Source organism: Sander vitreus, chromosome 20 (assembly GCF_031162955.1).
Source record: "Sander vitreus isolate 19-12246 chromosome 20, sanVit1, whole genome shotgun sequence".
NCBI classification, from domain to species: Eukaryota; Metazoa; Chordata; class Actinopteri; order Perciformes; family Percidae; genus Sander; species Sander vitreus.
The window spans coordinates 17,812,173-18,051,763 of NC_135874.1; the positions used below are offsets into that span (position 1 = coordinate 17,812,173).

General features: G+C 41.3%; 14 protein-coding genes and 1 pseudogene across 29 annotated transcripts; 11 read left to right on the forward strand and 4 right to left on the reverse strand.

Annotated features, from left to right (window-relative positions):
- Positions 1–5,104: 5,104 nt before the first annotated feature.
- Positions 5,105–7,580, forward strand: cyp1c1 (cytochrome P450, family 1, subfamily C, polypeptide 1). The gene has a single exon (XM_078277854.1). The coding sequence runs from the start codon at positions 5,373–5,375 to the stop codon at positions 6,948–6,950; it is 1,578 nt and encodes a 525-aa protein (XP_078133980.1). The 5' UTR covers positions 5,105–5,372; the 3' UTR covers positions 6,951–7,580.
- Positions 7,581–9,126: 1,546 nt separating this feature from the next.
- LOC144535118 (cytochrome P450 1B1 pseudogene) lies at positions 9,127–11,026 on the forward strand (annotated as a pseudogene).
- Positions 11,027–35,345: 24,319 nt separating this feature from the next.
- Positions 35,346–37,592, forward strand: gchfr (GTP cyclohydrolase I feedback regulator). Its single transcript, XM_078277389.1, is given in 3 exon segments — positions 35,346–35,543; positions 36,063–36,157; positions 36,891–37,592. Coding segments are annotated over 3 exon segments (423 nt in total). The 3' UTR covers positions 37,021–37,592.
- A 4,585-nt stretch (positions 37,593–42,177) lies between these two features.
- On the reverse strand, positions 42,178–76,571 carry dnajc17 (DnaJ (Hsp40) homolog, subfamily C, member 17). 2 transcript variants are annotated; one of them, XM_078278158.1, is made up of 11 exons: positions 76,364–76,571; positions 70,967–71,036; positions 69,038–69,096; positions 68,859–68,946; positions 68,507–68,583; positions 67,716–67,827; positions 66,801–66,850; positions 64,051–64,128; positions 62,079–62,159; positions 61,287–61,406; positions 42,178–42,465 (listed from the first exon to the last, which is right to left on the reverse strand). In XM_078278158.1, the coding sequence occupies exons 1-11, from the start codon at positions 76,442–76,444 to the stop codon at positions 42,340–42,342; spliced, it is 942 nt and encodes a 313-aa protein (XP_078134284.1). In that variant the 5' UTR covers positions 76,445–76,571; the 3' UTR covers positions 42,178–42,339. The 2 variants fall into 2 exon arrangements, with proteins under 2 accessions (XP_078134284.1, XP_078134285.1); XM_078278159.1 differs by lacking the exon at positions 42,178–42,465 and adding an exon at positions 54,348–54,435.
- On the forward strand, positions 54,867–57,195 carry LOC144535623 (cdc42 effector protein 3). The gene has a single exon (XM_078278160.1). The coding sequence runs from the start codon at positions 54,956–54,958 to the stop codon at positions 55,565–55,567; it is 612 nt and encodes a 203-aa protein (XP_078134286.1). The 5' UTR covers positions 54,867–54,955; the 3' UTR covers positions 55,568–57,195.
- Positions 76,572–81,285: 4,714 nt separating the features above from the next.
- LOC144535272 (inverted formin-2-like) lies at positions 81,286–93,874 on the forward strand. Of its 5 annotated transcripts, XM_078277650.1 has the most exons (23): positions 81,286–81,491; positions 84,450–84,851; positions 85,487–85,602; positions 85,839–85,998; positions 86,793–86,826; positions 87,076–87,217; positions 87,369–87,501; positions 87,725–88,261; positions 88,715–88,860; positions 88,969–89,030; positions 89,117–89,219; positions 89,338–89,423; positions 89,510–89,610; positions 89,715–89,785; positions 89,873–89,980; positions 90,071–90,141; positions 90,250–90,370; positions 90,475–90,639; positions 90,757–90,859; positions 90,977–91,129; positions 91,456–92,241; positions 92,515–92,568; positions 93,327–93,874. In XM_078277650.1, exons 2-22 carry the CDS (start codon positions 84,455–84,457, stop codon positions 92,565–92,567), a joined length of 3,648 nt encoding a protein of 1,215 aa, XP_078133776.1. In that variant the 5' UTR covers positions 81,286–81,491; positions 84,450–84,454; the 3' UTR covers position 92,568; positions 93,327–93,874. The 5 variants fall into 5 exon arrangements, with proteins under 5 accessions (XP_078133776.1, XP_078133777.1, XP_078133779.1 ...); XM_078277651.1 differs by lacking the exon at positions 92,515–92,568; XM_078277652.1 differs by lacking the exons at positions 81,286–81,491; positions 84,450–84,851; positions 85,487–85,602; ... (1 more) ...; positions 86,793–86,826; positions 87,076–87,217 and having other exon boundaries at positions 87,436–87,501; positions 87,730–88,261.
- Positions 93,875–94,130: 256 nt separating this feature from the next.
- On the forward strand, positions 94,131–98,460 carry adss1 (adenylosuccinate synthase 1). The gene is made up of 13 exons (XM_078277410.1): positions 94,131–94,403; positions 95,446–95,548; positions 95,641–95,703; positions 95,800–95,850; positions 95,941–96,007; positions 96,155–96,262; positions 96,344–96,425; positions 96,508–96,634; positions 96,753–96,907; positions 97,496–97,620; positions 97,804–97,901; positions 98,010–98,159; positions 98,308–98,460. Exons 1-13 carry the CDS (start codon positions 94,215–94,217, stop codon positions 98,358–98,360), a joined length of 1,371 nt encoding a protein of 456 aa, XP_078133536.1. The 5' UTR covers positions 94,131–94,214; the 3' UTR covers positions 98,361–98,460.
- Positions 98,461–98,822: 362 nt separating this feature from the next.
- siva1 (SIVA1, apoptosis-inducing factor) lies at positions 98,823–104,188 on the forward strand. Its single transcript, XM_078278073.1, has 4 exons — positions 98,823–99,027; positions 99,406–99,594; positions 101,785–101,938; positions 103,960–104,188. The coding sequence occupies exons 1-4, from the start codon at positions 98,907–98,909 to the stop codon at positions 104,006–104,008; spliced, it is 513 nt and encodes a 170-aa protein (XP_078134199.1). The 5' UTR covers positions 98,823–98,906; the 3' UTR covers positions 104,009–104,188.
- Positions 104,189–111,395: 7,207 nt separating this feature from the next.
- zbtb42 (zinc finger and BTB domain containing 42) lies at positions 111,396–115,405 on the reverse strand. Of its 2 annotated transcripts, none has more exons than XM_078277264.1 (2): positions 115,248–115,405; positions 111,396–114,007 (listed from the first exon to the last, which is right to left on the reverse strand). In XM_078277264.1, the coding sequence occupies exon 2, from the start codon at positions 113,991–113,993 to the stop codon at positions 112,407–112,409; it is 1,587 nt and encodes a 528-aa protein (XP_078133390.1). In that variant the 5' UTR covers positions 113,994–114,007; positions 115,248–115,405; the 3' UTR covers positions 111,396–112,406. The 2 variants fall into 2 exon arrangements, with proteins under 2 accessions (XP_078133390.1, XP_078133389.1); XM_078277263.1 differs by lacking the exon at positions 115,248–115,405 and adding an exon at positions 114,366–114,601.
- An 8,011-nt stretch (positions 115,406–123,416) lies between these two features.
- On the forward strand, positions 123,417–157,927 carry akt1 (v-akt murine thymoma viral oncogene homolog 1). 3 transcript variants are annotated; one of them, XM_078277135.1, is made up of 14 exons: positions 123,417–123,645; positions 128,716–128,901; positions 145,371–145,499; positions 147,469–147,580; positions 147,891–148,017; positions 148,580–148,711; positions 148,840–148,905; positions 149,437–149,505; positions 149,653–149,778; positions 151,698–151,826; positions 154,856–155,070; positions 155,274–155,361; positions 155,539–155,641; positions 157,063–157,927. In XM_078277135.1, exons 2-14 carry the CDS (start codon positions 128,856–128,858, stop codon positions 157,140–157,142), a joined length of 1,422 nt encoding a protein of 473 aa, XP_078133261.1. In that variant the 5' UTR covers positions 123,417–123,645; positions 128,716–128,855; the 3' UTR covers positions 157,143–157,927. The 3 variants fall into 3 exon arrangements, with proteins under 3 accessions (XP_078133261.1, XP_078133260.1, XP_078133262.1); XM_078277134.1 differs by having other exon boundaries at positions 123,417–123,588; XM_078277136.1 differs by lacking the exon at positions 123,417–123,645 and adding an exon at positions 125,539–125,559.
- Positions 157,928–163,691: 5,764 nt separating this feature from the next.
- Positions 163,692–182,596, forward strand: cep170ba (centrosomal protein 170Ba). 5 transcript variants are annotated; one of them, XM_078277157.1, is made up of 19 exons: positions 163,695–163,900; positions 164,616–164,753; positions 166,711–166,800; positions 167,699–167,777; positions 168,570–168,628; positions 169,732–169,882; positions 172,501–172,629; positions 173,608–174,096; positions 174,183–175,111; positions 175,309–175,467; positions 175,894–176,032; positions 176,152–177,753; positions 178,660–178,906; positions 179,160–179,292; positions 179,850–179,984; positions 180,079–180,170; positions 180,637–180,730; positions 180,834–180,885; positions 181,022–182,596. In XM_078277157.1, exons 2-19 carry the CDS (start codon positions 164,649–164,651, stop codon positions 181,234–181,236), a joined length of 4,899 nt encoding a protein of 1,632 aa, XP_078133283.1. In that variant the 5' UTR covers positions 163,695–163,900; positions 164,616–164,648; the 3' UTR covers positions 181,237–182,596. The 5 variants fall into 5 exon arrangements, with proteins under 5 accessions (XP_078133288.1, XP_078133283.1, XP_078133286.1 ...); XM_078277160.1 differs by having other exon boundaries at positions 178,765–178,906; XM_078277159.1 differs by having other exon boundaries at positions 175,309–175,428.
- Positions 182,597–183,300: 704 nt separating this feature from the next.
- Positions 183,301–187,894, forward strand: pld4 (phospholipase D family member 4). 2 transcript variants are annotated; one of them, XM_078277163.1, is made up of 11 exons: positions 183,301–183,410; positions 183,552–183,626; positions 183,729–183,889; positions 185,210–185,393; positions 185,505–185,625; positions 185,975–186,102; positions 186,185–186,385; positions 186,593–186,732; positions 186,819–186,984; positions 187,078–187,174; positions 187,317–187,894. In XM_078277163.1, exons 2-11 carry the CDS (start codon positions 183,576–183,578, stop codon positions 187,517–187,519), a joined length of 1,452 nt encoding a protein of 483 aa, XP_078133289.1. In that variant the 5' UTR covers positions 183,301–183,410; positions 183,552–183,575; the 3' UTR covers positions 187,520–187,894. The 2 variants fall into 2 exon arrangements, with proteins under 2 accessions (XP_078133289.1, XP_078133290.1); XM_078277164.1 differs by lacking the exon at positions 183,552–183,626 and having other exon boundaries at positions 183,305–183,410.
- Positions 187,895–188,094: 200 nt separating this feature from the next.
- Positions 188,095–191,399, forward strand: srp14 (signal recognition particle 14). Its single transcript, XM_078277166.1, has 5 exons — positions 188,095–188,207; positions 189,537–189,609; positions 189,720–189,832; positions 189,946–189,978; positions 190,397–191,399. The coding sequence occupies exons 1-5, from the start codon at positions 188,184–188,186 to the stop codon at positions 190,484–190,486; spliced, it is 333 nt and encodes a 110-aa protein (XP_078133292.1). The 5' UTR covers positions 188,095–188,183; the 3' UTR covers positions 190,487–191,399.
- Positions 191,219–205,376, reverse strand: xgb (x globin). The gene is made up of 5 exons (XM_078277165.1): positions 203,562–205,376; positions 201,354–201,461; positions 199,056–199,176; positions 198,745–198,825; positions 191,219–191,668 (listed from the first exon to the last, which is right to left on the reverse strand). Exons 1-5 carry the CDS (start codon positions 203,729–203,731, stop codon positions 191,549–191,551), a joined length of 600 nt encoding a protein of 199 aa, XP_078133291.1. The 5' UTR covers positions 203,732–205,376; the 3' UTR covers positions 191,219–191,548.
- A 15-nt stretch (positions 205,377–205,391) lies between these two features.
- On the reverse strand, positions 205,392–236,938 carry LOC144534979 (pleckstrin homology domain-containing family G member 3-like). 3 transcript variants are annotated; one of them, XM_078277167.1, is made up of 19 exons: positions 236,737–236,938; positions 230,280–230,347; positions 218,820–219,358; positions 215,885–215,985; positions 214,025–214,094; positions 213,879–213,925; positions 213,639–213,789; positions 213,259–213,390; positions 212,411–212,593; positions 212,109–212,201; positions 211,713–211,799; positions 211,589–211,619; positions 211,257–211,358; positions 211,087–211,119; positions 210,272–210,282; positions 209,572–209,928; positions 208,693–208,803; positions 206,250–207,693; positions 205,392–206,139 (listed from the first exon to the last, which is right to left on the reverse strand). In XM_078277167.1, the coding sequence occupies exons 2-19, from the start codon at positions 230,326–230,328 to the stop codon at positions 205,454–205,456; spliced, it is 4,227 nt and encodes a 1,408-aa protein (XP_078133293.1). In that variant the 5' UTR covers positions 230,329–230,347; positions 236,737–236,938; the 3' UTR covers positions 205,392–205,453. The 3 variants fall into 3 exon arrangements, with proteins under 3 accessions (XP_078133293.1, XP_078133294.1, XP_078133295.1); XM_078277168.1 differs by lacking the exon at positions 230,280–230,347 and having other exon boundaries at positions 236,737–236,835; XM_078277169.1 differs by lacking the exons at positions 230,280–230,347; positions 236,737–236,938 and adding an exon at positions 224,418–224,469.
- Between the last annotated feature and the right edge of the window lie 2,653 nt (positions 236,939–239,591).

The following is a 239,591-nucleotide window of genomic DNA, read 5'->3' on the forward strand; positions in this document are numbered from 1 at the left end:
ATAGAAGTGTGGAAAATGTGTAGTGTGGGTGGTCACTGGATTGAATCAAACCCCTAACCTTGAATGTGTCATTGCTTTATTCAACTACAACACCACATTAAAGTGCAGTATGTGTAAGAAAATAATGTACTAAGGTTAAAACCCATACTTTTGGGAAGGGTCTAAATGCATGTCTTCATGGTTTAACCAAAGACCTTAAATCATTCCAGGAAAACATTTTCCAAAAGTAGTGCTCTCCTCTTTTATGTGGGCTGTTTGATATCGCCTACAGCAACACATCTTTGGGCACAGCAGGTCTAACACAACGGAGCTATCAGAGATAACTAGATTGCTTGGGATGGTATTTTCTTTCTTTTACCCCAAATCTAAATCAGCTAAGGACATTGGACCTGCTGTGATACTGTAATTCTCCCCATCTGACATCAGGTTGTCTGGGCCGTTGTGAAACAGCCTGTCAGACGAGTGAAGACATGGAGGTTTTGACAAGTTCACAAACAAGGAATGGAATTCTCAATTACTCAATTGTGTTTTGTGTGCCTGGGGTTCATTGTGCTGTGTGTGGTGAAATGTATATGTAATGCAATACATGCAGAGTGGTCACAGGGTGGTCACAGTGTACAAATACTTTGTCATTTTTTACAATAAAAAAACACAGATTTGGCCAACAAATCAGTCTGAGCATGGATTTAGACAAAAAAGGAAGATTTTTAACCTAAGTGCAATATTTTCACTTCACCAACATTTTGTTGGTGGATGAAATCATCAGTGTTGTACTTTTGGATTATCGTTAAAACATTTGTAAAACAGGCACATTCCACTAGTCTGGCTTTCACCAGACCAAGCTCAATCTTTTAAGATTGAACATGAGTCTGGGGAGTCTGCTCTGTATTTTCTACTGCACAAGAGGCGTGATCAACGGACATAGTTCAAATGACTCTGTATGCAATTGGATAATCCTTCAACCAATCAGATCAACGATCCAGGTGACGTAGCAGCGGCATCAACGGGTTGCTGCGCTTCGGTGGCCGAATGTAAACAAGAAGCTGCTTGGTTGCTTCTCTATCGTCATCGTGTTAAACCTGCCAATAGCGCGCCAGGTGGATAAGCCAGTTTGTGATTGGTCCCCACAAAATTGTAACGGAAGCAGGATAGATAAACGTACAGGTTTCCAGCCTGAGCTGCAGGGCGAAATCAAATCACCGGCAGATTGGGCTGGGTTTACCCAGTCTAACATTCCACAGCAGTGCTTTGAATAAAAAATATCAGTAGAAAACCTGCATTAATAGACAATTTTGACAAGTAGTGCAACAAGTTGTAAAGACAACATTGCCATATTATCACGTTATAGAGTTGCTATGGTGAACGTGTTAGCAAACACTTGCCTATTCGCACACCCAGAAGATACGGAACAACATTAACATTCAGAGCTATGTTTGTGGTAAACTAATTTGTCTCCTTTTCACTTTTTAACATGATAACACCATGTGAAACAATGACCTCTAAGAGCTGAACTCAACAAGACACAGGGTTGAAATTGATCTCTTTTTTTTTTTATATATATATATGTGAAAAAATACTTATAGCACTTTAACCACCAGTCCGTTTGGTATCACCCCACTGAAGTGAATTTTGCCTTTGCATGTCTTTTCTCAGGCTTGCTACAAACAAACAACAGACAATCATGTCAGACAGTAACCATTTTTCCAAGTATCTCTCTTTCCTCATATTGTGGTCTGGCAAGCGAAAATGTTCTCATTTCAAACATCACCATCCCTAACTAGCAATGTCCGGTGGTTACGTCCTGGCTGCCTGAGGTGGCTTTGGCCCAGAGGATGTTTTTGTTGGTCTGTTTACTGGTTTGTCAGGTTGTTTTTGGCTGCAGCTTTTTCAGTCTTGGCTCACCTTTGCTCACTCAAGAAAAAAATAAATCTTCACTTTAATTACTGCATTCTCTCTACTCTTCCCTTTCCCAAGTCCCACCAGCTCCCCAACTGCCTGTTGGACCCCTGGCTTTCCTCTCCTTGCTCCCCCTCACACCCCAAACCCCTACCCCCCCTCCCTTCTTCCTTCCTCTCTGTTGGTGCTGTGCGTGACAGTAGCTCACTGAGAAGTGGAAATGAGACTAGTAAACAATGATTAGCTCCAGAGCCGGGACAGCCTGGTCTGCTATTGGCCCCATCTCCACACAGCGAGTGCCCACCCGCCAGCACATGACTTGCAGCGGCCTATAGACTTTCCCCGCCTCCCCCCCCCAGCCCCAAACCCCCTCCGACTACTCCCCCTCTCAGCCAGAGTCAACACAGGGTCAGGGCCAACCTTTCACAGCCAGGTTACAAGGGGTAATCACGGGCAAACACAGCAGCCACACGCAAAATGCACACACGACACACCCCCACCCCCCACCCCTCCCACCCACACACACACACATACACACACACAACCCGAGCCTCCACCCCTCGCACGCACATACACACAAACTACTCCCTCCCACCCTCCCGCCAACCAACCACCCCTTCCTTAGCCACAAACCTGGCTCTAATTAGCGTGATGGGGATGCAAGTGGCCACATGTGTATGAGGAGCAGATTCAGACGAGGAGGAGGAGGAGGAGGAGGTAGTGGTGGTGGTGGTGGGGGGGGGGATTCCCCCTATAGGAATAGAAGAGAGAAGAAACAGTCGTCCCCAGTGCAGGCAGTGTATTCGAAGACATTGCTATGTCTCTGGTTAACCGAGGAATCATTCTGGAGGCTTTGGTGCTGAGCCACACCACATTTCTCAAGACAAACAGCTCTCAGGCAGAGCTCTGAACCAGCAAAATTCTCGACATCTGTAAAAGACTGTTTAAGGACCATTATTGTGAAAGAATGACACATAACACATAATGTAGATACACTTAAGTTACTTTTATTGTTTATCTGTTTGTTTTGACAATTTGAGCATGCTGTGCCTTTAAGATCTGTTATTTATCAGTTTATAAAATCAGACATAACAGTTCGGGAGTGTATCTGGTCGGATTGTGAAATTGTAACTTGCAGAAGTTTTCTGTTATATCTAGTGAAGCAGTGAAATGTTGAGGGTTGTAAAACATCCGATGTTACAGAAGCAGTTCAACTTTATGGTGAATTATGGTTAATGTTCTATTTGACTAATGCTGCATATATACTAATACGTTCTCCTGCATCCTTGTCTTTATCATTTGTTTTAACAATGGGTCAATAAATTGGACCCATAACTCGGTATCAATAATTGTTGTAAAACACATTTTTGAAAATTTAATTAGATATCATTTTCCGCCCCCATTCCTCACCCATCGTCCCCCTTTCCTGCTGATATTGACTGACTGTGCTTGTGTGGTAGTGAAGTCTCTGTCCCTCTGACTTAGTGCCTTGCTTCGGAAATGTTTTAGTACCTTCAATTAAGGTCATTACCTCCCTGCAAAAATAAACTTCACAGTTGGTAGGAAAACAAGAAACAAATTTTGTCTTCTGCAAAGAGAGAGGACATTTTTTGCCATAGGAATTCACATCACTTTGAACTGTAAGTTTAACAGAATCAACAGAACAAAGATTTCCATAAGTCTTATTTACATATAATGAATGCCAGATTTGCTTCTATCTATCTATTTATCTATCTATCTATCTATCTGACAGAACATTTAAGGAAAAAACTATTTACTTAATGTGATTGTGCAACTACAACAACACAGAGCTTGTGATTTATTACCTGAGGCAAAGAAATTAAATATGACCAAGATTTGGCCTCAGATTTACCTTTTTTGTCCTCAGTTTAATGTGATTTCCCCATATTTTGGGGACTGTAGCTTCAAAGGAGAATAACTGTTGAGGGGGGGGGGGGGGCACCTGAAGTTTGTTGTGGTATGATGTAACCTAGCGTGTAATACAAAACTGAAGTTCATGTGTTTGGAAAAAAACAAGACATTGAAGAAAATTCAAGTATCAATATTTCATGGGTTGGCCACACTGCGTTATTGTGCTAGTTTGTGATGTGATTTTAGTGAAATTATTCTGCCACTGTCAGATGCCTTTACTGTAATGTGGAAAATCTGTTTAATTAAAATAAAGAAAAATCCAATATATGACATATTTCAATAGGGATCATTGAGCTCATATTGATCTTGATATATATGTAGCCTATGTGATATTTTGGAATTTGCTATTATATCTGAGGTGTGGTTTTTATTTTTTAATGTACAAACTGCAAGTGTGACATTTCATAGTGGTCATACTGTTTATTGTCTTTTCTGTTAATTCTAAAAACTAAAATGTTGCGATAAAGCTATAGAAATCAAGTAAATCAAGAAATTATATTAAAATCCAATATAAATGCGGTCGGCTGAGACTCTTTGGAGTCGGGCTGTGGTGCGCAACCTTCTCTCAACTTTTTCTTTTGGAATGACATTTTATGATAAACTAACACAGAATCTGCGGACAAAAACAACAATAAAATGACAACATACACTTTTGAAATCACTGAATTAATCACTATGGACTAAACATATATTTAAGCGTGTCATTAAAGACACGTTATGCTGCATATAGATTCCATCTGGTTAAATTCAAAGAGGATGCTTAAGCATGCAAACTAAGTTTTTAAGCAGACCAAAAGTCAGTCTAAAAGGAAAGGAAAAGTCACGTAACTGAAAATATAATTACGCTTAAACAGATTTTGTAGAAATGTAATTACTATCAACTCACTCAAGAGTTAGACAACCCGTATGCAAACAGTTGTTTGCGCCCGGTGAGTGCTGTGCAGCCAGAAAATAAATCATGTTAGAAAGATACACTTTGGAACGTGCAAACTATGCCAGTCCTCCAATTAGTAAAACAAATTGTCTCGACACGTTTCCTATTGAATCGGTCACTAGTTGCTGACTCTTTTTTCTCTGCAGTGGACGGCGGTCGTTCACGCTGCACGCTCACGGTGTCCCTCGACGCTCACAAAGCGCGCGCATCCGACAGCGAGCGACAACAGAGAGATGATACAGCGGGGTCTGCATGACTACCACAATGGGAGGAGTATAAAAGTTACCCTGAGCCCTGCCCACCAACTGCAAAACATATAAGACGCTGGAGTGGAGCATAAAGCAGGCACTAAAGCTTTAAATCTTGATGAAAAGACTGACTAAAGACAACAAAAAAAAAAAATCACCTTAACTCACTTCTTTTTATCAGTTATTTTTAGTTTCTTATCACTATGACCTATTATAAAGTATTTGATTGACATTGATACCTTAAATATTTTTTCTCATCTGATATGGATATATTGATTTGTTTCTTCCAAACATACAACTGAACAGACTTTGGTGAAAAGATAATTTTTTTTGAGGAACACGTGTGCAGAAAATTTGTCACAATGGCACTGGACACAGAGTTTGGTGTGAAGGGCAGCAGCATCATCAGGGAATGGAGTGGACAGGTCCAGCCTGCTCTGGTCGCCTCCTTTGTTTTCCTTTTCTGCCTGGAAGCCTGTCTGTGGGTCAGGAACCTCAGGCTCAAGAGAAGACTGCCGGGACCCTTCGCCTGGCCAGTGGTCGGCAACGCCATGCAGCTGGGCCAGATGCCTCACATCACCTTTGCCAAGCTAGCCAAAAAATACGGCAATGTGTACCAGATAAGGCTGGGCTGCAGCGACATTGTGGTTCTGAATGGAGACAGGACGATACGTGAGGCTCTCATACAGCACAGCACAGAGTTTGCTGGCAGACCAAACTTTGCCTCTTTTCAGATGATCTCTGGAGGCAGAAGTGTGACATTTACTAATTATGGCAAACAGTGGAAAGCGCACAGGAAAATAGCCCAGTCCAGCCTCAGAGCCTTTTCCTCTGCAAACTGTCAGACCAAAAAAGCCTTTGAGCAACATGTTACAGCCGAGGCCATGGACTTGGTGCAGGCATTTTTGTGCCACAGCACTGATGGACGGTATGTTGACCCTGCTCATGAATTTACAGTAGCTGCTGCTAATACCATGTGCGCTCTCTGCTTTGGGAGGCGATATGGACATGACGACCTGGAGTTCAGGACCTTATTAAAAAGGTTGGACAAGTTTGGGGAGACCGTGGGGGCGGGTAGCTTGGTAGATGTCATGCCCTGGCTTCAGTCCTTCCCTAACCCAGTCCGCAGTGTCTATGAAAACTTTAAAAACCTCAACGAGGAGTTTTTCGCCTTCGTGAAAGACAAAGTGACGCAGCACAGAGAGTCCTTCAACCCAAATGTGACCCGAGACATGAGTGACGCCATCATCAATGTGATCGAGCACAGACAGGACAGCGGACTGACCAAAGAGTTTGTTGAAGCAACAGTCACAGATCTGATTGGAGCAGGTCAAGACACTGTGTCAACTACCATGCAGTGGATCCTCCTGCTCCTGGTCAAATACCCAGAAATACAAGCCAAACTGCAGGAGCTCATAGACAAAGTAGTAGGCCCGGACAGACTGCCATCAATTGAGGACAGAAACAGCCTGGCCTACCTGGACGCCTTCATCTACGAGACCATGCGCTTCACCAGCTTCGTCCCCCTCACCATCCCACACTCCACAACCTCAGACGTCACTATCGAGGGTTTCCACATCCCCAAAGACACGGTTGTCTTTATCAATCAGTGGTCCGTCAACCATGACCCCCTGAAGTGGAAGGACCCTCACATTTTTGACCCTGCACGCTTCCTTGATGAAAACGGGGCCCTCGTTAAGGACATAACCAACGGCGTGATGATTTTTTCCACGGGTAAAAGACGCTGCATCGGCGAACAGATCGCCAAGGTGGAAGTGTTTTTATTCATAGCTGTCCTGCTGCACCAGTGCAGCTTTGAAAGTAACCCATCTGTGCCTCTCACTCTTGACTGCTCGTACGGGCTCACGCTGAAGCCCCTCCAATTCTGTGTCAGCGCCAAGCTCAGGGGAAAGCTGCTGGGCTTAGTTTCCCCAGCATGAACAGCATGTCCCAATACTGTGACTCAAGGCCAGCAAACACTTTTCCACCAATGGCATTTAACAGTGAGTATCAACATGCCTGCACTAAATCCTACTGTTGTATGATTTTCATATTTAATAATAATATTTAATGGGTATCTTATTTGAATTATTGTTGGCGCAGGGCTGTGAATATGATGTCAAAGATGCAATACTAGCTACAGGTAGAACTCAAGGCTGTGGACTGTTGAAATCAATGCAAATGTATTACATTTCTGCTTTACAAAATACTCTATACTTGATCAGATTTTGTAAATAATTCTGAGTCGTGAGCTTGTTTTACATCCACTATTGCGCATGTACATGTATAGTGTGTATGCAAGACATAGCTACATCCCTTAAATGTCAATTTAAACTAATATAATTGTATTCAAAATGCTTGTGAATGTTATAAAGTCACTTGATGACTTCTTGTTCTCATTTGTAATATGTAAGATTATATTTAACCTTTGCCACGTAAAGCAGTTACAATTTGTTTGTTTTATAATTTCATATTTCAGGTATGACAATAAATGTAATGATGTTTAATGTATTTCACTATCTACTGTACTCAAAGCATATGAACACATTAAACAAAGAATGCTGATCAAAGTGGAGGAAAAAGGCTGGCATGTTTGTGAAGGAGGAAGTCTTCAGGACGAAGAAGAGACATTGCCATGAACCATGAACCCTTCACAAACGTTATGCAACTAGGGTTCAGTTTTACTGTACAAGCACTGCACAAGCCGTGCCAAACACACAAGTCTCACCAGTACAAAAAAATGTGCAGCAAATGTCTTTCACTCCTGGGGCATTCTCAAAAACATGTTTGTTTACAAAGTCACTTTTTCAAAGCTACATGGATCACATGGTCACTGCACTCTCTTTAAGCCTCTGCATTCAGGAATTGATATTACAATGCCCAAGGGATGTGTTTCTCTGCCTTGAATGTTTAAGCATATCCATAAGATATTTTGTTATCAATGTGTTGGCTCTATATGATGGAACAATAAGCTATATCTGAAATTAATAAAGTGAATTGTTAATGCTCAATGTGTCCTGTTTAATTGTCACTTAGCTTTTAGAGTAAGGCTAAACAGGCAAAATCTCACAATACTCCTTTAAACCTGCTGAGCAAGGTGTGACTATGAACTACTTTCTCAGTCTCAAAGCGTTTCTTAGCTAGTGTTGGCGCTGGCAGATATGTGCCAACAATGTGATATTAGGCGCCACCACTGTTTAGATGTCTTTCATTACTCATTGTTACAAAAACAGAAACCTCTGAAATACTTGACTTGTGGCTGAACATTACTAAAACCAAACCTTTTGTTGCCCAAGCACCCACATAAGCAGATTTATAGCTACACTGATTTCTCTATAAAAGTATTTTGATGCAGCCACACAATGTAACAGCTACATTATCTCAGTGACCTTTGTTTAAAGGGCTATTACTGCATGCCAACAATAACTTGTATGTATGTTTTATGGAGCATAATTAATTGTGCTGTTTGTATCTGTTCAGTGTTTGGATCTGAAGATCTCAGCTTTCATGATGATACCCCAGAGCCTTTTTCCCTGTATGGTTATAATTAACAGCTTGGCTGTAAATAACAGAAACCAAATCATGTTTAAAAATGGCCACGGAAAGTCCAAAGGAAACTCCACTGGAAAAAACAATCAAATCCAGCTTATTGTCATTTACTTACACTATATGCTACCACTTCCATCCATTCCATCACATTACTAAAGTGCTTCATTTTCAAACATTAACAACTTTATATAAGCTATTTTATGAAAAATACATCTCAGGGCACACATGGTGTGTAGAGTTGATTATCTTTTAAAAGTGTCATAGTAATCTCTGTTATATCCTTGGGCAATAAAACTTTAAATCTGTAGGTTTGGCAACAGGGCCTATTACAGTGAGTAGGTGCTCTCCTTTTCTGTCATCCTACAAGGGTAGGAAGGAGGCCTGACTGGGAGAAGTAAGGTCTGCAGGCTGTGGTCAAAATGGGAGGGGAAAGATAATAAAAAACCTGAGTCGCTGACCCCTCCCACAATAGAGATACATATAAGTGAAGTGTTAAGGCTTGAACCTGATCTAGTCCTTCTCACTAGCTTCTGTGGTGGAGTGGTGAAACAAAATGTGAGTGCTGCTTAGAGTTCTTTTATTTTGGCTTTTATGTCAGTCTGATTATGATATAGGTTGAGAAATCAAAAAATAATTAGTATTTTAATGTATGTAAGACTGCACAAAGAAAGAGCACTTGAAACGGTCTCCCGTTTTTAGTGAAAATTTTCTTTTTTATCGGACGCAGTGGTAGATAGACAAACTACAGGATAACAAAATGGCTCAAATGGACGCAGAGTTTGGTGTGAAGGGCAGCAGCTTCATCAGGGAATGGAGTGGACAGGTCCAGCCTGCTCTGGTCGTTTCCTTTGTTTTCCTTTTCTGCCTGGAAGCCTGTCTGTGGGTCAGGAACCTCAGGCTCAAGAGAAGACTGCCGGGACCCTTCGCCTGGCCCGTGGTCGGCAACGCCATGCAGCTGGGCCAGATGCCTCACATCACCTTTGCCAAGCTAGCCAAAAAATATGGCAATGTGTACCAGATACGGCTGGGCTGCAGCGACATTGTGGTTCTGAATGGAGACAGGGCGATACGTGAGGCTCTCATACAGCACAGCACAGAGTTTGCTGGCAGACCAAACTTTGTCTCTTTTCAGGCTGTCTCAGGGGGGAAAAGTATGACTTTCACTAATTACAGCAAACAGTGGAAGATGCACAGGAAAATTGCTCAATCAACGATCAGAGCATTCTCATCTGCCAACAGCCAGACCAAAAAAGCCTTTGAGCAGCAAATTGTGGCTGAAGCCACAGAGCTAGTTGAGATTTTCCTCAAACTCAGTGCTCAGGGCCAGTATTTCAACCCTGCTCATGAGCTGACAGTAGCTGCAGCGAATGTGATCTGTGCCTTGTGCTTTGGAAAACGTTATGGACATGATGATGTTGAGTTTAGAGCCTTGTTACAGAAGTTAGATAAGTTTGGAGAGACAATAGGGGCTGGCAGCTTGGTGGATGTAATGCCATGGCTTCAGTCTTTCCCTAATCCAGTCCGCAGCATGTTCAAGAACTTCAAAGACCTGAATCAAGAGTTCTTTGGGTTTGTCCATAACAAGGTGGAAGAGCACAGAGAGACATTTGATCCAGAGGTAACCAGGGATATGAGTGATGCCATTATTGGCGTGATTGACAAGGCTGACAGTGACAACGGCCTCACCAAAGGCCACACAGAGGGTACGGTGTCAGATCTGATTGGGGCAGGTCTGGATACCGTCTCCACCGCTATTCACTGGATTCTCCTTCTGCTGGCTAAACACCCTGAGATACAAACCAAACTCCATGAGCTCCTTGATAAAGTGGTGGGGAGAAACAGGCTGCCATCTGTTGACGACAGAAGCAGCCTGGCTTACCTGGATGCATTCATCTACGAAACCATGCGCTTCACTAGCTTTGTCCCCATCACCATCCCCCACTCCACAACCTCAGACGTCACCATCGAAGGTCTCCACATCCCCAAAGACACGGTGGTCTTCATCAATCAGTGGTCCGTCAATCACGATCCCCTGAAGTGGAAGGATCCACATATCTTTGACCCCTTGCGCTTCCTGGATGAAAAGGGCTCTCTAGACAAGGATCTCACAAACAACGTTATGATCTTTTCTGCAGGGAAGAGAAGATGTATTGGGAACCAGATTGCCAAAGTCGAAATATTTTTGTTCTTTGCAATTCTACTCCATCAATGTAGCTTTGAGAAAAGTGCTCACGAGGACCTGTCTTTAAACTGCTCCTATGGTTTAACACTAAAGCCTTTAAATTACAAGATTACTGCCACACTCAGGGGAGAATTACTTAAAAGCTAATAAAAGTGTTGTAAAACTGGTTATCCAATAAAGAACAGCAATGCAATACAAAGTATGTGTTCTAAAATAAATATATATGCCTTGTATCACAGATGAATTGTCTGTAATAAGCTTTAACTAACCCAAAGTATGCAAATGATAAGCTTCCTTACTTCTACTGACATTTAAAATTGTGACTGACAAGCAATATAATTATTCACTTTGTTACAAGTTGCCAGTTAATGTACTAAAAGTAAAACTTTGAAAAACTGTGACTGACTGACAATCTAAATATATCTGGCTCTGTCACAGAAGAAAATGTAATGAAAGCTTTTGATTTGTTTGCCCAAAACCACAATTCATAATAAACCTTAAGTATGTATTGTTATTTATATGAGGGTAATCAGCAGAATCACCCTAAATAGCAATATAAACCGGTGGTGATGACTGATTTTCACTTTAAGCATTTTGTGTTTCTCGCTGATGGGGAGAAATCACATGCCAGTGTGTGGTCTCAACAGAGCAGTAATTTACCCAGACTCATTTATCTTCCCATGTGTTGACCTTTTTAATGTTTGAGCTTAATACAAATACAGTGTACAAGTCATTTACAGTCACATGCTCTTAAATCATGCATAATACTGTTGTATTCTGATAATAACTCACATGTATTATATGTTGAAAGCCTTATAAAACATGCTATAGGCTATTATGGCAAACTGCATTCTCTCTGAATAACAAGCTGTGTAGAATATCTAAATAATGTTTTGCATAATGAACATGACCCAGTGTGATACACTCTGTACTCTACAATGTACAATAAACAATTTGTATGGATTTCTAACTGAACCTGTGGGGTGTATCAGTCAGAGCAGCCAAAGTGTTGAGAACCGCAGAGGCCAGAGAGGCCAAAGAAGTAATAATAGATCATGATGTCTTAGTGTTGTTGTGAAAGATTAATATGGGTTACAGTCAGGCCCTGCATGCTCTTGTTCTCCACTCCTTACAAGCAGGCTGCGACTCAGTACATCAGTACAGGCAACAGTAGGCAGCCACAAGGTTCACTCGTCAATATTTTACACAGAGCGCGGTGTACTTTTGAATGCTGTGTCTTTTTTCTTCTTCTGAACAAGCACATTCAGTTTCAGCCAAGTTAGTGTTATCTTCCATTTATCAATACACAGAGCAGTTCTTCTTTTAACATCATGTTAAATAAAACGTGTGAAATAGTAAAGACTAGAGTTATAAAAAAATATATAAATTATATAAATGTTGGCATTAGGGAACAGGAAACACATTGAGTTCACAAAATCACCTTGACAAACACTGTTACAGAGGGGGGGGTCACATTAGTTTGTATGCCAGTAAGCAATATTTGTCAGCCGTGTCTGCAGAAGAGTACTTTTACTTTTGTTACATTATGTGCATTTTGCTAATGATACTTCTGTACTTAGGGGATATTTTGAATGAGAAGTTTTTACTCTTTTCTTTTTACATTGTTGTATTGTTACTTTTACTTATACGATCTGAGTACTTTTTCCACACAAACTCATATACCAAAGCAATGATTACCAGACATTTTTCATGGCCGTCAAATGCTGCTTACTGGCCCATAGAAAATGCCTTTCTACAGGGCCCAGAATTTTGTGCTACGCCCCTGCTAGAGTCTGCCATAGTGATTAAGGTTGCCATTATCACCTTCAGTATCATAGGATTTACATTGGCAATCATATGAGATCTACTCCAACAAATGCAGTCAACAACCTCCCGAAAAGTCTTCCTCCTGACTTTCCTTATTTTGGGAAAACCAAAACAGCCCAATGCATATATGCTAACATATATCCTTGCTGTAAGTACAGTACATAAATATTAGTTTAAGTGTGGGTTAGGAGTTTATCATTTCCATACCCCCTCTTCCTTTTATCTCCCCGTCCTTGCCACATTGGAACATTTCCTCAGTAAGTGGTCCTATGCTCTGGAGTCTACCTGTGTACTTGCAGGAGCAGCATCGTGGCTGAATTAAGACGGAGGCTTGTTTTCACTGAGGTTCATACAGAGCAGGCTGGAGACATTCTGTACAGCAACAGGCTCTCTATCCCTCTCTCTTTGCTCTGACACCCCAAGGACCCTGGAGGGAGGAATGGGCCGCCTAACCTCCCCCGTTTCCATCACTGCCTCCCAAAACATCCTTAAAATGTGTCCAGCTGAAAGACTCCCTTTCACCCCGAGTCATCCTCTCCCAGCTCCACATACCCCGCAGCCCTCGACCTGCGGAGTTTCACTCCTTAAAGGAAAACAGGAAAGTGTACAAGCTGAGGTTATTCACATTCTGCACGTACACAGAGCCACAGAGTGACCTCCCACAAGGTTCTCTCCGCTACCACAAGACACAGCTCAGCACTCTATCCAAAACCCCCTCTCCTCTGCTAAAGGTTTGACATGCAAATTGCAGTCACTGCTTGGTAGATGACACACAGTGAGGTAGAATTACTTGAAAGCAGACAAATGTAATTCTCCAGAAAATCTCTTTCTCTGTCCCCTTCCATCATCTGCTGCAACAAAGCGGAACATTGTGTCTGAGCTGGAAACGGCCCCATGCTCGTATTCAGTCAGTCTTTCCTATAACGCCGCCCTCAGCACCAACACACTGACCACAGCTTGATTCAAAATTCAAAAAGTTGCAGTTGCAGTCTTCGTTCTGACCCAAAGCATCAAACATCAAAGCAGATCATTAATCATTCAGTTGGGGGAAAAAAATTGAAGTAAGTATCCCAGTAAACATGTTTCTTTGAATAACAAGAACCAACAGCCTGTGTGGGAAAAAAGAAGATCATGCTAACTATGAATCGACTTTTTCCCAAAGAGCACACTGGGAAGGCATAGGTGAAATTTCCAACAAGTCAAATAACCGTCATTGCCCAAAGGTCAACATACACTCAGTCTCTCCACTGTCTATTTACAGTAGCATATAATCCCAAACCCTCCCTAAACTGAGGGTCCATGTTTTAAAAGACTGTCATCCTGTCCTCAGAGCATGTTGCAATATACAAAGAACTCAATTTTGTCCAAAACAAAATGAAAATAGCTGTAATTTGCATTCAGATTCAGTGTAATATATTCCAGCGTGTGATGTTCCATTTGTTAACTCAAAAAAATGTTTCCCCTCTTTTGAAACCCCCTGTGGAATTATGTCATAGACATAAACACTAAGCAGGAGTTATAATAATGTTCCAGTTGACATTATAATCAAGTCGTGCCACCTTTAAGTTCGATATCCTGCTATAGACTGTGTGTTTTTAACACATCACTGACATGGAGTCCAAAAAGTGACAATTCACTTCATGGTTTTGGAATACAACCTCACGCAACCATCATGAAGACATGTGAAGTGACCCTTTTCAATAAACAATGACCCAACTCATTATTATAGGGCGGGATGGTTAGTGCTTGTTGTTTTGTCCGTGCCGGGGATTGTTTTGGAGTGGAGGCAAGGAAAGGAGCTTTGATATAAATTAACACAATGTGCAGTTCCCATTTGCCACATTTCTTTCCATATAACAAACAATTATTTTTCAGGAAGTGCAGGAGGAAGTCATCCGTGATGGTCAGAATGAGAACACGACAAGCATGTGGTTTTTGTTCATGGATGGGAGTTGACATCATGGTCTGACACAGTCACTCATATTAAGTGGTCATTTTTGGTTAGTATGGAAACGCAGCAACCCTGTCTCCTATGATTTATGTTAAATGGCTAATAAGCACTAATGTTCACAGAGTGGAGTGAGATGAGAAGGGCGTGGAGGCTATGGCGGTGGAGAAGTTTGCGCGTCTTCTCTAGTCTGCCGTCCATCCCTAAAACATGCTGATATGAAGTCTGAGGTTGTGGCTATCAACCCGCAGTAGCACCATTCACATTCTTCGGTGTCTAAACAGCTGTACTTTCCATCAAGAACAGGACTTTGCAAGTTTTAACGCAAACACAAAAACTCCCTTTTTACCTGTCAAAACCTAGAAAGCAATTGAGAGGCGAAGTCCCTCCCCTTCCGGTGGACCACCATGGGACCAGACTGATCTCATGAAGTGGCGTATCTATGACACGCCAATTCGTATGCCATTATTGGCGTGTTATCAAGACGCATACTCGCTTTTTAGCACGTTTATCAACGCTGTTTGGCCTCCATTGACTAACATCACCTTACGATTGCGTGTGAATTGACGCCGTAGCGAGTATTATGAAATGACAAAAATCCGCAGAGGGAGGTTGGTTGGGGTGGAGGATGGGTAAAACACAGGACTTTCACCCAGGAGAGCAGGGATTGTGTCCCGCGTGTGATGTTTCCTTTCCACATTTGTTCTTTTCCTAAACCCAACAAGTTCTGGCGTGTGACGTTTCCTTTCCACGTTTTTTCTTTTCCTAAACCCAACCGGCGTGTGATGTTTCCTAAACCCAACCGTAGCCTCGCGATAACACGTAGCCTCGCGATGTGGCGTGTATGTTTATTCTGTGACGTTGCAGACTGACGTCCGCTGTATACAGCGTAGACATACACGCCGATAGCTCAAAATGGGTACAGATAACACCCCACTTGGCTTTAGGAAAGTGGCGTGTATGTTTACGTGAAGTCAGGATATCATGTTGTAATTTAAGAAAAAATATGTAGTGAATGAGGAGAGACTAAATATTTTTTGATCCCGTTTGAGTTGAGCCATGGATTACACATATCAGTTAAAAAGATAATTCTTCAAGTCAAGAAAGTCTCAGTTTGTCGTAAAACTGTTAAAGTATAAGAAAACACGTAATTAGAAAGACTACACACTTCAAAGTCGTATGGGTTACGTCTCGCTGAACAGCCTGGTCTCACAGAATTCCATGAAATTATCACAAACTGTAAACAGCACATTACGTAGCCACCACGGAAAACAATGCCAAAGTAAAGTCAATGAGAAGCTGACGCAGCATTAAGAGCGACAACGCTAGCGAGTAGTGAAATGAATGAATTAAAGCCCGAAAATCCGCATAGGGAGGTCAGTTGGGGTGGTGGATGGGTCAAACAACAAGACTTTCACCCAGGAGACCAGGGGTCGTGTCCCGCAGTACACAGCTGTCCCGTCCCGTTCTTTTCCTAAACGCAACCTGTTGTTGTCCCACCCACCCATGACCTTTTCTTTAACTTAAGGGGCCGTGTTCATTTCATGGAATTATTCCGTGTGCCCATCACAGACTTTTAAGGGGCCGTGTTAATTTCACAGAATTCTTCCGTGGGCCCATCACGGAATTTTCAGCGATTCCATGAAACTGCCACAGATTTTGAGTTAAGGGGCCGTGTTCATTTCACGGAATTCTGTGAGATCAGGTTGCACTGAAGCTACGGAGTTTGTTTGTTTCATACCGGGATGTAACGTTTCTCACAACGGATCTTGCTTGTTCTTTTGCTTCTCGGCTGATAAAAAGACACTGGATAAAACACATCAGGTAAGATAACGTTACATGTGTTGTGGAAAATAGCTAAGCTAGCTAGTTAGCAACCAAGCCGAGAATCAAGCAAGGTGATGTATTTTGTGTGAGACGAGATATGTAATTCACTGAGCAGTTTCACACAAAACTAAGTGGTACTATGACAAATCTACAACAGACTTTCCTCTATTGCAAATTATCTTTTAAATTGACGAACACCATATGTGTAATTCATGGCTCAATTCAAACGGGATCAAAAAAATAATTAGTCTCTCCCCATTTACTACCATTCATATTTTTTTTCGTCTGAAATAAGGTCCCACGAGGTCCACCGGAAGCGGAGGGACTTCGCCTATCTATCTAAGACTACTATAGAATGTCTCCTACAAACAGCTTGTGATCTCATCTATCTCATAAATCAGTTCTGGTGGAGCTTCAGAGTGAGTATCTGGTACTTCCCTGTAGGTCCGGGAAGCACCTTCAAGAGCCCATCAATCCTGTGCATTGTCAGAGATAGTGGTGTCTGCTCAGACAATAATGAATTACTGGCACCAGTCTTGTGTAACCCAGACTGGAACCTCTGTGAGAAGTAGACATATCTGATTTTGTTTTGAAAAGAGAGAAATAAATCAGATTATTGCTTTGTGTATTTTTTTTCAAGTAACATGAGAACGTTGGAAATGATCAACAGAGTGATATTCCATACATGAGTGGGAGAGAGAATTGAAGATGAACTAGAAGTCATGCAAATAAATGTGACTTTTGACTATTTTTCAAAAGTCATGATTTGGATGAATTGAAGTTTTTGTACAGAACTCTTCCACACCAAACTTACTTGGTGCATGGAGGTATTGTCGTATTGAAATAGAATGGCCTTCACCAACAAAGTTGAAAGCCACAAGTGTAAAATACAGTCTGCTGTAGCATTAAGTTTTCTATTCGTTTGAACAAAGGGACAATGCCCAAACCATGAAAAACAGCCCAAATGCAAAAGTTCACAAGAGGAAGTAGAAAAGGGTGTCTGTATACTTTTGGCCACATAGTCTATATACCAGACAATAAATGGTTCTTAATCTGAACATTGATGTCTGAGTCAATGGCAGTCCAAGAGTGTGTGTCTGTGGGTTGAAACATTGGCCTTGGCACAGTGCAGAGGGTAATCATCTGAATCCACAATGAATATGTAATGTTTTATAATCACTGGTAAGAATAAGAGAGCAACATATTACCATCATGGCATCTAGGCTAATCAAGATGCGGTCTGTCATATCCACTGTTTTGAAGAAATGACAGAAGAGACAGGCAGAACTGTCTTTGTGTAATCGTCATTATTTCATTGTTGATAATTGTGATGATGAACAATGCTGAATGAAGAAATAAGTAATGACACTGCATCTGCCATAACCTGCCTCTGTTTTGTAGTGTATATGAAATTCTAGCTGATGTATTGGTATATGAAATATTTTGTAACAATCTCCCTGACAAAAAATAAAGACACATGCGCCAATATCAAACAAGCTACCCATAATTCAGCTCTCCGCTGCAGCAAAACCCCTCTCCTTACATCCTTCACTTTCACGCCATCCCACTTCAAGCTCTTTTCTTGGCAATGCTTTACGCCAGACCAAAATAATTTAGCAATAAGCTATTTGCGTTCGTAGGGATTCATTTTCAGTTGTTTTTACATTCTCCTTTTGTAGTGGGCTCTGATTGCCTGTCAGATTTTCCCCACTCACATAAAGAAGAATGGTTTGCTGGAGCTGACCACTCTGCTGAAAATACTTTACTCTGTTCAGACTTGGAACAGTCTACGTATGGAATATGTTGGCATGTTGACAGTCTGAGTTGTTATATTTCAGTTGCTGTTATCCTAAACGACAATTTCATCGTCTAAGTGTTGTACCTATTTTGAGGGGGTTCACTTTCACTGAAAAAAATGAAAATGTGGACTGCAAATTTTGGCCTTTTTTGTTAATTCTTACAATAAATATTAGGTAAAGATGCTTAAATATATGGTAGTTTTTGGTAGGATTCTTTTATAAAGATCTGATAAGAAATTCAGCAACGACACTTTGATGATGAAGCTACTTTAGGAGTCAGTACCTGGAGTTCAATTCTGTTCATGTGGACACACATACAGACAGACAGGCTAAGACACTGTGTACTCTATGCTTTATTTAGCACTTGTTAGCTTCATGACAGCACACAGGGTACATAAGCAGTCCACATGCACCAGGAGAGCTTCAACATCCCACAGACAGTTTGTCTCTTTCTGCCTATCTGTGTTTCTTACCTAGCTCAGTGCTCTCTGAATCTGTTGATCATGTGAGTGTTGAGGAGCCAGATATTACAAAATCCATTTGTTACCCATAACTGAAACTGCAAATTAAACATAACAGACCAAACTGAATTCAATAATTTAATCAATCATCTACAGCCTGTTTCTTTGGGACACACAACGCCACATATATTCAATTAGACAAGCATCCAACAATTCCTGGAGAATAGCTGTTGACAGGATGTCAAATGTGCGGGTGTGGGTGACTCTGCAAGTTTCATCACACTGGCTATCAGTTAGTTTGCAGGACAACACATCCGGTGGACCCTAGTGTGGGACTCTACGCTGTAAACAGGCATCTGAGTGTGTCAGGGGGGGCACTCAGGACAGAGCGAGAGGTCCTGGAAGACGGCTTGAGCTGGAGCGGAGGTGCAGATCATAAAGAATAACAAAACGGGGATGAAGGGTGCTTATCGAAATGCTGGGGCTAACACAAGGTTCTGGAGACACCGTTTACTCAGCCTGCCAGCATTAGAGGACTTGGCCCGGCTGTTCCTCTCCTCCTCCAGCGCAAGGAGACCAGCTCCATCCCACGGAGGGAAAAACTGAGACGACACAGAAGCCGATCATGTTCAGAGTGTTTGTGCAGTGGCATCGTATCCACTCAGTATTCCAGAGAGAAATTAGATGTCAAAGTCATGGCAATATTTTCGATTTGCAAAAAACTGGGGGATTTTCTGCATACAGGTACGTCATCTCCAGCTCCCACTTGGATGGATACTAAGTTTACTGGAGTGTAAAGCCATGCAATGCGACTGATGACAACAAATACATATTACAGCATTAAATCTTTGGTGGGTGATCTCATAGCATTATGTAAGACAGCAATGACTGTGCCAGACCCTCAGACAGTGTGCAGGGGAGACATTCAGGTGCATGCCGCTGAGCACGCAGCTCTCTTCTTTGCCTGCCATACTTGGAAATAGTTTTTTGAGCTCGCTCAACTTGATTACCTCAGTAACAATCCCAAGCCAAGCTTTTAAAAGAGGTGGGGTAGTATAATGTTTTTGAAATAATAATAGCTTTCATGTTTACAGTAAAACAAAACCATAAACTTAAGCTGTTTAAATCACTAAACTGGTGATTACATAATTCAGTTTAGGCAGAGAAGGAGTTAACACATCTGCAGTGAGCTACCTCTGTCTGAACCATAGTGGCTGTGGGACCTCTCACAAGAAGCTGCAGCTCAGCTTTCAAATACAATTACATGTTTGTGCAAATTGTACCCACTTGCCCAAACTCTTACCCAGTAAAATGACTTAAAAAATATTTGATTCTGATTTCCTTAGAGGAGGTAAACGACTTCATGACGGAATCATAACAATGATTAATTATGATTTTCCTCTCGGGGCGGCCTCTAGCTCTCACCCAGTAAGAGCGTTCGCCCCATGTTTGTCATACCCCATCTCTCTCCCCCTTTCATATCTATCCACTTTCTAATAAAGGGAAAAGCCCCAAAAAAATTATCTTAAAAAAATTATGATTTTTCTCTCATTACTGTGGTGGTCGCAGAGTGTCGACTAGAACACGGAAAATTACTAGTTTATAAAAATAAAGAAAAGCATCTGGTGACCTTACACACAATAACATTCAGACAGGAGCCCAAGAAGCTGCTTGACCATAAGTGGAAACAATCAACAGGAAATATTTGATCAAACTGCTGTTTGCTACTTTGTGTAGCTTGGAATCCCAGATACAGCACCTGACAAGATGTGGAGACAGCAGGGGTGGGGGGAAAAAAAAAAATAAAATCGTATGAATCGTGATTTCTTTTGGTGACGATTTTTAAAATCGATTCTTTTCTCTAGAATCAATATTTATTTTTGTATTTATTTTTTACCAATGATTCACCTAAATATTAAATAAATATTATACGGTACTGCTGACTACATCATATCCGTTTCCAGCAAAACAGTGAAAGCAGAAAATGCAGAAAATACATGTTATGTACTTCTTTACAAATGAAATAAATGTCAGATTGACTGTCATGTGATGTGCATTCTTCTTAGAAAACATTTACTTTTTAGAAATATCTCATGATATATTGTCTTCAGAAGTGTATTATTCAACTTTTGTTTTTGTTAAAGAAGGAAAAGAAAATCGCAATACTACATACTATTGAACCACAATTACTTATCGAATCGGCACCTATGTTTCGTGAAAGAATCAAATTGGGACAAAAGCATATCGTCCCAGCCCTAGGAGACAGTGTTTAGGCTCTGTGTATCTACAGAATAAGTGTGCAAGAGCAGTTTCAACCAAAAAGTGTATAGCTTAAATCAGTATGTAAACGCCATTTGATGACTCAGAGAAAGAGGGAGCCCTGGTATGGACAGCCAATGACTCAGATTGCTGCACATGCACACAGGTGGCTTTGGTTTTGTCCACCAGTGCCTTTCCTGTGACTATAGGAGACACCAGAAAAGAAAGAAGCATCCACAACCCCTCATCTCACCCACCCAACACCATCCACATGCTAAGCCCTGTCACAGTAGGCAGAGCTGGGGAGACAGGAGTCGGGGTGTCTGCTCCAATTCTACAAACTGGGATCACAGAGCAGGGGAGAACCCATTAAGCGAATCCTGGACTTTGGCTGACTCCCCCTCAACCAAACTAAAATGTATGGGCCTCTGCAGAGAACCGCCTCCAAGGTAGCACTTCTCTCCTCTGCCAGCAAAAATAAGACATTGTGCTCTCTCTCTCTCGCCGTCTCAGCAACACAAGTCCCTCGGCATCACAGCGGTCAAAGAGCTGCCAGAAACTGCAGCCAACAGCTACACTTTGCTATGCCCGGCTTTTCCCCCCCTCTGTTTGTGAGAGAAATTTACTTTACTTACCAAGAACATTTATTTAGGGGCCAGCCAGTTTGAGAGGCAGTGTGTGTTCCCTGAGATAGCTTACTATGTACACAGGAGCAGACCACTTGTTGCATTTATTGTTGTTAGGTTGGAAATTACATGGGCTGTAGAGTATCTGGACTTCTGGCCATGTTTACCAGATAAGAACCAGTCCAAGGTTGCACTTTTATAAAGGAACCAGCCAAAATCATTAGCACAGTTGTGAGTAAAACAAATATAAATATTGGCATGCAGATACCGTTTGAGATGGACTTGCACATACAAACTCAGTTGTGGGGACATGTAATTGAGTCATGCTCATGCTGTAACCTCAGGCACTAATCATAACAATAACAATGAAATAGTCGACAGTAATCCTTATCCTAACTTTAACCGAGTCTAATTATAACTCTGTTCCAAACCCCTAATCCCTGAGCAGTTTAGATATTAGTTATATTCTTTTTTTGGAATGTGATCACTGCACAGTGGAAAAAAAGAAAAACAACACATAAATGTCATTATGGTCTCAAGCATTTGTTGTAAGGAGAAATCCGGACGTCCTACAAGCCCAACTGTACATCGCTTTTGCCTTTAAATGACCTTAATAACCAGCTCTAGCCTATAATTAGCTCAGCATCATGTCTTTTTATGTCTGCAAATGTTATAGACTTTTACATCCAGTGAGTACGTTCCTAATAAAAGATCTAAAAGCGCTCACGTATCAAATCGGTACCAGCTAACGGACATACATTCATATTTGACATCTGTCTTTGTGCTTGTGGTAGGTCACCAATATTGGGGCAGACCAACTTGAATGGATTGAAGCGTAAATGTTCACTGACGTAATGGACACATCTGTATTTTGGGTCCAGTGCGAACATGTGGACATTTGAGTGCAAAGGGACGGCTGCCTGCGTCCTCCTGAGTGGAGCAGCTGAGAAAACACTCCTCGCTACACACTGCGCAACATAAAAACTTTAAATTCCATCTGTCACATCCCATGGCACCTATTTGGTTTGGCCCGCAGCTGACATCACACCTACTCCTCATTTCATAACATACTGCTAGTGAAGATTTTAACATGCAGTACATCATGGGCTGATTTATGACCAGTCATAAAAGCTAGTACGGATTCTGGCGCTGAGCTTTTGAGTGAGATAAGAAAGGACGTCAGGTGATTTTGCAGGAAAAAGTATACTTACTGTAACACTGCAGTTCAGTCATATCCGATTCCATCATGTAAAGTGGATGACATGGGAAAATGCTCTGTGGTGCACTACTGTTTTTGAACAAACTCAGCAACTCAGAAATTCAGGGATCTGGGAATAATCTATTCTTTTCCAACCTTCGGAACTACAGCACCCCACCTGAAATACTTCAGATTTTCTAATACGGAAATATTAAAGCTGCACTTCTCAATATCTTTATACTAACAATAGATCAAATGGCTATGCCTAATGTGGAAGGGGTTGCTCACAGTGATTACACTTTTGGAGAATTATGTTGGTTTGCAATGTTTAAAAAAAGAATGTTTAAATTAAGTTGCATGACCACTGAACTTCATGAACGATGATGCGACCTTGGCAGTCAGCACAGTTGGACATGGAAGCCAGTCTTCCTATGAAGCATAGTAAGCTAGCAAAACGTTTGAGTGGGTGATTGACCAATTCAACTGTGAAGCTATCAGTGAGGATCTGTCTGCCAGCACCATCAAATAACGGATCGAGCTGTTGTGTGATCGAACCCTACAAGGACTGCATAAGCCAGTGTCAGTGGAGGAGTGTTGGTGTGGAGCAGGAGGAGATTACCCCCAGGTGTGTAGGTTATTATTCATTTATTTAGTAACTAAATGTAAATAGAATATCGGCAAAACCTTTATTAACAGGATTTATATTCTGTTTCTCACACAGCTGAGGACAAAATACTGAGATGTTAAAAGTGGACAGAATTATCACAAATAAATTATGTTCCCACTCCTTCAGTCCAGGAAGGTTAAATGTCAGGGCGAGCTGAAGAACCCCCCTGGAGGTGATAAGGAGAGCAGGGTGGATATTTGCTAATATGAGCTTAAATGAGCCCTGATGAAATATGCTGCGGTTCCAGCATTTTTTTTTTATTTTAGTTTGTATATCCTAATGCACAGCGACTACATTAAGTACAACTACATACATATTGCAATCATCCCTAAGAGAGCTGCATATGTAAATCACTACTAACAATCGTCCCTAGCTTTCATCCCACAATGCATCTGTTTTCCTAATGTCTGTGGTGACTTGTGTGACCATGTCTTTATTCATAAAGCTTGCGTGGTCCCACAGTGGTTAAAATAGCATGACAGTGATGTTAACCATTATCCTGTGGCCGGGCATGATTGGATGATTTTTTTTTTTAGCTTTTATGAAACACTTAATACTGTTACAGTCTAACCATCTAACACACACGCATCAAGTTCAACTTTAAGATCTCTCCAGACATTGTAGATACAATGAACAAAAGAATTAAACAATACTACAAACAATGTAGACATTATAGCAACAACAAATATTTTAGACTCAACAGCTAATTTAAATAATTTAAATATAATAGGGCTTCAATTGCCTAGGGGAGTATTTTCTGACAGTCCAATATTTAGACTTGTCAATTTAGCCAATTAGAAAAGATTAGTGGCTAAATGGGAGGGATATAGAAGAGAAGAGGTGGAGCGAGAGTAAAAGCATCTCTGTGCCTCACCCTTGTTACCTCCTGACCTTACACAGACTGTGATCAGGGCATTAAGAGGCCACCGCTCAATAAAACAAGTGTAACAGATTGATTTTTGGATAATATCCATGCCACTTCCACAAGGTTACAAAGTATTGAGGTACAATGAGCAAACCAGCCTTCTCGCATTGGGAATCTTTTTGACATCTACCACAGCTTGATCAGTCGGATAACGATAATGCAGTGATTTGCGATGTTTTGTTTCTTCAGAATGCACTAGAAATGGAGGATTTAACGAAGAGCAGGCGGAAAAGATAAGAATAAAAAATAACAGACAACAAAGTCAGGAAACGAGTGCAGTATAAGGAGAGTCAGCACCATCCATATTTCTGGGAATTGTGCTCATTCATGCTGTGATTGGTAATAAGGAAGACATTTGTTTAGCACGAGGAGTGTTAATTTGTCAGAGTGCTAATTAGATGTAAGCAGACCTTGTTGCTCAGCATGCCAACTATAACACACATGTGAAACGGTGCACTCGCACCGAGGAAATGACTGAGCTGGATTGATGGAATTCCATAAAGGCCAAGGACATTTATCACTGGATGTAGTTAAACAGTTAAACACAAGTGCAGCTTGATGCCAGCACAAGAATCTGTGCAGCCAAAACAGTTGATTGACTAGGCAGGGGTTTGTGGAACAGGACAGGGAAGTAACTCACTTGAAAGGGTAAAGGAAAGAAAAAAGCTTGAGGCATGTTCCATTTTGGCAGGTCCTCACCTTGGAAATATAAGAATGGTGAACCAGCAGAAGAAATATGTATGGTTTTCAAGAATCTGGCAACAAGTCCAACAAGGCTTTTGCTGGCATTTTCTTAGCATGTGGACTGAAATTCAAAATCCCTTGGATACCGTTTGTAGCCGCTACATGCCATCTGATGTGGTCAAATAGTTTGCGATGAACACTGTGTGTTATTATCTGACATTTATAGGGTATTTTGAGGCATAATAAAACAGACCCATATCTTTAGAAAATTGCTTTATCTGAGCCTTGCTGATGTGGGAAGGGGAACAGCAAATCTTACCCAATTCTCTAGATAAGCTTATGACATCTCTTTCAGATGAGTGTTGAGAGGAAACGGATAAAGATTTCCATGTGGCATGCTCTTTTTCTGGCTCATTCCTTTGCCCGGGTGCCAGAGAATGGAGTTAAATGGAGTGATACAAGGAGGATGAGGGGGAGTAAATGGAGGAACTTCAGGGGGAACACTGAACATGCATGAAGGAAAATAGTCCTCCCAAATGACCGTGATGACTGCGGGACAGAATGTGTACTAATGCAGGCAAGCTGCCAAGCCATATAGCCCGAGGGGGCAAAGAGGAAGCCATAGCCAGGAGAGGAGGAGTTCAAATAAAGTATATGGAGGGTTGACGGGACAAGGCGAGACAAATGCTATTACAGTGCAGAAATGAAAAAAGCCAGGAGGAAACCTGGGAGTTGTAGGAGTGTTTCCTCTGAGGAGGGGATCAGGGTCTGGTCGCACAGTGATACGGAGCCACCTGTTTAATGGTGCTTTACATGCACAAACACAAACATGCTGCACACACGAATGCACTCACCCTCATGTGAAAACATACTGTGTACTGCACAGAGCATGCAGTATCTCTACCGCTGCCTTTTCCCCTCATTCTCAAACACACACACACACACACACACACACACACACACACACACACACACACACACACACACACACACACACACACACACACACACACACACACACACCCCCGATGACCTCCTGGGTGCTGTGTTTTCTGCGCCACGGTATGTACAGCCAAGTCACACAGCTTTAGCTGCAGGGAGGTCCAGAAACCCAGAGGGAGATGGTACGTGACAGAGAGCAGGCTGTGTGTGAATGTGTGTGCTTCAAGTCACATAAAGTCTGTGCACTCTTGCATGAATGTATACATATGATGAGTGGCAGTGTGTTTTGTCAATTATGTATGTGCCCAAATTTGTTTTCTTGTAGGGGAAAGGATAGAAAAGACACTACAATAAGACAAAGGGCCAAACATTTGGATAAAAACATTTTAACCAAGTTCGTGGCTTCGTGGATCCTAAGTAGCTGCCTGTGAAATAAAGAATACAACAAGAGGCACACAACATCAGCCCTCTCTGTGTTGGTTTGTGTGCGTGTGTGACCGGTTGTATGCACATGTGTATACAAACTGTGCCTGGCTCCACCACAGACAGGAGAGGGCATATGAGCTTCACGCTGCATCGATTGCTTGCTCTAAACTCTGAAAGTGATTTTCTCACCGTATCTTGGAGGAAATGATTTGTTAGGCAGTGAACCAGTTGGGATGGCTTTGACATGGAATAAGAAGCAGACACTCATCCCAGGCTGGCTGTGTGCACAGAGACGAAAGAGAAGATGGGAAGCAGCCCGTGAAGGCCGTGACGGGGGGGGAGTAAAATGGCAGGGATGGAGTGGAAAGGCAGAGCTGGAGGAGACAAGGGTTGGAATGAAGTAGATAGGGGAGGAGATGGAGGGACGGAGAGGAGGAAAGGGGATCTCTGTGGCTTTGAGTCAACAGTACCACAGCTCCTAGACAAGCTCTTCTTTCCTGGAACACTCGGCACAAAAGTGAATAATGCCTTGTATTAATCTTTCAGAGGTCATCTTGCACACATCTTTGTCAATTGTTTTCGTAGCCTGTCTCAGCACTGCAGCACTTGGGGAACTCATGCCAACAGTATACAGTCACAGTATACTTTTAGAGTATTTATTGACAAATACTAAATAGAAATACAGCCACTGACTGCAATAATATGGCAATACATGTATACTTTGCATTAAAGCTGTTTTTCAGTAATCTTCTTTTGTTTTATTGTGTCAATCAGATATCAGCTGAGTTTACTTTAAACTGTGTATGACATACATTTTTGTTGCATTCCACATACAAAGAATCACATAATCAAACTTAGTAAAACTCCATAGCATGGCTATCGTGATCAACTTTGTATTGATATGAAAAATACAACATAGACAGCTGGGCCCCATTTCAGGAAGGAGGTTTAACAAACTCTGAGTCTAACCCTGATCTCTGAGTTGATTTACCCTGAGATGGGAAACTCTGAGTTTTCGGTTCCAGAACAGCTGATTTGAGTTGGTTCAATCAACTCAGAGGAGGTTCACGCGCGTGCACCACCACAATAAAAAGGCAGCATGAATGGAGCCATGATACTACGATTCACCATGGTAACAACCACAAACAAACGGGTCGACGGAAATACTCATGCGCACATACAGCGAGTTAAAAAAACAACACAGCGGCTGCTGCAAAAGAGAGAGAATTTGCATGGGAGAAAAGTGCTGCTAGAGTAAATGCGTATATTCCAATATAGTGTATATCATATTTAATCAAAAGTATAGCCTAATATTAATGGTGAAAGGATATTGAACCTATAATCTATTTCATTTAGGTACAATACTGCGGGCGAAAAAGTACTACACCTACTAATCCCACTCAGCAGCACCATCATTAACAGAATTATAATTCATAATCTTTTATTTCAAAGGGTTTACCTCATTCACCTGCAATCATGTGGAACATATTTGTAATGGCTCTTACTGGTTTGTGTCCAGGGAACACTACAAAAACATTTAAAACACGTTTCTGAGCGAGTCACACTCTTCTGACGGCGCTTTGCTATATAGTGGCTTTACTAAAATGCTCCGCATCACCAATGTTGTAAAGAAAACTGCTGTTTTCAAAAAAAAACGGATAAGGTTATGCAGACTGGGGAGAAAAACGATACCGCTCAAATAGGAAGTTATCTGAAACATCATCTCCCGACATATAACACCCTGCGAAGTAAGGCAGAAGTAAAGCAGCTTCTTCATCAACGGGATCGTCGACAAAAGGAAATGCCATGTTTTAAGATAAAAAAAAACGTCTGCCTAACATGGTTAATAAACCAACAGTTTTTTTTATTCATGCCGATAACAAACTTCGATAAAATGCGCCTGATACAGACTGAATGAATGAATGAGGAAATGAAAGAGCGCTGTGTCAGAGGGAGGAGACTTGAGGTTTCTTGAAGAAAACCTGCTCCCGACCAGGTTAGGTTCACAGGCTCAGTAACCATAGTAACTGACTCTGAGGTTAAGTTACCTCTCTTTCTGAAACAGAAAACCCAGTTTCCCTCATCTCAGGGTTAACAAACTCAGAGTTTTCACTAAACCTGCTTTCTGAAATGGGGCCCTGGAACGCAGAGAAAACCTTCCAACAACAATATGTCAACACATATGAGGAAAAACCTATATATATATATATATATATATATATATATATATATATATATATATATATATATATAGTTACAATGGGATAAGCTTACCTGGGCTCGTATACCAAAGACACACAGCTACTAAAGGCTGACTCAGCTCGCAACATTAATCCCCCTGCCTTGTTTTCCCTACATGTTGCAATCAACGTAAGGATGAGCCTAAACTTGCCTGGATGATTGCATGTCTTTCCTACCTCTAGAGGGGTTTGTGCTGTGTTAAACTGACTCACCCATACACTGCATGCTTTTGCGTTTGAAGATGGCTTCTTGCTTCGGTGACTTCGCCGGGCCGGCCCCGCTCTTCCATGTTGTTGTAGTTCTCCTCAATCAATCCCATCCCACATAGCTGCAATATATAAATAGAGGAGGCGTGTTGGTTGATCTGATTTAACGTATAGCATAATTATTGTTAACAATACAATAATGCCCTCTTAATTGTGAAGCTAATTCTAAATGGGGTTAGTTAATATTCGCAAAATTATGGATAAAACGTATCAACTAAAATTACGATGTATGTGCTTGCGGAGGATTAAAAAAATTTGTTTTCCCCAAAACTCATGTATAAAAGTAAAACATACTTAATCATCTCTTTTGGAAAGTAACATTTTTATTCCAGCAATGGAACTCTCTAAACTCTCTATCTCCATGTCTCTTCAATGTTAGTCAACAGCCCATGGTGGTGGTTTTTGATGCGACACAGAATGCTGTTTCAGCTCACTTTTCTTAGCAGGGAGATAACATTCCAAGTTGCCTGGAACACAGGGTCATTTTACAGCTCAGGAAAGCCAAATCGATTAAAGTACTATCGCTCAAGATGTTCCAACAGTCAACTAATTTACTGCTCTTGAAAGCAAAATTAACATCCTAGAGCTGCAAAAGCTCCAAGCTCGTAATTCCAAACTCCCATCTACATCCCAAGTGTAGATGAGTTCATGAGCAACACAGCAGACTGCAAAGCTCCATCTGGGACATACCAACATCCTAAAGTGATCCACCAACATCAGTGCTAATAGAAGATAAAGAGGATCAGACTTGGATGCAATTGGAATGCAATTTGGTTTAAGCTGGAAAGAGGAGTGTCGAAGATAACTCAGATTTTTCCTAGAAGCAGTTAGACGTAGGAGGACGGGGTGAGAGTGAAAACGAAGAAGAGAACAAGCAAAGATAAAAAAGGGAGGTCTTTGTTAAGCCTCATTACTCAACCTCCCACTCAGTTTAATACAGTGAGAGATAGAGACAGGCTGAGAAATTGGAGTGAAAATGAAAACTGAAATAGCACATAACATGTAATTGTGTGTGCTTGTGTGTAGCAGTGTGGGTGTCCGTGTCTCCCCTGTGACCCCGTGCCTCAGTTGAAGCTTATAATAAAGTAGCAAATTATGAATTAGAGAAGTGTCAGTGAGCTATTGGTCTGGGAACACAGTAACCATCCCAACCACACTACATTTAAGAATGTGACTTTTTGCCCTCAACTCCATCTATCATCTTGTAAAACCATAACATTTCCACTGAGTTACTCACGATAGTCGGGCCAGTCTTAGCTTTCCTCAAAACCCCAAAATCGTGTTAAACGGTCAGATTCCGGATGCATTCCCTTTTTGGATTCAGACCAGAAGGGGGTAATTTACTTGTTATCTGTCACAACAAGACTATAAAATCACACTGCCAGATGGTAATTTATCGTCGTTCTGCGTTGAAGTGGTGTTTTGCATGATTGCGGCGACAGATCGTTTCTAATATAACTTCTTTTTACCGATATGTTTGGGGTTTGCAACATTGTTTGTACGTGATTTGTATGCGTCACATGTACTTCCAATCACTCTCAGTCTGACCAACCAGTTTGTGATGTGAAGGATGCAGGTGACGAAGCAAGCAAGGGAACCTCATAAGACATATGGTCTTGATCAGAGCCAGTACTACCATGACATCATTGTCACATACTTGACTCTCATCGCTCGTCACTCTCTTCCCTCCTTTGTTGTCAGGGCAAGTGAGGGCAGCAGCTATTGAAGTTTTCCTCTTTCACGTGATTATAATGTTAACTGTGGGCTGCAATATTAAAGACCAGTATGCATCTGGATAGTCTGTTCATACAGCAGTTCTTTCCCCGACCGGATACTTAGCAGACAGTCTGGCTCTTCATTTCGACGATCTCCTGATTTATTAATGGAAAATCATGTTAGGGCTTTGAATTGGACAATGTAATGTCTGCTTCTGTAGCTGACGCACGCTCGTTAAGGTTTTACAGTCCTAATAAATCACAAACACTTCAGCCCTCACATTAGGTCAAGTTAAGCATTATATAGCAAAGTAACCACGGCAACAAGTGATCACCAGAAGTCATTAACAGGAAGTGGGTGACGAAAAAGACCTGATGCCATGTATATATAAAGTATATAAATAGAAATAAGTGTAATACATAAGTGTAAACCAACTTGTCAGAGCTCCCTGTATGATATAGGGAAACTGCCAGGCCAGCTATTGTGCAGTCTTGCTGTTGTTGTTACGTGTAAAACAAAGTCAAACTGCCCCTTCGTTCCTGCCAAGCTCATTGTCATAGTTGTTCTTCTAGAAGCAGCCATTCCTCGTGTAGTGAAGCTGCAGTTATACACTGAGCAGATTACCTCTGCCGGACTTGTTCATAAACAACAACCACATGCTGCAACATATAATAGAAAACATGATAGTAACCACAGGCCTGATGGGAATCATGATGTGACTCAGTCCTAGCGGTATGCATCCATGTTGTCATTCCTCTCTCTGTACAATGATCCACCTCCTTCAGACTTTTCATCCTCGCTGTTCTACCAGACTACTTCACAGAGATACTAACATGCTGTGATGGATAATAAATTGACTGAGGAGCATTACTGTATATATAAAAAGTAATTCTTCAGAAATATGTGTATTTAACCACAGTAAAATGTTCTAAATTTTAAGCCATAATTTGAGGTAATACATTTTTACCAGTATCATCATCGTTCACCTAGTTCTCTCTTCATTTTGATGTAATTTCAAGATATTCAAACAAATGTTTGACTTTAGGGGGGTAAATGGCAATAAACACTTTCATGATCTGATAATGAGAGGAAATAAAAGTGAATAAATGAGCTGAAAAGTGGTGGTCAGGCTGGGGTCTTTAAAAAGGGATAGTTCCGATTTTTTAGAAAGCCTACAACAGCAGAGTGTCCTTTCAGTCCATCGAAAAAACTTTCCACCAGAGGTTTGATATTTAAATCACAGGTTAGGCTGAATACCTAATAAATAATAAATAAACAGAAATGTTCACATTATTATTTAATTAATCATGTCAATGTCAGTCATATGTTTTATAGCCACTGATTTGCTAATAATCCCAAATGATTTCTATCTTGAACAGCTGTTTCTGGAGCTTTCTGGAAGACCTGAAATGACTCATACAGTATGTCTAGATGATTCACATTTAACAAAGAATATAGATAATTGTTCTGTCTATTTTTTTCTGTCGAACTAAAAAAATCCAGTCAGTTTTGCCTCAGTAGTAACAATTAGTCTTACTAAATGCACATTACCGTGGTCAAACTCACTGGGATGCAACACAGATGAGGAATGCTGAGCGACAAACTTGGCTATATGGTGGATACATTCAAGGCGTCTTAAATCTCTCCTCTGTTCCTCTGTGTTTATTACGCATCATGTTGTTTCCTGTTACTAATAGTCCAATCAGCCCCAGTTGTGGATGTCAATAGGGAAATGCTCCTAGCACAAAATCAAGCTCTGAATCGAGGTGATGAGAGAAAAGACACAGAGTGTAAGAACATGTTGTTCCAAACTCCTAATGACATTATTCTTAATCACTGAGAAAAAGTCTCCCTAAACAAACCCTTCCAGTATGCATAACCACTGAAACCGCATCCTGGTGTTTCTCAACAAAATGTTAACCTGGTGACAGCGCTTGAAATGCTTCACAGCGATGTACGTACAGCTATGCTGTGTTGTAATTGTAATTCCTAAAGCCAGCGGTATCAGCTATCAGTTAGCGCAGCATGACAAAGTAGGAAGAGAGGTGAGGCGAAGTAAAAAGAAGAGACAAAGAGAGGAGGAAAGGAGAATTTAACCTTGCTGCTGGAAAATATCTCTGCAGCTTGGAGACACATTATGTAAACTGCTGGGTGTAATCTGGAAAGGAGGTCAATGATGTATCTCTTCGCAGAGGAGGGACTGTGAAGCTCCTCAGAGGGGAACTGCACCGCACAGACAGATGCAGACACACAAGTAAAAATGCAAAAGTCTCACGAAGAAATACACGGCTCAACAATACAGCGATTCATCACAATTAAGCAGATGTAAACCTATACAGAGTGTAACCCTAACACCCAATCTATCAGAGAGCTGCTTGTTGTCTCTGCTCTCCCAGAGTTTTAAATCTATCTGCTGGATAATGGAATATTACTCCAACATACACCTACAGTAAATCATCATCATCATACACATACTGCCTGCTGTATAATTCATTTCCATTCAGTCCCAACTCAGTGATTTAAAGCAATTGCTTTAGCAGCGCAGCTATCCAGTGCAGGTCTTCACCCACACACATTCACAGCAAGTAAATCCGTCAGACACATTTATTATAGAAAGCTTGATGTTGTGTGTGGCATGTCTGAGGTATTGCGCATTTGACATTACCAGGCATACAGTTTATTTATTGTGTTGAATTGAGAATAATTTGTCTTTCTAATTTGAACACCAAATGTTAAATACAGGTTGTCCTCTCTGGAATACAGTCAAATAACGTTTCGTAGTGGGATTTTTTTTTTTCTTCAATTACAACTTGCATTATAGTATATAAAGAATTATATTTTATTCACTCCTGAAGCTGTTGCAGGAAAAGCTTGAGTTTGTGCTTTCATTTCAATAATTATATCATAATATATGAAGAATTCTGCAGTATTTTCAGTGGATATTGCTTTTTATTTGTCCATTTTTTGAGGGCTCTACACATTAGAGCCAGATTTTCATTGTTATTAAATAAAAGACATGTACTGTACATGTTGAACTCTGTAAGGTTTTATTTCTTTAGTTGCACAAGTTTCTTTATATGACACTAGTGGCTCATTTGACGGAAGCGTTCCGGCAACAGGCCATCACACTTTAGCCGAGAAGGTGAAGGCAAAGGCCTCGTCAAAAGATCAAACTGCTTCCTGTGGGCCCACCAGGGATGTGCTCTCCACTGTCACCACAGGTCACAGAAGAGGTGACCTTGCACTCCAATAACCAGCAGCAGATGAGCCAGTGCTGGAAGACACCGCGGGAGTCCAGGAAGTGGCTCGGGTAGGAACATGTTTGGACAGAGTGTTCTTTTGGCAAGAGGGGGGGTCTCTAGTTTATTTTGGGGGCCTTGGTGACAACCCTGCTGCTTTCCTGTTTTCTTTCCTGAAGAAGGTCTCAGGTTAGCGGGGAAAAATAAAACGAGAGGAAAAAGACACATTCCAGAGGAGCACCCCTTTCTTTTTTTCACACCATGAAGGATTCGAATGAAAACTCAATCATTACTTAGACTACTGAAAACCAAAACAATCATTTGTGAATCAACAATGTTTTTTTTATTTTTATTTAACCTTTATTTATCCAGGTAAGTCGACTGAGAACAAATTCTCATTTGCAACGACGACCTGTCACATTCACACAGTTCCACATTCATACCTGGAAGCTGCCCGGTACAACCCCAGTCTGATCTGCTGGCCACTGAGCAGCTCCACTGGAGCGGTTGGAGTTAAGGGCCTTGCTCAGTGGTGGTGATGATGATGGAGGGACAAGTGCTGCTCTTTCACTTTCCCCACCCAGATTTTATCCTATCGTGTCTGTTTTCCAAAGAAAGCAGTATGAACATCAGTATGAATTAATGTTCAGTATGTGAATATTTTTGATCAATGTGAAAGATGTGGTGGAAAATCAAAGAGACAAGCAACACAGACCGGATGGCATTGATTTTGGAAGCCAGTAGGTGGCAATCTTCTCAGCAATCCTCACCAAACACCTGTGTCCCTCTGAATGAAGGGGCTACAGATTACAGCCTCTAGATCATTTCAGGAGGCGGTAATGACACTGTGATGGCAGACACTCGACAGTAAACAAACATCATCTATGCAGAGCTGTGTCAGCAACAATGACATGCAAAGCTTGAGAATGTCTCTCGGGCTCCTGTGGCATCAGTGGGACATTACATTCATATTGCTGATTTTATCAAAGTCCTCACCATTGCTGTTTGCCTTGGGTCTATGTCTTTCATTTCCCGCCTCAGTCACAAGACTTATCCAAAATTATTATTGTTGCGCTAAGGAGGAAATTAATAAATCTCTGAGGAGGAAATTAGAGTTCCAGACAGTGTGGGTTTAGTGTAATACATGCACACAAATATCATTTTTTTAAGCAAATGTATTGCCTATCCTTGTGAACTTATAGGCAGAGTAATGCATAAAAAATGTGTATTTCTTTGCAAAAAGCAAGAAAATGTGGCCTAGAATAAAAGCAAAACGCTTCATGCATCTGGCTATAGTTGTACTGCCATTTTGCAAATTTAAGTCTAACAAAGAAGCCTACTCAACATCAATGCAGGTGAAAACAAAAGATCTACACGTTCCTTTCTTCAGTCACAGAATGATGATATTTTACAGGGGACTTGTACTGTGAACTCCGCATAAAACGCTTTACCTGTGGTACATGCACATTAGCCAACATTTCTCATGTCAACAAACAACTGGTCACATCGTTTGAGCAAGACTTTATGCATTGAGCGAGCAACGCTGTTGACAGATGCTGAGAGAAGAGCTGTGATTGGTCCGTCGCGGTGGGCGTTTTCGCATTCTGCAAAGAGCTGTCGGCAGAAGCTCGAGTTGGAGAGGGGACCGTCGCGTCTGTGAAGGAGCCTCCTCAGTCATTCCCAGAGGAATAGCGGTCCACCGCCAGGAAGCAGGGATGCCCTACATGTTCATCAGTACGCAGATCCGATTGGTGTGTATCTCGCATCTGTAAATGACTCGTGTCGTATATTTAGAAGAGACGCGCTCGAGTTGGAGATTCAGGGATTTGGCAGAGCAACATAGCTAATCAATCAGTGTCGCCACTTGCAGATTATAGTTATACAGTGGCCTGTAATAGTATGCATGCTGGAAACAACAAACAGTCAAGGCTACAAGCGGAGCAAGCAACGTGCGTGTGGTTGTGGTTTTTGTTGTTGTTGCCATGGTGCTAAATGAATAACACGTTGCCCAGTTGTCGGCCTGCATGTTCATTTTGTTGTCTGCACGACTAGAGCAACCTAATTCTATAGCCTCTGAGTATCTGATTATCTATTTTTAGTCTGTTATTAGAGATTATGATCCGCACCTGCCAGAGGGCTGCAGGTGTAGCCAGTTATATGCAACCATAGCAGCAATAGCAGATATTGTTTTAGCAAAAAATAACTATTTCTCAATTAATCCAGAGCAAACTATCAGCTGTATAGTTAATGCACTTTATTACTTCTTACAGGAGAATGGTCCAACAAATGTGGGAGATGAATATTCTGATGCAACTGTGATGAATTACCTGGGAGCAAGGAAAACAACCATGCTGGGAAACAATTTGTGAGTATTGGGGTATATGACGAGTATAGGGATGGTCAAAGAGTGGACATGAAGTAAATGTGGCACATAACTAGTCAAATTAGGGCAATGTCTGAAGATAGAAAGTAACCCGAGAGATTTGCAGGCATAGTTCAATTCAGGGCATCATCCACAAAAGCACCTATACTTCCATGTCACAGGATGATCTATCCGGACATTTACGGTACACCTGGGAGCCGATTCTGCATGTGTGTGCAGAGCTCTGCATCGGAGCGGTGCCATTACAGTTTACTATTCCCTGTTTGTGAGATGGTGGTGGAGATGGTTTCATAAACCATCTCCATACACAGAGTGCACATCTGCACACACATGCAGAATCGGCTCCCAGGTGTACCGTAAATGTGCTCACACCGGGCAATATTTCCATATTTAGGCACTTAACACTGGTGTTTCTTTCATTTTGGCAGTTATCGTGTACATATTGACGACAGAGCTGAGATTAGGTCACATGGAGGAAGGCTGCTGCTTTGCAGATTTAGAATAAACCATTCAAGCTGATGGAATACAGATCAGGGAAGTGTTGTCATTGGCAATCTGATTCAAATGCTGCTGGGAAATGAACCAAGGTGTGGAAGGAAGTGAACAAGCACCAGAACAATTAACAGCATTCTACTTTCCAAGCAAAGTTCACTAAAAGACCCAGAAATCCCACATCTGTGGAAAGTAGAATGACTTTGTGTTTATGCTCATTTAGTTCCGAGTACCATGTGGACGACCCACCTCGCCTGGTGTTGGACAAGCTGGAGCAGATTGGCTTCCGCGTGCTGACAATGACGGGGGTGGGACAGACGCTGGTGTGGTGCCTCCACAAGGAGACAGAGTGATGGGTCATGGAGCGAGTGTTGACTGTATCAAAATGCCTCTAGAAGCCGTTAAAAGGATGACTGAATCATGCTTTTTTTTTTTTTTTTTTTTTTACTTTAAAGTTCTACATTCGACACATTGACAGCTACAAAATCAGCCCTTTGTCAAGTGAAAATAGTCCTAACGTTGAGATTATCCCAGATGTAAGGTTTCAGATTACATAAAATAAGTGACAGGTCACCAATTTCAAGGGCATACTGAACTACATTCCAGATATTTTAGAAGATCCTTTGCTCATATTGTTTGCTATTTACTACAGGTGACCAAGTGGGAATGTAGGGAGTGAGGGCCAGTCTAACTGTTAATATATAATTTGGTAATACAACTTAATTAAAGACATGTCATCGTGTGCAAAAGACCTCACCCAGTTGTCCCTCTTTTCTGTCCAATAAATAAAACACAATGCTAGATAGATAGTTTTGTACTTACAGCAGCGTGTAACGATGTTTTTGTAAGTGTATCATATGCTTATGATTAAATGGTGTAATGATGTGTATTTGTGTACTTAAGAATAAAAGAAAACTATTTGCAATCCCGCTGCAAATGATATATTCTTCTGACAATCCATTAAACACATACAGTTGTGTTCAGAATAATAGTGTGTTTAAAAAAAGTGAATAATGCTCAAAATCCTTAGAATAGCTTTTAATTCTATAATATCAATGCATTGGGAACACCGCACATTCAATTCCAAATCAAAACATGACCAAAATGTATCAAGTTTGTGTTATACCTTTACAGAAAGTGAAGAAAAAGGAATATTAGGCTTAATATTTTGTTGCATAACCATTATTTCTGAGAACTGCTTCACATCTGTGTTGCATGAAGTCGACCAACTTCTGGCACCTGTGAACAGGTATTCCAGCCCAGGACGACTGAACTACATTCCACAATTCCTCTTTATTATTACTGGGTTTTGCCTTGATGTCACCACCAAGTTTTCTATGGGATTGAGGTCTGGGGATTGGGCTGGCCACTCCATAACATCTATCTTGTTCATCTGGAGCCAAGACTTTGCCAGACAGACCTTACTGGTGTGTTTTGGGTCATTGTCTTGTTGAAAGACCCAGTTCAAAGGCATTTCCTCTTCAGCATAAGGCAACATGACCTCTTCATGTATTTTGATGTATTGAAACTGATCCATGATCCCTGGTATGCGATAAATAGGCCCAACACCACAGTATGAGAAACATCCTCATAACATGATTTTTGCACTACCATGCTTTACTGTCTTCACAGTGTACTGTGGCTTGAATTTAGTGCATGGGGGTCGTCAGACAAACTGTCTGCGGCCCCTAAACCTCTGCGGCCCCTAAACCCAAAAAGAACAATTTTGCTCTCATCAGTCCACAAAATGTTGCGCCATTTCTCCTTTGGCCAGTCAACGTGTCCTTTGGCAAATTTCAACCTATTCAGTACATGTCTTTTTTTCAGCAATGGGACTTTGCGGGGGCTTCTAGCTGATAGCTTTGCTTCACATAGCCTTCTTCTGATCGTAACAGTACTCACAGGTAACTTTAAGTCTTCTTTGATTTTCCTGGAGCTGATCATTGGTTGAGCCTTTGCCATTTTGGCTATTCTTTGATCCATTCGAATGGTAGTTAACTGTTTTTTCCCACGTCGTTCAGGCTTTGGATGCCATTCCAAGGCATTTGAAAGGATTTTGGCTGAGCAGCCTATAATTTTCTGCACTTCTTTATATGTTTTCCCCTCTCCAATCAACTTTTTTATCAAAGTCCGCTGTTCCTCAGAGCAATGTCTGGAACGACCCATTTTGCTGAGTATTTCAGTGTGAAATGCACTATAACCAGCATGCACAACATTTGCTTCCTTCCTTCTTTAAATATGGGCCATAATTGACAGCTGTTTCTTCACAGAGTCAATCACCTCACTAATTGAACACAACACTGCTATTATTTTGAACATGCCCCTTTCAATTACAGATTCAATTACACAGAATGAGCAGCATGCATGTCATGACTGTTGGGTCTGTTGGTTTTCTATGACTCTACAACACTTATTAGTAAATTATTTGCTTGTAGAACTTGTAGAAATATCACTTCTACCAAAACATTTGATTTATGAGGTTAGTGATGTTGGACTGCTATTATTTTTAACACAACTGTAAACATCATACAGTCTATGAAAAATCTTATCTTAAAACCAGCTCTGTGGCACCTTACAGGGATGCTGCATGCAGGGATGAGGCACTAGCACTGCAGGCACACAGATTGCAGCAGTCAGCCTGTGAGAGCCAAAACACTGGGTGGTTTCAGTACAGCCCCAGGTCTGCCAGCACATGTCTGGGGCCAGCCCGGATCACTAACCCACAAACCACAAACTTTGCCAACCAGCTCACAGCCAAACTCTTACCAGTCCTGCTGCCTCACACATGACTTCGCTTCTACCTCCACACTAAAGATCAAAAGGTGCTGGTGCTTCCCAGTTCTGTGACCACGGAGATTCCAGAAGCCGTTTGCATGCACCGACGTGACATGTTGGACTTGGGAAAAATAAGAAAAATAGGGCGGAGGAAGATACTACGAAGATTCCAAGGCTGTGCTGTAATTGTTGATAAGACAGAGCATACAGCAGGCTCATCCTCCCATCCTGGTTTGCATGCAGCACAAGCCACTGCAGGCTCATGGCAGGGTTGGTGGTGAATGTGTTTCCTGTAATTGTATTTCCTCTGTTGTCATTTGGACAGAGTTTGTGTGTTTCTGGGCTTTTTTTCACATTGCCAGGATATGAAAAAGGCTACGCATAAACAAAACCATGTGATGAGGGGATTTTGCAGGAGGAGAGGAGCAGATGTCTCCCACCACACCACTCTGCTCCACAGCTGGACATTGTGTAACAGAGCCATGGCGAGGCAGCGCAGGAGTGGTAAGAGAGATGGATGACTGGGTTGGATGGTGCAAAGCTGCCATGTGGCTCCTAAATAACAAAAAGACAGGAGAAAGCGTCGCCACACAGGCCCACAAACACAGAATTACGCCATAGTCCCCCGAGGGACAGGAAAATAAGACTATTTGGATGGAAAGATGTTCCACAGGCAGAGGACCTTGTTACAAAACGCAGGGCGGCCGCAACTGTTTGGCACTATAATGTCTGACTTAATGTGGGTCACAGAGCGGTAGCGTGTCACTTAAGGGGCATAAATAAGCAATACAGAGTACCTTCTAGGTATACATTACATAAGCCGTGTGAAACAGCTTAGAACAATAATATCTTAAGTTTGTTGTGGTCAGTATTATGGGAAAGAATATATACAGTTTTTGAAGCTAGAGGAATTTTTAAATTTAAGCTGGTCCATGGCCTGTGACATGATCCATCAGGACCAAAGGTGGACTGAAGTGAATGAAAAGGAAACACTGAAGTGGGTAGGTTGCCCCCAAAACAAACACACCTTTAACAGCCATTTTTCCTTCACTCATGACATTGCAGATCATGAGTGAAGGAAGAATGGCTGTCTATGCACTGTTCATGCTTAGTGTAGCAGTTATCACATGGTAGAAGTTGTTCAGAAATAATTTAATTGAAAGTCTTTCAGCTGGTGATTAAAGCAGTAGTTTTTTGCTGAGAGTTAGATGAGAAGATCGAGGCTACTCTCATGTCTGTCCTTTTAATTTTAAGCCGGAGCCAGATGTGGTTGTATTGGGGGGGGGGGTTACGTGCCAGACAATTTCTTGGCTGGCAGCAGCAATTCCTGGAGTCTACATTAGTTGCCTGACAACAAGACTCCAGAAAGTCACCCCTCTGTGCCAAGAAATAGTTTGGTACCTCACCCGGTCAAACCACAAAGTGTCTTATTTTGTTTTTGAACAGATTAAAAAAACTAGACAAAACATATTAGTGAGCTTTAAAGGTGCTGGTACTGTAGCTGGATTTGTATTTTTTTTAAACCAAGCTTGCCGTTTTCCTGGGTTTCCAGTCTTTAAGCTAAGCTAAACCAAACGTTTCCTGGCTCCAACTTCCTGTTGTATTATGAAATAAATGGTTTGCATTTAGATTGCATATCTACCTCAGAACAAAAACCTAAAACTGAATAAATGGCAATGTGCAGCTTTGAAAGTGTGTAGTCCACAAGGTCTATTCAGTCTGGAGTAGAGCATTAGACATAGTGTATACACAGCCCAGGGAACAATCATCTTAACCACCAGATCTATCATGGAGGGCCTTCAGAGTATGTTCACTTTTCATCACGTGAGGCCACAAGAATTCCCACAAAAGCCGACCTACTGTTCCTATCTCAGCATGATTACTGGTTTTAACATCCACGTAGTCACATCGCACGGTCTGCGGTTTGGATTACTGCAACTCTCAACTCATTTGACAGAGTTACTGAACATGTACTGCAGTCTGCAGACAACAGAAAAGAAAGATTGTCCCATTGCACTCATGGCTACAATAATGAGGTAATAATAATAATAATAATAATAATAATAATGAGTTGTCACATCTAACCAGACAAATGCAAATTACATTATTCCATTTTGATTACGTGTGGTGTTGCATGGCCAATCTAACTCTGGCTCCATTACAACCATAGACTGTATATTAATATTAACAGTCTATGCTTACAACCTACAGTCACTGGTTACAACACGATGAATAAAGACTAAATACTCACTGGGAGCCTCAAATCTCGAATAATTAATCAACTAATTTATTAGTGCTGGTGTATTGATTAGATGTTAAACTCTTCAGATGCACCACAGTACAATATTATAATGATGCATCATCTAAGGCACAATATGTTTGAGATTCCTAAGGATTTGTGATTGTGTTAGAGAGTATTGTGTTAAGATATATTGCAATTTATTCCTTTCATGACTGCAAATTATATCGCCAAAATTATCAGAAAACTAATAACACCATGTGGAAATGTAATTGAATAAATATCAAAATATCATTGGCATCCACGCATTAGGATACAATATAACACCAGATAGTGTGCAGTACTGAGTCATCCCTGTAGCCTGAGTATTAGGACTCCTACCTCTGGGTCCGCACTGCAGGAGCCCTCACTTCTTCTCTACTCTGTATCTCCCTCAGTCATCCTTTGTTCTTCATGAAGGAAAAGACATGACACCCTGATTAAAACCACAGATTTGAAAAAAAAAGTTTCTTTTTAATTACTAAAACAACTTATTTTGCCACACAAGGTATTGCATACAACATTTTAACAAACCACATATGAGGCTTTATGAAACTAAAGCCTGAAACAGGTATTCATTTAATAGTTGCAGGATGGTACCGAGCTGGGTCCTGCTGTGCTATGACCCTGCATCATCCTCGTCATCTTCTCTCTGTAGTTGTTCTATGAGCTTCTGCCGCTCAGCAGCCTGCCTCATCCTCATCATCACCACGCTCTCATAGTCGCGCTCATTTGACAGGGCGCCCTGTAGGAGAGACAGACAGACATGGAGAGAGGTTATAATAACATGGAAAATGATACAAAGACTGTATATAATCTGAAAGCACATATTGTAATCTATGTAATTTCTGTCTGTTAATACAGAAAAAATGTAAACAGTAATGTATTTGAGCCCAAGATTTCATAGATTTTTAGAGAAGATTAATAAATGATTATTTGATTAATAGATACGTTAACATTTTCTACTACTTGGATAGGCGAGCAAAAATATGTTTTGGATTGTTGGTCAAACAAAACAACCAATTGAAGACATCAGCTTGGGTTTATAGGTTGTTTTTTTTCAATATGATCTGACTTTTATGGAACACACAATCAATTAATTGAGAAAAATATTCAACAGATTAATAATCGATAATAAAAATAATTGTTATTTGCAGGTCTACTTTTATCTTTCATTGCATTAGTCTTGGTACTCCAGCAATTTAGCACTACGATTCCATAACGTTGGGTGACTCACAAGTTAGATTAAAAATGTAATGATCAAAATCTAAGCAGCAGAGGCATAGATATCCAGACTTTTAGTCAAGCTCCAAACCCCCTGGATCCTACATTCCCCATAATGTAATATCGCTTGCCAGACCTATCTCCACAGAACTGTGGAACTGCAACCACTAACACCTTTTCATTAGTTACTCTATATCTGGTAAAAGCCTTAAAACTGCAGTTTGTTGCATCAGTATACATGTGTAGTCTCTGAGCCCAAGCCGAGATAACCCTGATGACATCACATTTACAGTGTTCACAGGATGTGTAATACTCCCCACGAGTAAACTGATCTAGATGTATAAATTCAGTGGAGTGGCCTTTCAATATTTAAGGAAAATTTCTAGTGAGCCATTACACTGGAAGGGAATCATAGCAAAGTCAAACATGCCTGTATTTTATATCATGACAACATTGACTCAGGGCAGCACACGGAGCGAATGACACCACTGTCACCGTCCACAGTATGTTTGCTTTCACGACAGGGCCTGTGGGTGCACAGCGGAGAAGAGGCGGGCTCGTACAGATGCTCTCATCTCAGTTACCATCAGCATGACGGCAGGGTGAACATGCATGAGGCAGCAGCCGCAGAGCAACTGTGACAGGGTAATTCCGCTGCCTTAGGTCATTAAACCCCAAAATGAGGCCTGGGATTAAGCCTGGCAGTCGCCCGGCCTCTGTGTGTGTGTGATTTCCTTGAAGGGCTTGGACGACGATGGCGAGAGATTCACTTACTGTGGGGGGGATCAGAGAGAGCAGCCACTGGCTAATGGCTAATCAAGCAGGGTGGAACATGGGCCAGACGTCTCTCTCACACACACACAAACAAAGGCAAATAACACACACATGCACTCACAGAGACCGTCATAACACTTTGAAGCGGAGGGAGGCCATGTGTCCACGGAGTGAGCCATTGTTTTCTAGGATTATATCCAGGAAGTCTGCGGGGCCAAAGAAGTGTCTCTTTAACAAGACAGTGAGCTGCAGAAGAGATTGAGTAAGTGTGTCCATGAAGGACTGGGCGAGTGAGAGCGATTTCAGGAGGAGAGGTAGGTTTTTGTCAATGCGCTCGCTGAGCATCTGGAAAACATTACAGGGACTCCAGCATCCATGTGCTGAGAGAAATAGGGGAAGTATGGAGGAAGAAGAGAGGAGAGGGTTGGTAAGGGGATGTTACCCTGGCCGTCCGCCCCCCCCCCCCCTTCCACCCCTGGATTGAGGAAAGCTGCTATTATCATTCCAGTAATGTGAGCTCAAGCTCTTGTCTGACACGTAACTCTGAAATATCACGCAAACGCCATTAGGTAAATAAACAACTCTTACATCTTCAAATTAAACAAAACACAAGCAAGTATACAAGCAAGCTGGTGAGAAAGGTCCGTCTTCTTCAGCAAATATATCTCCACTTTGCCCTGCCCTCTACTGGCCACTAAACTGAAGTGCAGCAAGACATTTCAAGTCAGAATTGGTCTTGTCCTATTCTCCACCTGGTGTGGTCAAGGGCGGACTGTACCAGGCTAATGATGTAGGGGAACTCTGAGCATTAGCAGGTGCTTTATGGGCAGGGTGACGCATTTCTTCTCAGGATGAGGGATGTTTCCTTGCCTGGGGGTGTTAACTTAAAACGTACATGTTTAGCCAGTGCATCACTCTGTAACCAACACTTGGTTGTGTATGTATGCGTGCGTGTGTGTGTGTGTTGCAGTAACACTGGGGCCCAGGGTGAGTAGGAAACCACAGAACACAAACAATGGGCCCCCGTACTAAGCCAAGAGAGAAGGGCACAGAGCCACCGCAGAGGTAGGATGGTAGTAACACACACACACACACACGGCCTCCAACCAGCACACCCCAGCCTGACCCCGGGCCAGTAATGACATCATGAATACCACCAGTGCTGTGAGTCAGGCACTGTAACGCACACTCTCACACTCCTTCCCACACACAGCAGGAGGCATCTCAAAGCGCAGGTGGCCACTGTGTTCCCCCAGCACAAGTTGTCAGATCAGCTGCACATTACACCATGCCTATTTCTACGTGTGTTTGTGTGAGACGTGTGTGTAAGTATGTGAGCAGGAGTGAATGAGTGAGGAAACAAGTATATGTGTGTGTGTGTGTGTGTGTGTGTGTGTGTGTGTGTGTGTGTAATAGAAAAGGAAAAGTGTGAACTGGTGCAGCTATGTCACTAGGCTCGTTCGAGATGAAAGGTGCCTCGCCTGTAAAGTGGACGAGAGCAGGCGGCAGCAGCCGGGGGCGGTGACAAAAATAGCCAACCGTTTCCAGCAGCCTTCAGGCTGAACAGGAAGTCATAGAAACACTGTGGTCCAATTCTGATTTAATAAAATGTTATCAGACCCATATATTGGCTCCTACACAGTCTCCAGTTGTTTTAATTATGACAGAGTAGCTGTCAAAATGCTCTACATGCGATCTGTTGCTGATTTTAATTAACAACACACTGTAGATGGTCTGTAATCTGAACAGATTTAGTCTCTCTGACTTCTAGAGTAACTATCAGCCACACAGCATGTGTTCTGTACAGAATAAGCCTTTAAATCAGACAAATAGCAGTTAAAATCCCTCCAAATCAAAATCAATAAAAAGTTTATATAAAACGTCATCATGTTGAGTCGATTCTGAACCAATCAGCTGTAAGATCAGCTGAGAGGCCGGCGTTACCCAGCATGCCCTGGGGTCTTGCAGACAGTGGAGAGCAACTGCGGCCGCCTTGATCTTGTGAGGTTATCGTTGCCCACGTGTGCATGACGTCAGAGCAAGTCGGGATCAAGTCGGACACAAATCTAATAGTAGGCTCATCTCGAACGAGCCTACTATCTCTACAAAATGGAAAAAAAAGAAAAGCATTTTGGACACAAACACAAATGCAGACAAATGTCATAAATTGTCTTAGTAAGGTGTTGGTCTGCCTGGCGCCTCCAGGATAGCTTCAGTATTTCCTGGCATAGATTCAACAAGTCTCTGGAACTCTACTGGAGGGAAGAACACAATATTCCCATATTTTGTTTTGATGATGGTGGTGGAGACGTGTCAAACACGTCAGGTCAAAATCTCCAAAAAATGTTTTAACTGGGTTAGGAACAACAAGAACATTCAGTGACCCCTCGTGCCCTACTCCCTCATGTTTCTCCACGCATTTATTTAAAAGGTTTCTATTTAATTTGTTGCATACACATAAAGATCAGTACAGCTGACGTCCCCGTCCTCTGTAAATCAGAGATCTTCAACAGGGGGTCCTGGACCCTTAAGGGGTCCTCAAAGTTACAGCAGGGGGGCCACCATATTATAAAGTCTTTTTTTTTTTTTTTTCAATTTACCATGAATCCAACATATTATTGGCAAATATATATCAGCCTCTGCGGAAAAAAAACACATTGATGATAGGCTTACTGGCCTATAGGTAAGGTAGTCACCAAGGTAGCCATCCACAGACAGTTAATCCTGAGGATTTACTGTGCTTTTAATTCAATGTTTAACATGAAAACATGATTTATAAAATCATGCCAACAATAATTATTTTAATAGCTTAGTATTCTATGCACTTAAAAAGGTATGTGTAAAGGCTTTAGGCAGGCCATGCGTTATTGTAGGCCCAGTTTGATATGCAACTTCATTTTATACAATATATGTAGTAGGGGGTCCCTGATCCGTCTCTCTCAGTTAAGGGGTCCTTGGCTTAAAAACCGTTGAAGACACCTGCTGTAGATCCATTTATGCGCCATAAAAGGAAGCCACACAACTTTGTTACGCGTTGTCAGTCAATGCTGTTGACGTTGTCCCTTAACATTTAAGTGTTACTTTGTCTAAGTTTGGCCAGGACCATCAGCTCTATGCCTAAAATGTGAAGGTGAATGAACACAATGGGGGGACCTTTGCAGTAACCGGATAAACAAGGAAGCCATCAAAGTATTTAACTGGACATTAAAAGCCTGAAGTTAACCCCACTCCGAGAACATTTGGTTTAACAAGGCCTCTTGGCTGATTCTATTACTCGAGAAACTTATACTACACTGTAGTGACTTTTCAAAAATATGTTAAGTTGATACTCACCACTCCATACCATTTCATGCGTATTGTCTCTTAACCTTGCAGTCTGGAAGTTACTAATTTGATAACTGGATTACTCCTTGATAACACTATCAGATATCTCTAACTAGATGGCCACTGAGCCAAGAAGAGACTGACCAAGGGAAGAAATGGCTTCTTCTTAACAAGCCTGCTCTGTGGTCCAGACTAACATTTCTGCCCCTAATGCACTCTGGTGAAGTTAATCAAGGAACTATTTATCTGAAGCGTGTGTGTGTGTGTGTGTGTGTGTGTGTTGGGCTCTCCTGCTAACTCAAACAAACAGGCGGTGGGCAGACGTACTGCACATGCAACACTGGAGCCAAGGTGAAATTCCTCTGTAGACAAAACTCAAACTTTGTGAATGGTGGAGGATTAATCATCATTCATTATAAGACTCAGCAGACATACAACCCCAAAGGTCTGGTCTATTATACTGTTTTTGTTAGTGAAGGACAAACACTACATAGAGAATAAGGCCCAAATCTACTTCCTGGATTTAACCCATTTAATGCACATGCACTGTGATGTGAACATCTGGTTTTTGAATGAAACGCCAAGACAATACCTCCTTTTATTTGACAGCAAAAGCCAAATAATGTGTTTTTTTGTCTGAACAGAATGTAGTGAATACATCTACAGATCATGAACTGTGACAGTTTTTGTATAAACGCTGCAGAATTCACATCCCTCTGTACAAGGAAAGATATATCCTTTATGTAAAATACAGCTATTTGATTTAAATTTAAATCACAAAGTCGAGCTGCAATAAAAAAAGAGACATATTGCCTTATTTTCTCAAATGAAAGTCAGATAGTCCTCGTGACAAAAGCCTTGAGATAAAAAGACAAAGCTCATTTCTAAAGCGTGTCAAGTGTACAATGCAGTACAGTGTGTGAATGAACACTATGCAGTAGTGGTAGTTGAGTGTGGACTGCAGATTCAGCCATAACACTCAAAAAGGTAAAAGGGAAGGGGGGAAAAGGCAGCAGTGGATGTGAGGTGCCATGTAAAAGTGTGTGTGTGTGTGTGTGTGTGTGTGTGAGAGTGAGAGAGGGGGGTCTGGCCCGTGTTCCATCCTGCTTGATTAGCCATTAGCCAGTGGCTGCTCTCTCTGATCCCCCCCCCCACAATAAGTGAATCTCTCGCCATCGTCGTCCAAGCCCAAGAGTGTGTGTGTACGTGGTCACGGTATTGGACAGAATAGAAGCCTGTTGGACGGAGACAGAGAGCGCCTTTGGAAACTGTTAAAGTTAAGGAAATAAATAGTGAAAAAGAGAAATGGTAGCAAAGACCTGAACTCCTGGTGCCCTGGCATTTCTCTTTATGATGGATGAGTTCAGGGATCCTAGAATAAGGAGATGTGGGGGTTTTGGCCTCTTTAATATCTAACAATACATCGTTGTTAAAGCAGAATTATGTCTTTCACATCCTGGCAACAGATTTCCCATTAAACCAAAAGTGGCCACAGGACTGGTAAGAATGCAGTCTAAACCTTGAAGATGTCAAAAAGAACTCAGGCATTATGGGGGGGGGGGGGATAACATTTCAAATGTCTGTGCTCTCTGTGTATGCACCATACGTGCATACACAGGTTCCCATATTAACATGGGTGGATCCTTATAATTTATATTTAATGTACAGAACAAAAAGCGAGTTGAATGTATCATGCTGTATACTGTTCACATCATAACTCCAGTCTTCAGAGTAATCTAAATACCCCAACCATGATTTTACATAATTACTAATGATTTAGTACTAGGAGACACTGCAGTACATTCCCAGCCTACACTGACCACCTACATCCACTGGAAAGAATTAGTATGTTATGAGTTATGCATATGTACATTGCATTTTTTCCAGTCAATCCTGCAAAAACTACTCTCTTAACAGCTCTAAAGACAAAATACATTTAATAAGTCTGTAGGCGTAACACAAAGATCAGAACAAATACAAGATTTCTCTGTATAATAGCACAAAATGGCAATTTTGCCTTTATCGGACAATTAAAAAAAAAAAAAAAACGCAAGACACTACAGCTCTCTAGTATGTATTTTACACCCATGGCCCACTAGAATTCCCCTAAAAATCATAATACATCTCAGGTAGATAAACTGTTAAGCTGTGATTTCTTGCTTTAAGTCAATTATAGTACAAAGTCCACAGCTCATTTGTAAATGGTTAACATTGTGGGATGGTGCTAGAAGGCACAAACAGGCATCACAACACATTTATGTCTAAAACCTACATGTAAATAATTAAGCGGTTGTATTATTATTATTATTATTATTATTATTATTATTATTATTAATAATAATATTTCGCACCAATGTTTCTCCATTAATTATCCAGCCTATTCATCCCGTTACTGTGTTGGACCTCACGTGACCTTACTTGCTTTGTCATGTGTTAATGAGTCTACACTTAGTATTCAATAGCAAACCACCTGGACTTTGACTGGTGTCAGATCTCTGTCATGTGGCAGTCATACAGTGTCTGCACTTCCTCTAAGCAGCCAGACAGTTTCTGTTGGAGCGCATTCAAAAAGCTCATCATTGAGTCATACCTTTCGAGACAAACAGTGACGACAACTGTCGGGATGATGACAAATGCAAACTTTGAGGTTCTCACCAGGATTGATGAAAGAGCATTACAAAGAGTAGCTGCTAGAGACTGTTAGAGACTGATACAGATAGAGTCGTGGACTACATAATTTCAATTACTTCCCAATTTTAAGCACGGAATTGACTGTCTCTTGTCCTTTCATACTCTGTGTAATGGATGTACTACAAGCTGAATTGTATCAAAGTACATTATGTCCTATGTTGTTATTATTATTACTACTACTACTACTACTACTACTACATTATCAAAATATGTTTTTCATATAAAAGAATCAGACAGTTCTTGCTGTAAATCTAATAGTCTAAATGCTGGCTGTCTGAGGGTCGTGATACAGCGGAAGCTGGAGAAAACACAACAAAGGTCCAGAAGAATATCCACCAAAGCCTCAGTTTGGGCTTCTAGCGCCAGTCAAAGCAATATCTGGAAACACTTTTTATCCTGCAACAACAAAAACATGCAGCATCCCAGAATTTAGGCCCAGCATAGCTGCATCAAACCACACTGCCCGCTATGGTCAGGCCTTAGAAAAGAGGCTTACACAGAAATCCAGCTAGGGATAAATGCATAAGCCCAGCGGCTACATAGCATGACAACTCAAGAGTGAGCCCAACCTTGGTCAGACTGAAGGTCTTGCAAGGTCATTCCAATACTGCGTATAACACTCGTTCTTCACCCCGATTGTCTTCTAGCATGAAAGCAGCTTTGTGGTTGTAGGTGGAAGAAGGAAGGGGGGGGTTCTCAGAAGAAAAATGTTCAAAAATGTTCCGTTTCAGTCTTGAGTAAATGTTATGATAATTTCATTTGCGTGAGTAATTGTGTCTGGTCTTGCAGACTGCTCTGGTGCTGGTGTGCAGAGCAGGAGAACAAGTGAGAATCAGGCAGCAGGCCTATTGTTTATTGGATCAATTTAAAAGGACTGGAGGAGTAGTGAAATATATGATTTGTCCATTTCCTTCCACCATGCATGTTTGGTAAACAAGGAGAAGCATTGAGACTCTTGACAGAGGGATCCACAGCTGTGTCCTCCTTTCTGCTGGAACACAATGTTCATTATATGACGTGTTTGGGATATCAAAGCATGCTGGCGTGTTGGTTTTAATATATTCTCCTTAAAACACAGAGACACAGGTTGCAGAAGATTATATGGTTCAAAAAATAATCTTTCCAAACCGATACACAAACAAAAGGGCATGATCAACAAAAGTAACAATTACTGCCTCTGAGAGCACAACAAAATGCTTTAACCCTGCCATTTGTAACACAAACAAATTCCATAGCTCAAAAAAAAAGAGGGTTTGCTGCTCTGACAATTGACCCTTCGCTAAGCCCCGCCCTCCTTAGTTACTGTTGCTACGCCTGTCAAGCTTTCGTGCCTCATTCCCAAGAAAATAATTAGTAATTTTTGGCAAACAGGTGAAATATCTGAGAGAGCAAGACAAAAGGGACTGCAGTATGCATTCGAGGGATATATCCACGATATAATATGCAACCGATGAGAGAATAATTTCATCAAAATTGAAGCTAAAGCCTATAGGTCATGCAATAATGTGAGCCGCCTCATACGCTAACCATTCAAATGGGAAGCACACAAATTGAGGAACAGCTATGTTCATGCACAGCAGGGTAAGTGACATTTGAAAATAATCTAATAATTATAAATCAAATCAAGCTTATCCATAAATCTTGTGGAATAAACACAAGACATTAGTTTGAACACTTTGCAATGATAACATTCTCCTGCTTATATATATATATATTTTTTTTTATTATTTTTTTTAGTGATTAACAAATGCTGAAATATATTTTAAAGTACGTCAGTGAGCCTCCGTCTTGCCTTTTATCATCTTAAGGATGGGTTAATAACAGATGAGTACGCTCTCTGGGACATATTTTAATGCTAATCAAATGTGTTTGGAGCTTGGAACAAGCTAGCGCGGACCGCTGATTAGCTTACAACGCTTGTATTCGGGGTAGAAAGACGGCAGCCACCTGTATACGAGAACGCGACTGTCTTTATAATCTTTTTAATAAACTTTTTCTGTACACTTACAAAGTTCTCAATGCTTCGGTTAATATTTAGCTAGCTTGCGCTAGCTTGAAAACATGTCCCAGAGAGCGACAGAGTGGGTACACATCTGTTATTTACCCCTAGGTTCGTTTTGCGCCGGAATTGTCTTTATTTTACGTTCAAATATATGCATTATGAACAAAGAACTGTCATTATTTCCAAGCAATGCTGTGCTGAGTTAGCTAGCTAGCTAGCTAACATTAGTGTGTTCTTGCCTTGGAGCAAACGTATGCGTTTTTGTTAATACTGTCGACATTTAGCTAGTTGTGAATGGGGCCTCCCACACTGCTTGATCCACACCCGGCCTTTCTCCCCTTGGGTTTTAGGTTTCGGGAAGGGAAACATTCCACCACCCCGTCCAAACTTTTAGGATACCGGGTATTGGATTTGCACAAAGCTTCGGCGTACGGTGTTTCCCTCGCTGAAAAGCTTCACAGACCTCCCGCGGCTAGTTACAGTTGCTAAGCCACGATTGGCCTGTGGCAGTTTTCGGGCGTGGCTTAGTGAAGGGTCAATTTCCATTCCTGTGTTGCTATAGCATTCCAAAAGGCAAAGACAATATGCTGGAGGCGTGAGAATTGGAAATGCAACAAGTTATCTCTCTTGTGCAACCCAGCGTGCCTGTAGATACATGTCTTTGTATTATAGTGTGCTTAGATTACATAGATAAGCTATAGGCCTCCAGTCAGGCAGAAGGGCCTGTGGAGTGGGCTTGAATCTGGGGCTTTAGACATGCCAACAGCAGGAAGGAAATCAGGAAATCGGCAGAGCACAGGGACAATGACATTGAGATTAGAGATCAGTTAACCCCCTCCTCTGAGTGACTGACCTGTTTGCTCACTGACTAGGACTTATTTTTAGACATAAGCGCACAATCTGCGAAACACACACACACACTCAAACACAACCTGCTGTACACTCACTAACCTAATCAAACTCATCCTCTTTTACTCTTCCCCTCTTCACAAACCGCTCTTGAAAAGGAGTTGTGCACCATAGTTTCTCCCACATTTCGCAATATCCAGGAATAAAAATCAGCAGCTCCTGTTTTGCACCCACTCTCAGGCAGGTAATGGGTGTAGCGAACCAACCAGCAGGACTTAGTTTAACACTTATGACTAAAAGGCCAACTAACACCGCAATCAGGATGACATCATCTGATGGCTTGCAACCATTCTACAGTGGGGTGACTGCAGACATAAAGTAAGATTTTTTTTTTTTGAAGAGAAGCTCTTGTACTCTGACCTCACCTGGCTTATCTCTTAGGCAAAGAAGGCTTTTCACCAGCAACACACCTGTGGAGCTCGTCAATGCAAGAGAGGTTACACTGGAAAGGATTAGCTTTAAAAAAGGATTAAATGTCCAAGGACTGAAAACAAACAAAGGTAAGCTAAATGTTACAACTGAATGTAAAATTTGACTTGGTTGTGTCACTTTGAAAAAGTTACTTACTCTGTCTCAAGGCTGCGCAATGAGATCTTCTCTGTAACCTTTGAACAAGCCCTATCACGTCGAGGGAATTTGTCAAGGTGTGCACGTAGACGATGCCTAGTTTCCTGACAGAGACGTGTGTGAATGGGTTGGATTAAATTTCCTTTATTAGCTCAGCAAGACAGGTAAGAACTTATCAATCTGTATCTACCACATTGTTATTTATCCTACTAGACAAACAACTGCAAGAAAAGAAAATACTTGGAATCATTTTTGTTTTAACTCGTGGTTGTAGTTTCCATCCGATTCCTCATCCGTCTCAAAGATGGATCATTTATGGCAGCAATGAGGAAGATCATTTAAAAATGGTTTCTTGGCCAATCTGTTTTTATGGGCTTCTTTAATTTTTACTTGGCCATGAAGTGTTTCCTGGACATGATACTCATGGCTGAAATCCTACAACTCCTCCTTGGCCAAACTGACATGTTTGGAAAGGAATGCTGTTGTGTCCACGCTCTCCAGTCTCCCGCTGCTACTAAAGTGCCGATAAAACCTTTACAGGCCTACAAAACCTGTTTGCTGTAGCGGAATACAAATTTACAGAGTGAGTGTTTCAAGTCACGAACACAGATCTAATGTGGGCAAAGCGGTTTGAGAGACCGTGAAAATCACAGACACTGGGCAGATTATCTAATCGACATGCCAGCGTTGATGAACTGAGTTCTGTTTTACTCAATAAAATGATTACAGGTCACGGAAGGCAAAATTACTCTTTTTTGACAAACTTAAGCATTCAGTTTAAGTGTTATTGTTTCAATTGGACCAAGAAGTTTTTTGGTGGATGTAAATCTTTTATATGAAATCCGCAAACTACATTACAAAACAAATTACTTATTTTGAAATGTAATGCCTACAGTGTGATGTTGAATAAAAATCTAATTTTATTAACTTCCACATCCAGAATCACTGCATTACTCTGACACGACAGTAAAATAAACTGACTGCACTCCAGCTATTTGTATTTTTCACAGAATCAGAAACATGTGTTCCAAAGTGAAGTTATCATGATTTCTGACAGACGTTACGGTAAAACCTCATGTTCTCCCAAAACAAAATGTGAAGAGGTATGATTCACTTACACGCAGGACAATTACCATGTGGGACTCTGCCTTTTTGTTGCTTTTGTTACTGGAAGTCTTAAGTAGACCGATAGACTTCCTTTAGAGGATAGGCAGCAGACCACACCTGCATTTATGGGAAAAAAACAGGGATTTGAAAAGTAAATATTTAGAAATGGAAGCTTCAAAGCATTGTTGGAAAATCATTCTGCTGCCAAATAATATTGAACTTTAATAAATCAAAATCAAGTGGAGCAGGTGCAATCTCTAAACAAGGACTGCCGATTCACATCAAGCCGACTGAATCAGTCCAATACTTACATCTGGTGCTGAATTACAGACCTGCTCCATATTTTAGCATGTTGTGAGGGAAGCCTGGATTATCAAAACTTAATTGATAATGCAGTGTTATAAGACTTGGATTTGTTAAATAATTTCTTTTTTTGTGTTTTGATGCAGATGGAACAATGCTAGTTAGCATTCACCACTTCACATTTCAACACTAAGGATTCAGTGTCAAACAAAAGAGGAAATACAAAAAGGATACAAAAAAATATATACATATATATATATATATATATATATATATACACATACAAAAAGGATAAATAAAAACATTTAGGTCTATCTCAACCAGATCTGCCAAGATGCCACTTAGAACATCATTGTACAGAAAGCCATCCTCTGGTCGTTGGTCCAGCAGGAACTTCAAGCGCAGGGAGGTGCTGTCTGTCAACATGATTAGCCTACCACTGGCTGATTTCCGCCACATCTCACATATTGGTAACGACGCCCACACAGACAGCTTTGGAGACCTTTCCTTCTTAAAGATGGGTCACAATCTGCTTCTACGAAGCTCCCAGAGCGAGCAGAATCTCTTCCTGGCCTGCCCTCCACCGCCAAAGCCCCCTCGTCTGAACCTGGATGAGGCCGATTGCTCAGAGAGCCCCGACTTGCATATAGGCCACGTCCAGAGGAGAAAGAAATGCAGCTCTATGCCACTGCTGGACAGTGAGGAAGGGGAAGCAGAGATGGAAAAGGAGGATGGGTACCAAAGCGGGAATAATGTCGCTCCAAATCTGGCTCACAGCCTTGGACGGGGCAGCCTGAATTCAGACAAGGATGAAGACTCCACAGAGACCTATGACAAAACTGTTGGACAGCATAAGGAGGAAGACAGTGGCTTTTCATTCAGCTTCGACCTGGGCCCTTCCATCCTGGATGATGTTCTCCAGGTGATGGACAAACACCACAATTAGACAGCATAGTAGCCAGGTGTTAGATGAAAGGTTTACTAAAAGTTTGAAACAATAAGAGACCCTTCTTGGGAACACACTCCTGATTTTATGGAAAACCAATATCCTAAAGCGATGGTTATTGTGGAAATAAATCTGGAGATATCCGATTTTATGATTCCTGGGCAACAAGTATATAGACAAATAACCTTTGGTGAGAACTTGCCTCACCTAAACCTTTAATGGAGGTAATCTACTATGATAAGACTGATACACAGGACTTTGTTTATTTCAGTAAAAGATGTTACTTTTTGTAGCTGATACAGCAGATTTCTAGGATAAAAAGCTTACCCTTTTATAGAGCACCAGATATTGTGTGGTCCACAGCATTTGTTAAAAAATAAACAATCTCAAAGGTTAAACAAAACAAATGCAATTACACAAAGTTCTCCCTAAAATCACCCCTTACAGAGGTGATACAATGGTTAAGTTAATAATCGAACTTTGTCGGATGTCAAACTCCAAGCTCGACATATGTTCGAGCTTCTTTAACGTTCTTCCTTTGCCAATGTAATCCCCACACAGCACAGCACTGAAAACGGCTGTTAAGGCTTAAGAGTGTTGTGTTTAAGAAAAGAAAAGTTGCGGCTGGAATCCAAGGTCCTCGAGCTGTGATGTCTTGGCGTGCTTGCCAATCTATTGTGTGCAGAGGGCAATTTTTCCTCCGCACGCATCCCAGAGGCCCCACTCAAAAGGTAGACCGAGGTACCCCCCATCTCTCATTCCAACAATGCAGTGAAAACAAACACTTAGCTCTGCTTCCAATAAAAGCCAGCCAGTGGTGGCAGGTTGGGCTGAAGACCAAGCCAGGCCACAGGTCTAAGACCTTAGATGGAAAAAAATAAAAAGCCAGAACAGGCTGTTTTCTTAGCTGCAAATCAGAGTCCAATGCTCTGGTGAGTGGCGCACGAGAAGGAAAGTGGTAAAGGGTAACGCGATACTTCCACATGTGCAAGGGGTGTCGAGGGAGGAGGACCAGAGACATCCATTACTGCAGCAAAGGTCCTGATGAGGGTTTGAACACTACCTTCTGACCAAACAGTCCGCCAACATGTGAAAAAAAAGCACGCTTGAATGTCACATATACACTGGCACAAAAGTAAAGAGAAACAAATATATGTACTCTATGTACATGTAAGCACGCAAAACTCAGTTGCTCGTCAAACTGAGATTTGTGCAATTTAGATTTGACAATCTAGGTCCACTTTCCTCAGGTTTGGAGAGGAGAGTCAGGACAGAGCCTCAGTCTTTGCCTTAGTGGGGGGTTGCCAGGAAAGGCTGTGGGGCAAACCCAGAACCAGTCAAATTCCTAAGTTCCACACGGGTCATGCTGCAAAATATATACGAACCACAAGTGTCCTACTTCTAGCAATAGATTTAGAATTATATGCATGTCTAAACAGAAACAGCCATGTTTGTGGGTACGTCTACACTGTATATCGGTTTTGCCATCTCCCATTTTAAAGTGGATATCACTGACCATTTTCCTTGTATATGTTATGACAATAACACATTGTGAAACATTTTTTTGCATTGAAAAATGTACTGTTTTGTATTTGGGGGAAGTAAAGAAAAATATCTTTCACATTCCACGATTAGTGGTTTCGTGGATAGAACTGCTTCTGTCAACATTTTAAGAAAGCTCATATACGATTGTTTACACACCCTGATGGACAGACATTTATTTGGCTTTTCAACTGTCACTGTGGAGGCAATTAGCCTTGCCTAACAGTTTTTAGAGAAATTATAGCGTTTGATTATCCACCACAACAACATTATTTCAACATGTCAAGCAGGATTTCACCTAGTCACAAATACTGTAACAGTAAACTGAGCTTTGAAGCAACTGCTGAGTTGATAGACATGCCCTGCTCTGTGACACACCTGTACCATGAAGAGGTGACATTTAATAGCTAACCAGGGTGTGTCTGCAATTTGTCAGACATTTCTATACAGCCTGCCTTTTCCAGATAAGCAGGAGAAGAGCTATTCAGTCACACTCCATTGGACAGTGTTCCCGTCTGCTACAATGGCCCTTAACCATCAAAGCCTCATTTATTCGCAAAAGAAAGAAATTGTGCCATGTCGGACAGACACTTTGAATACTAAGCAAGGGTAAAAAACGTTAACCTATAAAAAACAATATTTAAAAAAAATAAAAATAAAAATCAATACCAACAAAGTATTTTTAATGCACTTCAGCCCTTCTTGATATAAAAAAAAACATTTTATGAAAACCCATCCTTATTCTTTATAACTTTCAAGAATGAACCTTTCCTGCAGACAATAGACCTTGGCTGTTATGACTGTCTACACAAGAGTGCTCAGTGTGAAGAATCACAAACTTGTGCTCAACAAGTGTTCGGCCACATGACTGATGTGAGAAGAAAGAGTCTGTAATTGAGGACAAATTATCTTGTCTGCGCAGCACAAACTGGCCAGAGCTGTGAAGTATCCCGCTCACATCTGGTACTACTTCTCCCCCTCCAAAAATCTAAACTTCATACCGAATACCAAGAAACCCTGTCATCTCACTAAAGAATTGCACTTATGAGTTATTTATTTTGTCAGGTACTAACTAAAGAACTAAAAATATCATTTTGGCAAATAAGAGACGTGTACATCTACTGTAATTGCATCTACCAGTACAACCTGATGCTAATGGAATATGCTGCATGGTTTTACACACAAAAAGGGGATTTTTTTTTTTTTTTTAAACTGATATTGTTTATGCTGTCTGTATCATGTCAGAACGTATTATCAGGCTATAGATGGTGAGGGCCAAGCCAATCCACAACAGCTATTCCCTCTCATGACACGCATGATGAACTTGGCGTACTTGGGCGTAAACACAACAATTATGAAAATCTTACCACATTATAGTCACACCGGGCAATTTATTCTGTGTCGGATGAAAAAAATGCAAACACATAGCTATTGTAAACCAGTGTATCTTTTCTATGAACTGTGTGGTCTTTTATTCCTTGAGGGTCCCACTATATGTACACTATACATCACCAATAACTCCAAATGCACATAATGAGATATACTGCCCATCTCTCTCCTATATCCATTCAAATGTGATACACAATATTATTAATATAATTTCCTCCTTTTGGGCCTGATCACAGCAAAATACAAAAGCCTGCTGGTCTCCTCCTTAGAAGTCCCTTATCTGCACTTATCTGAAAGGGGGGGAGACCAAGGTTGAATGTGCCAACAGCATGGCCACATACAGAGCATCTTATCCAGATTTAGGGGCTATTTTAGGTGAGAGTGCACTTTTCGAGCACTAGCACACTGGCGGGCTGGAAAAACAATCCCAGAATAGCTGATCTGCTGCATCTGGTTTGTGTCGTGACAAGCCTCTTCAGCTCTAGATGGAAGAAGCAGGCGTAGAAAGCTCAAATTAAAATCCTTTATGATAGATTTCCGTTAAAAATGTGGGTACGCTAAACTACGCAATAAACCATGAATCAAGACAGTGATTAACGATGGTATTATATCTACGGAAACATAAACATTACGTCTGGCAAAGACAAAGCAAATGGTTAGATAGTGATTCTATATCCGAGACAGTCTGGAAGGTGAGATATGAATCATTTGTCAGACTCTGTGAAATCAGCCACACACGTGAAATCATATTTTGATGCAGCAGCCGTTCACAGCTCTCATTAAACATTATCTGAGCCCTGCACCCCACACGGGCCATAATTACACACCACAAAAAAAAAACATGCATTTGTGCAACATGCAAACGTGCATTATCTTTACTTCAGGTTCAGTCAGGCACCTTGACTCGTTCAGAATTCAAAGATTTGCAGCAATACAACGCTAGAAGAAATGCTAGTGTTAATGAGAATGACAAGCACTTAAGTCTGTCAAAGGGTAAAGACACAACAAAGAACCGTCTGGAGGTGAAACTAGATCCTTTCCCAAAAGATGGGGCTGAATTAAGTCAGGAATACCACAAGGTGTGTGGAAGATGTGGCCCTTCCCTATTTTGAAATGTTTAATACCCATGGTGGGTAAAACTAGGTGAATGCAGTGGGGTTGGTATAAATTATGTCATATCTGCTGTCATAACCACCCACCCCCCACTCTTAATTAGGCCCCAGATTCATTTAGTGAGCACAGCAGTGCTGGAACTGAAGCTGAGGCTGAAGTCATACATCTGTGACTCTGAGCTCCCTGTAGTGAGACCCTGACTCTCTGAGCGCTGTTTGGATTGATGAGGTTAAAGAAGCAAGTCCTCACCCAAGCTGCTCCTATGTGATTGCAGCTGGATGGTGTGGGGTTGCAATGGCGGCGTAGACAACAGGAGAGGAATCTGATTTTTAGATTTCAGATAGAGTCCGGGGAGAAGGACCTCCAATGCTTTGGCTTCTTATTACCTCTCTCTCTCTTTCTCAAATGCCCCCCATGTCCACTGACCCCAGGCCAGATGTGGAACAACATTACTAATATCTACACTGGTTCACCCCATTATGTCATGTGGGGCCTCTTTAATGAGAAGTATTCTCGCTGAGAGCTAATGCGAAAATTACCCGGACATAGTAATGTTTTTATTCTAGAGTGCAGGACAAAAAAAAAATGAAGCAATCAGCTTTGGATATCTGTAAGGCAACCCGGTTTACCATAATAACATTTAAAGAGATTAGTGTGACAAGTCCCAGTGTGCATGCAGAGTCTCACATGGGTGGGGGGGGGGGGGGGGGGTCACTGAGACACCGCACTGAGTTGAGGGGTGAAACCCAGTTCAGCAGCAGCTCTCGAGACCCAGATAAGTAGACAGAGAGAGTCTACCGATTGCCAATCTCTCACAGGTAAAGATCATAATAGAGGAAAAGTAAAATGGACATCACAGGGGAAAAACATTACTTCATACTAATCTAATGACAAGAAAGAAAAACTTAGATTCCCAGTGGACATAGTTGAAATGAGATTATGATGGACAGGAAAAAGAGTTAGTGTGCCTTTGGTGTCTGCATGTGGTCTGGCAGCAAAAGACAAAATATAAGGCATGCAAAATCAATTAAAAAAGTTGAGATTGCAGTGCGGACTACTGTGATTTCCGAATCACAAGAGGCAACACATCAGAGGGAAAATGTTTGAAGATCATTTTTCTCAATAAAACATTTTGGGTTTGGAAGAAGGTAAATCCTTCAAATTCAAAATTAGACCCCCACCCCTCAGAAGAAAGATGTTAAAATGTTCAATAATCAAAAAGAAAATGTAAAATAATAATACTATTTTATCATTAATAGCAATATAGAGACACAGGTTTTTAGTCAGTCTTACGTGCCAGGCTACCATTATTGCACACTGCTTCTTCTTGGTTGCTATGTGAAGCACAGCATTCCTAGGATCTCCCAGGTCAGGCCTGTTAATGAGTGGCTGACCGGGTGGCTTTGGGCCAGTGCCTCACCACTCCAAAGCAAATAAACTGAGGCCCATTTAACCAAACACATTGTTCTAGACCAGGCGAGGGGAGTGCAAGCACTGGGGTAATATTAGCGCCACTCCTCAGAAGGTTTACATACTTCACTTTGTGGGACAGTGTTTAGGCAATAGTATTTGTGTTGGAAGCTGTGTACATGGGAAGATTTTGTAACATACGGCTGATATGTGTTACAAGAGAGGGAGAGAATTATAACAATACACTTTTGGGTTATACTGGTACCTGTAAAGACATGAACTGGCCAGGTTGAGATGCTGGCGCAATAACCTCGGGCTGTCCTTCGAGCCATGAAATCTTCAAAGGATTTTCACTCAGGCCACTTTCATTCTTAGTTGCCAGCTCCTAAAAAAAATTAAAATAAAATACTTTGTTAGTGGATCTTTGGATGGTTTCTCTACCAGTATATTATTAGAAGAAAACAAACAAACAAACATTCTCCTTGTCCTGAAAGCTGTACAAAATTGTGTTGTATCCATCCTACACCTGGGTATTATATAGGCTACATATGAAAAACAGGTGTAGACGAGGACAAAGGTGTATTGTAACTGGGCCAACTCCCAGAGCTAGGCTGGGACCTGGAGATGGGCAGGCAGAGACCACAGAACCTGTGCCCAGATCCGTGTGGACTGGCAGACATGTTCTCTAGAGGGAAACCACACGTTGTGGGGAGGAAACCACAACAAAATAGTACAACATCATGACAAAGGGCCTGAGGATCCAGACAGTGTGGAACAATGAAGTGGCTCAAGTTCTTCCGTCCAATGGTTCCCATCAGCACAGAGATCTCTACACTACGGAATGATTAAAACAACCGTTTAGGAAACTGCCATGAGGCTGGGAAGTCTTTGACAGCTGTCATTCTTAGTAATAATCAAACTCAGCAGGTGACTAGAGACTTCGAGGCAAGTGAGTGGTAAACAAATGTGGCTCTATGCAAATGTCTGCTTTGCTGAAGATTTCCATTATTGAACAAACAGAATGAGGACGCTGACCGGGGAAGAGTTAGGTACTTACAGCTGCTCTCACTGTTGCAAATTCGACCACAGCGCTTCCTCTCTTCTTTCTCGATACAATCACATTTGAAACATCCCCATACTAAAAAGGTAAGAAATGGGAGAGTAAAAGAAAAGTCAAATAGAGGAAGAGGAGAGATGCGGAACAATTAAATTAGTATTTTCTTTCACAGCACAAACAATAACCATGCAAACACAAAGCTTATGCAGACTGAAGAACTGAAAACACAGGTGAATATAACAGACTTCTGGAATAAAAGTTAGGACTGAATATGTGTTATTAAACTTAATCTCTAATGATATGGTTCATATGTTTGGGATCGAGCCAGTAACACTGCAAAGAACATCATGAACAAAAGTGAAACCACTGTAATTTCTCAAGCGATAAGAGGTAATATTGGATCATTTTAGTTACTCCTTGTGCAATGACTACATTTAATAAACAATATTTTTGGCATCAATGAGCAGAAATTTGAAATGGCTCTCATCCAACTCCCTGCCACAAATCCGAACTAGGAGAATAGGTTGGCAAAAAAGGGAAACAGGGCAAAGAGCATCTCAGACATTCCCTGATCTGTCCGAGGAAGATGGAGAGATGAGGAGGAAGGCTAGAAACACGTCAGCAGATTAGACAAAAAACAGATCTCTATTAAAGGCAGCCATTAGCAGAGCAATTTTTTTTAATCCTCTGGGTTTTTATGTATAACACGCATTTTGTAATTAACCTTTCCCCGCCTAAAGCAGGGTCTTGAAAGCAAAGAGGATGGACGTGGCTTTAGGGACTCTCATCCTGTGAAAATATAGCTTTCTGGGAAAGGGGAAAGTCCAGGAATGCTAAGGTCTACGAAGGACAGTTTGGAGCAAGCCAACAGTGACAAAGGAGACTCTCAAAAGGCCTCGGTTTCATAGAATATAAATATCTTAACATGTTTTTTTTTCCCCCCCTTAAACGAAGATGTATTATTTCAAGAAGCCAAAGTACACAAGTCTGCACACGTATGCATACACAAGTATATACGTACCATACTTTCCCACACAGTGGTGGCTTGACTTGCCCAAACTATTAACGGTCACTCATTGGAGCCTGCCATCTCAAACAAAATCTTTTTTTCTAAAATGTATTTAAAAAAGGAGTAACACTTTTGTTCTCACAGTCTTTATTATGACACAGCCCTTCTGCCTGGAGCCATATTGATTGAGTTCGTGCAGAGGAGAAATTCATACGCCTTTTTATGGACATCTTGACGTCAGCGACACTTGCCCTATCCTCATTTAAGGCCAACCTATGCCCTACCAAAAACCCTTGTGACGATCATGGCATTAGGTGGTACTGGGTTGCATGAGAAGAGCACATTTCCTAATGCCTCCCTCAGCACTGTTTAATCACCTGGTAAGAGGGGCACAAACAATGTCGTGCATGGCTTTAAAAAGGCACTCCAACATTGCCCTCAGCACTTTCACTGCAACAAAACTTAATGAGCCTTGTTTAAGGGGAAGAATAAAACAATCTACAGCGCTGATGTCATGCAGACCTCAAAAGTGGCCGGACTCTGCAGGCAAGTTTGTTACCATGGAGCTCTGCTTTGGGACACCAAGGATAAAGAGATCAAATTATATATATATAAAAAATCCTGAAGCTTTCATTGAGAAACAATTAGATATAGATGTCTGTTTTTGGGTAATCCGGTCAATACTAATAATAAATAGTACTTTATCACATTGATGCAAAATTCCTGCTTATTAATTTACAACATTGCCTGCAATGTCCTAATACAGATATATTAAAAGGATTGTTACCTCGGTAGCCATAAGGTTTATTTTATTATATTACCCAACCCAAATGGTAGCTTACTGTTAATGTGTCATGTGAAAAGATAAGGAGTTCTAAATGCAAGACAAGTTAAGTGTTTTGCTGTATAAATGATTCCTCTTGTAACATTGTGGAACAATGATTTGATTTTTAGGATGTGTACCTTTTGTAGAAGTCTGAAAAGAATGTCTTGAGAGTAGCCTCCATTCATCTCGTCATCTTTTTTACACTTCCACTTTAACTGAAATGAGAAAGAAGAATACAACTGATTAGACTGATGAGGAGACAAAGCATGCCAGGTAGGCTTGGCTATGATGACACAAATTATAACCATCAGAACAGAAAAGAGCTACGGGAGCGAGACACTGTTAAACTCTTGGAACATCACCCTGGCACCACCTGTGAGTCCTGCAGTTAATTTCCATTCATACTGAGGGTGCCGGACTGCTAAAATGGGTGAAAATTAACATAATACCCTGGACCATGAAATACATGGTGACTCACCTGTATCAGAGCCGGTCTACGGAGAACCATTTCACTCCCCATTTAGCCCCATTATACCGAATTTGGTTGCGGTTCCACCAGAGTTCCACTGGGGGTGATCGCGGTCCAGTGCTAAATGAATGGGACTCAGTGGAGCTAGACGGCAAAATTTGTCTCTTTCGCCCGATTGTCGTTGAGAAATCTCAGATTTGATTGTAGTTTTTGCAAGTTCAACATGGATTATAGGTCGAAAGTTGAATGAATGAGTACTTATGTCCTTTCGATTTCTTACAGGTTGAGTCGTTGTTGCCCATATCACGCTAGCATTCTGCTAATGAATGCTGATTGGTCAGTGAAGGACTGATTACGACCGGAGACCCCACTTGACGCCATCCAAAGCAGAACCAGAATGTCAGAGTGAATATTTCTGCGTGGTCTTTAAAACATTAGCAAACCTCTTTCTAGCATGTGTATTAACAGGGAGAGCCTAACCTGTCAGCTGTGTTGTCAATGCCTCGAGAGAAAAAAGGAAGGGACTCAGAGCTTGCCGTAAAGCAGTATCTCTGGCCGTATTTGTGTATGACGTCGTTGACATTTTAAAAGGCTTTTTAGAACAAAAAAGCCACTTAAAAAAAAACACCCTGCAGTGTGTATTTTGTTAGCCTCCCCTTTCGAATGCAACATTCAAATTACTAGACAAAAAATTATATCCTGAGAAAAGTGGATTTTGAGGGGTATAGCTCCATTCATTCTGCACTTGCCTGTGAGCGCCCCCTATATGGAACCAGAGTGGAACTGCAACCAGGTCAGAAGCCGGAAGTATCGAGAGAGTGGAACTTCTTCCCTTATTAGAAAAAGCACGACACCAGACACAATAATGACTAAGTAATCCAAAGCAGGTCACCTAAGGTACTCTGCAATGGGCAGAAAGATGTGAGATGTGTTGTGTCTTTGTTTGAACTGTGGTTAACTTATGATTGTGCGACAATTTTTCAATCATGATACTTGCCATACTGCACTGTGTAAATGTTGTTTTAGAAATTACCATATAGTACAACTATGTTCTGCATAAGAGCCGAACAGCTCCAATGAGCCTCCACAAAAAACAAGATAATTTATCAAATTCTTTGACTTGCTTGGAGTCCTGTCACTAAACGCTGAAGAGAGTTCCCATACTCCTAGAAAAGAGTATTTTGCAACTTCTCCTATCCATGTAGAAAGAACAGCAGTCTAGCCAATATATCACACTGACTGCTTAAAGTAGAATTATAAATGGCAAGCACTAAGTGTTGATTCAGCTCCAACATTCTGCTTACTGTCAGAGAACAGGATTTCTGGGAATTTCCATGTCTACATAGCGTTCTTTTACCAACAATTACGGTTGACAATGTACATTCTCCTTCCAAGAGCAGTCTCCTGTACCCACTGATAACCTTCTTACCCATTAATCTTCGAATAAGATGTTAAAAAGTATTTGCATGATGTGATGTCTGCAGTTTCAGCCCACAACTTGCTCCTAGTTTAAATAAATATACAGATAGGAAAGATATTAGTGGAACCAAACGGATTTCTGCATCACTAAAACTAGATCTCAGAATATATCAGTGGAATAATGTCAAATGTCGCTGGAATTAATTTTTTAGGAATGATCGACGTCAGAGTCATTGCAAATGTCCACAACGCAGTCAATAATTTTGCTGAACATCAAATGTCTAATAGTCCCAGAGATGCGTTTCATCTTGAATACAAGGATCATTTTGAATCAGGTTAAAGATATAACTTTTACTGGACAGAAGAAATCAAATAAAAAAAACACTGTTTTTAAGTCTAGAGACAACACAAGACAGACCATTAAAAAAAAAAATGGATGCAATTAAACAGAGGATTTTATTTTTAACGTCAACATGACAAGAGCCAGTCTCAGATATATTTATGCAGTAATGTTCCCATGTCCTTCAATGTGACCCGTGATACTGTCAGTCTTACGGCTGCGGTTTGTTTTTCTAACTGAATACACAAATGCACTAGATGGCTATCAAATTTTAAAACCAGATTTAATGTCTAAACACATTTGTTAACATCCCCAGTGTCCGTTAATATGCACAGGCTGGGCAGTTTCCAGGAGGAAATATAATAAGCCCTCTCTTGGCATAGTTACAGGTCTCCTGACGACGTTGGAACTACTCCGGAGGAATGGGCGTTAAATGTGCGCTTACTGGTGAGACAGCGTATGTGGTCTCCGAGTAATTAATTACAAATGTCTAAGGTTCTATCAAAATCCCCGCAGAGATTCAGCCGGCACTTTCACTCAGATGGAGCAGTTCCTCTTTTCCATCTCCCTGTGTTACTCTCCAAGAACTGCAACCCTCATCCTGACCTCTCTTCCTAGTCTCGTCCCCTGATTAAACACCTCCTAGGTGCAAGCCTTACCTTCAATTTGGGGGTCACATTGCTCTTGGAACATCTCTCCAATCCTGAGTCTGAGGGGGAAAAAACATGAGGGAGGGGAGATGGGACAGTGAAGTGAAAAGACAAGAAAACAATTGTTTTGTTAAGGAATGAAATGTATCACTCAAAATAGCAGTCAACTCATGCAGATGGACAGCAATATTTGGCTGTCAGATGGTAAATGTATGGCTCTTGCTACAGTCTGATGATCCATTGAGTGCATCTCGAGATGAAACAGACAGAGCGTGGATCCAGGGGAGGGCTGGGGAGGCCTGACTGCGTGCAAATGGAAGAAAGACTCAAAAGATGTGCTGACTATGCATGAGTAATTGTTCAGCCACAAAAAGGGGTCTAAGTCTCAGGCCAAGAACCAGTACTTTCTTTAAATACCCAAACTTCTATAGTCTTATTTTACAAGACTCTTACTTTTGTCATGTCTCCAGAATGGAGACACTGAAGCTTTAAAGCAACAGTATTATCAAGAGGTTAAAAGTTTGATAGATAACTGTGTGTGTGTGTGTGTGTGTGTGTGTGTGTGTGTGTGTGTGTGTGTGTGTGTGGTGTACGTACATGCATGCATGATGCTTGGCATTCCTATGTTATCTTGCCAAGTTGTCTTTCTGCCAAGAAACTAAAATAGACCTCTTCAAAGTGCAAATCTTTAATTCAAAAATACATTCAGTTATTGTTTTTATGTGCATAATATTTGGTGAACCACAAGGAACCTAGTGACTGCTGTGATTGGACTGACAGTACGACAGTTGGGAAACAGAAGTTCACCAGAGGACTTCCCTGGATCAAACTGGATTTATCCAGGTAGAACAGGACTGCACTGAACTGGTTTGGTAAACATGGACTGGAACAGACTGTACTAGGTTAATCTTGGTATGGACATACTGTAGACTCCTGTTTGCAACTGCTGTTCTTCTCTCTCTCTCTGGATCTGATCTCTGATGAGCCTCTGTTCCTCCTCAAGCTGCCTGGATCCCTCCTCTCTCAAACGGGCTATCTGGTAGAAACAGACACACAATACAATAATGTACACAAAACAGACATACTGGTTTTGACAGCAAAGTATGCATTTCATTAAGCTCTTCATTAAGCACTGATGTACGTATGACTCTCACATCCAAGACACCCTTTCTGCTATTCTGTGTTTCCAGGAGTGTTCCGACCACCTCGTTTCTTCAGTTCAAAAATAACCCCTTGAGATGAGACAGAAATGGAACAGTGCCACCTACTGGTTACCTCCTCCACCTCTGGCCACATTTCTACATGCATTAAGCACACTGAGCACATGCCATGACGCACCTTGGAAGCACGCGCAACATTTGTATTTATCATTGGCTATCTGAACAAAGTGCATCAAGTCATGCAATATCACCTAATGGGTTTACTGATAATTATGATATGGCAGTGAGAGAAAGCCTCTCTCAGAAAGAGCCTTTGTTCCTGACCCAAGACTTTGGAAGATTTCAACTCATTTAGAAGGGAGTATTTGACGAAAACCAGAATAAAAGCACCTGGGTGTGCTTCAGAGTTTCCTGGATGCACTGAAATACCTTCTTCTCAGATCACTGCTGAGGCCAGTAGTATAGTGAAATTTGTATCTTGTATTTTCGACATCCTCTCCAGGCAACGTTTGGTGCAGTATCATCTCTCATATGGTTTTCTATAAATTCTCTTACCTCTTCTTCAAGCGTTCTAGTGTTTTGCACCTCTTCCTGACTCTGAGCTTCTGCTTGTTGCTCTCTGGCCTCCAAGTCTGTCAAAGACACACACAAGTCTGTATCTCTTTTCCACAAGAAAACAAACAAAACTGTGCTAAATAAATTGATTATTTTCTAACAGCTGCTCTTGTTTAATTCTACACTAGACACTCAATGCAGCAGTCCCCAGCACTTTAAAATTTTTTATCCTGGAATATGTATGACAAAAAAAAACTGATTTTAATATTACTATTTACAATACCAATACAAAAACACTAAAATCCGTACATCAAGAGCCTTGAGATGCTGTACAATTTGGAAAAGTACTCACCAAGCTTAATTTTTTTTCTCTTATCATCTAGCTTCCTGGTTCTTTCTTCTGCCTGTTTCTTGGCAGTGCAAATCTTGTCATAGGCAGCCTAAAAACAGTATTAAGACACCAGGATGAATCATGTCTCTGTGTGAGTGTGTATCAGCACTTGACAGGTTGAGAGGCATCAGTCGTCTTACCTTGGCAGCAGCATCAGTTAGCACCTCCAGAGCCTGGGACAACTGGTGGAAGAGCTCCACTAGAAGAAAGGGACAAGAGAAGCAAAAACTATGAACATTCTGCTACTGGATACACACACAAACACTTTTTATTTATTTTACTTTTATTTTTGCTTTAAAAACAAAAAAAAGTGGCTAAAATATAATAATAATATATAACTGGTAATTTTTGTCAATTTGGCACCTTATACACAAGAGATACAGTAGAAGGTGATGTGACATGAATAGAGTAAAGGGAACATGACATCTAAAAAAGGCCTTGTGTGCTCATCATATCTTTAAGCTGAAGCTGGGACACAGGCCTGAGACAGACATTTTATGCTTTAAAAAGGTGCCAAAGATCTCACGAAACCCGTTTCCTCTGATGACACAGACGTGCATTCCCACACAAACCCTTGGCTTCTCCATCTATTATCCATTACAGCACCTCAAGGGGCCACTGCCGCAATCACCACTACCATGCAAAAGCCCACCTCCCCAGTTGTCATCTAACACACACACACACACACACACACACACAGACCACAATCCCACTCTTCATCACACAACCGCCACACTACTGCACTATACTAGCCAGGCTTAATCATTCACTGATGGGAAGCCTAACGGACCGATACTGTTACTCCCTGTGGGGACTGGCAGTGCACACTAACAGGAGGCTCTGGAGATCATGCTGCCAGCAGAGGCGGTCATGTTACCTAAACGCATATAATGGGCTGGAATGAAATCCAACTGGGGGGGGAGACCTGCCATGCCCTCTAGGCAGCTCAGAGTGTCACAACATGGGGGGTTGAGGAAAGTGAGGGGGCGTCTTCAGTTAGTGAGGAATCATGACCCCCAAGTCACCCCTTCCATGCATACAACCTTTCCCTGAGGAGCAGCAAATCCCAAGACTTGCTCCGCTCTCGTGCGATAGAGGCAAAGTCTGTACATGTGCGGGTTCAAGTGTTGAGGCCCTCCAAACCACTTCTTTTCCATTTCTGGGAAAACCGACCCCCTGCTTTTGTATTATCCCTCTCAACCCCACCAATTTCCCAGTTTTTTTTCCTGACATAATCAGGAATTGTCTGAACCATCCAGCAACCACATAAACCTCACTTGAAAATATGCCTTATGACCAGTCTTTTGTCCAAGGTGCCTTTCCCCCCCTTCCGATAAAAAGCTACAATGAGATTTCCTGGTCTAATTGTTGACACGCTGGTTGGCAGCAGGCCGTGGAAGGACTTAAGCCAAAGAAGATGGAGTGTGGAAACACTGGTGGTGGTGATGATGGTGCTGCTGGTCTTTGGCTGGTTCTGTCTGGCTAGAAAGTCGACGGGAGACAGGCGCTAGTTAGATTTCCCTACAGAGTGCTGTGGCTCGGCTGTCTGGCAGGGTACAACTTGCTGAGAGCGCTACTCTAGAGCATTTATTTTTGGTTCTGGAGCTTGATGGCCGTTCAGTCAGACAATTAACCCTAATTCTTCAGAAAACAATGCAGACATTGACTAAAACAAATAATAAATTCTTGTTCCAGTTCTACTAGGTGACTGACAGAGGTCTGTATTCATCCCAAGGGAAATTTTAGGCATCCAGTCGCTTAGACAACCATAACACAACAAACACACATTTCTTTCACATACATAAAAATCACTCACAGAAATTCAAAGAGTTAACAATTTGTGAAGTGATTACAAAAGGTCTGACCACGTGATGCAATGACCATGATAAGGTGCTATGGTAGAGTGTGCAATGGTGGTAGTACAAAGTGAACAGTGCAGGGATTGAACAGTGCAATAGCTTATTATTAAATATTAACTATGAAAAGACAAGAATGTAACAGAATTGCTTGACAACCAAGAAAAGAAATAATATACTTTAAGAACAATATATATTTGCTGGCTAACTCACCTGCTTTTGGGTTGTCTGGGTTCTTGTCTGGATGGCATGTCAAGGCTTTCTGTCGATAAGCTTTCTTGATCTAGGAGAAAAACAGAAGAACCCCTATAGTTATGTAGAGTGGATCATGTTGATTAGGACACAAAAGGAACAATTTATCCACTTAAGCAAAGATTTTGGCCATGTGAAAGTTAGATTCTTACTCTTTGTACCAATTATCTTTATCCTGTCAGCCTTGGCCCAGAAAACCAAAGTCTGAAAAAAAAAAAAAAAAATGATGGTCCCACTGAAATAATGGCACAAATGGTAACAGTCTGACATGAAAGCACTGGGGGTGAAATGAGGTCTGCGTTCAAATAAAAAAAAATCTGCGATTGTATTGTTTGGATCAAATCAACACCTGAGCTGATCCTCTGCTTCGTGTCCTTACGACACGTTAATGGAATCCAACCACCTCGGACATACTCCACAGTGAATTACCCGCACAATAATTCATAACTATTTTCAGGCCCACTGCCCAGTGTGCCTGAGTTGCAACCTAGTATTAGTCCATTTTTATTCAAACTTAAAAAATAAAAAAAATCTTACAATAACATACACGAACAGAGTGCCATTGTCCGTAACAAATCTGAGAAGGCCGCCATTAATATCTTAGGCAGGTAGCCAAAACTTTTGGGGGGTTCAGAGAACCAGAGTGGAAAAACTAAACAATACTTTGGAGTATTGTAATGTCATATGAGGTTTTAGTTATAGCTGATTTTTTAACTCTGGGTCACTGATTGGAATGTTAACCATTCATTGGTCCTTCTAGGTACCAGTTAATGACAAGGTGGTTTTCATTAGATCTCTGCTCTGGAGAAAGAAGGGACGCAGGAAAACTTTTGGTGGAGACCAGAGGGGGCTGAAGAGTGCGGCCCACAACCTCAAAAACACACACTCATGCATTGCATGCTAAGGACTTGGCATAGAAATCCCCCGTATATCTAAACTCAGACACAAGCACACACACTGACATACACTTTCTCACCAGTCTTTATCAGCCATGCCAACATTCTGCATGTTTGTTTATTTTTTAAACATAATCGAAATCTTCTGCCAGTATGCTACGGGCCACAGAATATGGGAGCTCCTTTCTTCATGCCTGGGAAACAGTTGTATCTGACGCCTTGTCCTCTGGCATAGTCAATGTTTCCCTGTGGGTTGTTTTGCACAACTGTATCTGTAGAATACGCGCCAAAACCTACAGAGCAGACTTTACTGGGGGGAAAACAAAGCAGAATGGTGTAATCCATCAGTGTCCAAGCCTTTTTAACAGCAACTCCAATGAGTCTCCATGACAGTCAACTTAGGCTGGATGCCCATTGTCCAAGACACAAGAGCTAAGACGCCACATGACTACATGAAAGCAACGAGCCTCCAGTGAACCCTCTGGAGCTTATCGTGGCTCAGACAGCTCCTAAATGTCACAAGTCTTTTCTTCTCTCTCTTGGTCAACATCATTTTTTTTTCTGGTTGTAGTTCCAATAGTTAATGAGAACTTGGATCCTTGAGAGGGTTCCAAGATACTAGTCATCATTGAGAGATATTAAGTCTTGCTGCTTGGCACACAGAGCCTTCCTACAGATCTAGACTGACACACAGGGCTGTGGACTGTAGCCAAACAAATATGGTTACTGTTGGCCTAAGCCTACTTCCCCTTTTCATCCTCCTCCTGTCTGTTTCTCCCTTTTCTTTTGTCTTTGCTTGCTAACATAGCTCTGTCCAATTTTCTATTTTTGATAAAGTACAAAAAAAAAGGAAATGAAAAGTCAAACTCAAGTTCAAATGTATTGTCATTCGTATACAGGTACAGTTGAACAAAATGTGGTGTGTGGTCCATCAAAGTGAACAAGTCTGCATTATATTTTGTCAGTGTGCACTACATTACCTCACAGCTAAGCTGTTTGACAAGTATAACCTGTCATCATTGATGCTGTCCTTTGTCTTAGTTCAGTTAAAGATCTAGTTAACACACATACGTCTCTACATTTGAGTTATCCTACCTGCTTTTTTCTCTCCAACTCCTGTTTCTTGCTTTTCCTTTTCTCTCTCTAGCATCCTTTAAGACATCTCATCTCTACTGCGCCTCCAGTGCTGTTTTGTTAAATAATACATGATTACTCCCATCAATGCTGTAACACGCAAGCCTTAATTGATGCTGGAAGACCCTGAAGCCCTTTGGTCCTACAAAGTAGAAGCCAACGCATGCCAACTTTTTAAGAGGTTAGCACATGTGTGGATAAGAGCTCTCAGATCGAGTGGCATCTTCCATCAGGACTAATCCAGTCAATTACTGTCGCAATTATCTGTGTGCAGTTCACCATGACCTTTTAGGATTGGCTCCTGAATCCATTATGAGTAAGACCATGTGAAGAGAAAACCATAAGAACTCCTGGGCTGAAACCAACCGCTGTCCCTTGTGCTTAGAGATGAGCAAACTGGACTGACACATGCCTTTTTTCTTGTCTCAAACTGAGCTGCAGAAATGCTAACCATTTCCCACGCTACAGTTTGCAGAAGGAGGAACCAAGGAATCAAAGAAAGATCATGCAGCAGCAGGCCAACAGTAGCCTAATGGTTAGTGCCTGGCGGAAAACAGACTCTGTGCCTCCCTAATCCCTGCCTGCCACAGTCTTAACTGCATGCCCACATCTTTTCCTCATTACACCAGTCTTTGGTGCCAATTATAGTTGACAAACTGGTCCTAGTGCAGCCTCGACACAGCCCTGGTAGGGCCCCTAGCCTGAGTGGCTGATTAGCTGCCTCATCTGCCAATGGGTCCATCCTCTTTAATTACAACGCTCTGCTATTTACAGGACATTATCAACTGGAGGAAAATAATAACAGGCACAAAGGAAGAAGAGGAGCAAGGACAGGGGCAATGAGGACATGACTACACTGAGAAAAGGAGGGCAAAAAGTAAGAAGAAAAACTGGATGTAACAAAGAGAAACAGCGAGACTGTGATTAACTTTCCATGTGCTTGTGAACCTGACAGTCAACCCTTGAGTCAAACTCTGCATTCATTCAGTATTATCCTATATTAACTTTTAATGGAAAGGTATCAAGAATCTTGATACTTTTCCATTAAAAGTTAATCTTCTCATCTTGATTCATGATGACATCATTTTGTGTTTTTTTTTTTATAAATACTGTTGACCAAATTAATGATTCCAAGCTAATTGAAATGGAAAACTAACAAATCTGTTATTCAGGTTTACATCACATGTCAAGAGGTTTGTCAGATCAATGCATTGAACATAAGTTGCCCAGGCGATGAAACGACCTGAAACACCTGGCGACCCCAGGTTGCATCACTGATGATGTACCCCAGTGCACCTTGGGGTGCAATAATAATTTTGCTTACACTGGAAAAGCAATTTTAGAATGTAATGCAATCACCTGACCTGTCATTGGATGCTCTGTCAGAAGTAAATCATGCAGGCATGTAGTTACTGTATACACCGCAACAGGTACACTACAATTTAAGTAGCTGAATACACTACAAGAAATGTTGAGCGGTCTTGACTGTTGACACTGTCTCACCAAGCAATCTGTGATACGTAAAACACACACAAGGTAGTTATTACTCAAGCCCTGCTGATACGCATGTGCATAACTTGTTAAATGGTGGCTAGTCATCCTCAGCACTATAAGGATAAAGCAAATCCCAGTCATCCATAGTCCTTAAATCATAGATTGTGACATGCCATTTCCCCCAGCATTTATCAGCCAAGCTCAAAAGAAGGTCAACAGCAGTGATAAGAGAAAGAGATGCTAAATAGAACCAGGAGGAGATGCAGGACATATGTGGCTTAGCCCACATAAACAGGCTCTGGGATGAGCTTCTTCCCTCTTTCTGTGATAAACAACATGCCGGATAGTGGTGGTGGAGCAGCGGGTAAAACAACTGAGGCAAGTAGCCCAGCTGGTGACATCTGTCTTCACACATTTGATTGATTTTTGAGCCCCCCAGACTCAATGCACTAAACACACACACAAACCCTCACTATCACTCTTGAACATCAATAGACCTCACAGAACCAGCCGTCTAAATGTTGGAGTCTCAATTCTACCCAAGCCACAACTGCTAACTTCCTCTAGGATAATCCTCTGGGGAGGAGAGGATTTGGAAATCCAATTAAGAAATTAACTTCTTCCCTCGTTTTGGCCGCAATTTTAATTTCCCTTCGGGCTTGTGGATTCTACATGCTGGAAACTGTGAGGAGAGGTGGTGGTAGGGAAAAGGCAGGATTCAGGACATAACATCATGGTGAACCGCTCTGGGCTGGGAAATGAAATGTAAAGGAGTTGATTTAAAATCCATGCAGGCACAAAATTCTGTCTGCAGAGGTGAGCAAACAGATGTAACCTTTTGTAAATAGGCTGTCCATAGTATTACATCATTTTCCAGGCCTAATCAGATGTAATCATATTAACACTAAAAGCTTATATGCAATCAGATACGTTGGTTTAGTTTTAGATAAAGAATATACATTGGAGGTGGGATACTCAAAACCAAAAATGTATTTCACATCCATACTATTTTGAATTCATTAGAGCTGAAACAATTAGTCTATTAAAAGATTAGGCGATCAACAGAAAAGTTATTGACTATCATTGTGATAAGCCATTAATTGTTTTAAGTAATATTTTAAAGAAAAATGCACATTCAATTTCCTAGCTTCTCCATTGTGATCGTCCGCTGCTCTTCTCAGTTTTACATTATTTGAGTGGAATATCTTAGGGTTTTGTTTTGGACTATTGGTCATACAAATCAAGCAATTTGATATGCAAAATTTTGACTGCCATTTTTCACTTAATTTGACATTTCATAAACCAAACGATTAATCAGTCAGTTATTCGGGGAAAATAACTGGCAGATTAAGTGATCATTAAAATGAGTTGCAGCCCTAGAAGATTTATGCAACGTCGCTACCAAGTGGCCTTTTCGGTGTATCACACCTTTGCGATTCAGACAACCGGTGTTTCTGTCTTTTGCTACCTGGGTTCTCACTGGACCTAGAATGTCAGTCCTCGCTTTACTTACCTGGCGTTTTTTCCTTACAGAGAAAAATACTTGGTGGCTATTATACACGCATACACGATACAAACACACACACACTCTTATAAGCTCCATGGTAGCAAGCTAATAGAGTTAGCCTCCTGTTTGCAAGCAAAATGACACATAACATTAAGTTACTTACAGTCTCTCCTTGTGCAAACACAGCTGCTTTAACATTTAACGGTAGCTAACACTCGGATAAATGATCTGCCAACACAACATCCCCCAGCCTGTAAAGTAAAGGCATGGTTAGCTACACTATTAGTTATCTAGCTAACTAGCTTGACAGCTAGCTTATTTACACACCTCTTTTGTTGTAGCAGTGCTTTCAACACCAAGTAAACCATACAGGTCCATCTGTAGGATATCCTTGGCCTTTCCGGACATTTCTGTCAATAACGAGCAACGGTACCAACACAGAAAAATAAGAAATGTAAACGCAATGTTAACATTTGACTAATTCAGCGGTTTGTTGTTGTTCCCGTTCCAGCCAGCATGCGTTAACCGTCTTCGACCTTTAAACTAGGAAGTGCACTGCAACCTGGGAAATATAGTTTCTATTCTGCTGTTCTGCTGCTCAGTTGCTGTTGCTGTTGTTTAAATACATTTGAGCATTTTTGAGATTTTGAGCATTTACCATAGCATTTATATCGAAAAAAGGTTTTGTAAGTCTTAACCGTTTTAACTCGTTTTAACTTATTTGTATTGTCTTTGTGGGCTGCTTCAAATTTGGTCCAGGTGTGAAATGGTTTTATCTCTGCCATTAAAGGTCAAATCTTTTGATTTTGTAGATCTGCATTGTGTTTCTGAACCAGTCGTCTCAAATGTATTAAAAAAAATAATTTTTAGCATCATGATGCTGTTGATTTTTGAAGTTGTTAACAAACAATTATAATTGGGAGTAAAAAGGACTATGTATTGGCCTTTATAGGCTTTTTTTCTCTCATGAACCCATTTACAATAACACATATTTGCTAAGGATCCTCAAATTAAATAGTTGTGAAATGTTATAGGCAATGCAGAGTGCTCTCTGGTGGACAAATTATGTAACAGCAGCACTGTCTCTAAAAATGACCTAGGCTTTCAGTAGGCTATTTTGCATACATGTAATTATTGCAAAACTGCCAACATAAACGCCAATTCTTATATATCTGTGGTAAGCCAATATCATCTTATAACAGCAGCCTGGCGATGGATCAGTCAAGTTCTAGTTCTACAGGAAATATTACAACAATTTACACCTTTGTTTTTATTTGGAGCATCCAGGCCATAGACATAAATGATGATCCAGGCTCCACCTTTGTTTGCATTTGAATCATGGTGTAGTCTGTTTTTACTTAACTAAACCTGACAACGCCTTGTATCAATTGTAAAATGTAAACAGAAAAATCTACTGTTCAGACATTTTCACCCAGGACCATTTTATTTGTGTTTCATTTGAGTTTTTTTAGTTGTAGCTATAAGAGTTATGATTATTGATTGATTTGGGATAGGTTCAGGTTGTAGGCCACTGTGGTGTCCAAACTGGGATCCATGGACTCTTGAGGGGACCAGGGGATCACCTGTAAGACGAGGAATGCTTAGTTGAATACTAATAACAATATTGCTTCGATTTGAAGGAAGGAACAACACAGCTGTTTTGATCAAAGCACCTTTTTTTCCCACCGCTGTTATCACTACACAGCAGTGGTGAACAAACAGCTAGCCAGTCTAGCCCAAAAAGCATGTCAACATCTAGTATCTCACACAAGGGTCCTTGCGATGAAATGTATACTATTTTCATTTAATAACTCTAATGAAACTTCCAAAAGAGAGATGAACTGGTGTTTTTGTTTTCCGGTCTGTGGTTTAGTGATAACTCGGCCCCTGTTGTAGCATTTCCTGTAGGCAGTGGGATCTATAGTGATGCAGAATCAGGAACATGTCCTGTCTGCATAGATCCCACATAGATCCCACTGCCTACAGGAAATGCTACAACAGGGGCCAAGTTATCACTAAACCACAGACCGGAAAACAAAAACACCAGTTCATCTCATATATATATATATATATATATATATATATATATATATATATATATATATATATATATATATATATATATATATATATATATATATATATAATAGGTAAATTAAAGGTTATGCAAAAGCTCTATGTAATTTGCAAACGTTTACTATAGGGTGTGTGCAAAAAGATGTTCATCCTGAACAGCTGTGTTATGGCCACATTACGTCCTGCCCATTGGATAATTTGTAATGACCTCATTTCAGGATACCTTGGACAAACATAATCTAAATCTTATAATCACGACACACCCTAGAGGTCCATACGGTAAAAGGTTCCGTAGCAGGACCAGTAGACTAAGGGTAATTTTGTGCTTAAAACCATAGCAATCAGAAATCCCTTGTTATGTATAAATGTATACAGAACAATAAATGGAAATCGTGTTGACTTTGACTTTTAAGAATTGGGAGCTTGATTCCAACATGATCCTGTCCAACTAGCTCAGCAAGAGAGTTGTGGACTTTGATGAGTGCATGATATTTGGTCAATAGTTTTTGTTGCTCCATTTAAACAAAGCAGTCTCATGTGTAGCCATTATTTTCACTTTGACATGCTGGAAATGCAGCTACAGTAGGCTATATATCCTGCATATTATTTGGTGTTGTAACTTAGTAGTACCAATGCTGCTTGTTTCTCAGTGTTCTCCCTGATAGAAGCCGCATTTTCCTCTGGATAAACAAAACATCTTTGGCTCAGGGGACCTAAAGCAGCACGACAATACAACTACCGTATAGCTATGCTTTTCTCGGAGGTAGTGAAACTCTAGCAAGCTAAATAGCCTCAGGTCACTGTACTACACATTCTTAACAAAATATCCAGAGATCCAAACAATATGCCGTATTGTCATTCTGACAGTAAAGGTTTTCTAAATTCATAACTATATGCATACACCAAATAGTGATAAAATAATAATTATAAAAAGCGAATTAATTAAAAGCCACAATAACCATGCTATATCTGTTGCTTCATCTCAACTTGCTTATCTTGTGTGTTCTTTTAGTGTTTTTAGTCACAGGAACATTTAGGCTCATTTTGACTCTTAAATTCAAGATAATTAAGAAATTACTGAATTATTATTACTTGGTCATGTATATGCTACATGTTGCCGTATGCCCTCTCATCCCCTCTGTCTATCAATAAACTCCTAAAGCCATGTAGTAGAATCATATAGTCCAGTCATTTTAAGCCAAAATGGGGGTCAATCTTGAACAAATTGCAACAGAAGTAAACTCAACTGATTTTGTATCCTAAATATGTCCTGGGTAAGGAAAGAAAAGCCCCAAAGAATCCCATTAGGGGAAAGTTTCGAAAAAGACCCAAATATAGCCTATTCATACGCCTATTCATTCTTTTTCTCACGTGAATAGGGTAACATTTTTAATCTTTAGATATCACCATAAAAATTACTGAGTTGATTACTTACATGACGACAAACAAAAAATGTATTACAAGTTTTTTGAAATTGTTTGTTAAGATCAGCAAACGGTGCATAATCTAATTACATGTGTGCTAATTTGCATAAATACCACAACAGATCTAAACAGGACCTACCTTTTGTCTTCTGCATTCTCTTTACCCTTGTCTCCTGTTCATCCCTCAGACTTATCCCCCAGAAACAGTCCCACGGACCCAGCCCCAAACCCCATCTCTGCAATAATAATTAATAAAGGCTGGTTTAAAGTACTTCTTCCTGCCTCTATGTATTAATGCTCATGGGTAGCCTAAATGGGTTCCATTCAGATCTTAACATTAAGTCTTTTACTGTAAGATGTCAACAAGATTCAACAAGACATTTTCACCTGGCTATACCCAATGTTTAGATCTGTTGTGGTATTTATGCAAATTAGCACATACGTAATTATATTATGCAATGCTTGCCCATGTTAACAAACAATTTAAAAAAAACTTGTAATACATTTTTTGTTTGTCTTGGTGTAAATAATCAACTCGGAAATTTTCATGGTGATATCTAAAGGTTAAAATTGTTATCCTATTCACGTGAGAAAAAGAATGAATAGGCGTATGAATAGGCTATATTTGGGTCTTTTTCGAAACTTTCCCCTAATGGGATTCTTTGGGGCTTTTTTTCCTTACCCAGGACATATTGAGGATACAAAATCAGTTGAGTTTGCTTCTGTTGCAATTTCTTCAACCTTTTTTCATAAAATGACTGGACTAATAGAGGAATGATGAAGCCTGGGTGTGTTCAGAATCAGATTGTGTCTGGATCTTGGATTCTGATCATTCTAAGGACACTTTTGGATTTAGTTATAAGTAAAGATATGAAATTCCACTGAGAAAAATAAAGAGAACTGGTCTAGATTGTAGAGAACTAAAAGTCTAATGTAAAACTAAAAAATTGGGATCATGTTCTAATTCCCTACAAGGCTCTTGTGGGCAGTCAGACCCATGCACCCTGATGGTTTGGACATTGTGTCTTACTGTCAAAAAATGTTGACTGACTCGGAGAATAAGGGACCCAAGTTAATTTTCCGCCAGCAGGGACTATAGCCCGAGGTCAGATCCAGCTGATGGGATGGGGAGTGTGGGAGGACGGCCCACAACCACTGGCTGCATTCAGCATCACAAACAGCTACAAGCCAGAAAACGGCGGGCACATTAAGACCGGAAATCAGACAAAACTGCCTTTAAAATAAAACGCTGACCATAGAAACCCCTTTGAGTATGAATGTGTAATGGAACATATTTGGATATATCTACTTTGATATATGTCATTCCTCCAGCAGCAGTTATTTCATTTTAATGACCTGTTGCTAGTTAGAGGCCTATAGATGTGACCAATAAGCGAATATTAACATCTTGTAACCACATAGCCTACCTTCGTTGGAGCGTGTTCTGTACTTTATAATAGCTTTGTGTTCATTTGTGTTTAATTTGAGATGTTAAATGAGTTTTTCTGTGATTAACGTTAGTTTAGCCATACTACTAAATGTTAATTAAGCTTGTGTACGTGTCTTCTGGGTACGTTATGTAACGTTAGCAAACTTATTTAATTCATTTTGTGGACTCTATTTTTATGTTTAGGCCTACTTGACTGACTTAACTGAATCCTGTCGGCATACCGCACAGGCTACTTTTTATTCTGAAAGTTTTGACCGGATGTCTATAGCTCAGTAATGTTGTTGTCTTGACACGGTCAGATCTCAAGTGAGTTAGAGGGCCGTATCGATTTGAACCATCCGCATACCACACAGGGTTTGAGGTGCTACACTGTGCCGAAATTTGAAGCGGTCCAAGTTTCATTTGTTGGCAGAATAAAAGGGATGACTGCAAAGCGCTCCCCCATCTGAAACACACCAGAAGACGCGATTCTTCAAGTGTCTTCATATTTATGGGATAAAATCAGGTAAGGTGTCATAGTCAGCTTATAGGTGATCAATGCAACAGGACATTAAGATGTGACATGTCTAGTAGAGAAAGTACTTAATCATAAGCGTTATCATTTTGTTTTTCTGTTGTCTTTTACTCGTCACAGTGTGAGGTGACTAGTCCGGTAGCGTATACGTCCCGTTATGCCATGCCCCCTGGTAACGTGATGTGGGGAAAATCTCAGTGCAAAGTAATCATATTGCATTCATAATGTCGCTATTTCAGATCCGTTTTATTAATCATAATGGACCAATGCATAACGACAAATCGTCAATTGTATTCTGGTGTCACAGTCTTGACGATCCATCCTGGAGGTGGTAATCGACTAGCTCTTCCCTCAAACCTCCTTGCCTCGGACAGAATAAAGAGGAAGACGGCGGTGAGGTGGGGGAAAAAAACAACCTGTGTTGCCAAAATCCACTTGAATTGAGGATTCCAGTTTTACGTCTGTGTGTTGGAACATATGGGCTGTCACTGTCAATGTTTTGTTAATATGCAGATGTTATATCACTCTGACAATGGCTGAAGGAACAGTCTGGGAATACAGAAAACTACAACTAAAATGACTGCAACTGCTAAATGTGCTTGTAGACTTTGCAGGCATGTCGGTCACTCCCTTAAATAGCAGAGTGGAAGAGGAGGAGGTTAGGATATCAGTTAAATGTTACCAGATGTTCTATGTTGTTTTAATTGCTCTGCAAATACTATGACTTTATGGCATGGATAAAGCTTGAATTACTATCTGTAATTATGCACTCTCCAAGCATCATATGTTACATGTGTTACCATGTTGTACCATGAAATCCACTGTTATCATTTCAGTGCTCAAAAGGTAGAAAAAATCATTTTATAATATCCAACCCATCCTTTATCTCCTAACTATATCTAGTACTTCAGTGGAAGAAAACAACATGAGAAGATAGACAGTAAACTGCTATATGATATTTAACTTATTCCCTTTACTTGTTTATTATTGTTGACTTGCAGAGAGAGTAGATAACATTAATTATGCAAGCTTTGCATATGTCTCAGATTAAATAAATCAGTGGAGACATTTCTGCATTTTCACAAGTGTTGATGCTGTACAGGAACAGTGGGCTGCTGTGTGGGCGGTTTAACCAGAGGACAGATGAGTAGGTTTGTCCTGTTTGCAGTGAATCAGCCTGCTATTAGTGGTACATGTGGGAGATCTGGCAGACAAGGTCGGGAAATGAAAGTTGCTTATATTTGAGGAATGCATGAAATAATGGGCAAATGTTTTTTTCCATTATAGTTGAACTTTGAAGCTGCTTGGCATGTAACCCAGATGTTTTCACATGGACAAAATATCTTGGGATAAAATGAAACACAATTTCAAAAGAGGAACATGAGCTGTCACACCCGCATGTGTATCTCAAGCCAAGTTTCCTGTCTTGGGAAAGTCCTTTCCTTCCTTATGAAAAGTCCCTATATGAAGTGTATAAACTGGAGAGTCCGGTGTATGCACACTATTTTCAAACAATGTCTTAGTCATACGTATGTATTTGCAAGGCATGAATCAATTACATATGTATTGACATATGTATATGTATTTAGATTACAAATGTCAACTTGCAACTTTTGTTCCTTACTCACACTGAACATGAAGCCCAAATGTACTCCTCAAGAAAGTGTTTAACTGGTTTGCTGGCCACAACTCGTATTAGCCTGAAAGGAGGGGCAGGGATCATTCCATCCATTTTGTGGCTGACACAGCTCTTTGAAGAGTATTGAGAAGGCCTATTGTAAAACACCATTGTCTGTCTGCTTGCTGCTACGGTAACACACTCACACTGGCAGCAGGATTAAAATACCGCAGTCAGAGCTGACAAATGCTTTGCCAGATTATGTGAGAAAAGAAAAAGCCTCATTTTACCTTGAATCTGTCGAGCGAATAGTAAAACAATTCGTCAGATTTTTCATAGTCATTACTTCTGCGAATTACCTTTTGAAAAGAGAGAAATCCAAAATTGGATTTTTACTGTGTTTAGTTTACTGAGCTCCTAAAACAAGAGAACCAAAATGAAGCAGAAACAAGTAAGATTTGTGAGCAGGGCCTTACATTGTCTAGATGGTAAAATAGAGGACTTGTAAAAGCTATAATTCCTTCCAGGCTGGCACTTTGAACAGAGCATTGTGTTTGTTCATGCTCATCACTCAATGCCTCATCTGTATCTTACGTTTGCCAAGTGTGAAATCAACAACAGGAGACAGAAGAACCACTCACGCTTGTTCTTTTATGCTGAACCACCTAATATCACAACTCCAGCACAGAGAGAACATATTTTTAGACTTCTGGTGAAGAATTCCCCCCTTTTTTGGACTGCACCCTTATCCTGTTGATTTTTTCAGAGTGAGGACATGTTTATACTAGTAGCATGCATTGCAGTGGATAGTTTGAGTAGAAGTTTGGTGGTTAAATATGTTGGTAAAAGAGGGGACTGTGCTCTGAAGTTACTCCAGAAAAGGGCACTTGTGCATTGTGCATGTCTTCCAGTGCTTATATCCCAGTAATGAGCTTAAAAATACATGTATTTATATGGTAAATTGCGATACGCACTGTCCAGACAACATTGAACCCGGCTTTGCAGAGAGCTGATGAGTCTCTTCTCTTTCAAGCAGGATTAAATAGGAATGTTTGGCAGAGCTGGTGGTGACTGGATGGCTGACATATCTTTTACTCTTCCACAAAAATGCAGAGCTATCATTTCCTATTCTGCGTTCCTTTATGATAAGGCATTATTATGGCCTGCTTCCTCTTGTCTGGATAGCAACGAAAACACTGTATACTGGGCAAAATCATTGGATATCGTTGCAAACAGACACCATCTGCAGTCCAAACAAGCTGAATTTTCTTTCTGAAAAATACACACTAACACTGAAAAAACTGAACATGATTCCCGTCTCTCCTCCACAGCCATCATGTCGGGGAAGTCAGATGGGAAGAAGAAGTGGCAGGCAGTCAGGGGACGCCTGGGCTCCTCGCAGGACTCAGATACACAGCCAGAGGCCAACCTAGAGAGTGCTGATCCAGAGCTGTGTATCAGACTGCTGCAAGTTCCCACTGTGGTCAACTACTCTGGGCTAAGGCGTCGCCTGGAGGGCAGCGACCAGACATGGATGGTCCAGTTCCTGGAGCTGAGTGGGTTGGATCTCCTCCTGGAGGCCCTGGACCGGCTCTCGGGCCGGGGATGCTCTCGCATTGCCGACGCCCTTCTGCAACTCACCTGTGTCAGCTGCGTCCGGGCAGTCATGAACTCCTCTGCAGGGATCCACTTCATTATAGACAATGAGGGATACATTCGGAAGCTCTCCCAAGGTTGGCCACCCTTCATTTTTGTGAAGAATTATCCATGTGCTGCACTCATTTCCCCATGTAGTGTTTTGTATGATTATGTCTCAGAGTAGTCACACATAAAAAGAGTGGCGCAGATGCTTCAGAAAATATATACTAAACAATTTGATCTAGATATTTAAATTAGCCTGTTCTTTCAAAAGAAAGCCATGTTTAAGGAACGGAGGTGCCACTTTTTTCAGTATTTTGTTAAATGAACTCACATAAGTCTCTTTGACTCTCTGTGCTGAGCTGAAGTTTCCAGTTCCAGCTTTATATACAGAGGTGAATCAGGGGTTGCTTCGCAACATCCCTAAAACTTTTGTTTCACAGTGAGTTGTGAATATTGGATATTTCCCCACCTCTGACACACACATACACACACATACACACACACACACACACACACACACACAAAAAACACATGTTTATACAGTACAACGCAATATCTTCAGAGGGCAAATTTCAAGTTAAGTGGCTGAAATAAAGCATCCTGCTTAGGATGATTTATTTTACACAAAGGGGAAAGAATATAGATAGGGGGTTTTGCTTTAAGAGAAACTGATGGAAAATATGAGCGCTCGACCTGTACTGATGTGTGTGATCATGATGCTCCGCAGCTTTGGACACTTCCAACATCATGGTGAAAATGCAGGTGTTTGAGCTACTTGCTGCCCTCAGCATGTTCTCTACAGACGGTCATCGTCTGGCACTGGATGCCCTGGACCACTACAAGGCAAGTAGATGAACATGTAGAAGTCATACTTCTAACTATTGTAGTTTTTTTTTTTTGTTTAAAGTTAAGTTGTTGCGGTATTTACCTTACATGATACTACATCATCACTCTGAATGATACATACCATAACATTGCCCCCTAGTGGTGGGTTGCATGCACAGGCATCATAACCCTGTGAAATCACAATGTTCCTCAATGAAGATGATGACTCAAACCGACTTTGATTTCCCCTTCAGGGCGTGAAGACGCAGCAGTATCGCTTCAGTGTGATCATGAACGAGCTGCAGGCCACAGATAACGTCCCTTACATGGTCACACTCCTCAGTGTCATCAACGCACTCATCTTCGGGACAGATGATCTCAGGCAGAGAGATAAGATGAGAAAGCAGTTTATCGGTTGGTTCTCCATTCAGCTGCTACTTAACAATGAATCAGGAGTCTAGAGTCCCATCATAAGTAAGGTCACACTATGGTCTCCCTGAAAGTAAATGCAGATGGGAAAGCGGGCCATCAGCAGGAGCTCTATTACAAATATCTCTGTCACTGGGTCTGTCTAAAAATAGGTCTAATGGCCTCATTCTCACTTTGACCAAACGCCTGAGAACTAAGCAAACCTTAAGTGTATACATTGTGTATTCATGCATTTTACACCATAACTAGTGACTATCAAAAGTTTCAATTTGAAGAAAATGTCATCACTCTTACATGAATTAAATCACACTGACCTAATGAGATTTTGATCAAATCTTTGTGAGAAAGTTGGCCATTTGAATAAAAGTCACTATCCATCCTTTTTATTTATAGTGGATTGTTCTTTCTTATGGCCTGTGGAGTCTGTCCCAGCCCTGGGACTAACATTGGACTGAGGCTTTTCCTATGAGGCATCAGTGATAAGCACTGAGCTACAAAGCTGCCTGCCGATCACCACAGTCAAGATAGTTTGACAAATATGTCATATTTGCAGCAATATAAACCATCCTAAATTCAATAAAATGCCACCCTCCACATTGGACCAATTAGCCATTTGTTTGGCCACGCCTCTTGTGTGATTGATCACCTGTGACTTCCTGCCAATTCCTTCAAAAACTAACATATGCCACTGTGGAGAGATGTGTGACACATTTGGGAGGTAAAGCTACAATTATTGATATTTGTACAACTCTGAGCTGTATTTTATTGTTGTCTTGCAGGGCTCCAGTTACTTGATATTCTGCCAAAGTTAAGGTGAGCCTTCCTTCTGTTGTTCACATTTCATTTTGTCAGTTTCTTAAGTCTCTAAAGCAGATTTTATGCAACAAGTGAAGTTCAAGTTTGAAGTCATTTTAAAGTCCATAATCATGGATGATGCTGTTTGTGTCCATTAATTGACAGTAATTAGAGGCCCTTGTCATTGCTTTTTGAAAACTGAAAATGGCATTTAAATCCAATGGAATGTCATCACCAGTGACCTGTATGTGTGTGTGTGTTGTGCAGGGAGCAGGAGGATGAAGACTTGATCATTCAATGTGAAACTTTTGAAGAGACAATGGCTGAAGATGAGGAGGAGCTGCTGCGGGTCTATGGGGGCATTGACATGAGTGATCACATGGAGGTTTTCACTACGCTCTTTAACAAGGTGAGCCCTGACTGGCTTTATCATGAATCAATGTCTGGTTACAGTAAAGAAAATACCTCTTATTGTCTTTCTGATTGAAACTGTTTCAATCAAGTTTTTGTGGTGCTAGACTTAAGTATGTAAACATGACAAGCCCTCTTGATTTGTGCAGGTGAGCAGCTCTCCAGCATCTCTCCAGCTGCTGTCCATCCTGCAGACGTTGTTGGTGCTGGGGCCCGGCCGTTCGGATATCTGGCTGGCTCTAGAGGCCATCACTAACAGAGCCATACTGCTGGCCCAGGACTGTGAGTCAGCACTGAAGCAGCAATACATTCGCTTTAGGTCGGCTCTCTGGAGAGGCTAATGGCTTCCTCAGTGATTCATGTGTGGAGTGCTTATCCAAGAAAAAACGATCACAGCCATGAAACGGAGACAGCTGTTGACATGGTGGCTGAAAGCTTTTATTTTAGTGAGAAAAGTATTTTCAAAGTGTGTGTGTGTGTGTGTGTGTGTGTGTGTGTGGTCCAGCTCAGATGGAGTCCTGTGAGAAGATCATGCAGCGGCTGATGTTCTCCAAAGGCAAGAGCTGTGATGGTCATCATGAGGTGGACGGGCAGCTTGTGAAAGTAGATAAGGCCGTGCAGACTGATCTGGAACATCAGGAGAAAGAGAAAAGCATAACATCTTCTCTGAAGCCAATTTGTGCCTCTCCTCTACCTCCCCCACCACCACCACCACCACCTCCTCTACCCCCTATAACAGGTACCCCGCACCAACCTTTTAACCAGTGCCCACCTCCTCCTCCTCCACCGCTACCTGGAGAGTTTGGTGGACCCCCTCCACCTCCTCCCTTGCCTGGAATGCCACCACCACCACCCCTACCAGGGATGGGTGGTGGACCACCACTGCCCTTACCTGGCATGCCACCTCCGCCTCCACCTCCCCCAGGCATGATAGTGGCTCAGAGTAGCCAGGTCTTGGGGTGTGCTGCACCCACAAAGGCAAACCGATGCCCCACCCTGAGGATGAAAAAGCTCAACTGGCAGAAACTCCGCACCGTTACTGGTGAGTGGATAAAACATTCTTGTGAAGGCTGAAATTATTTCAACCACAATCTGTCATCTACATTACGAAGGCAGCAGCCCTGGCTGAATCTAAGTTCAAGAGTGTCAAGCTGACTTTGAATATGCTAAATCACTTTTTTGCCTGCATCCGTCAAGATATTAACCCCTTTTCAGGCCATTTTGTATGTTTAAATAGAACATTATGGGAAATGTGAGTGAGGACATTGGCAGAAGGCATCTGTAGAGAGAATAGTTGATGGGGATGGAACATTGCTATGAACAGAACCATTATTACAAATGTGTTATTTAATGTGGGTGTTGGCAGAGGATTCCCCTGACTTTTGAGAGGGGGAACATCACTGTCAAATGAATTTTAGCCATGATAGACTGTTGATACAAAATGGAGCCACATGAGCTCATAACAGGTTCTTTCTCTTTTCCTGCGCGCACACAGATGGTCACTCCATGTGGTCATCGGTTCAAAAAGCGCCTCATCCTCGGGAGCCGAACTACAGCAGTATCGAGCAGCTGTTCTGTCTCCCGGTGAATGAACACAAAGACAAGGGGGCAGCTGCTCCTGTCAAGAAGGAGCCTAAAGAGGTGTGCTTGGTCAACACTTGACGCTGCTCCTCAGAGCTGTAGCACTCAGAACAAACGCACCTGATTATCAAAGCTGAATAATCAATATGCCTCTCTTTGTCCTAATAGATTACATTCATTGATCCAAAGAAGAACTTGAATTTGAACATATTCCTAAAGCAGTTCAGATGGTAAGATGTTGCACATTATTTAGATTTTCTTTTAAATATAGTTTGTTCCATTTTCCAGCTCAATATTTTTCATTTTCTCTGTCCAGCACAAATGAGGACTTTGTAGCCATGATTCAGAATGGGGATCGTAGTAGGTTTGATGTAGAGGTGCTGAAACAGCTTCTTAAGCTCCTACCAGATAAGCATGAGGTTTGTACTCTTTAACAATTCTGTCTTTACCTAGAGACTTGTTTGCATTTATATCTGCTATCAAGGGCCCACTTTAAAATAGCAAATGTCTGAATTACTGTCTTGTGCTTTCACTTAGATTGAAAATTTGAAGTCCTTCCAAGGAGAAAAAGACAAGTTGGCAAATGTTGACCGCTTCTACACCTCCCTTCTCGATGTGCCATGGTAACATAATTTTTATTTATTTTTTTTGTGCGTGCTTGTTCTGCTCATACTTGGCTCCTTATTTACTTTCTGGCTCGTTTCCCCAGTTATCAGTTGAGGATTGAGTGCATGTTGCTCTGTGAAGAGACTTCATCAGTGGTGGATATGCTCAAACCTAAAGTCAAGCTGGTGGAGGAGGCTTGCCAGTGTAAGTAAACCCTAGGCCTTCAGCTGTATTCACATGCATGCAGTATTCATTCTTTCTCAACTTGTGTATATAATCAAATTAACACCATGTAACAAATCTCTCAGCTCTCAGAAAGAGCGCGCTTGTGCCCAGTTTCTGCAAGCTCATCCTTGACGTTGGGAATTTTCTCAACTATGTAAGAACCTTTTCTGTCTAATGTATATTTTACTTTAAGCTGACATTTAAACAGAGCTTGCATTTTTAATCATCGGTCTACTTTCAGGGAAGTCACACAGGAAACGCTGAGGGGTTCAAGCTCAGCTCTCTGCTCAAGCTTACAGAGACCAAGGCCAACAAGAGCCGCATTACGCTGCTTCATCACATCCTGGAGGTACACAAAGTGGCTCACAGCTGCCATAACTATTTGTTCTCTCTGTTCTGAACCCGTTTAATTACCCACTGCATGGCTTGTTTTGCAAAGGAAGCAGAGGCCAACCACCCAGAGCTGTTGACCCTGCCAGATGATATAGAGATCTGTGAAAAAGCAGCAGGGTATAGAAACCTTTTCATGTCTAATTTAGCTCACATTCTTTTTTTTCTTTTTTTAAATTGGTTCCTAGTGTTTTTCATTTTATAAGATGTCTTGCACCTTGTCCTCAGAGTTAATCTGGACTCCGCTCAGTCAGAGGCCAGTGCCTTACTAAAACGACTTAATGAGACAGCCAAGAAGGTTTCCAACTCTGTCGAAGAGATGAAGGAGCAATATGCTAAAGTTCTTCAGGTAAGATGATGGTCTCTGCTCTGCCTACAATTTGTGCCAAAATGTGATTACTCAATAGTGTTTTGGAAGCTGAATTCCCCCCCCCCCCATTTTCTCTGTGGCAGGAAGGTCTGGAGGCATGTCAAGCTTTAAGTGACCGGTTCACTGCGCTTGAGAAGAAGAAGATTGAGCTGGCTGTCTACCTATGTGAAGATGCCAATCAGCTGTCACTTGAGGAACTTTTCGGAACCATCAAGTCTTTCAGAGGACTATTCCTCAAGGCACTGAAGGTGTGTGGGGGGGTGGTCGGTCAGAACTTTTCGGAACCATCGGGTCTTTCAGAGGACTATTCATCAAGGCACTGTGTGTTACTTTTTTGTGTGTCATCCTTACTTTCATGGTAACAGGAAAACAAAACCAGAAGAGAGCAGGCAGCCAAGGCTGAGAAAAGGAAGAAGCAGCTAGCAGAGGAGGAGTCCAAGAGACAGAAAGGAGAGAATGGAAAAATCAGTAAGTTGTGAACAGCCCTCCTCCTTTCTTTCACGGAGTACTAGACATTCCTAACTAAAATCATTTGAATAGCATGCGTTTTAAGCCCTCTATTTTATTTTACCTCTTTGTTAACAGTCAAGAAAGGCTTCGTGCCACAAAATGACGGCTGCATCATCGACCACCTCCTGGCAGATATCAAGAAAGGTTTCAGCCTAAGAAAGACCAGGCCAAGGTGCGATTCGGCAAGCCTCCCTTCTAGTGAAATGCGTAGGGATACCTGCCCATCTGGTAAGGACAAGAGACTGTGGCCTCCATCCGCAGTTCTTCGCTCCGCTCCTGAGCTGCTTAACTGCGAGCCACAACACAGCCTTGCTGCTTTATCTATTTTATTTGTGCTTAAACAACACTGCCACCTTGCTAAGCTACTCCGTCGCGTAGTTGTTTTGTCGCGCTATATTAGAATTTGTTTGCATGCAGAGCATTTTTCTTTTCATGCAGCTTTGCTCACTGTAAAAAATTTAAATAAAAAATAAATCGCCCCATTTCAAAGCTATTTTTAGCTTTTGAAATGGGGTAATTGTTTGTCTCAGTACTACCTACTTCTCCCCCCTCAGGATCAAGTGTGACGCCTGTAGACGAAAAAGCCGTAGAAATAGCCGCCATATCCGCATCCAGCAAACATCAGACAGAGGGTCACCAGGCCAGCACAAGCGAAATGAACGGCTTCATCAGCCCATCAGAAGACACTCCACCAGCACTGCAGAGTGGAATACAAGACAGACCAGCTGTACCTCCCGAGGCACTCCGAGGAGAGCCAGCCATGACAACGCAGACACCCCTGGAAAGACCTGCATCACTGCAGGAGGAGCAATACTCTCAGAAACCTGCAATATCATGTCAACCATGTCTCCCCACAAATGGCTTTTCATTGGACTCAACTGAAACCAGCGTCCTAAGCCCATCTTCCCTCTCTGATTCTGACCTGTTAGATGGCACTTCCAGCCTGGTGTCTGAGAAGCTGATGGCTGAGGAGCCAGCAGACATTAGTGTGAATGTTCAGATAAAGGAAAGTCCTTTACCTGATACAGACACAGTGACACAGAGTAGTGCAGACAGTATAATGGGAGATGGGAAAGGTGAAACTAGTAATAAAATAAACCCCTTAGCAGAGACTGTAGGACAAGAGGAGGGTCGAGAAGAGCGTAAATGCATTATTGTAAAAACGTCCGTAACTACACTCGCACTCGGTGAGGGTATCGAGGGGTGCGACGTCCCAGATGGACTGCACACAGAAGATCTGCCATCAGTGTCTGGAGCCGTGCCTGAGCCTCCATCCCTTAAGCCCGAACCAAAGAAGAAGCAGAGCTTCTATAAACGAAACAAAAAGAAGAGTAATCAAGGTAACCAATCCATTGACTTAAATAAAGATCATGTTTGGAATGCTAGTCTCTTGATGTGTCTTAAAGGGAAATCCTTATTTGTTTTGTTTTTATTGCATTTAATGTTTTATATTTTATGTATGGTCTATTTTTGTGTGTATTAAGTATTTTTGCATGACAACATGCATTTTATTAAAGACTATGGATGCAATTTGCAGATTTAATATGGATTTTGAAGCTATGGACAGTTTGTTTGAATGCTCTGTTTTCCATTCTGACTCTCTGAAACACAAGGTAACAGTGGGAAAGGACACACTAAACATAAAACAGGCTGTGTGTTGCAGTGAGGTAGGTCAAATCGATGGGATGGAAAACTGTAAGCAGAAACATTATCCTAATGAACTCAATCACCATCGCAGCTTTGTCCCAAATAACACGTCATTTGTTGGTCTAACTGGAAGCTGGATTTTTCATTTGTATCTGTTGTCCAGCTTTTAACACTTGCTCTCTCTTTAACACTTTTCCAATTCAATTATCAGGCCCAAATCTTAACAGCATTTGACCAAACACACATGTGACTTGTGATGATTCTAATGTCAATCAAACCTGGGGAAAACTAACCTTAAATACTATTATTTACAGCAAATAATCTTTTTAAGAAGTGGTTAAGTGATCTCACATCACAGTTTGTGATCTCAAGCAGTCTTGCAGTTTGTGGAGTCATTGTGAAATGCGTTATTTCATGAAAGCCGCCACTTTTTGTGTCTCTTCTTCCATATTTTCTTGTCCATTCCCCAAATCTGCAACTGGGACTGTTCAACCTACTAACAGTCTTGTGTGCTTCTTGTAACCTGTGCTTTGTTAATCTGACTTCGAGGAAAGACGCTATATGAGATGCATTAAAGATGTTTTTCACAACTAAAAGAAATCTTTTAAAATTTTAAAGCTAACGTAGTCATGTTTGTAAGCCAAACAATCCTGTAAAAATGTCTTTGAGCCAATCATTTTATCCTGTAAATATAAAAAAAATACTTTAAAAGGTATTAAAGAATTTTATTTGGATATATTTTGAATCCATCAATTCATTTTAGTCTTTGTTTCCATAGGTGACTCCAGAAAAAGGATATCAAGAGGAAAAAGGAAATGTTAATTTCACCCAGGAGTTGTGAACTGGAAGGACTACAGTATCATTAATTGTGTGAGACTACATGAGCATTGATTCCTTCAAAGGGATGCAGAAGTCTTAAGACCAAGAAGGGTAAACCCATTTAAGGCTGGGATCTTCACGGCATGGATGTGAATGTGGCTTTATGTAAAGGAATGAGTTGTTTTTTTTGTGTACATGAGTGGTTTGGATTCAAAACTATTCCAAAAAAAAAAGTTGAATATTTATGTTTTGTACAATTGTTGTAATATACAGTGAATGTTTTTGCTATATGCTCTATTTACCTTTAAGCACCTGTTGGAAAAAAGAGGCAATGCTGTTGCTGCAAGATATTTAATTTAACTTATCAAAACAACTGCTTGAAAATCATGTCTTAATTTCTTCATATATTATCCAGATGATCTTTCAGAGGATACTAGGACAAAATATAATTGTATGATTGTAACTTTTAATGTTAAATATATTTTAATAAAAGTGAATTTTACTGTTCAGCTGTTTGTTTTTCAAATCATTTTAAATCAATCAACCCATTTACACAGATGGCGGTAATGAGGCAAACGATCAATTAGAAAAGCTATTATGCAGTCTGCGTACGATAAATGTTAAAATGGGCTTTTTATAGGTGAATCTACCTTCATTCATCCCTGTGAGTGCTGTGTAAAGACTTATTCTCGTTGCTTAAACAGCCTTGGAGACAAGTCGCCCGAGCACAGCTACGCACTTCTGTGCGTCTGGCTCTGACATCATCGGCTATGAAGTTACAGATATGGCATTGCCCCTCTTGGAGACCGCTTAGTCTTGAGACGGGCAGACTAAAGCCACCACCATCATGTCGCTCAACTGGTCAGCAAAAGACCACAAAAATATGAATCAACCCGCCGCGACCGGGCAGAAACGATCGCGCAACGACGCGGGGAACAAAGCGACGGTGGTGCTCGGTGCGCAGTGGGGAGACGAGGGCAAAGGAAAAGTTGTCGATTTGTTGGCGACTGACGCTGACGTTGTCTGCAGATGTCAGGTAAATGTTTTGATCCGTGATTTCAGATGAGCATTCACAGGGGCGTGTCCTTGTATTAGTGCTGAATGTCATTATCTGTCACTACTGTAGCCTAACTGGCAGTTTGTTAAAGCGCAACAGGTGCTCAGATTGAAAACGCTTGTTCTTCTGTGATCTGGGGAATACCTAACAAAATAAGTCCAGTAAGTGGTGACATTCTGGAAAGTTTCATTTTGCTGTGCAAAATTATTAGCTGGAAAACCTGTTTGACTAATATTTGAGCATGTACTGCAGTTTAATAATGGTGGGCTTAATGATTTGAATGATGGGATAGGGGAATTGTGGCCATTAATCTCAAATTTCAAAACATTGCCAAATGTCAGATGCCAAATGTCTTTATCATTTTAGCATGTGCAAGTATAGGCTACAACTTCTAAGCTTGATTTCTCTTTTAAGTCTTGTACCCACCTCTAAACATAGTGTAAAGTTGCTCTGACTGACTCATTCAGCTGATAACAAAGAGATTGAATTTAGGATGCATTGAATTCATAATAAAAACAACTCCAGACAGGTGACTTTCTGTAACCCTCTGGTCTGAAATCAGAGGTCACTCCTGCACTGGGAGGCAGAGAAACCTGCCAACAGTTGCTGTGCGTGTGTGTGTGTGTGTGTGTGTGTGTGTGTGTGTGTGTGTGTGTGTGTGTGTGTGTGTTCTCTCAACTGACAGGACTAGCACCCTGTGTTCTGAAGGCTTGAGAGCCCCACCCACTGGGCTAGAGAGAGGTCACATTCTCAGGGTGGCTTGATACATGAGAAGGCCAGGACTTAGCCAGGGGGAACAGAGTGGTGAATCCACCAGCAGCAGCCAAGTCTATTAAAATAGGTGCTGGAAAAGCTCTGTGAATTGGGAAGAGGGTGGCTTATCATAGTCTCAAGAAAATAAGATGAGACATGTGTATGTGGCTAAATCTTTTGTGGCGGTCTTGGATATTAAAGTCATACTGTACATTATGTACATTGACAGTATAAAGTATCACAATATGAACGCTGCTTTGATTAATAGGGGGGCAACAATGCAGGGCACACAGTGGTAGTGGACGGCAAGGAGTACGACTTCCACCTTCTCCCCAGTGGAATCATCAACTCCAAAAGCATATCACTCATCGGTAATGGCTTTATTATTCAGCTTTATTGAGACAGCATGATGAAGAATATTAGTGCAGTTGAGTCTACATATTTTTCTTCCTTGCTCTTGTAGGCAATGGAGTGGTTATACATCTACCCGGCCTGTTTGAAGAAGGCGATAAAAATGAAAAGAAAGGTATTTTAAGAAAGAATGAACTTCACACATAATGCGCTAGTGTATATTAACATTAGTGTGTACTCACACTAGATGTAATTTCTATTCTCTAACCAGGTCTGAAAGGCTGGGAGAAGAGACTAATTGTCTCAGACAGAGCTCACATTGGTATGTACAGTATATGCAATTGTTTATAGAGGTTTACTTCAAATAAGTACAGCCTAAGCGCGTGAGGCCTTGTTTGCTTTCTCTCCGCAGTGTTTGATTTCCACCAGGTTGTCGATGGCTTACAGGAAACTGAGAGACAAGCACAAGAAGGAAAGAAGTAAGGATAGGGGAGGACAGCCCTGCCAACATTTTGCCAAAAGATATTATGCCACAGTACACTGCAGTCAGAACAAATTCATCTACTTTAATTCCATTCATTTTTTTTTTAACATCACTCACCTTGGCTTTTGTTTCATGATAACAGCATTGGAACAACCAAGAAGGGCATTGGACCTGCATACTCCAGCAAAGCATCTCGCACCGGCCTACGTGTGTGTGACCTCCTGGGTGACTTTAAGGACTTCTCTATGAAGTAGGGATCATGGGACTATGCCAAACACCGAGACCAATATTATAACGTACAGTTGTGACATGATTCATGATTTCTTTTCAGATTCAAGAACCTTGTCCACCAGTTTCAATCCATGTATCCAGCCTTGACAGTTGATGTTGAGGACCAACTGAAAAAACTCAAGGTAGGTATTGATGAAACAGTGAGGACTTATTGTCATAACCTCCATCAACTATATATATTTCTGTTTTCCCTGTTTGGCACAGGAATACGCTGAGAGATTGCGGCCGATGGTGAGAGATGGGGTCTATTACATGTACGAAGCTCTTCATGGATCTCCAAAGAAAATCTTGGTAGAAGGGGCCAATGCGGCTCTCCTCGACATTGACTTTGGTACGGTCAGCAGCGATAAAAATGGATTTTGATTGTAGCTTTTTTAAAAGCGTGTGTTTTTGTTCATGGATCTGAGAAGGAGTCAGTGCTATAGTGACCTTTACATTTTTCTCTTCAGGCACATATCCCTTTGTGACATCATCAAACTGCACTGTGGGTGGGGCATGCACTGGTCTTGGCATCCCTCCGCTGAATATTGGTGATGTGTTTGGTGTATCAAAGGCCTACACTACCCGAGTGGGAATTGGAGCCTTCCCAACTGAACAACTCAATGTAAAAGATTGATGTTACTTAAGGAAAATACTAAGATTACTGTAACATGTAGACGTTGTCGCGTCTTTGCTGTCTTGGCCTTCATATTGTATGAAGAACAGACACATGACGTGTTATGTAACTCACTGATGTTGAACTTGACATGTATAGTTTGTTTGAAATCATGTGGCTGACACACAGGCAGCAGGGCTGGTGGAGAAGAGGGGGGAATGGGTGTTCCCTGGCTGAGTGCAGCTGTCAAATTTTGTGAGAGACGGACTCAAACACTCTTTACCTCCTATTCAGGTCTCACATTCACACAGGGATAAATTTAGGACCAGAGTCTGGGTTCAGGATATATTTACTGTGTGAGCTAGAGTTATATTACTTGTCACGGTAGCTGACCATAGGGACATAGGTCAAGATGTTAAAAGTCAATCCCCCCCAGCCCACGTAATGTTTTATTGTATTCAGCTGTGTTTATAACTGGTGCAGTGATTGCATATGTATAGATTTCTGTAGAATTATGAAATTCCCGACATCATTTAAGTTGATGAATGAATAATAAAGTCACATGTAGGGCTGTTTTTTTCCCACTGTTTACCACAGGCAGTAGGAGAGCTGCTGCAGACGAGGGGTCATGAGGTGGGTGTAACCACAGGAAGGAAGCGGCGTTGCGGCTGGTTGGATCTTGTCATTGTCAGATACGCTCATATGATTAACGGCTTCACTGCGTGAGTGGCTAGAACAGTTTAAGCAAATCATCGGGTGTTTTATGGTTGTTATGTTTGAATATTGAAGCACATTTACCCTTAAAGCATACTTTTTTTTTCTCCACCATAATATAATCATAAATCACATCATAATGATAATAAACAGCACATGTTAAACCCTATTGCATATTACCTGTCCAACAGCATTGCTTTGACAAAACTAGACATTCTGGATGTGCTGGATGAAATTAAAGTTGGCGTCGCCTACAAACTCAACGGAAAAAGAATTCCCCATTTCCCAGGTAATTCAACAACAAAAAAGCCATAAGACCCACAAACTCATCTGCTTTGTTTGATGACAGATAACATTTAGTTAAGATTGGTATTAATTGATTTTTTTTAATCCATAGCAAACATGGACGTTTTGCACAAAGTGGAGGTTGAGTATGAGACCTTCCCTGGTTGGAAGACGGACACGTCTGCAGCCAGGAAGTGGAACGACCTCCCAGCCAAGGCACAAAACTACATCCGCTTCATTGAGAACCACATTGGAGTTCCTAGTATGTTTGACACAAAATGACAAACTTACATATCTTAATTTTACATTGCAGAGCACACAAATGAATACAAAAGAATTCAGAGAACTATTGTCAACACTTTCCCTAAAGGCCTCCAAATCTTTCTCTCTTTTTCTTTGTCTCTCTTTAGTCAAATGGGTTGGTGTTGGAAAATCCAGAGAGTGCATGATCCAGATGTTCTAACGGGAAAACCTTTGTCCCTCCTTGATGGAAGCACTGACGATGTGGCATCTTTTCATCATCTAAAATGATTTTCTCCTCATTAATTAATAAACAAAACATGAAGACAATGACACCTTGTTGGCTATATTTGTTTTGTTGCAGTCAAATATTCTTGTTCTTTTGTATTACAATTATTTGATTTAATTGTAAGGTAACTCAATCTATGGCTGTATCATAAATTAAACCAGCACACATGTTGAAAATATGATCAGTTGATGTAAAAATCCGTAAACCACACACTGTTAGAGTTGTGTGTATTAGGACACCAATCTTCTGATCTTAAAATCAGGATATACAACATTCGCGGCAGCCCGTGAAGGCAACACGGTGGTCAATTTAGAACCAAACATCACGTGACAGCAGAACAGTTGTCGGATAGGTTCTGAGCGTTCATGTGACAATAAAGGCTGTGTGTGATTGGCTCGTTGCTGTCTCCATTGCTATTTTCCCGCAACAAACAAGTGTGAAATCCGTAGTACCACAGCTGGACTTTGTTTTGCTGAGAAAATGCCGAAACGCGCTTGTCCTTTTCCGGAAACCTTCTCTTCCCAATACAAAATACATGTTGGACAACAGGAGCTGAATAATTACGGTGTGTTTGGTAACAAATACAGGCAAGAAATCTACGGTAAGTTACTCTACGCTAATGCTAGCTTCATCGTTGTACACGTTTGCTAACGTTAGTTGTCTTTGCTTGCGTTGTAGTCGTTGGATACAAATCACCCATATACAACCATAAAACGGTTGCGGTGGTCACTTTTGGTGCATTTGTTCGTGTGCCTATACAGATTAGTAGTGTACTATACTTGGTATAAGACTTGGTATATTAGTTGGGCCTTTGACATTGAAAACATACGGTAAGACTTATATTCCTGGTTTACTCGCCATAACGTTACACAACTAACGTCACAATGCTGCCTGACTGACTTTAATGTACCGTAAACATCATTTTTAGGGTTCCCCGGCGCGGTCAGCTTAGTTAGTCACGTCTATTTTTTTCTTATAGCAAAGACAAAGAACTTGCTCTTCAACGGTGCCAAGGCTGTGGTGGGCAAAATATGGACTGGAGAGGAGAGATGCACCGACCCGCAGCCCACTGGACTTTTTGAGACCCCTGCATGCAGCCAGACGCTGCTGAGAGGACAGACACTGATTGGACATGATGGGAGATTGACAAGAGCAAACGCTACACAAGGTGAGCCTGAACTGATAGGCAGGCGAAAGGATCACGAAGTTACAATCCAGATATATTTTGAGAAAAATATGTTATCACACTCAGGAATGGCAAGACCGCATGACAAATCTATTCTGATGTGTCAAATAAAAGGATGCATGTGGCCTCTTCAGCAATCACAGTAACCAGCCAAGCATTCATCCATCTATTTCAAGAATAGTATACAGGGAATATAATCGGTACACTTGTCAAGCTGCCCATTAATACAAATGTCTAAACATCCAATCACGTGGCAGCAACTCAATGCCTTGAGGCATGTAGACATGGTCGGGATGACCTGCTGAAGTTCAAACCAAGCATTAGAACGGGAAGAAAGGTGATTTAAGATAATTTGAACATGCATATGGTAGGGTCAGAGTTTGGTGTAAACATGAAAGTGTGTGTGTGTGTGTGTGTGTTTCTTGGCCCACTTTGGGCCCCTTACTGCCAATTGAGCATTGTTTAAACACCACAGCCTACCTGAGTATTATTGGTGACCATATCCATCCCTTTATGACCACAGTGCATCTTCTAATGGCCACTTCCAGCCAGATGTGTTGCAAAGCTTAAATCATCTCAAAATGTTTTCTTGATCATGACAATGAGTTCACTGGACAACCCTACTCAAAAGGGTACCCCCCCCCCCAGTAACCCTAACCCAAGTTATTATGAATCCCACTGGCTTTCTTGGCAAGATCTGCCCTGCATAACAGTCAAGCGCTAGGATTGGCCAGGCATCCATGCTTGTGCAACGTACCAGAACCTGAATTGTTCAGGTCCTATCCCCTGACCAATGGGCTATCCTGCGCATAACCACTCGAGGTCATTGCCTAACCTCAACCAATCAGGCTGCTATGCAGGGCGGGTCTTGGTAGTGTAATGTGATATGGTAATGTGCAAGGTCCACAATCTATGACAGGGCATACGGTAGTCAAACAGAAAACATTGGTGGGATTGACACTAAAATAGTTGTCTAAAAATATGTAAGAACAGTGACATCTACTGATCTACAGCCAATAAAAGTGGATCCTTTACAAACTGAGAATGTGTTATCAATTAAAGATAGGTTCACAGTTTATCAAATCTGCCCTTTTTTAAAGGGTAACTACCATTTTCTTTCAACCTGGACCCTATTTTCCTATGTTTTTTTTGTGTCTAAGTGACTGACTGGAACAACATTCTTTGACATTGGTGCGAAACAAGCTATAATTTAGGTCAATGGGGCAATTGTCCAGCTTGTATTTACCTTCACAAAAGTGCTCGTTTTGCCACTGACAGGCTCAGATTAATATTCTAAGTGACTGACAACATTGTGGAAAGGATCCCTTCAGATATAGACCTTTTTATAAGAGGTTGCTAGAGCTAAACCCACCAGACTGTTTGTTTATTTCAACCAAAACTAGAGTTGTGATGGTTGGAAAAGTGGAAAGATGACCCAAAACGGCTTTTCATAGTTTTTATTTAGTTTCGGTCGACTTTGAAGTGTATTTTACGATGCTAAAATTACGGTTTATTTACACGGAGTCTGGTGGGTTTAGCGAATGCAATTTTGTGGATGTTTTTATGTTTTTAAAAAAGGATCTTACTCTTCAACAGAAAGTTCGGCCTCCTTAGAAATCCTTTCCATAATGTTGTCAGACACTTGGACTATTAATCTGAGCCTGTCGGTTACAAAACAAGAACTTTTGTTAAGGTAAATACAAGCTGGACAATTGCCCATTAATATATACATTGTAGCTTGTTTCGCTGCTGCCGACTGCAGCGATCTTGCGTAATACTTAAGACCAATTTCAAAGACTGTTGTTCCCATCAGTCACTTAGACACAAACCGAGGGATATAGGGTTGGGGGAAAAAACACTTACCCTTTAATGACCACCTAAATACATGCTGAATTGTATGTGGTCAAATTTCTCTATTTTACTGGGTAATAAGAATCTGACACACAATCATTGGGTACTGAGGGCTGCAAAGCACATATACACAGTTTTGTTTTTCAGAACTGGACCAAAAAGAGTCACTTTACTCTAAGGCCAAAAGTGGATGGTTGGTTCAGTTCATGTGTTTCGCCAGCAGGTGTCAGGGTTGTCGCAGATTTGGATACTCTGTTTGGTTACTTTTTTTATGCTAAATGCTCACCTGGTGTGCTGTATGGATGTGTGCTTCTTGTCTAGGTGCACCAGGGGCTCCTACAGGCTGCTGTGTGTGTCAGAAGAGCCAGGGGTCCAGGACACCGTGCTCCCAATGTGACCGTCTAGCCTGTTCCTCCTGTACTCGACAGTGCTCCAGCTGCTCCAGCCTCTGCTGCTCTGTCTGCACCATCATAGAGTAAGTCCAAATTTGATTTCCTTTTCTATCAGTTATCTCGCATACTAATGCACAGACATATTACATGTATTACAAGCTATTAATGTGTTTTTAAAAAAAAGCCGTACCTACATTAGTGTTATTGGTACTCCTTATGTATGGCTAACATAAACTAGGGCAGCACAATGGGACCTAAAATCAAACTCACGATAAATTGCACATTCTACCTCTAACGATAAATGAACGCTAATTAATCACGTTGTTCTAAATCATCTTTTCTGAAGCCAAAATGTTTCCAGATGACGGGCACTGTTTTTTTAAAAAGCATAATGGAGTTATCCTCCATTATGCTTTCCATGCGGCTGACAGGTCCGGGCGAAGTCATGTGACTACACACGCGGAAGAATGTTTGGAAAAATGCGTCTAACAGCTTCAGAATTTTGATGTCGATAAATGTTCGATTAATCAGCCCTAGATACAACTGTCAAATTATAGAATTTATATTTTAAAAACTAGGCATGTCTGCAAAGATTCGTCTCTTCTGGACTTGCATTTGTGTTATTGTGTCATTAAAATACAGTATCTCTATCCGCTAATGTAGGCAGGAAAATATTGGTCTTAAAGACATTTCAGTGCATCCCTAGCTGGAGTTCAGCTGCAGTGTTTTTTTCTTTTCTAGTCGTCGTAAAGCATCATTAGATCCCGTTTTAAGCTCAGACTGTACATTGTGCGGTTAATTAGGTGTCACTTGGAAAATCACTTTCTTTGTTATTAAAGACATGCTTATGAGATCTGGGGTGCACGCTCTTTCTAACCTGTTCTGGGAAAGGCATTCCTCTCTGGTAGCAGACTGCAGTGCTGTAGGGTTTTATGCATAAATGTCAATGGACCAAAAAAGTCCTATAGATTTATTGTATTTGACATAAAGAAAATCACGAGTTTGAATAACTCGTAGACAGGCCAAAACCAGTGGAACCTTGTTGGGTTCTGATCAGTTTTGGCCAGTAAGTTGCAAACTGAGCTCTAAAAGTGAATTTGCTGGATGTTAAGACAGCAAAAAGCAACGGAAGCAGGCAGGTAAATATCTGCTTATTCATCTTTTGAGTATGAAGAAGCAAACTACACACGTTTACATCCACCTTTCAGGCCAACTGGGTGAATAGTTGATGCTTTAAATAACTTTTGGTGGGGACATTGGTACAAGAGTTATTTTTATCAAGCATGTAATCTATTAAAGTATCATTTCTATTCAGTTACTCGTGTCTGAGCAGGATCCATTATCATTGTAAGCCTTGTTTCCCAAAGGGTTTACATTCCGTGTGTGTGTGTGTGTGTCCTTGCTTTAAACATCACATTTTGTGGCTGTAGCTAAGGTGGTAGAGCAGGTTAGGCTTCATTCAGACTAGACCAGTCGGTCCAGTAATTCGCCGCCCATTTGTATGATGTCCGGTTTCTGTGTTCTTTCAAACCCCAAAGTAGCACAAGTAGACTTTCCGTCAGCTCGTTCATAGATCTCAACTTTTCTGACCGCACTTGAAGGCAGCTTCTTTTCACAGAGAGAAAGAAAAGACGTGCGACTGTGCTTTGTGCTGGAGCTTGTTGTCAGCTGTTACACAAACTCCTGGGCAGTTAAGTGCTTTTGTTTTTTTTAAAGCATTCTTGTGGCAGTGATGGAGGCAGTGAGGTTTACTGTACGGGACTCTCACACAGCCTCCACTTCAAATGTTGAATCGGTCTCAACTTTTTGCCGCAGAACGCTGCGTTTTCTTTTCAGCACCTCCCTGCGGCCCCACCGCCGCAGCACTACCCCCATTTAAAATGAATGGGAAGACTTGCGTTTTTGCCGGACCGCCCCGCAACCACCTGACTGTATGTGAACAGCCTTATTAAGAGTTGGTGGTTCAATAGCCTTCCCACTTCATGCCTTAAACAAGACACTGAAACTCAAATTGCTTACGATGTGAGTAGTATGGTGAGGAAAAAGATGTTTTTGACAAGTGTTTGCTAATAAATGTAACTAATGTTTTCTCTTTAATCCACAGTTACAGCGGACAATATGATGAAGTACTGTGCTGCAGTTGCTCGACGTAAAGAGAGACCAACGGAGCGATCAGGAGTTTATCCTCGAACATATGTAGTTGCCACACATGATATTACGAAGACTGCATTTTATACCTGTGATTTTCTTTCTTTTTTATGTAATCCAAATGTTTTCTTGTATATATGTATTGCATTCCAAAAGTGACTGAAATAAACTTAAACATTTTTGTATACAGTTAAATGTTGTGGTGTGTAGGGGCACAGTAAGGTTATTGTTGAATAATGCAAACTAAATTGGATGACTGAACAAAGAAAAATCTGCCAATTAGCTTAAAGTTTACCCAGCCAACCAAATGTGGTGTAGATACATCAGCAGGTGGCAGCACACTTCAAGGTATCAGCTGAGGGAAGAGGTCCTTTCAGACTGGACCATGTTCAGGGTAAGCATAGACCCTGCTTCCTCGCTGGATGAACACACTTATCACTATGCTTATTAAGCATATTTTTAGCCGTTTAGTTGAGTGAAAGTTTTGGCTTTGCAATGAAAATTAAATTCCAATCCAGCATGTCACGACTTACCTTGAGAATCGGCAATCGAATGTATTTATTAAATCAAATGTATTGATTAAAAAGAAGACCCAGCGGTTGAACAGTAGCAGGGCTTCTGCAGCACAGTTTGGCCACAATTCTCCCTTCTGGATGTGACCTTGAGGGGCAGTCATCACTTTGTGTTGGCTCAGGCACTAATGATGACTGCTTTCAGGGTCAGGTATTGTACACTGAGTAATTGTTCTTGGTGGCAGATGTCCTGAACACTACTTTATAGACATCAATCACATGACATTGTGTTAAAGATATTGGATGAGTGCATTTCCTGGAGCTTACTGCAAGTGTGCCTATGAGCTGTTGAGTCACATCCCCTGCTCAGCAGGCCAGTTGTGGCTCCAGTCTTTGGGGAGCTCTGCAGTTGGTGTTCGAGGGCATCGCTTGATTTCTGGCTGAATGAACAGACAGCTGCTGGCAGGCAAGGCGTCAAGTTGTCTGCACATTTCTTGATAAAGCTTTAAGGAACTCACAACTGGATGTCAAACACTTGGACAGAAGACTTTTTTTTTTTTTGCTTTGAAGATAAAACGATCATTACCTCATGAAAATCTACCTAGATGTCTGTTATTCTAAAGCTAGAGGATGTTTTGTATTAATAGTAATACTTTTGAGTTACACGGCTGAAACGATCAAGAACATTTCATATAGGTTTATTGAGTAAAGTTATTGAATATTCGTTATTTCCGGCTTCTCAAATGTGGGAATGTACTTTTTATTAAAAATATATCAAATCAACAAGTAACCCACACCATTTCCAACAAGTGTATTATACTTATTGTTATATGTTGAAATTACTAGTGAAGGTTTAAAATGATCCGTTGTGTCTGACTTAATCCAGAATTCTGAGATGTGCAGCCTAATAACTGTGAGGTAGAGCTAAGACATGCACTTTTAAATTCACTTTAAATGTATTATTTTGTAAGTCTGTCAAACATTTTGTACGTGGACACATATGGTTACAGTTACACTGAGAACTGACCTAGTCACCTCTATTCTCTCCTCCAAAGTCAGAGTTAGCATCACCCTGGTCCTGTTTGACCTGGGAGATGAGTTTGTCTTACCAGCTGAGTAACGCTGTTCCGAAGCCCTGTGTTGACCATCAGAAAGTCACTTCATTATCCAGTTGTTTCAGCCAATTTCCTGTGATGCATTATTGCGTGGGACCTCCCTTTAGTACCCTTGTATCTAGGAGAAAGGGGAGTAACGTAAATCATGCCAGTGGAGAAAATGGTGTCTGCAAAGAACACAATCTCGTGATTCATTCACTATTCACTCAGTTTAATCTCAGCTATTGCCTCAATATTTAAAGAAAATAGTATTGGTGATACAGGTATCCCTTGTCATGTATGTCTCCCAAATCTGAAAATCTAAAAATAAGTCACTTGGACTTCAGATACAGAACATTACAGAAGTGGATTAGACATGACTCGCCTGTCTGTCATCCAAAACATTTACCATATTCATTGTTAACTTATTAGAGGGAAGAATGCTGGTGCTCAGGCTCCCCTCCCTGATCTCTGTTAACCCCATAATGATGTGTTTATGTACCTTCAAAACAACATAGCACAGCTGTCAAGGTTTTCAGCACATCCCCATCCGTGACATTCAAAGAAAGAAAAAAAAAAAAAAAAAGGTCACGGTGTGCTTCCCTCCGCCCTCCCACGAATGGTCCTCATCTCCCTGGTGCATGTATGGGCTGGGTGTCTGTGAGGAGAAGGGGGCCACATAATCACCCACAGCGCTCCAGACAGGACCAACTGCAGTCGGCCAGCGGGAGCACGTGGCTTTGTCTTTCACCCATTCTTGTGGGGACCAGCTGTGGTCTGAGTGTGGTGAGCGTCAAGCCCAGTGATGCTGCTGCTATAAATATGCGTCAACGAGTGTGAGTAAGTGACAGCTGTATAGTGGACCAAGGACACACTGTCTTGGCACTGTTAGGGCGAGCCACTCCAAAAAAGGCAAACCCAGTGTGAGAGCACTAGTTGATATGTATTTATGCACTTGTAGCAATTGATTGTAGCTTTAGATTGTGATTAAGAACTGCTTCAAATGTGAATGCAGCCTTACAAGTTCGCAATAATGGTCACATATTGAGGTCGTTTTTTTTACACCACACTATTATTATTAATTGGGAATTCAATTATTATTCTTTATTCTTGGGCACAATGTGATTTTCTGAAAGTCAAAAGAATTGCACCTCCAAAATTAAGTGGATGATAACCATATGCATGTGTGTTCATACGGAGAGAGAAAAAGAAAACTACCCGTGTGTGTGTGTGCATTGTCTGTATACAAGCGCATGTGTGACTGTTTGTGTGCCCTTTTCAAGTGTGACCACCTGTCTTTTGTTAAGAAATAAATAAATAAACACAGGCCACACCAGCTGTCCCTGGCAGTCCGTCCCTTCAGAGGTCAAGGGCTCCCACCGCTGGCCTTGTTGAGGTGGTGGACACTTACAACTTTCCTCTCAACTTCTCTCAAGTACCTCTAAACACACACACACACACACACACACACACACACACACACACACACAACCACTCACAGCCAAATGAGCCAGGCTTTGAGCCTCTTAGAGGAATGTTTTATTACACCATCGAGTTACACTGCACATATCGCAGCTCGTCACCCTGCAGCTAAGCCCTATCACATGGCCCTTACTTTCCATGTGAAGGTTTGGATCCATAAAGAAAAGCACACACACCAGGCAGTCTAAGCCCTGGATCCCGTTAGGCAGATGTGAGATGTTGGTGCCAGCAGGCGCTCTGAGGCCTGCTGCTGTGGATGTTTACAGTGCGAGGTGGCCACAGCATTGCAGAGGGCCCTTATTTACTGTGAGCTGGCTGGGGCTGTTCAGGGTGTTTATGAATGATCTTGGGAGGACATTGTTTTCTTTATGTTGGAGCTGCCTGGCTAGCGCCGTTGTGTCGTCTGTTTGTGCATAAAGTACGTGCTGTGGAGCTGGGCCAGACAATAGCCTGGCTGAGCTACTACCCACGCACACAATAGAGTGGTGGGATGAGGCCGAGGTTTGGGGCCGTGGTTTTGGGGGCTGTGGGGGTGGAGGTAGGATAAATGGGGGCAGGGGCAGTTGTCTATATGGCGTTCCCAGAAGGGGTGAGCTGGGATTGGGGGGAGGATGGTGGGAACCCAAGCACATCCCCATTGGGATCACGTAGCAGAGCAGCTGGATTTCTTTCATGGTGCAGCGGGGAAATAATTAAAAGTTCTCGCCATTGAAAATGTCCAGTGAATGGGCATGAATCCCTCAAGTAGACACACATTTGGTAGGTTTGTTTACTTACAAATAGATGTGTTTGAGTGTATGTGTGTAGAAGATATAATCAAGTGAAGTTTTAGTAATAATTAGAGAACAAAGTCAGCTGGCTTTGTTATCTTAGGTTTATCTCTTTTGGAAAGTATTGGCAACAGGTCCGGAACAATAGGAGCCCAGCTTGAAATTGCTCCGTCCTTGAGCTGAGTTTATGGTTTCAGAGGGATAGGGCCTGTAAGACCAGCAGTATTATCACTTTCTGTTGTCTCTGTACACATTGCAGTGCTGCCCACACACGCTATCTGGCCGATAGTTGCTGCTGTGTTTCATTGTTAGTGTATCGGTCTACTCTGACTTTTCTTATTAAATTCAAAGCTCATCTTCTGCTTAAAGTATTTTGTCTGAAATTGATACATTGACTGGTGTGAAAACTAGTGTGAGTGCACAAGATTAGTAAATGAATAAAATCCACACAAAGAGAGAAAGTTGTTCCATTTAATTCTATGCATAATCTTAAGAAAGATCTAAATCAAGATTGTCACATTTCCACAGCACACGCACACAAGCACACTCCAAAAGCGCAAACAAAGAAAATGCACATACAGTTATAGATCAAGAGTAAATTGCCTCAGTATCTAAGCAATGTCAATTCTGCGTAAAGATTGTCCTCTAATCTCTACACCACTAACACTGAAGCAATTGATTACTATAAAATATACCTTTATTAAAAAATTATATTAAATTCTAATGGCACTTCTACAAATTCTATTAAAAAAGACTTTCGTTTGACATTTAGAAGCTTTTTTTCTTTACCAAATTAAAACTGAGACAGTCAAACGTTGCACAAGAAGCAAATGCAATAATAAATATTTCTCATGATTATACACAATTTCACAGTTGTAACCTGCAGAGGACAACATTCCAGTATTGGTAAAGTAATTTTTTTTAGACTTAAAAGATCATTCAGCATGAGTTAGGCAAACATACGTAGCCCTCGATCAAGAGTAGCGATGTTTCCATAGAAGTCAACAGTCAAAATCTCAAGTGTTTCACATTCAACAGTGACATTAACTAAATAAACAGACTGTTAGTTCCCAGTAGTATTGGCTACTAAAAGCCAAATCACAAAAATGCATGTCTTCAGTTTAACACATACAGATTTATTCACAAGAACGGTCAAATAAATCTCAAATGTAATCTCTTGCAAAGCAGCAAAAAAGAAATGGACTTGAGAACTTTGTGACTCAGATTTTTGACCATGATAGAAAAAACAGGAACACCACTTGTGAATCACTTCAATGTTTTTTTTTTTTTTGCTGTGATGTGAACGTTACCGCCGCAGACAAGGGCAAAAATGTACAATATAGAAAAAGGGCTTCTCCAGATGCAACACCTAGTCGTGTCTACAAGGCACATTTGGTGATCATTCTGGAGGTATAAATAAAGACAGCAAACAATAAAAAGAAATTCTTCACATATCGTTAGTTTTTCTACCTCTGTACACATGTACATTAAAGAATCAAGCAATTTAACTTGCACCATAGAAGAAACGTTCCTTTAAAAAACTGAAACAGTGACAAAATCTACATTCCTGTGTTCTGATTGAAATAGACATTATTAACACTACACAACAGCTATGTATCTGACATTTATTGTTCTTACTGAAGTGATTAAACTCTCAGGGTATGCGAACGGCACGAGTGTTAGTGCAACAGCCAGATCACATTTCTTGTAAAGAAACACACAAGCCTTGTTCATTCAAGCCCCATCGCTGACTGCAGGTCAGGGAGTAGAATGAAAACAGATTGTGGTAAGTCTCAGAGAAAATGCTTTTGACTCGTTTCTCGACTTGGGCCTCTCCTTTAGAAATGTTGACAAACCATTGCAAATGCTGAGAAATCAAATGTGAATTTATTTCTGTGTCCTGAAAGAAGTCTTGATGATTAACATAAAAAAAAGCACAGGGTGTGCTATGCTTAAATGGATAGGTAGTCAGCACTTACATTTGACCTGTATTGTCACAGTTGCCAGACATCTTTTTAGTCTTTTTAAATCTAGCACTACAAAACAATTCTCTGATAATTATGATATTCTCCAGATGGATGTGCAATCAAATCACTGTGGTATCTCCTCCATGTAGAGGAACAATGAAGCATTTATCTACTGCATGCTGGGAATGGGGGGGGGGCTGTTCTTTGATGCCTCCAAAACAATACACCTGTTTACAGTGTCCTTGGTCTCCCTTTGCTAAATACATTTCTCACATTCCAATGGCTCCATTCAATACAGAAAAGTGCAAAGAGAGACTTTCGCTGCCTTTTCTCCCCACAGCTAGTACAGAGACACACAATGATCCCTTAAGAATTACCTGGGATTTGGTGGTGGTGGGTGTGTGTGTGTGTGTGTGTGTGTGTGTGGGGGGGGAGGACAATGCCTGTATTGTCTCCTTTCTATAGGTAGCCAATGTCATATCAGTGTGGCTGTGCTTGTGAACAACTGTTTCCTGTGGCAGAACAGCAGTCAGAGTGGTACTAGCGTATTAACTGTTCTGATTTGTAGTGAGTCCAATCAATTCTTGAATACGGAAGACGAGACACTGGGGATGACGTGACACTTTAAGAGACTGCAGTCTGGATAAGACACCTGACTCTCTCCACCTTACACATGTTGTAACACGGAAAAACAAAAACAGTTTGATAAATAGAATATATATTTACATTAAATATACATATAGTAAGAAATAGCAGCCTAGACAATAGTGTTGAAACTATATGCATGCTTAAAACAAGTGCTTCTCTATGTTCCATGTGACAAATCTTGAACACCCCGCAGAGATTTCTACACGGTATATTAAAATACCATTACATTTAACTCGATTCACAGACAGCCCTAATACCAGTTAATGAGTACCAAGATCGCTAGGCAAGACGCGGCGTCTTTCAAGCTTATAGAAATAAGAAGTACACCTACAGTAAACCCTGAACCAAGTCAAACTAATAAATAAATTCTGGTCAAGTCTTCTCAGGACAGATTAGACAAATACACCCCCTGCTAAGAATCCAGATAGCATCTATGTGAACAGACAGAAGAAATCCATTTCCTGCCCAAAGATTCTTTCAAGGAGAAGCATCTCTAAAGGCTCCAGCTTCATCATCAGTAGTAACGTACACGTACAGTAAGAAGATATTATGATGTGAAAAGGTTAATTCAAAGAACGAAAAGTCAGTAGATTCAGCTGAATGGCACTTGGAGCACAGCTTTGATGACACCAACAAAGTACTGAATATCCACCTGTCTCCCTCCCTGCCTGCTGAGGGTTTGCCCTAAACACCGTGTCAGTGTACCCTTTATGCCATACCACGAAATAACAAGGTCATTTACTGGCAACTGTTTTTTTAACCCAAACAAGTCAATAACTATTTAATTGACGAGAGCTTGATTTACTCACTTTTATGACGTTCTTTTAAATTATTTAACTAAGGTTGCTCATGGATCAATTGGCATTCCAGAGTAGACAATTACCTTTGTTACCGCCTGGTATGTGGAGTGTACTCCAGATTAAAGGCCTGAAAACTCACAGAACTTTACAAGAAGGCATAGTGATATATCTCATTCTTGTCTAAGTAAGTACACTAGGTGAAGTGATAAGCATTTTAGTAGGCACCAGTGTTACAGGCATTAGCTTTTAACTACTCTCCATCCTTCCTCTGATTATACAACTTATTTTTAAGTAGCAAATTAGAAGGCTGTTTCATCGATATGTGCTCACATACATTAGCAACTAAAGAGCTGGTATCTCACCCCAAGGCAACAAAAAAAGAAAGGAAATATGGTGATATGATGGTCTGCTTGCCTCTTGTTATAAACAACATAAAAACTAACCAACTTCATTTCAACCAAACAAACATTATTATGTTATACTTCCAGTAGTCAAACTTCATTAGTTTTGCTGCCTTATAGTAGTTTACTTGTTAAGGACTAAAAAAAATCCCAAAAAATAAATAATAATAATAATAATAATAATAATAATGTAAGAGTTAAAAATCATATATTGCTACTTGTGGACGGTTCTGATCTCCCACGTGCACAAATAAAAGTCTCACTCACTCTGACGATTGTATTAACATGTGTTAGCATTAGCTATCACCCATTTGCCCATAGGGTATGAACATAGGATGCTTTTTCTTTCAGCAAATATACTCCTTAAATTAACTCAACAGATTGACACAAACAAAAGAGAAACAAACAAGTGCATCATCTGATTTGTTCACCTTCGTCCACACAGATCCAGCTTGGGTTTCACATCACCCATGTTTATCCTGTGCAACAGCCTGTGCACCTTCAACTGTCTGCTTCTGACCATCATGTATGCCTATGACACAGAAAACAGCTCCAGTTTTAACATTGCTACATCCTTAACTTGAGAAATGCCACATGGGGTGGTAGAATCCAAAAACATCTCCAATAAACTGCCAACATGTATGTACTAATGGGGAAAGTGTTCAGTAGTAGTTTTCAATGTATGAAACAACATTTGGTCTTTGTGTCATGGCACTGGTGAGAAGTGTTTTATCCAATGGCGAGAGTCTTGACAAGGCCACAGTGAAACTTCCTGATGTGGCGGTAGAGGTCCCCAGACTGGGTGAAGCGCCGTTCGCACCACTTACAAGCGTGAGGCTTCTCGCGTGTGTGAACTACAGCGTGCCGACTCAAGTTATGGGAGTACTGGAAGCTCTTGCCACACTGGCCACAGGTGTATGGCTTCTCGCCAGAGTGCGTGCGCTCGTGACGCTTGAGGGTGTACATGCAAGAGAAGGTCTTGTTGCACTGCATGCAGGTGGGGACCGAGCCGTCGGGGGACAACTTGGAGCGAGCGCCGTCTTTCTCACGGAAGTGTGAGCTGAGGTGCAGTTGCAGCACATGGGGGCTGGGGAAGATTTTACTGCAGAGGGGGCACACGCACACCTGTTGCCCCGGGGGCAGGAGCACCCCGCTGGAGGTGGAGATGTCTGAAGAGGCCAAGTCGTCCTCCTCCTCCTCCTCGCTGTCCCCCAGCAGCCTACCCCTCCTCTCCTCTACCTCCCTGCCTGGGGCGCCCTCCCTCCCTCTGCAGGCCTCGTCCATCAGGTCCTCCTCCTGGGAGAGCAGGGCGGCTGTGGAGCCGTTGTTGCCTGGGAAGAGGGCAGCGAACCCTGTCACCACTGAGCTCCTGGCACTATTCCCAAAGCGCTGGCTCTCAGGGCTCATCGGCTCACTGTCCTCCTGCTCTGACAGCAAGTCATGTTCGTCTTTAACAAGTGGCTCAGTGCCCTGCTGCTGGCTGTCGAGGGCCAGCTGTCCCGAGACGTAGGAGGGGTGTAAGGGATCTCTGCTAGACAGAGGCTTGAAAGACAAATCCAGTGCACAGTCCATGTCATCTGAAGCCCGGGACCTCTGGGACAGCGATACGGTGGAACTACTGACATCAGCTTTTGTTTTTCCAGCTGTTTGGACGCAGGGCTCGGCCTCTGCTGACAAATAATTGACACCTACAAGGTCCGGGGACCTGCCAGAGTGACCGTTTGCCTTCTGCCTGCTCCATGCAGACCTATCACAATCTGTGACAGCCAGCCTGACTTCGCTGTTGTCCATGTCAAACTCGTCTGCCGGGGGGGCTCTGTGAAGCCCCTGAGACTGTGCCTGGGCCTGTCGCCGGATGAGCTGCTTACTGTGCAACTCGCCTTCGGAGGAATTTTCCCTGTCCAGACAGCCGAGTCCCAAACCCTCACTTATCTTTTCATCCAGAGAGGAGAGTTCCTTATCTTTAAGCTTGCCTTTACACACTTTCACTATATCATACATGTGGAGGTAACTGGCTGCTGCCAGGACATCCTCCACCGGGAGAGAGCTGAATTCCAACTTCCCCTCATACATAAATTCAAGGAGCAGACTGAAAGCCGGGGCTGTCACAATGTCACTGTTGAGATGCACAACGTCCCTTTTGTCCAGCTGGTCCCTGTAGAAGAGATGGAAGTACATGCTGCAGGAGGCCAGCACGGCTCTGTGCGCTTTGAATCGAGCCTCCCCGACAACAACAGTGCAGTCACAGAGGAAACCTTGGTGACGCTGCTGACTCAGACACTGCAGCAACTGGCGGCTATGGTCTGGGAACTCCATTCTTCCTTCATAACCTGATGAAAAACAGGAAAAACAGGATACTGGATAAACGAAATGAAGCCATTTAGAGGGCACAGCGGAGCTGCCGTCGCATATCAGAGGCAGATACAAAGTAACCAAAAGCAGAGCCAATGTGAGGAATAGCTTAAGCCAAATCATTTAAAAAGTATGAGCAAACATAGGCTGGAAGACAATAAACCTGTAAAAAAAAATAAAAAAATACAAGTTCGCGAAATCATTCACAAATACAAAACTTTATTCAGAAAGAATGAATTCCCCTAAAGGTCTACAGCAATAACTTTATCCAACTTGAGAACATAAATCCCACATTCTTTCCAGTGGTGCAGGATACGCTACGCTGCGCTCACCCACCCATGTATTACGGTGTACACGGATCCACTCTCCAAATTAACCGAAGTATTCCGTGTTTGTTGTAGTCGGCCCACTTCTTGAGCTTCCAAAATTTGCGATAAGTGACGCACAAGCGCGTTCCCAATCGCACGCGAAAACAGCGGTGTTTACAGAACAAGCAAGCGGGACTGGGAATGATAGCACTCGTCCATCGGGGGAAGGAGGCTAACGTGAAAAAAATAAGAGCAGTGCAGAGTGAGTAAACTGGTGCTCTGTTTGCTAATTACACTGCAAGCTGTGGAGTCAGCTGCTCTGACATCACCGCAATGGAAACGCTACCTCCAGCTGTGCTCCTCTTTAAGCCATATGTTAACTCTGTGCTAGGCGGTCTAAACGACACACACAATTTAAAAAAAAGAAAAGAATGGACTCACAAGTGTCACAAGATTACACGGAATTTCTAACTTCTTCTAATCGGGTAATTTATCACCAAAGAAAAATAGAAGAATAAAAACGCTTTGTTGCCCTTTTACGCACTCATCAGACACACGCGCACAACTGTGAAATATTTGTTTAAAGGAGTTAGTTCGAAACAGAAAAGGCAGATGGTAAGAAAAAAAGTCGAGTGAATTGAATATTAAAGTTTGATGCTGTCGAGAAAAATGTGCATATGTAGAATTTTGCGCGCAGTAGTTATTTTAATAAGAGAAAGAAAAGTGTAAAGAGTATACAGGAGAGCCAAGGACGCAGTAAACCGAGCTCCATGTCCGTGTTGGGCAACGCATTGCTAGGAGCCTTTTAAACAGCAGAGGAACTCACAGCAACTGCGCTGAACGAAGAGGCGAGGGGACACTCTTTAACTTTCGCTTCCTCCGTTTAAAAGCACACAAACACTGTACTTACATTTATTTCTGCCCGGTTCGTCGTGTTCTTTCCTAGAAGCTCCCACGTCCTTTCATGATGTGCGGCCAGATGTTCGCTTCTCCTTGTCGTTTCTTGAGCTTCAGTCCGACCCTGGCAAGGCAGGCTGCACTCAGCGCTGCTGTGTGTCAAGCAGGTTGATAATGGCACAAGTCTCGCGATATCGCGCGGCCACAATAACTTCTGTACTACTCCGTGAATTCACACAGCGGCAGCAAGTAGCAGAGTACACTGGGAACATCAATTGGCTGTCTTATTACAACACCTGTCCCATGAACTTTCATGACTTTCAGTGTGATACATCCGGAAGTAGCCTATCGCAAAGTAGAGAAACGGACAAATAGAGCAATTGATGACTTTTGTAAGATACGGCTTCAAGTAGACAGTCTAATCATTCCTTTTCTATCCAGATATGTTTGAAGATCATATGATTTAAAAAGTTCCAATGCAGAATGTAAATTGGATTTGCAAGCTTCCCAAAATGTTGCCTTTTTTATGTCTGCTGTGGATAAAAGAAACCCTTTTGTCACAAATAATTGATATTGAAAGTATCCAAAACTGAGAATTATAAATCATGCTTTGTTAATTTGGAGGGTCAATGGACTATTGGGAACTTTTAACGGCTGTTCTCCCTAATCCTGCTTTGGGTTGTGGAATTCCCTGGCACCACAACCCAGTGCCTTTGTTTTCTCAGACCAAACCAGCTCCAGGCTGTGACTTATTTAGCCTAAATTGTCTGAAGATACAAATTATGCTGGTTGATGTGAACTAAGTTTGGAGAAAAAAAAATCACACATTTGATTAGACTATCAGGCAATGTAAAAAAACAACAACAAAAAAACACAGTCTCCGGACTGTGTTCTGTTTTTGATGGTGGCACAGTGGAGAAACAGGGGCTCGAGGTTGCAGCTGCTCATCTCGTGCCCCCCCTCCTGTCCCTCCCTGTGCTCCCCCAACTGCTTCAGTCACCTTTGCCCTGTGTTCCAGCTGCTGTGTGTTTTGAAAGGGCCATTTGCAGCTCCTCACAGCCTTCTGACACAGAGGGGAATGAGCAATGTGACAGGAGGCGGCAGCCACTGGTCGGAAGGGGCCACCAGCTAGATTCTTATCCACTTACTGCTTTATTCCATTTTTAGTCTGGCTGTTACTGTTACAGAGGGTGGATATTTGCACTCTAGTCATGTTCAGATGATCACAAAGCAAGAGAGTGTCATGCTCTCTAAATAAAAACTCTCTCTATTTGGTCTAAAAAATTCATTGGTGCTGTGCAAGAAACAAAAAGATGAACTTTTGACAAAACACCAGTAAGCTAAATGTTTATACTAAAGTATCAGATGAGTGTGCCACATAAAAAAACAATTTACCATTCAGCACTCACATTCACACACACACCATCCATGCAGGAGCAGCGATGTGGATAAGAATAGGAGCAGTGGCCCTGTGTTTCCCTGGCAAACGTAGGCGCCCAGTAGAGGAGGGGTGTGTGTTCAGGGCAAGACAAAGCAGCGGTTGTGTCTGGGGACCATGGCCTCAGAGAGAGAGGCTCGGCACGGTGAAGGTTCTCACACACAGAAAAAGATAGAGAAACAGAGAGAGAGAAAGAGAGCGAGAGAGAATAAGAGTGGGGGAGCGGGGAGAGAGAGAGAACACTTCCTGGAGGTTCTTTCTTCCTCTCTGCAATCATCAATGGCATTCTCCCCCTGACCCACTCCTCTCTCAGACAAACAAAAGACCCTGCATTCCAGGGTAGCCTGACCAGCCAACCAGCCAGCCATCCAGCCACAGTTGAACCACATCACTCTCCCCACTGGACCAAGTCTCACCATAGGGGTGGGCTTGAGTTGTGTTGTAGATGGCTGTCTGAGGATGCTTGTAATGCATCCTTATGCATCGAAAATCATCTTAAACCCCCTCAACATGCAGCTCCTCCATTGTTTTCCCCCCTAAAGTCATAAGAAGCCACACTTTCTGACTGCATTGTGTATCAGCTTGTTCCAGCTCTTAATATTTAAACCCAACAGCTGCAACATTCCATCAAATGGAAATATCTTTGATGTCATGAACATCATTTTATAAACTTTTCCACAAAACATTAGCCAAACATATTCAGTATGTGTGAAAAGTTTTGGATCTTCAAAAGAATTTGAAATAAAATGTTGAGTTTGAACAATGTTTGGCTGCACAGCATGAGGTTATAATGACTGACGGTCAGTGGGTTTAATCTTCAACAAGATTGGTTGATTTATCACAACAGCTGTTATACAAGTTAAATAAAATGAGTATCCCTTTATATTCGTTCTTGGTTTGTGATTTGTTTTTGTATTTTACACTCTTTACACACATATACTGTGTTGTACTGTTCTGTATTCATACATCGTTGCACACTCGATTTGTGCTAGATTTAAACTGTTGGACTTTACAATATAACACTACTTTGCACATTTTAATAAAAAAATGTATAAAGTATTTAACGGTCCCATATTATACACATTTTCAGGTTCATACTGTATTTTGGGTTTCTACTAGAACATGTTTACAAAAAACCCTAGCCTGCTCTCATTGGTCAGCATTTTCGGGTCTTCCGCATCTGCGATCTTGGCGTCTCTGCACTGTCATTGCAGCCGGGGCACTGTAGCAGCACTTTCTACCTATATATAGTATAGTTGTGACATCACAACTGTAAGGAAGTTCTGACAGCTTGTTTAAAGGCACCGTTTCTGAATATGGGCTGCATTTTCTCATGGATTGAGTATTGTTTTGACACTTTTTACAGTATTTTTAAAGCATCTCGACCAGCATCTTATAATCAAAAAAAGACATGTGGAAGTGATAGAGGCTATCGGTGACTTACAAAATAACAAGGCCCCAGGACCTGATGGGCTGACCCCTGAATTTTATAAAACTTTTGGAGACCTGTTGGTTGACCCTCTTCTTAATATGCTATCCCATTCCTTTGATTCTGGGGCTCTCCCTGACACTGATGGATGCAAACATTTCCCTAATTTTAAAGAAAGGCAAACCTGCAGATGAATGCGCCTCCTACAGACCAATTGCCCTGCTGGACGTAGACCGAAAATTATTGGCAAAAATTCTGGCTAAGAGGCTTGAGGGTGTCCTTCCAGATTTAATTTCGGTGGACCAAACTGGGTTCATAATGGGTCGTAACTTGCGCAACAATGTAAGGAGACTATTGAACCTCATACAGTATGGTTCAACATCAAAGGCCAAATCTCTCGTCATCTCCCTTGATGCAGAGAAGGCCTTTGAGAGGATTGAGGGGCCCTACCTGCTGGGTGTTCTTTCAAAATGTAACCTTGGTGACAATTTTATTAAATGGATATCTCTGCTATATGCTGCCCCTCGTGCTTCTGTTATTACAAATGGCCTGAGGTCTTTCCCGTTCTCAGTAAGACGGGGCACTAGACAGGGTTGTCCGGCCTCTCCACTTTTATTAGCCCTTGCCATGGAGCCCCTAGTAGAGGCCATTAGAGCTGATCCTTTGGTGACAAGCATCGAAGTGGGCCCCACGTGTCATAAAATCTCACTCTACTGTGATGATGTCTTCCTTTACCTAAGCAGTCCTGAATCTTCTATCACATGGGTTGTTGACATAATTAACTCCTTTGGCCGATTTTCAGGCTACAAAAGTAATTACTCTAAATCTGAAGCTATGCCCCTCACTTCTCATGTTTCCTGCTCCGCCCCTTTCCGCTGGTCCCCATCCGGTTTTGTCTACCTGGGCGTACACATTACTCAGGCCTCTACAAAGCCAATTTTGTACCTGCAATTCGTAAGATTAAGGAAGACCTGGCCCGATGGATGGCTTTGCCACTGTCTCTCCTAGGTAGGGTGAATCTTATCAGAATGACTATACTGACGTTACTGTATCCTTTCCAAATGATCCCAGCTTTGTTAACAAGAAAATCTCTTTCTGTTATAAACAGCTCTATGACTTCCTTTCTCTGGAAGAACAAGCAAGCCAGGTTGAAACTCACTACGCTACAATTGTTTTCCATTTCAGTTGTGGAGAAGGCTCTTCTGAAGCCGGACTCCAGGAAACTTATTAGCAGGTTTTACAAGGCCCTGACAACTTCAACCAGTGACTGTACGGTTCACATCAGATCTCTCTGGGAAGCGGATTTGGGGGAGACTATCTTGGACGATGTGTGGAATGGGGTTTGGTCAGGCCCTGCAGGTTGCTTATTTACCAACAAAGCCATGGAGATGCAATTTAGGGTCATACACAGGCTCCAAATCACACCGGTGAAACGCAATAGGTTCAACCCATTGCTCTTGAAATTTTGTAATAAATGTATGATTTCTGAAGGTACATATTTCCACTGTATATTTGATTGCCCCTTTATTAATCACTTCTGGGTCAAAATATGTGAGGAAATTGATGTTATATTCAAGAAAAAACTAGCTCTTACTCCCGTCAGCTGTATTCTGGGATTCAATCCTAAAGCATTGGGTCTCGGCTCCTCCAAACTAAGGCTGCTGGAGGTGCTTCTCTTTAATGCAAGGAGATGCATTCTTCTTCTGTGGATCTCAGACTCTGTTCCCACGATTTCACAATGGACTCAGAGTGTGTTGGAACTTCTCCCATTAGAAGCTATTAGCTTCTGGCTCAGAGACATGCCTTTTCGCTTTTTTCGAAATCTGGGACCCCTTCTTGGACTATATTGGGGAGGATGGTGCACGGACCCTTCAGAGTGGCCTCTATGGTTTAGCATGGTCTGAGATTTCGAAGTACATTTCCAGGTGACATACAATAGCTTAAGTAACCCAATTTGACTGATTACGTTGAGTATGCCTTATGAGGTCATAAGGAGCAAGGTTACCTCCCCTTTCTCTGCTTTGCCCACCCAGAGAATTTGGCCCACCCATGAGAGAGAGGCATCATGGCTTTCAAATGAGCAAAGTGGCAGTTGGTCAAGCCACACCCCCACTCTCCACCTTGCCCCCCCCTCTCTCCTCCTCAATAGCTACAGACACTAAGTAAAGCTCATTGTGGGACTGGCTCTAGTGGCTGTAATTCTGCACCAAGGCGAATTTCGGGAAAGAGACTTCAGATACAGTATTAGGGGACCACTAAGGTCTATATAAAAGCATCCAAAGAGCACCATGTCATGGAACCTTTAAGGGTTTATTTTATGTATGGCAAACTTAAAGAAAGGCAAGCTGGGAAGTTCATTACAATGCAACAAACTCTCTATGCATTAAATATTTGAATATTTGGCACTGTAGGCAAAGCTGCATAACAGGTGGTAATACATCCTATAAAATAATGTGACAGTTGTAGCAACATTACACTGCTGTAGCCAGGAAATGCTGTATTGGTCAGACCCCCCCCACCACTTGACCCTATTATAGTATTCTCCTTCAACAGCCCAATAAGTTCTGTTCTGTTTGTTATACTCTGTACAGATACTGCAAGCAGACAAGAAAAGAGATCAGGTGAGTCTTTGACAGGAAAAACATTATTAACTCATTTTGACTCTTTGATCTTGCTACTTTTGCTTTGAACCTGCCAAACAACAGGCTAGGCATTCCCATTACCGGACCAGAGACAGCCGAGGAGGAGGAGGAAGGGGGGGGGGGAGGAGGAGCAGGAGGAGGAGGAGGAGAGCACCACTGAATAACAGCAGCAGAAAGTATGGCATACCCTCACTCAGCTCCGTTTGTATGACAGGGACAGCTTGGCAAGGCTGACACATAGTAGCAGTGAGGAACACATTACAGTGTAAATGACAACGAGGGGAAATGACAACAGAGGAGGCTGAGAGACAGAAGGCAGAAGCCAATACGTTATTCATCACGGAGAGAAAGTTGGCAGCTGTCCCTGCTTTCCTGTCCTTGTAACATTATTTATCGGTTATTGCGCAACCTTTCAAAAGCATTGTCTTGCTTTTTTATATCACAGACATTTGTAGTTCACTGCAAGTGTACCAAAGCTGATAAAGGAGATGTGCTTATAGATACAAAATATATTTAATGTGTCTTTAAAGAATGTAAACTGTCAAAGGATCACAAATACAACATATAGAGCAAGGTGGTGTGGATGGAGAGAGGTTATCTAAATTTAATGTGGATTTAAAAATATAATAGACAAAGTCATATGAGGGCCTCATTTGATACAGAGGATCCCTGACTTCTTTTGAGTCTGACTGAGCTGGCCTGTCTGTACCTGTACCGAACTGATTTGACTCCTACCTCTCTGGTAGGCAGTTTATTTGACTGTTTATCTAAATATAATGTGGTATAACAAGCAGGGTTATAATCTGATAATCTCACATATAAAGGTTTATGCTGCATCTCCTGTTGACACAACTGATGACATTTTTAAATATTAAGCCAGAGAGTATAGTACTGACCCTGGAAATAATACTTTGACAAAACCATGATAATTCAAGGTCCATTTGCTAGTTTTTTTTAAGCTTTCACACAGTTTTCATAAGTGGGTGAAGCATTTATCATGGAGATGGATCTGTTTATATGCAAGCTCAGTAGTTATGCTTTTACACCATTCACTGATGATGACCACTGGTGATGCAGTAGAAAACATGTTCACATCTCAACCAGGATAAAACTGATGTGCTGAGGTTCCATAAAAGAAATAATGGTTGTAAAAGTGCATTCAGTAGGCTTTACCTCTGGCCACAAAGAAATCTAAAGGTTATGTTCGAATCTGAACTTCACTTCATGGCTGATGTGCCTTTTATTGCAAATGTCAATGGCTTTTTCCACCTGACAACACTTCAAAGTGAAAGAATGTCTTTCTTTTTTTTTAACATGACTACTGTAATTTTACCAAATCAGTTGTCTCCAAAAATAGGCCACAAACCAATAGCAGAAGCCTTCTGCTTGAGTGCTGACAAACAACTGAAGACTAGTAGCATCACATCCATGCTACACTACTAACCTGTTAGTTTTTCAAATTAATTTCAAAATAATTTTACTAGAGTATACAGAACTACATGTCTGAAACACGTTTAAGCACCAAAGCCAGGCCTCCTTATTTAAATCTGAGTTAGAAGTCCTTTTTGGCCTAGTGTTTGTCAGGAATATTTCACTTTTTACTTTATCCTTTATCGTTTACTTTGAGTTTTAATCTTTTATTTTTTATAATTTTGTTGATTTTTCAAAAAGTGGTAAGCCACACAAATAACACTTTGAAGGCAGATAGCACAAAAATGACATTAGGCAGTCTGCACAGTGGCATTGACCAAACTATAGCCACTGTATACACACTTCATATATATATATATATATATATATATATATATTACATTTTGGGAATTACCCTTTCTACACTGTTTCATGGTGGACATTTTGTATTAGTTTGTGTATTTAAATATAGAGTATTTGTGTTTCAGTACAATTTAAGGGAATTTTGTTGCTGCTTGTAGTATTTTTACATCACTACTTTTACATGATTAAATTACATTTATATGATTAAATTACTATCGATAAGATTTTGTTCTAATAAAATGTTAAGGGGTATTACACAACTGTCTACAGCCTCCAGCAGAAAGTATTGGAAATTAATTTAGCTAATAACTAATAATAAAGTTCACTCGTTCCAGCTCCTCAAATGTGAATATTTGCTGGATTTGCTGGTTTTCTTGATTTTCTATACCTATGATAGTAAAGTGAATATTTTAGTTTTTTATAATAATTTATAATATAAATAACCTATGCCAACTTGGGCCCTGGGAAATGATGATGAGCATCTTTTCCATTTAACATTTTCTGACATTTTACAGACCAAATAAATAATTTGCAGATTAATCGATAATTAACTACAGCTCATTGTAGGCTACAGCAGGTAGTACAAACATTAAATCACTAATGAACAGCTGTAACAAAAAAGTCAGTCTTGTAGCATTATCTAATGCTGAATGTTTCAGGAAGGAAAAAACAGATACCCCCATTGTACTGAGGATCCCCTGGAACCCTTACAGGGACCTCTGTAGGTCCTATTTTGGAAACCACCGGCACAGATAAAACAACGCGGAGTTCAGCAAGGCCACGCAGCCCCAAATAAGCTCCTATAGAAACACTGCAGTTTTTTTTTTAATGAGACGGCTGACCGCTCCTCCTATGAGTGGGACTCTTAAAATGGTCGGCTTTAGGACCCGGGAGAGCAGGCTGCCACAGAGGCATTGCAGACAGCGCGTTTGGGAGGTGTAGTGGAAGAAAGGCAAAGAAACGGAGTAAATGAGAGCACTTTTGTCCAGATTGTTGAAGGACTTATCAACTTAATATACCGCCGAAACAGCTCACTATAATGAGACGGACACATTGTTGAATTCCTGCCCAGGTAAATGTCCGCGTTTCCTTCGCATGTTTAACTACAAGAGGTCGACAGCTAGACAGGGTAGGTCCCCATTGTACTTACATGGGATGCGGTTATTCTCACCCAAGCTGCCCTGCTAGGCCCCATATCCTTTCTATCGCTAAAAGCAAACCTGAAATGAGCTACTTTCCTGACTTCACTTCGCCGTAGAAGTTATTTAGTCGTAAAGTCAAGGGCTTATAAACGTCCTGTAGTAAATAATGCGTTGTTATTTTTTTTCTACAAACAACAGCCAGTGTTCTTCAGTTAACCATTCATTTTTTGACAATGACCACTTTTGAGACACAGCCCTCAGGCCAAAATATCTGCAGAGACTTTAAACGGTTCACCTCTACGAGAAAGTTGTTTTCGCTTGTACTTAATGACCCAGGAGGCAAATGAAAACAAATGAGCTCAACAGGAGAGCAGCTCATTCATTGTTATTAACTACTACTGCGTTTGTTTACGTGTTTGAGTGAGGACTTTATGGCCAGGCAATAATTGTACAGTCGTTAGCTTTGCTAGCTTGTTGCTGTTTTGTTGTAACTGTTGCATTCACGTTCAGTGATCCAAAGTAGTAAATTTTTATTGTGACTAGATGCCACCTTTTAGAGGTTTTAAAAATGGGACCCAGGGACTTTTTTAGGTCCACAGTTTGCACACCAGGGGAGTCATAAAGGAAAGTTATAATAGAGTTATATTCTTATTTTTCTTTCCCTGTAATCCATACAATTGCAAAATGTATGTGAGTAGCTGTTTTGGTGATAGGTTTTACTGTCCTCACTGTTATCAACCCACCTACAATGATAACAGTTATGCATTTATTTACTTAATCATTGTTAACTGCAGTCATTTTGTCAAGAAGGTTTATTTTTGAGGAGTCTGTGATATGAAGCATACTGATGTGGGAGTCAAAAATGAAAAGGTTTGTCAGCACAAGTTTAATGGGCATGCAAGATGCAAAGCTTAAATGTCTCACTTTACTGATGTTACTGTCTGTTTGCCTCCCAGAAGTTACTTGTATAGTCTGGAAAGAGAACATTGTCCCCAGGCATGTTGTACCCGTAACGCTTTTAGTGTCAAAATGTTTTTACTAGTCATGAGACTACATCTGTCCAGTGTGTGTACGCAGGGGGACTTGGCATGTGACTGGAGAAGACGCAACAAGTTGGCGTAATGATGCAGCCAGTGACTACTTGGCTCTCCCTGTTCTATTTAGAAAATACCAGTCACCTCCCACCCAATCCCCTCGCAGCCCCGTTGATGCAAAAGGGCCACCAGTTGCATGCAGAATCTGAGGAATGTTTGAAATTTTGCCCCTGTACACAGGCAAACTTATTGTGCCTGTCTGCACCACAGGAGTTAGGATGTATTATCATCAAGAAGGGTACGCTTCTATTGATGGTAGCACACTGTCAGCATCACATGACAGTACTCCTCTCAGGCTGGAGTGCTCCCAGTTTCGTGACCCAGACAAACATACTTTTTGCTTCATTCATCCCGTCAGTTACTCACGTCACAACAGCCAGGTCATTTGATGTGCAACAGACCAAATGTTTCATTCGCGTGTTATCGACAATTTTTTTTTAAGGACAGAATGAGTATGATTGGTATATATTTGAATACATCCAGCTGCGTGATCTATCTATAATTTAGTTCATGTCTGGTCTTGTCTTGAATGGAAATGAATACATTTTCAACATGAGTCATAAAAGAAGTTGCTGTTCATGTCATCGCAGGATTAAAGCAGCGAGTCTACTCGGCTTTCAAAATTACAGTAGCTGTGGTTTGGTTCTCCGCTACACCTACCCATAATATTCTTATCATTAGTGATGTGTTTTCAGGGAACTTAAAAGAGGAACTTGGCCCTGTGTAGTAGATCACACTACTACTGGTTCCAATGTGGCATTTGAACACAAACCAATTTTTGCTTAACGGACTGTTTTCCAGCACTAGGTGAGCATATTCGATGTTCCCATTCTGTTGTTTAATTTTAAATATTTGAGTGTGATGTTCTATCTTTGAGGAATGTAAAACCAGCTGCTGACTCTCTTGTTTACCTAAGCAGCAGCAGAAAATAGAGCAAAAACAGACTTGTATCTATCTATCTATGATGAAGGAAGTAGTGTGGTGATGTCTGCCTGATTTTCTGCTTCCTGCCATAAACACATGGGACTGTCCTCTGTGGCCCAGTGACAGGCTCAGTGTGTGGCATCTTTGCAGTATAAACTGATTTGCATTGAATGGGATGGCCCCTGGTGCTGGAGCCAGAAAGATGAATGATTGAAAGCCGCCCTGACAGCAGGGCAGGCAGGCATGCAGGCGGTGGCCCAGAGGCCTGAGGACCATGTGACCCACTGTCAGGGTACTGGGTTCATTCAGTGGCTGCTGGCTGCTGGCTGCAGCGCTGGCAGCAGCCCAGCTTTTCCACACAGCCCGCAGTAGCAACAGGTCGCTCCCATTAAAACAGCAGCGCTCTGTTGTGGCTCCAGAGCCGGTCTTGTGCATGTGTTGCTCTTTTGGTTGTGGTGTGTGCGCTCAAGTTTGTTTGTGTGATGTATCCCAATGTGTATATAATGTGTGTGTGCCTGTGTCACACTAAGTGTACACACTAAGATGCCGGAGAGATCCAACAGTTTGTGTGATCCCTAGTTTGAATAGCACTCAGTGTGCTTTTTCAAATCCCTCTCCAAGATCCTCCCAACATCGACTGTGTGACACAAGCACCACAACCCCAGTGCAATAAACAAAAACACTGAGCAAAAATAAACTGTGCTTTCACAGACTCACTTTTGCTCATTGATGGAAGCGAGCAGAATGACAGTAAAAGCCACGTTGATTGCACATTCACCGAGAGATGTATTTGAGCCTGAGGCTGTACTGATATGACTCAAAGTCTGTCAATAGTCACATCCACTTCCTGTTGTTGTCCCCACCAGTAAGCTGGATGAGGCCACTCAAACAGAGCACTCTTTTGATGGCCTTACTCTGACGGAGCAGCAGCAGACAAATTGATTTCAGTTGATGGTCAGAGATTGCCTGGTGCAATATGTGACATTTGTGTGAACAAGCATGGCAATTGATCATTCTTTTGCTTCTGCCCTGCATTCAAAGCCGTCTTTGTAAAATGAAAAAGTACTGTATGAATCAAAAGGTTAAGTGTTTTGGTTGTAGTTTTTTAGTATGTGCCATTGATGAATAACGAATAGGTCTGTGATGGAATTCAGCCTCATGTGGTTTATCTTATCTCTATCCTGTCTTCTGTCATACATGGTAAGATTATTGTTTAGCTTGATCTTTTACCCATATTTAGTTTTTTTTGCTGCACTTATACATCCTTCTAAGGACCCTTTCACATATTTTAGTATGTAAATGTGACAGCAGGCTGTTTTTCATACCTGTTTTATATGTAAATAGGTGCCCATGTTGTTAACATCAGCCTGGCAGTTTGCCTCGTCAGGAATTAGTAACATTTCCCTATTGCTTCCACCACAGGTCAGGTGTGAATAAAAACGGCATCACTCACGGATGCAGTGCACCTTCACCTCACAACATATTTAGTTTAACGGAACCTCAACTCGAGGCCCATTTGGTAGCTGGTCTGGAGCTTTTGATCATATCACATGATCTTCATCATGTGATATATGTGAATCTCAACTGTATTGTGTTTTTAAACAAACAAATCTGGTTGGATAATGCCACACACAAAGGGCTTTTCTGATTTTTGAGGGCACAATCCCTGCAAGACAGCAAATCTATAATAGATTTCACATTTAAGTATTTCTTAAGCACAAGGACATTAAATAGCCTAAATCTAGATTACTTTAGTAAGAAAATAATGTGAAGAGTAGATTTCAAGTAGTAGGAGATGTGAAAACATGTTGTGATGTCCATTGGTTCACTGATCTTCTCTCTCTCTATATATATATATAGTCTGTGGTTGATAACCTTGATGTAGGGCTGGGCGATATGACCATATATATTGTCAAAACGACCTAAACTTATATATATTTTTCTATATCGTTTCTATCGTGATGTCAAAAAACCAGCGGCTCGACTGCGTTACAGCAATAAATGCGCCATTTGGATAACCCTTTATTTTCTGATCCTTGCATGTTATGGTCATTTTGCACTAAAGTTCTTAAAGTAGGCTTTACCATGTAATTATTTCATATTGACTATTTATTAAATTACCAGAAACATTCTATATTGTAATATTTATCATTATCGAGATATGAAATTACTTATATTGGATAAAAGATTTTGGCTGTATCGCCCAGCCTTACCTTGATGTATCTGATTGTTGTTGGGTTCTCAAGTCTTTTCTGTGATAATGATTACAAATCATCATAAATAATATAGTGAATTTAATCATCAGTGTCTAATATAATTTAAGAAATTGTTATTAAGCACCTTCCACGTTCATGCTGAACATCGCTGTGGTAGGCAATAGAGCACCTGAGGGAATGCTCTGTTCAGAACATCCAATTCAGTTTTAGCCAAAAAGCAAATCTACAAGTGGGATAATAATCACTGCCACACCCTCACAATTTCACATCCTACAATATGCTTAGCACAAACAAAAACATAATACTCATCAAACTGCTTAATGAGAGCCCTTACATTTTGAACTCTGTTGCTACCTGCTCACAGGATAAAAATCCAGCAAAATGAATGAAGTTACAAAAATCATCATGGGCACATATGATTAAATGGGACACAAACACATACTTTTGGCTAAACCATCAGGATAAACAGCCCATGCAACTGCAAAATAAGTCTTAAAATCCTTTATTTAGGCAGCCTGTGTGAGAATTGTTTTAGGAATGGTTGTGTGTGAACAGCATGGAATTTTCCAATAGGGGGGAGGCTTCATTGTGAATGCCAAAAACCACGGCCTTGCACAGATATATGAACCTTGCAATGTTGTAGTGTGAATGGGACTATGTTGGTTTTTGCATTTCCTCCACTAACTGGGCCATAAAACACTAGAATCCTCTCGATTCCACTGTCTCTCCTCTACTATGTTGACCAGAGGGTTAATATTAAGACAAGTGGAAAAAATCTTTCACCCTAATATGGGGCTAATTTTTACTTTTCTTTAACGAATAGGTAACCACCATTGAGAAGGAGGCTGTAAACCCCTGTACCTTGTCTCCAGGCTCCTGCACAGAGCTAAGAGAAGGAAACTCCGGAAACAAAGCTGTCTCTCTCCCTGTGGGAAACCTGGATCCTCCACCCTGCCCACCAACATGACCAATGTGGTAATTGTCAAGGAGGGGTGGCTGCATAAAAGAGGTACATGTACAGATAAAGTTTGACCTATAAAGTTGTATTTATTATCAGTTGTAAACAGTTTTATTTTTGATTGTTTCAAATCTTACTGCACTTGAACCTTTGAGGGCTGAAAACCAAAGTGAAATAAGATCATCTCTGTATGCACCTCATTATTTATGTGCTATTGTTTCTTTTGTGTATTTTTTACAATTCAATTAAGATGTTGTATAGTTATCATCACCTCATGTACGAGAAACCCCAACTGTGCAAACTTTCCGGTTAACCAAGCTGGCAAAGAACACAAACTATGCAAAGGCCCCAAATATGTTAGTTATGCAAATATTTCAAAATTCCCTGATAAATGGAAATGCATTTAAACTGCAAAACAAGTAGTGGGTTTCATGCAATACATGCATATGACAGTTTTCATATACTCAAACTACTTTGTGTTTGAGGGCATAAATGGTGTAAACTAAAATTATATTTTTACTCCAATGGTTCAAATATTTCACAAATCCTCATTACCTTCATTCCTGAAGTACTTGGATTAGCAAGAGTTTACTGTGGTACACTATTGACAGATTTGTTTTCTAAATACTGCAGAAAGGGCTGAACTGAATGACGTATGTGCAAGGTGATTGATTACCGGGTAACTGTATTTAAAGAGGCTGTACGCCAGATCTAATGTAAAGAGCCATCCAGTTGCAGAGTCCCTAGTGGGCCCCATTTAGCTCCTCTGACAGTGCTATGTTGCGTGACATGGCTCTGTGTCGGGCGCGAGTCCTGTTGTTTGGACGAAGAGGCATTCCTCACATACCTGCTGGCTTTGAGCAGCTTTATGTGTGCATACTAACTCTGCCTTCAAAATGTGGCTGCCTCACGGAGCCCACTCCACCACCACCAGGGGCAAAATAGGATAAGGAACTTCTCTAAAACCACTGAAGGCTCCCAGGCCTAGTGTCAAGGAACCAGGCTTTTACTGGAACAGGGGAAACCAAGACTCTGACTCAGGGGATAAGGTGATGGGAGCAGGTCACTAGGAGAGTTCCTGGGACTCTTGGGGGGGAGAACAGTGTGCCGCTGTGGTGTGTTAGCCCACACTCCCCCTCCTCAAGGCTTGGGCTAAGAGCATAACAGACTGCTGTTTTAGGAAAGGGTCAGCCTGGTTTGGCTCAGTTGGTCTCAGGCAGACACACCCTGGTCCTTCCAGTGAGTGAAAGGATAAAATGTTGGGTGCTAATAGTGTTTAATTTGCAGAAGCTCTGTTGAGTATAGCAAAGTTAGGGAGTAGCTGACAAAAAATAGTTTTATCTTAGCCACAATCTTGAATTGATGTCCTACAGCTCTTCATCAAAATCTATAAAGTAAAACTCTTGATTAGCTTTTCTGATACATGTCAGAGGCTGTAGTTCTTGTGTATCTCTTTAGGGGAAAAAACGACAACAGGAATGTCCTTTCTTGAGAATGGAACATGTAAAATTCCATTAGTTAGTCATGCCAGTCAAAGGTTTGGGCTTCAGTGTCATTTATTCTGTAAATTTGTAAACTATGTTATTTCCTGGTGTTTGTTCCTTTTCTCTGTATATTATTTGTGCCACAAAACAGCCCAGGTCAATTTTTCCACACCTTCAGCAGTGCTGATAAGAATGGACTATTCTGATTGAGAGCCAGTGTAAAACATAACTTCAAAAGTAGTCAAATAGTGACGGGTAGAAAAACAGTCAGGTCGTCACACACACAGAGTTGTAGCAATGACACCCTGCTAGTTGTTACAGACATGCACACACTAAACAAACAACCCTTCAGGAATAGTGAGTTGGCATGCTGTCGCAGCCCAGCAGCTGTGCCCTGTGAAATGTCACCCAGAGCCTCTGTGTTTTGATTGGAGGGCGTCCACCTGCCTCCTTGACAGGAAGGCTTTTAGTGTCGCGTCACTGTCATGCAGTCTTTGCCCCAGAGCCACTGCACAGAAGGTGAACCTGCAGTAGCCCTGTCTTGCTGTCCATCACCTTCAGCCAGGCAACCCCCACTCAACCACTATCATCCCATGTTGCACCTTGAGTGGAGTTTTTTTGTGTGGTGGCGCCACCCAAGTGACTCACATCTCCATGTGGGCGTAATAATAAATGGCTTATACCGCTTCCAAGTGTGTTCAGCATGCTCATTACTCCCATGTGTGCACTCAAAACACCAATTTAATGTTTTACAAAAGATAGCCCTCCATATTTCTATCAACATTTTGTGTGGGTTCCATGGACACGGCCTAGTAACAAACGACATTCATATTGGACATAACAAAAGCAGGTACAGTTAAAGTGTGGCCTTTTCCTCCAGTAATGCCCAATTAATGGTGCTACATAATGAATGGATTTCATGGTGGGCCAGTCACATGCACAGAGCACAGCAGCTCTGGCACGTCAACTGAACACATCAATGTCACTGACTCTCGCTCCTTGATTCCTGTCTGATTAGTCATGTTCAGCATGCATGTGCAAACTGTTTGGAGGCTCCTGAATGAAAGTAGAGCAAGCATTGTGCCTTAGTAGCCTGTAAACCCCAAGGGGGTAAGCCTCGCTCCACAACGTGTAGCTCCTATGGCGCCATTTTGATGCTAACAAGCACTCACCTGCCGTTAGCATTCCGTTGACTGCCATTCATTTTGACATCACTTTGACAGCGAATAACTTTACATCTGAAGCGTTTAAATACTTCATTTGTCCATTGTTTATATCTAAAGAAACACAACAATGTATAAAAGGCTCCATTACCTTGTATCTCACGTTATGGCTCCGTAGTAGACGTTTTTGTAAAAATAGGCTAACGATTGTGACTTACTGTCGCATAGTAGAGGAATTACCGTATAGTACAGGATAAGCTCGGCAGGCAGTTTCAACTTACATTAGCTGTTTAAGTTTAATTACTAATGTTAACTAGCATTTTAGTTAGCAATAATTAGCCTGTGCCTATGTTATCTCCTTACATATACCTACGCTCTCCGTCTCTGCAAGATTGGGAATGATTGAAATTTCTCTTGGCACAGCTACCAGAAGACTTACAACTTTCAGACAGATTGCTCACGTCACATCTACGTCTTCAAGCTCAGTTGGAGGCTGTGCAGTAACACTCAGCCCTCACCGGAAAAGTGCTTCTAATATCCTTCACTGGTCTCTGTCCAGAGCAACGGGATCTGTTGGTCCATTTCTTTAACTATCTATGGTAAACCCCCCAGTAGAGTTAATCTGTCATTATAGCTGCAAATTCTCAGCCTTGGAGTGCTCTGTACATTTGTTCCAGACAGGCTGCACTCAATGGAATGATCTCATTCTGAAGGGCACACCTTCATACTTTCTCCTTTAAGCCTTGTGCTGCAGTAATGTGTCTGGATTGTCGACCCTGCCTGGGATGTGTTGGTGTGTGACTGTTATCTTGGATGTCTGTTTTAGAAGGACAGTTTTGGAATGCAAGACAAAGCAGCCTAGTAGGATGGGAGTAGTGTGTACGTACGTCTGGACATGGCTATGCAAATGTGTGAGTGAATGGACAGTGTGAAGCATATTTATTCAGAAGTTACACTGCCAGCAGGACATTACCCAGTGCCCTTATGCACAGACCGCATCGCAAGTACAGGCTTGCAAAAACACTGTAACTTTGTTGTTACTATCATAACCAGTTGTTATGCGTCCCCAAATGGTACTTCCCTTTTAGATCTTTCACAGAGTGCACCCACACACTTTGAATGTGCCTACGGCCTCTAGTGGCCACAGAGACCGAGCAGCATGTTATTTCTTATTGCAAGTGCGTTTTTTTCCCCCCAAAGTTTCCATCAAAGCCAGATCATCATCAGACATCAAAGAGGCAGATTGTGGGTTCCCTAGTTTCCAGGGAAGTGCTGCGGCCAAGAACCCAGTGAAGCTCAACAGAACAGCGCTCGCTTGTCCTCCCCTCTTCCATGGCCCTTGTTTGTTTGACTCATTTGCTCCCTGACAAGTATAAAGAGCTGGCCCCTTCGTTAGGCTAACGAAGGCCGCAACAACTGTTGGATTTGGGTAGCTCGCTCAGCTGGCTCGAGAGAAAGAGAGAGAGATTTGTGATGTTCCCAGAACATTGCTCAGTGACCTAGGCGGCCTCAGGAGTGGATGGATGTTGTGTGTGACATGCCACAGAGACCCTCTCGCAGTTTGGTTTGGAGCTTATGATTGGCTCCTTTGCTGGTCGTGCAGCTGAAGGACACCCATGAGCTGCTCCCCCAAGCGAGACCTTGTTGGTGGTCCAGGAAAGTGCATGAGACACAAAGTGGGAATGAGCGAGAGGGGGAAGAGAGGAGAAAAGCATGCATGGGTTTTGTGAAACACCAGACACAGTAGTCAGTGTAGATGAAATTTTTTTTTCATCTTTTGAATATCTGTGCCTTGTGCATCTGGTGAACAGGCGTCCAGTAATTCAGCCAACATTTTCTCACATTTGTTTTAGTTTTCCCTCTGTATTAGTGATCTCAGCAAGGGAATGTGGTGTTTCCTGCACAGTCAAATGCTCTTCAAAGAAGCAGGCCCACCTGATTTAAGAATGTCTCATGATGCTGCAATGCTGACTGTCTCAGGACTTTGACTGGCTGCCAGCTCTGCTGCTGGGTTCGCCCAGGCTCCTACACATCCACTCATTATGGCTGTCATGGGCCACACACTGCTGCAGCAACACACACACAAACCCACACATTACGTACTGCAGAACTAGAGCAAAACCTCATCCAATTTGCAAATATCTTCACCTATATTGTGAGGCTTTTACACATAAACAAGTCTCGAGTGACGAGTGCACATTCCTTTTTTAAGTTGGTCACAAAATGTTTATCTTGAATCTTGTGGATAATATGTCACATTAAGGAAGTTACTTTAATCAGAAACAAAGTTATGCAGTGCTTTACTACTTAATTGTTGTAATGTGATCGCATTATGTATAAAGTTCTATGCATAATTAAACCTATTGTGTATCTCCATGTTGTTAAGTACAAAATAATCTGTACATTTTTAACTGATAGATGGCACTAAACATTAAATAACAGTACATTAAATAACTAACAAATAATGTTAAAGATGTAATAGTTTTTCTTCAAAATTAGGAGCTGGAAGGTTAGCGCCTGAGTTTCCAGACAATATTAATTATAACCAGTGAACAATTGTGTGTGTGTGTGTGTGTGTGTGTGTGTGTGTGTGTGTGTGTGTGTGTGTGTGTGTGTGTGTGTGTGTGTGTGTGACAAACCATAGAAGCTAAGTGAGAGATGCAGTAAAAGGGATTTTTGTAGAGGGAAAAAACTGAGTAAACTGGGGGATATAATTCTGTGGTGATGGGTCATTTAGTGGTTTGACTGAAACTAATAGATGTAGCATGTTTTACTCTTCATAAACTTCTTGTGATTAACTTACAGTAACAACAGATAACTCCAACTTTGGTGATTAAATACTCAGACACTACCTAGTTGATCATCAGCAGTAGCAGTGCCAGGCAGATTTGGGAATGGAGCCCCTGTAGGCAGCGTCCAGCAGCAGAGGGTGTCACACCAGGAAGCCAGCGCTCTGGCCGGGTATCTGGCCGTCAGCGAGGACCCCCTGCTCTGGGTAATGGGAAGCAGTCTTCTTGCTAAATGTGGTGGAGAGAAGTAAATTACTGGGGTGCAGCTGTCTGCAGACAGGCTGGCTGGCATGGTGGGGGGAGCAGGAGGCTGAGGGAGGTGGCACCTCCACCGCTCGCCTCCTCTCACGGCAAGCCCGCTGTGTGCTTACTTTGCTGTGCAGAATCCGCCTGCTCGCCACAACTGTGGTGCTCAGCAGCAGACTCCATCTCGGTTACTGTCTTCCCCTTTTTGTCTTTGTTGTTTCCACGCTTTCCTCTCAACTGTCCTTCCTCTTGTTCTCTTCCTTTCTTACTCCCACATTCTTCCTCTTCTCCTTGTCTCTTTTAACTCCCCTCTTTTCTCTCTGCCTCTGTCTGCCCCCACTAGCTCACTCCGTCTTGGTCCTCCCCCACTTCCAGCGCACACTGCTCACCCACAGCTCCACCATCCTGTTGCTAGGATAATGACCCTGCTGACAACTCAGACCCATGGCGGAAGCGGCTATGGACCAGCGAAAAGCTCCCAGTCTCCGACATCAATCACATAACTGGCACCTATCTCCAGTTTAGGGAGGGCAGGGGAGACAGAGAAACAAAGGGGATGCTCAGCTGTCTACAGACTAAGAGTTGACTGTATGCTCAGATATGTCCACATATCCTCCACATCAGCTTTATTGTGCTACTCAGAACATATTTCACAAGTTATTCAGATGCCATACAGAAAGATTTGTCATACTTTTAGAAGGAAGTTGGTCTTGACAATTTTCCTCAGCTGGAGACTTCCTATCTCCAGGAAAAATGGATCCTCTGGATTAACTCCTTGGTTGTTTGGGGGTGTTTGATCTTACACTGGTCATTGAGAGTTCATTGGCACTAATTTGCTCTAAATAATGTGTGTTTATTTGTTTGCCATGCAGTAACCCAGTTAACTAATCCATGGACTGCTTGTTTACCCAGGGAGAGGGGGCAAATCTCAGCCCCAGTGTGGCAGGGGGGGAACTTCCCACAGTGTCTCTATGGTAATCAGCAGGTGTCACTCACCATGGAGAAGAAGTGAGGGCTTTCTTATGAGCGTGAGAAAGAGAGGCTGCCTCCATTGCTCCCCCCCCCCCACCCCGTGCTTTTTTCCCTGTTGGGTTAGCAGCGGCAACCACAGTGACAGAGAGAGAGAGGGAGAGGGATAAGGGGACGAGACAGAGAGGGCTACATTGGAGGCCAGGGTGGCCCTTCCCTGCAACCTGTTGATGCTGTTGCCAAAGCCTTGGTAATGCAGTCCCCCATCCAGCTGCATGGGAGAGAGACAGGGGGCCAACAAAAGAGGTTTTGAGAGGAGGGGGATGTCAGGAAGACATAAAGAGAAAGGGGTGGGGGGAAGTAGGAGCCCAAACACCTGGACACTTTAGGATGCCATGTGAGCCTTGTGCTACCTTATATGGTCACAGCGAAAGGGGCAAATGGTTATATCGGTGTCCGGGCAGCACGAGAAGCCCAGTCCAGAGCTCTGCGGCTCAGAGCAGTGGATGGTGTGGGGTGGAGTTTGTGGTTGCTGGGGCTCAGTGGTGACCCCTGCATCATGGAGCCCCCTCTCCTCTGGAGCGGGCAGCCCATGGCTCATTGAGATGCAGGGCACAGGGTGGCAGGCCGCAGCTGCAGCCTACAGGCAGAACCCGGCAGAAAAGGGCTGAAGGGATGGGGGGGGGGGGCAGAGGAAAAACCAACAAAAGGCGCAGCCCACTCCCCCCTCCTCCCTCGCTTTGGAGTTCTAATTCCCTAATCCTCAACCTCCGCCTACCCCCCGTTCTCATCCGATTCTCACCACTCAAACACATACACATGCACAGTTCATGCAGTTACCACTGGCTCCCTTCCTCCCATCCCCAAGCCATGAATGGCCAGACGGGGACAAAACCCAACAGCAGCCCCCTCAGGAAGTCCAACCACTGGGTATAGGCACTGAGAGGCGCATTTTGTCTGACCCTCTCTTGGTTCCTCTCACTGTGTGTGTGTGTGTGTGTGTGTGTGTGTGTGTGTGTGTGTGTTTACACTCAACCACATTAGAGAGGCTTGTGTGTGTGTGTATAGTTTATCTAGTGCCAGATGACTAAGGTGGGCCTCTGTCATTGTGTTTACATGCACAGTAGGGCTATGGTCTTACCCCAGTTAAGCGAATAACCAGGTAACCTAGTTCTCCCTGTATACATGAGCGGGGAAGAATGACGGGAGTTTGTGTTGTTGCTGTTGTTTTTGGCGTCGTTGCTTCCAACTGCGCTCTTCTACTTCCGGGTCAAAAACCACTGCAGTGGAGTGGAGAGGGGCAGTTATAACCTACGGAGCATGCGCAGATGCGTAACCCAATCTTACCCCGGTTAATGTGTACACATGTACGAATACCCCGGTTACCAAAGGAGTTATCTAGGTCTGTTAACCGGGGTATGAGAACTCAGATTTTAGCTGGAGTGAGGTGTTTACATGGCGTTTGAGAAACCGGGGTAATGCCATAACCCGAATATAATCCTGTTTCAAACATGTTAACGCACTTTTAAATTATTGTTCTTGAAATGTTATTAAAATCATACAAACTAGATGGAACAGGGGAGAGAAAGGGATGACGTGCGAAAGAGCTGTTAGTTTGGATACATTGTTAAGACACTGGCCTCTCCTTTTGGGGGCAGCCCGATGAATGCTACACGATGTCTCTTATTAAAAGCCAACAAGCCACTGCAGCTGGGACCTCAACATTCCTGTCGTTGTCACGTAGAGACGGACAGTACAGGATGCTCCTCGGAAACAGCCACTAACCTCTGTCGCTCTCTCCCCCTTCTGTCTAAAACTTTCCACTTTTTTCTTTTTCTTTTTATTTATTGACACCTCAATGAGCCTGCCTGGCCAGCCCTTACTGTTAAGGCCTCATAAGCCAAGTTGTCTTGCAAATGGCTTCAGAGCCGAAAGAAAACGTGAATGTACATTTTCATTCACAGTGGGTCTGTTTTTTGTGCGAGTCCTTGAGTAATCAGGTTAAACCTTTTTTAGATTTGTAAAGTTGCACACAGTCAGCATCTGGAATACAATGATTTACTTTGATTCACTTTTAAAATATGTTTAAGAGCTGTCCGTGCGTGCGTGCGCAGCAGGCTGGAGCTGTCCACACACAGGGCCATGCAGCAGTTGGCAAATAAAGATGAATTCTGTTGTGTTTGGCAGCGGTTCTCCGTTCATTATTTTCCACTTTGCCCAGCGCGCATCCCAGACCTCAGCAGCTGCTTGTCATGTAAAGACACTCTATCAGGCCCTGACAGCTCCTCCCATGCACAGAGTATGCATGGCTCATACACACTTCACTTGAGCTCACACCCCCACTCACAGTCCTACATATGTGGGGAACATATGTAGTGATCTGTCTCACTACCACTCCGCTCAGCACAACTCTTTGCACACTGCGTAGCTTTCTCATCCCCTCTAGTTCTCTCATCTCTCATCTGGTGTCAACTCCTTCCCCTAATTTGGTTGAGTTCAGCCCCATGTCTGCTGTCACACTTGACTTTTATTAGAAAATCTTTGATTCTGGGATGCAGATCTTTCATCGATTTCCTCATAGCAAAGTTTGTCTTGGTAATTACAGTAGGACCTGACACTTGAAGGTTTTAACTTATCTATGTTGTGGTCAGTCTGTCTGTTGGCCAGTTTCCTGTTTTGGAGAAAATTTTGACTTCAAAAGGGTTTAGTTTACATCAGTGATGAATAACCGACTTAAAAGCAAAAGGCTCTCCTGTGTTGTTAAGAGGCCCATTGTCTTTTGTCAGCAGTCTGTACTGTTTCTCACTGTACACAGGATGTATTTGGGGTCTACTCTGTAAAGCATTAAAGTCAAGTCATAAAATATTAAAAGCAAGGCTAATATTTAGTTAGTAGTATAGTGTTTTCTTGATTAATTTGCTGGTCTATATTACATGTATAATATGCTGTTACCACACTTACTCTCATAACGGCTGTCAGTTTCACTTTCTCGTCATGTCTGTGTTTAAGAAAGGCCACAATGTGGAAAGTAGAACTGAATAAAAGTAGAAGGGGAAATGGGTGTAAATGGGAAGCTGACAAGGGTCATCTTTGTTGTTTATGCTCTGAGCGCAGACTGTTTGCGGGGGTTGCACTGCAGAGTGGTGGACACACACACACACACACACACACACACACACACACACACACACACACACACACAGACAGACGGATATAGCTACTTCCACTGTTCATGTCATGTGACGAGGTTTGTGGTCACAGACGAGGAAGTTGTAGTGTCCTCCTGTCTAGAAAGAGCATATAATACTAGTTAAGGATGTCCATTGCAGATGTGAAGTTACTTAATTTCTTGGTGCCCCATCTCTGTGACAGTCAAAGATGTGTGTCAGTTTAGAAAAAGATGACAAAAGCCTCACACAAACCATGCTGTTTTTTGTTTTGTTTTTTACATCCACCTGTGAAAAGTGTGATTTAAGTTTTTACACTTACAGTATTACATTAGCTGTTTCATTAATCACAGAAAGGGTTTAGACTAAAGTGTCACATTCCTTCATAAGCTTCTTTACCTCTTTGTGTGTTTTCTGTGGCCTCACACTAGTGACCATGTAGACTTGTCATGATGTCCTTAATATCGCAGTTACAAGACAAGAAAGTCAGTTGTTTTAGAGTCTAGTGACTGAGAGTTGTGAGCTGACATTGTCATCTTCCCGACATCCATGTGACCATGACCACCTCAGTGTGGGAGAACGTATTGCTGACACACACCGTGCCATGTGCTGCTGCATCACGTACGACCACCCATGCTACTTCTGGTGGGTGATGTGCGTCAGTGGAGCTGGTAGGGAAAGCTCAGAGCCATCCAAACTGGATATTGTTGTAATCTGTTAACACACAAATACCTTTCACTGCTTACAGGTCAGTGTACACAGACAAGTGTATTTATACACAAGCACATGCATGCGTACACAAACACCTGTCTCTGCCCGTCAGGATCTGAACGCTATAATGTATGAAATGTCTTCACTCAGTCTGAAAGTGATTTGCTGCATTTGTGCTGCCAAACCAAAGTTTAACCCAAAACTTAAAGTTGAGTCTCCGCCTGCGAGACATGCATGCACTTTCCTCTGGTGTCAGTTAGGGGGCTCATTAGTCTCGCTTTGCCAGACCTTCCTCCACAACGCTGCGGAGGAGGAGGAGGGTCTGGCTAGTCCACACAGCATTCCGGGATGGGAGAAAAAACATGCTCTGGTTTATTGGCATTTCTTTAAAGGTGCAGTAGGTAAGACTTAGAAAACTAAATTTGCTGAAAGTGACCCTATGTTCGAGTAGAACTACATGAAGCAGGTAATAAAAAAAAAAAAAAAAATCTGGCTCCTCTGGCACCACCTACAGCCTGTAGTATGATTTGCAAAAATCCACAGCTCCCTGTTCAGATGCACCAATCAGAGCCAGGGGGGGTCTCTAACTGTGTGTCAATCACTGCTCATGCACACACATTAATTCTCCCTTGGAGGGGCTTAGGAGACCATTTTGGGCTTTAGCGGAAATGGGGGAGGGACTGAGAAGTTGTTGATGTTCAAATGTTTTGGCTAAGTCCTGGATCTTCGCAATCCTACCTACAGCACCTAGCCTTACAAGCCAAACCCACATCAAGATGTTGGGTCTTGGAACTCACCATTGGCAGGGCTCAATCCGAGGGGCGGGATAAATGGTTGTCTTTCAAATTCCCTCTGCACTCATAGCCAACCAGAGCAACGCTAGTTGATAGATTAAACTTTTGCTGTATCCGGTCGGCAAAAACTCGAAACACATCTTCCTTTTTTAAGAATGACTTCAATCCCGTTCTTTGTTCTTTTCTCAAAGAAAAGCTTAACTCCAAGTCTTCCAGAGTCGTGGCCAAAGCAGATTCGAAAGACCGCTGTTTGCCAGGAGCAGCCATCTTCTGTTTTCAAGTAGCAGGGAATTCACGCGGAACCGTCGCAACTTTGCCGTCCTTATCTTAAGCCCGCCCACCGACTCTATACACGATGTGACTGGCCTGACCAGAATTTGTTTTTTCCAGCTCGCAAGCCAACGGAGAGTTGCTAGACTGACCCTGGCTGCAAATTACATTTGCTGCCGCTAGGATGCATCTAGATTTCTAGGCTATACGGCACCTTTAAACTAATCAAAATCGTCATGGGCGGCGCTAACCGCTGCACGGAGCCCCGTGCCGCTGGAAAATAGCCTCGGGAAGGAACTTGTTTTGGTGGAACCTGTATACGTAAGTACACGTTTCGATTTACCCTGCAGAGATATGAGGAGCAGTTAACCATAGTCATCATAAATCCACCGGAGTTTAGAATTCCAACACACCAACACAAAGGAAGCGTTAGGTAAAGGATATCCGGTCGAAAAAATGACATATGGTGGGGCTGGGGCCCAGCTGAGGAAAACAAGGGTCGGTACGGCTCAGGAGACTTTCTGGCCGCTGTGTGAAAGATTTGGACAACTTACGTTTGGATTGAACAGGCTCTTGGGGTAACTTGCATCTGATACTTGTGCATACGTATGCAGTGGCGCAAAAAGTGGGTATGCACTATATGCAACGCATAGGGGCGCAGCACCATGTGGGGCGCCAAAGCGATGGTTAAAAAAATAAATAAAAATAAAATCTTTTGTATTTTCAATATGTAGCTGCTGTTGTGCGTTTCTAAATCATTTCTGCATTTCCTCAATGTTATTATAACATTTTAGAGGACTAACAGGCTAGATTAGGTGCCCTGTCTCATAAGATTCCATCATAGAATGTTAACATAGGAGGGGAGGGAGCTGGGAGCGGGTGGGCGCTGTGAGTGCTGAGTGAGCAAGTACGAGTGTACGAGTAGTGAGTTGCCGTCTATGGAAAAAGAACAAAGCAAAACAGCTATTCGGGCTAAACATAGAAAAAGAACGAGGGAAAAGGAGATGACATGTTAAGGGATGCGACGGCAGTTAAATAACTGGATGGTGAGAGGCAACAGGTAGGATTTAAAGTGTGACGTCTGTGCTTGGAGGCTTGCAAATATTCATGTTAACAGACTTGCTAGCGTTTGCTAACACTGGGAATGTAGCAGCCAAATGGGGGTTTACGGCTAGCTTACAATATACAAAACCAAGGTTGCTGAGCTGAAAACTGATAAATGACAATAATCTGGAAAACATAACTAATGCTATAACTCTGGTTTACCATGGAATCATGCATAGATTTGCTACCAAACATGGAGGCTTGCACATATTCATGTTAACAGACTGGCTAGTGTTTGCTAACTTGATGCAAACCAATGTTGCTGATAGCTACATTTAGATTTTGGTTAAACCCTATGGTACCAATCTCATGCATGACATATCTCAATTTTATTAAGGTCAAATAACAGCTGGTAAATATAAGGTAGCATGCGCAATCAATGACAAGAAGAAAAATAAATATGAAAAAAATATATAAATATTTAAAATACAAAATGTGAATGTCATTTCAACAGCAACACAACCTTACTGCATAATAGTTGTCTTATCTGATGCTATCACTATGCTGATTTAAGAATTAAATTGAATTTAGGCTGCTATATTTAACAGTGAGTTCATTTCATTCAGGTGTGAGGATGGTGGATCAGGAAAGCAAGGGGAAGGCAACAGGTAGGTCTAACATTAGGTGGAAGTGTAGGGGGAGCCACTTGATACCAGAAGTACCAGAATAACAGATTCATTTCTTAATATTATTGATATGGAAAAACTAATGAAAAATATATTACATAATGTTTGTTTGACAATATGTCTTAGTGGAGAAGAACACAGGCAAGGAGTGAATGAGACAGACATGAGGTCGGCGATGGCATCAAGTAGAGATGAGACCATTGATGACATCAGGTAGGAGTTCTATTAGACCACACAAAACTAAATGTCCAGTATAGTTTGAAGTTCTGTTGACCAACCTATTCACTGTGTCCTTTTTGGGGGAAGAAATAGTGCAGACAGAGATGGAAAGCCACCACCACTCAAATCACATCAACCAGGGGTGATGATTAGGTTGCCAGTTGTCACAATTTGGTTGCCAAGGGCAACGGTGCAACCGTTAACGTCGCTGATACACTTTAAAATAAACCTTTATTATTTAAAGCCCATACATGATGATGTCCGTCACTTTTTTTTTCTTTTCTTTTTTTTGGGGGGGGTGCCAAAATTGTCGCTGCATACCCCTCTGACACTGGGTAGTTGCGCCACTGCTTGTATGGCTACATGTACTCCGAAATGGCACCTCTTCTGTGCTTTGATTATTTAGATTTTATGCTGAGGTATGGAAGTCTAGTTCTCTTGAAGGCCTGTGATAAATAATGCTAGGCATGTGGATTCTCTGGAGACCAGCGTGAAAGGTGGGTGACTGATGTGGAAGTTGATTGGTGAGGCTTGTAGTTTAAAACAAACGACTCATCACGGTAATTGGGTTACATTGAAACAGTCATGAGGGAAATCCACCAAACGGATCCCTGCCGTTGTGTATTTTAATTAGGACAGCTAGTACAAGTGGCTTTGTTGGAAGGTGGCAAGAATGGCAATCTAAAGTCGAGATAATTTCTAGATGAAAACACTTACACTGCAAAAAAACAGATGGAAAAATCTCCTGTGCCATGATGAAAAATGTAATAACATATTGGACATCTGCTGTGGATTGAAGACTAAAGTACAGTATATTGTGCTCTGGGGCAGATGTTTCCTCTACTGTGGTGATTGGTGCCACCACCACCACAGTTGTAGTAAATCAGGTGTTTTTACACTTGAATGTTTGCTCTGGGGTTGAGGGCTTGATGCTCTGCTAGAACGTGATGTAAAGACAGCCTGCTTTACAAGGCTTCATCCTGCTGTTTGCGGTCAACTAGAATGACTGTCCTTTTCCTTTTTTCCTCACCTTTTTATGTTGACAGAGAAAAGCCATATGGGAAGTGTTATATTAAAGTTTGCTTCTCATGTCGTCACTTTCCTAAAATAAAGTTTAAAAAAAAAAAAATAGCAGGAAGAGGAAGTTCATACTTTTGAGGTGTCAAAAGGGACAAATCTCAAAGTGACATTTAGCCAGTGTTGTAAATTCTCGTCCTCTCCTTATATATTTTTTAAGGACGCACGCTAAGCAGAGGAGACATTACTAGCAGCAGTTTGGTCTGTACTGTCTCAGACATGATCTGTTATCAGTTTCATTAGTCAAAAGTGTTTGTTTGAAGGAGGGTAACAGAAGCTCATATTGACAGATCTCCTACCTCTCCCCTACAGACACCCACATCCTCTCTCTCTCTCTCTCTCTCTCTCTCTCTCTCTCTCTCTCTCTCTCTCTCTCTCTCTCTCTCTCTCTCTCTCTCTCTCTCTCTCTCTCTCTCTCTCTCTCTCTCTCTCTCTCTCTCTCTCTCTCTCTCTCTCTCTCTCTCTCTCTCTCTCTCTCTCTCTCTCTCTCTCTCTCTCTCTCTCTCTCTCTCTCTCTCTCTCACACACACACACCACACTTCTGTGTTAGAGGAAATGGGGCAATTAAGGACAGCTTGCTACAGCTCTGCATGGGGTTAATATGCAGCTCCGTAATTAAAAATAAATTACACTTTTCCTGTATAAATATTCAAGTCTCTCTCGACTGTGTGCCACTGCCTTGTTATGGTATGTAAGCTATTTTTTCCCCCCGTCTGCACAACATCTGGCGCGACATTTCCTGAAGCATCACCGGAATAAATTGAGTTTTGTCTGCCTACGAGAGATTCATTTGTGTGATGCTAGTGTGTCTAAGCGAATGGGATGCACACGCATGGCTTGAGGTTATGGGTGTTGTCCAGAAAATTGGAACTGTGGAAAGTTATTTTTATTTATTTATTTGAAAATCGAATCAAGGCTTTGGCAAACATGATGCTGGTGTTACAAAATGATTGATAGGAAAGAGACAGGATAGTGGTTGTGATTTATAAAATAAATGATTAAATAAAATGATAGACGCCAAGTGTAAATGCAAAGGGGAACTCCACTGATTTTATGTCTTTTTACAGGTTTTAAGGAGCATTTGTAAAGCTTACACAGTTGTGTAAACCCTTTTGTGATTCCAGTCAGATATAGCTGCACAAAATTGCCTCAACTGATGTAAACTGAGGCAACGTTGGTTGGGGCTGAAGGCTACAAGTTTGAAAATCCGTCTGCACCAGGTAGTGACATCTAATGGTGTGTGCGGATGGCACAGCGTCATTCAAAAACCTCTTCTCACCCGGAGCATATGTCACATCACATCAAGGTTAGTTAGCTTAACTGTCCGCAGACGGATCTTACCTAGCTTCTGTCACCGGGCGCTAGCTAACTTTGCGATTTATTTATTTATTTTTTTATCTCAGCTCTCCACGGTTGCTCGAGTGTCGAAGAAATGGTAGGAGGATAGAAAAGTTTTTGGACAGTTTGAATGTTCCCTAAGAGTCTACATTGCAAGTGACCGCTGGAAAGGAGGCAGACGGGACAGGGGAAAGGGTCCCGACTCCTACTAAAGCCACCATTTGTCCTGCAGCTGACCTACACTAAAAGAAAGATGGTGACAAGGTGGTCATTTTAAGGTGCACTAGTGAACAGCATAGCAATTAGATTGCAGGAAAGGGGTTGCACCTCTGGGAATTAAAACCGAAAGAGAAAGAACACTGTTTTGTCAATAATCATGAAACTACAATGTAAACAAAATGGTTGTGCATTGGTCAGCATTCTGAGAATGTGAAAGTATGTGACATTCCTTTGGTTTGTCGGTGAGCAGAAACCCTCTGAAAATATCTATTACTTTGTCACAAGTTGTTTTTTATCTTGTCTCATATAATTCAGCAGTCATTTTAATCTCTTTCTCATATCAGGAGAATACATCAAGACCTGGAGGCCGAGGTATTTTCTTCTGAAGAGTGATGGTACATTCATTGGCTACAAAGAGCGACCGCAAGATGTTGACCAGCTGGAAACCCCCTTAAATAACTTCTCTGTCGCACGTGAGTATCTGCTTGAGAGAAACCACTGCATTTTTTCCCCTGTTTCTTAGCAGCTTGTTTCACCCTTTTTTGTTTGCTGCTTTCTTGTTTTTACTTGCACTGTAACAAATATGTTCACATACTTGTTTTGGTTTTACATGTATCTGACTTATCCTCTCTGAAAAGTACCGTATTTTCCGGACTATAAGTCGCTCCGGAGTATAAGTCGCATCAGTCAAAAAATGCGTCATGAAGAGGAAAAAAACATATAAGTCGCACTGGACTATAAGTCGCATTTATTTAGAAATTTATTTCACAAAATCCAAGACCAAGAACAGACATTTAATCTGGAAAGGCAAGTTATTCAACTACACAATATCACATAGAACAACAGGCTGAATAGGTGTCCGGTATGTTAACGTAACACATTAACAGTTATTCAACTATACAATGGCACACAGAACAACTACCAGGGCGCGGAGACTGGCAGCACGTTGTTCAAGCACCCATCTGTGGACTCGTTCCTCCAGCTCTGGCCATCTTGCTTTCAGCCCGCGATTAGCCGATTAGCTTTCTTTGTTTTCTTCATTGCAGTAAGAGTCACATTTGTAATCATTAACAGGAAAAAAAGCATGCCCAGGTGCCTGAGAGGTAAAGGTACAAAGCGAGTCCTCTAATATTATAACCAAGTATCCCTTTATTGTATGTCACTGTAAATGATTGTGAATAGAGGCATTAGCAAATTGGCTCTAGTATCATCTCAGTGGCTTCACTGCAAGTTTCTTTCAATGGGGGCACTGCTCCAGGGCAAAGCAAGCTCTGCCACTGAACATGCATGCAAGATGTCTTGCTCCTGACATTAATACATCGGATGCCATTCCTTTTCTCTCTGTGTGTCTACGCCAAACTCAGTTTTAATACTGTGACAGAAAATAACAAGAAATGCCAAGAGCAGCCAGACCACTCCATCTCAAATCAGAGAAAGTTGTTGTGATAAGCTGTGACTGAACACAGCAATTAGACTGTTTGTTTAACTAAATGTTTCCTCTCCGACTTATCGTGGGTATTAGCCGCCTGATTTCAAGTATCAAAGTGCGCTGCTCTGAGGCTCTGTCTCCATCAGCGGGGCTTTGGTTTTTGTCACCACTGTGACCCCACCACAGAGGACACATGGTGCGTTGCTGCTGACGGGGCTGCTGCAGCTGGATTGCATATTCAGCCTGATGGAGCCATGTTGGATCTCAGTGGTGGTCCTCTTCCCTGTCCTCCATCTATCAGACAGAGGCCATTTTGTGTCACATTCTGACATATTTGCTGACATGTTTCATTTGGGAACAGATGTTAATGTGAAGGAGGTGCAGATGGAAATCTCTGCTTTCTAAATTCAGTTATTAGACTGTTGTGAGTAATTGTTTTGCAAACTGCTTACAAGACAATTGTTTGCTGTAAAAGTGTGAGAATTTAGTGATACGGAGGAAAAGGGTGTGATGATTTGCTTTTTAATAAATCCTTAAAGAAATAAGTCAAAATTGTACACGCCAAACATTTTCAGTGTGCACTTCTATGTTGCTGTTTTACATCACTCATTTAAGTGTTGGTCTGAGAAATCTAGTACTTTAATTATTTTCTGACATTTTTATATTTCATATTTTGGAAAAAACAAGTGTTTAATTGTAGAATTTCAAATGTATAAGTGATATAATAATTCTAAGGAGTTTTGGGATTTATGTCATACTACACAATATCCAAATTATTATCAAAACCTATATTAGCAAATGTTAAGTTTTAAAGCAGCTGACAAGTTAATGATTGGAGTTGTTTTCCTCCACCAAAGTGCACCTGTTCTTTTCCAAATTGGCCGAGAGTGTCTGTTAGGGTGGCGATAAAGATAAATGGCTATAACTGTGGGTCTGTCTCTTTCCTCTGCTTCCCTACACACTGGCCCTTCTCGCCATCCCCCTCACCTCCCTCCCTCCCTGGCTGTGGTCAGAGTGCCAGCTGATGAAGACGGAACGGCCCAAGCCCAACACATTTATCATCCGCTGCCTGCAGTGGACCACTGTCATCGAGCGCACCTTCCACGTGGAGACCCCCGAGGAGAGGCAAGCAAGAAGCACACACCTCTCGGTTCACAGAGCAGTAACACACAAATCATTTACATTCCGAGAATTTGCCCCTGTTGCTAGAAAGCAGTTTAACAGCTCTGTCTTTCTAACATGTAGAAGAAGCACACACAAACGTACACATTTAATCATTGTTATTGCACTCGCACAAGGTCCACTGGCTATTGGCAGAACTCGTGCTTGAAATTGCCTTCCTGTTGATAAGAAGACAATTACATGATTGGGCTGCGGGGCTTGCATGATGGCAAATGGGCAGATGTAATCTTTCTGCTGCCTGTGCCTCTCTCAGGGAAGAATGGACTAAAGCCATCCAAGCAGTGGCTGAAGGCCTGCAGAAACAAGAGGAGGAGATGATGGACTCCTCTCCAGACCCCATGGACATGGAGGTCTACCTGACCAAACCCAGACAGAAAGTGGTAAGGCCCATTTACAATGCTGTGTATCATCTACTCTCTGCTGTCTTCACATTGACACCTCAGCATTACCATAGACTTTTAAGTCACCCACCTTTATTCCTCCCCACCCTAAGTATATCCTGGTCTTCCAAGTTGACCATTACTCTGCTCCTGCAGCTCTGCACTTACACCACTTTAGCCCACTTTACTTTGCCTCTTCCAAGCTACTTTCTACTTTCCCAACATCAGCCGTGGGTGGCTTAGCACCAGATAGTATGTCCACCAGGTTTCACAACCCCCACATGTGTCATGACATAAAGGTCCAAGGCTACCGGATTGGATGTCCCCCACACAACCATTGGGAGGGGACATCCAATCCGCGCCGGGGTCAGAGGTTAACTGAGACACAACCACATATAGGCCAAACCATTAGAGGAGTGGAAATTGCATGGTGGGTGAAATGGTGCCTTAAATGCTTCTGTGTTGTTGTCAGCAGGATTGTGTCCCCTGGCTAGTTAGAGCATGAGTTTGTTAATGCTTCTGTTTGTAACCAGACGCCACTTTCTCTCCTCTGGCTCTCCAGACTATGCACGACTTTGAATACCTCAAACTCCTGGGAAAAGGCACTTTTGGCAAAGTTATCCTGGTAAAGGAGAAGGCCACAGGACGCTACTACGCCATGAAGATCCTAAAGAAGGAGGTCATCGTAGCAAAAGTGAGTGGATGCCAATGAGCAAGTAAAGTGGGGAAAAGACACTGGGGGCAGTGGAGCAATGACTGATACCTAAATGGTTAGCCATTGTGAGAGTTGTACAAACACTCTTTGTGGCTTTTTTTTTCCAGGATGAAGTGGCGCACACACTCACAGAGAACAGAGTCCTCCAGAATTCAAAGCATCCGTTCTTGACAGTAAGGAGCCCCTCCATATACCTAAACCAAACCTTATTTTAACTCGCAGAGATCCTCTTCAATCCAACTCAGCAGCATCCATTCAGAATTTTACCAGGAATGTTTTGAAGAGCTGTTTTTACAAAGGCTGCAGTCGAGCTGGGCCTTTTATAGCAACGCTGGACATTCTTTTTTGTTTTATCAGTTAACTCTTTCTCTGTAAGTCTGAGGTGGGTTGTAGTGAAAGACATTTTGAAGGAGCTTAAGTGGTGGGTGGAGGCAACACATAATGTGATGTGCTCAGTACAATGAATTGGACCAATGTTTTCCACAGTTGTTGAAAAGCCTCAACACACTGGATACACTATGTTGTATTTTTTATATTCTCTTCTCATTAGACATTTGTTTTTAAAAATGTAACTAAAGGGTCAAAGCTGCAAAGTACATTGTGATGTTTCATGTTACAATCAGCTGTTTAAATGCCAGGTTCCTCTTGAATTAGCTGGAAACATCATCAAGTTCTGCTTTGAGCGTTTTTGCTTCTTTCTGCAGGGACTGAAATACTCCTTCCAGACACATGACCGCTTGTGCTTCGTCATGGAGTATGCAAACGGTGGTGAGGTAAACCATTTTAACCATCACTAAATCTGCACCTTAGGAATACTTTTGAACAGTGTTACTGATCAGATTTTCCCTGGACTAACCAACTTTTTTTTTTTGTCTGTCCTCTGCTTTTTTTTACGGTCAATCTCCCCTGTTTCCCCTCAGCTTTTCTTCCATCTGTCAAGGGACCGTGTATTCTCAGAGGAGCGGGCACGGTTCTACGGTGCAGAGATAGTGTCAGCGCTGGACTACCTGCATGCTGAAAGAAACGTGGTCTATCGAGATCTAAAGGTAGGTTTGGAAACATGTCCTCACTTTCTCTCATCTTCGCTGTTAGCCTCTCTTTTGTCTTTCTCTTTTTCCTTTCCCCCCCTTCCCTTCATTTCTCCCCTGGCAGGATATAAATAGTTTTTGCCTCTATTGAGAGCAGTGGCCAGGGCTTATTGATCTGCCTCCCCCAGATCAGTCTCCAGACCTCACTGCAGCTGGAGGAAGGCTCGGTCCATACGCTTACTGCAGCTAGACAGAAATAACCACCAGTCTTTTTTGTCTCTTTGAACACATTGCCGCCGCCTCCTGTTACCGTATGAGCACAGTGTTCTCAGTGGGTGATTTTTGTGCACTTTGTGCGTGATTGATGTAATTTGCTGGCAGTACAGCACTATTGGTTAACGAGAAAATGTCAGTCATCCTAAAGGAAAGGCGCGGCAAGGTTTTAGCTTCTCCTCTTTTAATATATGCGTTCACAAGCTAAACAAAACTGTTAATACTCCAGAGATGGGATCAGAGAAATGTTTGGGTTTAGGAGGGCTGTGGGGGGTTATCGGTGTTGCAGTGGGCATATGTAGCCCTACTACTTCCAGCTGATAAAACTATACCAGCCAGGTCAGCACTCTCTCCCTCCCTCCTTCCCTCCCTCTCCCTTGGGTTTATGAGGCAGGCTCCCAGCCTGCTAGGGTTCTCCTGAAAATGCCAGGGTAGCAGGATTGGAGGATGTGCTGACTCTGGCCAGGCACTGTTGGCCACGTGTGAGCTACAGCTGCCAGGTGACTGAGAGAGAGAGAGAGAGAGAGAGAGAGAGAGAGAGAGAGAGAGAGAGAGAGAGAGAGAGAGAGAGAGAGAGAGAGAGAGAGAGAGAGAGAGAGAGAGAGAGAGAGAGAGAGAGAGAGAGAGAGAGAGGGAGAGAGAGAGAGAGAGAGCTGATATTAAAAGGCCATGGAGCCTTAAGTCATGACACTGCATGATGCACATCCTTAGGGCCTTTAGGTCAATCTACCTGTACATGTAATCTCGAGGTATGTTTCCATGCACCTGTGTTTAGGGAATTTTCAACTTTTGCATAAAAGTGGTGGAAAAGTTTGGCATGTTGAAAAAGTGAAGATGTGATACAGACAGACAGTTTTTTCAAATAGACCTTTGTCATTGTAATTCCATCAGTTTATTCTACTACAGAAAAGGCATTCATAACATTTTACCATTCATTATTACATGCCTCAGTTACACTAAAAATCCCATACAATTAAGAATAAATTGAACTTGAATAATAATAATAATAATAAAAATAAGTAGAATTTATATAGCGCTTTACAGGGCAGATAATAAAGACAAACAAAATAAAACAAAACAAAACAAGATTCAGGCACAGAAAGGGAAGGGGCGTGGGGCTACGGCTTGGCAGTGGTGAAGAGATGGGTCTTGAGGCGAGACTGGAAGATGGTGAGGGACTCAGAGGTGCGGATCTCTTGGGGGAGAGAGTTCCAGAGCCTGGGAGCTGCCCTGGAGAAGGCTCTGTCCCCAAAAAAGATCATAGCAGCAGATAAAAACACAATGTACACATGGATTAAGTGACCCATTCATTCATTTAAAAAAATAAATAAAAAAAGAGGGAGAAAACGCAAACGACAACTTGGGTGGTAAGCAGCAATGAAATGTCATCAAAGTTACTGGTGCTCGATTGATTAGGTTATCTTGCATAAAGATAATCTTTGGAAGCGTGGGCACTGATTGAGATTTTACTTTTGCCAAAACTTAAAAAATTCACTCAATACTTGCCCAATAATTTGATAAAAACATAACTTGCACTGATGCCTGTATTTTTGTTCATTTATGAATTCATATTCCAATCACCTCCCATAATTATTTGCTTGTTAATTCTCCTGAGTCATTTTACGATGATGCTAGCATTTGTCTTATTTCTGTTTACTCCTCAGCTGGAAAACCTTATGCTGGACAAAGACGGACACATAAAGATCACAGATTTTGGCCTGTGTAAGGAAGGGATCAAAGATGGTGCCACCATGAAAACTTTCTGTGGGACGCCGGAGTACCTAGCACCTGAGGTAATCACTACAGTAATTCTGTCTACCTAAAATATTGACTTCCCCCTTTCTTGCAACAAAGTTAGTTTCATGTAGGCACATACAGATGGATGACAAATTTAAAGGAAAAACAAACATGAAGTAATCTTTCAGGTCACTTTAGAGCTGCCAGAGTCTCTGAAACACTATGGTGGGTGAACACCATTCTTCATTGTCTAACATAGGACTTCGAATTGGTTGAGATCAAACCATCAAGTGACCCTTTGAGCCCTTCAAGGAAGCATGTGCATTCAATGTGTTTCTTTACCTTACCTGATACTTAATAAACAAAAATAAAGTGAGGTCATTTTGAGTATATTCCAAACAAAAGTGCTACATGTGTTGTTGGACATCAGTGGATGAAAAGCATGTGGAAGAAAGGGCAGCTGTCCCAAAATGCCTATCTAATCTCCAGCTGAAGTCTGTGAGTTAATGAGTGTACCGTGTGCCCAGGGTTGGGCAGCCTGCTCTCATATTTGCTGTATGGGGAGGGGTGTGGCTGCTCCCTATTGCGTGCAGGTATGACAAGTGTTGGAGTGGGCTGTGTAACCCGATATTGCATTGTGAGTGTTGACAGTGTGTGTATATGAGTAAGTACGTGAGTGTTTGCGCTAGCCCTTCGTCTGTTGCCATAAAAATGTTTTTCTGGGAGAAGGGTGCCCATGTTGACACAGTTGCCGTATCGTTGTTTTTAGCCTCCGTTTGGAATTTTCTGCTTGGGGGAGGAGGATGGGTGATTGGCTGGCAGTGCCTCAGGAAACGTGAGCTTCCGCCCCTGGAAAAAAAAAGACCACATTGGCTACAGCTGTTGTGTGTCACAAGGGGAGCCACAGCCCCACTTCTGACCTGGATGCCTCGCCTGACCTGGGGAGAGCCTGAGCTGTCATGAGCACGCTACCCCACAATGCTTCAGGCTGCCTCAGTTATCTTCATCAGTCAGACCAAACCTGCCTCTAACCATGAGCATCAAGGCAAAGGACTGGGCTATGCTAGCATTTGAATATTTACTTACTCACACCTGGACAAATGTTTATTTTCTGTACTTCTATAAACCTTTTTATGGAGTTCCCCACCTGTCCATCCTAAACTCTGTCGAGCCCACTTCGCTCCTCCACAGAGTAGCACAGTTTATGACAGCTCCAGCCTCAGCAGTGGAGAGCAGAGAGACATCAGGGGGCGTTACCATGGAAACAGGGTCGCTGGCAAGTGTCTCTATGGAGTGCAGGCCAGGCAGTGTTACAGGTTGTTCTGCAGTAAACAATGACCTTGTTGTGTATGCTGCACAGGAATGCTGTAACGTCTGGGAATATTCCACCCAGAGCAGTGGGGGAGAGGGAGGAGAGACCCAATCTTCCTGACCAGTTTGTCTCTGGAGTAAGGAGTGGGACAAATTCACTTTGTCACTTTTATTAAGTTGTTAGAAGAAGAAAACCATTATTGGCTGAGGGAATTTGCTTTTAGGGAATGTCTACAAAAAAAAACTGGACAGGTTTAATCTAGCCACTGAAACTGATTTGGGTTCATGAGCTTGGAAGATTAATGGCTGTCAGTGCAGAACTTTGTGAGCAAAAAAAAGCAGTATACAGAGTAGAGCTCCAGAGAAGCAGCAAGTGTTTGTGCTTTTATCTGCTCTCTCCTCCCCCTGTCTGTGCTCCTTTGGGGCAGTGTAACAGTATTAGTTTGGGGATGGGGCCCAAGCAGGCAGGCAGGCCAGCAGTCCTGGTTACGTATATGAGGGATGAGCTTGGCTCCTGCGCTCCTGGCAGCTTCACAGCTGTGGCGCTCTTCTACATATATGGGGCAGCTGCGGGCCCAGCTGTCGCACGGTGTGAATCACACGACAGCGGCGCTGGAAATAGAGACGGCCCAGTAATCCAAGCCCCACACCGGCTTCACGTTACTCCCCCTGTCCTCCCAATCCTCCTCCTCGATGCTCACCACTCACCGCAGCGCCAGGCGGAGTGCCCACAGACACATGCACTGCTGCGTGCGAGTACACACACACACACACACACACACACACACACAGTAGTTTTGTTCCTTTTACGGACACATCCGTCCATCTGTTTTCCAGGGCACTCTCTCTCTGCCTGTGCACTGCTGTGTCCATATCTAATTCTATTAATCCGCCCACGTCTTTTTACCGAAGTTTCTATTCTTAGGTCTGAATTGCCTAGCATCACGATGCCCGAGGTTTGAGAGAACAGACTGTTCTCCTTGTCTTGATTTCACCTTCAACATCCGCCTGGCGAGGTAGAATCCAGAACATGTCCCCTGAGACCTTGGAACAACTCTGCTCAGCAGCACATTAGTCATGCAACAGGTTGCACTGTTCAGTGAGCACAACACTGGAAGAGTTTGTCTCATTAAGAACTGTCAAGAAAAGTCATCCTATGGAAATAATAAGACAAAATATTTCCCTCTCTCTAGTTGGACTCTGGTTGTGTTCATTGAGCAGTTTGTTTGTAGGACTGGTCTGTGTTTGTTGCCACACATTTGCTTATTTAAGCGACCCACACCTCTGCTGCTTGTTGATCTGTACGTGTGTTTGTGTATGTGTGGAAGGCCCTGTGGTGATTAAATATGCAGGGCTCCAGGGGAAACTCTATCCTTGCTCCAAATGTGAGATGTGAGTCAGTGCTGGCTGGACCTGCCTCAAAAGCCCAGACGAGAGTGGGGTGATGGGGGGACAGTTGCTTTAGGGTCTGTATGTACAGTACAGGCTAAAGAGTTGCTGTCTTCACAGCCTTCTGTTGTTGCAATGTCCAAACACAACCTTATTGGTTGAACTCTAAACTGTAGCCACACGACCGTAGCAACTAAACTTTTCTTTAGCTTGTTGTACAATTATTCTGTGAAAAAAAGGTAGGTTTTTTACTATATTATAAGACAGTTACGTGTCTTATTAAAGAATATAACGTACTATACCCCTTCTCCAAGGAGTTAAAATAGCTCATGAGCATCCCCCCAGCTGCATTAAATAAATGTTTACCCCCTTCATCATCCCCTAGGTGCTGGAAGACAACGACTATGGCCGTGCTGTGGACTGGTGGGGTCTGGGGGTGGTGATGTATGAGATGATGTGCGGCAGACTGCCTTTCTACAACCAGGACCATGAGAAGCTGTTTGAGCTCATCCTCATGGAAGACATCCGCTTTCCTCGGACACTCGGCCCCGAGGCACGCTCGCTGCTCTCTGGCCTTCTAAAGAAAGAACCAATGCAGAGGTGAGGAGCCTTTACTCTATCCTCTACATTAGTGAATCTCAAAGTGGGTGTCCACTTTGAGATTCTTTAACTTCTCAAAGTTGTTTATGATGCAAACATGTATTTCAGATACAAACTTATGCGCTTTTGTTAAGATAGAATAACTGGAAAAGTGTAAAGAAATTTCATATGTCATAACACATCCTTTTATACTTGTCTTCCAGGTTAGGTGGAGGGCCTGACGATGCCAAGGAAATCATGCAGCACAAGTTCTTTGCAGGAATTGAATGGCAAGATGTTTATGAGAAGAAGGTCAGTTTCTAAAATGTTTTCTCAAATATTCATGTTGCTTTCTTTCTCCCTCTCTCCTTCCCCCAGGGATCAATAAACTTATGTCGGTTGTAGGGCCGCCAGCTAGAAAAGATGTAGATTGTCATCAGGACGCCGCTGATGTGCTGATGTGTTTGTATCTCTTCTCCTTTCCAACAGCTGGTCCCGCCGTTTAAGCCCCAAGTTACCTCGGAGACGGACACGCGATATTTTGACGAGGAGTTCACAGCACAGACCATCACTATTACGCCACCCGGACAAGGTAGCACCAAACGATACACCTCCACAGATACCGTATACTTGATACAACTTTTCTTATGTGGTATAACACTACTTCAAATCATCAGACTGTCCTTTATTGTGGAGCTTTAGTGTTTGAATGTGGCAGTAAGGCAGATGTGAGCTGTGGACTGTGCGAGAGAAGATGAATTGCCACCTAACTTGTATAATAAATTTCCCTGCACCTCCTGTGAGACTTTATTAGGAATGAAGAATTACACTTTCAATTTACTCAAGATGAAAGCAGACATTTTTTCCCCAAGGGTTACTAATCCTAAAAAAAAAAGGTTACTGAATCAGTTTTCATGTGAAACCCCTAACACTTTCATTTAAAACATAAGCTGTCAGGTTCATATCAGAGAAAAATGAATTTGGTCAGAAAGGTTATCTTGAATATTTTCCCCTGTACAGAACTTTAGCTGCATTCTTGGTGTGAGGCTTGAGTTAGTTTTGGGGAGTTTATAAATGTGAGTTAAGAAATCATTCTGCCAGCATACAGAGCTCCCTTGAGAGGAGTCTCCCCTCTCCTGGAGAACCAGTGCCATTAAAATGATCATGCTTCACAAAGTCATCAAAATCATCATCAAAATTGCAGCCAGCGTGTAAATGCAAATATGACTCTGTATAAGGGAAATAGCAACATAATAGATTTACAGTATATAGGATTTGGAGTGTGTGATATTGACAAAGTCAAATAAAATAATATTTTTTAATGAATATTTTGATATTATGAGGTGAAAACGTGGTGCTTTTAAAAGGTACAGAGAAAAAAAAGTTTTAGAAATGATGATTAGCAATGTGGATATGAAGGCCAAGCAAGAGTATTTCAAAGACCGTAAAACATGCTCAGAAAGTGCACCACTACTTGTTACTTTCATGCAGACTAGGAAAAGTCAACATCCTACTACAACAGTATAATAAGCAACATCTAAGACAATAACTGGTCTGATATTACAATGCAGCATTATATCTCCCAGCAATAGGAATACCTAGATTCATATGTACTTCTACTTGGTGATATTGTTAAAATCCTCTGTTACACTACTGTATATAGGACTAGGCAATACGGCCGAGTATGTATCATTTACTGGAATATTGTAAATTTTCTGGAATCAATTGAAAAATGATTGAATAAAATATTAGATTGTTAATCTAGACTGTTAATAGATAAAAAATAACCAGGCAAGAAAGCCTATTTTTGTCTGTCCAGTAAATTAAATGCCAACATTGCTCACAATGGTTTTAATACACCCAGAGATATTAAAGGGGGAGATTCCAATGTATAAGTGGTGTGGCAAAATCTCTGCCAGTAGACAAATGTATATTTGTCTCACGGTATATATTGTCACACGCCCACCCCTAAGTTGTACAAGAAATAAGCAGTTCTTTGCCCTCTATCCTCAGATGACAGTATGGAGTCATTCGACAGCGAGCGGAGACCCCACTTTCCCCAGTTCTCCTACTCTGCCAGTGGGACGGCCTAAACGACTCTCATACATTCCTCCGGTCCCACCATCTCCCCTCACCCCACCCGACTGCACTCTCAGAAGACCGGGGCCACAGCCCCATCCTCCCAGCATTGTCTGCAGATGCCGTTGGTGGATGTAACATTTCCAATCTGCAAGTTGTGTTTTCCAGGAAGGAGGAAATTCAAGACAAAACAAAGATAACTGTGGTTGTTCTGTGAGGCCTTTGAAGACTGACCACGGAGAGAGAGTTAACGCTGCCCTGCATCTCCTAGTTGTTATGTTGTATACTGAGCAGGCATCCATACACCATAATGAATGGGGAAATGTAGTTATGTTGTGCACACATTAGGCCACTGATGTGAATTTTGTAGTGAAAACATACAACTGAAAATGAATCAACCATTTCAAATAGAAATAGGCATACTGTGGACCAAAAAGATCATGTGAGCAGAGTGTGTTGTTTGTTGAGTGGGTAATAAATCCATGTTTTCCTCTCCAAGACTTCTGAACAATTCAAATACCATTCAGACTTCAAGACAATTTTGGCTTCAAAAGTGAATGTACCGTATCAAATAAAGTCAATCTTTCTGCATACGTATGTTTTTAACACATGGCTGATTCTCCTAAGACTGAAATACCATCTTCTGGGGGATTTTTTTAATCACTTTTCTACTACCCTGATGGAAAACTGACACAAATCGGTCTGTTGTATTATCATGCTACACCACAATGAGTGATGAATCAATTGTGCAATACAGTCTGATATAAGGAATGGAAAAAAATAAAAAAATAAAAATGCAGAGCGATTAATCATTAAGGTAAAAGCTGGCCTGCAGTGGATTCCTCTTGTACATTAGGGTCACTGAGAGACCACCAATTTCCTGTTGAGGATAATGCATAGCGCCTCCATCCCCCCTGAAGTAAGTGCTTATAGTTCCTGATGCCTTCCTATCTCGATGCTGTGCTGCAGACACCTCCTGGTTTCCCTCTGATCAGGGTCAGTCACTGCTGACCCATCAGAAACTCTTCTCTCCTCTGGGTTTTCCTCCATGTACAGTAAAGTATTGGGTGTTTTCCACCCAGTGCATTCACTGCAGCCTCAATGAGGTCACTTTAACATAATACACTTCTTTAGGAATACTTTGCAAACAAACTGGGCTTCAGGGGAAACCCACACAAAGAGTCATCTTTGATATGCTACTTTAGGGGACTTCTGTCCCTTCACGAGCTTCTGAGTTATTTATATGAGACCAGCATTGACTAAAATGAGTTTTACTGTGCCAATGATATGTACTTTGCTGCCTCAAAATGATTGTATTTGGACTTTTATTTGTACTTTATGGTTGGTAAAGACTAAATTAGTTTTCTTTTATAATGTAAATTCAATTTGTGCATACAAATAAAACGAACTGCTTGTTTAAATGATTCCACCACCACCACCACCCCACCACCCCCCTTACAGATGGCTGAGGCTAAACTGAGACTCTTTGGAACTGAAACTCCTATTTCAAAGTGTACTAAGAAGTATCCAAAAGCACTTCAGTTTTTTTTTAAGACATTTTTCAAAAGTGCATTGTACATTATTGAATGTAATGGTTTTTATGATATTGTTTTCACTTCAGTCGTTTGCAAACCTTTTGTTCAGTTTTTGATTGTTACTTATTCCTATGCACGCTCACCCTTTTGCTGTCACCTTCTGAAAATAGGGAAATTCATTTTATACTTTTTATTTTTTATTTCAACTTGTTTTGTACCTGCCCTCCCATTACTCCTGAGACTGAGGACACCAGCTTTAGTAAACAAATAATATAAACTTTGTACACTGTTTTTACTTGTTTCTTTCAAATTGATGAAATAAAAGGTCTTAACAAAAAGCTGTGTAGACTCAGACTTTTGTTACAAAATCTTACAGCTCTGTCCTCAAAGGCATACAAATAAACTCAAGAATTAACTAACTCATTTCATTTTTGGCTAAATAAACAATGTTGTGAAATATGGATTAATGTGTCTAAACATTCCCACTGTTATTGAAATGACAATGTTGAGAAGTTTTTATATTTTATTTTATTTTATTTTTAGAATTTAACTACATTTCTATAATGTACAGTATACTCTTTATTGATCCCCAGTGGGGAAATTACAATTGTAAGAAACTTTCTGTTTGCACCTGATCATGTTCGTCATCATCTTATATTACTTGTTTTTCTCCCTGATTTCTCAATCTTGCACTTTTCATAAAAGGTTACTTCAGTTTCATGAAAATTGAAAATTTTCCCACATCAATGTGGATTTTTTTTTGGGCTATCCAAGATATATGACTTTTGAGTTCCTTTAAGTTGCAATACATCAGTAGGCTGTGCTTTTACTCTCCGCTACTAAATAGTGAAAGAATATTCAATAGCAGCAACGTTGTTTATCCAAACCTCACTGTGATCGCACTGTACAGATACAACATGGCTAAGTGTGTGAGACAAATTGTTCCAGCACACAGCGGCTCTGACGGTGTCTTGGCCGGGTTCTCTGCCTCTGCAGGACTGCTCAGGTCCACGTCTGGGGCTCTGCAGCTGGTCTGAGTCAGAAGAGATGGTCCCCTCGGGCCTCGGGCAGATGGTACAGTCTCTGGAGCAGATGTTGACAGCCAGGGCTCACAGTCTGTCTTTTGGCCAGCTGCAATACACGGCGCCACACAGCGAGACCGAGGCTTGGCCCAGTGTGGCGCTCACCTGACAACCATCCCTCACCTAACTCGAGCATGCACTGCCCAAAACACACCACAGAGCTGGGGCTGTGGCTCTGTCACAGGACTCCCCTGGGTGATGTAGTGTTGTGCTGTGTGAGGAACGTGTCACTCACACAGCATGCAAGCCAGAGCTCCTCTCCTCTTTGTACTCCAGACAAACATGGTTCCTCTTATGTCAAAACATAGAGCCAGTGGAGACTGCCATTGATATTCACTAAGTGTATGGAATATTAGGAGGGCAGTGATGAAGTGAATCCAGATAAAAGGCACTATCTCATATATATTTTGCTTTCAGAATCTTTAGAAAAGGATAAATGAGAAGTTGTAGTGAGGCAGACCAATATAAAGATGTTGAAGCTTTGAGAGACGAGAGATGCAAGAGCAGCTGCAAATCTAAATCAAGAGGATGTTACATCTATTTTCTACTTACAATGCAATATACTAATAAACTATTTAGCCAATTTTTGCTTGATTAAATTCTCAGTATAAGATGCTTTACTGGAAACTATATTAATATGTACCAATATATAGAAATCTTCTTTTTTGTCCCTTAATGTCTCAGTAGTGAGAGTGCAAAATCAGCTGCAGAGGCAGGCCTGAACTTGCATTCTCCTTACTGACTGCTCTGCAACTGCAGAAACTACAGAAACAGCATACAAACATAACAAAACGTAAAAAACTGAAGGATATAGTGAAAGCACGAGGAGCACAGAGGACAAGATAGTCAAGTCAATTTTTATATACCTGTATATAGCCCAATATCACAAATCCCAAATTTGCCTCAAGGGGCTTTACATTCTGTACAGCTACAACACCCTCTGTCCTTTGACCCTCGATTCAGATAAGGAAAAACAAAAAAACCTTTAACAGGGAAGAAAAAAAGGAAGAAACTTCAGGAAGAGCAACAGAGGAGGGATCCCTCGCCCAGGAAAGACGGACATGCAATTAGATGTTGTGTGTACAAAATAGACCAACATAGTAAAATTACAGTGTAGAGCGATAACAAAAATATAGATTGATTGCAAACATATCCAGGATTCAGGATCCAGGAGGACGTCAAGCAACTTCAGGTGTTGCCAAACAGGTCTGAGCTACACAACCTCCTCTCCACAGTGGAGAGCTGGAAGAGGACAAACTATGTAAACACACAAGAGGCAAAACTCAAGCTCACCATTCACACAGATAGGATAAAGGAAACAAACACACACACACACACACACACACACACACACACACACACACACACACACACACACACACAGGGAGGAGAAAGAGAGACAATAGGAGCAGCTGGATCTCCTGAAAGCTGAACATCCAGATCCAAACATCTGGAATGAGGCTCCAACAGCCAGGAGACAGAGAGAGAGAGAGACAGAGAGAGAGAGAGACAGAGAGAGAGAGAGGTCCCAGGACAGCCAGTGGTCTATAAATCTAAACATCGACTTAAAGTACTAGGCTTAATAGATTGTCATAGTAGGAAAGCACAGTTGTTACTCAAAACATTAAGAGTATGTCTGTGTCTTCGTTGGGAAAACGTCCTATTGCTGTTTTATAGGGCTTGGCGGAAGAAACTGGTGTCATGATTTGGGTGAAGGAGCAGTGTTTTTCTTCATAATGAGGGCGTGACAGAGGTCAGGGCCCTTGGAAACCGGTTCAACCTGTTGACTACAAGCCCCTTCATATCAACACTAGAGCAGGGGTGAAGTAGAGGGGAAAACACACACACACACACACACACACACACACACACACACACACACACACACACACACACACACACACACACACATAGTGTATGGACCTTTTAATTTATAAAATAAACGTTTTTTTGTGTTTGTTTTTTTAGAATGATATAGTTATGAATTAATAGCTCTCGTATGTACTGTAAGCAATACAAGCCATGTTTTATGTGGGATGATTATTTTAACACGTTGTAGAGATGCCTTTCCTCACATGGATACTGACAGGAGGTAATCATTCTCCTCCTGTTTTACTTCTTAGGCCTTCTACATCAGTGTGTTAAGAGAAATGAATGAATGATGCTGGTTTGTATCTAATATGAGCACAGGGAAACATCGTGACATTGTGGCTTCCTCGAAATTGCCTTTAACATCCTGAATTAATCTTGTGACAAAAATGGAAGTTTTACTGGAGATCACTAGGCCTACGTTAAATTGGACTTAGAGCGCCATCTAGCGGGCATTAGGCTTATGTAAAAACCATTTCCGTTGGATTAATATTCCATATCCACACATAATAACCAGATGTTTTGTTTGATTATAGTTGAGAGCAAATTATTATATAGACTGCGTTCTGCATGTTGAATTTAATTCGGGGTATGACATTTTAATGGGATGTAATTATGCTACTGGTGCCTCATTCGCTCTAGGCCCTACACACTTTTCAACAACAATAAATCTACTTTTTTGAATCTCAAAGCCAGTCTATTCCTAACGAAGTAGCAAATACTATTTTAGCTCGTTGCCATGATAAAGAACTAATTTTCTTTTAATTAAAGATTATTTATTTCCCTTTCTGTTGTCTCGGCCGAGCCAGCGTGAGGCACAAGATAAACAAAGTCCTATGGTCGTGAATAGAGGCGAAGATCGTCTATACGGAAGATGAATCAAATGGTTAAAATTCTAGCACAAGTGTTCCGTAATTCGTACGCGTGCGCTCTACATCAGCAATTTTATCTTTTAAAATAATGTAATAAAGTCCTACTGGAGCCCAAAGCCTACCAGGCAGCTTTCCGTGCACGGATTTTGAAATATTACAGCATACATTTTAAAACCTATCTCCTTAGTAAGGATGTTGTCAGCAGCACCATATTTGCACTTAAAGTATCCTCAGCATGCATACATCAGTCTTATTATACACCCATATACATCAGACCGGCACATACGGGTACTTTAAGAACCTCCTTATCAGATATCACCAGATAAAACAAGATATAATGGAGTTCTACAAGATTACTTGCATGAGTACATACAGTATACTTTACTACATAAAGTATATTTACTAAGTACATTAAACGCAATCACTGCACTTAAGTACAGTTTTGATATATACTTGAGCTTTACTTAAGTATTAACATTTTTTTAACATATTCTTCCCATTCACACAAACAGATGGAGGCTCTCAACATTATGGACTAGTTAGCCTACTGTGCAGATTCAAATTTTCTTTCAAAACATATAATAAAATTCTAAAATATGAGAAACTATCTAAAGTCTGTAAAGTATAGACTAAATGATTTTTTTAAAAATATAAATACATAACATAAACAAATAATCTTGATATGGATCTATCTACCAATAGGCCTACATACTGAGCGAGATATTTTATAAGCTCTAACATAAATTAGTTACAGTTATCTCTACTTCAACATTAAAATGGTGCTTATGTTAATGCATAATATCTATAATACAATCTAAAAAAGTGCCATTATGCATAATAAGTTCGTATTTTACTTTACATTTTGCATATACATTTTGTTGATAATACTTTTTTTGTTTGTTTTTTAACCTAAGAAAAAAAGTATTTTTGAATACAGGACTTGTGGTATTGCTACTTTTACTCATAGACTGTACAATACTTTTTTTACAGCATGAAATACGATAAATAATACTAATATTAAATAATACTATTATTAATATACAATTATTATGTGTTTTTTTTAAAGAGTTTTAACTATGCTACTAGAGGGTGTTGCTATCTTTTTTAATCACCTCTTTTTTCTGCAACCGGAAAACAGACAGAGTAAGCGCTCTTACTTCCCCTACCTCTCATCAGCTCAAACTCGTACAGCGCTTGATGGACTTGTCAAGCTACGTCACCGTGTCGGCAGGAGAAGAGGCGTTGGAGAGTTTCGCCTGGTTGTCGTTCCCAGATGAAGACGAGGGTGTGATCGAAATTTACCTGTCCAGTCTTACCTGGTGCTCTTGTTGTACATGTCGGTCGTCGAATTTCATCTTCTGTAGAACATTAAACACTGGCTTCACTTAGAAGTAAAACGGAGAAGGCGTTAAAGGTAACGTTATGTCCTTGTTGGAAGCAAATCATTGGGAAAAAAAGCTTGTTTCTGTCCAGCCGGAGGCTCACTAACGTTAACGTTAACGTTCGCGTTAGCTAAACAACCTCACTGTCACCGACAGACTCAAACATTCCGCGGTGATACAATACATAGGTTGTAAGTTACGATATAAATACCATATCTGGCTAATATTTCTGTGGCTGTAAGGTTTAGCGTTAGCCAAGGTTACAGGAAGTAAACACCTGAGCAGTTAAAGTTGTTAGCTAACGTCACTCACAGGCGCCACTTTGCAACAGGTTTAATGAAACTGTTAAAGGAGTTCATATCTATGGTATTTTTTATTTAAGAAATAAATCTGCATTTGCGAGTTGTGTGAACATGCTGAATATCGTCTATTGAAACATGGCAACCTGTCTGTATCTAGCTGGCTGACTCACCAACGTAGAAAATATGTTCAGTGTTATTTAATTGCATTATCTCAATAGTAACACAGCCAGACCGGAATTCGTTGGATAAACAGGTCTAAGTTAGGTGAGATGATTACTCCCCATCAGTAATCTCTACACTACAGCTTTTATTTAGGACATTGTTCAGGGACTGTTGGATTTTAATAATGCATCCTAAGTGTCATTCATTCAACCCTGATCAGGTTTCTTTGACTAAAATGTCATCATTTTGTCTTTTGAATATTTTTATTGTTGTCTTTTCCCAGGATGCTAAGAAGATCCTGACTCGTGGCCCCGACATGAGTGTGACATCATGGTTCCTGGTCAGCAGCTCTGGCACACGCCACCGGTTGCCACGGGAGATGATCTTTGTTGGCAGGGATGACTGCGAACTAATGCTGCAGGTGTGTGCCACTTTGTATGTTTAAGAGCGCAAGTGAAAGGGAACATGCATGCTCTCGTTGGTGGTGACATCGTAGAGGAGTTTGTGTTTACACGGCAAACGCCAGCAGTGTGTCTTATGTCTGTTAAAAATAAGTTTTATAATTCTTCACTGAAGTCTGACAGGACCACTAGTCACAGAAACATGTGAAACACCAGTGGGAGGCTCCCTACATGCTTCATGTGTGTGCATTTCTGAGCGTGTAACCTGGTGACAGTGCCTCCACACAGAGTTGCCCCTGACAGTCTTTCAAACAATGACTTTTAACACAGCTAAAGCATTCCACTGTGTTGTTTTTCCATGCAGTGTCTATTATAAACACATTTCCTTTGTGGTTTTTGTATGATACTCTCTCTCTCCTATTTCTCCTCACTCTGCATTTAGACCAGTGAAAGAGGAATGTTGCCTCAGAAGCAGTTGTTTATACTTTCCTAAGTCAGTGCTTAAAACCCTGCCAACCACAGACGTCGGCTAGATTGAAAAGTTGCTCATGTCCACATTTAGGCGTTGCCGTATCCAAGAAAAAACCTCAGCTTCTCCCAGTCTGAAATGATGCAGACTTTTCTGGTGCTCTGCGTAAGTGCTCAGGACTGCTTCCTGACTTGGCACACAGTCAGTTTCTGCTGCAAATTGTTTTTAACCCCTTTAATCTTTTCTTACTCTGTAACGTGAGAATCCTGTTTGGCGTGAAAAGCAGAGATTGAGTGTAGGTGTAAGGCTGCGTTCACATACAGTCAGACAGTCATTAGACGGTCTGACAAAAATGCAGATCTTCCCATTCATTTTGAATGGGGCTAGTGCATTTAGACTGCAGTGATAGGGCCCGCAGGGGACAGCCAGAAAAAAAAGACAGCATCCAAAAAGTTCAGACCAATTCTTACTCCTCCTACTGTTGTTTGAATGCGCCGTTAGTCATATCACATAGGCCTTGACTTGAATGTTTGGATGTTCCATGACAACTGATGTCTGTCTCTGATGATCAATGTTTGTATCTCCATGACCAGTAATTAGATCATCTGCCTCATACAATAGTAGTGACTGCATGGTGTAGTTACTGTTTCCTAGTGCCAGAGCAAACATTTTCTCTGTGATTAAAAAGGGCAAAGTGAAGCTAAGGGTAATCAAAGTAGGAATGTGGAATTCTTATTGCTGCTAACCAGTTAACATAATCAAGTAGGGAAACTGATTGATAACCCTGTACTTTATGCAGTACAGTATTTACAAGAAGTTATTTGGAAGTCCACTGAGTGAATAGGCCAACACAGACAGTACATGCAGCCTGTGAATGCGGTTTATCCCACTTAGTAGGCTGTGGGGAAGAGTCACCTTTAACCTTTGTGATTTCTGTGATGAGGAGGCCCAGAGTGCCTAATGTGCAGAGAAGAGAGAGAGTCAATCAGTCTGAATCACTTGTGCAGTTTGCGCATAATTGATGGAAGGCATATTTGGAAGTAAGCACATTTTTCCTCTGGTGAATGGCAAGTAGACCACGTGCACACAGACTTGAGCTACGCACGCAGAGTTGGGTAGATGAGGACCATCTATTTGTGTAATCTACTGCCAATTTATAAGGCATGTTTGAAGTGTATGTGTGCAGAGGATCTGACTCTGCTCGGATGTTAGATTTTCATCCACCCACAGGTCCTAATTTAGGATCATAGTTTAGGAATGATAATGATGAAAAACAATTATTTGCTCCATTAATCATTTAGTCCTTGGAATGTCAAAGAAATTGCCCTACAGTTCTCCAGAACCCGAGGTTTCCAGATGCCTTGTTTTGTCATAAGTAAACTAGTAAATTCCTACATTTGAGAAACCGCGAATGCTTGGTGTTTTTGCTTAAAAATTGTGCAAACGATTAAACGTCAATCAACTAATTGGTTCAGTTGTAACGACGTTTTGCATTACTTTCATTGCAGTCTCGCAGTGTGGACAAGCAACACGCTGTGATCAACCATGACCCAAACACAGACGAGCATATGGTGAAGGACCTGGGCAGCTTGAATGGGGTGAGTGAGTCCATCTCTAGCGTCAGACTACCTGTGATAATAAAGGAGCCAGTCACTGGGCTCCCTGAAGACTCCAGTCTCAACACCACAAACAATTCCCAGGGCACAAAATACCTCTCTGTGTGTGCCAGAGACGGGGACGGTTGGTAGAACAGCGGTAATCAGAAGACTGGACTTTCCTGCTGCTCTGGACCCCCTTTTTTTCCTCCCGTTCTTTCTATCTTACTCTCCAGCTCTCCCCTCTATCCCTTCACTGCTCTGTTGCCACTTCACTGCACCATTATCCCAATGAAATCCAGAGTTGAGCAGTGGGAGAAACCGTTCTTTGTTCTCAGAGAGTCTTTCTTTTGGCCTTGGTAACTGCAGCCAAACTAATCAGAGCAGAACAGTGCAAGGACCTGTAACTGAAATCCAACATTGCTGTGTTTTCCCCTAATTTATAACAGTCCATGCTTTCCCCCCACTTATCTTCATTTAGTCTGCATAGGATAAGATCTGCTCCTCCATTTTTTTTTGCACACTTCCAGCATTATCTTTTTTTACAGTGATCTGATGATAAAATCTGGAATCCCTCTCACCAGTTGTTAGTTCAGGCAGAATATAGCCTAATTGATTAGCGAACTAAGCACTGTTGCGTATATTTATCACCTGGCCATTTAAGCATTTTTCAAAAGGCGAGACAGCCATTGCTTAACAACATAATCTCATCAGAGTTTTAATGTGCTGGTGGATTAACTTTCAATAGGAAAAGGGCCAGTTGCAAAGCACCTTACAGTAACTGGGTGCGTGCCACAAGGAATTAGAGAGCCTGTCACCTGCGAGTCAACACATTTACCTTAATGACCAGTGAAAATGATTTGAGTTTGAATCTGTTGTTTGTTTTTTATCTATTTTGCAGACATTCGTGAATGACCTAAGAATCCCAGACCAGACGTACATCACCCTTAAGCTCTCTGATGTCATTCGCTTTGGCTATGATATCCTTTTTTATGTGTTATTCATTCAAATTTGAGTCATGTTTGACTTAACTTTGATTGGACCTGTGTGATTTATGTACCACAGAGTTTCTGTTCTTCAGTTAGGGCAGTCTAAGTTGGTGATTAGCAACCCACACTGAAATGAGCCAGTGGCCGGCAGCTGTTTCAGTCACACATTTTTGACATTTTATTTTCCCTCTGAGGTCTTTAGCTACTTCGGCATGTTAAGCTCCTGTGGTTTTTCAGTCAGGGGTTTCAGATTATGGTCCACTATGGACAGAAAGAAGATCTCCTGTACCCTTTGACCCCCAAAGCAGAAAACTTATGAATGGTAAAAGATAACATTGTGGGTGGGGGGGGGGCGTAGCTGTTTAGAGTATAGAGACATCTAGCAATGTTTGTGACCAGCGTGTGGCATGTGATGTTGCACATTTCAAAGAGTGGGTCGCTAGATATGAGTATATAAGATATGAGTTTGTTTGAATTGCAACAGGTCTGTACTGCTTATCTGTTTTTCACCTTCTTGCAAGCAGTAGATAAGGTACATTTGACTGTCTTGGAGGGGGGGGGGCAAGTTGAAAACTAGGCATGAAAGTAAAAGAGTATTACAGTAACTGCATATGTACCATACTTTAGGTAGCAGGTTTGTATTCTGAGTTTGTACGTTTTCCTTCAAGTCTCTGCGCCAACAAACATCTGACTAGAGAGCCAGACACTAAGCTGTGAATATTTCAATTGATGTATGATAACATTGATTTACAAATTGTTTGTGTACTTTAACTCATCTTGCACATGCTCATGTATATATCCTTGAGAAGAGCGAACACAAGGTCCCAGAGGAAGCTCTTAAAGTAAGTAATACTGACAGCACGTGCCATTTTTAAGCTAGCAGTGCTGAAATGCCTTTTTAGGAGAAATGCTTGCCATGGATCCTTGTTGATAAAGTGGAGTGCTCTTCTATTGTGAAATCAATTATTTTTTTTATCACTTAGCCAATGAAATATCTGAAAGGAGTGTGTGTGTGTGTGTGTGTGTGTGTGTGTGTGTGTGTGTGTGTGTGTGTGTGTGTGTGTGTGTGTGTGTGTGTGTGTGTGTGTGTGTGTGTGTGGGTGGTTCCTATGCCAACAGTTGTCAGAGCTCTGTGCTTTGAAACAAATTAGATAAAATCACGATTATTTTGCACACTCTACCTCGATATCGATAAATGAACGATAATTAATCACGTTGTTCTAAATCATCTTTTCTGAAGCCAAAATGTTTCCAGACGGACACTGCATTTTTTGGGGGGGGCGCAACTTACTTGACTCGATGTTTGAGTTATCCTCCATTATGCTTTCCATGCGGCTGACAGGTCCGGGCAAAGTCACGTGACTACACACGCGGAAGAATGTTTTTAAGGTGAAAGTAGGCCCATCAGCAGGAATAAATTATCGTCATGGGAAAAATACGTCCACAACAGCTTCAGAATTTTGATGTCGATACATTTTCGGATTAATCGTCGAGCCCTAGTAAATGGCCAGTCCCTGTGTCATCTAGATAACTCTTTCATGTGCAGCCTCTAGCCTCCGCTTGAACATAACCCAGCTAACCATTGACTACAGCTAGAGCAAATGAAAGACGCCTCAAAATGTCACATAGAGTTTAAAAGCCCATTCCATACTAACAAAGGGGTTAAGTCATCTACACAAAGACTTATATGTACAATTACCTATTGATCTGGTATTTTAATGTTTGATAAACACTTTGAAATGTAAACACTAATTTCTACCAGGTTTTGTTAAATGTAAGTGTCTGGTATCCACTGTTAACAATAACAAATCAGAGCTAACACTGAGCAGAGGTCAACGGTGGATATTCTTCCTTATACTGTGCATGTCTGAGGACAGCTATATCTGTACTGATTGTTGGCAGAAGGTTTCTCACATCCTGCTTTCCCTCCCGTCTGTTTGTGCAGCATGAGAAGTACACCAGCCAGTTGCAGCTTAGCATAAAAGCCCTGCAGGCCAAGGTGAAGGAAAAACAGCAGCTTCAGAGCCCAGAGAAGAGCAAAGGCCCTGTTTCCAAACTGCAGGACAGGGACAAGCGAAGAGCCCAGTCTCTCACAGGTAAACAACGCTGTCAGCACATACTCCATAATAGCAAATATCAGCAGGAAGGCAGCAGTTTTTATGAATACAGAAGTACATTAATTGTGCTTGTTACCAGAAAGGAACTGTTCTTACTAAAGTGAATTTGAATACCATGTTCAAACATGCAAGGAAGAGGAAGTCTTTGCGTCTCCATGTGCTATATGACTTTGGCTGTAGATCACTTGATAAGGCGGTTGTGGTGTCCTTTATTAAGAGCTTCCCTGGTGTGAGATTAGGCTACCATGTGAGCTGAGAGGCTGAGGCCACAATCCTATGGTGTCAGGAAAGACAGATCTTGACATCATGGAGTTGGCAGAATGAGTATACATGAGTAGGAGCTTCGAGAAAAGCAGAGGGGTGAAGAGTTAAGGACAAGCAGTCTTATCTCTGACAGCCATTCCTGACTGCTGACGAGAGGTGGGGTGCTGCAACACGGCAATGACGGTTCAACACGTGTCATAGAGGATTTAGAAAGGTGTGCAGGTTTTTCTTGCCAAGTTGCCACTTCTATACATGTAGCTGGTGGTGGATTTGTTGCTGCTTATACTTTCCAGTTGCTGTCATGCCCTCTCTGCCCTGAGCTGTACAGTGTAGGCAACAGTGGAACAGTCACAGTCTTGTTAGTAGTTAGTTTTAGAGAAGCACTTTTGTGAATGAACCTCATTCACACTGACAAAACCTATTCCAGCTGCTGTTGATTTAGAAATTCTCTGGCTTTCTGCTTCATTCCCTGTAAGCTTAGAGGGAAAATTACAACGGGTGCTTAAAATAGGACTTTTCCACCACTAGGCTCATATCCCACAGAGTGCCTTACAAATAGGTAATTAAACTGCAGAACTTTGGAAAACATTTAGTAAGCCTTACAAGGACGGGAGTGCGGTTGTATCTTCTGCAGCTATAAGCTAACCATAGTGATCATGTAAACCTTTGTTGAACATGCTCACTGAAGCCATGTCTACTAGGTCCGTGTAGTGTGACAACAGCCTTGCCCTGTGTTGTTGTGACCCAGTCCACCAATGAGATAACAAAACTAGTCTCCTCTGTCTCGTTAAATGTACAGTCACAAGAAGATAAGAATTTCAAAGTATGTTACAGAAAACAAAGCTGCACTTGTGTTACACACTTACACAAAAAAGTCCTGTACTTAGCTGCACAACCAGACTGAGCCTGCATATCTCTGTTGACTTCATGCAAATAGATTCCCTTTGGCTGAATTTGATTGACTGGAGACCTTGATACAATGTAGGTTCTTTTGGTTTATTCTGGATAGGATGGAGTGCTGCGAGAGCTCCATATATCATTTCGTTGTGCTTTTGCCTGTTTTCCCCTGCAGCTGTACAGGATGTGGAGTGTGTCCAATTCTTCAGCTGTTTTCAGGGCAGGACACTACAGTGTATGACTCAGTTAGGCCTTCTTTACTCTGCCAGGACCCAAGGCTATTTAGTATTTACTAAAGGGGCATGACATGGATAGTTCACATCTTCCCCTCATCAGCACTACATGATTTAAAATGTCCTAATGCTTAATCTCTTTTTGAACCGATTGTTCATACTACTTACTGTACTGACTTACCAAAACATTTCAGTACTAAGATGAAACAAAACATTTGCTACCCTAGACAAATCCTCCAAATAATATGACAGATGATGGAAATGAGCTTAATTGGGTTCAATCAAGTAGTGTTCAGTCACATATGTAGGACAAACATTAAATAGGATTTTGGCAAATTGCTTAACTAATATTTGTTATTCTGGGTCGGCTTTCTAATAATTTATGTTCTCTAAAAAAGTGCTGTGCTCAGTCAACTTTAGTTGAGACACTCACCCTTGTTTTCTTTAGCTAAAAACAGAGGGTTGTCTAAGGGGAAAGGAATTAATAACATGTTCCCCTGCTTCCCTTGTCACTGTGTTGATGTCTTATTGTGTGTGTCCAAGGCAACAGTGGTGGTGCTGTTGATGCTTAAAATTGTGAAGCCTCCACATTCAAATCCAGAGAGCTTGTTTATCCTATGTATCAGGCCGAAAAGCGGCTTCTAGATTATCTGATTAGTGCCATATAGGCATGGCTGGCATGTGTAGACTGGCAAGCCAGCAGCTCAACCCCAGTTCAGAAACGGCATCAGAGAACTAACCCTCATCTCCTCATTACATACAAAGGTCAATGTGCAAACAATGAGTGTCACTGTCTACAAGAAGCCTCACTTAAGACGCAGTCGTTATTTTATATCTTGTATTATATAGTTTTTGTCTTTAAAGATTAGGATTAACTTTGTTCCTATTTGCATGAGAAGGATTATGTTGTGGTGGTTTGCGTGTTACAGTTTGTATCACAGTTGGACCCTCACTACTCTCTCTGTGTCATGGGAATGTCAGAATTGTAAAAAGCCCAAAGGCCTTCTGAGCTCCGATGTTGTACATCATTTTGTTTTTTCGTGACCTAACAACATTGTTTAATCATGTGACGAACATAAATGTATTGCCTTATAAACACAAGAGGCTGGATGAATTTAGTTTTTTGTTTGGCTCTTTCTCGCCTGAGTTTACCCATGTGCCTAATGGTGTGTGTTTGTCTGTGTTTGTGCATTTGTCTGTTAGCTGCCACAGATTCCCCAATATCCAAGCCTACTCCTCTCTATGGCCAACCGTCCTGGTGGGGGGAGGATGAGGACGCAGCCAACAAAAAGAAGAACAGAGGTGGAAAATCGCCAGAACAGGAGTCTCCAGGTAAGAGAATGTATCTTATATTTTTACTAACGTATATTTGAAAGCAGAATGTAATTTTGTACTACAGAGTTATTTGTACTATAAATGCATTGGGTTAGATCCTGATTTGTAATGACATGTTTTTCTATGGCACTGCTATCTGATGCCCTTTGTGGGTCACTGAGCGATAGATGGTATAAAGCCCAAGGCAAGTCTCTGGCCAGTTGTGGACTGTTAGCCAGGCCACATCGTGCCAGGCCAGTGGGTAGTGCCTGTCTCCCTCGTGATGGATTATGACCCTTTAAGCTTCTGGAGGGGGGAGGAAGGGTGATTGTTTGCCTCATGGTGCCCAGGCTGAAACAGATTATTCCCGCTCAGCTACCCTCCGCTGGACTCTGAGCTCCTAAAGTGATATTTGGCCACATCCAACTGGCACCCAAAGACCAACTGGCAGATTTGTTTTCTCAGTCTAACTGCTGGAATCTTTGTTATTTGTGGCTCCCACTTTATGGGATTGTGCGTCAGCAACTTCCCAATCATCTCAATCAGTTTCCTTAGCTTTGTGTACCTCTGATGTTTAAGTCACTTAGCTATGGGCACCTGGGTAGCTCACCTGATAGAGGGTGCGCCCATATAATAATAATAATAATAATAATAAAATAATGTATACTATATTAATCCCGCAAGGAAATTACAACAATACAGAGGCTCAGTCCTAGATGCAGCGGCCACGGGTTTGGTTCTGGCCTTTTGCTGCATGTCATTCCCCTTCTCTCTCTCTCTCCCCTAAAGCTGTCCTGTCTGAAATAAAGGCCTAAAAATACCACCAAAAAAAGTTACTTAGTTATAACTGTAAGCTCGAAAACAAAGGGGCTTACAAATGTTTCTATTATTATTGACAAAATAGTATTCTTTCTATAGTCATTTAATCACTCCGTGGATTACAGTATGTAAAACCTCCACTAATACTTGCCTCTCACCACTCTTCATTTCTAACAGAGCCTGCTAAAGACGTGTCAAGATATGAGGTCAACGGTTCTCTGTCTGACAATCGGGCCAAGTCCATCTTCTCCTGCCGCCGGGAGCCTAGCTACTTTGAGATCCCAACAAAGGAATTAAAGCAGCGACCTGCCAAGAAACCAGAGTCGCAGGTTCACGAGGTTCCCACCAAGGACACCCCTGATCCCACTGAGGTTGTCTCCTCCACACCTCCCGTGGTCCAAAGCCATGCCTCCTTCACCATCGAATTTGATGAATGCACCCCAGGTAAAATGAAGATCAAGGACCACGTGACCAAGTTTTCTTTCCGCCAGCAGCAGAAGCTACCTTCCACAGAGCTTGTCACCACACCCACTGAGGTGATGTCAGCAGAAAGCAAAGTTGCTGATTGGCTGGTCCAAAGCAATGCTAGCATGATAAGGAGGAGGTCGAAGGCTGAAGACATGTACAGCACACACAGTGACCCATCACTTCTGAAGAACACCAAAAGTGAGTCATTTCTACAAAGTCTGTTTATGTTTTATCAACAGCTTTGATTGCAATAATGTGCTAACTTGTGGTCTTTCCATCATCAGCAAACCACCGTGAAGATGGCACTCACAGTGATTCAGGGGATCCTGCAATCAATGGAAGGGATTCCGTCCAATCAGAACCTCAGATTGGGTCCCAGGTGTCTCCACAACCCCTGAGAGACTCCCCGCCACAACACTTAGCCTCCCCTGACTCTGAGGAGCCCTTGTCTTACACTCCACCAGAGTCTCAGTCCCTATCCAGTCTTGGCAAGGCTGAGCCTCACCAAGCCTTTGTCATTGAATTCTTTGATGATAACTCAAGAAAGAAGCGCTCGCAGTCCTTCACCAATAACGCATCTCCACCTGAGCCCTCAGGCCTCCGGCTCCAGCTGGAGAAGGCGAAGAAGAGCTCAAGCCCAAATGGGGAGAGACAAGTCCAATCTCCAGCCTCCACCACTCCTGCAAGCCAACGATACACTGTTCCCCTGAAGGACCTGGCTTCCACAGGCTTCCAAAGAGCTGGCTCTCTACGAAGGGAGAAGACAGAGGACCGGATCAGCACCAGCTTTTCGTCTCGCTCTTCTTCATCTGTGTCTGTAAGGCCCTTTAGCAGTGTCGGCCGGCGGTCCAAACTCGCCCAGGAATTTACTGCTGAAATTCTCAAACAAACAAAGCAGTCCTCTTCTGCCAGCTGGGATAAAAATACATCTAGTCCCCCTACAGCAGCTAAAACTGAGACAGTGGTAGTATCCCAGACTAGTCCCCCTCCATCTAAAGCTTCCTACCAGCCACAGACTTCCTCTCCTATCCACCAGCCTGTTCCCCTCAAGGCCCCTGTGATGACCCTGGCGTCTCAGAATGTGGAGGTCAAGAGTCCCCATGCCGGCCCCAAGAACGAAGACGAGGACAGTCTGAGTGACGCAGGAACCTACACCATTGAAGCAGATGTTCAAGATAGAGAGCTAGAAGAGGCACGGAGCAATATCGACCAGGCAAGTTTCTTTCTAAATTGAATTAATATAAATTTGGCTGATAACGACAACATGTTGCTTGAAGGAAATAGGTCGGCTTTGCAATCACCAGTGACCTCCGTCTCTTGGGAGAAAAAGTCCCACTCAGAATGAGACATTGGCAGTCCCACTTTCACCATTCCTGCACTTATCAACTTGCACTGCTTTGTTCTTGACAGGTGTTTGGTGTTTTTGAGAGCCCAGAGCGAACCAACCAGAGTGAAGCAGAAACATCATCAGCATTTAGGCCTCTTATTGTTGAGAGCAGGGAGCAGCATAGGCAGAGTAGCTGTGGGGAGGTGAGGCCAGCTCCAGAACAGGGACAGAGTCTAGTAAAGGTAAACCTTCCTGCTCAGGGTGTGATCAATGATTGGATGATATAATCAATAATTTAATCACCAATTTTAAAGACAATTCATTAATGTCGGCTCAGTAAACCTTAATTTTTCTTCTTGGGGTTTCTTGGTCTATCTCTCTATTGATTTTTAGATTTGCCTCATCTTTCCTCACAGGTTCTGGGTTCTTCATGGTCTTTTTCTTTCTAACCAAATATACGGAGAGAAACAAATCCATGTTATAACAGTTGTACAACATACTTACTCATGAAACGGATGATGTATAACACCTTGTGTTGTTTGTCTTATTAACATTATTTCCTACTAAGGAAATCCATATCATTAAAAATTGTACTGCCTCAAAATGTCTAATCTTCTGTCTTTTTTTTTTTTAAAGATATTGAATAAGTTGTATGTTCTCTCATGCAGGGTCAGTCAGCAAGTGCAGTGTTACAGGGGGCTCCTAAGTGGATGTCTTGCTGGGCCAGCTTGGCAGACAGCTACACAGAATCTGGCCCTTCATCTGGCCTCTTTGACATGCCTTCCCAGATGGAGCTGTCAGGGGGGGGTAAGCCACCTGATGAGACACAAGTCTATTTGAAATGATAATGAGACGCCCTGATGAATATGAATGATATTCAGTTTTAGTATGTGTAGTTAATATGCATTGAAACTGTTTCACTTCAGCACGAGGTACAATCATCCACAAGGCCACGCTCAGCCGACACCACGACAGCACCGACCACGATGGTTCAAGAGCTCGGCGCGTACTGCCCCAGGTACCACTGGGGGAGAAGAGTGACATTCCAAATCCCAGCATTCATGTTGAATATGACCCACATTCAACATTTGATGTTGGAGAGAATAGATTGGTGGCCCCCAGGTCTCAGGATAGCCTTGACAGGTTATCAGTGCAGGATGATGTAGAGCCTGACAGTCTGAGTGATGCCAGCAGGTCAGATGATGGTTCCATTATAGAGCAAAGGAGAAGACCGCTGTCAGACACGGAAGAGAAAAAAAATAACGATAGACTCTGCACCAAGTCTACGTCATTCTACATCGGGTCAGAGGAGGCAGAGTCCCAACCTGAACATGGGGGCATTCCTAAGACTGAAATAAAACATGCAACCAAAACTTTCTCAACAGCCACCCTGACCAAACAGAGAGGTAACCAGGACTCTGAAAAAGTCAAGCCCAGTGTGTCGGCTCCTATCCTGAGCCAGATTACACGGAGTCCAGAGTCCAAAGAGGGCACTGTTTCCCAATTAATCAGACAAGAGAGCTTCACCAAGGAGCGGCCTAGCAATGCCAGATTGCCCAACATCTCTGTTCAGAGAGGCCCAGAATCATTCCAGGGAGCCTGCAATCAGGACACTCATTCTTACCTCAAAGAGACGGAGGATGTTCTGGCTGTTCTGGAGGCCAAACTCCAAGCAGGACAATCAGAAACGACACCGTCTCCAATAATAGATTCTCTTTCTGCGGAGTCTGATGTGGATACCTCCAGCACAGTCAGCCAACATAGCAATAAGACCAGGCCAAACACACTGACTAAAAAACCCTCGGTTAGTGGCCTTCATAGGGAGAGGTCTTCAGCCAGTATAGCTAGTCAGGACTCAAGTCACCAATCCACTACATCAGAAAAGTTGCGCTCTCTGGGAGCAGACAGCAACAATAAGACTGAGTCTGTCAGGAGACCGGTTGGACTGAGACGTAGTGTTGGGAAACGTGGCTCCACAGACCTAAGTGACGACCCTCAGAGCTTACCTTACTCTGATCAAGAGTCTAACCTCCACCAAACCCACACAAAATACACAGTGCCCCTTCAGAAGGAGGATTCCAAGACCTCCAAAGCGTCCCAGGCCTTGAATCGTGCCAACAGCTTGTCAGCCCCGCGACCCACCAGAGCGTCCATGCTCCGCCGGGCTCGCCTAGGAGAAGCTTCGGACAACGAGGGCACGGAGACAGACAGGGTGTCCCAGGAGGCAGGCAATGCCCCAGCTAAGAAGCCCCAGGAAACCAAGAAACTCTCCAGGCTGGATCTGCTAGCGATGCCTCGTAAGCGGACAAGCTCGTTCAACACACCCAGCGACACCGAGGCCTCTTCCACCCCACAGTGGACTGGCAGGAACACAGGATTCTCCAACCGCAGCACAGAGTCTGGCAGCAGCTCAGTTCGAAGGGCCTCTGCTTCGGGGTCGAAGCTTTTAGAAAGGCAGCAGAAAGCACCGCTGACACCACTCACTCGCGGACGTTCAAGCAGTGCCAAATATGCCAGCAGCACTGCAAGTGAGTATTAATACAGACGCTCACACATACCTGTTTCATTGAGTTTAAAATGTCGTGACTGGTGTAACCCCTTAACTCCTGTCTTAGTCAAACCTAGTATCATTGAAACAAATGGATTGGAAACATTGCAGGGTCTGTTAATCAACCACAGTGGTGAATTGGTTTGACACGTTTAGTCCTCAGTTTATAAACTGTATGTTTCAGGAAATTACACCTGGGTTCTATACTTCAGCAGCTTTGGTAGGGAATTTGACTCTGGACTTTCACTTACATCAATTCACACTAACATTCCATATTTTTGTGGTGGTGCAACGACCAGCGCAAGCAGCGCTCTGACCTTAAAATTCACTTTGCCTGTCTGTGTGGTATTTTATTGCACAGGTGGGAGGAGCGGAGCAAACGGCACGTTTGTCGTGCTTGTGCAATTCAAAAAGGTCCTTATACTACAATAGCTTTTAGATACAATTAGATTTTCCTTCATCTGTACAGTGTTCTTATGCAGTTTATGGTAATCTACGAGGGTTCTGGGGCCATGATTAACATTATAATTCTAACCATGTACAAAATGGTTTATGTTACACAACATAGTATTCACTATATTGTACTTGTCTGGTACTCAGCTGCTGTACTGTGGAAATCAAGTACTCATTTCAGTTTGTAAATTTGTTTTTGGAATCTGAAAAAAATAAAAACCTGAGCCATTTTTTTGATCAAATTTAGCTGTAGAAATGAGCACTTCCACAGCAACCTTTCAGTCTCTTGTTCTGGGGAGGATTTTGGTGACATCTCATATGTTTGGTGGTGTTTTTCTTGCCTGTATTCTTTGATGGTATCTCTCTTTCTCTCCTGTTTTCCCGACTTCTCTATCCTAATCCTCCGTAACTCAAACCAATTCACGACGCCAAGACTCCAGGAGACGACAGAAAGGCTCTGACTACGCCTCTACCTCAGATGAGGAGTACGACTCAAACCAGAGCACTCCTAAATACAAACGCTCCCAACCTTCCTCAGCTTCCCATAGCCCACGTCATCAGCCTCGGCCTCAGCCAGTGGTCGCCCTGCGTCAGAAGCCCCTCAGCAGAGATTCTGAGGAGGAGAACCATGAGGGAGACAACTTCCACAGTTGGTCCAACCACAGTTCTGAGATCGCACGGTAAGGAATATTACTATTTTTTTTTTTTTTTCTTGTGGTCACGCTAATGTGATTTCCAAAGATTAAATGAATGTGTTACTGTAGCCTAACTGACATCCAAGATGGTTTCACACATGCAGCCTTCAGCATTCATATACTGCGGTTTCCATTAAAGGGCATAAAGAGGATTTCACATTCAGCGCAAAATAATGTAGATGTAAAGATAATTCTTATTCCTGGCAGCCTTCTTTTTAACACGTTCCCTCCTGGCTAGGTTAAGTCAAGACCTGGCCAAAGACCTTGCTATCTTGGCCAGAGAGATCCATGACGTGGCAGGTGATGGTGATCCACAAAACCCTGGAGTGGCGAGCAGTGCACCTGTCTCCACAGTGACCGCTCATGAACAGGTACACCAAAGTTATTCTTAGGGCTGTTGCTGCTTCTATCTAACACGGTGAAGCATCAAACCTCTGTTCAATCAACTGACTAAAACTGAAGAGGACGATTCTCTTTTTGTGTCCTCTCTATCACAAACTATCCTCCTTTGTTAAAAGAGGAAGTATCTCTGTGCTTTTGTTGCAGATTTGTATACATACCAGTAGTATGTTGGGTAACACTTTACTTGAAGGTATCTACATAAGAGTGACATGACACTGTCATGAACACATGAACGCTAACTCTAACCCTAACCATAACTTGTCATGACAGAAACCACTTACACTTACTAAAAGAAGCGTTATGTCATAAATGTTTGACTTGTTTATAATGTTTATGACAAGTTCATGACAGTGTCATGTCACTCTTATGTAGATACCTTCAAGTAAAGTGTAACCGTATGTTGTTCTACTTTGGCTCTGTACATTATGGTTTTATCTCTTTGCCTTGTTTAACACATCAGCTAAAAGAGACTGTCTGTCTCTCTGCCTGCCTTGTACCGTAACACTAAAGTCTGAATGTGTTGCAGCTGGTTCATCGTATTCCAGAGGCTGGATTAAACTACCAGAGAGTCCCACCAAGTTCTACGTCTACAAGGGAACCTGACCAGAGCTCGGCTGACCATGAACAGCAGCGCAGGCAGCGAGCTCAGAGCAGAGAAGAGGTCTGACACAACATGCCGCTCCACCTCATTTTTTCACAAATCTCTGGGATGCTACCACTAGGGGATCATTATAAAGTTTTTGTTTTTTCTCCAGGTCATTGTTGATGACCATCTGATGCTGAATCCAGTGTCTCAGATCACCATGGCCATTAGAGAAAACACTGAGCAACTTGCTGACAAAATTAAGTAAGATGTTATTTATACAGTACATTCTTTATTCCCAAACTTAATCTGGGTTTGATGAAAAACTGTATTGATCCTGTCTAACAACCAGACTGCACTAAGCCAATAATCTTATTAAATTAGTGTATATTAGTTTAACTAAGTGAGTCAGCACACAGACAATATGTTACTGAGAGGTAATCTTCTGAATAGATTAGATGCAGATAAACCGGTTGGTGTTTAAATGTTTCCATTGTGTTTTTTCTAACTAGAAAAACAAACACAAGATATCAAAGAAGAAAAATATATTTAGGTGTTCTTGATTGAAGTTAGTTCTTCTAAGTCACCACAATCAGAAAGTGTGGTCTCACACCCTCAGTTTTCAAGACTAAATCAATGTTTTGGACTCAGAATTGTGCATTATCCCTTTTAAAGAATACTGTAAGAAGCCCACTTTCTAACAACTCAATTTGGCATATTATGCACACAGGGTACTGTTCCAGGACAGGATGGATATTTGGGAAGAAATTGAGGCTAAAGTAAACTCTGACAATGATGTCCCTGTTATCAAAACCTCCAACAAGGTTGGTGACTTATGTTTGTCAATGTTCAAGTTAAATGTATGCCAGTTAATGCCGTTTGTTTGTTTGTTTGTTTGTTTGAGCTAAATTGGCATCTGCATTTCAGGAAATCACATCTATCTTGAAAGAACTCCGGAGAGTTCAACGACAACTTGAGGGTGAGTCAATCTAATCCTTTTATAAACAATATAAATACAAATATATAATTATCATAATAATGTTCATAATACTTTTGTATTGTAAAGCCAAATAATCAGCTAAAAACGACATTACACTTCCCCCCCCTCCCCCCAGTCATTAACACAGTCATGGAACCCAGTGCACAGTCTGAAGCATCCAAGACCTCGGCGCTGTCCTCCTCATCTGTTCGGCCCTCCAGACCTCCCGTCTCACGGGACTGGAGAACCATCCATTCTGTCTCCAAAGGTGGCGGCGGCCCTAGGCCCAGTGAGAGTGTCAGGAGAGCAGGTGCGACACAAGACGATCTCAGAACGGGATATTTAGTCTGAGATGTGACACAAGCACGCAGGTTCCTATAGTGCTAAACATCTGCTGTTACTCCACAAACCCAGGTGTCGAACCATTGTGCACACAATGAAACCAAGGGGGGGAAGTGAGACTGTATATGCAGAACTGTAGCCTCCCGTACATCTAAACATACACACTACTGCACTATGAGCACTACACACTCACGTAATTCACAGTGAGGCCTCCACTATATGCCCTTAGAGTAGACACAGTGGGCGGCCTACATGTAAGATAAAGATTTAAGGAAGTACCAAAATACTTCAATAAACCTCACCTCTGACAGGCCTCAAAACTATACTTGATTCTCTGTGTGTTTTAGAGGTTGACCTCTTTATTTGCCAATGATATGACCAACATTGCTGATTTTAAAAGCTTATTGTATTTACTTGGTTTATTTGAAAACCGGCCTGAGCATAATCATCTCAGGGAAATCTGCTAATATATGAGATTCCTATGTTTAGCAACAAATCGCATTTTTGCGGAAATATTCGTTTATTGATATTTGTTTTGGGTAGAACGAACTGCAGCAACACGAGCACATCTATCCTCAGTAGACCCATTGCTTTTCCTCGTATATTCCCTTCCATGTTTTTGTCTTTGTTTGCCACTTCTCTCTTGGTGGACCAGATTTATCGAAGAATGTAAAGTATTTATTAGTGGTGTTTTGTGAGACACTTGAACGGAGAAAACACAACTTTGGGAGAGTTAATAGACTCGGTGCCAGACAAGTTAATGTTATATTACACAGTTGTTACCAGCCAATTTCTTGAGTATTTATTCTGTTAACATGTCCCAGTGTAGCGACTCTGTCCAGGCCCTTCTCAGTAAATGGCGTCTATATTCTGTCCAGCTGGAGATGAAAATCTCTCTGGAATGTGTGGTCCGACTGGTAGGAGGGACTCATTTTAGTCACCTGGCAACCACAAACTCAAGTGGCTATAAAACAAGTGGTTTTCAAGCGTTCCCTCTACCTTCTTTATTTGTGTCAAACACAGTTGGGGGCTTGAAACAATTTTTGTTGTTGTTCTCCATGCCTCAAGAGCACAGTCCGCTCCGAGGTTTGGCCAAAGACAATCATAAAGCGACTGACCGGAATGAATCTCCTTTTATCTGTGTTTGTACTGGGATCATCACACCTCACCTAAACCTCCACATGCTGAAGAGCTATCAGAGCACTGTGGTAGGATCTGAAATTTCCTCTCAAGTCACAAGGTCACTTCTTATGGTCCTCACAAGACAGGCGAAGTAATGTCATTTTAGAATTCAAGTTGACAAAGTCAATTGTGTGAAACTGTAAATCTGATGATTAGCTTGTGACATGTTGTTATTCAGTGTGTAAAAAAATATCTGTACGTCGTACAAATTACCTCTTAATCTTGTCTTTTGCACTAATGTAGTACATTATCCCCTCAACCTAATATGCTGCAAACTGAAAGCCGTTACCCTGATTGTAAACACGCAACTGATTGTAAACATTTGATGCTGTTTAGGTTGAAGCAGGAAAGAAGGCACAGTACAACAGCAAGTTTCTGTTTCCCTCTTCCCAGTCCAGATTGTAATTGGGAAGTACCTTAAGTGCCACAGAACTGTGTGGGACAGTGGTTGTTTACAAACTCAAGCAAAAACTGAATGTTAGTCCTATTGACGTCACTTGCTGCTATTCTTCTTCTATTGGATAGTATTTCTTCTTTGCTTTACTCCATCTAAGTCAAAGCTACAGCAGGTTTAAGAGCTGAAATGTAATTCTTGTTTGTCAAATGTGTGTCCCTTTTTTTTTTTTATATTCAATTTATGTTTTCCTTCCTTTCAGCCAGAATGATTTGGTTGTGATCTTGCTGTCTTGTTAGATGGTATTTATGTTTGGTCTGTGTAATTTGTTAGATATTGATTGCAGATTTTTCAAATAAATTTGATTAGTAAAGTTGTTTTTTTTTGTCATGACTTTTATTCACTCTCTACACTTTTTTTAAATTCCTGAGCAAATACTTGTCTCAAAAGCTGAAATGAAAGTGAAAACAGGAACTGTGCTATAATATATTCAGTAGCAGAGCTATCAGAGATATCCCTTCAGCTCAGTTTTGGGTGTAAGCTGGAAGAGAAGAAGCGTGTTTGTTGTGAGCTCTTTCTGGTGGAAAATTATCTACATCTGCTTTGTGTAAGTTTTGCTTTCAATACTTTGGAAACCAAACTTCATCTGAGATTTAAACTGAGTTATGAGTTCTGTCATTAGTGAAGTCAGAATCGTGGTGTGTTTATTTTCTGTCTGAGATAATTTCCTGCTTTTGAACGTTACTAGGGGATGAGCATTTGAAAGGAAAAAATGTCTTCTATGTATAGCAGCCTTCATGACAGTTATGTTTCAAACAAAAGGGTAGGATCACATCAAACATTCACCAAGTCATTCACTCTGTTTTGGTATGACACATTTGTCTTATTCCTGGACTTGTTTTTCTATCAAACTTCATGTTCTTAGAGGTCAACCAGCTGTGTGACATTAGCTGTGGTTTTGGGCTGTCTGACAGTCCTGGGGATCCTGCTTGCCATCGCTGTGCTGAAAAGACCACCACCCCACAAAGATCATGAGACACTTCCTAATGAAGCTGGTGGGAGCAATTTCTCTACGGACGAGTGCAGGTAATAATCCCACTGAAGATTTTTTTATATATATATATATATACATAATTAGGGCTGTCAATCGATTACAAAATGTAATCTAATTAATTACACTGTGATTAATTAATCGAAATTAATCGCATACATATTTAACGGTGCCTGAACCGATACTTTTTAAGAAAGTAAATAAAGAAAAGAGGAAAAAAAGGGTACTAAACAACAGTTGATGGCATTAAAGAACGGCTTGTTTATTGCTAAGGCCATATGGTCAAAATTAAATTATTTAATAATAATGTATAACAATAACTAATTTCAGTAGTAAATTGCTGTTGAACCATCAGATGGGAAAAGGACATTTACAATAACTTCAAATGCACCACGAGGCTGTAGTTTACCAGTTTCATTGAACGTACCGGCTGTGTTGTTTTTCCGACGGCAGCTGCAGATTGTTACATACCGGTGTTGAATCCTCTACAGTAAAACACAGTCAAACTTTACACCGTTTAGCGTTAGCTGTCAGCATTTTAACCGTGTTTAATCCAGCTACTAGCTAGCGGTAGGCTAACGTTAGCTGCTGTCGAGTATAGTGTTAACTAGCGTCATGTGCAGCGGTGTTTGTGTTTCAGAGCATCAGAGAGAAGTGCAGACATATCAGTGGCACCAGATTTCGGTAGCCAGGGTTGGCAGGAAGAAGATTTTTACAAGTAAAAAAAAAAAAAAAGAAATATATATATATATATTTTTTTTTATATATATATATATAAGTTACATAAGGCTTACTAACTACATTTGCTTCTTCTATTCTTTAATCTGAACTGTGGAACAAAGTACTGTATATCTGATTTCTGTTAGATTTACAGTTAAGCATTTTGCTATAGTGTCATCACTGAAATGACATTTTTTGATCTATATAATGAACCATTCAAAATAGATCATCTATCATTCAACTTCTGTGCATGTTAAATAATGTGTACTGTACAGTAAATTAATGAATTATTGTTTCCCCTCTTTTTCCCCCTCTTTATAATCAGTTCAAGTTTCCGTTCAAGTTTATTGTCATGTGCATATTAGTACAGAGTACGTTTTAAGGATAGTTTTAGGGATAATCGCTTTAATGAATACTTTGTGGTCCATATTCTACAAATTTTGAGGCAGGACGTTTTGAGCAAAGAATTTTGAAAGTAAAATTACAAAACATACAGTATCTACATCTATTGACCTTATGGTTAATGATTCTCAAAATCTAATCTCTCTAATTCTAAATTGTTTCTCTAAATTATAATTTTCTCCAGTTCAGTTTCCAAAGAATTCTCTGAGCAGATGTCTTTGTTTATCTCTTAGCATGACCCTGGTGGAGAGCATCCCTCAACATATGAAATACAAAGCCAATGTAACGCTTGGGATCCCTCTGGAAAAGGCCTGGAAAGATCTTATCTCCATGGCAACGGACCAAGTGGAGGTGGCCTCTTTCTACTGGACTTTAACTGGGGAAGACATTAACGTTAACACTTCCTCTGACATACCTGTGAGTTAGCAACTAAAACAGACACATGGGAACATACACATCAAATCTTTGTGAAATATGTTGTTTGTGGAAAAAGGCCCACAATGCAGTGAGTCTGTTGATCCTCTGCAGGGAAGGGAGATCCTGAAAGAACTCGAAGAGTTGCCCTCCAGAAATGTTTCTGTCCGAGTGGTGACCAGTGTTCCCAGTGTGAGAACAAACTCCACAGATTTAAAGATCTTAAAACAGAAAGGTTTGAAAGTGACTCCCTTGTTCTCTACATTCACTGCAGTCAGCGGTGTAGTCTAATGTATTGTAGTGGGTATACTGAACTGTATTGGCCTATGGGCCAGAATCTGCCTTTTTTTTGGGCGGAGGAGGGGGAGTTATTGTGGAAATACCTTTTAGTTAGCCTATGTGAAGAAAAAGAACACAGTTAACAATTCAAAATATATCCAAATTATAATGGAAAGTTTGTTGTTGCGTGTCATTGCGCATTTTTAAATGTCAGACTAAACCACTGACTGCAGTGTGTTTTGATTTGTGATGCATTGTTTGCAACAACTTCGCTTAACTGCAGTTCCCTTTTTGATTGTCTGTAGGAGTTCAGGTGAGGAAGGTGAACTTTGGACACCTGACAAAGGGTGTTCTCCACAGCAAGTTCTGGATTGTTGACAGAAAACATGTGTTTATTGGAAGCGCCAACATGGACTGGAGGGCTCTCACGCAAGTAACACCAAAACAATTACAGATGCTAATTTTAAACCTTAAAACACTGCCAAACCATTTTCATAATTCACTTTTGTCGGTAGGTGAAGGAACTGGGAGTAGTTATCTACAACTGCCCCAGTCTAGCAAAGGACCTCCATAAGATTTTCCAGTCCTACTGGGTGATGGGACAGTCCAACAGCTCCCTGCCACAGCCCTGGCCTGCAAAGTATGACACTGACATCAACAAACATCACCCTCTGCTGGTGAAAACTGATAATATCTCCAGCAGGCTGTACCTCACAGTGAGTTTCTTAGGTTTCAGTTCCATTTTACAGGACACTGTTATTCTGATGGATAAGGGGCTGTTGTCTCTGTTTACACCGAAGTAACCGTACAGTGTGTGTCTTACAATTTCAGGCACCTACAAACCTCAAACTGTTACCTTATGGAAGTCAGGGTTTTGTGTTTCAAATGTGGTATTATTGGTCAATATTTGCGTTTCACCCCAGGGATCTCCACCATCATTCTGTCCTCCATCGAGGACTCAGGACCTAGAGGCTATTCTCTCCATCATCTCAGATGCCCAACACTATGTGGATGTAGCCGTCATGGAGTACTTCCCAACCACACGCTTTGAAAAGCCTCAGAGGTAACCCACAAAAGAAACCCTTTGTTTCCATCAACTATTCACCTCTTTTGCTTTATTTCCTCACTTTGGATTCTTTTATTGAACAGATACTGGCCTTTCATTGATGATGCCATTAGGAGGGCTGCATTCGAGAGGAAGGTTAAGATGCGGATGCTGATCAGCTGTGGGCGGGACTCTGACCCAGCCATGCTGCCCTTCCTTCAGTCTCTAGCCTCAATGGACAGCCCTCACCAGGATATCAGCATCCAAATAGTAAGACACAACATGAAATAAATGCATCTGCTGGGGGTAAACACTGATCTTGCCTCTGAATTTATTTATTTTTGCACATCATTCACTTTTCAGAAACTGTACATTGTGCCTGTGGGAAACCAGTCTGATATTCCGTACACCAGGGTCAACCACAATAAATACATGGTGACTGATGAAGTAGCCTACATTGGTGAGTTTATCTTCATGATTATTATTTCCACGCATTTACTGTTGAGTTTGAACTCAGTAGAGTTATTGTGCATTCATGTGTTCTTGTTTGTTGCATGTGAATTGGTTAATAATTGACCAGATAACATTGTGTTGTTCCTTAGGTACCTCCAATTGGTCTGGGGACTACTTTGTGACCACAGCTGGAGTGGGTCTGGTGATTTCCCAGCATGCTCCTCACCCTGTATGGAAGACCAAGGCCCTGCATGGCCAGCTCAGGGCAGTCTTTGAAAGAGACTGGAACTCTGAGTTTGCTGTGCACCTTGCTGACCTGGGGCACCACCCAGACTGTGCACTATCAAGATGACAGAAACTCCTTTATATGAGTTTCACATACATTTTATTATCAAGGCCATATTCAAACCATAGTTTTGTTTATGTAGCTGTTGTTATGTTATCTTTGTCTAAATCAGCACTTTTGTTAGATTTCCCCATGCTATGAATGATAAAAACAATATAATCATATTCTTTAAAGTGGATCTGTGCTGAAAGTGTATAAAGTGAATGTTTTGAATGTTGAAGCCCTGACATTTATATTTTAAAGTATACCAGCTGTAATGTAATGTAATATAACGTACCTGTACCTACAAAAAAAGTTTGAGTTATTTATGTTTTTATAACGTGTGGTGTGTATGATTACCGAACATACTGTATAATTATTAAATATATATGGTTAATATCATTTTTAATGATCAATCATGTATGTCAACATCCATGAGATTTTGGTTAACAAACAAAATAATGTGTTCAGGGTCAGTCACTTAAAAATGTACAAAGTTTCCTTCAACTACTTTATTTATGACTGACTAAAGGGATCTTTGTGCGGTATTCCCCTCCCTGACAATAGGCGGCCCTGTGACTTAACGCTTGTCCCCGCAGTGAAGGCGCAGGGCGGGGCTCCGGCTTGTGTAGTACGTGTGCTTCACAGTAGTTAGGGCCAGTAAGCCAACGCTAAAGCTGAAGTCAGAATAATGGTGCTGCTTGAAAATGATTCGGTAAGAACAAAAAGTATATTGTTAATAATGTGGTCTGTCGACGTTATTGATTGTAAAGTAGACATTGACACGGTATGCTTTAGCTGTCTAGTTAACAGATAGCGTTAGCCACACGTTAGACTGACTCATTAGCCAGCCTGCTAACGTTTGGTTGAAGCTAACACTGGTTTCGCTTCTAATCTGTTCAGTTTTTGTACTTTCTAGCTTTTCAAGAGCCATAAACTGGCTTTTCTAACGTGCAGTCTGTAGAAGTGGTTATCATTTCGTTCATAGACACCAATATAGTTAAACTTGGACTAGCTAGCTAAGTTAGCACCAGGGTTATTAACTATAAGTAAACTAAACTATAAATGTAACGTTACTATAACGGTACCTTTTTATAAACTAAAACAAAATTATTTCTAGTTAACTAAAACTACAGCTACATATAAACTAATCTGAACTCTGAAACTAGCTAAAACTACAACTAGCAAACGCACTCAGAAAACGAATTGAAAATTCTAAATTATTATAACGTTGGTTAGCACTCAGTAACGTATCATTTCAAGATAACTAACTAAAGTAACGTTAACGTAAATGAACACATTAGTTCAGTTATTCTGGCTGATTCAACCTCTGCTCAGGTTGAAGGTGGGCGAGAGCTTTGATGGGAGTGTATTTTCTAACATGTTCATCTACCAATAAGAGTGATAAATGTGTAATTTCTACAGGTGCAACAAAGCTAACGGGAGACTCAGGAAGATGTCAATCAGTCTATACACACAGTCCTGGGAAAAAGTCTAATCAGCCAAATTAATTCAAAACACCTGTGTGGGTGTTCAGAGCCTTTTGAATGCTATAGTTTAGCTAGTTAAGCTAACTTAAATGTTAAGGTTACCTACCAGGTCTTTTTGCAACCTCTACTCACTTGCAAGATTATTAGACGTTAGCTACCTAAAACTAATAGTATAATCGAGTAGGCTGAAATGTTTCTGATATGCTCTCCCCATATTAATGAGAGCAGGCTAAAATTACCCTAAATGTTAGTAAACTCATATCTCATTGTGCCCTTCATGAAGCTTGTGTTTTTCCATGGGTGTTGTATAAAGCCTCCTACACATGATCCGCGGTAAAACTGCTCTGCGCTGGCCGTTCCATTGGAACGTGTAGGTGACTTAAAACTACATTAGTTTAGGCTAGGTGTACCTAATACACTGACAACTGAGTGTATAAACAGTCCAAAACTGTGGAAAGCATTATTGCTATGTCAAGTCTCTGTTGCAACTGCAAGCCCAAACATTAATGATCATTTTGGTAGGGCAATAATGTTTGATTTGCTCTGTTGTCCAGTTTCTCACAGAGCTCACACGGCTGTTCCAGAAGTGCAGAACATCTGGCAGTGTTGTCATCACGCTAAAGAAATGTAAGCAGATCCCTCCTGAGTTTTGACATTCATCGTTAAAGTTTAGTCCGTAAGTAAAGCTGCTTGTCAACATCTAATTATCTGGAATGGGGCATGTTTCTTTTTTCCAGATGACGGGAGGACCAAGCCAGCGCCCCGAAAGGGCCACACAGAGTCATTTGAACCAGCAGACAACAAATGTCTCATCAGAGCATCTGAGGGCAAAAAGAAAATTAGCACAGTGGTGAGCTTACTGTGTTTCCTATGTTTTTATGTTTGATCTAACAGATCTGATATTTAGCTGGAAATGTTTTTCACAAGCTGTTAATGCTTAATTCTCATTTCTTGCTATTTCAGGTCAGCACCAAAGAAGTAATCAAGTTTCAAATGGTGGGTTGAGCTAGTTTTGTGTTTTGAATGTCAGTGTTGTGTGGAAGCTATAGACCTTTTTCACAGCAGACATGTTAACATGTCATAGTAGGAAAAGCACAGGTGTATTCAAAACCATTAATGATGGCTGCATTCCACTTAGGAGAGGCCCTGGTATTGTGCATGCTGACTCACTGAAATAGCTTACTGGGACACTTGATGGAACTGAGCCATCGTTAAGGTTATCAATTTCAGCTGTGCTTTTCCTACTATGACAAGTCAAAATGTCTGCTGTGAAAAAGGTCTGTTGTCCTGGGTCACTGTATGCAGACTTTCTTGATTAGGTCTCCTTGATGTTATCAAAATTATCTTTTTTCATAGTAGTTTCTTTAATAAATGAGCTGAGAACTTAATCATTAACTTTAAATCCTCTTTACAGGCATACTCCAACCTCCTTAGAGCTCACATGGATGGACTTAAGAAGAAAGATAAGAAAAGCAAAAGCAAGAAAACCAAAGCCACCCAATGAGCAACAGACTCTTTAACATAACCATGGGTACCGAAACTGGCCTGTACGATTTGAGGCAACGGGAAAGGCCTCCACTAGGTCTGTCACCCCAATCGGCTTTTTTCCTATTCACCTGAGGCCTCCAAATCACTGTTCATTCACCCGGTGACTACTTTGATATTATGCCATTGTTTGCATGGTAATGTCTCATCTCTGGCTGTTTGGTGCCACTGGCCATCTAGAACAGAAAACCTGAGGATTTCTCGCAACTCGTGCAGGACAAAGCAAGTCAACTTAATTCAATCTCCACTATTTCTACTTTGGAACCGGGTCCTCAACAGCTGTGTCACCTCTGGAACCAAATACAATGGACCCCAATGATTATTATCTGCCTTTCATTCTATTTAATTGTTAGAGTCCATATTTATGTTATATTTACAGCTGACCCGTGAGCTGTGCTTTTTTTTTCTTTTTTTTTAGAACTAAACCAGATGTTATTGGAGGATTTCTTTAAACCAGTTTTACTGTTAGCTTGATGAAAATTTACTTTATTCTGTTTTTAGTTTAACTCCTGCTGTACAATAATTTTTTATTTTGAACCAATTTCTACCAAGCTGATAAAACTGGCCATCTTAAATTGGTAAACAACAATTACATTTTGTAGTTTCAGTTACTGTGGTTAATTGAAAGGTGAATATGATTCTGAATGATGACATGACAGTTGTTAAAAGTTGTAGATTTTACTGAAAGGCATGTTTGAGTTATGAATACAGAGACAGTATATGGGTGTAATTCTAATGTCCTACAAAGCAGGTTTAACTACAGCCGGTATATTTTGTCAGCCATTTGTACTGTCTCTTCGTGCTCCCGCGTCCTGATCTCATGAAGGACTGCAGCAGAATTAAAGTTCAAAAATAAAGTGTGTTGAAAGTCACTGCAAGTTTTTGTTTGTGATAAAATGCCAAACGACTGCGGTAAACATGAGCGATGTAGAAAAGGAGACAGTAAATACACTATATACATGAACACATTTCTGTTCTGCTGATAAAAACAGTCTGAGTTGAAGTTGAGAAAAGACGCATCTCATAGCGCGGTGTTCTTCTTGTCTGGTCTTTCCTTCGGGGAGGGTGCTAGGTGGCGCTGTCGGTTGCTCTCTTTCTCGTGTCCCTGCTTCATCAGGCTGGCCACAAACTGGAACATGGTCTGGGTCACAAACAACGCACATTGAACATTGACCCATGCCAGGGTCTCCATAGGGGAAGGACATTCATTCTTTAGACAAAAGTTTTGAATTGCTAGCCAGGGTTTTTAGAAAGAGCATGTGTGAATTAGTACAAAACGGTGCTATTAGATATTGTGTGTCCACAAATGTGCACCAAAGTTATACAGGATATGGAATAGGGAAGGTTTGCTGGAGGTTGTATGTAGCTTAGTTATGGACTAAAATAATTTTCCTTGATCAATATGAAACATTTAAATTAACCAGTTACTTGAAAGTGTGGTAGACAAGAAAAAGCTCTTTATTGGGATAAACTTTAGGCTTGTAGCAGGTGTAAAATTTATTAGAAAATCAATATGTTATTTGAAAGACTACAAGTACCCATAATGTACATAATGTTTTGGATTTGTGTATGGGTGTATTTTTGAAAAAGTCAGTATAATATGAGTAAAGAGTCATAAAACGTCATAGTGTAGTATGTCGAAAAAAGTCATAAACTCAGCAAAAAAAGAAGCACCCTTTTTCAGGACACTATATTTTAAAGATACTTTTGTAAAAATCTAAATAACTTTAGAGATCTTCATTGTAAAGGGTTTAAACAATGTTTTCCATGCTTGTTCAATAAACAAACAATTATTGAACATGCACCTGTTGAATGGTCGAAAAGACAATAACAGCTTGCAGGCGATAGGCAATTAAGGTCACAGTTATAAGAAAGTTAATAAAGTAAAGAGACATTTCTACTGACTCTGAAAAACACCAAAAGAAAGACGCCCAGGGTCCCTGCTAATCTGCATGAACGTGCCTTAGGCAATGGTGCAAGGAGGCATGAGGACAGCAGATGTGGCTAGGGCAATACATTGCAATGTCCCTACTGTGAGACGCCTAAGACATCGCTACAGGGAGACAGGAAGCACAGCTGACCGTCCTCGCAGTGGCAGACCATGTGTAACAACACCTGCATAGGATCGGTACATCCGAATATCACACCTGCGGGACAGGTACAGGATGGCAACAACAACCGCAAGAAGTGGCCAGTCTGGTGCAGTACATGAGGAGGAGATGCACTGCAGTACTTAATGCAGCTGGTGGCCACACCAGATACTGAGGGCTACTTTTGATTTTGAACCCCCCTTTGTTCAGGGACACATTATTCCATTTCTGTTAGTCACATGTCTGTGAAAATTGTTCAGTTTATGTCTTAGTTGTTAAATCTTTTAATGTTCATACGAATATTATATAAAAGCAGTTAAAAGTGACAGGACGTTTCTTTTTTGCTGAGTATAGTACAGCATGTCAAAAAAGTGATTAAAAGTCATAGTATTGTAGATCAAAGAAAGTGATAAAAAGTCATAGTATATTATGTTGAAAATAATGATAAAAAAGTCATAGTAAAGTATGTCGAAAAAACGTATAGTATGTCAAAGAAATTGATAAAAAAGTCATAGTATATAATATATTGTAAAAAGTCATGGTATAGTATGTTGAAAAAAATGACAAAAAAGTCATAGATGTTGAAAAAAAGCGATAGAAAAGTCACAGTATAGAATGTCGAAAAAAGTCATAGTATAGTATGTCAAAAGTGATGAAAAAGTCATAGTATAGTATATATTGAAAAAAGTCAAAGTATAGTTTGTTAAAAAAAAGTGATAAAAAGTCATAGTATAGTATGTCGAAAAGATTTATTAAAAAAAGTCATATCGAAAAAAGTCATAGTATAGTATCTTGAAAAAAGTCGAAAAAAAGTCAGTATAGTTTGTCGAACAAATTGATGAAAAAAGTCATAGTATAGTATGTCGAAAAAAATATATAAAAAAAGTCAGTATAGTATGTCAAAAAAAAATTATAAAAAAGTCATAGTATAGTATGTCGAAAAAGTCATCGTATAGAATGTCGAAAAAAGTGATAAAAAAGTCACATTATAGTTTGTTAAAAATAGTGATAATAATCATAGTATAGTATGTCAAAGAAATTGATAAAAAAAAGTCATAGTATAGTATGTCGAAAAAAAATGATAAAAAAAAGTCATCGTATAGAATGTCGAAAAAAATCACAGTATAGTTTGTTAAAAAAAGTGATAAAAAGTCATAGTACACTATGTCGAAAAAAACATAGTATAGTATGTCGAAAAAAGTCATAGTATAGTTTGTCGAACAAATTGATAAAAAAAAGTCATTTCAAAAAAAGTGATAAAAGAGTCATAGTATAGTATCTCGAAAAAAGTCGAAAAAAAAGTCATAGTATAGTATGTCGAAAAAAGTGATAAAAAAGTCATAGTATACTACAGGATTTGAACACCCAACCTTCGGTCTTCCAATCATTTTCTTATCATCCTAAAAATAGTAATAATAGTCATAGTATAGTATGTCAAAGAAATTGATAAAAAAAAAGTGTCAAAAAAAGTCATAATATAGAATGTCGAAAAAAATATAAATAAAGTCATAGTACAGTATGTCGAAAAAAGTCATAGTATAGTATGTCAAAAAAGTCTGAATAAAGTCGGTATAGTATGTCAAAAAAGGTCAAAAAAAGTCAAAAAAGTAATAAAAATTCATAGTATAGTACGTCGTAAAAAAGTGATAAAAAATGCATGGTATAGTATGTCGAAAAAAGTAGGAAAAAAGTCATAGTATATAGTATGTCGAAAGAAAGTCGAAAAAAGTCATATGTCGAAAAAGTCGTAAAAAAAGTCATAGTACAGTGCGTTGTAAAAGTGATGAAGAAGTCATAGTATAGTATGTTGAAAAAATGATAAAAAGTCATAGTATAGCATTTCGATAAAACTGAAGAAAAAGTCATAGCATAGTGTGTGGAAAAAAGTCATAGTATAGTATGTCGAAAAAAGTGATAAAAAAGTCATAGTATAGTATATCGAAAAAAGTCACATTATAGTTTGTTAAAAATAGTGATAATAGTCATAGTATAGTATGTCAAAGAAATTGATAAAAAAAGTCATAGTATAGTATGTCGAAAAAAAATGATAAAAAAAGTCATAGTATGTCGAAAAAGTCATCGTATAGAATGTCGAAAAAAATCTAAATAAAGTCATAATATAGTATGTCGAAAAAAATCACAGTATAGTTTGTTAAAAAAAGTGATAAAAAGTCATAGTACACTATGTCGAAAAAAACATAGTATAGTATGTTGAAAAAAGTCATAGTATAGTATGTCGAAAAAAATGTCAAAAAAAGTCATAAAAAAGTCATAGTATAGTATGTCAGTGATAAAAAAGTCATAGTATAGTATGTCGAAAAAAAGTCATATAAAAAGTCATAGTATAGTATGTCGAAAAAAAGTCGATAAAAAAAGTCATAGTATAGTATGTCGAAAAAAGTCATAGTATAGTATGTCGAAAAAAAGTGATAAAAAAAGTCATAGTATAGTATGTCGAAAAAAAGTCATAGTATAGTATGTCGTAAAAAAGTCATAGTATAGTATGTAAAAAAAAGTCATAGTATAGTATGTCGAAAAAAGTGATAAAAAAGTCATAGTATAGTATATCGAAAAAAGTCACATTATAGTTTGTTAAAAATAGTGATAATAGTCATAGTATAGTATGTCAAAGAAATTGATAAAAAAAGTCATAGTATAGTATGTCGAAAAAAAATGATAAAAAAAGTCATAGTATGTCGAAAAAGTCATCGTATAGAATGTCGAAAAAAATCTAAATAAAGTCATAATATAGTATGTCGAAAAAAATCACAGTATAGTTTGTTAAAAAAAGTGATAAAAAGTCATAGTACACTATGTCGAAAAAAACATAGTATAGTATGTTGAAAAAAGTCATAGTATAGTTTGTCAAACAAATTGATAAAAAAAAAGTCATAAAAGAGTCATAGTATACTACAGGATTATGAACACCCAACCTTTGGTCTTCCAATCATTTTCTTATCATCCTATGCTATCTGACCTAACACAAAGTTTGTGTTTTCATAAAAAAGTCATAGTATAGTATATCGAAAAAAGTGATTAAAAAAGTCATAGTATAGCATGTCAAAAAAGTGATAAAAAGTCACAGTATAATATTGTCAAGAAAAGTGATAAAAAAGTCATAGTATAGCATGTCGAAAAAAGTCATAATATAGAATGTCGAAAAAAGTCATAGTATAGTATGTCGAAAAAAGTCATAATATAGAATGTCGAAAAAAATCTAAATAAAGTCATAGTATAGTATGTCAAAGAAATTGATAAAAAAAAAAGTGCCAAAAAAAGTCATAGTACAGTATGTCGAAAAAAGTCATAGTATAGTATGTCAAAAAAAGTCATAATATAGAATGTCGAAAAAAATCTAAATAAAGTCATAGTACAGTATGTCGAAAAAAGTCATAGTATAGTATGTCGAAAAAGTCTAAATAAAGTCAGTATAGTATGTCAAAAAAGGTCAACAAAAGTAAAAAAAAGTAGTAAAAATTCATAGTATAGTACGTCGTAAAAAAGTGATGAAGAAGTCATAGTATAGTATGTTGAAAAAAGTGATAAAAATGCATGGTATAGTATGTCGAAAAAAGTAGGAAAAAAGTCATAGTATAGTATCTCGAAAAAGTCATAGTATATAGTATGTCGAAAGAAAGTCATAAAATAGTATGTCAAAAAATGTCGAAAAAGTCGTAAAAAAAGTCATAGTATAGTACGTTGTAAAAAAGTGATGAAGAAGTCATAGTATAGTATGTTGAAAAAAATTATAAAAAGTCATAGTATAGCATTTAAAAAAAAAGTGATAAAAATGTCATAGTATGACCAAAAAAGTGATAAGAAAGACTAACACAACTTCTCTCTTCATTCATGGAAAGTAGACCTTCAAACTAATTGCACCCCACAGTCATTGAACACTCAACTTTCTGTCTTCCAATCATTCTCTTATCACCCTAAGCTATCAGACTTAACACAAAGATTGTTTTTGTAAAAAAGTTATAGTATAGTATGTCGATAAAAGTCGAAAAAAAAAAGTCATAGTATAGTTTGTCAAATATAGTAGAAAAAAAAAGTCACAGTATAGTTATGACCAAAAAAGTGATAAAATAGTCATTGTATATTATGTCAAAAAAGTGATAAAAAAGTAATAGTATAGCATGTCGATAAAACTGAAGAAAAAGTCATAGCATAGTGTGTGGAAAAAAGTGGTAAGAATACAACTTTTCTATTTAATCTATCTATTTGAACACTTAACCTTCTGCCTTCCAATCATTTTATTATCACCCTATACTATCTGACCTGACACAGGTTTATGTTTTTGTCATTTTTGTCTCTTTCACTTAGTATATTGGCCCTCAATACTTAATGAAACATACTGTGTAAGATTCAAATACTCAACCTCCTGTCTTTCAATCATTCTCTTATCACTCCAAGCTTTCGGACCTGACACAAAAGCTATGTTTTTGGCATATTTGTTTCTTTCACTTAGTATATTGGACCTCAAAACTTACCAAAAAGTGTAAGATTTGAACACTCAACCTTTTGTCTACCAATCATACTCTTAACTCCCTAAGCTAACTGACCTGAGACAAAAACTATGTTTTTGTAAAAAAAAGTCATATGTCGAAAAAAGTGAAAAAAGTCACAGTATAATATGTCGAAAAAAGTGATAAAAAAAATCATAGCATAGTATGTAGAAAAAAGTGATAAGAGAGACTGACAGGAAAACTACTTTTCTCTTAATCTTCATTCCTGTAAAGTAAGTCTTCAAAATAATTACATATTACAGGATTTGAACACCCAACCTTTAGTCTTCCAATCATTTGCTTATCATCCTATGCTATCTGACCTAAGACAAAGATTATGTTTTCGTAAAAAAGTCATAGTATAGTATATCGAAAAAAGTGATTAAAAAAGTCATAGTATAGCATGTCAAAAAAAGTGATAAAAAGTCCCAGTATAATATTGTCAAGAAAAGTGATAAAAAAGTCATAGTATAGCATGTCAAAAAAGTGATAAAAAGTCACAGTATAATATTGTCGAGAAAAGTGATAAAAAAGTCATAGAATAGTATGTCGAAAAAAGTGATAAAAAAGTCATAGTATTGTATGTCGAAAAAGTCATAGTATAGTATGTTGAAAAAAATGAGAGACTGACAGAAAAACAACTTTTCTCTTAATCTATTTGTATTCTTCATTCCTTTATGTAGAAAAAGTCATAGTATGTCAAAGAAAGTCATAGTACAATGTCGAACAAATTTGAAAAAAGTCATAGTATTGTATATTGAAAAGTAATAGTATACAGTAGTACGACAAAAAAAATCATAGTGTAGCATGTGCATGATAAAAAGTCATAGTATATAGTATGTTAAAAAAGTGATAAAAAGTCATAGTATAGTATGTCAAAACCATGATAAAAAAGGCATTATGTACTCATAATTGTGTGAATGCTGATTCTGCTGATTATGTGTTTTGCCAAAAGTAGTATAGTATGTCCAAAAAAGACATAGTATAGTAGGTCAAAAAAAGTAATTAAAAAGTCATAGTATAGTATATTATATGAAAAAAATCATAGTATAGTACATTGAAAAAAGTGATAAAAAGTCTTAGTATAATATATTGAATAAAGTTATAGTATAGTATGTTGGGGCAATTCGGGGCCTGATCACCCCCGACTGGGTCACCCAGGTGAGGGTGTCTGATTTTTAAGACCCGAAACACCTGATGACCCTGGGTTAATCACTGACGATGTGTCCAGGTTGCACCACAGTGTATTTTAAGAACTGTCATTGAAAGCCTGGAAGAACATGTAAACTCCTCAGTCCGGAATGGGAAAAAAAGTGACGAAAAAGTCATAGTATTCGATGTCAAAGAAATTGATGAAAAAAGTCATAGTGTACAGTAAGTAGTATGACGAAAAAAATCATAGTGTAGCATGTCAAAAAAAATGATAAAAAGTCATAGAATTAAAGAGACATGCAGAATTCTGACGCAAGCTGGACACAAACCACCACTACTGCTGACATGCTGATTGCACACATCAAGCCTATTCCATAAGGCATTTACCCAGAATTAGTCGCTAAAAAGCAAAGGTCTCTGATTAACACCCACATAAGGAGACACACAGGTCACACAATGGCACTCCTTACCTTCCACGCCTCCTCCAGCTCAGCCGTCCACCTCTCCTTCAGGATGGGCTGCACGGCACAGATGAATTCTGCTCCGACGTACTGGAAAATAATTATGTAAGATACTTACTGATGTGCGTATGCCTTGTTAACAAGGATAATATCCAGTTAGTGTTACAGCATTCTTGTTATGTACAAGAGTAGGTGTGTTTCCATTTTGCAGTTTTGGCTCAATTCATTCAGCTGCTGTGATTTTAGGAGTCTCAGTATAATGGTGAGTCTGATAAAGAGCTACAGCTGAAATTAGAACATTTGGATCATTGGGGTCTTACACTGTAGTACTTAGGTGGGGCGTTGTAATGATAATGGCTTTTTCCCAGCTCCAGAGCCAGAGCTTCCAGTCTCTCCAGCTGGTCCAGTCTAGCCACGCTTTTCTCGATAAAAGACATCACCCTGAAAAAGATGGAGCAAAAAAGACACCCAGCACGAGTTAATTGTGAATTAGCAGTAGGCGACTATCAACTGACACATCTCCACTGTAGATAAGTGTGTGTCACAAACTCAAATGCCTAGAAAGATTGATTCTTATCAATATAGCTCACACTCGACACTGCAAAATTGCACGCTACTTTATCCCTTTATGTCCTGCACAAAACACCACAGAATCAATATCCTTTGTTGCTTTTGCAGGTGTGTCTGTCACCACTGCAGAGTGTGTGGGTGACAGTTTTGAAGATGAATATGGAACAAAGGGTTAGAGTTGGTTTATCTCTCTCTTTCCTCTCTCGCTGCCACCATGGACATTTTGTACTAATGTCCCCGTGTGTGGTTGAAGGGCCATTTGGCCTTATCACAGAATTTAAGAGCAGCCGGTTCACACTGGGATGGGTCTGTGTGTCTCTGCTGCAATGCCACGCTAGCCTCTGTACCTTCAGGTCCTCAGGCAGTAATTGGCTGTTTTGGCCTTGTGCATAGAGGAACACATAGAAGCCTGATGCACCCTGGAAACCACAGACAAGTGGCTGTGATAGATGCTACAAGCTCTATCTGCAGCAGAGTGGTAAGCAATGTTATAATGATACCACTACCTGAGGCGCCACTTATCTTATGATTTCATCCCCTGTACTGTGTGCAACATGGCTTCATTATGTACTGTTAAAAAGATGAGTCCGGTTTATTTTTCTGATGAAAAGACCAAAACAACTACAGTATGTATTGATTCCACTAACAAGTATTGCCTGTAGCCAATGCCTGATATTCCTCAGTGCCATGTACCTCCCTTGTTGTCCAAAAGCTATTGAAAACACATCGAGGATACACTGGCCTGCTGCCGCACATGCTCACTAGAGCTGTGATTCCCAACCAGGGGTACTTCTAGTTCCCCCAAGGGGTACCTGGAATATTTGTGGAGTGGCTCTGATAATTTCAATAAGCAGAAATTATATTTTGGTAGTCTGATAAAATAAGAACACCACATGTGTATTCATCTGTGGCTTTAAATAGTCCTCCAAAAATTCACAATTCACACCTGTTTGAGGATTGTTTGCTAAAAACTACAGTGCTCAGATAGAACTGTTTAAGGAAATTACTGAGCCTTATTTAAAAATAATTTGTGAGTTGTTTTTAAAGTGCCCATATTATGAAAAAAACACATTTTCTGGGATTTGGGGTGTTCTTTTGTGTCTCTGGTGCTTCCACACGCATACCAACTTTGAAAAAAATCCATCCATGCTGTTTTGAGTGAGATACGGTTTCTGAATGTGTCCTGCCTTCAGTCTCTGGGTGAGCTGTTCAAAATCGGTACGGCTTGTGACGTCACAAGCCGAAACGTGCTGGCCGCAACCGTTAGCTCGTAGCGTTAGCATGCTAACGCTAACGCTAGCATGCTACCTCATTCTCAATAGCAAAGCACTGCTACAACACACACTAGTTCACCATAATCTACAAAAGAACTACATACATGTGCGCCCTCATTTAGAAGTCTCCCAGCTAATCCTGCCTTGTAACTGACCGAAGTTGGAGAAACGGCCTTTCTTTTACGGTCTATGGAGCTAGCTAGCTGACATGATCTACATCTGAGCTACTGCATGTGCGAGTGCAATCAAAGATAGTACAGAAGAAGAAGAAGAAGAAAAGAGGTCTCACTCTGTAGCTAAAACAGAGACCAGGTGAAAAGAGGATCTGCAGCAGTGAGAGAGAGCTGTGCAGTACAACAAAAATATGGTGTTTTTTGAAAATTAAACCATGTAAACCTATTCTGGTACAACCTTAAAATACAATTATGAACCTGAAAATGAGCATAATATGGGCGCTTTAAAATTTACTTTTTCAGTAGGAACCAATGGGTGACTTGGGGCCACAGACACGGTAGGGAAGTATATATTAAGAGAAGGACTAATGCATTTTTGGTTTTGGTCTTTTTATGGGATTTGTTTAAAACAAGAAAATATATAGCTATGCCTGCCCTGTCCTTTTTTGCATAGCAACTAGGACGGTAATCATAATGACAGAATCAATATGCTCTCCTGACCAGTGTATACCGTGCAGTACTATGCTATGCTATCATTGGCTGGCTCGTTCAGTTTAGCTAAAGTGTTGATGTGTTATGAGTTACAGAGTTGGTGACTGACCGTAGACCGTGTGCCCTGAGCTCCCGGCTGGTCCGCAACCTCTTCAGGTCCTCCACGTCTCGGAACAGGAAGAAGACATCCTTGCATTCCGGATGGGTCTCAAACAACCTGTTACCAAGACAACAATAGCGCACGCCTCTGAGAGCCGCCTGTCATATTCATTCCCAGACCAAAACAAACCTATCTATCTATATAATCCAGCACAGACAACCAGGACATTTGTGGTGCTGAACTGTAACATCGAGCAAGGCATTAATGATACATTATAGTTTCAAAGACGTGTGGGTGTGGCAGGTCAAACAGAAGCTTATTCTATTTTGTTTATTGTTTTTTTTCTTCCTTTTTTCCGTGGCCTCCAGCACTGCTAGTGAGAGGAAAAAAACATGTGCTTCCAACCTGACGTAGATAACAGAGTCCTCATGAATGAATGCATTAGATGTCTAAAAACATGTACCCTCTTTGATGGATGAATTGATGAATAGAGGTGGTGGGTGAGGTGTTACAGAAGCGATGGTGTCTCTAATGGCTACAGTGCAAAACATGAGTAGCTCAGTGCCCTTTGACAAGCAGATGATAATACAGAGAGGTCTATTGAAATGCCTGTTTTAAATTTGTCTAACCCCCTAGTTTGGCTCATTAGTTTTAAAGTGTAATTTAACTATGTTACAACTGGCAGTGGAAAGGTTCTGTGCTTATAGTTTCATTAAATGAGAAATTGTATGGCTCTATTTTTTTAGAAGAATCCTGAATTTGCAATTGATTGAATGACAAACTCAACGTGTAAGCCTACAATGTTTGCACTCTGGTGTAAGTGGCTGTGAAATTTGCTTTCTCAATATTCATACCTCCTGCTCACCAGCGTCATTGATTTCAGAAAAGGGGAAATTAGCTGCTCTTTATTTTTCCAGTCGCTGTCAACACAGCACCAACCTGTAGAGAGCTGGTTATTTTATTCCATTGTGTGTTCTCTCGTTGCATAGTATGTGCAAGTATGCATACATGCAGACAATGTAGCACTGCATTATATCACTCAAGTGGAATTTTAATTGGCCCTGTTCAGAGGTTGTATTCATCAGTGGCACTCATGAATAGAGCCCATCTGAGTCTTTAGAGTCTCTTATTTTGTATAAATTGGACAGAGGAACATCCCCTTACCAAGGAATAAGGTCTGTTAAATAAAAAAAAAAAAAAAAAAGAACACAATTGAAAACAGGTGATTCATATTTGCTGTTTTACTGTAACAATTACTGTTCAGTTATGAGATACAAGCCGTGACACCCGAGGGGCCCTGGGGTGGCCCTGATCCAGAAGAGGCCCATTAATATCCAGGCTAAAATATAAAGGACTATCTTTTTAACTGTTGAGGTCACCCAGGGGACACATGGCATCATTTGGGCTTCTAGACATGTGCCTGGTAGTCTCTTTACTTTAGATGCTGCAGCCTGTCTACGACTCTTCATCACCATACACATTCATTTGTTTTATTTCCCTGCCAAAGGCTGAAGATGTTTTCCCGGACGTTGGTCATCATGCTAATTGATAAAATACATTTTCCTGATGGCTAATGCCTTCAATTTTATGGCAAGTCCGGTGGCTGTGTTTATTATTATGTAATGTTGTTAAGATGTGATAGGAAGTGATAAGAGGGGAGGAGGGGTATTCCGCTCTGATCTCTAAATGAAAAGCTGTGGGTCAGAGGGCAGAGCCCAGGAATACTGGATGCTCACTTTTCCGGCTTGTATGAAAAGGTCAGGCATCATGTCATCGCAGCAGCAGATCAGAAGACCTTCTGCACACATTTTGTGCCAGCAGGTCAGAACACAGTGCAGAGGTTTCACTAAGCTGTTTGATAAGGTTAAACTGAAGTTTGCCCTTCGCTGTGCGTTATAATCAGGAATATGGGTCATTTAAACATATGATATGGGAAGAAAGAGTTGGACCTATTTTATGTCTTTTGGCTGCATAATTCACAATATTTAGGCTATATTTAACAAATTATTACATCCACAGATATATATGTATACACACTGTATATATAAATGTGTATATATCTCAGTGTGACTTGATAAAACTTGAAATTTAGTGACACTATAACATTCCTGATCCTATAGCTTTACATTATCTACTCCCCTTCTGATTAGCCAACTAGACAAATTAATTTGAAGTTATTTAACCTGGAAAAGTACAGAAAAGGCTTAAGCATCCTACCTGACAAACATAATAATCCCAACTTTGGCTATATCGTCCTGGATAACTTTCCATGACTCCTTGATCATCTGAATCTGATCCTCGCTGGGATACGCAGCACCAGCAGCCTTCTCTGTAGTCCTGTCTCCAAACTCAGCTTTTGCTGCCAGACCTGATATTGCGCAGCCCATTCTTCATAAAAAAATAAAATTGAAAATTATGTTTTTGCGGCAAGCCAGGAAGAAAGATCGAGGGATTTTGTGTCACAGGACATCTAATGTTGTTGGCATCTGGTTTAAGTGCGCGACTGCTCCGCGTCTTAAACTACACGCCTCTGGTCGGTATCACTGATTGGTGTCAAGTCAGTAAATACACAGACAATATGCAAGTTCTGGTCAATGGTTCAAAATAAAAATAAAACTTCGTTGATGACAACACATTACAGGGAGTGCTGAGCAGTCACTGCGCTTTTATGTTGAAGGATTTTATGTTGACTTCCGGTTTGAGTCTGTCGATTCATGCCTGACTTGACGCAGCGTTTTCAGTTGAGAGGGAAATTAACAGCGCGCACAAAGCAAAGGCACAAATGCTGGGCTCTGCAGTCATTTTAAATAAAAGACAGATTACACAAATTAATAAAGACATACAAACGTGCCCACCTTATTATATTGCCACTAGCTGTTCCAGTCTGATTCTGGTAGCAAATTTATATGAAAGTGCACTGACCAAAGCTTTTACGTGTCAATTCTACGATTATTAATTCAACATTTTAACCCTTGTTTTGTTGACATTGGGGTCCCACAGAGCTCAATTCTGTAGGCCTATGTGTACTAATATTAATGATTAAAGTGGTAACCCTTCCCTTTGCCACAAACTTGCCTATTTGATAAAAGGTGACAAAATACAGAAAACAGCATAAAACAAAAGTTATTAACCAAGTAAGACATATTTCATGTAGGCTACATGTAATATGGGCTACGCATGGGCAAATAATATGTACTTTTCTGTAGCAGAATTCTGAAACATGTCATTAAGTTAAGCACATTTAAAAGCAATTCTCATAAAATTAGGAAAACTAAAGGACCTACATTATGTGGACCCTTACCACCGTTTTTATTGAAAATATGGGAAACTTCAAGTATGAAACAATATATTTTCTGGAATGGGAAAGTAAAAAGGGTTGCTACGGGTCAGTATTTACATGAGGCCAATCTCCCAAATATACAGTTTTATAAATAATATTAAAGAAAATATACAACTTATTGAGAAAAATAAAGCTCCAGTGATACAGTATGTGAAAACAGTTTTAGAAGCAGCTACAGTAAACGGGGAATTAATGACACAAATAACTGCTGTGAAAGTCAACAAATGTTAAAAGGAAACCCTCTTTGGTGTACAGTCGGTCAGAGACTTTGCTAAAAGCACAGCTCTCTCGTCAATGACACTTTAGCTCCTTTTTGCTTTCCCCTAAAAATACATCTGACAGTTTACATGGTTAAATGGTAACATTGCTATAGTGGTTATACTGTAGCAAGAAGCATCAACAGTGGGAGGGAACCAAATAGATGCATATAACAACTGAGTAGAACCTAATCTTCAATTGATACAGGAGACTATATACACATTTTTACATAAACTTGTGCAGTGCAGTCAAATACCCAATGTACAAATATTGCAACCCACCTTTTTAAAAAACAATATACTTTCCCCTCATGGTCCTCACATATGACAAATAATATCCCTTTGTGTTACACTGGTGCCAAACATCATCACTATGTTCTACAGTGAAAACAACGTGCAGACAAAAAGTTGCATTCTTTTCTTTGTTATGCTTTTTTTCTCCTTGGGGGGAAGAGGAAATAGTGTTTCCATATGATAGTCCCTGATAATAAAAATGTACATAATTCACATGTTCATGAACTTGTGGTTAAGCTCTGGAATTTCTCTCGTAAGCTTTTCACAAGATTACTTTCTGTCAACTTCCCTGAAACCGGGGCAGCAGACTTTGTGGCACAGTCTAGGCCCCCTTGAAAAACGCTGTCCTCATCTTGTAGTTTGTCAGTTTCTTTTGTTATCAGAGACACCTGACTGGCTGTGTAGCAGCTTCTCACAGGTTCCTGAAGGTTCTGTACATCATGGAGGGGAAGAAACCCAAGCATGTGGTCCAAGGAGCTCCACCTGCACAGCAGAGGCTGAAGCTGAGGCTGGGTCCAGTCCTCTACCACAGGACACCTTTCTTTGTATATCGTTTCAGACTGTGTCCTTGGACAATCTGTCAGAGCTTTGTGAAGATCAGAGGCACTATTGTACTTGTGTGAGCAGCCATTACACCTGTTTGCACAGCACTCCAGCATGCCGTTTGGGACTGTGCAGCTACGGGTTAATTTTGAGGAGTGGGAGGTGTCTGTGTATTTGATGCGCAACTCCTGTACGTCAGGCCAGTGGAAGGTATCTGTCTCTGGTGGTGGGCTTTGTGGGCAGCTAACTGTGCTCTGGGAGCTGGCTTCAGAGCTGGGGGTCTGGCCCGGGCTCGGAGAACGCTCTTCGTGGATGATCGCCTGATCGCAAGTCTTTAAGGGCAATCTCAGGTTGGGTTTACCTGCACACATACACAAAAAACAGACAGTTTTCAGTTTTCTCCATACATAAGCTAAAGAGGTAGGTTACTGCATAAGAAAGCAACATGGCAATCATTTGCATCCTATTTACCCTTTTTCCTTAATTGCATCTTCTCCTCGTGGACAGCAGGCATAGTCTTCAAGCCCTGTTGATTTGCTCTTTCTCGGTTCCTCTGCCAGACCATTGGTCTGTTATTTTTGATGCGCTGACTGTACTGACGTGCCAGCTGGAACACCTTGCTTTTCATCTTTCCCATGTCTTGTAGGAACTGGTCCTCGTCAATACTCGTTCGGAAGCTAATAATCTTGGGTAGTTGGCCATGGTTTACATGGCTCTTGTCTTCAGATGAGTCCTGACAGGATCCTCCCACTGCTGGAAAGGTGGTGGTGGGGGATGAGATGGAAGAGCCATCTGAGGCAGTGCTTAATTCAGACTCTTCTAAAATAGGAGGTGGTTGCTTACTGGTTGTAACATCTGAAGTGTCTGAGCTGATATCCTGCATCTCTTCTAATCTTGAGTCATTAAGTTGCTCCTCAGCAATCTGCAGGACTTCTTGGCTCTCCTCCTCCATTTCCATGTCTTGCAGAACCTTGTGCATGTCTGATGAGAGTCTGACCTCTTCTTCTGTGGTAGAGGAATCTGTGATGCTCGGAGATCTAGCCTTGACCTCCACTGGTCTCTGTGGTTCCGCCTTTTGATGAGTGTCAGTGTTTCGAATCTTTTCCAAGCCAGGAAGGTCAAACACAGACCAGGAAGTGGGGCGGTTCCGAGAGAGGCCTTTCTTGTGGACTGGGACAGCCTGCTCCTGAGGAACACTGTTAAGCTGTCGGCTCAGGTGCCGGACCAGACCTGCTGGGATATAGGAGAGACTCTCCCTGCGCTTGATGCTAAAGTTAGCATCTTGGTGCTCAGCGTGCTCGTAGTATCTTCTGATCTTGCGGATGAGGAGGCGATCTTGTTTAGAGAGAGTGGACCTGAGTTCCCCTTCAATGAGGGCATTCAGTGCAGGATCTTGTGCAGGAGTTGAAAGGTAAGCCTCTGAGGTCACCTGTGGCTCTAGGGAAGAGCTGGCCAACATTTGGGTCCGTTCCTCAAAGTCCATGCAAGCTGAGGGGCTTTTGAAGACGTCATTATCTACTGAGGGTGAGGGGCAGGCGAGGGAACCCAAGTCCTCTGAGACCAGACTGCTCCGTCTGGAGAGGCTGCTGATGAAGCGCTCCGCTATCACACTTGCCTGGTCCAACACAGAGGAAGGTAGGATGCTTTTATTGTCTGAAAGCGCCTCTTCTTCCTCCTCTGAGAGCTCCCCATTCGTCAGTACACTCGTCTCCTCCACTTGGAGAACAGAGGAATCACTCTCGCCTTCATCTTCCTCTCCAGTTTCTCTTGAGGTATCCTGAGGTTCTGGTGTGTCGGCTTCTTGTTGCAAAGGGTAGACAAGAGACTCGTGACACTGGGAGTAATGCATCTCCAGCTGATCGCTCTTCCTTGCTTGAGGGACACAGTCTAGAGGGCACAGCTCCTCCGCATTGACCTGAAACATGATAGGAGTGTTTGCAAAGTGGGATGCAATGAGTAAAAGAGATATTAGGATGGCAAGCACTCTCCGTTACCCATTAACGTAACGGACCTAGGCGGTTTAATCTAAAGCATCCACAATTTATGATGCATATCTTTTGTCTTATGAGGCCCACTTGAGCTTTATTACAGTGATCTATTTCTATGTACAATATGAAACTGTAGTAAAAACGAAGGAGACATTGTGATTGTATTTGCAGCTTGGTTTATAATGCCTCCTTGGACCATTTCTATTACCCTTAGCGAGTTAAACGTTGAACATTGCGATGTCTGCCGCTCTAACAGCATTCATAGTGCTGATGTCACCCTAGTCTGCCATTAATCTAAATTTGTTTCCAGGTGTTGTCTGCCTTTTTGAGTGCTGGCAATTGTGTAGCTTGGATCTGTGTGGTGGAGATAAGGGTAAGAAGAGTAACAACCTACACTCTGCTTACATGCAGGGGCAATTTCGCAAAGTTACTGTGAGAATCAGGTAAGAACTGCTCCAAAATACAATGTTGCCTTTCTCAGTGGGAGTGCTGACCACAGAACAGCAGTGAGTGTGTGTGTGTGTGTGTGTGTGTGTGTGTGTGAGGCATTTTAATTTCCAGGACTGAAAAATAAACATCGGTCACTAATATAGCTCCAGGCATGTTTTCAAATAGGTCTTATAGAAATGCTGTGCTCTGTGGGCAAAGGGCACTTATTAGGTAGGAAACTTACTGAAATGTCTAGTGCAGTTTGCTCTCATTCACAGATATACTTTATAACAACAGCAAATAGACTGAAAGTTTGTCATTCAAAATATATACGATGGTTAGAAAATATACTTAACAAACCAAACGATACCAGGGGCATGAGTATAGACGGGCATTCTTTAACACAGTAAATAAACGTCACAGGTGGCCTGAGAGACACGTGTGGAAATGAATGGATGCGTGTATAAATAAAAATTAAAAAAGGCTTTATGAAGTACCTGTGTGGCGAGAGTTTCTTTCACAGCCACATGTTTTTCCTCCTGCCTGTGAGTTTCTACCTCCTCTCTCTGTATAGTTTTCAGTTCCGCCGTATCTCTGATCTGATCATCCTGAAAGAGCAAAACAAGGCATTAAACCAAGGGGGTTTATTCTAAATCATCCTAAAGGTCAGCCTTGACAAATCCACTACACTGGTTATATATGTATTAATTCATGTTCAGCAACAATACTGGTAGAACAATTTACCTTAACAAAGACTTTCTAATTATGAATATTCAGAGGGGAAATGTAATTAGGAAATATGATTATCAAAGAGCAAAGCTTTTGCTATTATAATGGACATTTAATTAGATGGCGACATTAACCTTTGAAGTCAAATTATATTTAACAGGGCATTCCGCCTCTGGTTCTTATGATAATGCAGGCATGGTTTCAACAGCGTAAGCTTCGACATCAATCATGTCCCAAAAAAAACACAATCATGAAAAACAGCACACTTTAGCTACATGGATGAGAGAAACATACAATCAGAGGATAACAGTGCATGCACAGTGGGAAGACCTCCAATTCCAGATACAACAATGAACAATAAAAGTAAAGGCATGCACCAAGTTTGACTTTAAGGGTTCAGCCATACATATGTTTCAGAGTTTGTAGTTTGGGAGAACTTCAGTCCATGCACTTTAATAGAAGGAATTCAACCTGAGGCATTCGATGTGCACAGTGCAAATGGTAGCAGGTGTTAGTTGGTTCTATCTATGAAAAAAAAAGAGGGAGAGAGGCGAGAGCTAGCGTGGGAGAAAGAGTGGCGGGGAGTGTTGTAAAGCCAGTGGAATGGAGCAGGAAATGGGAAATCCGTGGGTGGCAGAAACCCTCACCGTTGTGAACTGAGTAGAAAGCAAAGCCCTGGCTCTATAGTGCCAGCAGGAGATGGCTGCCAGCACTGAGCTGGCAAAGTCGGCTACCTGGTCATCTCCCATCAGTATATCTTCCTTGTAACTCTCCCCCTCCTCCTCCTCTTCCTTTGCCTCCTCTTCCTCACTGGGTGAAGAGCCCAGTTTCAGGTCACTGTCAGTAGGACTTAGCTGCTCCAGAGAGTCCCTTCTGGAAATTACATCCTCCACACATGGACTCTCAGCCTGGGGCTCGCATAGAGTGGAGGCCAGTGTACTGACACTAGTAGCTGGCTGAAGGGAGCATCTCTCCCCCAGCAGTGCACCCTCACTGTCTGCATGCTGTAGCGTGAAGTCATAGACATGTGGTTTGTTATTGCAAGGCCAGTGCTAGAGCCATGATGTGATTGAAGGCTGTAAATGGGATGGAATCATCATAAAGCTGCTTTAGCTTTGGGTGAGATATGATTTGTGTAATCCAGGGCAAGTCAAAGTGTGTTCTGTGAAGATAAGGGCTGCACTTTGTCATTTTTGGATGAAGTTATTTTGCAATTAGAATAGAAAGTTTGAATTGCTGAGTCAAAACTGGGTAAACCATATCTCACCCCAGCCCAGTGACCTAAAAACAGCATTCATACAACAGAATGAAAAAGCTTATAAAAGGTTAATAAAAGACAACACTTACCTTTAAAACAGCTGCAAGGAGAACAAAGATAAAGAAGAGGAGAGATAAACAAAAGAGAATGTCAATAACTGACAAAAAAAACATGCTCAATACACATTACATGAATGAATAACCTCAATACCACGTGCATTTTGTACAATTATGGTCAGGACACAGTCTCTGCCTCCGTAAGCAGAGACTGAGTGAGGCAGTAGTTAGTCTGGCCCAGACTTAAGGGAGGCCTTGTGATTAGATAAATACCAATTAGAAACATCTTCCTCTCAGAAGCTCAAACTGGACATGATGCAATTAGCCAGGATGTGATGACCTACTCCCTCACTGAGATGGGAAGGTTGACATGAAAATTGCTTCTTCATTACATTGGTTTGAAAAAATTGATCTGGAATGGGAGCAAGGAAGAACTGGGTACAAGAATACGGAGGTTTTCTCGTTCATAATGGCCTATTACAATAGATGAGAGCAGGGAGATGGGATCTGAAGGGAAGGCTGAAATTGACTATTGAAAAGAGCTTGTGTATGACAAAGCTTTCCACCAATGTGTTATACAATTAACTTCATTATGAGTGAGGCCAGTGGAGTAGGAGTGAGTCTTTTGATCTGGTTTTCCAGGTGTCTTTGATGGAGAACAAAGCAGAAGTGCAACAGAGATGTGGTTAATAACCTTAGCATTGTAGGGGGCTGTGGGGCTGCTGGGCCACTGGACAGCACCCCGGAAGTGGCTCAAATTGACCCACCATTGATGAATCTGCCCTTTTGGCTGCCAAAATCTTACTGAACACCCAGTGATATAAACAAACTCCCCACAATGTACCAACCTCTTGTGCTCCTTATGATTGGTTTTGCAGGCTCTAAAAACACAGAAAATGTAAAAGCATAACAGTGTAAGTGGCAATTAATCATCAGCAATTCTATTATATTATTTACAAATATTAATACATAATAAATAGACACAAATAGTTGGATGGAGTATTTTTTTTTTTTTAACCTGATCTCCTTCTCCCATTTTGCCCTTTAAGATGGAAGTCGTCAGCTTGGCAGGACTCTGCTTTCTTCAGCCTCTCAGGACTATAGTGGTACTTCCCTGGATCTGAGCAGCGGAGGGATATGTCATCACACTCAGAGCCGCAATTACAAAAAAAATTTCGCCACATAAATAGATAGGTTATGGGCTATGCCTTCCTGGTAAATTCGACAGCATTCCACATTTTCCACTGAAATTTAACCATCCTCCTCTTTTGTGAGTAGCATCTTTGGTTGCTATGGAAACAGTAACATTGGCCCTAGCATAACAAAAGTTACTCTATTTGTAACACTTACAGTTAGAATTGTCCAGGATGGCGTCTTTTGCCTTTAATGAAAAAGACAGTGTGTTTAAAATACGAGGCAATTCTTAATTAGCTGAGAAGAATAATACTCCTGTATGACGCACTGTGTTGTTTACCTTCAGTGGGACGATGGTGTTGTGGTTCTCAAGAATCAGCCTCTTAATGTGATGGGCCCAGAGACGCTTCTCTTCTACTGACTTGGTCTGGAACAACAAGAACTTGCCATTTAGAAAAGTAATTGATGTTAATAAAGATACACCAGATACACGCATGCTTACAGGATAGCGACAAACTACAGTGTGAAACACCAGCTCTTAAGTTTTTGAGAAAAAAAGGTTTTATTAACACAGAAATTATTCTAAAATCTCTAAAGATCTAAGAAAATATTCCAAGACAACAAGAACACAAAAGAACAACAGCAGGTGTTTTGTGATATTGCTGCACAATTGATACAATACTCTGTAATTGTGCTGCAGAAGGAAAGGTTGACAGTTACTGGTGTTCACATTTACCTGCACTGTATGTGGTTGCTTGGGATGCTTGAAATGGATGACACTGAAGAGCAGAGGATCTTTGGCACTGTCAAGTAGCATTAGGGTGGAGCACTGCAACCACAATGAATGTAGTGATGTAGCTTAACCCAACTGAGTTGGCTTCAATTTGCTTCCTTATTAAAAATGTTTTAATTATGTAAATATTGTGTAATTTAACAGACAATATGATATTTCTGTTGTACACCAATATAATTATCTTCACCTATATTTCTTAAACTATTAAATCACTAATCAATAAAAAGAAATGTCAAAAGACATACTAAGATGTGGGTCTTGTAGACATAGTGTTCCCCTCTTTTCTTGGTAATAAGGAGCATCTTTTCGAAGAGGAAGAGTGTACGGGTGTTCTTGGCCCGCAGGACATGAAAGGTGCCCTCCAGCACCAGCTCTCCATTGGTGGTCAGGTCAGGACCCTTCCAGTTGATCAGAAGAGACTGTATCTCCTGCAAGATGCACATGAAAGAACACACACACACACACACACACACACACACACACACACACACACACACACAGTCAGCAATGTTCCTTCAGTATGAAAGAAAATATATGCCAGCCACGTGTCAGCTTTTATTTGTAATCCTTATAAACACACATGTACAAAGAAAACCAAGAAAGTGAACCGGCCACTAGGTCAACGGCTCAAACGGAGGGAATCATTTAAAAGCTGTAGCCCTCACTTTAGCACTCAATTATCTTTATGGTATTATATTGTTGAGTAATTATTATTACTCAACAATAACTTGAGAAAAGGCGAATAGGTCAATACCAAATTGTGACGGTTCATGGTTTGTTCCGGACAATATCTGCTCGGAAATACTTTATAATACATCTTATGCAAGAGATGAAAGCAAATATGTTGGATAAATTAATGAAAGAAATTAATTTGGGCCCTCCAGACTCCACAAGAGCAGAAAGAGTTACAGCAGCGCTGGACAACAGAGGTACATCAGAAAGTCTCTAAAGAGAGGGGGGAAAAAAGACAAACAGGGTGCAACAGAGCATATTGCAAATGCACCTGAGTACATTTTGTACTGTCTGTATGGCAATGGCATAAATACGCCTTTTAAGAGGGTGTTGGCATGCATGTATGTTAATTCCATCTGACCTGCACTCTGACAGCATGTTCGTGTTTCCTCTTCATATCATTGATGTACCAGGCCACTCCGGTCATGGTGTCTATGGCCTCCTGAACAACCTCATAGCCCTCCTCGTCTGAGTCGAAGTGCCTTGCAATTTCCTTTAAAAGAGATCAGGGACAGGTAACATTTTTGACACGGTCCCCCCTACAGGGAACTAGTTAAATCCTTCCCCAAACAAAGAATGATGTGTGCCCGAATCAATCTTGCCTGCAACAGTTACAAAATGACAAAAGGTTTGAGAACTACTCGTTAATAGTTGATAAATAACCAGAAATCTACCAAAGCCTGCAGGCTGCATTTTGAAGAAATGTTGTGAAACAAAATGACCACTGAGGACATTCCGTACCTGAAGTAGCAGGTGATACTTCAGGATCCTCTGCACCGGCTTTAGCAGATAGGATCCCAAAGGCAGGGAGCGCCTCAGAGCAGCTTGTCGGTCGCTAAAGAACTTGGCCAAAGTTTTACTCCTCATGCAGTCAGTCAGTGCTGCCACCGAGCTGGAGGACAGCAGAGAATTATATTAATCGTGAAAGATTTGACTCTACAGCAAAATTCTAATTAAAATGAATATTTTCTTGCCACTTACTTGGGATAGTTGGTGCAATACTGAGTGTATATTTCAAAGTATTCACTCTAAAGGAAACACAAGTCAGACAAATACATCACTGGTGTTTATTTTCACGAGAAACTGATATCCCTGTTAATCAGCATGAGCAAGACGGTTCCTCTCACCTTATTTACAAAGCATTGAGCGATGGCCACAGGGTCGTTCTCACACATGTCTAAGGACTGCAGCAGTTCACTGAAATGCAGAACACAAGAAAGAAAGAAAGAAAGGTGAGTATTAATGGACTTGCTAACCTAATTTATTTGTCTAGGTCAGAATACAAAAGCAGAGGGAAAACAAAAGAAGGAATAATAATGAGTGGCGAAGTAAATCCATACTTTTACTTTTTCTGTGAGATTTGAACTTTGTTATGAAAAGTCTCCACAAGATGGCAGCATACACCATTAAACATGAACCTTGTTGCATGATCAGCATGAAAGAACATGCATTTGACTTGGAATTCTCCATGCCCACAGTCCCATCAAAAACAAGCTTTATTAAGAACTTGAGAAAATAAAACCAGAGAGCCGTACAGCATTTTAATGCTTTACACGGGGTGAAATAACCTCAATAACATGTGCATGACTGAAGGAGGATACAAGAAGGGAGGGTCACTGTGGAAAAACACAACTGCACAAAAAAAAACAATCATCACAAGTGCTCTGCACGAGAGCTGCTCAGTATACATAACATATGAAATTACGAGAATAAAAACACAATTCATCACACTGCATTCCATAACATAAGGATCAAAGACGATGGGGATTTACAGAAACCTGACAAGCAAATGTGTCAACATGTTCATGGTACAATGAGAGAATCTTAAATGTTGAAATTTGTTTGAGACAAAATGACAATTTTGTTCATACTGCATGATTACTTTGTCAATATTTATGGTTGGAAGAGGGTTAAGTGTTACAAAGAAATACAAATTCCTGGATAAAAGAAAGGCTGTTTATCAATTAATGTGCATGCCAAATGTGAGTTGATGACACTCCTAGATTACAAAGCCAGGCAAAGCCAACCAAGGGTTTGAATGACAGCAAAGTAAGTAACTGTTATCAAGAAATTTACTGTGCAGTACAGTATGTGTAGAAAATGGTTTGTCCGTGTCAGTGTGTGATCCCTGGACAGTGAATAAACAGGCATTAGGATTTTGATTTTTTTTCTGTTGCAATATTAAGTAAACATGTGGCACCTGTTCACAGGCTGACACAAGCATTTCTCCACCTTAACAATGCTGTGATAAAAGACTAACATTATCTTCATTCCTAACGTAAAATAAAACATCAGCCTCCTAGTGCAAGGTGACAAGAAGAAAAGCCAAATATATTAAAAAAGGGGAACACATGGCCCTTTGGATCCAAAATTTGTCAGAGTCGGTCTTGTACAGTTGGATAGAATTTCATTAGAAATAATCGAATCATCCACATTTGTGGTTCAGAGCTGTAAGATAGCCTTGGCATTACTGGGGAGGCTCCTCGCTGTGAGAGCAGAGAGGAATGTTAATGTGTGTTTTGGCAAGCAGTGTGGTCAGCAATGAGTACATGCTGACTAATTTTAAGCTAGCTGCATCACCATTTCCCTAGCTTTCTGATATTTGAAAAGGTGTGTTTAGTGTAGTTGTAGAATGCGCCGCTCTTTTGTTTGTCATTGCATCCGTTTTGTGTCAGTGAAATAAATATCAACGGAAAGGGAAATAAAAGTAGTCATTCTTCCGTTAACTTACAATAGAGTATCATATACATATGAAAGTATATGAAAACATTCCTCAATTAAAGGAAGTGGACACGAATGCAGTAATTTCAACTACGACTGTTGCATACTCTTATTGCATACTTTTGACTGTTGTGACCATTTTTAGTAAGATATACTTCATTCATCATAAAAAAGAAAATTGGATGGGGATTTTAGTTTTGGTTAGAGCATTATTTAGAACAGAAATATTGCTTCTCAGTGTGTTTGTATTTGTCGGTGTGACTTACCTGTTGAACTCATAGATGTCCTCTATGTTTCCAAACAGGGCACACACTTGCTCTGGCCGTATGGGAAGGTTACTCATATCAATAATGTGAGCCAAGTAATCCTGGAAAGACATAAGAGATGGAGTTATACATAAAAGGTCATATAAATATTCGGTGACATATTAAGTCATACAGGCACTTTCAAATTCTTACCAATAGAGGGAGCATGTATGTAGAAAAAATATTTTCTGTTCCTGTTATATCCTCTATGATGTTTTCATCTGACCTTTGATTTGACCAAGTGATTCCTACAGTTGTTGGGCTACGGTGTATTGTACCTATACAGAGAAGTGCTGTATCATCATGATTTCAAGGCTTTTCAGTTTAAAAAAAGCAGGATCATCACAGTAATTCACATACAATTAATGTGATCTTTAGAGGATCCTTTTAAGGATTTGTTCCATTGACTGGAAGTCAGTGTGACTGTCTGGAAGAGGTTCTTTGGTACCCAGACCATAAACAACAGCACAGCCTGTTCCCCTCCGACTCCCCCCGGACCTCAGGAGTATTCAGAAGTAGATAAAAATATCTAAAAACACAGTAGCCAAATATGCCAACATCTGGATGATTATCCTCCCTCTTGGTCAATTACACACTCATGTGGCATACAAACAACTCGGGAGTAAGTTGACGAGAGACAAACACGCACACATGCAGCAACTATATAAAGAGCATACCGGTAAACAGCTTGTACACACAGCCTCCCAGACAATGTCACACACACACACACACACACACACACACACACACACACACACACACACACACACACACACACACACACACACACACACACACACACACACACACACACACACACACACACACACACACACACACACACACACACACACACACACACACACACACACTTCGCAGGCCTGTATGCAGTCCAGATTAAGAGTAGAGTCATCACATCGCAGAACTGAATGAACTGTAGCCGGTCATGGATGGAGAATTCCAGTGCAGTGAGAGCAATGCTGACTCGCAGTCAGCAGGGCGTCTCATAGTCTCCTATAGAAAGCTCGACCCCAGTGTTAATACCATAACACGTGACCCTAGCATAGTGTGAGAGATTTAATGCTACGCAGTCTAGTCTAGTCTGCTAGTTTCAGCTGTGCTTTATTAAAGAATAGGAACAGCTGTTTTGTCCTTGTAATACTGTCATTGGTCAAATCAACAATCATCATCAAGTGTCAAACAAGAATAATATTGAGTCATATGTTGGACCAGGTCTTTCTGAATCCCATAAGCACTGACCATGTTTAAGTTTCAACAATGTTGAGTTTGACTTTTTCAGGGTGTTATCTTTATCTTTGGGCCAGGTGTTGGGGATGTATTTAGACATATGAGACCAGCTGGGTCAAACAGCTGTTCTCAAAACTTTATTTCATGGATAGACACTTGAGAGTGAGATTTGAGAGTGAGTGATAGATGAGATCTGAAGTTAGCAGTTAACATAGCTTCAACAGCTGCTTGAGAGTTCAGTGTCAAAGTGGAAGCTTTGAATTAGTTTGCTGAGGAAACACTGCCAATATGAAGAACGAGTTTCACACGTCTCTGTCAGATTCAAGGCCTGGTGTGAAATTAAATTGAGCTGCATGGGATCAATTTGATGGAAGCCATACTTTAATCATAAAAGGATAGAGGATACATCTGTACTAGACTGGATTCCCATACTGTAGCCTATAGAAAAAACAATTGCTCTCCTTTCATCTGTGATATTTCTACAGTTGGCGCAAAAATGGAGGTGTTTGTGTTGGCTGGGAGGGCCTGAGAGCTCAGGCTAGGCTTTAGCTCGCTGCAGGGCCTGTGTGACCGGGGCCAGAGGAGGCTGCTTGATGGGCTGCTGCTCCTGTCAACTGAAATAGTTAGAAGTCCCGGAAGTGTTTGTCAGGAGCAAGTCGTTACTCAAGCTGTGATGAGGGCTGAACTCCCCCCACAGCAACTGCCAGACGGCAGCACAGTCTGAGACAAGGTGAGGTGCTGGTTTACTGCCAGTCAGTCTCAGAAATGCCTCATGTGTTAAAGACATCCCCATCCTGTTACTATGCAGGACCCAGGAAGAAGAAAAAGAGGTCTCTTGGTCTGGAAGTTGTTTCCAGACTACAAAAGGTAAAAAATGTGATAAGATGTAAGTTGCCTGTTGAGTGGAGAAATCATTCCTGGCCCATTTTCCATGCTTCACATCTCTGAGATAGACTTTCTGTTATCTTTGGCTATGATCATAAAGCCCATGATTTCTGTCATGAAAGACCTGCACTGTGTCCCAGTTTTGACACTGTTTGAACTCCAGATATGAGCAGAGTCCATAATCCCAGGCTACAGGCTGTAAACTTTCACTGCACTGCAAATATACAGAATGGTTTATATACAACACTATGACCAGATCGTAAACTGCTCCGCAGCCTTCATCTCTATGAACTACAAATCTATAAACAGAGCACACATAGTTGCCAGATGTCATGCATGCATTTTTTGTCAACTGACCGATTTGTTTAGAAAGCAGGAAATCAGAATGAATCCTGTTAATGGAAAGAAAAGGAGAAATCCACTGAATGTTTTACACATTTGTAGCCACAAACAGCTGCTTGGAACAAAGCAGACATTATTTGTTCTCAATAGCCGTTCAGTGCAATTTCCCTATTTTGGCTCCTAGCTGGCCAAATTCAGTAAATCACCTCCAAAAAGTGCTGCAGACATGAAGTCATTGCTGCACAATAATCCAAGTTAAACATGTGCTTTAAGTACACAGAATACTGATGATTTAGTCTCTATAATATCAAATGGTTGGCTCACAGTGAATACTTGGCTGAAAGTACAAGAAAAACACTAAACTAACAGTAACGGAAAATTAAATTTCAGTACAGTCAGCATAACCCTGACATCCACTCACCTCCACGATGCTGCGCAGGTCCTGGACGTACATGCGCTCTGTCTCAATGATCTCCATGACAACACGATCCACATAGGTCAGCTTTGGGTTGGGCGCCATGGCGTGAGTGACGACAGGCGGGGCGGGAATGTGAGGTATTTCACCACTTGCCTTCCTGTTGGAGGTGGCGTTGTTGTTCCACTGGTTGCTGATCACCCTGGGCTCCAGCCGTTCCTGCCAGCGGCCCCTGGTGCATGTGAGGGAGGGACTTCGGTCCCCTGCCTGCTCTCCGGTGCTTTCAGCTGGGCTCAACTCCAAGTCTATGTCCTCCTCGCTTTGTATGGGTGGGGTGGTCGAGGAAGGAAGGGCTACGGTGCTCCCAAATAGGCTGTGACTATCACGGGATGAACCAGAGGACAGGGTGGACGCCAGGCTCACTGGACGTTCACCCTCTCCATCCAATGGCTCCACACATAGCCGGCTATAACAGTCTGAGCCCAAGTCAGCGTTTGCCTGGTCATGTTCACTGGTGGAGAGGGGCGAGGACAACTGAGGAGATTCTGGGACAGGTAAGAGGAACACAGACAGAAGGTAGGTGTCAGGATTTGAGAGATAGACCTTAAAACGGTCTATTTTACGGGAGTTTGATAAGCACACTTGGATATTCATCTCACTTTGACATCTTTAAAGAGACTCTTCAAAATACAATACATAAAAGGTAATCTTTTAAGCCTTAATAGGTTGAGTGTTTCATATTTCAAAAGACACATTTTGGTTTGAGAATAACTTTAAAACACCTGCTATTTTATGGGTCAGATATCAGTTCTATACTTTATTGTAGGAAACTCACCATGGCTGTTCTCTTGCAGCAATGTATTTAATCATATTTCCACTATTGCATACCTGGCAGCCGCCATGTAACCAGGTTCCTGTGCAACTGCACCAAGTTAACTTAAGAAGCTGAGATGACACCGCCAATAGTAAACAGTGCAACTACACATTCACATTGCTCATTTATTAAAAAAGGAAAAGAAAACTATATATATATATATATATATATATATATATATATATATATATATATATATATATATCTATCTATCTATCTATCTATCTATCTATCTCAACAATGGAGTATTATAAATGCTATGAAGGTTTATTTTTTGCATTTCATCTTAGGCAGCACAGTATTCTAGGAATTACATTTTCTGTTAATATTAAGTAGTGTAATGCAGTTATAAACCAGATGCACTCTCAATTTGTCTTTAGTGATGACTTTTCTCACCAAGTGGATAAATAACAGCAAGGCTACGACTGCATTAACACACCATCTGGGGACAACTTCTGATAAATAGAATTCTAGCTACATTGAACAGAGTACTATCCACAAATCAATAAAAGACAGCTCAGAGCTCTGTGTTTCTACTCCCAGACCGAGACACAGGGGAGTGGTTTACAGTAAAAGGCCTCGCTCAAATCATTAATGACATGGCCTAATTTCAACACTGCATATTCTATGGAAAACCCAGCCATTTCCTCTTGTTCTCCTGACTGCTGAAGGCTGAACTGTGGAAAAACAGAGGGGGAAAACTGATGGGAAGAAGAAAAAAAAAGGGAAGGGGACCAGCAGCTTTGTTTATATATCTTTATTGAGCTACGTTTGAATTTAGGGAAAAAATGGAATTCATATTCAGTTTCACATCCTTCCTGGCCAAATGGGGAATTTTCCTCACAAACGTTTCCTAAATAGGCTATATGACGTCATGACGGTGTGAGAATGGAGCACTGAGTGGCCACTGTGCAGAGAACTCAATTTCCTTAGATATTTGCAGGGCAAAGGGGTCAAAACCTTTTTGCCAAGCTAAAGAAATGACGCTTTGTAATTAGACTTCAGGCTAATAAAAGAAAATCTACTAGGCACATTCCATCATTAAGCAAATTGTTCAATCTGGGGTAGGCAGTTTTTTTTTGGCGTCATAGAGAAAAATTCCATTAACTTTTCAGCATATTGTAATTCAAGTGAACTAAAAGGAAACTAGACTTCTGCACCCCCTCTTGGCTCTGTTTTCAAGTTTTAGAAAATCTAGCCTGTGACAGGACGTTCCTATTGGCTGTTCTGCAAACACACGTGCATGTCCCTTCAGATGGTAAAAAAATCCTGCAGAAAAAGTTATTTTTTCAGCATTGGTAACTGCCGCCTACACTGGTAACCGTATCCAAAGGCTCACTGCTGCGGCTAATTCAAGTTCATGTTTATGTAGCTAGCTAGAGCCTGGAATCTCAGTATGTCATCTCAAAAGGGCTTTACAGGCCAACAAGCTTGCAAAGAAAACAGGACGGTAATTCTCATAGAATTGGCGCTATATAACACCATCGGGATCACAATCAAGATTGGGATGATTGAAAGGTTACGTAAAGGTTACCGTATGAAGCGCATGCATATTTGCCCATGCTCGTCTGGTGAAAGGAGAGAGTTGCAGGAGGAGGGCTGTATTTACAAATTTTGGTGGCATTTTTGGCCTTTTCCAGAAAACTGCCTACCCCTAGCCTAGAAATCTAGACGCACCCTAGCGGCAGCAAATGTAATTTGCAGCTAGAGTCAGTCTAGCAACTCTACGTTGGCTTGCGAGCTGGAAAAACCAAATTCTGGTCAGGCCAATCACATCGTGTATAGAGTCGTTGGGCAGGCTTAACATAAGGGACTGGCAGGGTTGCGACGGTTCCGCGTGAATTCCCTGCTACTTGAAAAAACATAGAAGATGTGGCTGAAGACTCTGGAAGACTTGGAGTTAAGCACTGAAGTCATTCTTAAAAAAGGAAGATGTGTTGGAGTTTTGCCGACCGGATACGGCAAAAGTTTAATCTATCAACTAGCGTTGCTCTGGTTGGCTATGAGTGCAGAGGGAATTTGAAAGACAACCGTTTATCCCGCCCCTCGGATTGAGCCCTGCCAATGGTGAGTTTCCAGACCCAACATCTTGATGTGGGTTTGGCTTGTAAGGCTAGCCTACCCCAGCTTTAAGCGATATTGCAAAGTGGGAATGGAGAACATAATTTGGTGTTGATAGCCCACAGATGTAGCTTATGTCATGAGCCTTAAATACACTACTTTCACCAGTGTTGACAAGCTTATAACCTAAATATGTTCATCATTACATTTGCATCATTGGTCAGCAGCCCACATGCTGGTAACACAAACCTGATGTTGTAGGAAAAAGGTATTTTGTCAATCTGTAAGAGGCTGCAACCAAACTGATCTTCTGGCATCCTCAAACTTTCCATGACTCAGTACTGAGCTCATGAGAGTCTTGATCACGCTGAACAACTTGCACCACAATCCACACCAAGCCGCCCCAACAACACAGTTCCCATGCAAAACCTCACTGGGAGAAACGGATGAGCTGGCAAGCAGAAGCTGACAGTGACAAATCACAGGATTGATGGTTTAAAGGGAGTGTATTGGTGAGCTATTAGTCTCACTACACCACTACGAATCAGAACGAGGTATCTGCTTCCTGTCTGTCTTCACATTTGGTTTGTAGCTTTCCCGTGTCTGGCATGTGAAACTCCCTTCCTCCTTCCTTCTCTTCCTCACACTAAATATCCCCCTATAATAAAGCTGCTATGCTGCAGTCAATGCCAAGGGGGGATGGAACAGCACAAATCAACACCATGTTTGCACAGTTTCCACACTTGTTTCGTTAATATATTAATGCTCAGAATCATAACCTATATCTCCTTAAGCACATCCTAAGAGCCAAAACAAGACAAGTCTGACTGAACTGTACTAAAAAGACAGTGGTAGAGTAGAAATACTATCTGACTTATCTTAAGACTTGAGCACACACTTGACTCCAGCAACAGCTTAGCTTCAGACACAGACTCTACAGGCAGGCATTATCTGTGGCTGATACCACACACCACAGGCTTAAGGGGAAAACCACAGTGGTGGACCATGCACTGACTTTGTTGAAACAGGTCATGCAAAGAAATGCAAATGATCTGGTCAACATATAAGTCCAAGATAAGCAGAGGGCCTGTTCCTGTACGATGTAGTGCAAAGTGTTTCCATTCTGCCTGTCGACAAACTGCAGTGTAGTCTGCTTCTCTGTGACCCCTACACTTCATCAAGCATGTATGGACAGGGAAGAATATGTATCTGTGTGTGTCGTTGTTTTTCACCAGTTATGATGCAGTTCTTTTTTAATATCCTAAATAATAGGCAACCATTATCATACAGACAGTGTAGAAGCAGAATGTCTGTTCTTGCTTGGTGCCACAGAGTCTCTTCAGCATCTGCAAACATTCATCACTAATCTCTGAAGGATCTTTAGCCACAGTGTGCCGTACTGCTGTCAGAAACATATATACAAGTTTTCACTTAAAGAAAGCATGATTAGGCTGTTTTTATGTTATTTGTTAATGTCATCTAATATTTGAATGTGATGTATCACATGTGTCTATGTGTCAGCTGTGTCGTGGTTTGTTTGCATTTGTTGGCTGTACAATTGTTAAAGACCTTGCGGTGTTAAAGCCATTGCCTTAATGGTTAACAATGGGAAAATGAATATACATACTAAACTAAACGTCTTGTCACATTCAAGCATTTTTCCCTTCAGCGACTGAGACTGATCAAAGATAAGCACAGCTTTCTGACTGCTTTAAGACAACATTTGTTACAATTAATTTTATTGGTAGGAAAAATATTTCTTGTAATTCATCATATAAAGCCCAAATACCAATGATGTTTTGGCAATAACTGCAGAGAAAGGTCTATAAAAACAAAACCACTGTAGCAGGGGCAGTGAGCAGCGCACGCTAGTTTAAACCATCTTTTTTCTACAAAACTACCAATTGGCTAAGGCAGTCAAATACAACATCTGCAAAAAAAACTACACTTTCGAACATGTTTTTCCAATCACCTGTCAGCATTAAATTAGTGTTAACTGACACACTGAAACACTTGAAAGAGTAGAATTTGGACATTTACACAATATAGCACACTGATTACAGCAACAACAGCAGCAGCTAAAACACTGCAGCTAAAAGTCAGATTCACCTGCCAACCAAGCCATAGATTTTTCACAGACCACTATTTCACAGTCCACCACCTCGACAAAACACTCTCCTTTGTTTCACTACTGCATCAATACAGTTGTTAACTCACAGACATAACCATTAACAAAGTCAAGGCTAGAGAGATAGTATAGTATTTGGACTACATTTCAGGCAACCTAAATAACTCACAGTAGTTTTTCAAAGGCCATTTAGACTCAACAAAGTCACCAGAAAGACTGCTAAGTGTGTATAGACTGTGTGGTCATTCATGGATTACATTACATCAGCTGCTTGTGTGTGCACAGATTACGAATGTTGTTTCTAAATGAAAAATGGTTGGAATTTCAGATAAAAAAAAAAAAAAAACTCCCAACCCCTCATTGTAATTTTTTGAATTCCAGTTTCCTGGCTGTTAAGCCGAGGTTAACATTTACAGACAAAGGTGTGTTGATGCTACAAGCATGACATTCCCTTCTCATTTGTTGCTTCTATGAATTCAAATGGGCATTGGATCATTTTAATGCAGTGCTGGCTTAAAAAAAGTCAAATAAAATAGCTTACCAGTCCGGGACCTTTGCTTGATGATAAAACCAGTGTGAGGGGTATAAATGATAAAAGAGAAATGAGCATCAGGTATGCGACAGGTGATTTAGGGTAAATGCTTTCGTTTCATTGCAGAAAGCAGACAGGACACTCACCGAGGGGCTCCATGACTAATCAGTCTAGAACTAATAAAGTCTACACTTGTTTCCATTTCAGTCCGAGCTTATCATGCAGTTAACAAAGCAGACCGTTCAAAAACTTGTCCGCCTCTGACATCATGGTTATATGAATGACATGCAGAGCCTAATAAGGTGGTGCAGAAGGTGAATAGAAACACTGACATAAATACCCCAGCACCTGGTTATTAACTTTTTTAAAGGCTATAGACTCATGTACGACAGAGATGATTTGTATCCGTCTGAAGTTATGGGATGACAAAGCATTCCTTTATAAAGAAAATGCTCTGGCTTGCGTAAAAACAATCTTAGCATGCTTGGCTAATGGCAGACATATCTAAGAAACAGTCACTAATGTGCCTACCATAACCTCCAGTGCCAGGATTATATCAGAGCAACACATTTTCCAGCTGAATATTACCTCCTTCTCTGGGAACATGATGAGACACAGCATGTAGCTATGACGTTAGTGGTTGGTTGCAAAACCCTGTGATGATGCGACTCCCATTTCATTCATGCAAAACCAGACTCCATTCAAATTCTACCCAAGGCTACAGTTCTCTTTCCTCCAAAGTCTAAAACTGCCCCATCCACGTACCTGGCTTATCCAACTTCAGTTTTGCAGACAGCAAAAAGATGTTTGTATATAGTACAGTCTACTTGACTTAATATTAGGAAACAAACTAGACACAAACAAGGGTAATAACGTCAGTCAGAAGAAAATGATGGTGTGCGATAGAAACATCAACAACAACAGATAATAATAATTCCTATCAAGTTGAATACATTTTCATAAAAAAATAACTGATCAAAACTATATATAAATGCACTTATTACTGTAATTTCTACATGTTCTAATGTGTCAATCCTTGCATACCTTAAAGTGTATTAGTGATGAGATTCGCCCACTGAAGCAAGAAACCAGAAAGACTAAAGTGTCAAAGCCCTGCTTGAATTATCAGCTTCTCCAATCACTCCATCTGCTGTGACCAAACTTTCAATATGATGAACGATGAGTGTGCACTGCAAAGTTAAAGAGGGACTGTCTCCGAGAAAGACACACCTTTATGACTATTTCAGATGAACTTACTGGGACCCCAAGTCAAACCTGATTTGCCTATGAGACTCCAAAAATAACCCAGAGCTTGTGCTTAAGTTCCTCCTGTACTGTTCTGTCTGGCTTGTGTCCTTTAGTTTTCTAACCAAATCAGTAGCAAAGAAACAGGAACAACATAGACTATATCTATGTTGAGCATGCAAATGCTTATCCTAAAGCTGCAGGAGCACTTAGTATCAGAAGAGGACTCTCTCTTTCCACTGGAAAACTGATAGCAGAAGTACGTTGACATTAGCATCAGTGTTAAGCCTTTTCCTGAGCATAGAAAACAATAAAAGAAACTTGGACAGAACCTCCCACTGAGAGAAACAAGCCCCTGCCTGCTTAGTAATACTTCACACAGCCGCTCCTGCTCGATTCATACTGACTCATGTATCAAAGGGTGATGAATCTGAACAAAACGGACAATGAATCACAACTTAAGTCATCTTGCAATATTCCTCAAGAAGACACTGGCTTGATCGTACCTGCAACTGCATGATCAATAACGATAACAACTGTGAAATATTGGTCATTTTAGTGCTCAGTTTCATCATGAGTCTTTGGGAAGAGCATTCCTTGTTTCCTGGGTGCCTGGCACTGTCTTGGCAGCTTCATACATTCCTTCAATCCCCTTCGGATAAAAGGTGTTTTTTACTGTGCTGGTAATCTAACGCAAGTCTCATGAGTTAGTTTACAACTTTTTGTAACATACACTTATCTTTTTTGCTAGCAGATTTTGTGGAGATTCCCAATGGCCATAAAGAGAACTTTCACCCCCCCTCCACATTAAAGCATGTAACAAGTTGGAAAAACTTAGTTCCTAATTGGCTGATTAGTATGTTCACTCACAAGCAACAACAAAAACCAGCAACTTCAAACCAACTCTTGAGGGGACTGCTAATCTGCTAACTCTATTAGAGCCAAGTGCACAGTGTGTGACCCTGTTTCCCCTCGGGGAATAAAGATGGAAGGGAATTGTGTTTTGCAATACATCCCAATAAGCCCTTCCGCCCCTCAAGATCCACTCTGAACTTCCATCTTCAACACCCCTCCGCAACCTCCGGCACTCAACTCCTCCCCCGGTGGCTGTTGGGACACAGGGAGGTAGTTTTACACTGATCCCCTTGGGAAAAACTCCTCCCCACCTGGCAACGGCGAATGGCTGCCCCTCAGGAGGGCAGGAGGCACCAGCACAAGCACACAAGGTGCCTCCGAGGATTAGGCCCCGAGTTTCACAGACCATTATCAAACAGCATGAGTCAGAACAGTGGTGATTAGACACTGAGACCGATGGCCTGGATTGATTTCTTATCCCTTGATGGAGGAAAGAATTTAGGACACGTCAATGGTTTTCTGCTTTAAACAGTCCTTTATATAAAAGATGGTTTGATTTACACCTGCCTTTGGCCTTAAAAGGTGCTTTTAATGCTCTGTTAATAATTAGCCTGAAGGTTGGTAAATAAACCGCGTGGACAACAGAGGCTGAGTACACACATGCAAACTGAACCTGCATTCCACACAGACAGTCAAGGTCGAAACGCTATGCTGGGAAGCTTTGGGAGAAGTCTGATGTTTAAAAGTGAAACTAACTGTGTTTTGTGTCGTCTACACATGTCACTCATTTACTAAACATCAGGATGCTTTTGTTAAACTTGTTATATTCCTGAAATGCTTGTGTAAAACATTTACTCTTGGATCAGACAAGGCTACTATAGTGAAATACTAGTGAATCACCATTTACATGTTTGTGGATTAAACCTTTTAACATACACCAATTTAAAACAGGAAGGGTAAAAGGACAAAATCCCTTCACCAGCATTAAAGGATGACATGTTTCAGAAAGGCAGGCGTCTTGAAGTACCAAAAGGACAAAACTCCTCAAAAAAGCTCAAATTTAATCCTGTATACCTCGCCTTCACTGGACCCTGGCCCTTAAAGGATCCAGCTGTGCCAGCTAACCTCAGTGCATAGGCATGTGGATGATCCACTTAGGAAACTCCTCCATAAACAAGCCCCCCTTAAAGAGCCCTTTAGGCACTTGCACACAGCCAGCTTTGGATCCAATCAAAACTCACATTTCCTCTGGACAACACACACCATCTGTGCCCCGAGGTGTGAGTCCATTGTAAACATTGTAAATAGTCTACAACCAAACTATCCTCCCGTTAGCGCCTCTCTGCAGAGTCCACACAGGCTGGTGGCAGGACAGCTGTGTGAAGTGTGGAAGGTCAGGGTGGAACACTTAATTTACTTCACATTAAGCCGTTTATCACATGCAGTGCAATAAAGGGTGTGATGTTGTCTCTCCTGTAGTTTAGACCTTTTTAACACTTACTGTACACAGCAGTCAAATGAGGAATTTGACAGCTTGCTTTGGCATTTACTTCCTTGTTTTTTGTGTGCATTTACTAAATAGAGAACAGATATGATTTTGTTAATATATAATAAATTACAAGAAACAACAGCATTAATGACATAAACCATCTACAATAACATGTAATTAACATTTATTAAGCCAGCATTGTGTTTAGCATTACATCTGCAGTGTCACTAAAATATTCTAATGCACTGCATGCCTGTTTACAAAATGTCAACTGAATGTTAAGTGTTATGGAGGAAGCTGATAAAGAGTTTTATTGATTCAAATGACTTTCTAAGAGGCCATCTAAAGGGAACACCCAAAGCAGAGAGCCTGTAACTAATGTGGGTAATCCACCGGAAGTCTCTATAGGAGGAATGCCACAAGGCTGTAAAATAATTTACACTGAACTACATTCTTTTGTTCAGACTAGGGAAAGTGACCCAAACAATGAAATTAAATACAATGAGTAGATGTGGAATTATATCACAATAGAGGCTATGTTACATAATTATTTAAATTAACTTTTGCAACACTAGTAAGATGTGGACATACAGGATGAGGGGGTGTCGGGAGTGTGACTTCAAAACTTGAACAGGAGTTGCTGTAGGCTAACCTGAGGCTGCCTGTGATTAATTCTACAGGCGATTAAGCAGAAAGAGGGTTCCAGTCCAGGAGCTCCATTGACAAGCCCACTCAGAGATGCAGCCATCACTGCCATCATACATCTATATCCACACAACCCTATGCCCACTGGTCTGGAAAAGCTGCAGTGAATGGAGATGATCCGTCCGTCCCCCAGAATCCCTTTAAAGCTGTACATTCTGCACACACAGCTACATTCCTGCCTGGGGTTAAGTAGGTCAGAGGGAACCCTTATCTTTGAAAGAGATGCTTCATGCCGCCTCAGGTCTGTTGATGCCTGGCTGAGCTACTGTCATTGGATTGACAGGCTAGACTTTTTGAGCCAATATATTTTCCATGTGGTGTTGAAAGTTTAGCTTAGGTGGACATTATGATGGGTCTTATGTAAGTTCCTGTCATACAATTATTCTGGAAAAGGAATTCAAAGTGCAGAATAACAAAAGAGAGTAATGCAAGCTTAGCGCCATCCAAAGCCTGCTGGTTGTGAAAATGATCAACATGGCTTCTTTTCACTTCAAAACCTTTGAACTTTTAAAAGAATTGGAGCTGGATAGGCATCACAATATTTGTATTGTTTACCTTGACCAGACAGGGGGACTTTCCTTTCACCATGTGCATTCCTCCTTCCTGTTCACCACATCCACTCATCACCTCACACACAGATAGCGCATTACCAGCAGCCCTGCCCCTTAATTACCATCCATCCATCCATCCATCCACAGCAGGAGGGGGTAGGTCAGTCACACTTTAATTCAAACAAAACCATTCTAAAAAAAACAAAAAAAACATTTCAACTGCAAGTGGGTGTTCTGTCATGCTAAAGTCATTTCACACTGGATATCTGAGCTGCAAAATGAGCTTTGAGAACGTGTAGTCAGTGCAGAGTGGCCTTTTGAGGAAACAGACACACATTTTCATGAGGGTGGCACATGTCTCCCCCAGCCAAAAACCTCCTCTGGCTAAAGCTCAACCAAAGGGACAGGCGCAGAGGAAAAAGGGAACAATTGACACACTGGTATTCTTCAGCCAAAGTGGAAGCCAAGCGTCAAATGTGTTCAGTAGAGAGAGCAGAGGCGTGGGGGGCGGTGGGGCGATTGAGGGACAGAGCAGGCAAACAGATACAAAGAGGCCCTATGTCAATGCTGTGGCTCTGTGACTGAAGATAATGAACACTAAAATAATATGTAATTTGAGTGGCCCCCAACATACAAGGTCAGCACCGCTGGCTAGACCAACCATCTTGGCTGTCGGGGATTCTGACACATTCTGGTTTGATGTGTGAGTGTTCAGGGGTTTCAGCTATATGAAAGAGGTTGGCTGAGCTCCACAACCACACAAAGAGCCTCTCTGCTACTCTGGACTGTAGGTGGGGAGTTCACTGCTCTCTCAGCTCAAGCTTCTATATTTCCTCTATTCCTCCATTTTTCCATTTACCTCCGCTCTGATGTACTTCTGTTTTATGTTAGTACACTGTCCAGGGTAACCAGATATACCATTAGGAACAACCCTACTTATTAAACGCCATGTTATAAGACTGGTCAATTCATAGGCAGCAATTACCAGAGCATGGGTCATACTCAATATCATTGCATTGATCTTACCTTCCCCCATTGGGCCCTGGTGGAGAGCAGAATGGGACCCCTCTGGCATGGCACTCAGGCCTCTGAAGCTGACAAAACAAAACATGAAGGGTCAAGCAGAATTCAGGCACTTCATGTCAGGGCTTACAGTACATATCACATGGCACTGTTTATCATTATTGGTGGGTTCTCCTTCAAAAACACCCTGTGTTTCTTTACTTTATGATAGTCTTTTTAAGTTTTGATGCGTTTTTCAAGTGTGCCATGCTTTCTCACAGAACGCAAACAGTCTATTCAGGTCTTCTATAAAAAGGAAATTCTTCCCATTCCCCTGCTCTGTGCTGGCTCATACCAGCCACTTGAAAATATATAGCAAAGCTGGGACTGAGGTATGCACAGTGGAGACAACTGTGACATGAGTTAATGCTAATCGTAGAGAAAGGGCACGAGGTTAGACGACAGCCCAACTTAACATAAATCGATACCCAAGAGACTTAGCAGCTACAAAGTAAATGTTAAGTTATTTGAGAACCTCGGTGACTGCCATTTGAGCTATATAAATATCAATTAGGCATCTTTAATTGATGTGTATTTCAAAAACAGCATTTCAAATTGCTTTACAAAAAGAAAGCTGACCACTATAAATATGAGTGTTTGCTACATAAAATTACTGAAGAATGAAACAGGTGAACCCAACAAAATGTTATACAAGTCTTCCTTGTTTATTAGTGTTACAAATAAATCCATGGCACATCAAAACAAAACTCTCATTATCATAGTAACTGTCCAGTGAGATTACGGGTTCTCCCCTGGTGGCATGTATTTTTCTAATCCCTCATGCCAGGCTGCGGTGCCGTTAATGATGAGGCGTGTCCCCTCAGAGCCACTGTGCTGCCAGCTTCTCACATCACTGCCTCACTCTGACTCCTTATAACAAATTAACATGGAAGACATGCGTGCATGAGAACTCTTCTCCCTGTGATTCCTGGTGAGCCTCCGGCCTTTTAAACATCACATTCTTGGGCCAGCTAGATCAGAGGAGCAGGAATTCTTCAGGGATTAGGATGGGCATTGTTCATAGTGCGTTTGCTGGCCACTGTGCCGAGCTGACAGCCAGGCCAGCCGAGGCACAACCGAGACCACTGCCAGGAGGTTCACCAATTAAGATGTGCAGGAATGCAAGGAGGAAAGCCACAGTGCTGGATCCACACATTAAAATCACTGTTTCACTGTATGGTCCCTGCAGCTGCAACCTGGACTCAACTAGAGCTTATTTACGGAACAAGAAAGTCAACAGCCAATACACTGTTATTATTGTTTGTTCACCCTACAGCAAAGCACAAGGGAATATAGCAATACAATCTTTTCAATACATACACCCTATCAAAATGACATGTAGGTTCTTTTTTGGACTCATAAGCCAACTAGGTTTGACTTATTTACTTAAAATTGTGGAGTTTTTGACCATTAGTAGCACTATGGTGCACTGTTTTGATGAGTGGTTCCCCTTTTGTATCTAATGAACACGCACAAGGACACACATGCAAGCACAGGTTAACAGGACACATTTATTTTGATGGTTTTATCATATTCCACTGATAAACAGTTGGTGACAAAAGTCCAGCCTACGTCACTATTTTAATCGGTTGTGCCTTCAATGTGGATCTGAGTAAAGAAACGCAGATTTGAGTTTAGTCAATGCAGCGCTGCTACAGTGACAGTCTTCAGTAATAAAGCCTCCTCAACCAGCCTTTGACCAATTGATTTTCAAGTGGGGGGTTAGCATGTGTACCCTGCAGGAGTAGTATTCATGTCGAGGGTCATGCTTTGAACTTGTCTCAGTAAACCGTGAATTTACAAAATCCTATTAATCCCACCTACTATGACCTCTTAGCTAACCCCGCTTAATGACCAGACCAAAACTATGCTAATCTGTCTTTGGTCAATGAGAAGATAGACTAAGGAGGAATAATGGGCTCAAAACCTAGATATGCTGTAGACGTCTGGGTCTTAAAAGTGTTTTTCCTATGTCTTATCAAAGGCTGTCAATAGGTGTAGAAAATGGTTTGGGTGGAGAAAGTGAAAATGTCTAGCAGGACATGGTAAAGCCGTCTAACCCACAATCTTAACACATCTGGACAGAATTCAACAATCGTAACTCATTAACTTTCACCTCGTTTGCTGACATTTGGCAATTCCAAAATCTTGTTTTCCTAGGGAGGGGGCACGGACAAATTTAAAATCCTAAAGAAAATACTATACAGGCTTAACATTCATGCCAAGCTGGCCACCTGTGCTTGAACTAGCTGCCATTTCACACAAATGGAGAGCAATTTTCCCACAGCTGATGACTGCATTACCCGCAGCATGAACCTCCTGCATGGGAATCTGCAACTTGCCCCTTAACTGAAGACAGATGCTACCAGAGCCAATCTGATGGTTATTAAAAGAAAGACCTGCCATTGATCACTTCTTCAGTCCTTGTTCATCTAATTGCCAGGCATGACACTGATCCAGGCAGTCAAAGCCCGAATTCCATTCTTTAAAACACAGCAAACAGATAATTAAGTGGGGCAGATGCTGGCTAAGATACAGCACTCCTGCAAATAAAGAGAACATTTATACTGAGTAATCACCGCAAATGTGTTAAAAGCCTTGCTCTGAGAAAATACGCACTGACAAACATATACCTTGAACCAAGGCCTCAGGCCTGACATGTCAAAAGAAAAGGGTCCTCAGGGGACGTGTGATGACTATCTGGAGCATTTCATTTTACTAGTAACAGTCTGTCAAGTTATGAGAGAAGTGAAACCACTGAACTTGTCTACAAAAGAAGTCAAAGGAAACCAAGATTTCTGCTCTGGGAGAGACAAGCCACTTTCTCTGTTTCTTCAAGAGTTATAGGGGGCACAGACAAGTCAGTGAGGATGTGACATCATATTCAACCAAATCAAGCTTTATCAGATGCCAAGCTTGCTGACAATTAATGGACTGTGCTTACATTCAAATCTCCAAAGAAAACTCCCATCCGCCACCAGCTGCACTATTGCCAACTGATGATGCTCACAACTGATTATATACAGTTTTGATCCAGCATCTGAATCCAGAAAGAGAACTTTATCAACCTTTTGTGCAACAATTAACAGCACAAATTGATTTGTCCTTGTGCGGAGCAAATCGATGGGAGGAGAAGCTAAAAATAGTCCCGAAAATTCAGGCTGCACTTCTCTCTTACAGTCGGAGACCTACCGGATCACGTTGCATTCACCGTCTGCCCCAACTAGGCCCACGGGAATCTGGAAGTATGACATAAGCCCCTTGGGATGTCTGAAGTCAGACACGGTGGTACGGGTTTTTTTAAGACACCATCAGTCACGGATGTTTACGTTCAGAACATTTAAAACTCAAACCTGGCATGACAGGACAGAGGTCTAGGGTCCTACAGGCTGACTGAGACAGTCTTTATTTTTTTCAGCACTGATGCCATGTTTATCTTGCAAGACCTCTCTCTCACCCTCTAACCCCATCTACCCGAGCAGAAAATATCCCCTGATAAACAGCCTCTGTTAGTACCCTCTTTCCCACATTATTCCTGCCATTTGTCCCCTGACACAGAGTCCTTAAGACACTAACAGCTTTTCATTCACTGGGGGAAACAATAAACCCTTACGGTCTCTCTTCACCTCAATCAAATCCACAGCGTTCACAAAAGCACTGCCCTAACCCGTGACTTCCCACAGACACACAACATATGAGCCTCTTATTTTAGTCTGCTTTATCTGTGAGCATGCAGATGCGGGGATAAGTGATCCATCCCAATGAACACCCACAGGGCACTTGTGAGGAGATTTGCCCATATGGTGCACATATATCCTGGCCAAAATAGCCCTTAATGGGAGAATAATCATTCCCTGCTGTGCTGAAAAAGGAGAAATAGCGATTTTCACCTTCCCATCAATGACCTATAACCACAGAATGCATACCTGGAAAGTGAAGTTGGCAAGTGCCATCTTAATTTGCAAATGACAAGTGAAGATTTCCAGTTCTTTAAAATTATAAATGGTCGACAACGAGAGGGAAAGTAGTCCTCCATAATGTCCTCCAGTGTTTGGAGGGAAGAGTGGAAGACTGCTGGGTAAAATAAGACAGCAAGTCTACAAATAGAATTGGAGAGTACCCATTTAAAGGTGCATTACACTACATCTGCAAGCAAACAGCTCCCGTGTGCCTTTGTCGGGGCTTGTGAACACTGTAATAACAAAAACAGTGTCTGGAATGCTAAATCACTTAAGGCACACACTCTTCACTTTCAAACAAACACAAAGTCGTCAGGTCTTGTTTAAAGTGGACAGTCTCACAATGTAATCCTAGCTGTAAAGCAAGAACTTTATGGTCTTATAAGAGCCGAATCAGAATGGCTTTATTCGCCAGATGTACACAGAAATTTGATTTGGTGATATCACCATATAATAAGAAAGTTTAAATGTTAAGGTAAACAGTTGACATCAACCAGTAAATGACAAATAATGAATGGGACTTCTGAAAAGCTCAGAAGCAGGTTCTTTTTTCTGTTCAACAATATTTTTATTGATTTTTCATTGCAAGTACAACCTTCGGGAAGCCCCCCCCCCCCCCACAACTAAACTTCTCTCTTAACCTCTGTTGTACTCTATCAGCTTAAAAACAAAAAGCAAACAATATGACCGTATCACATCCGCACACAGAACAATGGCACCTCCGGTAAATTGAAGCAGGTTTTTAAAGTTATGGTCTCCATAGATGAAACCACCTCTGCATTCTGCAGCTCTGGTCATTTTATCACAGCTGCAGCATACCAAGACTAGGGAAGAAGGAATAAAGTGCCAACTCTGAGATCCAAGACACACTTGGGCTGTTTCCTGTCTGGACCACCTGGAAGAGAACGCTGTTCATCACATTAAGTAGGCCTGCACGATAAATCGTTATAAAATCGCGATCTCGATCTCACCCCTGTTTGCGATTTAATTTTTAAATGACTTCCTCCTCCAATTAATTTATTGAAAGCGTTTGACATTGACATGTTTTAGGCTAATTATGTAAAGACATGTTCAAGGAGTTCAGATAGAGCCTGTATCAGGGCCATATTTAGTTCAATGTGTTATATGTCACTATCTTTGGTAGCCTACTGTACTTAAATGGCCAGTATGTACTTTTATTTTCTTTATTCATTGAAGCCTCTATGTTTACAGGCTTGTGGTGATGCGCAATGTGCTATAGGTGCCAAAAAAAATCTGTTTGGTACTGCCAATTTGTTTTGTTTTGTCATGGTTCATGTATGCAATAAACATTACACTTCGTGAAAAAAAAAATCGTAGCAAAGAATCGTGATATCAATTCTAAGCTAAAAAAATCATGATTCATATTTTTCCCCCGAATCGTGCAGGTCAAACATTAAGGAAACATTTATCTGAAATGATGTTGAGACTTATTGTCTGAAAGGTCAAGTGAGGTCAAAGGAGTAAAAGATGGAACTTTTCACTGGCAACTGATTGATTATTGTGCCCCATTCTTCTTCAACAGCTGGTGGGGAAAGTCATTGACCTATGAACAGCCTGCATTTGAAACCTCACTATGTCTCACTGGGGTGCTCATTAGAAAAAAACAATTAGCTTTTGTTGGGGCCAAGTATGGACTCCATAGGGGGGGAAATGGGATGCAGAGAAAGAGGAAATAACTGATTCAAATGATTCAACGGCAGCATGGAAGTTGGTTTGTCTCACGAGTTAAATCTGACATCACTGCTAAGTGGAAAAAGCTCATCCTCTAAAAAAAAATAAAAATAAAAAATGTCTCCAGCAGCTGATCAAAGTTCACCCAACTGAGAGTGTTTTGTTTCAAAGACAAACACTACTTATCTGACAGAAACTGCCCCCGTCCAGGGCTACACTATATCTTGGAGGTTGTGAAATTATATGAAGCAAAAATTCCCTAAAATCTGTATGCAATACCTGCATCGATCGATCTATCTAAAAAAAACTTGAATTTCCCCTTGGGGATCAATGAAGTATCTATCTATCTATATATCTATTTAATGCACGTCAAAAAGTCGAGGGGGTTCATCATAAGGAATGTGTTGAAGTGTAACATAACTCCAAAACGCTGCTTGACTGAATCCATGAGCACAACTACACTCATGCAGATGTACAGATTTATGTGGCAATTGTATTACGTTAGTTTGTTTAGCTGAAATGGAGCAATGCTAAGATGGTCAACTCGATCCACCCCTTGTTCATTTGTTTAAACGACAGCACAAGACGCGCCTGACAAAGCTAATAACATGTTTAGTGTTTTTTTAACAGACCTCAAAAACACAAAATCAATAACGACAGAATCACTACAGAAGAGGAATCCTTTTGACATACCGTTAGCTTAACTGACATCATAGCTAAGTTAACGTTGAGCTAAGATTTGGTAAAGTTGTCAAAAGCAGTTCACGTACCGAATTCGACAACGTCTTTCCTCCCGTCGACTTTTGTCCTCAGTAAAACGTTTCTCTGCACTTTCTTGATGAAAATCTTAAAATTACTCCGGTAGTTGTTTTTTTTTCACATGTTAAAAGCGGCTCAGACAGACACACACGTCCCAGCGCAGGTCTTCAGCTTGTACTGCTGCAGTCCATCTACCAAACAAACACTGTTGCATGCATCTTTGAAGAACCGCAAGAACTGATGCTGCCTTCAAGACCTGTCGGAAATATAGCCACTACGATTTGGTAGTGAACCGTGAACACCATAACAAGAAGACGTGAATTTCCTCTTTCCTCTGGTTCTGGCTTATCTCGATTGCAAATAGTAAAACATACAACATATGTATGTTATTGTCTTATGTTACCGATTGACCCTCCAAGTTAATTAATAATATTGGTTACAGAATAACTGATGTTGCTATAAGATGCATTTTGTTGTTTTGTTCATATTTGTCACTTCTCAACAAAAATACACGAATATGTATCTTAAAGTAAATCAACCAAAGTCGTTTTACATTTTTTGAAAAAAGTTGTTTTAAAAAAAAAAAAAAAAAGCAAGAAAGTTCACCTGTCTTAAGAGTGTCTAATTTACGAGGAGTACTTAAATGTAACAAAAGACAGCTTGTTTTTGACAGGCCAGTGTCTGTTGAGTGTCAGAGGTGTTCCCACATCTGAACATCTGGCCTGCATAGTTCGGTAACTTCTTTCAGTATGAGATCGTTAAAAAAGAGGGGAACAAACGTGTGAATGTTTTCTTCTATTAAAGTATCGTTACTTCCACTCGTGGAAGAATACATGGAAACCAATGACAGGCTTGTGAAAGGACATAACAAATTGTAACCCTGCCATACATTTATGACGGTCAGGTCAGTTGACTGGGGGGTTAACAAAGGATGGCTTCAGTGAATCAATTGGGTGGGTGCAAATTTATGTGTGGTTGATTAAATAGAGAGGGGCGCTTTTGCTTTGCACAACCCCCTCTATGCCCTTATTTAGGGTGCATGTGAAGAACAACATGCTGGACGAGTTTACTGAAAGAGTCAACATAATACTTGAAAATGCAGCTCTTATTGTCTATATATACAGAAGTCTTATAGAATTAACTTTCTCCAGCACAATGTGCAGCTTTATTGCCTTAACTGGCCCTATTCTATAGATTATTAATAAGAAACATATTTTAAAATTAAATAAATAGTTTGTATAACCCATATTAATCTGATTTAGGGGCACAATTCTTCTTAGTTCAATATCTAATAAGCCAATGTCGCCATCTGGTGGTAACAAAGAGCAATCTCTCTGTCCTATGTGTAGGTAAAACTGGATTATTAATCTAGAGAAGGATAACAATGTTATCTGATCAAATATTTGGAAAAATGTCGGTAACTGTATTGTCAAAACTTTAAGAAAAAAAGGTCAGTGCAGGACTATTTCTTTTTTAGAGATAACAAAACTCTATAGATGAATGTGTTGTATTGTTGTAAAACATCATAATACAAGATCACAGTGGATATAGTCACTATATGACTACATCTTAAGGTTTAAAACGAGTTTAACCTGTGTTGTGTGGAATAAACTCACATATTAGACCCCATTGTTGTGTCCTCAGAGGCTGCAGTTTAAACCGCACCTGTGGTTTAGCCTAAATCTATTTTATACAGTCTATGGTCTGGTCCAAACCCAATTGCAGTGTCCTGTAGAGATCACCTAACTAGATGTCACTGTATCTGAAGCTAACCTTTAACCTGCTGTGGCCATGCTCTATATACAGTCATGGTGTTCAGTACAAAGGGGAGATTTCTGCTCCATAAATCCTTTGAATAATCTAATTGATCACACATGGTGACAGTTCAGATACGGCAGGAGACTGTAAATAGACAGAATTATTATTGTAGGGACTAAATGTTCTATATTTTGATGTAAATTAGGTATAGTGTATAGACTAACAAAACGTGAGCAACTACACCATAAATGATAAAACATGCATTGCATATTGTTCCCATAGACTGTTCCAGCAGCAGCAAAATTATTTTTTGGGGCATTTTTTCCCTTTATTAGATAGTGACAGTGGATAGACAGGAAAGGTGAGAGAGAGATGGGGGATGACACGCAACAAAGGGCCACAGGTCGGAGTCAAACCCGGGCCGCTGCGAAGGACTCAGCCTACATGGGGCACAGGCTCTTAATGGGTGAGCTAGACGTCGCCACATCCAGCAGTATTTCTTGATTTGATACAGTGATATGATGTACATGTACTTTAGATCCTTTTTATTGGTTAGTCACACCATAGTTACAGTTTTTCTCAATTGCTAAAACACAATTTTTTTAAATTGCTCCATTTTCTGAAAACATTAAACACAAAACCTCATCTTCAAGCACTATTTACCAAACCTCTGACTCCTCTTGCAAAATGAAACTTTCGCCTTAAAACAATTTGATCTGTGTTCAAAATCAAACAGTGCTCTCAAATCATAAACAAAGTGATCAAAATGATATACACTATCAAGCAGTCAGTAAACAATACACCAAAAAATAGAAAACACATTGTTCAAAACATATAGTTCTCAGGGAGAAGTACATTTTTTATCTCAAAACAAATTTCATATTTTTCCGTCATTGTCTTTAGATGAACGAAAACATGTTCTATCATAGTAGCTCAAAATTGATCAGAAATTAATACTCTGCTTTACTCTTTGCAATGTATTTTGTTCTTCCTCCTCCTTGTACCCCTATTTTTACAGTACTGTACCCTGCATCGCACATACTTGTCCTTTGTCTCTGTGATACTGTAATTCTTGTAATTCTTTGTTGATATAAACCTGCAACCAGTC

Coding starts and splice junctions, on each gene's coding strand:
- cyp1c1 (XM_078277854.1), top strand. CDS start 5,373: ATGGCACTGGACACAGAGTTTGGTGTGAAGGGCAGCAGCATCATCAGG.
- LOC144535623 (XM_078278160.1), top strand. CDS start 54,956: ATGCCACTTAGAACATCATTGTACAGAAAGCCATCCTCTGGTCGTTGG.
- dnajc17 (XM_078278158.1), bottom strand. CDS start 76,444: ATGTCCGGAAAGGCCAAGGATATCCTACAGATGGACCTGTATGGTTTA. Junction 67,828..68,506: donor CTAGAACGCTTGAAGAAGAG/GTAAGAGAATTT, acceptor TGTTTCTACCAG/ATAGCCCGTTTGAGAGAGGA. Junction 66,851..67,715: donor GTTGCAAACAGGAGTCTACA/GTATGTCCATAC, acceptor TTTCCCCCTCAG/ACTCAGGATTGGAGAGATGT.
- LOC144535272 (XM_078277650.1), top strand. CDS start 84,455: ATGTCGGGGAAGTCAGATGGGAAGAAGAAGTGGCAGGCAGTCAGGGGA. Junction 87,502..87,724: donor CATACTGCTGGCCCAGGACT/GTGAGTCAGCAC, acceptor TGTGTGGTCCAG/CTCAGATGGAGTCCTGTGAG. Junction 90,860..90,976: donor AGGAGAGAATGGAAAAATCA/GTAAGTTGTGAA, acceptor CTTTGTTAACAG/TCAAGAAAGGCTTCGTGCCA.
- adss1 (XM_078277410.1), top strand. CDS start 94,215: ATGTCGCTCAACTGGTCAGCAAAAGACCACAAAAATATGAATCAACCC. Junction 95,549..95,640: donor CAAAAGCATATCACTCATCG/GTAATGGCTTTA, acceptor TTGCTCTTGTAG/GCAATGGAGTGGTTATACAT. Junction 96,263..96,343: donor TTTAAGGACTTCTCTATGAA/GTAGGGATCATG, acceptor ATTTCTTTTCAG/ATTCAAGAACCTTGTCCACC.
- siva1 (XM_078278073.1), top strand. CDS start 98,907: ATGCCGAAACGCGCTTGTCCTTTTCCGGAAACCTTCTCTTCCCAATAC. Junction 99,595..101,784: donor AAGAGCAAACGCTACACAAG/GTGAGCCTGAAC, acceptor CTTCTTGTCTAG/GTGCACCAGGGGCTCCTACA. Junction 101,939..103,959: donor TCTGTCTGCACCATCATAGA/GTAAGTCCAAAT, acceptor TTTAATCCACAG/TTACAGCGGACAATATGATG.
- akt1 (XM_078277135.1), top strand. CDS start 128,856: ATGACCAATGTGGTAATTGTCAAGGAGGGGTGGCTGCATAAAAGAG. Junction 128,902..145,370: donor GGGGTGGCTGCATAAAAGAG/GTACATGTACAG, acceptor TTCTCATATCAG/GAGAATACATCAAGACCTGG. Junction 148,018..148,579: donor CCAAACCCAGACAGAAAGTG/GTAAGGCCCATT, acceptor CTGGCTCTCCAG/ACTATGCACGACTTTGAATA.
- cep170ba (XM_078277157.1), top strand. CDS start 164,649: ATGAGTGTGACATCATGGTTCCTGGTCAGCAGCTCTGGCACACGCCAC. Junction 167,778..168,569: donor TGTCATTCGCTTTGGCTATG/ATATCCTTTTTT, acceptor CTCATCTTGCAC/ATGCTCATGTATATATCCTT. Junction 178,907..179,159: donor CACAGTTCTGAGATCGCACG/GTAAGGAATATT, acceptor CCTCCTGGCTAG/GTTAAGTCAAGACCTGGCCA.
- pld4 (XM_078277163.1), top strand. CDS start 183,576: ATGTCTTCTATGTATAGCAGCCTTCATGACAGTTATGTTTCAAACAAA. Junction 186,103..186,184: donor ACTGGAGGGCTCTCACGCAA/GTAACACCAAAA, acceptor TTTTGTCGGTAG/GTGAAGGAACTGGGAGTAGT. Junction 186,985..187,077: donor AGGATATCAGCATCCAAATA/GTAAGACACAAC, acceptor TTCACTTTTCAG/AAACTGTACATTGTGCCTGT.
- srp14 (XM_078277166.1), top strand. CDS start 188,184: ATGGTGCTGCTTGAAAATGATTCG. Junction 189,610..189,719: donor TGTCATCACGCTAAAGAAAT/GTAAGCAGATCC, acceptor TCTTTTTTCCAG/ATGACGGGAGGACCAAGCCA. Junction 189,833..189,945: donor AAAAGAAAATTAGCACAGTG/GTGAGCTTACTG, acceptor TTGCTATTTCAG/GTCAGCACCAAAGAAGTAAT.
- xgb (XM_078277165.1), bottom strand. CDS start 203,731: ATGGGCTGCGCAATATCAGGTCTGGCAGCAAAAGCTGAGTTTGGAGAC. Junction 201,462..203,561: donor GGGATTATTATGTTTGTCAG/GTAGGATGCTTA, acceptor TCTTGGTAACAG/GTTGTTTGAGACCCATCCGG. Junction 198,826..199,055: donor CCCCACCTAAGTACTACAGT/GTAAGACCCCAA, acceptor ATTATTTTCCAG/TACGTCGGAGCAGAATTCAT.
- LOC144534979 (XM_078277167.1), bottom strand. CDS start 230,328: ATGCCAGAGGGGTCCCATTCTGCTCTCCACCAGGGCCCAATGGGGGAA. Junction 211,620..211,712: donor ACACCATCGTCCCACTGAAG/GTAAACAACACA, acceptor TTTTCATTAAAG/GCAAAAGACGCCATCCTGGA. Junction 207,694..208,692: donor AAGAAACTCTCGCCACACAG/GTACTTCATAAA, acceptor ATCATGTTTCAG/GTCAATGCGGAGGAGCTGTG.